General features: G+C 44.7%; 28 protein-coding genes, 3 long non-coding RNA genes, 6 other non-coding genes and 3 pseudogenes across 51 annotated transcripts; 22 read left to right on the forward strand and 18 right to left on the reverse strand.

Moving 5' to 3' along the window:
- Positions 1–5,098: 5,098 nt before the first annotated feature.
- LOC100829358 (BEL1-like homeodomain protein 7) lies at positions 5,099–11,283 on the forward strand. Its single transcript, XM_003561294.4, has 6 exons — positions 5,099–5,362; positions 6,413–6,519; positions 7,122–8,068; positions 9,416–9,792; positions 9,876–9,936; positions 10,363–11,283. The coding sequence occupies exons 3-6, from the start codon at positions 7,223–7,225 to the stop codon at positions 10,984–10,986; spliced, it is 1,908 nt and encodes a 635-aa protein (XP_003561342.1). The 5' UTR covers positions 5,099–5,362; positions 6,413–6,519; positions 7,122–7,222; the 3' UTR covers positions 10,987–11,283.
- A 4,782-nt stretch (positions 11,284–16,065) lies between these two features.
- Positions 16,066–18,985, forward strand: LOC100829646 (BEL1-like homeodomain protein 11). Of its 3 annotated transcripts, none has more exons than XM_024456848.1 (5): positions 16,066–16,574; positions 16,691–17,207; positions 17,339–17,739; positions 18,399–18,459; positions 18,557–18,985. In XM_024456848.1, exons 2-5 carry the CDS (start codon positions 16,728–16,730, stop codon positions 18,671–18,673), a joined length of 1,059 nt encoding a protein of 352 aa, XP_024312616.1. In that variant the 5' UTR covers positions 16,066–16,574; positions 16,691–16,727; the 3' UTR covers positions 18,674–18,985. The 3 variants fall into 3 exon arrangements, with proteins under 3 accessions (XP_024312616.1, XP_024312617.1, XP_003559582.1); XM_024456849.1 differs by having other exon boundaries at positions 16,066–16,507; positions 16,695–17,207; XM_003559534.4 differs by having other exon boundaries at positions 16,067–16,507.
- A 234-nt stretch (positions 18,986–19,219) lies between these two features.
- Positions 19,220–27,179, reverse strand: LOC100829956 (tankyrase-1). The gene is made up of 14 exons (XM_024457241.1): positions 27,058–27,179; positions 26,836–26,937; positions 26,580–26,639; positions 24,945–25,109; positions 23,977–24,108; positions 22,457–22,596; positions 22,252–22,362; positions 21,991–22,116; positions 21,584–21,736; positions 20,739–20,837; positions 20,561–20,662; positions 20,235–20,405; positions 20,062–20,141; positions 19,220–19,525 (listed from the first exon to the last, which is right to left on the reverse strand). The coding sequence occupies exons 1-14, from the start codon at positions 27,095–27,097 to the stop codon at positions 19,462–19,464; spliced, it is 1,545 nt and encodes a 514-aa protein (XP_024313009.1). The 5' UTR covers positions 27,098–27,179; the 3' UTR covers positions 19,220–19,461.
- A 2,129-nt stretch (positions 27,180–29,308) lies between these two features.
- LOC100830258 (tankyrase-1) lies at positions 29,309–35,497 on the reverse strand. Its single transcript, XM_003559536.4, has 13 exons — positions 35,305–35,497; positions 35,108–35,176; positions 34,303–34,470; positions 33,386–33,517; positions 32,515–32,654; positions 32,291–32,407; positions 32,030–32,155; positions 31,621–31,773; positions 30,879–30,947; positions 30,696–30,791; positions 30,381–30,551; positions 30,211–30,290; positions 29,309–29,650 (listed from the first exon to the last, which is right to left on the reverse strand). The coding sequence occupies exons 1-13, from the start codon at positions 35,429–35,431 to the stop codon at positions 29,590–29,592; spliced, it is 1,509 nt and encodes a 502-aa protein (XP_003559584.2). The 5' UTR covers positions 35,432–35,497; the 3' UTR covers positions 29,309–29,589.
- Positions 35,498–38,229: 2,732 nt separating this feature from the next.
- Positions 38,230–45,232, reverse strand: LOC100830565 (annotated as a pseudogene).
- Positions 45,233–50,686: 5,454 nt separating this feature from the next.
- Positions 50,687–58,087, reverse strand: LOC100843013 (phosphomethylpyrimidine synthase, chloroplastic). Of its 3 annotated transcripts, none has more exons than XR_730672.3 (7): positions 57,930–58,087; positions 57,212–57,516; positions 56,975–57,102; positions 55,089–55,915; positions 53,251–53,926; positions 52,249–52,339; positions 50,687–52,062 (listed from the first exon to the last, which is right to left on the reverse strand). XR_730672.3 is itself a non-coding variant. In XM_003561262.4 (6 exons), the coding sequence occupies exons 2-5, from the start codon at positions 57,511–57,513 to the stop codon at positions 53,252–53,254; spliced, it is 1,932 nt and encodes a 643-aa protein (XP_003561310.1). In that variant the 5' UTR covers positions 57,514–57,516; positions 57,930–58,087; the 3' UTR covers positions 52,123–52,339; position 53,251. The 3 variants fall into 3 exon arrangements, 1 of the variants encoding a protein (XP_003561310.1); XR_730667.3 differs by having other exon boundaries at positions 50,687–52,090; XM_003561262.4 differs by lacking the exon at positions 50,687–52,062 and having other exon boundaries at positions 52,123–52,339.
- Positions 58,088–59,963: 1,876 nt separating this feature from the next.
- On the reverse strand, positions 59,964–61,270 carry LOC100844228 (probable galacturonosyltransferase-like 1). Its single transcript, XM_003561264.4, has one exon. It carries the CDS (start codon positions 61,238–61,240, stop codon positions 60,167–60,169), a length of 1,074 nt encoding a protein of 357 aa, XP_003561312.1. The 5' UTR covers positions 61,241–61,270; the 3' UTR covers positions 59,964–60,166.
- Positions 61,271–66,902: 5,632 nt separating this feature from the next.
- On the reverse strand, positions 66,903–69,185 carry LOC100830874 (E3 ubiquitin-protein ligase RNF185). 2 transcript variants are annotated; one of them, XM_014896771.2, is made up of 2 exons: positions 68,592–69,185; positions 66,903–67,968 (listed from the first exon to the last, which is right to left on the reverse strand). In XM_014896771.2, exon 2 carries the CDS (start codon positions 67,940–67,942, stop codon positions 67,250–67,252), a length of 693 nt encoding a protein of 230 aa, XP_014752257.1. In that variant the 5' UTR covers positions 67,943–67,968; positions 68,592–69,185; the 3' UTR covers positions 66,903–67,249. The 2 variants fall into 2 exon arrangements, with proteins under 2 accessions (XP_014752257.1, XP_010231607.1); XM_010233305.3 differs by having other exon boundaries at positions 68,962–69,184.
- Positions 69,186–71,537: 2,352 nt separating this feature from the next.
- LOC100844639 lies at positions 71,538–72,275 on the forward strand. Its single transcript, XM_003561323.3, has one exon. The coding sequence runs from the start codon at positions 71,646–71,648 to the stop codon at positions 72,033–72,035; it is 390 nt and encodes a 129-aa protein (XP_003561371.1). The 5' UTR covers positions 71,538–71,645; the 3' UTR covers positions 72,036–72,275.
- A 1,658-nt stretch (positions 72,276–73,933) lies between these two features.
- LOC100839473 (glycine-rich cell wall structural protein 2) lies at positions 73,934–74,981 on the reverse strand. Its single transcript, XM_003561316.4, has one exon. It carries the CDS (start codon positions 74,818–74,820, stop codon positions 74,326–74,328), a length of 495 nt encoding a protein of 164 aa, XP_003561364.2. The 5' UTR covers positions 74,821–74,981; the 3' UTR covers positions 73,934–74,325.
- A 1,080-nt stretch (positions 74,982–76,061) lies between these two features.
- On the reverse strand, positions 76,062–80,330 carry LOC100831181 (thymocyte nuclear protein 1). Of its 2 annotated transcripts, XM_024457242.1 has the most exons (4): positions 80,138–80,330; positions 79,572–79,689; positions 76,445–77,786; positions 76,062–76,340 (listed from the first exon to the last, which is right to left on the reverse strand). In XM_024457242.1, exon 3 carries the CDS (start codon positions 77,084–77,086, stop codon positions 76,454–76,456), a length of 633 nt encoding a protein of 210 aa, XP_024313010.1. In that variant the 5' UTR covers positions 77,087–77,786; positions 79,572–79,689; positions 80,138–80,330; the 3' UTR covers positions 76,062–76,340; positions 76,445–76,453. The 2 variants fall into 2 exon arrangements, with proteins under 2 accessions (XP_024313010.1, XP_003559586.2); XM_003559538.4 differs by lacking the exon at positions 79,572–79,689 and having other exon boundaries at positions 80,138–80,292.
- Positions 80,331–85,597: 5,267 nt separating this feature from the next.
- LOC104582728 lies at positions 85,598–86,389 on the forward strand. Its single transcript, XM_010233326.3, has one exon. The coding sequence runs from the start codon at positions 85,783–85,785 to the stop codon at positions 86,185–86,187; it is 405 nt and encodes a 134-aa protein (XP_010231628.1). The 5' UTR covers positions 85,598–85,782; the 3' UTR covers positions 86,188–86,389.
- Positions 86,390–94,435: 8,046 nt separating this feature from the next.
- LOC100831782 (bZIP transcription factor 2) lies at positions 94,436–95,391 on the forward strand. Its single transcript, XM_003559540.4, has one exon. The coding sequence runs from the start codon at positions 94,501–94,503 to the stop codon at positions 95,005–95,007; it is 507 nt and encodes a 168-aa protein (XP_003559588.1). The 5' UTR covers positions 94,436–94,500; the 3' UTR covers positions 95,008–95,391.
- A 4,869-nt stretch (positions 95,392–100,260) lies between these two features.
- On the forward strand, positions 100,261–101,992 carry LOC100832084. Its single transcript, XM_003559541.4, has 2 exons — positions 100,261–101,224; positions 101,364–101,992. The coding sequence occupies exons 1-2, from the start codon at positions 100,708–100,710 to the stop codon at positions 101,768–101,770; spliced, it is 924 nt and encodes a 307-aa protein (XP_003559589.1). The 5' UTR covers positions 100,261–100,707; the 3' UTR covers positions 101,771–101,992.
- A 5,534-nt stretch (positions 101,993–107,526) lies between these two features.
- On the reverse strand, positions 107,527–108,591 carry LOC100832701. The gene has a single exon (XM_003559543.4). The coding sequence runs from the start codon at positions 108,260–108,262 to the stop codon at positions 107,765–107,767; it is 498 nt and encodes a 165-aa protein (XP_003559591.1). The 5' UTR covers positions 108,263–108,591; the 3' UTR covers positions 107,527–107,764.
- A 5,145-nt stretch (positions 108,592–113,736) lies between these two features.
- On the forward strand, positions 113,737–117,556 carry LOC104582733. Its single transcript, XR_002961693.1, has 3 exons — positions 113,737–115,202; positions 115,300–117,147; positions 117,260–117,556. It is a non-coding gene; the product is annotated as an uncharacterized LOC104582733 (long non-coding RNA).
- LOC112270313 lies at positions 114,365–114,454 on the forward strand. Its single transcript, XR_002962706.1, has one exon. It is a non-coding gene; the product is annotated as a small nucleolar RNA snoR126 (small nucleolar RNA).
- Positions 114,814–114,903, forward strand: LOC112270314. The gene has a single exon (XR_002962707.1). It is a non-coding gene; the product is annotated as a small nucleolar RNA snoR126 (small nucleolar RNA).
- On the forward strand, positions 114,970–115,065 carry LOC112270310. Its single transcript, XR_002962704.1, has one exon. It is a non-coding gene; the product is annotated as a small nucleolar RNA snoR126 (small nucleolar RNA).
- Positions 115,368–115,463, forward strand: LOC112270312. Its single transcript, XR_002962705.1, has one exon. It is a non-coding gene; the product is annotated as a small nucleolar RNA snoR126 (small nucleolar RNA).
- LOC100838550 (growth-regulating factor 9) lies at positions 116,716–119,680 on the reverse strand. Of its 2 annotated transcripts, XM_003561314.4 has the most exons (4): positions 119,181–119,680; positions 118,584–118,772; positions 117,776–118,091; positions 116,716–117,485 (listed from the first exon to the last, which is right to left on the reverse strand). In XM_003561314.4, the coding sequence occupies exons 1-4, from the start codon at positions 119,374–119,376 to the stop codon at positions 116,933–116,935; spliced, it is 1,254 nt and encodes a 417-aa protein (XP_003561362.1). In that variant the 5' UTR covers positions 119,377–119,680; the 3' UTR covers positions 116,716–116,932. The 2 variants fall into 2 exon arrangements, with proteins under 2 accessions (XP_003561362.1, XP_014753079.1); XM_014897593.2 differs by lacking the exon at positions 118,584–118,772.
- A 5,768-nt stretch (positions 119,681–125,448) lies between these two features.
- On the reverse strand, positions 125,449–131,369 carry LOC100833345 (DUF21 domain-containing protein At2g14520). Its single transcript, XM_003561236.4, has 11 exons — positions 130,957–131,369; positions 129,828–129,904; positions 129,663–129,746; positions 129,478–129,591; positions 129,299–129,385; positions 128,149–128,288; positions 127,902–127,989; positions 126,951–127,024; positions 126,230–126,363; positions 125,879–126,120; positions 125,449–125,744 (listed from the first exon to the last, which is right to left on the reverse strand). The coding sequence occupies exons 1-11, from the start codon at positions 131,132–131,134 to the stop codon at positions 125,697–125,699; spliced, it is 1,266 nt and encodes a 421-aa protein (XP_003561284.1). The 5' UTR covers positions 131,135–131,369; the 3' UTR covers positions 125,449–125,696.
- Positions 131,370–139,786: 8,417 nt separating this feature from the next.
- LOC100822705 (CSC1-like protein RXW8) lies at positions 139,787–149,791 on the forward strand. Of its 4 annotated transcripts, none has more exons than XM_024457225.1 (12): positions 139,787–140,068; positions 140,164–140,244; positions 143,341–143,636; positions 144,364–144,510; positions 144,716–144,779; positions 144,880–145,089; positions 146,731–146,922; positions 147,013–147,311; positions 147,590–147,866; positions 148,015–148,290; positions 148,808–148,948; positions 149,166–149,791. In XM_024457225.1, exons 3-12 carry the CDS (start codon positions 143,356–143,358, stop codon positions 149,472–149,474), a joined length of 2,196 nt encoding a protein of 731 aa, XP_024312993.1. In that variant the 5' UTR covers positions 139,787–140,068; positions 140,164–140,244; positions 143,341–143,355; the 3' UTR covers positions 149,475–149,791. The 4 variants fall into 4 exon arrangements, with proteins under 4 accessions (XP_024312993.1, XP_003561326.1, XP_010231660.1 ...); XM_003561278.4 differs by having other exon boundaries at positions 148,901–148,948; XM_003561277.4 differs by having other exon boundaries at positions 139,788–140,068; positions 148,715–148,948.
- Positions 149,792–158,203: 8,412 nt separating this feature from the next.
- On the forward strand, positions 158,204–160,266 carry LOC100833323 (homeobox protein knotted-1-like 4). Its single transcript, XM_014900327.2, has 5 exons — positions 158,204–158,516; positions 158,594–158,707; positions 158,797–158,908; positions 159,401–159,636; positions 159,702–160,266. The coding sequence occupies exons 1-5, from the start codon at positions 158,433–158,435 to the stop codon at positions 159,912–159,914; spliced, it is 759 nt and encodes a 252-aa protein (XP_014755813.1). The 5' UTR covers positions 158,204–158,432; the 3' UTR covers positions 159,915–160,266.
- Positions 160,267–167,261: 6,995 nt separating this feature from the next.
- On the forward strand, positions 167,262–173,987 carry LOC100833629 (homeobox protein knotted-1-like 4). 2 transcript variants are annotated; one of them, XM_024456110.1, is made up of 5 exons: positions 167,262–167,627; positions 167,810–167,923; positions 168,125–168,233; positions 172,985–173,247; positions 173,389–173,987. In XM_024456110.1, the coding sequence occupies exons 1-5, from the start codon at positions 167,406–167,408 to the stop codon at positions 173,617–173,619; spliced, it is 939 nt and encodes a 312-aa protein (XP_024311878.1). In that variant the 5' UTR covers positions 167,262–167,405; the 3' UTR covers positions 173,620–173,987. The 2 variants fall into 2 exon arrangements, with proteins under 2 accessions (XP_024311878.1, XP_003559594.1); XM_003559546.4 differs by having other exon boundaries at positions 167,267–167,627; positions 168,122–168,233.
- A 1,186-nt stretch (positions 173,988–175,173) lies between these two features.
- Positions 175,174–177,429, forward strand: LOC106865394 (annotated as a pseudogene).
- A 2,506-nt stretch (positions 177,430–179,935) lies between these two features.
- Positions 179,936–180,080, forward strand: MIR7725B (microRNA MIR7725b). The gene has a single exon (NR_127009.1). It is a non-coding gene; the product is annotated as a microRNA MIR7725b (primary transcript).
- An 11,541-nt stretch (positions 180,081–191,621) lies between these two features.
- LOC100831608 lies at positions 191,622–194,823 on the reverse strand. Its single transcript, XM_003561351.4, has 3 exons — positions 194,353–194,823; positions 194,086–194,263; positions 191,622–193,583 (listed from the first exon to the last, which is right to left on the reverse strand). The coding sequence occupies exons 1-3, from the start codon at positions 194,730–194,732 to the stop codon at positions 191,880–191,882; spliced, it is 2,262 nt and encodes a 753-aa protein (XP_003561399.1). The 5' UTR covers positions 194,733–194,823; the 3' UTR covers positions 191,622–191,879.
- Positions 194,824–197,616: 2,793 nt separating this feature from the next.
- Positions 197,617–200,336, reverse strand: LOC104582740. Its single transcript, XR_002961985.1, has 2 exons — positions 198,435–200,336; positions 197,617–197,951 (listed from the first exon to the last, which is right to left on the reverse strand). It is a non-coding gene; the product is annotated as an uncharacterized LOC104582740 (long non-coding RNA).
- Positions 200,337–200,954: 618 nt separating this feature from the next.
- LOC100832519 (EPIDERMAL PATTERNING FACTOR-like protein 2) lies at positions 200,955–201,836 on the forward strand. 2 transcript variants are annotated; one of them, XM_010233370.2, is made up of 2 exons: positions 200,955–201,186; positions 201,284–201,836. In XM_010233370.2, exons 1-2 carry the CDS (start codon positions 201,085–201,087, stop codon positions 201,584–201,586), a joined length of 405 nt encoding a protein of 134 aa, XP_010231672.1. In that variant the 5' UTR covers positions 200,955–201,084; the 3' UTR covers positions 201,587–201,836. The 2 variants fall into 2 exon arrangements, with proteins under 2 accessions (XP_010231672.1, XP_014752064.1); XM_014896578.2 differs by having other exon boundaries at positions 200,955–201,174.
- A 5,105-nt stretch (positions 201,837–206,941) lies between these two features.
- On the forward strand, positions 206,942–208,624 carry LOC100834852 (bisdemethoxycurcumin synthase). Its single transcript, XM_014902931.2, has 2 exons — positions 206,942–207,260; positions 207,407–208,624. Exons 1-2 carry the CDS (start codon positions 207,065–207,067, stop codon positions 208,414–208,416), a joined length of 1,206 nt encoding a protein of 401 aa, XP_014758417.1. The 5' UTR covers positions 206,942–207,064; the 3' UTR covers positions 208,417–208,624.
- A 6,504-nt stretch (positions 208,625–215,128) lies between these two features.
- LOC100835292 lies at positions 215,129–218,227 on the forward strand. 2 transcript variants are annotated; one of them, XM_014902892.2, is made up of 4 exons: positions 215,129–215,446; positions 215,546–217,485; positions 217,567–217,716; positions 217,802–218,227. In XM_014902892.2, exons 1-4 carry the CDS (start codon positions 215,365–215,367, stop codon positions 217,877–217,879), a joined length of 2,250 nt encoding a protein of 749 aa, XP_014758378.1. In that variant the 5' UTR covers positions 215,129–215,364; the 3' UTR covers positions 217,880–218,227. The 2 variants fall into 2 exon arrangements, with proteins under 2 accessions (XP_014758378.1, XP_003561410.2); XM_003561362.4 differs by having other exon boundaries at positions 215,131–215,446; positions 215,546–217,716.
- Positions 218,228–219,698: 1,471 nt separating this feature from the next.
- LOC100835159 lies at positions 219,699–221,401 on the forward strand (annotated as a pseudogene).
- Positions 221,402–221,516: 115 nt separating this feature from the next.
- Positions 221,517–226,079, forward strand: LOC100835468 (pyruvate kinase isozyme A, chloroplastic). The gene is made up of 7 exons (XM_010233382.3): positions 221,517–222,038; positions 223,531–223,618; positions 223,712–223,902; positions 224,163–224,281; positions 224,891–225,134; positions 225,245–225,479; positions 225,560–226,079. Exons 1-7 carry the CDS (start codon positions 221,628–221,630, stop codon positions 225,892–225,894), a joined length of 1,623 nt encoding a protein of 540 aa, XP_010231684.1. The 5' UTR covers positions 221,517–221,627; the 3' UTR covers positions 225,895–226,079.
- Positions 226,080–226,847: 768 nt separating this feature from the next.
- Positions 226,848–226,921, forward strand: TRNAT-AGU. The gene has a single exon. It is a non-coding gene; the product is annotated as a tRNA-Thr (tRNA).
- A 2,025-nt stretch (positions 226,922–228,946) lies between these two features.
- LOC100835778 (transcription factor bHLH25) lies at positions 228,947–230,958 on the reverse strand. Its single transcript, XM_010231211.3, has 3 exons — positions 230,236–230,958; positions 229,771–230,127; positions 228,947–229,360 (listed from the first exon to the last, which is right to left on the reverse strand). The coding sequence occupies exons 1-3, from the start codon at positions 230,668–230,670 to the stop codon at positions 229,268–229,270; spliced, it is 885 nt and encodes a 294-aa protein (XP_010229513.2). The 5' UTR covers positions 230,671–230,958; the 3' UTR covers positions 228,947–229,267.
- Positions 230,959–247,586: 16,628 nt separating this feature from the next.
- LOC100836083 (transcription factor bHLH18) lies at positions 247,587–251,721 on the reverse strand. Its single transcript, XM_003559553.3, has 4 exons — positions 251,519–251,721; positions 250,760–251,397; positions 250,229–250,609; positions 247,587–248,054 (listed from the first exon to the last, which is right to left on the reverse strand). Exons 2-4 carry the CDS (start codon positions 251,381–251,383, stop codon positions 247,947–247,949), a joined length of 1,113 nt encoding a protein of 370 aa, XP_003559601.1. The 5' UTR covers positions 251,384–251,397; positions 251,519–251,721; the 3' UTR covers positions 247,587–247,946.
- Positions 251,722–262,496: 10,775 nt separating this feature from the next.
- Positions 262,497–266,786, reverse strand: LOC112269769. Of its 2 annotated transcripts, XR_002961744.1 has the most exons (3): positions 266,503–266,786; positions 264,800–265,000; positions 262,497–262,590 (listed from the first exon to the last, which is right to left on the reverse strand). It is a non-coding gene; the product is annotated as an uncharacterized LOC112269769 (long non-coding RNA). The 2 variants fall into 2 exon arrangements; XR_002961743.1 differs by lacking the exon at positions 262,497–262,590 and having other exon boundaries at positions 264,639–265,000.
- Positions 266,787–268,160: 1,374 nt separating this feature from the next.
- LOC100836393 (transcription factor bHLH19) lies at positions 268,161–273,065 on the reverse strand. Its single transcript, XM_003559554.4, has 4 exons — positions 272,914–273,065; positions 272,267–272,798; positions 271,773–272,144; positions 268,161–268,982 (listed from the first exon to the last, which is right to left on the reverse strand). Exons 2-4 carry the CDS (start codon positions 272,795–272,797, stop codon positions 268,908–268,910), a joined length of 978 nt encoding a protein of 325 aa, XP_003559602.2. The 5' UTR covers position 272,798; positions 272,914–273,065; the 3' UTR covers positions 268,161–268,907.
- Positions 273,066–275,444: 2,379 nt separating this feature from the next.
- LOC100842305 (glycine-rich RNA-binding protein blt801) lies at positions 275,445–276,541 on the reverse strand. The gene is made up of 2 exons (XM_003561375.4): positions 276,332–276,541; positions 275,445–276,041 (listed from the first exon to the last, which is right to left on the reverse strand). Exons 1-2 carry the CDS (start codon positions 276,437–276,439, stop codon positions 275,664–275,666), a joined length of 486 nt encoding a protein of 161 aa, XP_003561423.1. The 5' UTR covers positions 276,440–276,541; the 3' UTR covers positions 275,445–275,663.
- Between the last annotated feature and the right edge of the window lie 2,356 nt (positions 276,542–278,897).

Here is a 278,897-nt window from a genome sequence, read left to right on the forward strand (position 1 = left end):
AATATTAGGCTAGATTCAAAAAGGCATAGAAAGCAAGCTGCTTCAATGACGTTGTGGTTGATCCACAGGCGTCACAGTTACACGAAGAAGGAGCCGAAGGATATCATTTTCTTGAAAGATCCGTGTGTAGATTATTCAGAGACATGGAACAGACTCCGTGTGCTCGTGCACGGTGCACCGACCGGCGACTTCTCACTCTAGCTGCGGATACATATAGGATTCGTTACACTTACATATGTGGTGGCGGGAGCGGAGAGGACTCATTTCCCCCCTTTCTTCCTCTAAGCCTCGTCCCCCGCTGCTACAGCTCCGAGTCCATCGATCTGCCGCCACCTCTCCCCTTCGTCTCCGCCGGCCTCGCCGTCTGGAGAGGGAGGGGAGGGGAAGGAAGGCCGGTCCTTCGTCTCCTCTTGTATATGTTTAGTGTTGCCTTAGAGGCGGTTCTCGGAGGATTTTCGTTGCCATTGGGGTGGCTCCGGCGACACCGCGGGTTAGTGATGTTGGCCATCGTTTTCTTCGTTGGTTTGCCTAACAAAGATAGCATCGGCCAGATCTCTTTCCCCGCATCCTCCTTTATCCTAAATAATCTCCACCTCCTCTCAGATCTGAATCGATTGGAGCAGGCTTTGCCTGGTGTTTCTCCACTCAGCTCTGGATCTGAGTTTCCCCTATCTAGCTTTTCCTTTTGGTTTGTGTTCAGTGTCCCTCAGCAACCGGTGAATCTCACCCCCAGATATTTGATCCGGTTTACTTTTCCAAGTGCTTCATATTCGTCTTCTTCTTGGTCTAGAGGAGCTTGTTTCTTTTCCGGTGATGTTTTACATGTCCTTATGCACTGGAAAAGAATTGGCTCTGGCAGCCATGACTGGCATATATCTCCTGCCTCCCCCTTCAACCTCCTTTTCGGAGGCCCGTTTGGCGGTTTCGGGGAGCAGAGATTTCGTGCTCTTTGTCATCGGCCGCCCTGGATCGGGATTTGGAGATCTCTGCCCATTCGAGGTGTGTTGGATATGGCTCGACGCCGAGAGGATCTACATAATCAGATGCGGTGTAGGCATTTTCATCCTCCTGGACATTTACTCCGTAGGACTCTTCTTTCTCCGCTGGAGAAGCTAATCTCCTGGCGTCTCCTTGCATTTGGCGGTGGTCCTTGCTGTGGCTCATCGGCGGCGAGAACAACTCTGGTCGGAGGAGAAAAAGCTGGGTTGACGCGTGGACGAAGGTCCCCTCCGTCGTGGCAGCTCGAGACTGTACTCATCACACGTGTTGTTTGCTTCATCTAGGAGCTATCCACGATGTATCTTGGAGGCTTGCTTGTAATTTTACTTTCTGCTTTGGCCTTGCACGTTTCTCGTGCTGTACTCTCCCGTGGAGTTACCACTCCACTGCTTTAATAATATATGTCAGGGACCTTTACAAAAAAAAACATAAGTGGTGGCATTGTCACTTTATTACTAGTTGGAGCACATCTGCACCTACGAAAGGAAGTGTACAAAAATACAGATTGTAACTGGTCAGTACACATATGGTTCTAACAAGAGAGATGGGAAAGTAGAGAAATGAGCTGGAATAGGATATTAAAAAAATCCACAATATATTATTTTGATTAAGAAGACATGCTGTAACATGTATTGCAAATATGATGAAAGATCGGATCATACGTGATATCCCCGTGTTTTCATTATTTTGGGATTTTTGTGAAGCAAAAAGACCCCTAAAAAACATGCGTGAGCATCAATGCAGTAACAAGTATTGCAAAGTTGATGAAAGATTTTATCGATCATGGTATCATATGTTTTCATTATTTTGGGATTTTTTGTGAATCAAAAAGACCTCCAACTATTTAGGCCCACTCCCTGTCTTAATGTTTGCACTGCAGACCGACTCACGCTAATCCAACTCCATTTATTCAGGCGCCCATAACCTGCTGCTACCGGCGAACGAGGCGAAGAGGTCCCCCTTGAAGCCCAGCGCTTTTGGTGCCAAAAAAGCCAACCATGCATGGACCACATGAACAAGCATGGAAATTTTGATCCACAAGTGTTATGGGTGCCAACGAAACATGCACAGGATTTAGATAGATCGTCACACTGGGAAGAAATACCCAACAAAGCATATAACATTTCTCTTCTCTAAAGGATGGAGAATCTGAGGCCCTTTCAGTGCATCAATGTGTTCCGATCCTTGCCGTTGCTATCATGTGATCGGGGCCGTTCGTCGTCCCAGCTCGCCTCTCTCTGCAGCGCCTCCCCTCGATCTCTTCGCAGCGCCGCGTCTCCCTCCACTCCTTCTCTCTGCAGCTCTCCTCATCTACACCCGCTCCTCGCCGGCGTTCCTCACCTCCACCAGCTCCTGCCGGGGCCTCCATCCTCCCTTGCTAGTTGTCTGCTCTTCTCGATCTGGTGCAGAGCCGCCCCCTCTTCTAGATCAGGTGCAGTGCCAGCCCACTCATCTCGATCCAGTGGTGGCAGCCGCTGCTTCGATCGACGGCCGTTTCTCTCAACTCGTTGGCTCCTGCTCCTTCCTCCCACTAACTCCGCGCCACGCCCTCTCCTTTCCATCTCCCCCTCACAGGACTAAACCTAAAGAGGAAGAGGGACGGTGGCTGGATGGGGAGAAAGAGCCGGCATCGTTCGTGCGATGGTGTATAGAGGAGGTGGAGGACGACGATGAGGCGAGAAGATGATCCGTGAGGAGACTATCAATGCCACCAGCCGCCCCCGCGAGATGTGCACCATGAATGTCTTCTGAAGCAAGCGGCCAGACCTTGACTTCGCAATCAACGACTTCGAGGGCGACGGGATTGACCCCAAGCTGCGCTCTTACTCCCTTCGAGCGTAACATCAAGGTATGCATGGGCGAGGCACCAATTTTTCCCTCCTTCTGCCTCTTGTTTTTTCTTGTTGTTGTTGGTGCGGTGTGATGTGCATTGGTTTGGATGAATTGTAAAACTAATGACTAATGAGGTTGACGTTTTAATTGAAGGAATTTCCTTAGAAAAGCAAGTTTTTACGGGTTCAATTGTCTAGTGATGGTTATAAAACTGAAATACTTGCGTTCTTGTTCAACGACATTGTAAAATCTCAAAATTGTGGGCCGAAAATCACAGGTTTGCTCTCAGATAGCATGAGACATGTGTTAATTATCACCAATGCTCTGCTATATTCAGAGCAATTTATGTATTGCTCATGTTTGTGTTCTGACTTCTGAGTAGTGTACTGCAGATGACCAGACATTAATTTTTCGTGTTTCTCATCTTTGGGATCTGAATTTACACATATGTGATTTCTAATTTCGGGGCTCATATTGTTTATGGATACTTGGGTTTTGAGTCCCAACCTGTTCTAGTTAATTTTTGCACAACGTTAATATATTAGTACTTTTGTGGTTTTCAATGCATTTTTCCTATTTGGTATCCAAGTCTGGTGTACCCAGTTGCCAAGATTACTCTAGGTTCGGGAGGAGAGTGGCAGCTGCGAGCAGTGGCGTGGCTGTGTGCAGGGGGGACGACGCGGTGTGCAGGGCGATAGAAGGGAGGAGGCCATCGGGATTTGTGGCTGCGGCAGATGGTTTGCCTTGCAGGAGTTGCGGCTTCAGTTGTTGGAGGCGACGGTTCTAGTGAGTGGGTGAGATCATCCCTTAGGTCCTGTTTGTTTGTCCTTCTGTTTCAGCTTTTGATGCTTCTAGCCCTAAAAAAAACACTTCCCCGTTTACACGTGAAGTTGAGAAGCACGTCCGGAGGTGTCAGCTTCACGTGCTTTTTAGAGGGCTAGAAGCACCCAAAGCTGAAATAGAAGCTCAAACAAGCAGTGCCTTTTTTAAAGGTCCAAACAAACAGTGCCTAAGAAGAGATGGTGCACTCGGGGGTGGGAGGGCAGGAGGCTCGGTCAAGGTTGGGCCAGGGGAGAGATGCCCTAGCGAAGGAGAGGGAGGAAAGATGGGCTCGCATTTCAGCCCAAGGCTAAACATAAAAAGAAAAGCTTTCTTTTTTGACAAATCAAATGGATTATAATATATATCATATCAACTCTTAAAATCCTGGAAAATTCAAATGTGCAAATTTGAATATTTAGAATCCAAATAAAATATAAACCAACCAAAAGAGCCAGTATAAATCAAATTTATATTCTAGTTGATGTTAATTCAATTTAAAGCCGCAGCTTATAGCAAATGTTGAATTAACGAAGCTTAATTCAACGAAAAATTTCGGTAGTCATTTGTAGGAAAAAGGTTTTGAAGAACTCCAAAAAATGGTCTGTTACATAAATGAGATGTGTTCATTCCGTGACATATCAACAAATCGATAGTTTGTCAATGATAAATAAGCAAAAAAAATTCAAAACTTTCTGGCCCAAGGAACTTGCCATTGAACCCACGGAACTAAAACCAGCACTTCCCATTGCCCAGAAACCATCTCACAGCAAAACCAGCTAAAAGCCCACTCTCTTTACATTAAGCCTGATGATTGTCCTCATCTTCTGCCGGATCAGCAGCCCTCGAATAGAATTTACTCTGGGTCCGTCGGTGCTTTGTATTTTCTACAATACATGAGTCAATATAGAACGCTCATTTTCCAATCTAACAGTCAACATATATAACTCTATTACTAATGCCATGGAGTACCGACCCTATTTCTGTGCATGTTTATTTCCTGCCAACAATAAACTTGACAAAGTAGGAGTACAATTTATATCGCACACATACATACTCCACAGTATCAAACAAACACACGTTTGATTTGAAAATAAAATAAATCGAGACGCGTTATCGTGAGACCAGAAGCAACTGGAAGCTGTGGTGGTGGACGCACGCACCGCCAAACCAAATGCCTCTCCAACAGCCGGATTAGGTTTAAACCCTCCAAACCCCCCAACCCCACCCAATAATCCACCCCCTAACAGCTAAACAGCACCAATAATAAAGACGAAGAAAAGAGTGAGGGAAAGAGAAATTTCTTTGCCCCCCCCCCCCCCCATTATTTTAGGTTATTTTATATTGGTTACAGTTGTTAGTGGTTGGTGGTGTTTGTTTTGTTTATTCATTATTTCGGATGGCAAAAGAAGGAAGAAGAAGCAAGACAATGAAAAAAAAAGCAACAAGAGGAGGGCGGCAGAGAGAGAGAGAGCGCTTCTCTCTCCTCCTTTTTGCGGTTTTGATATTGTAATCTTGGGATCTGTTTTTGTCCCCATGCTGGCAGAGAGGGATTGATTTTCTTCTTTTTCCTCCTTCCCTTCGCCTCTCGACCCCGTCTCCCCAGATCAGCAAGGAGCTTGCTTGGGTCTCGTGACAGCAATCCCTGCCTGCTCGGCTGCTCTCGCTTTGCACCCTCTGCTGCCTCCCATGAGGAGCACACCACCCTCAGGTCTCTCTCTCTCTCTCTCTCCCCCCTTCCGCCATATTCTAAACCCCCCTCTCTGCATCATTGGCCCCTGCTCAACAGAAATTCCTTGGTGCATATTCCCTGGCTGGGCATACGATTTTTAGTTGCTCCGGTTCTTGCTTCTTCTTTGCTTCGGAAAATTGTGTTGCCTGATCTCAGTGGGTGCAACCAATCCTTTTGTTTTTCCGCGGTGCTGTTATGAGCTCTCAATGATTGGTTGGTCTCTTCGAGTCCTTTTGGTTTTTGAGGGCGGCGATAGATGATAGGGCTGGCTGGTTTCTCTGAATTCTGAGTTTTTTCTGTGTCTCCGGCTGGGCTCGACTTGGGGGGGGGGGGGGGGGGGGGGTCTGGAGATTGCGAGCCCTGTCTGGAGATTTTAGTGGAGTCTTAGTTGGCTTTCTGGAGGAACTGAAGGTATTGGGGTTTTGGGCAGCTTAATCGATGGTCTTTTTTTACCTCCCCACTTCAAGTTCTTGGTTTTGTTGGTGCTGGGGATTGAAGAAGCTGTCCGTTCTTCACCTCTTGCCTCTGAATTCGTGGTTGTCCTCTTGAATTCTGGGTTTCCTGGTGGTCTTGGGAGCTGAATTTTCATTTGGTATCGGTGGGCTGTGAGTTTCTAGTTGCTCCCCCAACTACCAGTAGAGACTTATGGGCGCAATGATAGAACCGAGCTTGATTATGGTGGAATCCTTTTTGATTTTGTTGCCCATTCTTGAATTATTTCTTTCCTTGGGTGCCTGCATTAAATCCATCTTCTTGAAAACCCTGTTGTTGGTGGTTCTTGTTTGGATTGCTATCTTTAAATTTTTATGCAATGGAAATTCTTGGCTCTTCTCGCCAGAATTTAGTTATCCTATTGTGTGTGACAACTGACGACAAGGTTTCGCCTTGGAGATTTCTCCTGGTTTCACTCCCACCTCTTTCATATCATTAAAAATTACTTTAAATTTGAGCTGCAAACAAGGAGGAAAGTAATTTCTATATAGGTGCTCTCTCAATAGTAATCTCATGCCATTTCATTTCTTCTTTCAGATTGATTCCCAAGCAGTACTCCTTCATATCTTCTGGGCTGTTCCTGGGCTGGTGAAGGAGCGCTGAGTGGTGTGCACGCCTCCTCGGCCGTCCATCTGTTGAACCAGGTATCACCGAAATATAATTGTATTTAAGTACAGACCAATTCATTTTTCAAGAATAGAAAGCATTCGTGCTCTTGCAATTATGCGGTGTAGAATGGATTATCTGGTTTGGCTCCTTTGAATGGCGAAACAGAAGGAATTTGCAACCGCATTCTCATCATCTTGGTAAGGAAGGGGCAAAAAGCCAAGAACTTAGCTGAGCTCATAGATGAAGGACCACCTGTACCTTTAGCCTGCAAACAAGCATCTTGCCTTGTCATTTTGTATTGTCCTTTTTCTTGAGCATAATGTCTGTTTCTTCTCTACAAATGTTAAAAACGAAAGAACAAAATGTGGTAACCTTACGCGAGGTGGTAACTGGCTAACTGCTGCCAAAAAAATTAGGATCTGAAGTTCTGGGCTTTAATCACTCGTGATGGCCATTGTGGTTATCTTGTGTCCTTCAGAAGAAAACAGAAACAGTTTTTTTTGCGTTGGTTGCAATGTTGTTAGTTTGTTCCACTCTTACTGTTTTAGGGAAGAAATTATTCCTTGTTCGGTTAATCTTTTTTTTGCGGATAATATTTTGCTTAAGTGTTATCTTCAACTTCTGTTTCCCCTTGCAGGAAGGTCAATCAAAATTTGATTCGGGAACTTTGCAGTTGCTTCTACATAGATATCCATGCCTTTGCAGTAATCTTGACAAGTGTGCAGTCATAACTGTGAAATGTCCAATTATTACTCGAGCCCGGGCAATGAAAGAGACTCACAAACCATGTACTCGCCTGACTCGGGCAGTGCATCATATCCTGTGTCCTCAGCAGCCCTAGGGAACTTGATTTATTCAAACAATGCATCTTCTGGACCATATACAGAATTCAATGGCATTATCCAGTCTCATCAGAATTTCATGGAGCTGTCTGGCCATCCTTCAGAAATCTCACACCATTCATCGTCAACGGAACCTAACATGGTCACTTCACTTACGGATCAACACTCCTTTGGTCCTGCCAAAGATATGAGAAATGAAATGTTAACACATTTCATGGATGGCGCACACAGCACTGGTGGTGATCTCCTCCACAATGATACCCACAACGGTGCGCAGCTCGAGTTTGGCCTGTTGAACAGCCACAATTCGACAAGTGTTCCATCAGCACCAGGCCAAGGATTGTCTCTGGGCCTCCACACCCATATCCTGGCACCTTCATACCCATACTGGTCCATGAAGCCAGACTTAATGGCAGCACAGTCTTACCAGGGTGATCACAACATTACGAAGGATATGCAGTCAGAGGCCTCACGGGCAATCAGGAACTCAAAATATTTGAAGGCAGCACAAGAATTGCTCGATGAAATCGTCAGTGTTTGGAAGATTATAAAGCAGAATGCACAGAAAGACCAGGTTGAAACAGGAAAAGTGGATGGCAAAGAGGCTCATGGGGTGTCAAAAAGCGAGGGATTATCTTCCAACCCACAGGAGACAACTGCCAATGCGGCAGCTGAGATCTCTGCAGCTGAGAAACAAGAGCTCCAGAATAAGATGGCGAAACTTTTGGCGATGTTGGATGAGGTGTGTAAGTCTACTGCCACGTAATTTACTGTTGAAACCAAACTGAAGTACCATGACAACCATCATCTTTTGCTTGACTAAATGATATACGTATAATGCGCATGAATATCCATAGTTCCATAGACTTGTGACTGACAAAAATAAACTTAATTTTAGATACTCTAACCAAAAGTTCCATAGACCTGATCATGTGGTAATTGCAACAAAGAGTTCCTTTTCTTCTCGAGAAAAAGCAGCTCAGAGTTTCCTAAATCTCTGAAGTCAACCGCATGTCCTGTTGTTTTCTTAGAAAAAGTAGTGGTTGGAATTGGAATACCGACCCAATCAGGAGGCATGGCCTTAATATTGACTAGACTAAAATAGATGGATCATGATCCAGAGTTTGTTCAGAATGGTTTGGTTTCTAACAAGAATTCAGATGTGGGCTCCGTAAAAAAGTTAGGAGAGATGGGTCAAAGGTTTCTGGTGGTCCAGGCTTAAGAAATCTTAGCTGCTTATGTACCAACATTTTCATGGCTTAAGCTTGTGGAAGTTTTAAGTTTTAACTCAAGCCCCTCCAAACAAGAGCTAAGCATATTTTAGAGTACGACTGCTGTGTATCTAATTGCAGTGCTGATCAATAGATCACCAACAAGTTTGCAAGTCATGCTTACTATTAAAATGCCAAGTGACTGCAAGAGCTTAAAAGGTTCCCCCTCAACAAAACAAACTGGTCTTAACACAGGCTCAATGATGCAAACCTCGATCCACAACTGGTTAAGTACTGTGTTGAAGATAGCCAGAAGGTGTGGCTGTGAGGAATTAGAATATTAGTTAGACATAGACTAGATGACAGAATATTTCAGAGATAATAGATTGGTTCTCTTTTACTTCCCTCAAACGTGATACAAACTCCTCATATATTTAGACATAGACTAGATGACAGAATATTTCAGAGATAACAGAATATTTCAAACGTGATACAAACAGAATACATGGCATCCTCGTATATTGGACTGTTAGGTCCTTGACCTTTTCTATTAAAATACAAACTCCTAACGAACAGACTCTTCTAATCCTAAACTTTGTAATGCAATGCTATTTCTGAAAAGACTCTCTTCCCTTTCATTTGCTTGCTGATGCGTATCCTTCCGCAACATGTGACCTCCTGCTGCTACAATACGGCCATGGCATTGCCCTTCTTGCCATCCGCAACTGAACTGCCACTGCCTTGATGCAACGTACTAACATCCACATCACTCAACAGGAGGAATAGGGTTTACTGGCAAGCTAAAGAGCTAACAGTATTCAGTGTCTAGTGCAGCTTATCCTCAATAAGCTATCTGACATCAAGCTGTTATTTTTCAGGTGGACCGAAAGTACAAGCATTATTATCATCAAATGCAAATTGTAGTCTCATCTTTCGATATGGTTGCTGGATCTGGAGCTGCCAAACCTTATACTGCAGTTGCCCTTCAGACGATTTCACGACATTTCCGATGCCTGAAGGATGCTATCAGTGACCAGGTCAATGTTATCCGAAAGAAACTTGGCGAGGAGGAGAATTCATCCGGCAGAGAGGGCAAATTAACTCGCCTCCGTTACATTGATCAGCAGTTAAGGCAACAGCGAGCTTTTCAACAGTATGGTATGTTACAGCAAAATGCTTGGAGGCCACAGAGGGGGCTTCCTGAAAACTCAGTATCAATTCTCCGTGCTTGGCTATTTGAACACTTCCTTGACCCGTAAGTTACTTATTACTTAGTATGTATTTACCTCCACTTGCCCCTTTTTGCTTTATTTCTCATTACATAGTTAATTTTTTCAGGTATCCGAAAGATTCCGAAAAGCTAATGCTAGCGAGGCAAACTGGTTTAACAAGAAGTCAGGTATTCTGTTATGCTACCAAGCTATCTGTTACATTTATCACAATTATTTTTTCACTAATCATTGACATTATTGTGAGTACTAAAATCAACATGTGTGTGTTGGGGTGACTAATGTATGTTGGTGTATCCAAGTGGTATAAACTAACAATCATGCTGCAGGGTTACTGCTCATAACAGGCCATCCACATGTATGTCCATGGTTTGCAGATAGGCCATCTTAAATTTGTATCCTGCTCCATCAATGAATAGCTTGTAAATTGAACCTGCATCATGCTATTCTGGGATAAAAGACACAAAAACCATATAGGGTGTTTGGCTTTGAATGTGCACAAAATGATTTCTGAAGGCTACCTGTCTCGCTGTAGAACTTAATAAATCAAATCAGTTTGCTGAACTTCAACTTATCTATATTCTTCCTTGTCCTAGATTTCGAACTGGTTCATAAATGCTCGTGTCCGCCTCTGGAAACCGATGATCGAAGACATGTATAAAGAAGAGACAGGGGATGCAGAGCTTGACTCAAACTCCTCTTCTGAGAATGTACCGAGAAGTAAGGACAAAGTGGCATCTTCTGAGGAAATGCAAGATCTGAAATGCTCTATGCTGGCTGAATCTAAAGGCAACTTTGGGATGGTGGATCTAACTGGAGCACCGACCAGCTTCCACAATGAGGTGAACTCTGATGACGGCTTCATGAACCTATTGTTGAAGGACCAAAGACCTGGCGAGACGGATGCCAGTCTCCTCCATGATGCCATTGCTCATCACTCCGATGAGAGCGCGCGGTTCATGGCCTACCATTTGGCAGAGCTTGGGGGAAACGGAAACAGCAATGTGTCGTTGACGCTGGGCCTACAGCATACCGAGAACAGTCTTTCAGCCCCAAACACTCACCAGCCAGGTTATGTTGCCGTCAGGGAAGAGGACATCTACAACACCACAGCTCCTCCAGGTGTTGCCACTGCCTCTACAGACTATGAATCGACGAACCAAATGGATCAACGCCAACGGTTCAAACAGTCGCCTCTACTGCATGATTTTGTGGCCTAGATGCTCATTGACAAAGATTGGATGATAATCATTTGTAATCTATTGTGCCAGAATAACATGCCTAAAAATCATTGAAATTGTAGCACTAGTTGCAGTTGGTACAGAAGAGAGGGTATAGCATGAAGTGTATTATGTATTATAAAATTTAGGTTGGTGGAGTAAATAATCTTGTAGAGATGAACGGAAATGCCATTATACATGTGAAATATTATGATTGAAGAACCATCCTGTAAACAAAAAGACCTGTAATGGATACTTATGGTCCAGTTATATATTGTGCAGCCGGTTTAACCAAAACAGAAAGGAGGGAAAATGTGAATGTATTTCAGGAAAATTTCCATTTAAAAAAAAAGTTTGCTACAGGTTTTATGTTACTGGAGTAGAATACCAGATGTCGTTGACATATTGCTGTCCTGTCTAGCCGTGGAAACGGCTTTACAGGCCACTGGTCATTTTCATTGCAATTTGACCTGGTAGCCTGGTAGGCCGTGTCGGTGCGGTGGCATGCCGCTCGGGGACCGGGTATTTGTATTTGTACGAGTAAATGCGCTCTGCTGCCAGATGGGCCAGAGAACAATAGTACAGTACAAGTATTTTAGGCGCAGTTTGTTTTCTAATGTCCTGGTTGTTGAAAAGTTTTCATATCCATGCGCACAAAAAACTGTCATGCCATGTTGAATTCTATAGAAATTCAGAACACAAGAATATACAATAGAGTTATTTGATCACACTATATAAAAATACATGAACTTACAGGAAGAATTATGCGCTAGCCATAGTTGTCCTAAAAAAAGAAGAAACGTTCCATTAGGTTGGACCTCATGAAAATTATCCTTTCAAACTGTACGCGAAATTGTTCATAGGAAAAATTTCTTAGGAGTACGATCTTCAAGGATCTCTTTTATTCTCAGGATTTCTAAAGCACATAATTAAGAAAAACAACACAAGGTTATAGCGACTCATGTACTCCTGAAAAACTACATGAATTATCATCAAAGAGTGTCTGACACATCACAGGAAAAAAAAGGAATTCAAGCAAGAGGTTTGAGTGGATGAAATGTTTCCCCCAAAATAGACTGCAAAGGAATCCATAGAAAAATTTGCTAATGATTCTATTCATGTGAATAAAACAACTGACAAAGGATAGTTTCATAAGGAGTCAAATCCGACAAAAATCATAGGATCTCCTTTGAATCAAAGGAGCCCTAAATTTCCTATGATTTTTTTTGAATCAACAAGGCCCTATATGTCAAGTAAGTAAGAGTTGGACCCTCCGAAATCAAACAAGAGTTTAAATTGGAGTGTAATCCTTGCAATGTTCACCTCACATTCTCTCTTAGCGTATCATGTGTTCACTCCGCTGAAAATACATGCGTTGAACTCCTTAGTTAGTTGACCAGGTTTTATCCCCAAGTACATGGATGTATGACAGCAACCCCCGAACTACATGGTGAATTTAATTTTCAAACCTTGAACTCCAATATCGGTTACAGGAGACACAAGTCAACACCCGATACCTTTTTATTGACGTTACGCACTCATTCCCACGTGGACAACATGCTCAACACAAGACAATTTTTTGGGTAAATAAAAAAGGTAATAGAAAAGGCTGGAAAATAAATAAATTGAACCATACAAATATTTTGGACACATCGACAAATGCGAAACTTATACGGATTATCACGAACATAAGTCGATCAGGAATTTTTCTAAAATCAATCAGGAAAAAACCCAGAAATATTATTAAAGCATGTTGTTTGGAGTACGTCATGGTTCTAAGGATACAAAAATAATAATAAGACGATTGGTTATTTTTCAACATATTAAAATGGGAATAAATAAATTACAAAATAAAAATAACTACAAAAAACAAGTTAAAAATTGAAAGAGAATGATATAGGTCAAATGTCTAGATATCTAGCTAGTGATTTCATATAGTCTTGCACTAGATTTGTTTCAAAGGAATCATAGATTAACATGGTGAGCAAAATATCCAATTTCTTAAAAGTGACCCAATTCTCCACCCTTTTGTTTTCCAGATTATTTTTATTTGTTACTCTCTGTTTTTAGTATTTTCTCTTATTTTATTTTATTTCAAAAAATTGTCACCAAATTCTTTAGATTTCACATTTTTCCTAACTTATATGTTTTCTTTTTTATTATTACTCCTTCCGATCCATAATAAGGGTCGGAGCTTTAGTACAAAGTTGTACTAATTTTGTACTCCTAAAGTTTTTCTATGTGGACAATATGTCAGCAAAATAGATGCCATTTAGTCAAAGCCACCCTATTTGAGTAGAGGGGTTAAAGTGAACACTTAGAGAAGTGAGTGAGGGGTATATGTGCAATTATCTATTTCTAATATAATTTTCTGATGTAGGTATGGTTAAGTTATATGAAAACTCCTCCTAAAGTTTTGTGTTTTTATAGTTAAATTCTCAGTTAACTCCAAGAAAAGGCATAACTAGTCCTAATTCAAAGTACGATTATCTTCTGCTGGACCTAGTCACCGTTCTTGGAATTAACTGAAAATTTAACTATAAAAAGACAGATGCATGAAACAAGGTTGTGCCAGCATCATAAAATTCAGTTGAGTGCTTATGCTAGCACTGTTTTATGAACAACTAATTTAAGTTTACTATTCAAATTAAAGCTAATTGTTGCTCTCTCCTTTTCAGCTTATTAGGCATATCTAAAAAATCTCAAACTTTAGTTTGCAAGCCTATTTGTCTAATTACAACTAGGCTATTTACTACTCCCTCCGATCCATAAAAAATATCACCCATTTTTTACTAAATTACTACAAATTTTGGTACTAAATGAACGACATTTTTATGAATATGAGGAAATATGTAACTTTGGTTCCCAATAAAAAACCAACTAATACATGAAGGAGATCGGTGTGCATGCATGCTTCATTATTACCTAGTCTAGCACCTACAAGAAACTCCTTAGTTATTAGTGGAGTATGAGTTAGGACTTGAGCCAATGAGCCTTAGGGCATCTTCAACAACAAAGCTGTTACTAATTTCTATTTTACGGTTTCTCTCTTTTCTTTCTTTTTTTTATTCACTTCTCTTTCCTAATGGACCCACACGTCATCCTCCTTTTGTTCTTGGTTTCCGCGTAGATGCTGTTACTTCTGCAAGTAACAAGTACTATTCTTTTTTACCTATCTTTACGCCACATAGGACTAGTACATGCTTATGCTTAGTATCAACCATTAAAGATGTCCTTATAATCTAGAGAGGGAGTATTAAACTTTTCTAGTGTGGTTCGTATGTCTATGGGCTATGGCTCAGATGATGGCTTCTAGCCTAGGTTCTGCTCGACGTAAATATGAGTTTGCCATGAAATCGGCTTACCTTTAGTGATGATTTTTCTAGTCAGCCCTAAAGCACATAACCAACTGTCCATTGGATCAATGAATTGTGTTTTGTACTGTTTAGTTTGAGGCTCAATGAATTGTGGTTTAACTGCTCTGTTTGCGAAGAATAATGGTGGAGTACACCATGTTTTGATATGTCCTTTCAATTAACTCTTGCTCTTCTCTGTTAGTGTCCATATAAAGGCTGAAATATGTAGCACCCGACCTGTCTGCGCATAGGCACAACTGCAGAAATACAATACACATGCCCTTGTCCAATGGTTAAATTCACATTTGTTTATTTGATTTTTGATGGAGAGGCTAGCTGCCCACAAGGCACTACAATCCAAAGAGTGGTCAGTGTTTATGTGTACCAGAACAAATCTAATAAATGTTCGCAGTAGATTCATTGCAGACAATTGCATTTGCAATATCTACGTTGAGAAATGTGTTAGACCCAAGTTAACTACTCCGTGAGAATAATGTGTGTAAGCTTTTTTAAAATAAACTATTTTCTTTTTCTATATCTATAAGAGGGTCTCCAATTACATATCCATGTAAAAAGATCAAAATGAAAACCGATCACATTTGGAAGATGTGCATGACTATTGTATTGTGACTTCTGTCCTTTTCATGTTGAATTTCCTTGTTCATATCTTCATAAACATGAGCCAATTTGGGCATTAAAATTTACATAGCCGTACCTAAATATTTTCCCTCTCCCTATATCCACAGTTTGTTAGATTGTGCAGATGGTTTTCACCGAGTCGAACTCAATTTGGCTTTCCACATGATTATTTAACCAAGATATACAGTTGAATCAATACTGTATACTGTAGTGGCATCATGTGTATATATGCAACACAATGGAAGGTGATCAAAGGCGTGCATTGATTGGTCAAATGCGGTCAGTTCACAGCCCAGTTTGAACGCCACTGTAGGGATCGCCTGAACCCAAAAAAGGCACCTCTGCCCCAAGAAAACACAAACAGCAGCACCACACTACCCCTAGCTTAGGATCAGTCCAATCAATCACTTGGACTACTCCCCAATGACATTGACACCTCCCAAAACTGTATTTTGACCTTCTCCTTTTCTCTCCTCCCACACAGACTAGCTCGCTCTCTCTCTCTCGAATCTCTTGAAAGCTTTCTCTCTCTCTCTCTGGAATCTCTTGAAGCTTTTTCCCCCTCTCTCTGAAATCTTATTGAAAGCTCCTCTCTCACTCTGAATTGAGGACTTGTTGATGTTTGATGTAGCTACCATTTATGTGCATCACACACTTGTCAGGTTGGTCACCTTTATCATGCCATGCATGCATGATGCCGAAGCACAGAGGTGCATGAGGCAAGATCAATTGCTACTCTGCTTTGCTTGGTTCCACATCATCCATCCCATGGACAACTCTCCAAGCATGCATCAACAACAGAGGTTGCAGTTGCAGGCACCCAGATAAAGTTGCTGGTCTTTCCATAGATTAGGACAGCTACACAAAGCAGCACAGCACACTGCTCCCTTTTTTTTCTTTCTCTCTTTCTTTCTTGATATTCTACACACACCACCACCTCTACCCAGGCCAGGTCCCCTACTAGCATGTGTATGCGTGTATGCCTTTGCAGCCGGCCAGCACAGAGAGAGCTAGTAGCCAGTAGTTGCACTCCCCAAGAAAGGCTGGCCGGCCGGCCGGGCTAGCTACCCAGCAGAAGCAGCAGAAGCATGAGAGCATGGAGCTGTAGAGTAGATAGGGAGGGAGATGGGGAGACATGAGGACATGTACAGGACCAAAAGAGAGCTGAAGTTGCAGAGTTTGAATTAAGCTCCTTCCTTTGGTTGGTGTTGTTTGAATGCAAACACATGTGTGTAGTCCAACCTCCTCTATACAGTGGAGTACAGACTTTACAGTACATGCCCAATAGGAGTATTTCTTACTTGTGTACATGTATGGACTATTACTAGTGGAGTACTAGTACTATAAATATATCTTCAGCTGTCAAGACCCTTGCACTTGCAATAGTGGAGTACTGGTATAGAATCAATGTGCATAAGGATTAAAGGATAGATAGACATTGGTTTGGCTTGGCTACCTCTGCTCTACTACCAGTGCTACCACTACCATCACTCACCAGAAAAGAAGGAAGCACAAGCAGCCACAAGGTAGGAGCATGATAAAAAAATTTGGTTACCTAGCTGTGTTCATCTCTTGGCCGGTTTGCATAATAATGTCAGTGTAATAAGTACTGTTTTCATCACGCAACTCATCTTGCGTTGTTATTCTCTGTTTGCTTTCTGCTTCTGGTTGCCGAAATACCTGCACTGAAACTGAAAAATTGTTTCCAGACAGGACACCCGCATCCCCAACTGAATAATCGCTGACATGGTGGCCGCGCACCTCCAAGGAAGCAGCGGCTCGCCGAAGCAGCAAGCTCCTGCCGCCGCCGACAGCGCCAACGGCACGCTGCCCCTCCAGTATCCCCAGGAGCAGCGCGCCGGCCCCTGTTGCCACGCGCCGGGCCACCGCGGGGAGAAGGACGCCGCCGCCGTTGGCCCGCTGGCGCTGACGCTCGGCGGCGCCTCGGCCGCAACGGACGTCGAAGCCGCCTGCCGGTGCTGCCGCGCGCGCGCCGTCGACGCGCCGGCGCCGGAGATGGTGGTGGTACCTTCGGCGGTGCGGGGATCCCGGTATCTGGTCCCGGCCCAGGAGCTGCTGCGCGACGCGGTGTCCATGGCCGGGGCGAGCGCCGGAGGAGGAGGAGACAGCGACGCCGACGAAGACGACGAGGCGGCTGATGAGACGCGTGTGCAGGGGGCAGCGAAGGACGGCCTGCAAGCCAAGCTCCTCGGCCTTCTCAGCGAGGTTCGTTTCGGCCTTCGGCGTAGCGTAAAATTAGGCATTCGTTAGCTAGCTAATCTGTTGATTTCTGTTCCTCCCCAAATCCAAATGAATTAGTAAATCAAATCCATGGCGTTTGTTCTGTTCGTTTGCAGCTGGAGAGCCGGGAGGACCAATACTTCGAGGAGCTGGGCCGCGTGGCGTTGTCGTTCGAGCCGGCGCTGGGGCCGGCGGCGACGGCGGGGTACACCTCGCTCATGTCGCGGGCCATGTCGCGCCACTTCGGCAACCTGCGGCGCGCCATACTCCGCAAGCTCAGGCTCCTCCACGCAGCGGCCGCCGCGAGAAGGCCGCCGCGGGTGGACGACGGCGGGGATGGTGGTGGGGAGAGCGAGGAGGAGGAGGTCACGGAAGAGATGGTGAAGAGGCTGGTCCGGCGGAAGAAGCAGGCGGCGGCGGCAAGGGCGGCGGAGCAGGTGTGCAAGCCGATGAGGGGCCTGCCGGAGGACTCGGTGGCAGTGCTCCGGGCATGGCTCTTCGACCATTTCCTCGATCCGTAAGTCCTCTCTCTCTGTATCATAACAATGCTCTGCAATCGAGAAATTACTACTCCAAAATTGCTTTCTCACACGTGCACACTGGACACGGTCACGGTCTCCAGTTGAAAACCATGACCCTACATTTTCACACGAATGAATAATGATCAATTGCAAAATCACCATATTATACAAACCAAAAATCATGAAAATGTCATGATATTTTCATGATTTGCAAAAGTTTCACTGACATATCAAATCAACATCTATTTATCTTTTTTTTTAAATGGAAGCTTGTATTGATCCAATACATATCCTCACCCACATTTCATATCCAAATCAATGTATAACCTACAAACCAATAATTGCAATAGTGTTTCGCCAGAGATGTAAACCTTCTATTACTGCTTTCTTTGCGAGGACGATGTCTGCAATTTAAGTTTGCCAGGTGACTAAGATTTAAAAAAAATTCTAGATAACTGACGATCAGTGCAATTTTGGCTGTACATAATACTCGTTATCGCATAATGTAATTTCAATGGGGGATTTTCCACTGTTGCCCATCAAAGAGGCAAAACCCAACTATGCACATATGCTTCTTTTTTTTATTTTCTATACGGGGGAACATATGCTGCTTTTGTACTTACCACCTCCACTCTGCTGTTGCACCGGGAAGCAGGTACCCCAGCGACAACGAGAAGCTCAGGCTGGCCGTTAGCACGGGCTTAAGCAGAGGCCAGGTGAGTATCTATTGGATAGTAGTCTCAATGGCGTTGCTCCTGTATGCATAAGCAAAACTTCTTACTTACGAGTTGTGATGGACCCGTATATATGCAGATATCCAACTGGTTCATCAACGCGCGGGTGCGGCTGTGGAAGCCCATGATCGAGGAGATGTACAACGACGAGTTCTCCGAGGATTCCGTCTCCATGGACGACGCCTCCTCCTCTTAGTGCATCTCAAATTCTCGACGACCTAAGACCGGTTATCGTGTGAAATTCCCCTGTGTGTTACAAACCGGACCTAGTTTTCGTTCCATGCAATTTTGGTCTACGCTTACATGGAACTGTTATCACCTTTTGTCAGAGCTTGAGTGAGGTAGTATTAGTTAGTACCACTACGGAGCGGAACCAGCCATTATTGATGAATCCTTTTAATTCCCCCCTGAAGGTTCTGCAACATATGTGGTTGGTTGTCGAACTGTTTGTATTTTCGATGGAAGAGGATGGAAGAGCAGCTTTCTAGGTGCTGGTAATTGGGTCAAATGCGATGGAAAACATGAAAGCAATGCGAGTCTGCTATTTCCTCCGTCCATGATATAAAACGTCCACGCATTTCGAGGTTCAACTTTGACCATCAATTAAACTAACAAAATGTGAATTATGTGTTATAAAAATTATACCGCTAGATTCATGTAAAGAAGTTTCCGATGATATAATTTTTATAATACATAATTCATATTTTGTTGGTCTAATTGGTGGTCAAAACAAAATCTTGCAATTTATGCGTGCCTTGTATTATGGAACGGAGGAAGTACGACACATAATGGGTTGGTATGAATACAAATTGATGTGAGGGCCAAGTTCTTGATCCCCAGACAAGTGGACTAGATATCGAGTAACGTGGCGTTAATAGACATTTCCGCAAGAGACCACCACTTCATCACATGTCAACAGGCAGACAAATACATAACGAGAACCTGGAAAGGAACAACAAAACCCAGCAGGAACTCGCCAGAGCTCTAATTAGATGAGTTGACACATTGTACAGCCGAATGATCTTTCTTCATTGCCTCAACTGCCTCCCTGAAAATGTCAAACTTAAACAGTTTAGAAGACTCAAAGCTGGGGCTCAAGGTAATATGCGGCTGCCGTGTTTAATTTGTCTCAAAGCTTTCTACTCACTCCATCTTATATTAAGTGACTCAAATTTGACCAAATATGAATGTATCTACATCCAAAAAGCGTGTAAATACATGTAATATTACGTCCTTAATATGGGACGGAGGGAGTATTTGTTTTTACGACCAAGCATTTGTGCACAAAAATAATGTAACGAAATATACACCATACAAATACTTAACAAGCGTACAAGCAACAGTATCAGAACAGATGCTTCACTTGATAATATGCATAATAACATAATGACAAAGTGACAGTTGGAGTCACAACCATTTCTATGTAAGAAAATCATTAGAAGACATGTTCAAGAAAAGAAATGCATTCGCCGTCAGGGCCTCCCATACAGTTCCTCACAAAAAAAAAGGAACAACAAAATGCTTAAGGGCCTCCCCTACAGTTTCTCTTTACGAAGGAAAGAAGACAATGGATAGAAAGAATACCAAAATGCTTCATGTATATCCACATTTGCAGGATCCAGTTTCCCTCCGGCCACGAATGCATCGCATGCTTCTTTGTACTCCTATTTGCAGAATGAAAACAAGAAGCAGATTATCTCAATAGAGGGGTGACGTGTAAAACAGCAAAAGACCAGCAAAATGAAATATCATCTCACCTTGAGCAACATGAAGGCAGCTCCTTTTCGATAGTAACCTTTTGGCCAATTAGGCCGCAGCCTTATGCAAGCATTAGCATCAAGCAAAGCATCATGTGCTTCACCACTCTTTAGATGGCAAAGGCTCCTATTTGAATACATTGCTGCATCTTCAGGATCCAGTTTGATAGCCTGCATCATCAAACCAAATCATAAGAAGCACAACCCATGATCCCAGAATAAAGTAGACAATCATAAATTATTCATTTCCGCCCAGTAGTTAATCATATACCACAAATATGAAACTAGCAGATCGCTCCATTAGTAAAATGTCAACAACGTACAACCTTGCTATAGATTCTTGATGCACCAGCATAGTCCTGCTGCTTGACTGCTTTTGCACCGAGTAATTTCAGCTCAGCCTTCTTATCTGTAGCACATCCGTCGTCCTAAACCATTAAAAAAATGTATTAGCAGTATGCATCTGATCTAGCTTTCAAATAGGGGAAATGCGCAAAGATGTACCTTGGCACAGAACTTCAGTGCACTAGAGTTATGTTTCTTGGTTGCTTCTTCTGCATTTAATTTCAGCTGGACCTTGCTATCCTTATCACTTTGATTACCCTGAATCATGATAATTAAGCAGGCCATGACACTTATACGGCAATGTATGTAAAGTTAACAAATATGAAGAAGCTTAAGTTTAACAACTTTAAAAACTCAAACTATCCAAATCTAATCACTTTCTTCAGAGCATCAACCACTTTAACTCATAGGCATGGTTAGTTATAAACAATTGGAACGCGCTGAATGAGCCATTGAGGTACTTTCCACAGTTTTGGCCAAAAATTGCAATGATAACACTAAATCGGTAACGAACAATGAGTGAAAATGTGCAGCAAAACTTACTTGACAGGCTTGCAGTGAGTTAATACCACGACGTTATCTACAATTCTACATGAAACAACCTATTTATGTGCTAGTTTCGTGCGAGCAGTAACTACAAATCTGTTTCAATTTCTGAATTGGGTTCTCATTGAGTATTGTTGGGCTGTGTGTGGCTCGATGCTTTAATCTTACAGGTCTGGGTCGCCACACTCAAGTTGGATATTTTGGCTGACAGGATCCTTGCTTAGAATCTTTGCCAAAAAAATAGGATAGCCGTGTCCAAGTAATGATAGTTCTATATTTATATTTCTACAAATTTGTTATTTAGCTGCTAGGCAGATTTAATGAAAACGAACATGGTCAGGAGTCAAGACTAAAGAAGATAAACGACAAACGTCTTACTTCACCCTTAAACTCTGGAACAAGAAAAGGTCCTACAAATTGGAATGTCAAAATAACTGAGCTTAAAATTTAGTTTGTACCGTTTTCTTTGAATGCCTTGATTTTGCATGGGCAATAATTCCTTCAACGCTCCAGTTTGACACAGATCCAACGGGTGAAGTGAAAGGATGCAGAATCTCCACAAGCTTCCTTTTCCCAGAGTTTGCAGCGATTTCTATTGGTGTCATACACCCCTGTTATGTAAAAAAACAAAAGAAGGATATTTATGAGCAAGATCCTAATATTGTGTCAATAGAAGACATGGTCCATCCAATTAGCATGTTAGAACTAACAAAGGGATGCACTAAAGCAATAATAATCAAGATACAGCATTGCCTTGTGTTCCAAGAGTTGGCAACACAGTATCATCACCATAAGTTTCAGTTTAGATTAACAAGGAGAAATACAATCAACTAACAGCAGCAATTAGCAAGAGTTGGGAACTTACATGATTGCTAGGAATATTGGCATCTGCACCGACCTCCAACAGGTACTTTACACATTCAGATAAGTCTTTGTTAGTTGCTATCACCAATGGAGTCTCAGGATTTGCACTATTGAAATCAGCACCAGCCTGTGGATACAAGTCATATCTATAATAAATGTATTTACAGAATAACAGTTCGCATAAAATACAGGAATCCAGTAAAAAAATCCGCACTGTTTCCTGCACCACTTCAGAAAGAAAAAAGTGAATTGGCTGCCAGACCTTGACAAGGAGCTTCATGCACTTTAAAGCAGTAAGCTCACTAATTTTTCCAGAAGCAACACAAAGAACTGCAGCCATGGGTGTACCTAAATCTGCCGAGACCCTGTTTGGCTACAAGTTTTTAGGGAAAGAGGTCATTTGACACAAAGTAAAATAATTCAACATATAATTAGTGATGCACAAAAACAATTAAATTACTTATTACATCTGCATTGTGCTGCAACAAAATCTGCATGATGCCAGACTTCCCGTACGAGGCAGCAACATGTAGTGGTGTCCCTTCACAAGATAATACATCAACACTAGCTCCTTTAGATAGCAACAGTCGCACTAGTCGGTCCTTCCCTACAAAAAACATAAATGTATGCAGTGGCATTAAAGATAATATTTGTTTTAGACATTCTTATTTTAGGAAGCATCAACACCAAATAGATCAGTACTATATCATTCAAGTGATGTGTGTTCAGTTCAAGACACACGGCATACCCCAATGAACATGACAGCCTTAAGTACAAACAGGCAAATACACAATTGAATTTGACGTCATACCAGAGAGTACAAAGAACCAAAGAGGTGGGGAAAATTAAATCAATGAGGAAAGCTATACATGTGTTAGGTATGATTTAGTACTATCACTCTTTAAGTACAAACAGGTCACTATGCAGTCTATAAGCAAAAATGGGGATGGTCATTAGTAACCATCAGTATCGGCGATACGGATCCTAGTATCATGCGAAATTACGATTCTACCAGACATAGGCTATTCTTACCATAGGATGAATCGTATCTTGTAGTATCATTGTGGGATCGCAATACGTATCATGTTATCACTTGAATCAGGATACAGATAAGGATCCCACCCGAGGTGCAAAACATCTAGAACCAAGATTCGCTAAATTACACTTAAAGGACAGGCTGCTCCTAGTGCCGCACGGAAGGATATAAATAAGTAACAGACTCTGTCCGTGGCCGATGTGGTACTATACTACTATTGAAAGCTTAAATGGGATCCAGGGGCTGTTTGGTTGGAGTCCTGGAGAACATGACGAAAATTGTTGCCTGGTCAGGCGAGTTAGCGGCGATCGAACCAGGCATGCTCAGGCCACCGATTTTGCTGGCCTGACTCAGACGCATGCTGCCTGGATGGATGCGAACCAAACATCTTGCCGTCACATGTCCGGCTGACATCAGGCCAGGCTAGAAACACGTCAGGTCACGATCCAAACAAGTCCTCAAAGCCCAATTAGTTCCTGTCCGCACTAAAGCTCACAGTGCATGTATGATCTGAGTGGAAAGCCCAAGGACCACATTAGCTAGTTAAGCACATTTCAATTACATCTTCTACAAAAATAAAGTGAAACATGTTATCCTAAACAAAGCTTAGAACTTATCCTAAAGTATATATGTGCATTGATTTGATAATTACTTTTAAGTGTGTCAGAAATTAATTGATGGCAGTAGTAAATTACTTTATTTGTCTGTGTAATTAGGTTGGATACTCCATTTTAGGTATTTCTTATAATATGCAAAATAATTATACTGGAAAAATAAGAATCTCATATTATCGTGATACTATAATTTCATTATATGATACGATACTACTTGCAAAAAAATGATACTACCTAAGATCCCAATACTGAGAGCGTTGACTAAAACTAGCAACTCTCTTTTATGCAGCAACAGACTAGTACATATCGAAAATGTTAATAGGTGCAGAAAGGGAACCTTCTTTTGTAGCATAATGCAGAGGAGTAAAGCCTTTGTTGTCTTGCTTATCGGGGTCAGCACCTTTATCAAGCAAATACTTTGCAGCAATTGTTTTACCATGCGACACCGCAGAAGCCAAAGGTGTCATGCCTGCCAAGTGTTACAAAGTAATTAATCAAATCATACACGGACATGTTACCAGACTATCACAGCATAATGTGAGGCATAAAAGTTCTACAACACATCATAGTAGATCAGACCACAATTACAACCTCAACATATGAAAAGCCACACATGATGACATGAACACAAATATTGATATCTCAAAGGGGGCCTTGTCCGTCAGATGGACCGTGTACAAAAAAACGCATATCGGATGCAATGCTAGAAGCAAAAATCACTTTTCAGATGTACATGGAGAATAAGAGGTACCAGTCAGAAGCAAGAATTCATTTACATGGGATTCTTATAATTAGGTAGGATACCTCATAGTCACATCCTGTAAAGAAATACAGAAAAAAAATCGAAATAATAAAATGCATTTAGCTTTGGAAACTGGAAAGTGACCTGGGAAAATCCGTGCACAAAAGAACTTATGCATAGACTTATTTAAGGCTCAAAACCACATTACATCAGGGTAATAAAACAGTGTAAAAAGGAGGCAACAAAGGGAGAAATTGTTAAATAAGCACAAGAGAATGGAGAAATTGTATGCATACAACAAGCAATGAGCCCACATTGACAGTATGTGTATCCATTTATAATGGTAGCATGCCAACACTACACAATAGCAGACCATACGGTACAAGAAACAAGAGCATCCAGTTGTGTAAGTCCAAGGGAAAAGATACCATGGAATGCTGACAATTCAAACCCAATTAAGATTTACTTCAGGTATACCAGCTAACGTTATGTTACCAACAAAAAACGAACTCATGGAAAAATTAAAGCATTTAATCTAGCAAAAGTACACTCTACACACATACCAGAATCATTATTAGCTTCAGCATTGATGTCAAACCCAACCTGCTCCACCAAGTATTTGCAAGTCACCATTTTCCCCGTGCTTGCTACCTCATGCAGTGGCCCAGAGTCCTCCATCGACGCACTGGGGTCTCCATCCATGCCATCCAATATCATGGGTGGAGCCACTGTAGGACACCCATTATTTTGGCAAGAATTCAGCGATTAACTATGTATAATATACATACATACAAAAAAACTGACAACACACTGGGGCTATACAGCACGTCAACAAGGCAGAGCCCATGTCCAATACCACAACCAGCGGTGAGAAGCAGACTTGGGCGATTGGGTAGGAAAAATCAGGAATGCAGCAGACGATGGTAATTTACTTGGATGCCTCACTGACAACTTCTATATTCTCCATTATTCAACACGTTGCTAATTTTGTGCTATTAGTATTGGATAGCAGGGATAAAGACACAATAATGAACTGAACTGAATCACGTGTACTCACTTCTAGAAATCCCCATTTTCCCTACCATTTAAATCTTTCGCTTGTAATGTAATTGCAATCCTAAGGAACGAAAAGATACCTTGGGTGAGATTGTAAAACTCAGGGGAAAGGAAAACATTGCCAACTGCTCATTTACAGTCGTAGGAAAAGCTGTCAGGTAGAGCAATAGCATATTTCAAATCACTGCCATGGTGGCACCTTCCCCTAGACGAAACCCGTAGGTAAATAAACATTTCACGTTTGCCTCTTATTGTTTTGGACTGCCCACCGAGATTTCCATTTTTGGCTCCACTATTTTGAACTTATTACTTTTCAGCCATGTGCCATCATTAAAAAAATTCTACTGCCTCAGGACTTCTACGGTTACCCCAAATATTGTCGACTACGGATAATCATAGTGTTGTAGTTCTGTTCAGTATTTAGAATTACCGTGGTATGCTTTCTATAGCATCAACTTGTGAAATGTCACTTGCTATCCATTGGATCTTATTTTTTTTGGTTGAAATTGTTATTTTTAGGTCTGTACACCCCTTATCTGAATCCTAGGCTCCTAGCTCCAGCAATATTAACTAACCCCTCAAAGCTCAGTTTCCAAAAAGCCTCACTAAGGCACAAACTTATTAAAAGTCTAATTCATATGTTCACAATGCATGAAACGATATCAAAGCTTCTTGGGGAAAATTGATACATTCCCAAATCACGAAACAGTACTGCCGATTGACTCCAGAATGGAAGGCATGTACTGAAGTATGAGCACATAAGATGGGCAGTGTCAAGAAGCTGTCCTGAGCCTACAGAAATATTTACTGCTATAAAGACCTCAATTGGTGGCACTAGTCCATCACCTTCAAACCAATTGAGACAATAGGGGGTATGAATTATTTCATCCGAGATCACAATAAATTATATACAAGTCTGTAGCAAACACATGAGTATTGTGCTAGTTATTGTATAAGTCACGACTAGGAACCAATAAGAAACAACTCCTATTCCACCTAGTATTACTAGATTCAACAAATAAATACATGGAGACTCCCAAACATGCTAGCTCCTCGGGCAAAGACACGCAACATGAGACCAAACCAAAAAAAAGCAGATTGGAAACACCGAAACATACAAGTTAAAATTATCTAGTACTCACTAATTTTGGATTGTTGGAGCACCACGCCCGGGAGTAGAAAAAACACTCTCCTAATTTTGTCTGGGAGAAGGCAAAAAAACCTCACATGCATATAATTCCCACAAGACCAAAACCCACATGTTAATAATAAAGGCCGCGCCGCACAAAGCACCGAGGCCAAAACCCTAACAAAACCCAGATCGCTTGCAAGAAAAAAGAAAAAGTATAAAGACAAATTCGGCAGGAGAAACGGATACGAGAAGCGGGGGATTCTCACTGCAGACGAGGCTGGGGTCGACGCCCGACGATGCAATATGGTGATTCATTGTCTCCACGCTCGACGCCAGAAAGCTATTAAGCCCTTCCCTCTGCTTAGAAGCTGGATGCACAACAAGGACAACAGTACCACCACTGGCCATTAGAAACGTCGACTCGAACGGATCGAGAAGCAGAACCCCCCAAAAAAATCAGGATCGGAGCTAGTGGTATCCGCACGTACTCATCTGGCCCATCCTGTTCTGGGAGGCGAAGTAGGTCATGCCCGAAAAGATGCTCTCGCTGCTTCCCTGCTCGGACCCGCCCGGAGGCCCCCGTCCGCCGCCTCCGCCTCCGCCTCCAACGCCGCCGCGGCCTCGACCTCCACCGCAGCCGCCGCGCCTCCCACCCGCCATGTACACACCACCCTAGAAGCAGTGAGAGCCTGAGAGGATGAATTGGTTCGGTTTGGGTCGTAGGGCGGGGGTTTTGGTTTTTGGTTTGAGGCGGCGGATGCTTCCCGGGGAAGCCAAGTAGCCAACCTGCTTTCCGGTGACACTGGCTCGTGGTGCCGTCGGGCCGCGAGCCCACGACTTGCCGCTGATATTGGGCCAGGGCTCCTCGTGTATCTTACAAAGGTTTTTCTACTGGATTCAAATGGGTCTTGCTACAGTAATGAAACGAAAACAATGACATTGGTTCACGTAGAGATTTAGCTTACGCTAAAAAAAAGCGTAGAGATTTAGGAGTAGCATTGACTTCAATAAAACTCATACGCTGACTATGAGTAGAATTACTTTTGATATTTTATTTCATAATCTATTCAAAATCATCTATCTATGATGTTGATGGACATCATGACTTCATATTTTTACGGATCACTTAATTCAAAAATATCGATGATACACCCCGCTTAGATGTCTTCTAGAAAAGAAAACTAAATTCAGAAATATACATGAAGATTCGCCATGGGATCCCAATTCTAAATGCCAATGCAAAACGTAACACGTATCATGTAAAGCTTAATAAGTCTTTATACGGTCTAAAAGGAAGAATGTGGTACAACCGACTAAGTGAGTTCCTTACAAAAGGTATATTGTAGCAATGATGAGCGCCCATGCGCGTTCATTAAGAGATCCAAACGAATTATTTATGTATATGTTAATGATCTAAACATCATAGGCAACAAAGAAGATATTGAAAAAGCATGTAGTCATCTAAAAACAAAATTTGAGATGAAGGATTTGGATAAAACCTGTTTTTTCTTAGGTTTACAACTTGAGCATCTTGCTTCGGAAATATTGGTTCGCCAAGTTACATATATCTAGAAAATTTTCTTCAAAAACATATATCTAGAAAATCTTGGAGAAGGTTAGCATGAAAAATCATATTCATCTCAAAACGCATATTGTGTTTCGATCTCTAGGCGTACAGAAAGATCCATTCAAACCAAGAGTAGGTGGACAAATAGTCAAGCAGAAACATAAGTGATCAACTTGGCTGGGCCTATTTACCAATTCGTAGTATATTAATGCTACATACTAAACACCGAGAAGAACCCTAACTGTCAGAGAAAAGCCACTGCTCCAATCTTCATCGGTTTCTCTCACATCCAACAACCTATTAAACGCAGGAGGTGGGTTGAAGCATGGATCAACGTTTGTCCTATTGCTTTTCTAGTACCTTCAATGTAAGGCTTTGTGTGTTCTTGGTGGCGGCATGCTAACAGTGGAGGTGGCGATGCACAGACTAAAGATTTCCTGACTCCATCCTCGTTTTGGTGTGATTATCATGGTCTTCTCCATAGAATTTGTGCATTCCATAGTTCGTAATTTCATGATTTTGATCATTTTCGTCGCCGTTTCGGACGTGATTCAACCGTTTGACAACCTGTCTTGCGAGGGGCATGCCCTCGGCCACATTTCGTTCAATGATGTTAATCTCTCAACCGTTATGGACTGCCCACAGAGCTACGTAAAACCTACAAGGCTAGTTTAGCTCATACAAATTTGGTCATTTACGATTTCGTCATTAGAGATTAAGAAAAATATCAAGTTGTGAATGACATAACTAAAAAAGTTAGCTTCAAAGGTTTTGTGTAACTTTCAATCAGTGTTCGCCCCGCTACTCATTCCCCCTTGGGGAGTTGGGGGTGGTCCGTACGCCAATGCCACTAAAACCTATAGGCCCTCACTTGCACATCTATAGGTGATTGATTAAGACAATTTTGACCAACAGTTACTTTGTTAGTAGAAAATTTACGTGACATTTGCATTACGTTCGTATTTAACATTAGCTATGCACACAACTTTATATCACTGAACAATATTTTCAGAGTAACAGTCTGTCAAAACTTTGTTTTACCGTATTACTCCTAAAGACATTTTTTAGTTAGGCTGAACCTTTGTTTACCGAATTTTTCTTAACGGGCGAACTGCTGCTGGGGAAAGGGCAGCCGGCAATGGGAAGCTTCAGAATGTACACTTCAGGCATCATACCATCCAACAAAACCAGCTAACGACCGATTTGAAGATAGCTAACAAACAAAAACCATGAACAAGCTAAAGATTCAAGTAGCTAACTTGTACCCAATCATGGTAGACAAAGCACATAAATATTCAGAAACACAAACATTAATTAAAGCGCCAGCACAAGAAGCGATGTAGCGTAACACTCGGGCGTTTCAAATGAGCCACTACTTCATCAGTCGTCGACAAGCAGACGCATACGGTAAGGCCGCAAGGCACAACTGAACGCAAAGGAACTCGAGCACGCTCTAATCAGATGAGTCGTCACTTTGTTCATCACAATGTTCCTTCATTGCCTCAACTGCGTCCCTGAAAATGTTAAATGTTGCTGTTAACAAGCATCCAAGGTGGGACTCAAGATAACATGTGGATGCCATGTTCAATCTGTTTCAAAGTTTCTGAACAAGCAACAAGATAACATGTGGAGGCCACAACATAATTTTGCAACGATATAACATACAGCGTACAAGCAATAGAATTCACATAAAAAACATGCTTCACTTGATTGATTGTGAGCAGCATAATAACTCCCTCCGTTTGGGTTTACAAGTCCCACACGGAATTTTATGTCAAACCTTGAGAAAAAAATTACATTGGTAATATGAGATTATTGCGGCGCAAAAGATATATTGTTGAATTCATATTGAAAAACTCTTTCTAATGTATAACTTTTATATACATATAGTAAATATAATTTGAATAATTGTTGGTCAAAGTGTGGCACAAACTTCAATAGGAGCCTTGTATACCCAAATGAAGGGAGTAGCATAATGACAATGGTCCGTCACAAGTCATACCAGTTCTACATAAGCTATCCTTAGAAGATAAGGTATGTTCAAGAAAAGAAGGGCAATGGATGGAAAGAATACCAAAATGCTTCATGCATCTCCACACTTGCAGGATCCAGTTTCACTCCAGCCATGAATGCATCACATGCTTCTTTGTACTCCTACTTGCAGAATAAAAAGATGATGCAGATGAATACATAGGGGTGACGTGTAAAACAGCAAAGAATAACAAATTATATTTTTTATCTGACCTTGAGCACCATGAAGGCAGCTCCTTTCCGGTAGTAACCTTTTGGCCAATCAGGCCGCAGCCTTATGCAAGCATTAGCATCAAGTAGAGCAGCATGTGCTTCACCACTCTTTAGAAGGCAGAGGCTCCTATTTGAATACAGCGCTGCATCAGCAGGATCCACTTTGATGGCCTGCATCAAACCAAATCACAAGCACAATCTATGATCCCAGAATCAAATAGACAATCGTTACATCCATTCCAAGTAGTTGATGTACTAGAAATACGGAACTAACAGAGCGCTCTGGTAGGAAGATATGATGGCGCAACAATATACCTCATTGTAGAACTTCGATGCACCAGCATAGTCCTTTCCCTCTACTGCTTTTGCGCCAAGTAATTTCAGCTCAGCCTTCTTATCCTTATCACCTCCCTTGTCATATATCATTAAGAGAACTTACATATTATGAGTATGCATCCAACGTAACTTCCAGTAAGGTTGAGATGTGCGATTATATACCTTGGAAGAGGATTTTGATGGACCAGTGTCCAGTTTCTTGGTTGCTTTTTCTTTATCACTTTGCTTATCCTGAACCATAATGATTAAGTAGGCCACAAGTCACGAGGCATACAAAATATGTAAGGTTTAACAGATATGGAGACGCTTAATTTAACAACAAAACACAAACTAGCAACATTTGAGCACTCCTGAGAACAACAATTTTAACACTTCAACTCCACGGGCATGTTTAGTTACAAACAATTGGAATGCGCTTATTACAGTTCTTCCATCTCCAAGCCAGCCACCAGTGTTAGTAAAATTTTGGAATAGAAAAAATCTCAAAACTGGTCGGAATGGTGACTGAATATCACGATGTCATCTGCATGGAAAAACCTTTTTTGTTCTCCAGTTTTCCTGCAGGCAGCTATGAGAATCCTGTTTCAACGGTCATATTGGGTTCCCTATTGTGCTTGGGTTTCTCTCTAATGTTTGTTCATGACTTACTGGCTTTGTTTACCACATTGCATCCTTGCAGGAACTAGGCAAACCATGTCTGAGTGAATGGTATTTCTACCCATCTATTTCTACATATTTATTGAATGATATTTCTACCCATCTATTTCTATTTCTACATATTTATTATTTAGTCACCAGGCAGTTTTAGTGAAAACTATGGTCAATACTAGAGCAAACAGATTACACGCATAGGTCTCACAAATTAAAACATCGAAATAACTAAGCTGAAGAGTTTGGTTTGTACCTTGTTCTTTGGATTACTTGATTTTGCATGGACCATGATTCCTTCAACACTCCAGTTTGATACCGATTGAATTGGTGAAGTGAAAGGAAATAGAATCTCAACAAGCTTTCTTCTTCCAGAGTCTGCAGCGATTTCTATTGGCGTCATACCACCCTGTTATGTAAGAAAAGAACAAGAGGATGATATTAATGGAGCATCATCACAATATGTGTTAACAGAATACATAGGATATATCCAGCTAGCATGTTAAAAACAACAGGATACACTAAAGCAAATAATCAAGATATATCATTCCCTCGTGCTTCAGGAGTTGGCAAAACAACACCACCACCAGCGGTTTCAGTATAAGAACTGACATGGAAAATACCAATCAAGTTACAACAGCAACTAGCAAGAGTCAAGAACATACATGATTCATTGGAATGTTGGCATCTGCACCGACCTCCAAGAGGTACTCAACACATTCAGTTAGGTTTCTGCTGGTTGCAATCACCAGTGGAGTATCAGGATTTCGACAGTTCAAATCAGCACCACCCTGTGTACACAAGCAATTTAATCAAATTGAATCCGTGTATATTTACAATCCACATAAAATACAGAAATCCAGTAAAATCAGCATTGGATTTTATGCAGCAGTAACAACACAAGAAATGTGATTTGGCTACCAGACCTTGACAAGGAGCTTCAAGCACTTTAAAGCAACAGATTCACTCATTTGTCCAGGAGTAAAAGCAACACAAAGAACTACAGCCATTGGTGTACCCAAATCTGCCGAGACCCTGTTTGGCTACAAGTTTTTAGAGAAAGAGGTCATTTGACATGTAAAAGCAATTAACTCTACAGATACATGGTCTCAACTGCAAAGAGGAATAAAAAAAAACAATTACTTCTTACATCTGCATTGTGCTGCAACAAAATCTCCATGATGCCACACTTCCCATACGAAGCAGCAATATGTAGTGGTGTCCCTTCACAAGAGGAGACATCAACACTAGCGCCTTTAGATAGCAACAGCCGTACAAGTCCATCCTTTCCTAGAAAAAGAAGTATGGAGTGGCATTAACAAGAATATTTTGTTTGGTAGGTGACAAAATCTATTCAGAGGAAAGTTAAAAACTTCCAATCCTAGCAAATACATATCAAATAAACTTACCAGATAAAAAGTGGAACCGCTAAATCACTTAAACAGATTTTATGGAACACCCCCTCATGATTAGAGGACTAGGTTTTTATTTCATGAAATGTGTTTAAGTGATTAGAGGTGCCACCTTTCATCTGATCCATATCCATTTATTTAAGATATAGCGGTTAGGATTGAAAGTTTTCTAAGTTTTCATTGAATAGAGTTTTTCACCTGATACATTCTTATTTAGGAAGAAAAATCCAAAACTATATCATAGACCAGGACTACAGAATTCAAGTGGCGTGTGTTGTGTTCATGAACACACATACCCCAATGCACAAGACTACAAACAGAAAAATAAAAAATGAATTCAATGTCATATTGGAGAGCACGGAGAGCCAAATAGGCAGGAAAACTGAATCCATAAGGAATGTTACACACGTGGAAGGTAAATAGGTAATGCTTCAGGTAAATATGTCATCTAAATTCTAAACATAAAATGGGGGTCCGAGGGTGGTCATAATAACCAGACCGGCAGGACTTCAACATACAAAAATGAGCAATACTTGAAAACTTAATTTTAAGCAGCAACAAATTACTAGTAGTAAATATGCAGAACGTAAATAGGTGCACAAAGAGTACCTTCTTTTGTCCCATAGTGCAGAGGAGTAAAGCCTTTGTTGTCTTGCTTATCAAGATCAGCACCTCTGTCAAGCAAATACCTCACAGCTATTGCTTTACCATGCAGCACCGCACAAGCCAAAGGTGTCATGCCTACCAAGCGTTACAAACAAGCAATTTGATCAGATCATGATCAATGTCTGGCCAAATTATCACAGCATAATGCGAGGCATTGAACTTCCGCATGTGCATCATAGCCAAAGCCAAAGTATGACAACAAAATTTTCAGTAATTTACAAGAAATGCATATCAGGTGCAATACTAGGAGCAAAATCCACTTGCAGGTAATGGATACGACCCTGTTATTAACAACAAAAGGGATCATTCAGAAATCATGAGCATATGAAGCATCCAGTTACAACGGATTCTTAAAATCAGATTTGAAAGGTCATGGTCACATTAAGTACAGGAGGAAACAAAAATATTAAGATGCATTTAGCAGTACAGAAGGTCATGGTCACATTATGTGGAAATGCATGCACAATAGGACCTATACATGGACTTCTTTACAGTCCAAAACCACATGTGGAAATGCATGTCTAATCATAGTGTGAAAAAGAGGCAATAAAGGGAGAAATTGTGCAATAAAAAAATATACACAATGGAGAAAAGGATGCATACAACAAGTAATTGTGCATGCAGACAGTTTAGCATGCCAACACTGCACAATAGCAAACATAGACTATGGACTATACGACTATACGGTACAAGAGTACAACAAACGAAACCATATCGTACGTATTGGAAATCTAAGGTCAGAGATTAGTATGGTGTGCTGACAATTCAGAACCCCAATTAAAGATTTACATAGGATTACCAGCCAAAAATAAAGTTAATGAGAACAATGAAGCATTTAATCTAGAACAGCACACACATACCTGAATCATCTTTAGCATCCGCATTTATGTCAAACCCAAGCTGCTCTACCAAGTACTTGCACGTTTCCATTCTCCCTGTGCTGACTGCCTCATGCAGTGGCCCAAAGTCCTCCATCTCCAGAGAGCCAGTAGAATCACTCTCATTCCTTTCCATGTCCTCCACCATCCCTTCAAACCCCAAATTTCCAAAATACGTCAGTAAGGTACAAACTTGTAAAAGAGTCCAACTCATATTTTTATAATTCCTATAACGATTTAACGAATCATGTGTGAAACAATATTAAAGCACTCAGGAAATGGGAAATATGGCACCTTTCAACCTTGCCAAACCAGAAAATAGCATTATAACATTCCCGGATAAAAAAACAATGATCCGAACGAGCAATAATCAAGAAGGTTTTCCTCGAAAAATAATAATCAAGAAGGTGCATACAGAAATTACAGTATAAACAAGAACAAAAAAAAGGCTTCTGTTCCGAGTTCTGACCAGCATAACTAGATTCACCAAATAAAATCACGGGCATTTCGAGCAGAGACATGACACAACCCCACATAAACAAAACCGATAAAGCCAGGAACAAGCAAACCTAGTAACTATCATTATCTCTTCACTAATTTTCTGCAGGAGAAAGAAGAAACCGCATCCACGCGTTACAGTGACCACGAAGATAAAGTTAATACAGTGAGCGCGCGCCGAAAAAAATCCCTAACAGGGGGGCAAAACCCTAGTAAAACATTAAACCCTGTTTAAAAAAAAGCAAGGCCATTTCGGGAGGGGGCGGAAAGGAGAGTGGGGGATTCTCACTCATCGCGTGGTCGCGGTCGACGTCCGATGACGCGATCACGCGCTTCATCGCTTCCGCATGCCCGGAACCTGCACCGCAGCAAGGAAGACAGCAGTGCCACAGCCATTAGACCTCGACTAGCTAGGCCGGACCGGATGGAAGGGCAAAACCCAAGAGCAGAAGGGGAAAGGGAACGGATCGGGGCTCCGCAACGTACTCAGGCCGCACATCCCGAGCTGGGCTGCCATGAGACCCACGCTCGCCGCGATGTCTGCGCTGCTTCCCGGCGAGGGCCCGCTCCCACGCCCCCGTCGGCCGCCGCCGCGCCGCCTTCCCCTCGCCATGTAGAACACCCTAGAAACGAGGCGATGGGTGGGTTTGGTTGTGAGTTGTGACTGGGGTGAGTTTGATTTTGGAGAGAGGCCGATGCTTCCGGCTGAATCCTGGCAGCCTGCTTTATGGAATGGGAGGGAGCGGGAAAGTGGGAGAGGAATAGACACAGAAGCGCGGGGTGTAGCGGATCGGCCGAAACGTGTCGAAGCGGACGGACGAGATCGAGCGGGGAGCAGTTGGGAAGGCGTATCGGCTACGCGGCACCGGGGCCGTACCACAAATGCTGGCTCCTGCATTGGAAGCCTGCCGCGGTTTGAAACGAAAAATTATACCGGTCAGTAGCACTCATGATTTGATTTGAGTTTTGACCGGAGAGCAATTCGAACGTAAATTCTGACTCGGATGATATTTAGCTCAGAGAAAAGTATATTCTTCGTTTCTCAACTTGTCGAACAGTACGTAAATGGTTTTCTCAACTCTTTTTCTTATACTTTTAATTCCGCATTTGTTGAAACCGGACAATGGTTCCTTCCCCCATTTGAAGTGGTATTATTGTTGATATGTCATGGTTTTGGCCTCAAAATACTAGATTGTTTTTTTTTCTTTTGACGCAAACAAGTTGACTTGAGGGATTGAACGAAAAGTGATGCTAATTTGATAGGGTAACATGACAATTCTTGGGCTAAAATCATGATAAGATGCCACTAAACCGCTTTGGATGGGATGAGGGACCATTCGTGTCCGGATAAAAAGTATATGAAAAAATATGAGAAAATTTGCGTACTTTTCGACAAGTTGAGGGACGGAAGATGTACTCTTCTCTAAATTCAATGCTAGCCAATCACAAGGCCATCTTCAATGTTTAGACCCTGAAGCAAGCGCTTAAAAAAAGACCTAGTTTTTTTACGAAACAGCCGCAACGAACTATTTATTGCCAATAGAGAGTCGAGTGAATCGACCCAAAGAGTACACATGAAACACGGAAAAACAAGGTACAACTAGAGAAGGGAGGGGAGGAAGGGGGAAAATAAAAGTCTAGGGTACATCATCCGACCCAGAAACTAGCTCCCCAAGCCCAGCCCCGGCGAGGCGCCACGCCGCCGCTTCATCCTTGATAATGCACATGACAGAATCCGGTTGCAGCAGTTTGAAAGAGCTAGCCTGCTCAAGAAGGTTTTAAGGGAGAGCAAAGGTATCACACTTGCCTACAAACCTCGCTTCTTTCTCTTCGTCGCACCATGCTCCTCCTCCCTCCTTAGTGAGGCACTCCTCCTGGCAACGTAAAGCCAGGACGTGCCTCTCTAAACTTGAAGGCTCACTACTCATCAGGTGCCAAGTGGCTACCTTACTTTTTCATTCACTTTCCCCGATTATCACGTGATTAGATTGTCACCATCTAGCCCCTTGGCGATGGCAACTCCTATGTTCATGTTGTAAGATTAGGTTTCTAAAATCAATAATGCAAACTCCAATCATCTTAATGTGGCATCAAGCGATACAAACACAAAAATTCAACCCTTGACCTCTACGCATGAAGGTATATACATCTCATCAAGGTAGTAGAACAAATAAAAAATCGCATGGTAATCTACCAAGAGAAGAGAAGCAACTCTACGCCTCATGTGTATCCTGACCACGCGCTCGAGCCGAAGACACACACCTCTTGGCCAAATTACCGTCCCCATTCATTAAAAGCGTAGACCATGTACAAACCAGACAGAAGACAGATTGCACGCTTGATCGCCTTAAGTTTCAAAAAAATGATGTTGCCGTGTAGCATGCAGTAGCTCCACGGCGATGCCGTAGGCCACCGTGCCACGTAGGACAGGAAATTGGCGTCCTGGTTTTCTTCTTCATCAGGTTCTTCTCGAGTTTCCTCTGGAACAAGAGCGGAACATGTCAGACGCCGTGTGGGCATGGATGGATGTCGTCACGTCCGCCAGCATTATGGCCAGGCACCGCCCGGCCCCGAGCGTTGACGAGGACACAAGGTTAGTAACCAGGTGATTTCCCGCGCGTTGCCACGGAAAATTTTGTTTGCACATCTAAACATGATTTTAGGGACAAATGATGATAATATGATCGAATACAAAAGAAATATGAATAATATATGACCAAATGACTTCATCATCCAAACAAAATAGCAACAATTTTGATGTACATGAACATTAACAACTTTGACAAAAACTTGGATATTCACAGTTCTTAGAAAGAACTACATACATACATACATACATGAAAATATGAATACTTTGTGAAATATTTACATACAACATGAAGGTGAAAAGTCTTAGGAGATAAAAGGTTGAATTGTAAGAGCCACCAAAATAAATTGCTTATGGACTACATTACATGACGTGAATGATGTGTACAATTAGCATGTGGAGCTTGCAAACAAAATGCATTTTAGTGAGGAACTTTATATATATTATATTTCGCAAAATATTTACATACAACGTTAAGTTAAGGTAAAAAAAATCTTAACAGATAAAAGGTTGAGTTGTAGGGCCGTCAAAATGAATTACTTGTGGCCTATAACACATGATGTGAATGGTGATATTAACAATTAAATGCATTTTTGTGGAGATCAACTTTATAAATATTATAGATTGGAAATAAAGCAATTAATTGTTCGTCTGAAATCTCTCTACCAAACTAACAAGAGCATGTTCGGTAACTAGTTAAGAGTACTGCCATTCATTGCTCATCTATTCGGGATCCGCATTCATTGCTTGTCTAATCGGGACCAAATCCATGTATGCATCAAATCTCGAATCGAAAGCCGCGTAAAGCCCAGACGTGGAGAAAGGAATGCTCGTATGAAAATTAGCAGACCAGTGAAGGTATCGATACCCCATTTTTCTTAGATGAACGTATCCATACCGCATTCAAGAGCACATACATGCATAGGACTCTTGCGGTAAATCGAGCCTTGCTCCACACCAGTACTACAGTACAATACTGCATATCGAGACCAAAAGGAAAGCATTCTTTGGAGTAACATGCAAACCATTATTACAAGTACTTGCGTGCTGCGTTTTCCAGATATATAGTACAACAGAAAGGGAATTCTACTGGAACCGTGTGCAGTCACGGCCACCCCGAGCACTAATCAAGTTCGTAGAGACTTGGTTCAGACTGTTCCTTCCTCATCGCCTCAACTGCAGCCCTGAAAGTGTTAGCGAAATGAATTCAGAATGGTGGTTCCAGATAACCATTGAAAGGTTCACATAAAAAAAAACATTGACACCATGCAATCGCTAAGGTCCATCAAACATGGTCCATAATATCATTAATGTTAAAGGTATTGAGAAATTGTGCTAAAAAGGAAATGTTATCCGATGTTACCGATACGCTTCCTCCATCTCCTTATTTCCTGGTTTCAGTTTCAAGCCAGCCAAGAATGCTTCAGATGCCTCTTTGTACTCCTAAGAACAAAAGCATAAAGCAGAGATTATCTACGAGGTGATGAATAAAGGAATCAGCAGGAGACTAGTAAATTGTACTACTCCCTCCGACCCATATTACTTGTCTCAAATTTGCCCAATTATGGATGTATCTATGTTTAAAAAGCGTCTAGACACATGTAATATTTCGACAAGTAATATGGGTCCGAGGGAGTAGCAAGTTTTCATTTTACCAGGAGCGACATGAGGGCAGCTCCTTTCCGGTAGTAACAACCTTTATTCCACCCAGGCAACAGACTTATGCAGGCATTGGCATCAAGCAAAGCATTATGTTCTTCATCACTCTTTAGATGGCAAAGGCTCCTATTTGAATATAGCACTGCGTCGGCAGGATCCAGCTCAATTGCCTGCATCAAGCCAAACATAAGGACTAAGCACATATTCCAGAATCAAACTAGAATTATTCTGCTTCAAAGGCGTGATACGCTTTAGCTATTTTCTACGATTCCTACCCATAGCTCTAAATTTAAGTTCTTGTGGTTCACCACTACCTACACCATATTCTATTAGATTCCAAATTATGCTCGCAATTTCATCGGAGTTGGGATGTCATTGTTAGTGACTTCATGTCTACCAAGCAGGTGCACCTGAATGTATACACCCTTTATAAATTAATTATTGTATGGTGTGTTCAAAACATATGAGTACACTGATGTTTGATGTACACTTTAAGTGAAGCTAAACTAGCCTGTGACTGAATGCCAAGGTTAAAATGCTAAGCGTAGAAAGTTCATAGCTGAAACCCATCAGAATATCAGACACCAAACAGCCCTGTGAACAAGTTAAAACATTGACGTAAAGTTTTTAAGAAATAATCATGTAAATATTTAGGAAAAGATACAAATCAACAAGAACTTTGTGCATTCGCAGGCGTATCAGCTCCAATTTGCAAAAGGCATTCTAAACCATAAGCAATACTGCAAAGATTCTTAGAAGTGGAAAAAGCAGCAGCCCTTAGAACATGTACATAGGCAGCATGTTAAGTGTTCTATTCTAGCTAATGTTGAGTACTTGGTGAAATAGCTATATGGAGATAACAGTGCTTTGTAACAGCTTTTAAGTAGCAATGGTATCGAAAATGATTGCACAACAACATATACCTCAGTATAGAATTTTTATGCAGTAGCATAGTCCTTTCTCTCAACTGCTTTTGCACCACTTGATTTCAGCCGGGCCTTTCTGTCCTTGTCAGTTGTATTGTCCTAGATCATTAAATGAAATTAAATAAAAAAATACAGATGCTGGCAAGTTTATCCAACAAGTGCGAACGAGAACAGCAACAATGTTAGAACATCAAGTATCAAGGTTAAGGAACTCACATCATTAACTGGACCATTGGCCTTTGTGCAAACTTCCAGCAAGTACTCAGCACATTTAGTTAAGCCTCTGCTAGTTGCTATCACCAATGGAGTCTCAGGAATTGTACAATTGACATCAGCACCAGCCTGAGGATCAACAAATATACAATGAACGTGAACTGGGTACCAAATGTGTTTTCACGTAAGATTTCCTCCAGCAATGAAAATACAAAAGAATGCGAACTGGATACCAGACCTTGACAAGAAGTTTCATGCACTTTAAGCAAGTGGGTTCATCCATTCTTTCAGAAGTGGCATAAAGAGTTGTAGTCAGGGGTGTACCAAACTTCCATGATACCTTATTTGGCTGCAATTTGGTTTTTGAAAAATGTCTTTCCAGTTCCCATGTAAAAGAAACAGAATTCAAGAGATACAAATAAATACATCCAAGGAGCTAGATAAGTTCGTAAGTGCACGTGCCACTATAAATTTGTCAGATGGAAATATATCTCCAGTGTGAATTCCTGTGCCTAAACAATTCACCCATAAGATTTCAAAATTGGCTTTACTGGCACAATGACTAAAAGGAAAATGCAATGTTCTATGGTACCATCATATGCTAGTTGGCTACCAGAGCATATAAGGCAATATATGCTGCCTTAACAATCCACCAGCCATGATTTTGAGCAAGTATCAGATAGAAGAAACACAAGAGATGAATAATAAAACAACCATACTGACGGAGTCTCTCCTACAGTTTTCGGTCAAAAAAATAATAAAACAACCATGAACAGAGAATAGTCGAAGCAGCGAACATATGTAGAAAACATAACTATAGTAAAATGAAAGCATGTACAAAGGACATTGAACCCTGTTTGGTATGCTTTGGCCATAAACCATTAGCTTATGACCAATGCGGTTCGGGCATAAATGCAGAACTAAAAACCCAGTGTGTATCAAAAAGAAGTTTGTTCCTCTCCCCAAGGATCTCTAAGAAAATCAGCTCATGAAATTATTGTTTCTGAGCCATCCCAAATTGGAACTTTGCTATTGCCAAAAGAAAAGGAGTAAGCTCAAGTAAAAGAACATCAATTTACAAATTACATCTGCATGGTGCTCCAACAAAATCTTCATAACACTGAACTTCCCATGAGCCGCAGCAACAACTAGAGGTGTCCCTTCCGGAGACGACACATCAACGTCAGCTCCATTCGATAGCAACAGTCTTGTTATAGCATCATATCCTAGAAAGAAAGAAAGAAAGAAAGAAAGAAAGAAAATAACATAAAACCATAAAACTCAAATATGAATGTGAAAGAACCTCCCTCCCTCTCGCTATCTCTCTTCATGGATCATGTGCATGCCGTTCATCGTGAGTGCTAAGCGAAACCATTAAAGGCACACGTCCACCAGTGCAAATGACATGCTTTACGTAGAAGAAGGCAGCAATGCAGTTTTGAATCTATCTGTCCTGTTAGGACACAAACAGGTCGACAAAAAGTTTTGGCTCTGAAGAGTTTATTTTGGCATATCATAAAAGTTGTATAGCATAGCACACACTTATGTACTATCACTCTCCCAATTCATGTGAGGTTCTGAGCTGGCATCGCAATCATAGACACAAAGTAGGGATGGTCATCCTCATAACCAGATTGGACAGCATTTCAATAGGTAAAAATAGAATATAAGACGCCAACTGTGGTTTTATACAGCAGAAGTCAGTAATCATTTAGCATGAGAGTAGAAATACAGAAAGGTGCAAAAATGGAACCTGCCGCTGCTGCCTCATGCAGAGGTGCCAAGCCTTTAGAGTCTTTATTATTAGGATCAGCACCTTTATCAAGAAAATACTTTGCAGTAACCACTTTACCCTCCATCGCCGCACAATACAAAGGTGTCACGCCTGCCAAAAGCGTTACAATCAAGCATTTTAGTTAAGCGTTGACACCCCGAGAGATTGTGAAAACTAAGGGTGGGACATCAACATAAGAAGGTGGAAGTGGAGTTGTCTGTATAGCAAAGGAAGAAGAGGAACTGTGTGTGTTCCAGGATTTCCCCCAAATTAGGACATGGTATCATCACGTATAAACAAGGCACTGAAATTAATACTCTTAACACAAACTATCATTCACACACATACCAGCTATCTGCTTACTGTTAAGAAGCAAATTTCATCACTAGCATTGCTTGCATCATGCCATAGGAACACACAGGAAAACATGTAAGAAAATGGATGTAAAGAGTTTCATAAACTGACATGAGAAAATGTATGAAACAGAAGGGTCTATGAACGGACATAACTTTCCAACCAACATAACATTGTATAAGGTAAATAAGTGTAAATTGAAAAGAGTAAAATTCTAAAAATAAGAACAAAAACAACGGAATCAATGGTGCTTACAACAAGAGATACGGAGTAATATTTAAGTATTACTCGGTGTATCACCATGCTACAGGTTTCTTTCTGTCTATTACCACTAACAACTCGTCATTGTCACGTGTTTATTGATGTCTCTGTTTATTTTCAACAGGACATGTAATCTGTCGTGGAACATTAATTTTATTGTATAGCAAATGGGCAGAACCCCTACCGTTCCTCCTAAAGAAAATGTGCCACATCATGGATGACTAGTAACTGTAGTAATTTTGAATTGATGAGATTGGTTGTAATTAAATGAGTGTTTCTACAATTGATTGAAAACTTTCCATTAGTTACGACATGTAAAACTAATGGATTGATTTCTTAATCGGAAAAGAAACTAATGGATTGATTTGTAATTAATTAGCTTTCCATAATTAATGGGTCGGTAGCATTGATGGATGGTGGGTGATTAAAACATGTTGGACAACATACATTATTGAAGCAATGTGGACGTTGGATTTAGCCAGTTGGATGGCTGAAATCTTTCAGATCCGCCATCAGTCGTGCTTTTAGTACATTAGTTGTATACATAGATACAGATATAGATAGATGGATAAGAGTCAGATTTATAGTAAAGGGCCCCATCAGTGTTGGCATGCTAATTTGGTATTTTTCAGCAATAAGTTTAGAACATATCCACACTCCATAAACAATGAAATCATAAAGTACAAGAAAACAGAAGGTCTAGTTTGGAAAGAAAAAAAAAGGCAAGGCCTATCAAATAAATTATGGATAATTGACAAAGCTGTTGCATCCTACGAGCCAAAACTAGTCAAAAACATGAAAGCATTTAATTTATCACTTGGAAATCACGTACCAGAGTCATGATTATCAGCATCAGAATCAACATGAAATCCAAGTTGCTCCACCAAATACTTGCACATCTCCACATTACCCGAGCTTGCTGCTGAATGCAATGGCCCAGAGCCCCCCATCCTCACAGAGGCAAGTGACTCTCTATCATCCTCATCCATGTTGTCTACCACGACTTGAATACCCAATTTCAAAAGAACCACCGTAAGGCACAAACTTCATATATTCCAATTTCTACCAAAATTCACGGCATAATAATAGAAAAAAAATCCTCAAGACATGGAGGGTAATCGGTACCTTCCAATGCACATAATACAACTTTACCAAGAATAACCGACTCCAAAAGAATCAAATAATTTAAAGCAAACAGATCATCACAAAGTGGCATTTAAAAGTGAAAAGAAAGCCCAAGAGGTTTGCTGGTACACCCCCTTATAACAATGAGCGGTGGAGATTAAACCTTAATCCTTTATTAATAAAGTGTAATTTAGTCTTTTTGACTGGGAGGAAATATTCAGCATAATTAAGTCTGATAATTGGCATTATATACTTTTTAGACTCGAGAAATCGGACTCTGATAATTGGCTAATTGATTGCCAATATTGATTAATCAATTACGGCTACAGCTTCCGGTAAATCATCCAGCCCTAACTGGTACCAGTCTTTGGCTTCACTAGAAATCAAAGAGCAAACTATGTGCCATGCACACTATTATAGATGGGATGCGGTCAAATTTTCACAACAGAAAAGGCAATGGCTTGATATATTAGATTACACTAGACCGACATTAAACCAAGGAGAAACAAAATTTTCAGATCAGCATAACATAAATCAATTCAATTATTGCAGTTGACAAGAAAGATCAAGCAACAGCTGCACGTCAAAAGTTTCTGCTGTCCTGGATCAGCAAGCAGCGCACCGCCAAGAGAAACTGTTAGGTTTAGTTCCATGATGGTCTCGCATGGCCCTTGGTAGGCCCGCTGTTAAGTTATCCATTCTAAACCTTTTTTGAGAGCTATCCATTTTAAACCTGTTTACTACTACTGCGAGTACTCCATTAGTCAAGGAGTAAAAGTACATAATTACACCTCTCACCAAATTGCTTTAAGATCCGTAACTATTTTTAAGAAGGGGATGTGCGGTGTACCGAAACAAAGCTGAAAACCCACATGCGAATTTCTTCGAGCGGAACGGGCACACGAGCGCACACTCCAAAGCCCCAAACGAGCGTGCGCGCGCAAAGCCTAAGAAACCCCCCGGCTAAAACCCTAGTACTACCCCATGCGTGTTCTAACAATGCTATTACAGGGAGCACTTTACCGTACCCTTGAGGCGGTCGATGTCGCCATCCTCACAGGCCAAGAGGAACTGCATCTGCGGCGACCAGCCGCCGGTACCTAGAGGACGCACGACACAGGCCGCGATTAGAGACCTCGATCGACGCTCGTAGAGCAAAAACTCGCCCAAAATGGCGGAGCAAACGTGTTTGCGCACGTACCCATGTCGGTAATCTGAATACCATGGCGTGCGGCGGCTTCCCTCACGGTCTCCGCGACTCGCTGGATATCGTCCGTGCTCACCGTCCCGCGTCCCCTTCTACCTCCACCTCCCGCTCCGCCACCTCCGCCGCGGTTACGCCTCCCCCTCGCCATAGAAAACTCGAGAGCACTCTAGAAGCAGATGGATGGTCTGGGCCTCTGGGGTTGGGGGCGATTGCTTCTAGGGAAAGGAAGTGCAAACGCCAAGCGGGGAGTTGATTTGATGGCGGTGCAGAGAGAGAGAGAGAGAGAGAGGGCGGAAGGGGCGCGGCGCGTGCTTTCACGGGAAAAATGGCTATGCGTATGTGCAGGCTGTAGCAGAGAATTGGGCCACGCGTGATGGACGGGTGGGATGTAAACGCGCCGGGCGGGTCGATATTGGCCATGCAACATCGGTGTCGTCGTGCCAGGACCATGGTCAAGGCTCGATCAAGGAGAATCCGGGAGGTGCGTCGGTTCGGGGTATGTTTTCCTGCTCCCTCCTGTCAGTAAAAAATATCCTCCGCTTACAAAATTTGTATGGGTAAAAAATGCGTGACATTTTTAATGGGTTGGAGGAAGTAATTGTTTCCGTTGAAGCGTAAGGAATAATTGACAAGATATCACTATGCAAAACCAAAGTTTCAAAATACCACTGAAATAACCATCCATTTCAAAATATCAGTGGTTATTCGAGTGGTATTTTGAAACCTTTGGTTTTGCATAGTACTCACTCCGTTTCATAATTCTTGTCTCAAATTTGTCCAAAAATGAATGTATCTATTCCTAAAAAGTGTCTAGATACATATAAGATTTCGACAAGAATTATGGAACGGAAGGAATATTACATAACTTTTCGTAGGATAAAAAATGTCAAATTTGAGACCCCACTGACGCAATAAATTGAAGCTCTTCACGTGAGACATGTGAGAGTCACACGTGAGGAGAATCGTTGAAGTATAAGTTGGTTGCTTTCCTCAATTAGCTTGAACTTTTTGGTGAATTGGTTCGGTGCGTAAAACTCTTCACTTTTGTTCCAATTTATGACGCACTTTTCCAAATTTTAGAAATTTCATATTACATGATTTGTGTGTTATGTATTAATCCCTTTATCTCTATTTTAACATCAATTTTTATATGTGTTGAACCATTTTGTTGTCTCCGTGCTAGTGTTTTGATTTGGTATTAGCATTTTGAGTTCGCATTAGTGTTTTTTCAACATTAACTTGATATTTATTCTTTCTCTTTCCAATATGTCTTAGCTATAAGACCGCTCTTAATACATCGTCTCTTAGGTGTTGTCCTTTAGTTTATAATAAATGTTAAGAGACCATCTCTATAATGAAACAGATATTTAGTAGCTTTGTGAGAGAAGATTAATGACTTTGTATTGATTTACGTGAAGAGACGGTTTCTAGCATAAGGGCAGCAAAGTGTCTAAGATAGCATGCTAAGAGACCCCCACTGGGAGAGGCCTAAGGGCATCTCCAACGGGCCCTGCAAGCCGGTACTAAAGCCTGACATCTAAACACTAAGATGACGTGGACAGTCAATTAAGGAGAGAAACAGAGAAACCGTATATGAGGGGAAAAACGGGCACTTCACCAATACCAAGACAAAGTATCTATTGAGTTTGTTGTTGGAACTGTATTGTTACGAAGAAAGGCATATCAGCGGGGCCCACCATAGTTATTGATCAATCTGCACCCAACATTTTACTTGCATGTATTGGCTACTGACATCTTGGTAACAAATCATAATGTCGATTGTTGGAAAAGTTGTTACTATCCCTGCTGTTTTATACCTTTTATCCTCATTGTACCTGACTATTGAAGTTCCCTCAGGACACTCCCAATGCTCCACCATGTACCGTATCTTAAGCATGTCATGTAGGCAAAAAGCTGATGTGACACCCTATTTAATGAAGAACGAGAAGGCTATGATATCTTAATTTAGAAACAAACAACTCTTAGCGCTAAACCAAGGAAATTCATAATTTCTCTCATAAAAGCATAATAATTGAGAGCTCGTTTAGATACTCCATCTGTTTCTTCAATTAGGACGTATTTTGTTTCCTTTGACCGAGCGTTTAATCCATTAATATAATTTTGCGGAAAAAAATTATATCATTGCATTCGTATTCAAAAGTACTTGTTTATGGTTATGATTTGTATTGTAAAATTCATACCATTGCATTCGTATTCAAAAGTACTCACTCCGTTCCATAATTCTTGTCGAATTATTACATGTATCTAGACGCTTTTTAGGAATAGATACGTCCATTTTTGAGCAAATTTGAGACAAGAATTATGAAACGGAGGGAGTACTGATATTTGCAAAAAATAAAAATATATCATTGCATTTGTATTCAAAAGTACTACTTATTTTTGCGAAGAAATCATCAGAAGTCAAACACCATTTATTATTGTATTGCAGTTTTTAGTAACTCTACAATTTTTTATTTATTTTCGAATCGAGCCTTCCCATTTTCCATTTAAAAAAAAGGAAACAACAATGTCTCTTGCAGCAAGAAGCAGAAATGACAACAAGAAAAACGGATTCGAACACCAGCAGTAAACGCATAGTGCCACAACCGCTCGGCTGTAGCACTATGGGGCAAAAACCTGCTGCCACCATTAATAAGTTCTACGCAATGAAAAGCAAAAAGCCAAGCATCTAGGTTCACAGCCAAAATTCTTTATTACAGGCCCACACGAGGGGCCGGAATTCCAACATACACTTCATCTCACTAGATTATGCTGGCGCGATGAGTTTCTATGAAATGACGCAGAAAACATAATTGATGAGTAGATAAATAACTGTGCTGGAGAAAGGAGCAAAATTATGTTTATCTAGTCATTTTCATCAAGTACTAGAAAAATCATGTTTTAACAGAGGCCAAAGTTCCATCTCATCTCATTAATTAGAAGTTTGATGTCTGATTAGTTAGCAAAAATTGACAAAAACCATTACAACATTCTTATGGGCCAACATGGGACATGATAGCTCCCGGTGGTTCCATGGAACATGACAGCTCCTAGGGCCGCCAAGAAGATACCAATGATATCATTTCTCGAGCCGGCGACTTCAGACGGTTGCATGAAGCCTGCATCAACTTATGTCAATCAGTTGACTAACATGTCAATGACAATATAATTTCAATTAACAAGCTTCGTAGACGAAAGAAGGAAGCCTCTTTGAGATTGCCCCGCACGGACACCACCTCGTGTAACAAGTACCAAGTAGGCGTAGAATTCTCAACGAAAGAGTTTTAAGGCGGCAACCGGGTTAATTTGACACATGCAACTGTAATTCTTGAATATTCATAAAATGCACTGTATTCTCGTCCTTTGAAAATGCCATTGCATTGGCATCTTTTGAACCATTAACAACAATGACAACTTTTAGAAGAATTTGTAGTGGCATTTTTTGAAAGATAAGATTGCAGTGACATTTTTCGAATATGCGGTAATAGGATGGCATATATCAAATTAATCTAAAAAATACAAAAAAAGTTTGGACCGGACTATATGGAGCACATGTGGCCGGGCTAATTAGTATGCAGCGTTTAGTTATATCTCCTTGCTTTTCAATCTCAAAATCATGTATCTCTCAAACGGTCCATCCGGACGATCCGGTTTTACCTTTAGGTCAATCGTCGTGAGAACCACAAAACTAGATTCCATGTTGCTATGTTCTGGTGACTTTTTTTTTCCATCAGGACTTAGCATGTTATGATCATTGTTTACCCAGATATGACCATGTGGTTACCATGTTAAATATCACCTGGTTTTTCTTTAGGGAAAGGACATCATGGCTAGCTTTATTAAGGATTAAACAAGAGTCACATCATCAATGAGTAAAGGTAAAACAAAATTAGGAGGACCATCCAACCAAACACTCGGTGGATAGACCCTACCGACTCTAGCTAGCTCATGAGCGACTCTATTAGCTTCTCTAGGACAATGCTCTTTGCCAAACCCCTTCAAGGTCTCCAAACAATCGATATAAATTGCCGATGCCGCCGACGTGGGCCAATTGCCGCTTGTCATTTCTTGAACCACTTCACTGCAATCCAAATTTATAAGCAAGTTCGAGAAGCCTAAGCTTTGCGCGAACAGGATACGACGCTGCAAGGCCAAAGCTTCAGCCATGGTAGGATCATATACCACCGAAATCACGCTGTTTGTAGCACCCACGAACGCACCATTAGCATCTTGAATAACAGCCCATGTCGATCCCTCTTCCAGGTCCTCAAGATAAGAAGCATCAATATCACCTGGTTAACAGGTTATAGTCCCGAGCTATAACTTGCGTTGTTAAATCGAGCTTGCAGCTTTTGCTATCTGTAAAATGGTTGAAGTTAGGATTGAGCCCGGGGGCGGCCTCAGTTTACCCTTGTTTTCTTTTTTTTAGGCTAACTTCCTTGGGGAGTAGTCTTTCTTTCCTTTCTTTTACCTTTCAAGAAATAGTTTGTATGAACTTACTGCTCCGTTTCTGCTTTAAAATGGAGTGTGGCCGCAAGTTTTGCGAGCGGGTTAAAAAAAAACAGGTTATAGTCACTTGATTTTCGGTAATATCATTTGGTTATCAGTTTGCTAAACGTCAACGTGCATCTGTAAATACTTGGATCATTATACTTGTATAATTTAATAATATCTCTTACTTGTTGAAACACTGCAAACTATATTGAAAGAGTCAATAATGTTGCTCGAAAAAAAAAGGGTCAATAATGTGTATCCAATTCCATATACAGGCTATATTGATCGGTACTACTCCACTATAAAACAGCAAGATTCTAACAGCACCATTGAATCAGATAAACCGTATCATGGTTTGGCATCAAAGTTTGACGACTCAGAGGCGTATGACTCCACCCACTTGCTCATATTCACACACACACACACACACGTCAGGTACGTTGAGTAGAAATTTAGTTAGATTTATGAACTGTCCTGTTTTGTCAGTTGTAGCTTGTGGTAGGAGAGACTCTTTTTAGGTATTCGTATGTAGTGGTGTCCTCATTTGATTATGTTTTTTCCATGACCCCAAATGAGCAATTGGGGAAGATTTAGCCTGATCAGAGTTTCACGCAATTCAGCCTCTCTTTGTCTTGATGCCTGCTGCTGTGTTACACATTGACCCGCTCGTTTCGAAAGAGTCTGATCCCATTTCCACACATATTAGAGCATCTCTAGCAGATCCCTAAAAATATTCCCGACTCATAAACAATGAGTTTTGTGCGAAAAATGCTTCAAACAGACCCCCTTAAACAGTCCATCCTGCAAAAAAATTTAATGGTATATCTAGAGCTCTCGCAACCGTTTAAGGATCCAACTCATCTCCTCACCTACACCACATGTCCACCAATGTCCGCCAACCCTGAATCCGGTCAAATCTGCCTGACCCCGTGCAATTACCATAAAACAATACTAGTTTATGGGATCTGTTCCTTCTAACACAAACCGTAAAACGATTTTTAGGTATACCTTATATGATTTTACAATTTTTCTATATGACCCCCTTCTTTTTAGCTTCAGCTTCTCCAGAAGTTAGTTACAGTTGAATTTCTCGGAGAAGCTGTTGCCACAAGAACCCCGAGAAACTGCCTTGTCCCCTTCTTTTCGGCTTCCAGATTCACAACTTATTGTCAGATTTGGGTAGGAAAAATCCTATAATGCCCATAGACTTCAGTTGTTTCATGTTTAATTGTAATATTTCACCACAACAATAGTAAGAATTTTGACCATTTTACTACAACAATAATAGAATTTCAAACATGGTAATGAAGTGCTGCATTTTAGCAAGAGTACATCAGTTCTACATACACAATGCATACACACATGCACATGAAATTACCAGAAACTTTCATATTCCATAAACACAAGGGATCACTCTACCAGTTACAAATCATCAGCATAGTATCAAGTACGACAAGCATAGCTACTCTCAAGTTTGGTCCTGCAACCTCTTTTCCAATTCAAAACAGCAAAAAGGACAGAGACCGTACCAAATTTTCTAAGAACAAAATTGTAAAAAACAAACTCATGGAACACCATAGCATTACAGCCGAATTTGGGGAGGAGACTTGTGGTCATAAACCAGGCAGGTCTAGCAGTCCAGAACTAACAAAATGCTGCCGAGTTTTACAATTTACATGGACAGCTATGCATCAATGCATGCATGAATGACTAACTTGCAACCATTCATGGGGAAAATTTTATAGTGTATTGGACATTCGATGCACTTGCCACAGAGGGACGGAGGCAGGATTTGCTTATAAGGGGGCCAAAAATTGAATATTGACGATTGAAGGGGGCAATTAAACATAGATCTTAATATTTTTACAATTGTTACACTCAAATACCGGTAAATTTCCACTTGCAGCATAATTGCCCCCCCCCCCCCCTAAATCCGTCCCTATATGCCACATTTGATAATTCCAGTGCGAAGAATCACAAAGAGCTATGGTATTGAGTATTATACTCCCTCCGATCCATAATAAGTGTCTTGGATTTAATACAACTTTGCACTAAATCCCAGACACTTATCATGGATCGGAGGGAGTAGTTGATTAGTCAGTCCCACAAAATCAATGCTTAATAGACAGATTTTGTCATGATCAGGTCAATTGGTCAAATGGAATTTGTAGTGCTTTTGTTCTCAATTGACAAGTGCACCTAAAATTTCCAACCTTAGTGTTGATTACGTTGGTCTGTACTTCTAATATCAATATATGTAGATAGATAGGTGTAGAAGAAGATTATATAGGACAAGGTGAATGTTTTGCAAGATATCATGGGCATACTCAAGTTTGACTAAATTGACCAGAGGTATGATTAAACTTGATACATACCATGATGAAGCTATACCTGTATAAATTCTCTCAACTTGGGGAAATGCCAGTGTGAAAGCTGGTCACCTCAGGGGTAAGAAACGTGCATATCCAGTTGACGAGCACCACAATCAGGAAACTTTGGTTCCTCAGTTTCCAAAAGGTTGAGAGGATTGAGTGTGTCCTGGGAAACATGAAAATAGAATTGCACACTCCCTTCGCAGGCATTATCCTGTGCAGGTTCAAAGGGACTTTCTCAGCCCATATCACAACAATCCAGGCCTAGGAGCCTTCAGATTGTTGAGAATACAGGCACCCCTGGTGCATCTTTCATCACTAACAATCCCACATGATAGGAAAGGGAAATATAACAAACTGAGCACAATATAGAGTTTTCTTTTATTACAATCCATGATGACATTCAAAAATAAGAAGCTAAGCAACACCAGCTTTATTAAGGCATATATCCTGCTTACCACCTCCTAACAAAGGATGGTAGAAGTGCTGCTGACAAACGGCCTATCCGTCAAATCTGCATCACGTGTAGCAGATGCCTGTTGAGGAGATCTGCACGAAGTTTCTATTTATGAATTCTGAGAAAATATTACATTGATACACAATCTTACGTGTTCACAATGGTAAAGAATACAAGTCTATGACACTAATCACTAATGGTTTGTTAATTGCACTTAATTACAAGTGAAAGATGATCCCAAAAGAAAGGGAAAACAATGTCACTTATTACTTCAATAGAATTACAATAAGATGTCAAAGTGTTCTGCCATATAGTTGGTTCCAGATTAATGAATAGATCATTCAACCACATAAATCATGCTGCTAAAGTTTCCTTCTTTAGAACCACTCCAACACATTGTTTTTTAATTCGACACTGGCATTTTGAAAGATAGGTAAAAGCTTGCTCATACTGGAGAAGTTTGACATGTCGTGCAAGGAAATCGATGCCTGTTTTGTGACACTGAAATGAAGAACTACAAGCAAGAAGATCATGCAATGTAATTATGATTTGTTCAAGTTCATGAGGTCAGAAAGGGGATGTCCATGGTTAAGAAATTCATCCGAGGAAAAAACATATGTGGCTCAAAATTTAATCGTGTGCTTAATATCGTGAATTATTTGAGATTTAACAGGACTTGCAGCATGGTTAAAAGAAAGACTCAAGAGCCAAGAGTGTCTGTTAAGTATCTATTCGTATCTATTCACTCTGATAATTAGTAAACAGACAAACATGCTACATACGGACAATCTTGACAACGCTGCTGTAAGACAGTGCAAACATATTGGTAACTTATCTATGTGAAACTGATCGAAAAGTCAAAATAGGGCACTAGAGTCAGTTTAATTCTAGATATCTACTTTTTTTTCACGCCTTTTGAACAAGCCTGTATCTTCAAAAAGAGAAAAAGTTTCACGTGTGATCTCTTGTAAGGCAATCATTACATGATACACAAGAAACTGACCTTATTTTGTAGCTACATAGCTTTCTGGAACATAGATTTCCCCTCCAGCTTCACCATGTTGTTCACCACTAATTGTTTTCCTTGCAGCCAAAAATTCAGCACTCATGTCACTCATTCCTTGTCTCACAGCTTCCTCCACTGTCCCGTAACCATGTTCATCAGCATACTTCCTAATATCTTCTGTGATTTTCATCGAACAGAACTTGGGACCACACATTGAACAGAAATGTGCTACTTTGGCGCCATCAGACGGTAATGTTTCATCATGGAAAGACATAGCAGTTACTGGATCAAGCGATAAAGCAAATTGGTCCAACCATCTAAACTCAAACCTCGCCTTGCTTAGTGCATCATCCCATGCTTGTGCATAAGGATGACGCTTTGCCAAGTCAGCAGCATGAGCAGCTATTTTGTAGGATATCACACCTGTCTTAACATCATCACGATTAGGCAACCCAAGGTGCTCCTTTGGTGTTACATAACAAAGAAGTGCAGTTCCAAGAGCCCCAATATTGGCAGCGCCAATGGCTGAGGTGATGTGATCATAACCAGGTGCGATATCAGTTGTCAATGGACCCAATGTATAAAAAGGTGCTTCATTGCACCACTCCAGCTGTTTCTCCATGTTCTCAGGAATTTTATGCATCGGAATATGCCCTGGACCTTCATTCATCACCTAGAAGTTGAGAATTATCGGAAAGAAACTCCCAAGTTTCAGTTTTTGAATTGCATAGCAGACAAATAATTTATCATTCAGAACATAATACAATTACAAGTTTCAACTCTTGAGCCACTAGGGCTTATAAAATGATTCATCATTTAGACAAATTCACAAATAATGGGTTTGAAATACCATATCTTTAACATTTCCTCGCATGTCGTTTATTCTAGATAAGCTTATTCATTCAGGTAAGCCACATCGCAGTCAAAATGAATATGGACTGTTACAAAACAAGCGAGTCATCATTCATGCTTGCAGAAATGATTAGATGTTAAAGAGCTAATGTATGTCCTATTAAAACTGGTGTCCTTTACATTTAGTCGTTTAAAATACAATCTGCCGATCTGGTAATCATATTCAACTGAAGCGCAAAAGAAAACCTTGTTTCTACTAGTTATCAGTTATTTGGAATGTTCACTTTTAATCTTATGTTAAACCAAGCTAAACGTTTTGAATGGGTAACATAGTTAAAAATCTTGTCAGTAAAATTTACAACAGATGTTAATAGCATAATAGAATTTTAGAACACCCTGTTATTGATTTATTGGAAAGGGAAGAGTAAAATGCAATGGAAGTCCTAATATTATTTCTGGGATGTCAAGTAAGTCCTAATAGTATTAAAAAAAATGCATATTCCGTGTCACCACAAGGCCTACTCAGACCAAATTAGAGTTTACTTGCCGGTGTCCCGGGTTGACCATAGCCACATAGACTAAGGACCTACATAAGCTAACTAAAAGGCAGAGAAATTTATCAGCAGCAAACAGGCGAGCACTAGGCTCGATGACCTGTAGTGGACCCTCGGCCTTTTAGTTAGGCCTACATGGACCATCAGCCTACCTAGGTAGCAGCGGCCAACCCATCAGAGGGCAATTCAGAGCTGATTTGGCTCAGATAGAACCTGTGGTAACTCATTTATATACTTTTAGGTCCCAAATAAGCATTTTCATACTATTCTATTAGGACAAATGCACCCTTGGTATCCTATTAGAACTTCCATTGCATGCATTTATTCGAAAAGAAATAACACAAAGCTACTAAGGTATGTATTAGAATATTTTGATATTGTAAAAAATAGAATAACTCTGTATGCTGAACTTTACACATAGTATCTCACCTGCACATCTTTCTCCCATGCTCGGCGTGTTAGTTCCCCTTGAGTCAGCAGTTCTGCAAACTGAGCACTATCATTTGCATCATAAATAGAACCAGGCCTCAAACCATCGCCAATTGATAATGCTACATCATACTGATTGCATATGTCAAGAATGTCATCCCAATGCTCATAAGCAAAGTTCTCCTTGTGGTAGGTTAAGCACCATTTTGCATGGATAGATCCACCACGTGAAACTATGCCAGTCATTCTCTTTGCTGTAAGAGGGATATAACGAAGCAACACACCAGCATGGATGGTGAAATAATCAACACCTTGCTCAGCTTGTTCAATTAAAGTGTCTCTAAAGACTTCCCAGCTCAGATCTTCAGCAATACCATTAACTTTCTCAAGTGCTTGGTAAATAGGAACAGTTCCAATAGGAACTGAAGAATTACGAATAATCCATTCCCGGGTCTCATGTATATGGCGCCCTGTTGAAAGGTCCATGACAGTATCTGCTCCCCACATTGTGGCCCACTGGAGCTTGTGGACTTCCTCCTCAATGGAGCTCACAACAGCTGAGTTTCCAATGTTTGCATTTACCTTTACAAGGAAATTTCTTCCAACAATCATGGGCTCCAATTCCAGGTGCCTCTTGTTGGAAGGAATAATGGCCCGTCCACGGGCAACCTCTGACCGGACAAATTCAGGAGTGAGATTCTCACGTTTGGCACAGTACACCATCTCCTCTGTTATTATTCCCTGCTTAGCATAGTACATTTGCGTGTATCGAGGACTAGCTAATTTCTCCCTCCGGTCAATCCACTCTTTTCTTATCTTTGGGAGTCCTGTAAAAGAAGTTAAATGCATGGTTAAAACAAACAATCTTAGATGTCTTGAATTGCATGTTTGGGACAACAAAAACAGTTCATTTATTTCAGATGGACAGTATTTCTGTCCTAGTGATATCTAACTTTTTGGGGGATCTTATATACCAAATTTTCCCAGGATACTTAATCATCTTACAGTCCTTTTTTTTTTCTTCCAGGATACTTTAAAAGAGAAAGATAGGAGGAACCATTTATTTTTCTGAAGGAGAGTGGGAGAACCCAAGACCTCGACAACCACAACCCTGCGCTCGACCAACATTCCTGTCTTTTTAATTAGGTAAATCTTTACTACTACGGATGTTGGATTTCGAAGTTCATTCATCCCTCCACCTCTCAACAAAATATCTAACAAAAAAGTTGACGACAAAAGGAAAAGCCGTAGCCTGACGATGATGACTCAATGTGCTAACGAGGGTTATATTAACTTTTATCCTTAAAAAAGAACGGGGATTCAGCTAGTTAGTCTTAAGAATGGAACAGTATGAAATACAATAACTAAGAAAACTTCGCATCTTAGGAATGGAACAGTATGAAATAAGATAACTAAGTAACCACGGGTAAATATCTAAAGGGAGTGTGCACTAATTGTGTCTTGCATGTGTTTGTACTGGACCTCTCTAGGCCTGTAAATACTCTTCCACCTTTTCAATACAAGGAGACCAATGCTTTTCCGTTTTCTCAAGAAAATATCTAAAGGGATATCAGAAATATGACCATGAAAAGGAACAAGCCTATTTTGCCCCCTCGACTCTTTTTCAAGTTCGATATCAACCCTCAACTCCAAAATCAAGCATTGCATACCATCCGACTGTTGAAACCTACTATTTGACTATAAATGAACTTATTTACATACATAAAAGGAAGAATATCAGAACAATTCCAGCAAGGAAAAGTTAGCACAAAAGCATAGCTAAATGAGAATGAGAATATAAGCAGATGTAGGTGTTATGACTTCTGAGTAAAAGCAGTCTAGATGCTAGGCAAAGTATGGCAAAAGAGATAAGGCCAGTGAGTTACCAAGACTTGGACTTATGTTTTGTGGACCACTGGTGTCATATGTATCAAAATGCTCATTGTCTCCAGTCAAATGGACTCTCCGGAATGGAACCTTGAGGACATGACCTGATTCCTCATGAACAATTTCACTGCAGAGTGTAACCACAGTAAAAAAAGAGAGCTGTAATATACATCAGAACATAGGAATGATGGCACTTCAAGTACAGTTGCTAGGTGAAACGAAAACCAGAGGCATGCCTGCATTCTTTGGTGCTCCGAGGAAAGCATTCTTCAAATGATGGGAGTGGCAGGAATTCTGGAGCAGTAGGATCAACTGTTTGTTTCTTTTGCCTGGGTTTTGCTGGCTCTTGTATTGACTGATCAGCCAGTGAAACTGCCTTAGGCCTTGAAGAATTGAAGCCAGCATTCCTGTCCTGCACATCTTGAGGACGTGAAATACCACCAAAACAAGGCAAAAGTGCAGTTTTGGGGAACTTCATAGTGCTGCAGCTATTATTCATAGCCATGGTTGACGAGAATGAGGGTTGCAGCGCGGCCATTTCCTGTTCAAGGTACAGATTAGTGACTGCAAACCTCATGTTGTTATAGACTGAATCATGCAAAAAAATATTATAACTGGAAATGCCGAAAAGTACAGTGTATCTCCATGCAAATCTTTTGTTTTTTTGCATAATATCTCCATGCAAACTAAGATGAAAGCTCTAGGTTGGCGTACAATTATGAACAGCGGTACAAGATGACGACCAAATGTTAATAGAGCTGCCAATTCCAGATACGCAGTTTCATACCGGCTCACAATCTCATACAGTAGCACAATTGCAACTACAACCGAGCAAACACCGGAAGTCTGAAACCAATTCCAACGAATTCCGATCTAAAACAAACATGAGGCCTAAACCCTAGAGCAAGCACGATCAGCTACCAGAAGCTCGATCTGGGGACGGAGGGCTCTCACCTGAGGAGAAACGGCGGCTCCTGCGAGAGGTGGGAAGGCGAAGGCGTTGTCGGGAATGGCAGTGCACACCTGAGGAAGGAGCGAGCGAGAGAGAGATTTTTATAGAGGGGGGTTAGCGATCGCCGCGAGGCAGGCGCGGAGCGAAGAGTGGAGAGGATAGAGCACGGGTGGCCACACCTCGCCGCAGCGGAGAAGAAACGACAGCCGAATGGGGGTGGCCAAATAATGCGAAAGCGACGGCGACGGCGACGGCCCGACGGCCACCGCGCGGCACCGGAGCGAGATATTTCTGTCCGCGAGATATTCTCTCGTTCAAGTGTCAAGAAGTAAATCACACACACGTCCACCTCTGAAGAAAAGGTGATCACTCACAATTACAATGGCTCTAGCAGACAAGTGGAGGAGAGTTTACCTTCTTTTGTTTTTTGAGCGAATAGGAGAGTTTAGCGGATCACCGTGTGCTCGGATAACGGCGTGTTTTTTTTTTTGAGAGGAGGATAACGGCGTGTTAAGCGGCGGCGGCGGCGGCATTGTCGCGAGAGACGACTAGGGCCTCTTTGGGCTGGTGAGGTAAATCGGCCGGTAGAGTTTCCAGGTTTGGGCCAAATAGGCCCGTAGGATGGGCTGGTGGTTCTGTCGATTTCGTGGGCTTTGGCTGCCCGACAGGCATTTCCGCCGAGCTATTTGTCCTGCACCTTCTCAAAAAAAAGCTATTTGTCCTGAATTCTTTTTGCCAAAAAGACGCTATCTGTCCTAAAATTCTAAAATAGAAGAAGCTATTTGTCCTTAAAAAAATGTTAACCTAAAGAAACTTAAAACTTTATGATATCTTAGAAGGAAGATGGGTTCAGTATTTGCCAACGTAGTGCCCCGATCTGCATTTAGAAGTACTTTTCTTCTGGAATACTTATTTTTAGAAGTTTTGAAAATGCTTGCGAAGAAAAAATACGCAGCACTTCATAATCAAGTGTAGGTCATGCTATTATGAAGTAGAATCGTGTCGGAGTATTCCTCCGTTCCGCTGATTTAATGCAAATTTGCACTAAAATAGTGACAAGTATTTAGGAAGAGAGTACAAACACAATGCAAGACAAATTTGATTATCTTTTTTCCTTGGGGACACATATCACAGATGGTCATATCAAAATCACCTATTGCCTGATTAGACGCACGTCACGCACCCATATTGTCCAACCCGGCCCCGATCGGCGATCATCTGCCCACCGACACGGTCAAACGGGGCACATGGAAAGTACGGAGTACTACTTGAAGGTTGCCGTCGGAGCATGTGGACCAATACCGAATTTCAAAAGACGAAATAGCAGTGCATCCCGCTATTACATCAAGGTCGCAAGAGGTCCCACTGCACCCTAGTCCAGTCTAGCAAAAGGAAAATATGAGGCATAATTCGCGAGTGGAGGTGACACTGCAATTGGGAAAAAGAGCAAAAGAGAATGAGAAAAAAGAAGTCTACTGGCTACCAAAAGTGCAGGCCGAACGGCCGTATGCACCCGCTACGCGCGACATGGCCCGGTCGTCGTAGGATTTTTACCAACATTGCACTATTTACGCGTAGCGATCCGGTGGGTGGACAAGTTGCAATACAGTATCCGGATCAGCTTCCGCTACTTTTCTTTTTGGGCGCCGTTTTCAGCTAGCTCAAAGTCATTTACTCCTACATTAAAATATAACCAAAAATTGATAGACAAGACGCGCTAAAAAATTAACTAAAGCGAAGCTAAAAAACATTATGTACACTTGCATTGAGTTATGCTAGTGATTTTTTCGGCTAATAGATCTAGCTTTAAGATGCGCGTGTCTGATCCTTGTCACAGTACAACTGTCGAGGAACTCTGCGTGTATAACAGAGAGTAAAGGATTCATTTTTATCCATCGTAGAAAACATTATGTGCACTTGCATTAGCTTGTGGGTTATGCTTATGCCAGTGTTCATTCTATTGTTATTAGATTAGCTTGGATCTGAGATGTGCTCTTCTCATTTTGGTCACAGTAGGGAGTACAAAACTGTTCGAGTGCTTGAGAAAGTAGCTAATCCATTTCTATTGTTCGTCTAACAAACACAGAATTATGTACACTTGGCATACATTCTAGCGTGTCAAAATGATGATGACAACATCAACAAAAGAACGAACCCATCCCCTAGACCTCTCCTATATTTTTTTGGAAGCAGACCTCTCCTAATTAAACCGACCTAAAAACGTGGAGCGCGATCTGGATCACAAGCTCTCGATCCCGGCGTCCGGCCGGAGCAGGTCGTACTTGGCCCAGACGGCGTCGAGCGGGCACGGCCTGCCCGCGTCGAGCCGGTCCCACGGCTTACCCTTCCCGCTCCAATGCAGCAAGCTCACCGGCCCTGCGTGCAGCCCGCGGCAGAGGCCCCGGTAGTTGTCCCCGCCGAGGCCGTGCTGGTTCCACCGGTGGTCCACGGCCGCGATCCGGCCCGCGAACACCAGCAGGAACGGCGGCAGCGAGCCGAGCTCGTAGATCCGCACCACCCGCCTCTGCAGCTCCATCCACGCCTCGATCTGCGCCGTGTACCCGGCGCGCCGCCACCGGGGGAGGTCGAGCACCATGACGCCCGTGTTGAAGTAGCACGCGCGGCGCCCGCGCCCGCGGAACGTGGACGACAGCGAAGGGCTCGCCCAGAACCCCGGCGTGAAGTAGGCGGTGAAGTTGGCCCCGCAGTACTCGGGTGCTGCGACCGCTGCGTCCGCGTGGAGAGGGGTGGCCGCGAGGGACGCGATGTCGTCGGTGAGGATGACGTCCGAGTCGAGGTACACGACGCGGCGGACGCAGTGGGGGAGGGTTGAGGCGAGGTAGGAGCGCGCGTAGTTCAGGGGCCGGTCGAGCGCGCCACGGACGGAGGCGGAGATGAGCCCCGCCACGCGGGATTCGTCGACGAACGGGTACACCCGGAACGCCAGCGACGGGAACGAGCCCCGGACGGCGCCCGCGAGCTCGGCCGGGGGCGTTGATCCAGACGAGGAGGAGGCGAGGAAGTGGAAGTAGACGGACTCCGGGCAGGAGGCGTGGCGCAGGACGGAGAGCACGGCGGCCATGGTGCCGCGCAGGTAGGACGCGTCCAGCGTCATCGCCACGTGCACCGCCGCGTCGGGCGAGCACGCCGCGTCCGCGCCAGAGGACGCTAGCAGCGGAGGGCACCGTGCCGCGGGCGAGTTGGTGAAGTGCGGCGCCTCGCGGAACTTGGGCACGGTCGTCTTGGCCGCGGCCGCGACGGCGCCGGCGGCGCAGAGGAGGAGAGCGAGGAGGAGGATGGGGGCACGCGACATGTCTTTTAGCTTGGTTTAGAAAGTGTTTTTGTGCGGCTGCGTTTGTGTGCGGTGCGAGCGCGCTCGTGTTTATATACGGGCGCATGCTGCGTGCGGGGCAGGGGACGACGAGGTGTCAAATTTGGGTCAAAGGCTTGGGAGGGTTAGGACTAATGAAAGCGTGTTTGAATGTGGAGCCTGCGAGCAACTCAGTAAAGATGACGAGGTAAAAATAATATAAACAGAGTAAAAATGTCGGTCAAATACATAAACGTGATTTCAGGACACTCCTCTGACCTTGCCCTGGTGGCTACGTAGAGAAGCAAACTCATCCACCTGTCTGTGTTTGAGACTTTGAGTCTATGTTCTACTTTAACTCCCAGACCAACATATATATATTCCCTCCGTCAAGTGACTCAAAATTGTCTAAATATGAATGTATCTATACCTCTAAAACGTCTAGATACATGTAATAGAAAATCACTTAATATATACTTTCTGATCCTAAATTCTAGATTCAAATTTGCTCAAATATGAATGTATCTATTCTTAAACCGTTTAGACACATGTAATATTTTGACAACAATTTAGGATCGGAGTGAGTAGGACGGAGGGAGTACAAGACTATTTGACGGCAACTGAACTTCTAGGATATTAGTATAATCTGATATACACTGATATTTTCGACAGAAAAAGTATAAGCTGATGCGATTTCCCGTAACAAGTTACTCTTTCGTCCCATATTAAGTGACTCAAATTTTCTTAAATATGGATGCATCTATGTCTAAATGGCATTTAGATACATGTAATAGAAAGTCACTTAATATGGGACGGAGCGAGTATTGCTTAGCACATTGGCGCTCGGATATTCAATTGCTTCACACAAACCTTGGTAAATAGAGCAGCACGCTGCACAACCGAATTCTTGTTTTGTTTCTACTCCCCTTTTCTCAAATTTGACCTGAATGTATCTATTCATAAAATGTGTTTAGATACGTGTAATATTTCGACAAAAATTATGAAATGGAAGTAGCAGCATTTTTTTTCTTGAATGGTCCTAACCAAAACTTTGAACTAACTGGCTTGTTGGACTAGTGTAGCTACATTACCAGTTTACCACGGATTTTGCATTTGCTCCCTCAACATTGATCATCGTGTACGACAAGATCGATGGGCACAAGGGACTGGCAGCGTTGAAATGATTCTATTTTGTTTTGTCGGTGAGGGCTGTGCAGGAGAACTAGTGCCAGCAAGGTAGCTGTAGCCATCTGTCGACCTGGTCTGTGGCTGTGGACGTGGTAGCATGCTGCAGACAGCGCGAATCTGTCGACGCGAGTCGTTTCTGGGGTGCGTGGTGTGTACCCGAGACGCGCTGTGTAGGGATCTGCTATTCTGCTTAAAGAAAATAGGAATGTGACGAGCAGCGATCTCAAAAATTAGCATTGGACTATGCATGCGGCGTTATCATCACTGCCAATGCGGCGCGGCAGTCGAAGTTTATACCAACTGTCGGCGTGCACGATTTCACTATTTCAGCGTCGTCGCCCTCGTAGAAGAACTCGTACCGTGGAGTACCTGTGCTACTACGCATTCTGGTTTTCGTATCAGTTATTTAATACCAGGACAAGTTTTTTAAAATATCCGTATATTTGAACTCATAAAGCCTAGCCAATTAAACCGGAACGAGGGAGTACTGTCGATCCAGGTTTACAAGGGTTCTTAGGCCGTCAACTTATATTGCATTATATTGCATAAAAAGTATATCGCTAGATTCGTCATCTAGTGAATTTTTTAATGATCTATTTTGTTGGTCATATAACTTTTTTTTTGAGAGGTCATATAACTTATATCTCGTTAGTTAAATTGATGAGTTATGAACAAACGTAGCCTTATAAACCTAGACGGAGTGAGTAATAGTGTTTGGGATCGTAGATTGTTTCAAAGGAACTTCACAGGCTAAAGAAATTCCTGATTATGTGAGCTTCTTCCTTTTGCAGGAATCTTTACCCATTCTGAGGAGGTTTCCAAAAATAGAACGTTGTGGCCGTGGGGTCGATGCATTCAAACTTCTTCCCACCATTACTTCAGTGTGCTTGTGTTGTCAAAAAATGATTTCATCGTGTCTGGTTGCCTCCTGCGCCGATAGACGTTGCAGGTTGCATTTCGTCTCCGCAATCACCGCAACATGTATATGGTACTATATTATCGTGAACGATGTAAGTTTATTTATACCAATCAACAAAGTTGTCGTGATGCGAACTGTAGCTCATGTGGTTCAAGCTCTATACTTGACGTGGGTGCTCGGCTGCTCACGTTTCCTGAATTTATTTCATAATTTAACCGGCATTGTTTTTTCCGTGGGAGTGATGTACCCGCCGACTACGAAGTGTCTGTGATGACTTCGTCAATTCCAAAATCCTGCCGGCTGGTGGTTGTTTCATCAAAAAAAAAAAAGATCCTGCCGGCTCAATCTCACAGAGGTACTCATAGGTGTATGATTTGCGTGCGTTCATAAGAAGGAGCGTGCGTGCGTATTTGTGAGTATTTGCGCTTGTACTACGAGGCTACAACGGTCCTATATACGCATACATTGATACTTTGACGATATCTCTTGATACATGTCTAACAGAGGCAACAAGTCCAAGGTGACTTTGAGGCTGAACATAGTGGGGAGTAACTGTAGTAACATGCATATGTTACTAGTCTAAGCTACTACCTGCATAGAGGTAGTAACTTATGTGTGGTGTCATGCATTGTATTCTTAATTATTTTGTAAAGTCATCTTGTCTTAATTTGTGTGATGTTATGATAACATATCTAATTACCACCTCACTTTTTTTTTCATTTATTGTCATGCCATGTCACCAAAATGTCTAGTTGGCATCTATGTTACCCAAGTTACTTGCACTATGACTAGCCTAACGAGCAGGTCAGACAGGTAAACCGGCCGTCAACTTTTAGGCCACTGTTAGGCATGTACAGCTGATGTTCTTCTTGGTCCATTCAACACCTTTTCTCTCCTTTACCTTTTTGAGTCCATATCTAGGGGGGTGTTTGGATTGCGTCCTGAGCGTGGTAGCCTGGCCTGAGGGGCAGCCGGACGTGCGCACGCGCTTGTTTGCTTGGTGTCCGCCCAGGCAGCAGCTGCCTGAGTCAGACCTCCTAAATTGCTGTCCTGAGTTCATCCTCACTATCTGCCTGACCAGGCAACTGTTTTTATCAGGCATTTTGTTCAAAACTCCAACCAAACATGCCCTAGATCCATACAAACAGTTTGCCTACAAGCAATGTCCCTTCGGAAGCAGTGGAACATTGGTTGGTACAAAAGCACGGACAAAATAGTGCGTCAAATTTTGGAGGCCGGGCCCCGTCGATCGCGCAGAGTCATTAATTTTAGGTGGGCTGTGGCCTGTGGATCACTTTGGCCTAGACCGAGGCACTCATGCAGCAAACCGTCAAACTGCAGTGTTTCTGTCCGATTTTGTACGTTGTCAACAAACCATGGTTCTTCTGTTCTTTCATGTCAACAAAGCCGATGATATTTTGGTTCATCAACCATCACCGTGATACCCGTTAGATATTTTGAGGTTTTGCCGTAGTGTATGACCATGACCCTTCCGGACAGGCCGCGATCGGACCAGCTAAATTAGTTGCACATGCATCGATCAAGCATCAGCACACAGGTAACTAGTACCTACTAGAGTCAGTAGCTAGCGCGCTAGTCTGATCTACGAAGTATTGTCGAGCTATAGGCAGGCGGAGACGGTGGCCATTCCACTGATCATTTGCTTGCCCAACCAACCCACCACTTCCTGACTCGATAAACAGCCGCACCTGTCCCGTACAGTGCCGCCGTGCCGGCAACTTGCATCGCCGTGAAGCTTCCTCGCGCCGCGCACAAAGATGCTAACCCCGTCCCCGCGCAAAAAAAAAAAATGCTAACTCCGTCGACGCCCCTCTTTGTTTCCGTACGTGTCTTCTTCTTCCGTGTGCCAACAACCACGGAGAGCTTTTCGATGAGATAATTCTGATTCAGCTAAGCTTATGCATGGGTGACCCACCGTACAATTAACTCTGGGCCAAGACATGAATGGGTGGTGTCAAAATTAGAAGCAAAACTTCCGAAGATCCATAGATCGTACGCGGAAAAGTTCAGACAAAACTCCACAGCATGTTTCCGTCAAAAATTCGGCACCATGTGGTGCATAGAAGAGCAGGTGACGTACCAATTCTCTTTATTTTTCCTTGTTTAATTGACAATAATAAACGATCAAGGATTTTTTTTTCTTCTGACTAGCACTGTACTCGTGCCTCTTTACGGCTAGCTAAAATGTAGTAGTCCCTCCGGCTGGAATTACTTGTCGAAATATTACATGTATCTACACGTTTTTTAAACATAGATACATTCATATTTGAGCAAATTTGATACAAGTAATATGGGTCGGAGGGAGTAGTATCATGTTTAAAAAAAATATTGTGCTATTGATTATCGATTATCTTAGATCATGAAGCTAGTATTTATTTCTGTCTTAATAATTTGTGCTGAAATCAACAAGCGGCGAGAGAAAAAAAATGTTGTCCAAAGATGACGGATGTCATCTATTGAGTCTTTCATACGTGTATTATGATACCAATATGTTAAGTTTCTTTTTTCAGAAAATGAACCAATACATTAAGTAGTGAAGTATGCAGGAATTTTGCAAGTTTTGAGGTACGTAACAATACAAATATGGGTGTGACTATTTCTCAGCTGCCTGATTTTTAAGCAAAGAGTTTTAAATTAAGTTGATGAATCAGATCCGTTGGATTAATATCTGTGGGTCATCCCGCTATCTCCCCTCACACATGCTATTGTTGGAACTAAGATCCAACGGTCGACCACATCGGCTGATCTGTAACGAAAAATTAGTCAACTTCTCAATCACAAAACTGTACAAATGTTTCAGAAATTTCGTTTTACACGACCCGGAACATTGGGAATCAAGCAGCATGTGCCTCGGGACGGGTCAGCCTTGCTTTGCTTTCTCGGTTCAGTTCATCGGCAAAGGTTGGCAGTTGGCACAGATGGCTAATCCTTTCGTGCTGGTGACTCAGCAGAGCAGAAATAGCTTGACCCGGCCAGAGTTGCATGTTTCGTTGCACATTGGAGAGATCCCGGATTCGGTATTCCCGTTTGTGTCCGCTGATGCTCTTTTGGAAGTCTAAAACGGCATGGGTGCCGTCATACGGTCGTTGTAAATATAATTCAAGCAAGTCGTTTTGAAATAGCCAACAAAGTTGAAATAGGCAATCAACCAAAGTCTACATTTCTTACTGAGAAACGGTAGACAGAAAAACTGGAAGAGATAGTGTAGGTGGTCCATCCACCCATGGAGAACTTGGCGTATGCTGATGCTGGTCCGGTTACGCTTGAGGAAAGAAACGGCGGAATTTTCAACGGAAAGGCGAACTTCAAACGTGTGACCTTATCACCGACGAATTCCTCTCCTGGTGTTTGGCGATCTAAAATTCTCCCAAGGTCTGACGTAGAGTTTGTAAATATGTGACCTTGTATTTTATATTTATTTCCTCTCCTTATGAACTAAAGGAGCACTGCTGCCTCCCGTCAGAAAAGAACTGGGCATGCGGCCCAGCATTCAGAAAAACTGTGGTTTGCAAGTATCCAAGCAGAAGATTCCTATGCTGAAACTTAAAATTGTCTTCCCATTTCCTTTTCAAACTTGTAGGCCACAGGATGACAGGATACAGGTAAATACACAAGGAGATGACCTCCAAATAATTGTATATCACAGTAATTGTACATCGCATTCTTCAAACACGCGAGAACTACAAAAGTTATGCCAGGTTTATCCTAATAGCACATAAATGCTGTATGTAGAGCCTTATCTAGATCTAAATACAGATACTTAACAAACATCTCATACGAACATTCAACTATGTCACATTTGGCCCAAAGATAAGCCACGGCACCAAGAAGATAATCTGACAGCTCTTACCAAACACCATCATGAAGTGAAGCTACCCACAACTTTAAAATGCAAGGAGACTTGCAATCACAAGAACTCCAACCATGAGGAGTAGGGCCTTTAGGTAGACGTCTGCTTGCTGCTGTTGTCCAAGCGGACCTTGGCGGGGGACGCCATGGGCATGCCCCATATGCCCACCATGGAATCCATGTCCATGGCCATACCCATAGTGAAAACCAGCAGGCTGGGCATAAGCAGTTGGATCGGCAAATCCATGCATTTGGAAGTTAAGCATAGGGAACAGGCCCCCAAATGCAGCCGAAAACGCATAGTTGCCCCACCGTGCATTTGCCAACGGGACTCCCGTGCCCATGCCCATGAACCATTGGTTTGCATGCGCATTCATAAAATTGTTGTTAGGATCAGCCTGTTGAGCTGTTGCAGGCCTCTGGCCAGCTGGGCGGTGAGGAATGTCAGCTCCAGGCGTGTTCTTTGACCTTGGGTCAACACGGTCCTTGCCACGGCCATAAAGGGGAACAAGCTTGTCTTCTTCAACAATGGCCTTGCACACGGGGCACTCTGGTGTGTGCGCATGCATGTGCAGCCACCTGTAGAGGCAAGGCCAACAGAACAGGTGACCACATAGAGTTACTATTGGCTCTTGTGGCAACTCAAAGCAGATATTGCACTCGAAGCTCCCCCCAGCTGCGTCACCACCGCTGCCAACGCTCGTCGATTCCCCAACATTGGCAGACATCTTGCAGTTCTTCGAGGCGAAACAAGCTGCAATTTCCAATGATACAACAATCACCAACACTGCTAGAAGTAGCTATGAAAAGAAGATAATGTACTGTATAACACTAAGATATTTCAAACAAGCAGAAAGAGTTGATTAACACAACAGACAAACACCTATTTTTTCCGGTCTCAATAGTCAGTACTATGAAACCTGCCAAAATCAGAAGGGTATAGTTTTAGGTGAATGTGGAAATCCCACCAATTAGAATGAGAAAATTAATCTAACAAGACATTTGGTATTGCTGTGGATTTTCGTAACCTGTTTGCTCACCTGCTTTTGACTATTGTCTGGTTAACAATTTTTTCCCTGTTTTTGTTTATTTTTCTATAGTGATAACAAATTCCTCAGCAACCACAAAACTGAGAAAGATTCCCAAATGTTATGTCCGTAAACAAACGCTTCCAACAGATTCATCATCCATCGGGAGCAAATCCCTCCCCCGTTCCTCTAACTCCGATGGCTCTGAAATCCTCATCCGACGATGTGCCAACCACCACTACCACGGAACGTTGTCTCCACCACCACGGACACCCGTTCCTAGCCACCGCACCGTGAGGGACCGAGACTAAACGACGAGAAGAGAGGAAGGACGAGAGAGGGGCCGCACCTGCTGGTCCCGCCACTCGCACCGCCACGACTCCTTCGGATCTGAGGGCCCGGACGTACCGCCGCACCTGTGGCCTCAGGCGGGGGTGGTCGGAGGCTGCAGTCGATGTTATTGGGGGACGCTAGGGAGGCGAGCGGGCAGGGAGGTCGGGCGGACAGGTAGGGAAATCGGCGGGGGGTGAACGCTGAATCGGGGAGGGAGCCGAGCGGACCGGGGTCGCGGAGCTTCCAGAAAATTCCGGGAGGCAGAAAAATCGGGAAGAAGGGGGGGGGGGGGGGGGGGGGGGGGGAAGGGGAATCGGCCGCCCCACAAAACAACTAGGGCCTAAATCACGACAGAATTGAACGCGGAATCAAGCAAGCACCATTACCTGCGAGCAGCGAGCCGAGGTGGATCCGCGAGCGCAGAGTATGAAGAGGGGGGAGGACCGGAGGAATTCGATCCGACAGCAAAACCACGACGATGGCCTGGATGGAACCCGCCCGTATAAAAATTGGGGAGGGCGCGCGACACGCTTCGAAGATTCCAGAATCTGGACGCCTTCACGGCGGTTTGTGCTGCTGAATTCTCGGTGAGACCCCGCGAAAGGGTACCGAAACTTCTGCTAAGGAACAAAGGACAAAGTGGCTCCAGATTTTAACGTCAAACACGTCCCCGTCCTTCAATAGGTAAAAGTTAACAATCCCATTTCGAAATAGGTAAAAGTTAATAAACCGGAAAATTGTCTACCCAACTTATAGTAAGTCATATACTCATACGTGTTATTATCCTAAAATTGTCGACGTTGTTAGTAGTTAGCCGATTTGAAATTTGTAGTGTTGCTAGCTTTTTCTAATCGGACGCCATTTGTTTTTGGTTCGTTCGAATTTTTTTCCGGCAATCTCAAAGTCTGGCTGGGGTGTTGTGTCGTGATGTGTCTTTTTGTTCAGTTTTCGGCCTTTCGTCAGTGGGTTTCTAGGCCTAACTGTGTGGGCTTTGGCCCGTTTGCTTGGCCCGCCATGGGCGCCCAACTTCTTGGTCCTTGTCCCATATCTGCCATGGTAGTCTCCATTCTCATTTTGCCCACTGAACCACTCCCACGTCCTCTCTCTCTAATAAAAAGCCACTCCCATGTCCTTTCCCCTCAAAAAAAAAAGGGGGCGGGGGGCTGGGGCTGGGGCGCACAGTTGGTTCAAGATGGCGATGGTGGAGCTGCTCCTCACCAGGCTCAGCTCTTTGCGCTTCTATCCTGGCGGATGATTTCATGAATTCAGCAAAGGCATGGAGTCGGACCTAGGGTTTCGACCATCCATAGCCTTGTTCCAACCTCGCCGCTTCCGTCTCCGACCACCACGGAACCAAAACCCCACATGTGTTAGAATCTGGCAACAGTGTGCGTGTTTGCGAGCGTCCGTGTTTCCTAAAAAAAAATCCCACTGGTTTGTTTGTTCTTGGATTTGGGCATGTCGTTTTATAGTTGGATTATTTTTTAAGGTTTTCACAAATATAAAAGATTTGATCTTGTTTGTTTTTCCTGACACAAGCTATAGAAAACGATTACTTTAATCACCGGACCTATATAATGGATCTCCTAGAGATGTTGTTATAAACGCAGCATGGAAGAGCTTTGATATTGTCTGTGCCATCAGAACAATTCCTGAGACAAACGAACTAGGTGGTTTCCATAATCCAGGATCCACCGTAGGGGTTGATGTCGTCAAAACCCGAGAGGTAATTATTCCCATTACCTGCTACAGTATGTATCTCATATTGTTGTCATGTCCCATCAGGAAAACCAAAGGAATAAACGAGAAGAAGATTGATAACCCAGAATAGAGCTATTGGTCCTAGGGCGTGGTAGCGCCATTCGCTAAACCGACGAATCGATCTCATGGAGGAGCTCTCTCGTGCCCTAGCCGCCGGAGACAGGAACCGCCGAAGCGTCGATTCTCCCTCGTCTTCGACCGCTGATTAGGCATCGGGCGACGAGGGGAACCATAGATCAATGTCTGACGATAGTTTGCGTACCTTCTTTATAAGTTTTTGTGTCCTAGCGACGACGTCCTGGTGATGGAGGCGGCAGCGTATGGAATAATGGTCTCCCGGCTTCATCCTCGTCTCATGGTGTAGTCAACACGATCTACTCCATGAAACTAGTGGATCTCGCGGTTTGTATTTTCGTTATTTTAGTCTTCTTCTTCGTCGGTTCAGTGGCGAATCTGCGTTTCGACAACCTGACTTGAAAATGATGTGTCCCTAACCAAATTGCGTTGAACGATCATAAGTTTTCATCGGTTGCGGTGAGCGACTCGATTCATGCGGCTATTCAAAACCTACAAGATTAGTCCATCTTGTACAGGTCTGGTCTTCTGCAGTTTCATCACTAGAGACATGGAGAGATTTCAAGATAAGGACGACAGATTTAGAACTTTTTACTTCGAAGAATCTGGATGTAACTTATAGTTTCTTAGGGATCTTTGTTATGGATTTTTATTTCAGTTTTCTCGATACTTTGTACTCTGTTTATTGGATCAAAGGCAGATATTTTTTTTTTAAAAGGACTATTGGTCCTGTACGAGTACGAGCCAGAGAGAAATTCAACAACTTATAAAAGGACTGGAAGCAGTTAAAAAAGGACTGCAAGAGAAAGGAAAATAAATGCCAAAGCGCGTCGCCGAGCTCCACCTCACTGACCCATGGGGCAGGGCAAAGGGCACGCGTGAGACGAGGGGGGCGTACGTGTCGGGCTTGGCCCGGTTCGGCACGCACGGCAGGCACGACCGGCCTGTTCGCTTCCACCACCCATTGACCGCCCTTTTTTTTCCACGTGTTCCAAGCGATTCGTTCCATGCACTGCACCCGCCCCAACATCCATCCAAAGCCGCCAAGTCCCCGTCGGCGTCAACTCTGACCACAACATACCGCACGCGCGGACCCGCCCCAAACCCCTATACATACGCACCGTGCTGCTCCGTGTCTCGTTGCCTCTACACAGCAGCAGCAGCTAGCGCCGGTCCATCGCGATCTCTCACCAACAAACAACTACTAGAAGGAAGGAGCTCTTGGTTACTCAAGATGGAGCACGGCGAGAGGAGGAACGGCGCCCACGAGGCGGCGCTGAGGGCGGTGCAGAGGGCGCCCGCCAAGCCGTGGCGCGGTGCCACGGGCGCCGGCAGCTTGCCGCCGGCGCCGCCCAAGGTGTACCGGGTGGAGCCCAGGGGCTTCCGGGAGCTCGTGCAGAGGCTCACCGGCTCTGGCACGGCGCCGTCGATGCCGGCGCAGCAGGCCATGCACGTGCCGCCGCCGGCTCAAGGTGCTGCGGCAGCTCACGGCGGGCGCATGGAGGCTGCCGCAGCCGCGCCGGAGCAGTTTGACTACAACTCGTGGTTCTACACGCCGCTGCTCAGCCCCGCGTCCATGGCCATGCCGCCCGGCACGCACGGCCACCACGGTGCTTTGCTGTAGGACTCCCTCCTGATCGAGAAGATTCGTTGTCGCGAATTGAATTTCGAACTACAAATGTTTTTTTTTCTTCAAAGGCTCAAGTTATAATTAGTCTGTAGTTGCCGTGAATAAATGAAATAGTTTGCGATGGAGAAAACAAGAAATTAACTTGACAGACAGATTCTCTGTTTCTTCGTACCCAATGATGGCACTATGCCAGCTCAAAAAAAAAATGATGGCAGTATGCTTTGCTTTGCTTTTTGCAAGCTTGTGATTATTCCCTGAGGTTCCGATCATCATTAGCTAGATAACACAGACTAATTGAGCCTCGCAGATGCAAAAATTAGTTATACTAGATGGCCTCGATTTGGCGTGTGAGAATTGTGCCCAAAAGTGACGATGGTTGGCGGCTCCAACTTTCTCGTTTATTCTTATTTGCTGATTTAATTAGCACTTTTCTTTGTTTAGTAGTCCTTCCGTTTCATAATTTCAAATTTGCTAAAAAAATGGATGTATCTATTTCTAAAAAATGTTTAGATAAATGTAATATTTCGACAAGAATTATGCGAAGGAGGGAGTACGTCAGATATGACTTTATCTTCCGCTCTCCAAATCTGCAGCTGCTTGGGCTCATCTTCCCGTGTGACCAAACTCAAAATTGACAACGCAGTTTGAATCAGCTATTGTTCTGAGACGATGACTTTATTTTTTTTCTTTTGTTTCTGAATCTACGTATTGTATTTAGGTTTGAAATTTTACAACATACTAGAGACAGGCATGAATGTTGTATCAATTTGGTGGATTTTATTCAGAATTTTAGAGAAGTTAAGAATACTAAGAGACCACTTACATTCTGTGGGCTGTGCATCTTAGATGTGGCACTGACAATTTCCATCTCATATTGGTAAAATAAAAATAAAAATATAATCACCACTTAAAAAATTATTTGAAAATTATATTTTCAGATTTTGTCTCTTATAGTCCATTTATTTACATTTTATATTACATAAAAATAATTATCAAAACATATATTTGGAGAGGCATTTGTTGAAAATTGCATCTTCAAAGACACCGCATAACAAGAAGCCGGTGATGAAGCGACACACTTGTCATATATCGTGAAACACGTCCTCAGTGTGAAACCTTTTGTCTTTCGTGTAGCTTCTTGAGATAGCTTTGGAGATCGACCGCCTCCTGGGCAAATGAGCAGACGCTCGTGGCCTCCTGCCACCCTTGCCTTCAATCCCATTCTCAAAGTGGTGGACGCCCTTTGGGGATGGCACGACACGGTAGGAATCTGATGGTTTCGTAGCCTAGGTGAATAGGACATTTGGGCCGGGGTAATGCAATGTTTTTCGTCGTCGACGGTCATGGCCAAGTCCTTATTGTTCCTAGGGTTTGGTCACATTGGTGGTCCGGGAGTTTTCTCTTGTATAGAATCTTGTTTTCATTAATTAACGAGCAAAACTCGTGAAGCTCGGCGTGTGCGCACAACATTCTTGTTAAATGTGTTGGCTTGAAACTCCTACTTTCGGGTGATAAACCCATGCCCGCATTTTATCGTTTGGATCCGGCAATATTGTTGTACAATAGAGAATCTCTTTTTAAAGTTGTTTCAAAGTACACTAAGATTTACTAGATGACTTGTTGCAATTTACAGATAAGCCTCGGGACATTTTTCGTCATTTTATTTATGAGTTTCTCTGGTGCCATATCGACACCGGAGATGGAAGGAGTATGGCACGAGCGGAAGACTGGTCGATTTTATAATATCTCGGTTTATCGCTGGATAGCCAGGATAGGCAGTTTTAGTTCAAATATGTTTCGCCTTTTCTTCCAAACGATCGCTAGTTAAAAACATTGTTCAAAACTGGTGATCGGTAAAGAAGCAAAGCGCCCCCGAAACGGGGAAGACGAAATGAAGCAGAATGCTGCTCCAGCTTGAGGCCTGAGCAAGCTCCTTCGAACATACCATACACCCAAAGTTCATATGTCTCTCTTTGTTGGGTTCATAGTTTTCGTACAGATCGATTCACACACACACACACACACACACATACACACACACACACACACAAGTACACAACAAGACCACAGTATTGCCAGCTAACTTAAAACTTAACAGTAGAAGCAATAACGCACTCTGCAACAGCTAATCAACTTCCGGGAAAGATACATGTTAATTCTTAAACCACCGTATAATCTTACTATCTGGAGTAGCTCCCATCCCCTGCATATACTCCGGCGCGCGCGTACTCACCCTCACTCACCGCCGGCCCGATCAAACTCGATATGTTTGATCGATCAGCACTCAACAGTAGGCAATGCACTTGGTCTTGCAGTCGACGGTGCACCCGCCTCCGCCTCCGCCGCCGCCGTACCCCTTGCCGGAGCCGCTGTAGGAAGCGAAGCACTTCTTGGGGCACGTCACCTTCTTCTTGTAGCAGGGCCCCTTCTCCGAGCACACCACCGTGGGGTTCGCCACGCCGCCGCGCGAGTACCTTCCTGCGGGGCCGCCGTAGCCCCCGCCCCACCCGCCCCCTATCCCGGGCACGTTGAACCCGTCGCCGCCCATCCCGGGGATGCTGCCGAAGCCCGGGATTGTAGGGATGCCAACGCCGCCGCTTCCACCGCCGGAGCCGGAGCCGGGCTTGGTGGCCGGTGGGGCGTATGGCTTGGGCTTCTTGCCGGCTGGGGTGGCGGTCTTGAGCTGCGTGGCGACGTCGCGCGCGGCTAGGACGGTGGTGGACGCGAGGCCGAGCAGGAGGAGGAAGGCCGCGACGCGGCGGGTGCCGGCCATGGCCATGTTTCTGGGTTGGCGTTTGCTTTGATGTGGCGTGGTGGTGGTATGGTACCATGTGGGCTAGCTTCTCAGGTCGGTATTAATAAGTAGGGGGGGATGATCGGGACTGTGCGGGCCGGAGGAATGGATTGGGTCCGTCAGTTCATTGAAGGAGCGGCGGCCGTGAGAGAGATGATCAGATGAGAGGGGAAGAGGGAGGTTGGGACACTCACAGCACCAACAGTGGTATAGAAGCAAGTGTACACAGTAGTGCAGGTTCAGCGGAGGTGGAGAGTTATGATCGCCACCACGTACGCAGTACGCTGCCTGCCGGGTGCACGCTGTTTCGCCGCGGTTCTGTTTTTCGTTTGACAACATTCGTCGTTAACATCGCAAGCAGTAAACAATTGATCGTAGTTGAGCGATAATACGGAGTAGTACTTCTTTTTCTTTCGAGATGGATGGGTAATTGGGCATACATAGTTGCATACCCTTGGCAACACCTGTTCAGGCCTTCAGGGACGCAGAAAACCCCTCCTTGGCATGTGCACATTTATGTCCCTCGCAGGCTCGCGACCTTCGCATCCATCGCCTTCTTGTCCATCGCAGACACGGCCCAGTTCGCACGCAGCACCGCCTCTCGTGTTTGTGCCACTACCAATGTTCTTCCGAAAGAGAAAAAACGGAGCGTGCAAAGTCGCCGACAGGGAACATGGGAGGAATTGAAGGGCGGAACAGACGACGGCCGGTTCAGAGCGCCGCGCCTGCACGCGGTGCTGGCACGGCCTGCGTGGTCGATCTCGCGATCTCGGCACAGGCTTTCGGCCTTTCAGGTCTTGGCTACATTTATTAGGCTTTCTGGATCTGGATAGATGGACGGGTGATTCAGTACTGATGAGTCTGTCTAGGTTGGCCAACAGATTTTAATGTTCAAGCAAAATCCGAATATCGTAGTACTATTGCCTTAAGCTTTGGAACAATGGATGGATGACATTCAATCGTTGCACAAAAAGCTTAAAAATCCACCGTCGTCCGCCGGGCTCCCAGCTGCCCCTGAACCCAGCGCCAGCGAATATTTTTTCGTCACATGCCCCCGTCCCAAAATAAATGACGTGGATCTGTATAAGAATCTATGAAATTACACGCCGTACTGTTGTTTCTGCTCCGCCACATCTGACATATATCAGTGACATATATGTGTTTCTAAATGTTTACCCCCCGTTCAAAATTCACTGGACATCATACTACAGAGAGGCAAGTAGATCGACTAGGATTGCAAACTTGCAACTCGCATAAGACACAAGCTAAGTAGATTAAACAGCCACACAGAACAGCATGTACGAGTGCTTGATTGATCTCAAAACAACTGTTCTCGCGACACCGAACACCGAACTTACATAACTAGTGGCTGCACTATTAATCAGGCTGCGGTGCAGAGATGCCAAACAGGCAGGCATCAAACAGGATGAACAAAATAGCTCCGATATGCTCCTCGAAGTACCAGCTCTTAAAGGTTTAAAACCTAGCACAAAATGCCATCTTACCTGCATCCAGAACAATTATAAAGATAAGCAAACAATTCTAAGTATGCAAGTGCACAATGAAGGCTCGATTGCATCGCGAATAGCACTAGTAGTAGTTCCTTAACCTGGTAGCATCAATCCTCTTCTTCCTCCTCCCCGTCCTGCACAAATCCCCCTCCCATCTCACAAATCCAATCCCAGACCTTCTCCGGCACGGGCATCACCGAAAGCCGCGCCTGCCGGAGCAGCGCGAAGTCCTTCATCCCCTCCACCTCTCCCGCCGCCTTCTTGACCTCCCCGAGCGCCACCGGCTTCTGGAACTCCCCGACGGCCCGCACGTCCACGGCGCCGCCAGCCGCCGCCTCCCCTTCCTCGCCCTCGTACCACTCCCTGGCGACCTCCACGACGCCCACGACGCGGCGGGAGGCGGCGCCGGCGCCCGAGTGGTAGAAGAGGCAGCGGTCGCCGCGGCGCATGGCACGGAGGTTGTTCATCGCCTGGCGGTTGCGGACGCCGTCCCACGGCGCGACGCCGCCGGGGGCGCCGGCCTGGTCGGACCACGACCACTCCCCCGGCTCCGTCTTCAGCAGCCAGTACTTGCTGGCGGCGGCGGCGGCGGCGGCGGGGGTGGGGGCAGCTTTCTTCTTCGGCATCGTGTGAGGGTTCAGGGCTGCGGCGGCGATCGCCGGAGGAGACACGGTTCTGGTTTTGGCGGCAAAGTGGGCGCTGGGGCTTGTGAATGCGCGGGGGATTCCTAATCCTACCATGGTGATGGACTGATGGTCTACCGTATCCCTGTTCTGAATTCTGAAAGCAAAATGGAACAGGCTGGGCCGTGACAGGCCGTTAACCCCCAAATGGAACAGGCTGGTCGCGAGTCACGACAGGGCACGTTGGCTGTTTTCGCTCTACCCAAAAACACAACAGAACACATCGATCTAAAAAAAATCTGGGTTTCAATCAACCAGATAAGACTGAATTTAAATACTCCCTCCGATTCTAAATTGTTTCGAAATATTACATGTTTCTAGATGTTTTTTATGAATAGATACATCCATATTTGAACAAATTTGAGTCAAGAATTTAGAATCAGAGTACATAAAAGGACTCGTAATTCATTATGTGTATGGTAGAACAAATGATACCTTCCAGCACAAACGCTAATGGAGCTAGCGAACAATGTATCAGAGTAACCAATGTTAAAAAAGCTTGGGGCTATCAGACTAACCGCGCAACCAAGTACATTTCAATATTTCACATCATTGTGTTAGTTTCAGAATTCTGTGTCTGCGACTGAAAGAGCACTTTTGGCCTTGAATTGGTAAAAGAAAAATAAATAAATGAAGATGTCTTTGTTAAGTCGACCCAGTTTGGCCTTCTTTTGCTGCCTGATCCTGCTGCTGCTTCTCTGCCCAGTACTTCTGAAGCGGTGGCCCAAATATAACATTCCCAGATATCACTCCAACCCTGTGTATGAAGATCAATTTAGAAGCATGTATGCGACAATAATGAATGAACAGCACACCAGGAAACAGCACTTGCACTGACCAATAACAATTCAATAGCTGTAAGAGAATAGCCACAAGAACATACAGGCCATAATGAGAACATAACAGCATCTGGCCAGATCAAGGATGTAAGATGCAGCCACTAGATCATGTAACCACTAGCAACTTTTCTTTCACAATTCACAAGCAGTTTTTATCACATGTATCCACATCAGTCAAAAGATGGATTTCACTATCAAAATAGCCATTGGACAAAGCAACCGTACAATGATGCACAGCTTGATTGTAAAGGAAAGGTATTCTGTAGTTCACAATCTTAGAACCAACTTTAGATTATTATTTTTTATTCAACAACCATGAAATAATTCATCTATCTCAAAGCTTCATAGCTCAGTTTTAGAGCAAAATTTGTATTTCAATGAAAAACCAAATAAACATATTTATCCACTCCAACAGTAGTCTAGCACTACTATCTTTTTATTGTATTTTGGCTTCAGAAGCCTGGTGACATTTGGCAAGCTGTTATCATCTTACCAAATAAGCACAATCTTGGGTTACAACTTGGAATCAAATTGCTGAATATCCTGAACGCTAGTGAGTATTTGCAGCCTTCAGAAATTTGTTGGGACCGATGCCTCGCCGGTCGTAATTGTGGTAAACATGGGGTTTTCAGCCAGTAATTCTGGCAACCAGATGCTGTAGTGGCAGCCATGTCACATGATTAGGAGAAGGGGGAGAGGATATAGGAGGAGGATAGGGACTTTAGAGCACTTCATTTGTTTCTTATCAATGCAAATCTATAAACAGAGGTAGCATAACAAACCAAATCACATCTTTAATTGGGATCTAACAAACCAAATTATCTCTCTTGTCAGCTTAAGGTCCAAACAAAAAGATAAGAAACTTCCTAACTTAAACATATCATAGGAGATATCCAGTCGCACAGGCAGGAGCTAGGGACCCTGTGCAACGGTGCTGACTGCTGGGTCTCTTAGGCCGTGTGGTGCCTATAGGCGATTCCACAAAACAGCTAGCTTCCAGTAAGAGATGATTACTGATGCCGGTACAAGGAGAAGTCCTATTTCAGGACAGAATTCTTAACCGGAGAATAGAAATGTCTATGGTTTGTTTCTTATCACCAGAGTAGACTGGGTACCTGGGTCTGATACTTTTGTACTAAAAAGGGGGAACCACCATTATTCAAGCCCCAGTTCTCAACTACAGTTCAGTGGTTACTTGTAAAATACTACTCCCTCCGATCCATAAAAAGTGTCGCCCATTCTGTACTAAGTTAGTACAGATTTTGCACTAAGTGAGTGACACTTTTTATCAATCAGAGGGAGTAGCAGCCAAATTTCGAGAAAACACTGATTTTGTTGTGATGATTTATCACTGCAACAGAGGCAGCATAACAATCATATCTTAGTAAATGTAACAAACCAGATCACATCTTTAATTGGCATGTAACAAACCAAATTATCTCTCTTATTGGCTTAAGGTCCAAAGTAAAAGATAAGAAACTTCCTTACTTAACGATACCATAGAGACCTACGATTATTCGGTTGCACGGGCTGGAGCTACCGCCCTGTGCAACAGCACCAAATGCTGGGTCTCTTAGGCCATGTGGTGCCTGTACAGGATTCCCCACACAAGAGCAAAGCTTCCAGTAAGAGATGCTTACTGATGCTGTTACTAAGGAAAGTCCTATTTCAGGTCAAAATTCTTAATCGGAGAATAGGAATACCTATGATTTGTTTCTGCAGATGTGCATCCCCAGACTAGACTGGGTCTGATACTTTTCTAGTAACACCATTATTCAAGCCCCGGTTCTCAACTACAGATTTTGTTGTGATGATTTATCCCTGCAACAAAGAGTTCGAGGATCAAGCTTCCCAATGGCGATTCGATCTTGCAACCCTGCCCCTTCCGTTCTATATTAATTGACACGGATTTAGTACAAGTAACGGAGGGAGTATTACTCCTGTGCAGATTTGTAGTTTCTCAGACCCATCTAATACATGCAAGAAACCTATACGCACAACCATGTATGCCTATTACCGTTCTCATGCTATACGCACAAACTGCAAAACCTGCGCAGGAATCAAGTTTGTTACTCTCCAGAGGAGCAAGATTGTGGTCCAGCGCAGAGAGCAATTCACTTAATTAGGGCTCCAAGAACCGAAAGCGCAGAATACAGAGGAAGCACTCAAGAACGCATCTAGTTAGAATAAGGCTGCTGAGATACAGCGACGCCAAAACAGATCTACGACATGTTCCGGACAGAAACAAGAGGGGATTGATCAGACTCACACGACGGCGCCAGCCACGAGCGGGAAGGAGAGCCGCATCCTGATCCCCTCTTCTCTGCTCCAGTTTCTTTCCCCTTTGCTGTCTTCTCGATCTGTTCCTTTTTTCCTTTTTCTTTTTTTATTAAAGCTATCTGTTCCTTTTTTTCTTTGCTCGGCAGAAGAAGACTCAATTGGGGCCACCTTCAGACAGAATCAACATACGGAACGGTCACAAATTATCGTAGGATAAAAACAAAAGAAAATGTGTTATTATATGATTTACTAATAGGCGGTAATAAACGTGCACTTCAAAACATGAAGTTCATATCTTTTGTCTAGAAAAGAACTAGGAGATCCATCTAGATGACACATTCATGACGGTTATTTCTATATTTCACTGATAGCATCCGTTGTTTTCAACGTATGTTTTCATCTCATACAGAAAAAAGATAAATGCAGTGATAAAGCTGTGACTCAACACGGCCGTCAGCATCGTATTCCATCCCACATTTTGTTTGGAAACAACATAGAGGAAATTTTTCATTACCCGCAAGTGGGATTTGGGTCAAATAATTTTTTTGACGCAAATGCAATCTCGTAGGAACCAAAGCATGACCGAACGCTGCGGTTTTTTACTGTTGCCTGTTTGCAATTGTTGGGAGCCGGTGAAGCCGTGAACAACAGAACCAGGAGAAACAGGAATGGATTACGGGTCTATTTGGTTGCTACTCTGATACATGCGCCTGAGAAAAACTCGTGCAGAATAGCCTGAGAACTTTGCAATTTTTGCCTGACTAGGCAAATTTGAGAATATGTTGTTTGGTTGGCGCCTGTGTTTGAAAGTCTTAATTAGGATTAAAAGTCTACATGTTGGCTTTTATACAACTCTTCTTTCTCTGTTCCTCTCCTTTTCTCTCTCCTCTGAATCTCTCTCCGTGAAACCGTGATTCTTCAAATTCTAGTATCACGAGGCCGATTCCTCAAGGAACAAAAACTCCAGAGATTGATCTTTTCAATTCCACATAACGGAAAGAGAAAAGGACGACCTGTATGCGCAAGAATATAAGAGATCGATCCATTTTTTGTACTGAACTACAAGAAAAACGAAAGAAAGAGATCTTGCCGCTAGCAAACCTTCTCCTCGCGATGAACTTTAGGAGTTCGGCAAACGACTGGTCCCATCCTCAAGCATGAGCCTCCACGGTGCGTGCCTGAGCCAGGCCTCCAAAATCGGAGGGCTGAGTCCGGCTAATTACTGGGTGCATATACTCAGGCCAGGCTAGAGGACATGGGACTCAGGATGGCAACCAAACAACACGCAGGCTAGTTTCAGGCTTCTGTCCGGCCAGGCAAATTGTTCTCGGGGTAGCAACCAAACTCTACATCCGACGACGGTAAAGATACTCCAAATAAAAGATCGATCGAACGGTCCCATGGTCGTGGCCATTTCTCCAATCACGCGCTCAGGCGGTCAGGCCTCAGACAGAGTCATCTCGTATCGCAAACCCTATCGCCCAAATCTACTCCGGTCTCCAGAGTCTGAACCCGATTTGAGACACCCCCCAACCGCCTGACCCCAACCCCAAGTCCCCAAATCTCTCCTCCATGGAGACGACCGAAACACTGCGTCGCCGCCGCCAGCAGCGGCCATGACTGCATCAGCGCGCTGCCCGACGACCTTCTTATCCACATCCTTCTGAAGCTCCGCAACGTCGCCGTTGCCGCTCGGACCAGCGTCCTCTCCAGCCGCTGGCGCCGCTCTGGGTCCTCCTCCCGGAGCTCCACTTTTCCGGTGAGACCAAACCACAAAGCATACGCTGCGCTCTCGCCGCCCATGAAGCGCCAGCCCTCCACCGCCTCATCGTCATCGTCGTGAACGCCTCAACGGACTCCGTGGCGTCCTGGCTCCCCGTCGCCGCGCGCCGTCTCTCCGGCGATCTAAGATTCGTCAACATTGCATCGGGGCGGAATGATGCGACCACGAGGAACGAGGCTGGCCCATTTGACCTGCCGTGCTTTGAGAGCGCCAGCTCAATCAAGCTTGACCTGGGCCTAGGGTGGCTTGGCCTCGCCTTGCCACCTTCTGGTGTATTTTCCTGCCTCACCAATCTCTACCTGCGTCACGTACAGCTATATGGTCCGTGCAGGCTCGGTGATGTTGTCTCGTCGCCGCGTTGCCCAGTCTTGCGTAGACTCGCCGTGCGCGATGCCTGGGGTCTGGGCAACTTGACCATCCACTCCAAGTCAGTCCTGCAAATGGAGCTAAATAGTCTGTATGACTTGCAGCAGCTAACTGTCGTGGCACCGGCACTCCAAGAATTAACTGTGAGCTCCTGCTTTGATAATGTGTGTAGATCAAGTCAGCCAGTTGTGAATATCTCAGCGCCCCAGTTGGTCATGCTCAGGTGGAGTGATGCTTTCAATCCAAGCTCTGTTGAGCTTGGCAATGTGGCACATCTTGAAAGTCTGGACACCAGTTATTTTCTTGTATATGGACCTGATGAAGTTGCAAGCAATGCCAGTTGCCTAATGATGTTGTCACAGTTCAAGGCCATTCATCATCTAAACCTTAACCTGGCCTATATGCCGGTGAGTTCTTTCTCTTATGCTGGTGTGAGTTATGGCTATCGTTGTAACACACGAGCAAGTCAATTGATACCAAGGGAAACATGTAATTCTCAGGTGTTTTATACATTTATTTGCTCAAACCCCTGAAGCATCAAGCAAAGCTATGCTGAGCCTGAGCGTCCCTGATCTTCATTCTTTTCAAGTATCTTGATATCCTCTTAGATTGTATTTCTTTTTTCTGCCTTTAGGTCATTAGTGTTAAAGATACACACTATTGGATCTTCATTCTTTCCAAGTATCTTGATATCATCTTAGATTGCATTGCTTTCTTCTGCCCTTGGGTAGTTTTCACTAAAGATACATATTGTTGGACTAGTATATTCAAGGACACATGAACCCTTTCAGCTGGTATGTGCTATTCTTTTCTGTGACTTCCTGCAGACCTATGGGACATAGATAACTGACATTACTTGATGGAAAACATGACATGGCTGACTGTATTACATATAATAATCCTTTTTTGTGATTTCCTATGAACCTACAGGACATATTCAGTAACGATAGGTACTTGATAGAAGACATGACAAGACTCCCTGGCGTTACATTCTTGTCCCTGCTCATGATGGCGAACGGACATTCCTTTGGAGCCACCTTATTCCATGTCCTCAGGATGTGCACTGGTGTAAGGAAGCTGGCGCTGGAATACTTGGAGGTAAAGCTCTCTTTAATATTTTTATGTAACACCCTTTGGTTTTTGTGATGCGTTATCTAATTAGTATTTCTTGGCACACCTAGGCTTGATTGCTGGTTGCCCCACTAAAGTTGAAAATATATGTACTACTTCCTACTGAACAACACTTTTCTCCTCAAGTTTGACAACATGACATTTGAATCGTTGTTAATATAGGTTTCATTTTTAGAAGATGTCAGTCTGTTAGAATATATGGCATTTATAGCATAGCAGGCTCAATGTTGATAGCAATGTTCGAGTTTAAGATCTATTCAGCATCCTGAATTTGTATAACTTATATAATAATGTTTGTTGTACCACTTTCTCTTTGCATAGAACATATGTTCTCCAATAGGCTGAGTTCAAAGTAATTTCCTGACGTTCTTCTGTAAATTTGTTGATGCATGTCCTCTACTATTCAGGCAATTTGGTAAGTTAATGTTTCCTCTCCTTTTATGTCATCAAGCCATTTCAGCCGCAAACAGTATGCCCATCAGGTTGCATTTGTGAGCAGCTACCAAATTGGAAAACAGAGGAACTTGTGCTGGGTGGCCTCCAAGAAGTAGAAATCGTGGAACTGACAGGAACTGAACATGAAGCTGCATTTGTGCAACAGTTATTCAGGTGGGCAACAGTGGTAAAGAAGATGACAGTATCTTTCCGAGAAGGTTTTGTATGTTCCTGAAGACTAAGGTCTTTTAGCAAGCTCCAAGTGTGCAAGATCATTAACGCTGGCATGGCACGCGGAAGAGTAGTGACAAGTCCATATACAGAGTAATTTGGTATAATTAGCAGTTATCAGTGTGTGGTGTGCGTCTAGCAGTTATCAGTGTGTGGTGTGGATGCTAATTAACATGCCGAGGAATTTGTTGCCTACCCTGAATCCCTGATTTCTAAGATGCTGTGAGCATCTGTGTTAGACCCGGTTCAGCTGCGGCGCGGTAATTTTATTTCTGCTATGAAATGCTAAACTTCTGGTGGCGAAAGACTAATAAAACTCATTAACAGCGTAATGCTCAAAACCCGGCTAGCCAGTGGACGGCCCTGTGCTCGTCTTTCCAACGTTACAAAATGAAATCACAAACTTCTCCTTGCAAAAACCGTTTAGCCCACTAGCAAAAGTGCATAAACCCACGCCATGATGGGAAGCTAGCAGCACCTTTTCTTTTGGACACCATCATGTGCATTGCCGGTCCAGCCATAATTCACGTCCGTGACATTATTTATGTGTAGTACCTAATAATGTGACCTCGTGCAACTCCTACAACGAAAAAAGAGACAGCAAAGAAACTAATTGCCGCTTTGCAATCTTACATGCGCAAACTTTTTATAGTGGCCACCTAATTCAATGCCGGCCCTTTGGCTACCTATCAAATCTATGGAAAATTTGGAAAGCTAAGATATGCAGTACAGTAGTTTACTTCAAATGGCCCAGCATATGCACTGGTTCGTGCGCGGACAAGCTCTCCACAGAATTACGATCTTTACCACTCAGAGATAATTAAAGGATTAACTTAAGTACTCCGTAGTTAAATAAGCTGTGAAACAATGTCAGATAATCGCGGTGCAATCAAACATCAGTATACCACCTCTTCTCGAAAAGAATACAACTTGCCGATTCTTGTGAAGTTAGCAAAGTCTTATTGTGAATTTGTGATTTCAACTTACATGTAGCCTTCTGGAGCAAGATTTCTCAGTTCCATATATCGTCCGCTTTCAAAGTCTCTTAAGGCTCAGGTCATGTTGCTTATGAAATGTTCCGAATTACTTGTGCTCGGTCTTCAATTCCCTGCCTACCAACAAATTATCTATATTGGAGAATATTGTCGTATTGCACGTATGAGTTATAGTCGAACTTACTGTATACTGTATAGTGGTTAGGTTAGGGGGATGTTTCAATCGAGCAGGTGTAGCCTAAACTCCTTCAAAATAAAGGGATGTACCGCTATGTCACCTAGACAGTAGTCTCAATATATTAGAGAAAAGTGTCCTTAGTTCTATGTCAGAGATGTACATAGCGACAATGGCGAACCTCCGAACAAATATCGTGCCATGTTTGGTGTTTCTGTGTGTCCTCGGATCGGTGGAGCGAGATGCAGTACAACAATTGCTGTATGATAGTCATGTGTACAGCTCTTAAACAAAGTTTATCAAGGGCAGAACAGAAATAAAAACAGTGGAGAGTGCGTAGCTAGCTTTAAGCCTTCCTTTATAACCATTGGCGCCAATTAAGAAGCTTCGTGCGGCGCCGCTCCCATCTCTCCCGCTTTTAAACAACACACCCAAACCCCAAAGGTGTGGTAGCAAAAAAGAGTGGCCTTAATTCGTTTCTCCTTCTTCCCCTTCACTTCATGACATCCATCTGATTGATGGCAACCCTCACGTCGAGCGCCGCTACCTCGTCCCCGCGGCCGTCGTCCGCCCCCTTCTGCGGCGGCCGTTCCGGCTCCGGTTGGCCGCGCACGCAACGCCGCCCATCCTCGTCATCGTCGTCCGGCCAGGGCGGCGGCTGCGGGCGGCCGCTGGACCGCGTGGCCGGGTGGGTCGGCGGAGGCATCGCGGCGGCGTTCTTCGCTTCCCTGGAGCGGTGCTCCTGCGTGAACGTCCGCACGGACGACGACCTCGACGACGAGCAGAGGGACTCCGTGGCGCCGCTGATGTTGGATGACGGCAACGGCGACCCTGTGGGTAGGAGGGGGAGGGGAGGGAGCAGGAGAGGCGACAAGGACAGGAGGAGTGGTGGTGCTGGTTGCTATGGTGATTTCAATGTGTGATCGAACGATCGATCGATCGTAGTAATATTTTCTAGCTCAACCTTTGTTCAAGTCCTTGATGTTACTTTCGAAAAAAAGTTCTTGATGTTACTTCCATCTATAGTTTTGACCATATGAGCTCCTATTAAGTTCAGTTAATGGTGTACGAATGTTTAATTGCATCAACAATCTTACAAGTTTAGTGGCTGTGAATTGAACTCCTTATTTGCGTGTCGGCCAGCTAAATTGATGTTAGTACTGGTACTTCTATAATTACGTGCTAACGTTCTACTGCCAAAAAAGAAGATGATTTAGCTAGGAGTACTCAGACTTCCTGTTTCATACCCTGTTGTTTTACTATGTCAATTTATCCCTTCCATTTTTGTCGGAAATGTACGTACTCATTCCTGAGTGGCTAAGTTTTAGTTAGAAATTTGGAACGGGCATCTCTCAATTCTCCGACAGATCGTTGCGGATAGTACACTGCCGCGCACTGACGCTTTACAATAAATTAGTGATAGTGCTCTAATTTTTTTTCCATACACAAAAGCCAACGTTGATATTACTCATTCTTTCTCAAGATATAAGGTGTACACCCTCTTTTCCAAACTCAAAATGGTACTAATGTCTTTTTTTCACTTCCTCCACCACGTCTCTAATTTCCTCCAACCCACTGCGCTTAAGTACCAGGCTGCATCACACACATCTCCACGCTCCAGCTGTCAATAATCATATCCATTCAAAGTTTCAAACAGTAATATTTTCACATGTTATCCACCATGTCCATTCAAACGTCCTATCCATTTCTCATCCGTTTGACCAAAAAGAGGAACCCCGCTCATCCAAATCCAAGTTAGGCGAATCGCTCGAAGGTTTTTTGTGCTACTTACTAGAATCTGTCTGCGGCAAGTATACTTTGGACTACATGGGCATGTGAACATTTGTTATGTTATCACTGGATAGTGGAACTTGGTCATATGATCGTACGGAAAAAATTGTACCTTTTTGTCCTTTTTGCAATGCTCTACTTGTACTCAAAACGAATGTTTTCTGCCGTGATATCTAAACAAAACGATACATATGACGAGCAACGGTGATAGAAATTTATACTGCAATGTTCAAACAAAGTGCTCCATGTAGATGAATTGTTATTGTTATGCACGACGGTTTGATAGGCAAGATGATCATGATCTAACTGGGGCACGTTTAGGGCACCATGGAGGCCCTGTGAGGCCCCTTCCTAAATTTCTGAAATCCAGTGAAATTTTAGTGAAAACAAAATAAACAATAATAAAACTTGAAATTTTCATTCCAGTTTCACTCATATTTCACGACTGAAATAAAACATTGATAAATAAAAATCCTAGTGTCACCTGAACGAAACATAAGTAAAACTTAATTTTTGTTCCGATTTCACTTCACTACTTCAGGGAAGGGACTGCCATTTTTTTCTGGGTCTAGAGACACAATGTGGTGAATGTCCGCCCGATGTGATAAATTGGTGTGGACTGACGCATCTACGAGCACGGCGCACAGTGCCCGCTTTTAGAGTAAGCGCTGTCACGCTGCCACTACTGCTTACATTAAGTAAATAGCTAGTGGCCTTTATTGTTTTTCAGATGCAGAACCAGTCATTCGTCAACTCTTATTTATGCATCTTCGTAAACAAAGCCCACCTGCAGTCATGCAGTTGTTTTGCTGTGTCTTTAACTACTCCTATTTTGAATCATTCGGCACCGTGCGGGCGATGGCCGATTGGCAGCAAGTGCAACTTGCTTTTCAGCAAAGCTAAAAAAATTACACCACTGAAATGGTATAATGTTGTATCATGTATGTACCCAGGAGTTTGCAACAATGTTTTACTTTGTTATAGACAGCTTTTGTTAGCACGTTATTGATTCTTTTTACGAAATGTAGGCATGTAGCACGTTATAGATTTTTTTTATAGGGAATGATATACGGATCGGATCAGTACGATGAATGAATCGGAATCTGATGCGAAAATTGGTCCTTGGACTGCCGAAACAAGTGTCTCCTTACGAGCATGGTGCCCAGCCCACTACGGCCTTATTCAGCTGACCTCCCGAAACGGGGGAGCAAACGAAGGGGAAAAGGCCTATGGGCCATCCGTACAAATATCCAAATTGAAGTCCAGCGTTCTTGCTTTGCGTGTTTTTGGTTTTCGCTAAATATATTTTGTTTTTACCTTCTTTTTCATCCATAAGAGGCATTTTTTTAGAAAAGATACGTATCTATTATAAATGTTCATCATAAGTATAAAACGTCTCAAATAAAATAAAAATAATGTCGAGGTGCCTGATACTGAGCAGCAACGGCTATGGTACATGTGAAAATGATATGCATTATTCGTGTCATTTTTAATTATTAATTATCTTTTTTATCATATTGAGTTGAGTTTTGAAAAAAATAGTAACCTGAGTTCGTAATCATTTGTTTGCTCTACCAAAACTACTACTTCCTCCGATCTATAAAACGTGTCGTCCACTTAGTACAAAATTTATACTAATTTATCACAAAATGGATGACACTTTTTATGCATCAGAGGGAGTACCTAAGTTGCTAGTGAATCACAGTAACTGAGACTTATTCTATGCGGTAGATAAATTTGTCGTGATCTTTTATTATAACTGGTTTGATATATATATATATGTATTGGCGTAATTTTTATTTGGCAAAAAATGTAAAATATGGAAACACAAGCATCTAAACAACTCATACAATAATATTTTTAATTCCTTCCCAATGCACATACATTTAGCTAGTATTTACCATAATTGTACGAGTGTCCAAGTAATCTATAAATTCACATTTGCAGGTATGTTTATGTTAACGGGAAAAATAACCCCCAAAAAAAGAGCAAACATATTAGCAGACAAAGGGGCAAAGGAGAATCTAAAGCGGCCCAAAGTGTCCAAAAACTGTGCTCCTCAATCGGACACCTGTTCCAATCTAGTGCAACCCCCATGTCTCGCAGACGGGACCAAAAACAGCTCACATGCTGCCCTGAAAAGCTCTCTCGCTCGACTAGAACAATCTTATTTCGAAAGTACGAACACAAAGCTTTATCCTCAAAATCTTGATGCACCCCATGTGTTTGGCTACATTCCGCGCACCTTTTGCCCCTAAAACTATGTAAAGCCATGGAGCTATGTAGCATACCCATCAATCCATCGTGCATACAGATGCATGCAAGGCGAAACTAACAAACTCTACATAGACAAAGTATTTTATGTAGACTTGGAGTGATGCCGTGCCATCTGTCCTCTGCAAGCTTGGCAAGTACTTCTATCTGTGACTTGGGGGAGACTTAGGGTGTCCATTACTGACGCATCTCCCTTTTCTAGGACTAGCATTTTATTTTTTTATTTTGCAGCGAGCTAGCACTAGCACTAGAGGCTTTTCAAAGAAACAACGCAAATGCCTTGCGTACGACATATCGCGTACGATATGCGTACGACCAGACTCACAAGTTACTGCATGGTGATGTTCCCACTGACTGACAGCAGGTTGATCAGAGTCTAATCGTATCAAAATGTTGTACAAATTTAATCGTACGTATAGCATGGCTGAAGAAACAAAGAGAGAGAAGAGATGCATCACTCACCAACCTAGCGACACTCGTCGCAAAATTTCGAAAACATGGACGACATTTGAAAATGAATGGTGCATGCACCTGATCTTCATCTTTTGGTGCCTGATCTCTCTTGCCACCCACTAAGTTGCGAGGAATGGGCGTGCACAGAGGCGTAGCATGCTTTATCCAAAAGGAGCGAGTGCATGAGCTTTAGCGAGACTGAGACAAGAGATACTTGTTACAGTTGCCTCAAGATTGAAAAACTTGTGGATGGCATTGATACCAGCCAGTACAAGTTCTGTTTTCTTCTTTTCTTTTCCCCGGTTCTCCGTAAATGATTGGTGACACTGCGGTGGTGACTAGCCAGCAACCGAATTGCCTACGTACATCAGGTGTTATTATCGGTTTTTCATGTGGCTGTGAGACAGCCGAGAGTGTGAGGGGTCATGCAAGCATCAAGCATGCTGTCAGACGGACAGTGGTGCGCCATATCCTTCGATTCATAGGATGTTTATTAATTTGTTTGTACCAAGAGCCTTCTTTTTTATTCAAAGGATTCTTATAGGGATTTTGAAGGATTGGAATCCTTAGATATTTATTTTTTTATGAGTTATTTGATTTGCAGGATCAAATGATAACGATTTTTTCTAAAGATTCTTTTGCAATATTTCATAGTAAATGTTTCATCCACTTAAACGTCTTGTTAAGAATCATCTGTTTTCCTGGTGTTCAGTTAAACCACAATCTTGTAGAATTGAGTGGACATGGCATTGTAATCACGTGTCTTTATATTTTAATGTCTTTTTAGAGTGAAATGTTTTACCTTTTGTTTGGCAATTTATGACATTGTTTACCCCATCTTAAAATCGTTGCCACATTTTACCCTATATTTGTACATACGCGACAAGTTGTATCCCATTTAACCAATCAGTCCGATTCTGACATGTCGGCCTCAGTGTTCAAAGCGACGTGGCAAATCACCCTATTCTCCCTACGAGGAAACTAAAAAATGCCGGCCACACACATCTAGCTCTCAAGCCGTTCTCCTCTCGAGAACTTTACCATGACTGCATCGGAGGCTTCACTACTGCGCACGGTCAAATATATAGCATGACACAGCTGAACCGACTAGCAACCTACGAGAAAGTGACAGATGATGGGCTCTTGTCATCTTCCTCCTTGTGCTATCGTAAAGGAACAGTAGGTGAGGGAGAAAATGGATCGGATCTAGAAAAGGGAAGAGAGAAAATGGTTTGCAAAATACACATCCAACTTAGCCTTGCCACGTCACTCCGAACAGTGAGCTCAACACGTCTGAATCAGGCGAACTGATTATAAGGTAAAACCTTAAATCTGTCACATATGTGCAAATAGAGGCTAAAATATAGCATAGATTCTAAAATGGAGCAAACACTGTTACAAATTGCTAAACATGAGGTAAAAAGTGAAATTCACTTATTCTTCTTCTTTTAATACTGATCAAAATGACCCTGAAAGTATCAACTATTGCTACAAATTACTCTCTCCATTTCAAAACACAACTCGTATAAAGTTGTGCACTTGGACCAATGCAGTTCTCGTTTCTAGTGCATGATAACTCATATTGAATTAATAGTAAACGGATATGAGTAGTTATTGGCCAGACGCAGGTACCAAGAAAAAAACGAGATGTGTTGTGAAACAAATGAGAAAAATCTATACGAGTTGTGTTTTGGAACGGAGTGAGTACCTATTATCCATGGACGAAAACACAATAAATTATGTTCCGTGATTGGCAACATGCATGTTCCGTGCGTTCACTCGTTGTCGGCCGTCCGGCGTCCGAGCGATCCCAAACCCCCAATCCAAACCGAGTTCCGTTCCACGGCCGGGCCCTTGTCGCAGCTCCCTAGCTTTCCCGTCGGCAGCAGCACAGCGTTCTCGCGCGGCCCTACGTACGCGGCGCCGACTACCCATCAAATCTCGACCCTTTTGTCGCGGCGGGGCTCCCTGCTGGATCAGCTCCCTCCGGGCGCCCCCGCCGCTTCAATCCGCCGACTACCGCGCACTGCACCGTGTACTTACGTGTCGTCCCAGGGCCTACGGGAGGGAACGCGCGCAGGATCGGACGCCGCCGCCGCAAAAATCGGTCGGTCGGCTAGAGTCGTCGGACGCACTTCGCGACAAAAACTAAGAAGGTGAGACGAGCAGTTACACTTACCCCCGAGACCCAACCCAGCTGAAAATGGCGCCTTCAGTTCAGCACCTGGGCCAGATGTTTGCAGGAAATCTTCTATTCTCAGATCCAAGGGATCTGTAAACACCGATTTCCACTTTCTTGACAGTTTCAGAACGAGTAGTCACGGACCTGTCTAATAGATATCCAAGGAACACCGGTAAACAAAATGCCATTTCTAGTTTTCCACAAGGAAGAGGAGTTCAACTTCAAAGCATTGTTTTATGGGAGAACCAGTACTATCTAGCAACAGATTCATACAGTATTGGCAAGATTAACAGATCTATTAATGCCTTACAGCCAAACAAATACTCTTTTAACTAGATATGGTCGGGCCAATTCTGCTTTTAACATATGGATCGAAATCATTAAAGACATGCCAATGATATCGCTCTCGATCTTCGTGACAAAGCTCCGACTCTTTGCGGCGGGGGTCATATTCCATCAAAATCACGGAGAAACTTCAGCGATATGGTTCCAGTGCCATCTATCTTCTTCAGTGATTTGAGCTTGTCGACAGCTGCAGCATCGTGGGTTTTACGAGCTGAGCTGCCGAGATAGCAATTAAAGCATAGCTAGCCATCGATCCTCTTTAATTAACTTTAACCCAAGATCCATCTATTCCGTTTACTGGTCATAAATATCAGTTTTTAAGCGTTGGCCTTTCACCTGAATCCGTTCTTCACGCTGCTGAGAATGCACTTTCACCATAGAGGTTTGGCGGAAGATCTGCTCCTACAATGGACACCACCATCAATCTGACCTGGTGCTTGGTGGGGGCGGCTCCCTGTGCGTAGGAGGTCCAGCGGGATCCTCGTACAGGCCATCTGATCCAAAATGAGATTTTGCAGTGGAAGTAGGTTTTTGACCGGGTGGCCGTTCCCCCGTAAATACTAGTACATTGTTCATGCGTTGCCACGGACTTTTAAACATAAACATCCTACACTAACAAAGAGATCATGAAAACTACTTACTACTCCAGCTAATTAGCAGAGAAGAGAAACAGTACCGATCCGAAGGCTTGTGGGGGCCACCGAAGGCGCGGGGAGGCAGTGCAGCAGCAGATTTGGCGACACGCGTGCGGATTTGAGGTCGGGCTCAGCACCTCGCACGCGCGTCAAGGAGGGACGAAACGATATTTTCTTTTGGACTCATGGTTCGGTCGGCTGAACAGACCAGTCCCCCAATTGGGCTGCGCCCAGGCCGAAGCCCAAATCGCGCGACAGACGACGACCGACGAAGGAAACACTATTCCCTTTATTATTAGGTGTCGATTTGTAAATTTGGCCCTTCCATACTCTTCTACAGTACCCTAGAATTAATTTGGTCCGTCTATTTTTAGATCTAAGGGCTCAGATTCTTTTATACTTTCTGATACCCCCCCCCCCCCCCCCCCAAAAATCCCGGAACACACACCTAAGTACCTCACGCCCTTCCTCTACCCTGTTCGCAGGAGGTTACGCCGCCGGCGGAGGCCACCTCCCGCTGCGCCGACGTCACAACGCTACACGGCTGGGTGGAGGACGGCTGCGACGCACTGGGGGGCGAGGACGGCGAGGGCAGAATTGGCGGCGTGGGCTGGGTGGATTGCGGTTGTTGCACGCTGGAGGAACGTGAGGCTCTCCGCGCTGGCACCGTCGCCCTCGTCCAGCGGGCTGCGGGCACAAGGGTCTGTGATGGTCGCGATGGCGGCAGTGCCGTTGGAAGAGCAGCGGCGGCGCAGGCTGCGAGGATAGGCACGGGCTGGTAAGGCGGCAGCGCTCCCGGCGAGGATGGCGGCGGACTAGAACCAGGACTACAAGAGAGGGGTTCGAACAATTTTTAAATTATTTTTAAAAAAATGTAAAAAGACAAAAATGCCCATTTCTAATACTCCGTTTAGTCTTGCTGGAGTAGCAGGCACGGGAGAATTCGCCTTCTACAGTTGGCAGAATGCCTGCCCCTTCCTCAGAAAGATTGACTTTAACTAAAGTTCCCTTGTAGCTTGGTCATAGATATCAACTGTTTTAGACAATTAAACGTACCAATCTAGCTTAGCCTTATAGATTTCAACTTTGCGCGATGTGGCAATAGTTTAAGAAACTAACAGGCATCTCAGAATTTTAATTGACCTTATCCTCACATATCTAATGTAACTAGAGTACTGAAGTACTGCTGTATAAATTATACCTGTATTAAAGTAATTCAAGAGCTAGATTCGCCTCGCAAAAAGAGAAGCAAAAGATTGTCCTCATACTTTTCCAAATACGATTTATATTTATAAACTTGCATTGGACGGTTTGTACCATCTGCCTGCCCATTCTTGGGTTTTCTTAAAAATTAAAATATGCAAGAATAAAAGGCATCCAGGTCACTAATCACTACAAAACGGACCCACGAATGATTCAAAAATTCCAAAATGACCCCGCCTAATCCTTCTATAAATACCCCGGCTCTTCATTTCTCCCCTCCCTTTTCCCCGTTCTCCTTCCTACCTTGCTCTTAATCACAAGCTCGCAATCACTCCATTATAATCCTTCCCGTCATGACGACGTCCCAGGGATCCAATGCGTTCCAATCATTCGCGCCGCAGAGCAACAACGGGTTCGGAACGAACGCCGAGCTAACAGCGCACCCGCTTCTTCCCATCGAAGACCCCGCGTGCGCAGCGGCCTCGGCGGCCATCGGCGGCGTCCCAGACCACGAGGCCTCGGATGGCGTCTTCAACAAGGAGCGGAGGCTGAAGCGCAAGATCTCGAACCGCGAGTCGGCGCGGCGTTCCCGGGCGCGGAAGCAGCGGCACCTCGACGACCTCCGCGCCCTGGCCGCGCGCCTGCGGCACGGCAACCGCGAGCTCTCGGCGCGCGCGCGCGCCGCGCGGGGCCGCGTCGCGCTCGTCCGGCTCGCCAACGCCGAGCTCCGCGCCGAGGCCGACGCCCTGGGCCGACGCCTCGAGGCCGCGGCACGCCAGGCTCTCGCGCTCGGGCAGCTCTACGCCGCCGCCCACGGCCACGGGGCGTTCGAGCAGACCATGGCTTCGCTGATGGTGTGAGGCGGGCGCGCTTCCTTTACGTGCGTGGCGTTCTCCGGCCGGTGGACGTATATATATGTACTTCTCTGATTGGCCCAACGTAACGTGCGGTGAAGACTCTGAAGATAAAAGGCATGCGTTGTGTGGGTGTAGGTGTGGGAGCTTCGGTCCTGAAGTTAACCTGCAGGTAATGGGCCGGGTTTAGACATAGTCGTGTGGGTACCAATCATCGATTTGAAAGAATGGGAAAGAATTACAGGATTCATTTGCGACGCAAGTACGTACGACGCGCGCACAAAAAGAAAGAACTATATTTGGGAAGTCACCAAACCAAAATCTAAACCATGTAGTATGATGTATCCAAATATGAGTTATTCCCCCCACCCCCCTGTTTTCTTTTGCGAATTCTTCGTTGTGCGTGTGTGATTCCATGATCGTGTACCGTATTCTGAGTTTCCGACATGATCCCAATAGCCAAGTCAGGTCGATCCATGTCCTCAATTCCTCATGAGACGCGCTGTGCAGTGTGCAGTGCAGACTGATGAAATCACGGTGACATATAGATCTTGCCATCTTGACCGTCGTTGCGGTAATAATGTAACCTGTGCGCATGAGTGCTAGCATTGCGAGTGATCCATCGACAATTCGATCTGGGCGATGATTGGTCGTGTACATTCGACGTACGTCCTTGTTTAGAGTACTAGTAGTAGTACTAGTGCTGATCAAAGCGTGGGGGCAGAACAGATGCGTTCCTTTCCAGGTTAATCCACCAGCGTCCGAATTAAAAGCTGTCTGCTTTGGGCGTTAATATCGTTTTCGGGCGGGATTAGGTTTGTATTCTGCGGGTGGGCGGTCACGCTCGCCTTGTGGAAAGCAGCAGATGTGCGCCCTTGCGTCTTCAGGTCGTGGTTTACATTCGGTAACCATCCTTCTCAGATGATCTAAGTATGTCCCCTAAGTATGCTCTTGCGGTCGTAACTTAATCTCGGTCTTAAGAGTTTTTTAAGGGGCGATGTTTGGATGTTCTGGTCTGGCTGTCGTTTTAATTTTATTTTTTTTATTAGAGGAGCTGTCGTTTTAACTGGCGGGCATGGCTTCCGTAAGAAAAAACTGGCGGGCATGGCCCGCTTACATTTGTCTGTGTGATTGGGCCAACTGACGAGCTCTGTTTTTTTTTTTTTTTTGAGACGACGAGCTCTGTTTATACCCCGGGCTCTCTAGTCGGGCGCTCCGTATGCCAAGCCCATGTAGGATCAATTCAAAAACAAAAATAAATAAATGTAGGATGAATTCTTCTTCCTTTTTCTGCTCAATAGTGGTACAGTACAACTTCTGATGAACACCTGCAATCCTGCAATAAATAAGCCTTTTGCATCATCGATCACCAACAACGCTTTGTCCGAAAAATCAAAGTTTCTCTCCTTTTGGTGCATATACTGTGGTTGCCTTGACACCACTCCACGCTGCAGTGCCCTCGTGTGCCAACGCGGCAGTGGCCGTGGCAGGGGGCAAAAGGAAGCTCTCTGCTGCCTGTTGCGCAGGCAGACAATCACAAGCTGGTGTGCAAAGCAAGCAAACATGGTCTGATCTCTTGGTTTCAGTGCAGGCATGTGTACGGGCAGGTGCTTGTACAAACAGATGTGGGGAGAGGGAAAGAAGCAGTGTGTTTGGTTTGAGCCCACAAATGTCATGTCAAAAATTTGGTTGAGGTTTTGCTTGTCCATGAGTTGGCCAACATTGTGAACTAGAGTTGATAATGGAGTGTATAGCTTGTCAAATAGTTGGCTTTCATCCAAACAAGAACCAAAATTTGGTCAATGATCAAAACAGACCCGTAATAAAGACTAGTAGTAACCTCGTAGGTACCCCGGCCGCGGCCACGCACCGCTTCCGTTGTTGGAATTTTGGGTTAAGCCCAAGGGCCAATCTGAAATTAATTCCTGAAAAATCTCAAAAGCCGATTCATGGAGTGGGATGAGAAAGTGGGAATAGTCCCACCTTCCTAGTTTAGGGGGAGTTGGACCAATATATAAGGTATGTTGGTTCTCATCTCTTGAGCAAGTGAGCAAGGGAAATCCCCATGCGCGCTCCTCCTCCTCCTCCGCTCGCCTCGTCACGACGCAACGCGACGCGCGCGCAGCTTTTCGTGGATCGATTTCGAGTTTGAGCCGGGTCGGGGCGGGGTCATGCTTATCTTTTTCATAGTCGGAATCCGTTGCGGACGCGTAACAAATCCCGATAATTGCGGAGTCGGTTTTGGTTTCCCAAACCGAACCGAAGTCCGCATGCGTGCCTATATAATAAGACGACCGCGGCCTCCGGACGTACCACGTTACAACCCTAGCCGTCACGCCCCCGATCCAATCTCGCTGTTCGCCGCCAACTACTACTCCATCCCGTCGACTGCGTGCACAGATCGCCGGGAGAGCAGGCCTCCGAAACCCCGACCTTTGAGATCCTGCCCGGGAGACGGTCGATAAGGTTTTTGGGGAGCGTTCGCACGCGACTGCTCGCTTCTTCACATCCCTGTTTCGTCGGCATCTTCATCACCGATGCCCGACGACCTCAGAGATCTCGTGGCTCAGGCTGCCGCTCTAACTCAACAGCAGCAGGCTGCCCAACTCCAAGCCCAGGCAACTGCTTCTGCACAGGCGCAAGCGCAGGCGCTAGTCACTGCCCAGGAGGTAGTCAAGGCTGCTGCTGCTGCCGGCGTGAACATCGACGCCACCGGACTCGTCACCGACCTCAACAAACAAACACAAGAAAAGAGTACAACACCGTACGTAATCTGCTCTTTTTTGTTGATTTTGATTAGTAGTTTTATTATTCATATCGTGAAATTAGATGAGTTTTATTTCTGTACGTTGCTATTTAATTTGTCTAGTTTGCATGATATAATATGCTACATGTTTTACACATTATTTTTTAAATTAAATATTCATAAAAATTACCTAATTATTCAACCTTTGTCAACCGTCAGATCACCGCCCCAAAAGAAGACGCGCCTTTCCATTCCGCTCTTGCACTCCCACAGTAGGCTTCGAGCTGAGATGCTCTATGGGAGTCGTTCCAGCCATACAAAAATGAGTTCTATTGTCAACAATACCATATCTGTAGTAGTAGTAGCAGCAGCAAACTGTCGAGATGTTCTACAGTCTAGGCCTCTCGGCGCTACGCAGCTATTTTGCCTGCTGTTTCAAGTCTGGGAACTGTTCACAAGGTAGCTAAACCAAAGGGCTTTTTTTAGGCGGGGAAAGTTCTCAGATTGATGCATGAAATTGTGGTTTCTCGTTCACATCCCTAGCTACAAGTCCTCTGCTACGTACACCTACGCCGGAGCGCTAATGAGCAATTAATGCTAGTCAGCGCTTGACGACCGCTGGCAACTGCACAACAATCATCTGTTCAAACATACCTTTTCAAAAAAAATCACATAAATGGAATGTCAGCCGGTCACTGTTGAAATGTTGCAGGTTTTATACGAAAAATTCACACACATCCCAACTGATGCAAACAGCAGCCACTCATGTGTCCGACCCCGTTCGTTGAGCTGTGTGTCCATGACTCCTTGGAACTTTCAGCTGCCTACTGGCAATAAATTTGCAGCAACAGAAAGGGGCCCCTAGCCCCCCCCAATGGGGGGGGGACTCTGAAACACTGATGGAGGCTGGGCACGACTCACAGGCTTCATGGCCATGGCCGCGCTCTACTCCTACCGCAAAAGTTTACAATAAGAGATAGGGCAGCAGTGCCAGTACCATAATTTGCAAGCTGATGGAGGAACCATGGAGCCCCTGTCCTGTGCTAGCAGTAGGTCGTGAAAAGGGTAGTGGGACGGAGCAGTAGCCCCGGCGCTGTCTCTCTGGAGTGCAGCACTGATGAGAGATTTGGGGGCCTCCACATGTACTCATTGGGCTGTGAACTAAGTCATAAACCAGAATGTAAGCAGAGTAAAGGAATGAGAAAGTGATTCGGACACCAATGAACTTTTTAAGGCACGTTTAGAAAGCAGTACTACTCCTATGAAGGTTAGGTTAAGCTTGATGCAAAGCAAGGTCTCGTTAGGACAGAGACTTTAAGGTCAAACATGTGTCAGCGGTAAATGGCCCCTCTAGGCTCTATCTAGTGTTTATGGAGGAGTACCACCGGCTTCCTACTGACTGATTGGTGGGACTCGCCACCGATTAATTGGAAAGGCTGGGCGAAAGAGCAAGCTAGTGCACGCTCTGTATTAGGTTTGAATCTCTCGGGAACCATCACGCAAAACTCGCAGAGATGCATGCACGCCTGTACTGCCTGCAATCCCAACCTCAGAGTGTGTTTGTGTTTCCTGGACTCTTATAGGTGCCATTTTCCGAGATTTGCTCTGAACCCTTCCGCAGGATATTCAGGCGCCATCCAATCCAACAAAAGTTGACGTATTTCAGTGAGGACGTGATGGCTTTCTATCGGGTGCCAGTGATGCAACTGCGAGACTAGTTTGAAGTTGCACCGGTCTCTCGCTACGTCCTATGTGTATACGTATAAAAGTTTCCCATAGATTTTTTTTGTGAATTCTCCCGATTCATGTGTTCATTCACCATTTTCATTTTCATTGTGAACCGAGTTTAACTTAGGTGGTCTGTTTTCTTGTCGAACGCACACCCAAAATTATTTCAGAATTTAACCGGCGCTATTCTTTCAGTGACAGATGACGTGTCCGTCAACAGCAAGACGCATGCGGTGATTTCGTCAATCTTTCAAGATCTGTCAGCCCAGTTTTTCGGAGGTGTCCATAGGGCTGAGTATTGTCAGCGTCTGCGTTTGTACCGTGTTTTTCAAGATTTTTCATTGCATTCTTTATTATGCAACATACTATCAGGTAGAAAAAAATGGAACACTAACGGAGCAATGGTAAGTCTCGACACAAGGGCGTTTATAATCGAGGGATTTTTGTAGAAATTGATTTGTTTCTTCAAAATTCCAGTGATAGTCATACGAATTAAAGAAAAATGTCAGACCTACTGGAGATGCTCTAGTTCCATCAACATCGTCGATCGCTGCAAGAAAATCTTGTAAAAATCAAGATGATGATGTCATAGCAACATTGTGATTCTACATTTGTCTTATCTCTGTATTTTTGGATCCCCGTGGTAACATATTTTGACTGTAGAAAAAAAAAATGGTACATGCTCATTTCCACTCCTGCGAGGCCGCGCGACACGTCAGATCAATCCTCTCTTCTCCGGCTCCTCTTGTACCCGCGCTGCCTCGGACCGCCGCGCATGACCACACGCGCACAGAGAGACACTCCCCCTCCCTTTCCACTACCCAACAACCGTTCCCGGGGACCCCCGAGCGAGCAGGCCAGGCAGAGCAGACGCACTGCACAACACAGAGCAGACACCTCCTTCTCCATCCCCAGGATATGAGAATACTATGATATGATGATCGACCCCTTCTTCCACCTCCACTCCAACTTGGCTTCACTTCACACGCGTGCGTACAAAGGGAAGGGAACCCCGCACCACCGCACTGCTTTCCGCGCGCACTAATACTCTCCCCTCCCACCCGTAATTACCGCCGCCGCTTCAACGGACGACGACGGGGCCGTCTTCTCCTTGCAATGAGGGCACACCGGGGGTGCCGGATGCCTTGCATTTCTTCTTAATCGAGACACGCTTTGTTTGTGTGTGTTTGACTTTGTGTGCGCCAAGAAGAGGCCGGAGCTAGCCGGCAGCAATGGCCGCCGGGAGGAGGCTCTCGGAGCTGCTCCAGGAGCAGCAGGAGCCGTTCCTCGTCGAGGCCGCCAAGAAGACCAGAAGGCTGCGGCGCGGCCGTCTAGGAGGAGCTTGCTGCCCCGTGGCCGCGTGCCGCCGGCTGCTCAGGCTCTGCAACCACGGGTTCAAGAAGAGGAGGGGCGCCAGTGCCACGGCCGCCGCCAGCAGCAGCGGCATTGGTGGCGGCGGCCTGAGGTCCGCGCTGAGCAAGGTGCTGTGCAGCAAGGCCATGAGAAGGGTGCTGCGTTGGGAGAATCTTGGCGGCGGCGGCGGCGGCGCCGACCGGGGCGAGTTCCGCCGGCTGCGGCGGTCCGCCGGCGACAGCGGCGAATGCGATGTCCGCGCCATGGAATTCGACACGAGATGGAAGGCGGCGGACATGGAGGAGATGGATGTGGACTCGTCGCGGCAGCTCAGCCCGGTCTCCGTCCTCGACCTGGAGCTGCACTCCGACGACGACTCTCCGGCGCATTCCCGCTGTAAGCAGCCCTCTCCACTGATCACGCGATTGACTTGGCCTCATCTACATTCTACAGTCTACTGAAAATCCAACCCAGCATGCTAACATCTCAGATTGATTTTCTCTTCTTTTTTCTGTCGGTCCTGTTCTTGTTGCAGGGGAGGACGAGAAGCCATCGACCTCCGGGAGCTCGCCTCCATCGGAAGATCGTCTCCAGGACCCTACCTCGCCATGCTTCGCCTACGACGTCCACGACAAGGCTCGCGCAATGGAGACAGAGGAAGAAGAAGACGATGAGGAGACGGTCAGAAACAACGGCCGCAGCAAGCGTATCGAAGAGCAGATCTCGTCGTGGGAGAGGATCGCGGGGGACATCTCCAGGATCCCCAGCATGGTGGAGTCGGACCTGTCGCAGTACATGCAGCAATGGAGGGAGCTCAGGCCTGAGGTCAGGGAGATCGGCGCCAGGATAGAGACCCTCATCTTCGAGGAGATCGGGAGGGAGACCGTCTGTGACATGCTTGCCTCACACTGTACATTGGCACCAGCATCTCGTTGTCATTGACCAGAGAGAGAGAGGGGGAGAGAGAACAGAGAGAGGTTGTAGTGGGGTGGTTAAAAAAAAATATTACTAGAGGGTTTGTGTAATTTGAGGCTTGATGTGGAAATGATTATTTCCCCAACTCCAAAGTCTTGGTCTGTTCTGCTGTGCGTCGGGTTCCATGTTGTTTATTCTGCAAAGTGACGATACAGTGGATGGCAAAGGACAGGTTCTGTTCTTCGTAAACTCTCCAGCCAAGGACAGAAAACCTGGCCTAACAACTAAAATCAATGTGTAGACTTGTACTGGAATACGAGTAGGAGTAGTACTATTTATGAAGAACACTTTCCCTGAACTTCCAAGGTGTTTTAGTTGGAGCATGACCGGAGGGGGAGACTTTAATTGTGCATTGCTCCCATTCTAAATTCGCAGCAGACAAGGGCATCATCAGTGGACAAATATGTGGCATGAAAGTCAGAAGATCAAAGATGCATGGCCAAATAAAGAAAAGGGCGTCATTGTTTCTCTCAGGGATTTAATTCGTCTCCATCTCGCAGAAAAATAATAATTAACAACACCGCATTTGGAGTCTGAACATCGCATCGACGAGTGGGGTGGGCTTCCAAATGGGGGAGAAAAGCAAAGCAAGCAAAAAAGGACAAGGCATCGTGGTAAAAGCAAACCCTTGTCATGTGCTTGCATCTTCGTTTCGTTGCTAGCTAGTACCACTACCAGACCAGTTGATCTTTAATTAGTGGGTCAAAGAGGTAGCCCATGGCTGGCATTGGCAGTACCTCAGGCCTGAGCAGTACCTTCTTTGAACCGCCCCATGCTATGCAGTAATAGTAGATTAATTAATTCCTAGATTAAGGAGACTAGTAGTACTAGCAGCAGTACTAACCACTGAAAATTGAGCAGATAGTGAAATGATTCTACTCGGAGAAAAATAATACAGACCAAGCTTGTCATGTCTCCCGGGAATTAGTCAAGGAAATGCTCCACGAAATGTGGACTTGTGCAGCTGTGTTCATATGCATCACACGAAGGCAGGGAAAAAAAATATTTTGCAGCATATTGAATTTCGTTAGTGCTTCTTGTAGGTACGATTGTTACGACTGGGTTGCCGATCTGGTTCTGGTTCGTGGAGACGGGAGCTGAAAAAGGATAGGCAGGTTAGGATCTTGTTTCCAAGTTCAGGACTATGATATCGCGTCGGTTAGTAGTTCTGCGGTACTCCTTGTCCCATCTTCTTCTTTCTTTCCATTCGTTTAGGTGTTTAGGCACTTGTAGTTTTTTTTTAGAGATGTAAACGATAACATGTTAACGTCCTGTTTTTAGGCCGCTAAGGATTTAGGGTGCGTTGGTTTGCGAAAGCCCAAGTTTACCCTATTAAATTTTTTGGCTTGCTAGAAAACCGGTCATTGTTTTGGTTGCCCGTGAGTTGGCCAATTTTAACCAAAATATAGAATTAGAGTTGTTTAAAGAGCATTGGTGTGACAAATAATTGGAAACGATCCAAACAAAGTTCAAATTTTAGTCAATGACCAAATAAATTGGTTTCATACATCTTGGCATCAATCCAAACATACCTTACTAGTTTAAAATGTTTGCTAAAAACTGACCAGAAATCTAGAGATATGCGGGATCCGCTTGCATCCCTAGTTTTCTAGAAGTTAGAACAGGTTGATGTTAGTCATGTGTGTCCACTTTTGCTGCGGCAATAGTTTCTTAGTCCATCTCTAGCGCCGGTATAGCACAAACCATATGTGTTGTTCTTGTCGCGAAACAGCTGTGGCTCGGCTCAACCTCCATTGACGTTCTTGGATGGACGGTCGGAAGACGACGACGACGACGACGACAGGGCCCCCTACCTTTCAGCAGTTCGGCTTGCAAGCCATTGCCCATTTCATGGGTTTATTCCCTCGATGATTTAATGGAGATCACCTAATTCAATGGGATGGGGACCTCTTCCTGTAGAATTAGTGGAACATCCTCCAATCCAAGTCCAAGTTCGCTAGTCGAAGGCCGGACTCCGGTCGGTAGCGAAAAAGGTTTTAAATTGCGCAAAACCCGGTGGTGATAAAGAGGGCATGCGTCTGCATCTTCTTGTGAACTTTGGAGCGTCGCCTCCAAGGGTTTGGTTGTAAAAAAAATACTTCTAAGGTCTATATTGTAACAATGGATTGTACTATCATTTTGGGGGGGGGGGGGGGGGGGCGCCTTTTGGCCCTACTCTGATATACTATCAGTATGAAGCAGGACTCTTTAGAAAAAAGGAAAGTACAGTGAGAAACTGAAATTTACAACAAGCATTACAGAAAGTACATATCTTTTGCAAACCTAATGTATAAGCCGATAACCTTGTCCTATTTTGACGAGGAGGAGGCCGCCGGAGTACCCTTTGCGATGGATCATCGCATATCAAACGGCAGTTAGAAGGGGACAAAAGCCATTCATTGTCATTTCGCCATCAACGTGCACATGCGGTGGGCGCATGGGCCGGCCGGCATTGGTTCGATCACCGCGGGAAGACGGCTACTGAATATTTAATAGCGTGATCATCCTCGTTAATTTTGTCTCCTCTCTTGGACCACCGTGAACATGCATGCGCTCTGAGAAATGCCAGTTAAGTAATTTAGCTGTACATGCATATGGTCCGATTACTAGCAGTAAGTAACTGGCTAGGAGAAGCAGATAATAACACTACTAGATCAAGAACAAAAACGCGCGCAGGAGTTCAGTAGTCACCGAATCTGTACGTACGCGCCCTGTTTTGGTTGCAGTCTAGCACGATAAATAGTTGATGTACTGATAATTCACAGTGCTGCACAGCAGCGACCGCCATGGGGAACTAATGAATCGAGTTTAGTGAGCACGGGAGCGGGTTGTAATGTAAGGCGCGCTTGCTCGCACGTACCGTCGACCAAAGGACACGCGAAATTCATCGCTGTCGTCCGTACTAGCTGGGCCTGACGAAGCAGCAGTTGCTAGCTTTTCGGGGTCGACGGCCATCCATGGCCCTGGTGGCCTGATCCCATGAGAGATCGAGCAGGGACGAACGGAACAGCAGGTGATCGAGCAAGGAGGGAGGGTCACGCCGTCACGGTCCAGGGCATGCACACCAGCGTCACGCCATGTGCGCCATTAATGGCCCGGCGGTGATGGCAGCTGGTTGGTTGCACGGTTTGCACAACACATCTGATGCACTAGTACGTGTGATACCGATGAACCACCCGACCCAACCCAACCCCCTGTACGTGAGGTGCGCCACCAACGTACCGCATTTCGTCCACGGCCGGCCTGGGTACGGTCGTATATAATCAGAGATGGAATGGTACAATCGATCGGGCAAGAGACTATTCTAGCTCTGACCATCGATCATTAAGAAGATCCGTGGAGTACTTACACGAAGGTCCCCAGAAAAAGAAAAGCAAAAAAGCAAATTCTGGATGCATCATTTCGTTTATGCAGACGAAATACTACATGCATATGTCTCGAAACTTGCAACTCGGATGGCATGCATGATGCATGCCTGCCAAGGATGACTGATCAGGTTGTATGCATGTATGGTGCAACAGCGTCATGTGCTCCAACAGTTGCCACTTGCAACAGCCGTTACCGGGCTTAATTGGGCATGCAGATCGCGCTCGATTAATTGTATTGGTGCCGCCACTGTCCACGTCTGACATCCATCTCTACATGTACGTGTACCGAAAGCGAGGCTGCGAGCGTGTTAGATGGTTAACTGGCGGTTCTACTTCTATCTCCAGCTTATCAGGGAATCAGGGATCAGTGCAGTAAAACATGCGACATGTCAACTGACACAAGTGATAATTTCGTTGGTCGTGAGGCTATGTGGCTCCGATCCGGTCTTTGGCAACAGGTCTTCTCAACAGTTACAGGCTTTGGCTTACAGCCCTTCAGAAAAAACAGCAGTGACAGGCGCTAGGCAGACGTTGTGCATGCAGGGACCCGTATTGTGGTTTACGACGGCGATTCTGTAGTCTGTGCATGTCTTTACATGCAGTAACGCTAAGCTAGCGCCACTGTGGTGATGCATGGAGCCGGAAGAAGAAACTGTTGATGATGCGGCCCCTGATTCCGCCTTGATGAATTCAATTCTGCCATGCAAAAAAAGATTGTACCGCAAGGCGGTCCTTCCAAAACGTCCGTACAAATTATACTTGCCCGCATATACATAGGACTGCTCTTTCAATTGTTTGTCTTTTTTGTAAGTCTGTTTAAGTGCTCATTATCGAAATCGCATCCAAAATTAGAACCATACATACATGGCAATCTGCGGCGAGATTTTGAACGACGTCGCCATCTGATACAAAACAAACACACGCACAGCTGCGCTGCACCTGCACGCGGATGCAAAAGGCAGAGTCCTTCCAAACCTCCTCCGGTGGAAGTGGAACAGCCGGCCGGCCAGTTTGTTTGCTCTATGAGCCTGGGCCTTGGATGCTCTTTTCCATAGCATGCAACCCGGCGGCCCCTGCTTTGTCCTCTCCCTTCTACACGTGCAGACACGAGAGCGACAAAACACCCGAGCCGTCTGCGCTATAAACAAAGCAAACTGTGGTTTAGATGTTCAGTTAATGCCCTCGTAGCTACTACTACGTGCTGCAACTGCTCGTGCATGCATCATGCATAATGGTTTTATGTATCTGATACGGGAGTGCCAGACCACCGCATTGTGAGGGTGTCTTATGTTTATTTTGCCCCTTTCTCCTCGTCGCCACATGGGTAGTAGATCGATCCTATCTTTTCTTTATTTATCTCATATGTATATTCACTCCCAATGCCTTAAAGAATGAAAATGGATGTTCGTGGGCTGCAACTTATTATTGTTAATCTGTACGTCATTTTGTCTGTACCAACTTTCCTTGACGGAAGTTCAATAGAAACATCCTGTCTCTAGGTTTTGTTGTATGCGAAAGCGAAAAAATATATTTCCGGTCAGTGCTTGAAACAGACAATAGAAGCCTAGAGCTCACTACATGTCCATGTGGAACAAACTAAAACCCAAAACATAAAAATACAATTCGCAGTCAACGAATAGAAATCGAAATGTCAATGGTGAAAGGGCTGAGATTTGTGAAAACTCCAGGCAGTTTAGCAAACAACCCTTTTTAGCGCCTTTGACCGTAACGTAGTGTTCTGGCCTGTTGGCTGTTGGACTGTGGTTGTCAGTGGGCTAGCCCATCTCCTTCGCATAATATAACGGAGCGGTAAGTGGGCTGTAATACAGCCTAGATTCATTTGTCTGAACTTGTCTGCCAGAACCAATGGCTCATCCCAGTAGTATCCTACGAAGCTAGTATATTCTGCTCCCTCCATCTCATATTAAACGATTTTCTATTACATGTATCTAGACGTTTTTTAGCATGGATACATCCATATTTGGAGAAAATTGAGTCACTTAATATGAGACGGAGGGAGTAAAAAAAAGACGAGGCAGATTCACACTTCTTGCAGGCAGCAGTGGCTGTCAGAAATGTGAACGGGTTACGGAGTTACAAATTGATTAGATTCGGACATATATACGCAGACTGGCAATCCTTTACTGATGCAACCAAATTCCGCTGTAATGGAACAAAACCTAGGCTCGCTGCATATCAAATCGTTGCATAGAACTGATGAAGAAAGAAAGAAAACAGAAAGAGAAGCTACTGTGCACAGGAGTGTGGAGGTTTGGTAAGTGGTAACACCTTCCTATCGATCTTTGACTTCCGCATCTAATATTAAACGAAATTCAGTTTCGGATAAAGATAATATTTGAACCAAAAGCCTCGAGTTTAAGGATTCGACTGACGCCACTTGAAATCAAACTGCGCAGCTTACTTTACATCCACGATTAAATCCAATTAAGTGAGCAACGAGTATCAATCACTATGTTCCTTTTTCATTCCGACCGTGGAACTCTGATACGTCCGGTGCTTCTCACCCACAAACGAACACGAATATACGATCTGTAGCATACAGCACTAAGCACTGTACTAGAGAACATCAACACTAGTCTGTACTCCGTATAATCTGACGATCATCCACTTCCGGGATTGCCCCCAGCCTGACCACGCTCTCCTCCGCGACCCCACAAGAGCTCTTGCAAGAGAGTCCAAGGCCGAGGCCAAGCCCAAGCCTGAGCCTAAGCCCGGCCCATCCAAGCAACTTCTGGGCCTCCAGCTGCCCCCTCCCGGCCTTCCTGCCGCTCGCGGTGCAGGCGATGTAGGCCGCGAGAAACGGGTCCTCCTCCGGCCGCACGGCCCGTCTGCTGGGCCTGCTCCTGGCCTGCGGCGACGCGGGCCCTCCAGGCGGCGGCGGCACGCGCAGCCGGTGCGGCACGTGCGCCTCTGCCTTCTTCGTTCGGCTGGAAGCCGGTGTCCTTCCGCCGACGGAGGGTTTCTTCTCTGCTTCGACGACCGGGCTCTGCAGCTTGGACACCCCCGGCTCGTGCTCCCACGCGAAGGCCACCGTCCTGCACGCCGTCACAGCTACAGCTCCGGGCTCCATGCCTGCAACCCTTCTCCAGCCACAGAGCGAATCACGCTTAGCTCAGCTCAACTCTCTCTTGTCTTCTGTAATAAAAGCTTAACTCCGGAGAAAGGAAGAAGACTGGAGAGGAGGCCGTAGTGGTGTGTGGTGCCGTGTGTGCATGCGAAGCGCATGCCCACGATCGGGAGGCGAGAGAGAGAGAAGAGTTTGGTTCTTGGTTTGGTGGTATGCGGGGCTACATGGGCCGGCAAGACACGGGACGGGGTTCCTTGAGCCTTTTATATAGCGCGCGCCACGGCGGCCGCGGCAGGTTAGTTCGGCAGGGCCGGTAATTTGATCCGCCGATGTGACCGGCGGCCGGCGTTCGGTTGGTGCACAATGTCTAATTGCCCGGCGCGTCCTTATCCCCGTCAGTTTCGCCTTTGTTTCGACAATGGGGGATATGATAACAGGAAGCTCGAACAGAACAACGCAACATGTGCCCAGACAGCGGCTAACCGTGTACCAGCAATACGGTTGCAGCTAAGTGTCAGCGCAGATTTTTGTTGTCTGGCGCGGATCGTTATCTTCGTCTGGTGTGCGTTTATCTGAACTTGATCTAGCCGGCTGGCCTAGCAGTGGCTGTACTACTAACTGCAGCAGTCAACACAGCAGGCAGATCGGATCAGATCTCGTCGTGGTTTGCGTGACAATGCTACCGATCGATTAAACATGTCATGACCTTGACGCTAGGTTACAGCGCAGGAGTCAAAACGCAGGGCGTGACTTCCGTGCGTGCGTGTAGAATATTTCGGGAGCTGAGAGCGGAGACGTACAGAGTATTCCGTATTGTATTATGAAGAGTTCGAGATGTCACAGGCCGACCTTCGAAAGCGCCATCAATGCCAATTTACAGTTGCGATTTGGGTGCATGCGACCGGGAACTCTTCAGAATCCTGTCCAGCTTTGGACGGAGGGAAGAGCGAAATGCCAATTTTGCTGGACTTTTTGTATTGGATTTTAATAATGTGGTTCTGTTTCAGTAAACATTTTGCTTTTGTCTTTTCGGAAGTCTCGGCTGCAGGTGCTCTGCACAATTAGGTTTAGCTGACAGTGACAAGTTGTAGTACTAGTCCATTTGGTCTGTGGCCTTCCCGGCACTTATTATGGATCATTCCTTCAGTCCAATATATGTTCACCTCTGACGTTGGCTCTTCAGTATTTCAAGAAAGTAGTACTGGTATAATCAAGTACTCTGATTGGTTTATCAAGGGAAAAATAAAGTACAGTACCGGTATAATCAAGTAATCTGATTGGTTTATCTGTGCTAAATCCACCGACAGTTATTATGGATCGGAGAGAGGGAAACAGTCTTGGTCCTACATGTCCTTCGGTCTGGTTAGAAGCAAGACAAATTATCAACACAATGAACCCGCATGGATGTGTTTGCCCTCCACATGACAGACGGTATGATATGCTCCCAGAAGTCTTTAACCCAAGATGCAACACACATGTAACATGTTGGACCAACCGATAGCTAAGTCAATCACTCAATCGCTTGCGGCTGCTGACAATCTCTTAAGAACCAACCAAAATGCCCTCTCAAATTCTCTTCTCTTACGTATACGAGGAAGCTTGCTTTGGGTGTTTTATGTATACATTTAGTTGTCTTCTATTGTACCACCTTTTAGCATAGCCATCAAATCTATTATATACGCTAAAAACACAATGAGGGATGCCTAAATGATCTATTGCCCCACCATTCTATAACAATTAAGGACGAGACTACGCAGTGGCGTGTCCCACCTAAGGCTAGCTAGCGGCGGTTGCGGTACGGCCTCCCGAACGCCTCGTACGTGTTAGCAATCTGCCGCGCGAAGGCCGCGTAGCCGTTGGCCTGACCACCCGCGCCAGCTCTTGCTCCAGTCACGGCCCAAAGGCCCCAGGAATCAACCGGCTAGACACAACGCAACTAGCTAGCTACTCCGTCGTTTGTTCAAATTCTGCAAATGCACTGCCCGGACAGGTTTTCGTTGCTTCAGTCTTTGCATGTCCTACGTTTTTTTTATGCTTTTGGTGGCGGTGTTGTACTTGTGTCATCCTTCGATGAAAATGAGCTTACAGTGATTAGTTCTTCTGTTTTGTCGTGATTGGTCCTCAAAGGTAACAACGGATAATTAGTCTTGTCCCATGAACCTCAATTTCTTCACTGGCCTGAGAAGTTCTGTCAGACATGACAACTGACGTTACGGAGAAGTACTGACAAATGCACTAGATCAAATAATCTTGTCCCTATGAGCAAAACATGGCATTGGAGTAATAATAAACAATATGGCAACTAGGATCAAATAATTTGGTCGGTAGAGACAAAAAATATGGCAATTGCGTGCTGGTAAACAACATAGCAACTACGGTTAAATAACCTGGTCGCTAGGGGCAAACAACATGTCAATTAGGGTCAAATAACCTGGTCGTTAAGGCAAAAAAACATGGCAATTGAACGTTGTTAAGCAACATGGCAACTAGGATCAAATAACCTGGTCGCTAGGAACAAACAACATGGCATTTGAAAGGTGGTAAACAACATGACAATTAGGATCAAATAATCTGGTCGCTAGGGACAAAAAACATGACAATTGTGTCGTGGTAAACAACATAGCAACTAGAATCAAATAACCTTGTCACTAGGGACAAAATAACATGGCAATTGAACGGTGGTAAACAACATGGCAACTAGGTCCAAATAATCTTGTTGCTAGAGAAAAAAAACATTGCAACTGTGTGGTGGTAAACAACATGATAACTAGGATCAAATAATCTGATCACTGGGGGAAAAAACATGGCAATTTAGTGGTGATAAACGACATGGCAACTAGGATCAAATAATCTAATCGCTATGGACAAAAAACATGGCAATTGTGTTGTGCTAAACAACATGGCAACCGGGATCAAATAACCTGGTCGCTATGGACAAAAAACATGGCGATTGAACGGTGGTAAATAACATGGCAGTTATCATCAAATAATCTGGTCGCTAGGGGAAAAAATATGGCAATTGAGCGGTGGTAAACAACATGACAAATAGGATCAAATAATCTGATCGCTAGGGACAAAAAACATGGCAATTGAGCGGCCCTAAACAATTTGGCAATTATGATCAAATAACGTGGTCGATGGGGGCAAAAATTTACGGCATTGCTTCTATATGTAACTTTCGAAGACAACTATTTAGAAATAAAACACATTCCACGGATGAAGCAAAATCACAGTGAAGTGTATGGATCGTCAGTACAAAACAAAATCATCTTTCCAACTCCATTTGTTCCTACAGTCATGACAGTCGTGGCCTTTTGACACGATGGTAAACCGATCAAGCAAATTACGGCCTCACAAAATTCATACAACAAACAAAGTTGTATGCATGTACAATAATCTGAAGATGGCATAAACCAACGGTGGTACATGCAAGCTCATTTGGGTGAGACAAAACGTCGAACACCCTGCGTGTACAACGAGCTAGTTTTTAGATGAGCTTTTCACGGTTGATACACAATCAATGTCTCCATGTGGACAGCTCTGCAGAGAGATGCTTTGCAAATCTCCTACGCGTCATCATCACATAATGTCGACTCGCTCCTCGATCTCCTCCGATTCACACGCTCCCACGCAAGAGCCTAGCAGCACTAGCTAACTCAACCTCATCCATGGCACCATGGATGCAAAAAGAAGGGAAGGAAATAGAAGAAAAGGAGTTCAAAACACCTGCACCTCGGCTACGATGCCCTGCCGCCGAAGCGCCCACCCCCTGCTCGGGATTTGGGGGCAGCGTCTACTCGGCCGCTGTGGTCGCCACCCTGCTTCGACGATGCTCTGCCGCCATGGCCGCGCCCTTCTTCACCACCCGATCCGCCGACCCGCACGCACGCTGCTCCCCCGCCCGTGGCCTCCCTGCTCGCCACTGCCCCCTGCTCAGGATTATGCCACTGCGCCCTATTCCAATCGTGTGGAGAACCAAGGAGCGCTCGCTACCGGGAGAAGGGGATCGAGAGAAGAGATCCAGGAAGAAATGTGATCGGACGGACCAACGGGCGCCGTATGATAAGACCAAGTGGGGCACGTGCCCCACTTAGAATCTCCGAACAATCAATTAGTTCGACAGAAGAATTGATTGACCAACTGGCTCACGTTTTGATTCTTAGTTGCTAAATGCGATTGAAAGTCACGTATAAATAAAACGTTGCCTCATGTTTTTAAGTAAAAAACCATAACTTTTCTCTTTGCACCGACTACTTTTTTTTAAATAATATAGCAACACACAATTATGCGAGCCAAATAAATAAAGACATGGACAGGATGAGAAATAGTTAGCGATAATTTTAAATAAATAAATAAATAAATAATAAATTTGGCTCATGGAGGAGGCTATCATGAGCCAAGTGATGCTGCGCCATTTGGGCTTCAATAATCTATCTTTAAAATCCTTGTATGCTTCTTTAAGCAGTGGACTGGAATTGGACCCTGAACCACAAACATCCCTAGCTAGCGCGGGCCTAGCCCGTGAATAAAAATATGTAAGATGTTTCCGTGCAATTGTGACGGACACCCATGCTAGTGATTAGAACAGTAAGACACATTTTTATTGGTACGACCATTTTTATACGTGAATGACGTTAACCACTATTGTCCGAAAAATCCATTGATTACATACAATTAGTCATACTTCGAGTTCCTACCGAAGTGAACAACAAATACATGGATTTGAAACACACTGACATACAATGATACAAAGAACTCTTGGACACTTAAGTGCCTGCAAACCAAATTATGTTCCTTCACTAGGAACACAATGCTCAGGCAAACCATTTTTTTCCTGAAGGTAAGATTATACGCACGAGAAAATTTATTTTGAAAAGTTTGTATCTCCAATCCATATGTCTTCCTAGATATCAGGTTCTCTTCCCATTACCCACTATCGTACTACTAAAACAGGGACATGCTACTTTCTGTGTTAAATCTATAAACGCCTCATTTGTAAAATTTGATCTTTCCTTCCAAGTTTAGTTCGTACCGAGAACTGAAACATATATCCTGAGTGACACAAATACAAATTATTTCCCGAAAACAGACCCCTCGATGGAATGCATAATGTTTATCAAGTTTTACTCAAATAGTTCCTTTTGTTGAAATATGCAGAATGTTCTGCTATTTCTATCAGTGTAGTGTAGAGTGCCATGCACCCGATTGCTCACTCTCCTCCGTGAATTTAACTGATTCAATACAATCTCTGAAATGACAAATACAATTCTAAAACATTTTAAAACCGACAACGTTTTGGTAGAATAGTACTACTCGGTTTTAACTTGTTCAGGTGATAGCAAAATCTAGCACTTCAATTTAAGCGGACGTCCATGACATTAGAAACGAGAAATAAGACAGTAATACAGGAAGCTCTTGGGCTCATTGGGCCGAATCTCATTAACACGAGCCCAAACGGCAACACAGGAGGAAGCGCACCAGGTTAGTAGGGTTCCCCTGTGATAGAGACCTGCAGATGCAGCTGCTAACTCAATCGAGCAGGAACCCTAGATCTAACAGATCTCATGCTTGATTCGACCACAAGATACTCTTCGGCCCGACCCTGCAATTTTGCCTTATCCCGAGCAAATTGTCTCTAATTTCTTTTCCCCAGTTACATACGCACCCAACACGATGGCAGACCGAGCCGACGAATTTCTTGCGCTGTTCGACAACTATCCACACGGCGCTTTCATTTTCTCTATGTTCTTCGTATATCTTGATAATTTCGCGGGAGTTTAGTCATTTCGACGAGCTGCTGCTCCAGATTCGATGGCCATACCTTTCTTTTTCCAGTTACTCCCGTATAAGCTGTGGCTCTAATAGCCATAGCCCCAAAAACATTTTTGTGCTTGTCACGCACCCTTGCGCATCGATAAGTTAATTGCTCTTGCGTTTTGCTCTCTTTTCTAATCTCAGTATTAACTTGGGTTCGCTAGTTGCTTCTACGATTGCGTATAGCCCTGCCCATACGATTGTTCTTCATTTGAAGGATTGCTTCCTTGATACCTCCTTTTCAAGGGATATTCTAGTATTTTTATTTTCCTAGCATCTCTGCATTTTGCGTGGCTGTGATGACAACAAAATCACTTATTCATACCTTAATTTCAATTAAGGACAGAAACTGATGACTTTATTTGTGCGTGTCTGAGCCGACGCACTTGTTTGCGTATGCGGTTGCTTAAGTTTGGTTTCTAACTTTCTCTTACTCTATTATGTTGATTTTTGTCTCTTCTTCTTTTGAGGCAGAGGATATCTGTTGGGATTTATTGAAAATCTCCAACGATTGTTCACGGGAGTTCAACAAATCTGAAAAGCCATTGCATCTTCATTCGATGGCTACTTCTTCAGTTACTCCCATATTGATGCAAGGCAAAGATAGCCCTTCTTCCACGGAAATAGTTGGGCTTTGGGTTAGGCCTGCCTTCGACATCTACAAATTTGCTCCTTTTGTGCTCCTTTTGTGCTCCTAGTGTGTTAACTAGGTTTTGTTTTCAGCATCTTCAGTTTATGTGTGATTGTGATGACAAAAACTTTGTTTCCCGATGCTGACACGTGATTCATTCAAGGACACAATTTTGATGAGAATTACATGCCTGAGACAATGCAGCCTACTCTTTCTGTGCTTATTTGTGCTAAATGTCTTTTTGTGTGCTTGTAGTGTTCTTGCCTGGCTGTGATGACAAAATAACTTCCATTTCTCGGTGCTGATACTTGATCTACTCAAGGACCCAAAATTTGATGAGCTTTGTGCGTGTCTGAGCCGATGCACCTTATTCTCTAGTGCTCTTTCGTGGCAAGTTTTGTGCTATTTGAGTTTTCTTGGTTTTACTATGGTTTTTATTCCTGGACAGCAGAGGATCTTGCAGCTAGATTTTTTGGAGGAGCTTGCAAACTAGATTAGGTGATTTTGTGGATTAGATCACTTGCCATATTCTCATTGCAGTTTCATCATGGTTGATATCATATATAATTGCTGTTTTGGATGATGTTCTTTTCAGGAACATGCTTCATGATGGGGAACTGTTAAAATACAATAAGGGCCTCTTTGATTTGTAGTGTTCTTGCCTGGCTGTGATGACAAAATAACTTCCGTTTCTCGGTGCTGATACTTGATCTACTCAAGGACCCAAAATTTGATGAGCTTTGTGCGTGTCTGAGCCGATGCACCTTATTCTCTTGTGCTCTTTTGTGGCAAGTTTTGTGCTATTTTAGTTTTTTGTTTTACTCAGGTTTTTGTTCCTGGACAGCGGAGCATCTTGCAAGCTTTTTTTTGGAGGAGCTTCTAAACTAGATTTGGTGATTTTATGAATCCGATCAGTTGCCATATCCTCATTGTAGTTTCATTGTGGTTGAGATCATAAGTGCTGTTCTGAATGATGTTCTTTTCAGGAACATGCTTCATAACAGGAAACTGTTAAAATACAATAAGGGCCTCTTTGATTTGTAGGAAGAGTAGAGGAGAAATGTAGGAATAGAAAATTTTCCTTTGGTGACCCTATTTATCCATTTGATTCAAAAGAATGAAGGAAGAAAAACCGTAGGATTTTTACAATCCACTTGGACCGCATTTTCGTATTCCCTTGCATGAAAAACAAGATCAGTATTTTGTGATGTAATAACATCAGAACTTTATTTTGCATGTGGTTTGACTTAATTTGACCGTGTTTATTAAGTTGCCTGTGTTTTTCCTGTTCTTATGAATCAAATGACCAGATTACAAAATTCCCGTGTTTTTCAATCCTCTGTCTTGCACATGCATTCCTATCCTATTACTATGTTTTTCATTCATGCGTTTTAGGATCCTGTGAATCAAAGAGACCCTAACAGTATAATAAATAGGCACTCACATATCCATCGCATATAACATCTGCCTGTGTAGGTAGTTAGCTACCGTCCTTTGTCCGCCTGGTGTCCTATTCATAAGTATCTCTTCTAAAATATGAAATTTAATGATCATAACAATGCCAGAGACGTATCCCTTTTTTTGTAAAAGTTGTACTGAACATATTACATTTAGAATCCTGGATATGATAGAAGTTTTCAGAAGTTGTCTGTATGGTTGTGCTAAACAGTTGTGGGTTATGAAACTTGTCATTCACGTTAGTCGGACCAACTGTAATTAACATATCATGCTGAGAATCCTGGATATATGATGGAAGTTCTCACAAATTGACCGTAGCGTACAATCGTGCTAAACAGTTATGGGTTGTGAAACATTTGCATTAGTGGGTTCGTCCAACTCATAGTAAGCTGTTTGTAGGTCAAATATTCAAATCACTTTAAATGCTTTTCAGTACTATTTGGATTGATCTTCTACTTGTTCTATTGCCTGGGCATCAGTTTTTTTTTTAAATTTGGTATATGCAGGACTGAATCCTTATAATTCACCTGTTAAAGATGTAGCTAACAAGATCTAATACAAGGCAAGCTACAAGTTTTTAGGATACAGCCAAGTTCGTAAAAACTGAAAGTTCAACTAGCTGGAGATTACAAAACAGAATACTGAAAATAGAAAGGAGAGAAAAACAAGCATAGCTGGGGTACACATCTAAACTACTTCATCCTGCTTGTATCACCATTGTTCCGTTGCATGGTGAGTTTTGCTATGTTAGCTCCCTGTTTACTGTGAATTCATAATTCATGGTCGTCGAGATTCAATAACCAACCATATGATCTTGATTCACACTTATTGGTCAATTCCTCGGTATTCTTGGAATTTGTTAGGATCTCCCCTAGAGGTCCACCTTGAGGCATCTCCCAAGAGCTTGAGATGCAATCCTCCTGGACTCGTGTCATGTCAGATGTAAGGCGGCTGTTGCCTGAACCTTCTGGACATGAATAGAAAGGTGATGTAACTGGTACATGATTAGAAGCTTTGTTTTTATGAGACTCAATCTTGTCATTCTTGTGCAAGCTAAAATTCTGAAGAACTGATTGAAGGCATTCCCGATCATGCAGCTGTGTGCAAGAAATGTCCTTACTGCTCTGCTGGTTGCTTCGCTCCCAAGGCTTCAATACTGTATTTGAGGAGATCGATTCACTGTCTACTGTAGGACTGAACTTACCTTGTTTATTCTGTTGCTTCAGTTGAGATAGTAGGGACAATGTGTGATTTGTAGAATTTAGCGGTGGGACAGTACTGCCTTCTTCAGGTTTGTTTGCTCGTGCTTTGCTCACCATTGTCCTGCAATAAGTAAACTTATTAAATAAGAATTATGATTGCTTTCTACTAAAATATCAATGATCGTTCTTGTTTGTTTGTGACCCTAACCATATGGCATTTACTTCAGTAATATAGCAGCAATATTGTTTTTTTCATTTCAACTAGATCTTTTCTTCATACACATACAAAGTATTGTCCCATTACTATGTGATGCAAAAGTAACAGAAAGGTATCGTGTGGTTCAATCCATAGCTGTGAAATAGTTCTGCTTCATATAAAAAGATTAAACAAGTTTCAGTGTGTATATTAACCTGCTTAAACTATCTGTCCAATAACTGTCACTTCCTGGCTTCAGCTCATTACTAGCTTTTGCTTTCTTCGAGTTACCCTGTGAGACAGGGCTTGATAATGAGCCAGCAGTTGTCTCTTTCGCAGTCTTTCTAGTTTGGTTTTCCACAGGCTTTCTTGAACGATGGCGGTTTCTATTGATGTGCCGCTCACAATACTTGTGCTCAGCCATTGCCTCCTTTGAACACCGCCATTTCTTGCCATCTGTTCGACGGCATCTTCCAGGTTCCGGGTCGGAATCTGTATTTGTGAATCCTTGATAGACAGGCCTCCAAGCCACTGCATTATTGAGAAGTAGGTTATTTCTGTTGCATTCATATCCTACAGTAGATGGTATTATGATTGTGCTTGATGCATATGTAGTAAATCTAAAAAGATGAGAACAGATATACAGCACTTTATGTTATATTTACCAAATATTCTGATTTGCAAATTTAATTTGTGGATGTGTAAAAATAATATGTGCAACTTCATTGACATGGCTTATATGCAGCACTTAATGATATTTTTACTGTTAAGTATTTTCTATCTACAAATGTTAGTCCAGATATATGTAAAAATGAAGTAGGTTTCATTGACAAGTAGACTTCGAGGACATGCAAATGGAACTTTTGATTGGTGGTTTCAGATTGTATAGAGGCTTGTCCTTTCTCACATTCCCAATCGAAACAGATGCTTCTGTGCACCTACAGTTAATATATGTAAAACCTGCTTGCTTTTGTAAATGCGAGTTAAGTAAAAGCATATTATATCTTTTGTTTCAGTGCTTACTTTTATTGGATGATGATATGAAGCTTTTGCTGATGGAGATGAGCAAGCTGGAAGGTATAGGGGCCTTTGCATTGAGATATTTGTATATGAGAGCCTGGTGCTCCAGTTCCATCCACTGTGAGGGAGTGAAAGGCATCTTGGTTCTAGATAACAAGAACCTCTGTTCATTTGGCCTTCCAAAACCCATACCTAATAAAGCAATATAACTGTTCAGTATATGAGGAAATGCTCAACCTTATCTTGAATATTCATGCATAGTTATTTATTTCTTACTGCTATTAGGGGAACCGAGTCAAGACAAAAGTGTAAAGTAAAATAAAAAAGCATTTTAATGTTACAGCCTTGGTTGAGGAGGGGGACCCAGAGGATGGGTATAGCTGTGCAAATCCCCATGACTAGTTATAGCATTCATGAGTGCTCATCGAGATCAACTTTTGACTTTTTCCTTTTATTTTGAAGATAGGAACAGTCGAACAAAGAACACTATTTCTATGATGACTTGTAGAACAGATCGAAGAACCTCCAGTACATCGTCCATTCTTCTACTATATCACAGATGCAAAATACAAAATGGGAGCGGCATGAAGAAATCCGAACCTGATGGCTGCGTGTGAGCAGCCTTGGAGAACCTGAGCATCTTCTGTTCGTCAAGGAAGGGGGAAGGGTACGAGGCAGCAGCCTGGGTGAAGTTGGATCTCTTCATGAGGCTGTTATCACTCTCCTTGGGGGCCGGCACCGTGAAGCCCAGCACTTGCCCAAGCTCCATGGCAGCGGTAGGAAGCTCAGGAAGCATTGGGGGAGAATGTGAGGGGAGAGGAGGGATTGGTGAGCATTGCTGGAGTGTGTGGTTGAAGAAGGGGGGAGAGAAGAAGGCGGGTTTGCTTTCTGGGAGGCAGGGAGTGCGGCTCTTTGGGAGACTAGGGGTGGCCCTTAAATAGTAAGAGTCTGTCTTTTCATTCTTTAGCTTTTGTTTTCCCTCTTTATTGCTGTTTTTGAGTGAGAGAGCTCGATGCTTTTGTGACCACCCAGCGCTCGTAATGACTTGTTCGTACACAATCTCCTATCCTAACACTACACTCTGGGTCCTGGTAGATATTGCTATCCAGTTGAATGACCCCACGGGCGCACGGCTCTCTAGCCTCCTATAGGATTTGGAAATGTTTACAACGATGGTACTTGTCTCGACCTTAAATGAGTTTTTGAAAAGCTCGTTGTACTACGACCACCCACAACGCCTAGCCTTTTTTTTTCCTTGGAAAATTAACTGGAGCAATGACTTGGGGGACTAGTATAGCTAATCCATAACTACGTGGTGGTACACTCGCAATGAATCTCTTTTGTAAGCACCTTCATTAGTAGTAGCACTAGTACCCCTTTGTATCCTTGCAAGTGAATGTCTTCCCCCGGACAGACTCCAGCGCTCCACACCGTATCGTCTGGTCGCTTGCCGCCTCCTCTCTCTTCCTGATCGCTCCCTTGGAAATGAAATCGACCTGCTAGTCATTTCATTTCCCTAGGCACATCGTTCCATTAATCCAAAAATTTTCTCAAGCGAGCAACAGAACACGCCTTGCTGAACTCCAGGTAGGTAACCCTGCTGGTAAACCTCAGGTATTGCGAGGAAAGGAAAGGAAGAAAGCAGAGCGAGACCGATACGCGTACGTATGCACGCAAAGTAGGGCGCTTTGGGCAGCGTGGCGTGGCCGGCAGAGGCAGAGGAGGCAGGACAGGAGGAGGAGGCCCCCCGTCCCGTCGCGCGCTGGCTGGCTGACGCTGCGCGGTCACGAGGTTGAGGTGACGCTTTTCAAGGCCCCGCCTTCATTCATTCATTGCGCCTCCCGCTCGCGCCGTCCTCCAGAATCCAGATCGAGTTACTATCATCCCCCGCCGCTCGACCGGCCGTCTCCCCCGTGGGCAGCACGCGACGGCGTACGCCGCACAACCCCGGACGAATCCCCGCCCGGTCCGTATATGTTCGTGAATCACAAACACACTGCAGCAGCCAGGAGCTCATGCCCCTCGCGCGTCTTGGTGCAGTCGTGCCGCTGGCCGCGCTCTATTGTCGTGTACGCCTTCAAGGATCACACGCGTATATACATTGATGCGAATGCGTGCGTACGTACGTACGCATGCATGCATGTGTCTCTTCCTGGCGAGCATCATGTGAGTTCAAGTGCTTCGGGTCCCGCCGGGTGCCTGGCTCGGGTCTCTTTCAATCTTTTCATGTAATATCGTAACCCCACCAAAGTAGTAGAGCAGTAACCGGCTCATCGCTTCCGGATTTATGGAACACTTGGGATCGATGTGACCATTATGGTATCCTGCCTGCAAGCGACCTCGCTCCTTCGTCATCAGCAAACAAGCAAGTTGGGACTTGGGAGAGAGTGGTTTGGTTTGATTTGCCAGGCCCACATGCAAGCGCGAGCCTACTAGTATCCAGCAACTCACGAGCCGACCAGCGGTATGTAAAAAGGACAGCGAGGAAACGGATTTACTAGCCTAGCCAGGACAGGATGGGTGTTTGCTACATGAAAATAATCTTTGCTTTTGGTGGCAAGCTAGCCAACAACTGCCCGTAAAAGCTTGCTCCTGGCGGCGAGCCAAAATGGCCAGCTTTCGGCGGCAAGCGATCGATTGTGCTGAAATAAAACGTAACCGCAGCTAAACGTGGTGCCTTTTTGAGCTAGAGAAAATAGAACCAAACAAGTTAGCATTGCTCGTGTTAGCTATGCCCGTACGAGCTAACCTAGCTTAGCCTAGCTAGGAGGACAGCTGAGGATCCAAACAGACCCTAAACATCCGTCCACGGAAACAATTTCCAGTCAGTAAAGAAAACACATGTTGGTTTGTTATCAAACCCACGTGTCACTTATCTCTCACTGAGTCACTGATCCCTTTTTTTTTCCACAGTTTTCATTCTCATTCGCCCTTCGTTTGTCCTCAATAGATGGATCCCCCCGTTGCATTTGTCAATCTAGCTTGATCCTTAGGCTATGCATCTTCACTAATTTATGTGTTAGTTTGTGGGTTAAAATGTCTATATTTACCAAACAATGATTTACTTATATCAATATATTTGAGTACATTTCAGAAAAGCACGCTTTTTGTGGATACATTTTTAGAACCATGATTCTTCGAGCGGATGTTTTCATAGAACCCATATCCACTAGACTAAGTCATTTGACACCGTTTCTGAAAGCTGAGGGCCCGCATGTCATAGGGCCCCATCAATTTTTACATCAGTTCTACTTCACCACTTATCAAAAGGATCAAAATTCATTAATTTTCAAAGGTATTTTTTACTTTGGCGGTCCATGTTGGCATAGGTATTCATTTTGGTGCTCCAACTCGCAAAACTCGAACCGCGGTCAATAAACTTGGCTTTCCAAGGTCCAAATGTGGTTTTGGGTAGTTAACCCTTGGATAAGTCCCCACGTGTACAAGGGGAAACACACCCTAGGGCCCGAGGTATAGCTTGTTTCGTCATCTCGCAGCCACTACATCATCAAGGCGTCACCCTTTGCTCAGATGGGACACCTTAGTGTGGGCGGGGGAACGAACAAAAGAGAAGGGAAAAGAGGAGCGAAAGAGGACGTGTGGAGGGTGAAATATGATCAATTGCTAATGCGCAACATCTCCGGCAATGGTGGAATGGTCGTAGGCAAGGATGGTTTGCTTGCCGTCAAGTTGTAGGGTTGGGGATTCAAAGAGAAAAGAGGACGAAATGGGGATTTAGCACGGAGTCTTGCGACAGCGGGGGAACCTGCTGGTTTGATAAAAATAATTGAAGGGAGATTTCTATGATTTGGGGGGGTTTTGGAACCACGAATGAACTAACGAAAACCACATTTGAACCTCAACTGATTCGAGAAGGCCAAGTTTAATGATCGCGGTTGGCGATTTGTGAGTTAAAAGACTAAAGTGAACGCCTCGACTTTTTTTCTCGTTTTTACTGAAACTTCAAAGGGAGTGGCTGGAGCTCAGTCGACTGAGATTCAATCTTTCTCGGTCGACGGGAGCCATCGTAGGTACTTTTTTCTTCTATTTTTTGGTTGGGCTTTTTCGTAAAGATGGGCCTGTCAAGTTATCATGCCGGTAGTAACTAATCTGGATTTCGGAAACAACACTGAGACCCCATATATGTTGCACCTGTAATGTTTCCCTTTGATTGAGATTGCAATTGTATTTTTTTTAGGTGCAGCCTTAATTTTCTCCATTGCAGGCTTGCGACTGCCATTTTTTTAATTGCGCCCTTAATTTAATTATTTTCCGTTGCACCCGTAATTTTTCCCGAGGCATGAGATTGCAACTGCAATTTTTAAGTTGCACCCGTAATTTTAATTCTTTTTAGCTGCACCCGTAATTTTTCCCGTTGCATGAGATTGCGACTGCAATATTTTTAGTTGCACCCGTAATATTTCTGGTTACATGAGATTGCGACTGCAATTTTTTTAGTTGCACCCATAATTTTCCTCATTGCATGAGATTGTCACCGTAATTTTTCTAGCGGCATCCATAATTTTCCTCGGTGCATGGCGTGCATAATCGACCGAGAGCATTAGTAAAACCGTTAAAAAATCGCATCAACTAGCATGAACAAACCGCGACAATTTCTTTAAAACGGGACAAGAAAAAAGTAGTCAACACAATGAATAATGATCAAACAAAAAAAATTGCAAATGAATTTTTTTATGCAATTTTCGGTGTCTGGATGTGCAATAACCTAATTGGACATTTCTAGACCCCAAATCGCGCACAAGTTAATCCGCGTGCTAATCGGCCAATTGAGAAATAAAAATTTCTTAGTGCAGATAAATAGCCTAGAAATTTTAAAATGAGAAAAAGAATAAATGCACAGACATGTCACATGTCCAAGAACAAAAGAAAACACTAGCAAATCCACGTGAAAGAAAAAGAAAAAAAAGGTTCAAGTAAATACAACGGGAGAACAAATAAAAGCTAGACAAATCAGGGAAACAAAAGTTAGGCCAGGACAGAGCGATCGCTTCCCTGGCATATCGATCGACTGTAGCTTAGTACTAGTCCTGTGCTTGAGTAGATTGGCACGTGAATAGAGCATCGAGCTATTCGAGCGCGCGGTGTGCAGAACTACCACCGGATGCAAGTGGACGAGCGACCCTGGACTGGAAAAATCTGCCACACCCTCGCGCTTTGCAACGAATGTCTTCTTTTTTTCCTCCCATCTCCATTTTTGCGATAGAGAGGACGAATGTTTTTCTTGTAGATACAGAAACGCTGCCTGGGGATCCTACCCATATTGCCCATCGGCCATCGCGCTCATTTGCCACACTGGCACTCGATACTCATAGATTCATGGTGCCATGGGTCACCCTCACTCGATATGTACGCACGCTAGCAAGTAGCAACAAGCCGGTTGTGTGCACTGTGAAATACAGTGGCTTCGCCTGGCTGGCTCCCTACTACGGATGGAGCGCATTTAGGGAGCGGTACGTACTGATACGTGGGACCTGAGTGTTATATGTGGCTTTGGCCTTTAGCCCTTTCCGCGCCCCGTCTCAATCTCGTGTGTTTGTGCCGTGTTGGGACATGGGGAGATTCGATGGGAGTACGTCTTTGCACGGCCCCCTTTTAGATACGCCACGGCCCCTTTTCCTATTGGTTTCTCATTATTATTTCGCCAAGGGCCGGGCCGGGCCGGCCGGCTGGCTGGGCAGTACGTACCGGGACCGGCGCCGGGCAGGCGGGCGCCGGCGGTACGTACGTGACGTGAGGTGAGGACTACGTACAAGGGCGTGCATGCTTGTATTACATTGCGTATAGTACTCCAGTGCGTACAGCTCCATCAATGCAATTAGATTTCTCATGTGTGCGAGCCAACACTAAATTGCTGCTAGCCCTCTCTGTCTCTGGCTTTCTCGATCTTCATTCTCCCCACTAGATTGATGCATGGTAACAAGAGGAGAGCAGTAAATACACGGAGCTAGCGCGCGTAAATATATGCAACTGTAGCGTACTCCCCTTGGGTGTCAATTTTCACAGGACCGTAAGTCCGTAGCTGCGTCCATATCTTAGACAACCAAAGCTTAGCTAAGCTAGTCATGCATGCACACAGCAGCTGATCTATGGCTGGCGGGTTCCTGTTTCGTTTGAATGCCTCGACGTAGTACAAGCCTTTTCTTTCGAAAAACGGTTAGACAGCTCGGGCACGCACGCCCGGCCGAGTACGTGGTTGGGGCTTAAATGGGCAGTAATTTGAAACCGGGTTACACAATGTCAAGGGTGTACTAAGTTTATTTTAAATATTTGTGTCATAGATACTCTGACACTGACAGGCCCGGAGGAACAGTGTCGACCGGCCGGCCACAGCCCGTTGTAAATGCCCGCCACGTTTCCCTGCTCCCTCCGACGGGGTCGTGATGGGACTGTGTCTGCGCGCGTGAGTACGTACCGCGTATGATACGGACAGATGGGAAAAACGGGGCACTCGTTAATTTGCGGTTTGCCGGCCCAACGGCGTCGCGTTTGACGGGCTCCCCGGCCGCCTCCGTCCACCGGGAGTGAAGCGGACGGACGTCGCAGGGTCGCACCGCGCTGTGGCAGTCGGCGCAGTAACCTACGGGGTACGGGCTGCGGCGGATTTGATAAATTCTACGTGACGGCTCTATGATCTGCCGCGGCTCGATTAATTCTAGTACGTGACGCCGCGATGACTAGACGCCTGCACGCCGATTCTTTAATCCCCACTGCGTAACTCCATGTTCGATCCACGAGGCGCGGACGTGGCAGTGATGTGAGGCATCGTAGTAAACCAGTGTCAGCATGTGCGCACACCAACATCTCAGGATGTGCGGGACGGTTTCCAGGAGACTTGCAATCCTGCAGCTTCAAGGCCGATCGACCGATCATAATCCAACACTCTCTTATCAATTTTACTGAACATTCGTATCAGCAGTTCAAAGGAGCCCCTAATTAGAATGCACCAATTTTCAGTATGTTGTCTATCCGCACGGAGTACAACATTATGCTGTTACATATACTGCACTTCTCTCTCCTCGGCACAAAACTGGGCATGACACGCAACTTTTCCGGTCAAAATGGGAAGTGGCGTAAACTGTAGGCTGTAGCTATGTGTTATTGTTCTTCCTCGACGTGAACATCTGTCTCGTCGTATATCTCCTCCTGTGGGGACACAAGCATTAGAAAACAGTGAATATATATTTACAAATATTTCATGAACTTGCAATGGACACAAATGAAGCTAGCAAGTGTACGAAGTTACAGATGACAACAATGAAATGTTTGCAAACACTAACCTGTAGCAGCTCCTCAATGACATCCTCCATTGTTATGATACCGACAGCTTCTTCATCGTCATTCAGTGTGGGTAATGGCTCTTCATGTACTTGAAGAACATCTGATTGATCTTTGGACCATTTTCTACTCCTGCTACCTGTATTAGAGTTCTGGGTGTTGGGGTAGCTTTTCCATCTACGCAGTGGAGTAACATTCTTCACACTTTTTTCACTAGGCTTATCATCAATAGCAACCGAGACCTCTGTTTTCGATGCCAAAAGAAAGCAAAACAGTGAAAAACTGAGAGAACAAAGCAGATCACATATGCATCATACAAGTTAGGAAGGAGGAATAACTGTCTTGGAGCTCACCGAGAGTTCCACCATTATTGTTGAGTTGTTTAGCCGAGTAATTTGGAATGGTTTGCCTGATGACAACTGCCATGTGGCTGTGGCCCTTCTGGAATTCATTTAGGATGTCATACAGGGGCATGTCTTCTGAAACACTGACATTTAGCAAGTAGCAAATGTGTAAGCTGAACATCTAAATACTTGTCATGCAACTTCTGAATTTCTAACTAAAAACAAATCACATCCTTATGTTAAATGTATTCCACTTCAAGCGTTTATCTCAATTTTTGTAATGGCTACTTATATTGTCCCTACATGTTAAGAGATACAATTCATGCCTGTAAAATGACAAGGGCAGAACAAAACTAGCCTGCAGCTCCAGTATATAACACATTCATGTAAGTGTTGCCTAAGAGAAGGGGAAAACAAGTTTACTCCTATAGATATATATGAACTAGGTATGACAGTACTACCTTTGTATTTTGTACTCCCTCCAATCCATAATAAGTGTCTCAGATCTAGTACAACTTTGTACTAAGTTACAAAATCTGAGACACTCTTTATGGATCGGAGGGAGTATGTGCAGATGTTTGAACCAAGTGTGGCATTTATTCCTCTGTATTTTCAGTTACAAACTGGTGATTAACAGTTCATATAAAGGGAGTTACTCAGTTATATTGAAGAACAGGTTTATCTGCTAAAATGTTGAACAGAAATAACAACTTATACTTTGATTTCGTACCGAGGAATTTTGCGGATAGTTACGCTCTTTATAGGAATTTCATCATCAGGGTTGATAGATAATAAATTCTTCACCTGAAAATTTACAGCAAAATTTAGATGGCTACAGTATAACTGCACTCCTGAAAGATCACCGAAGTTAAAGAAATAAAATAACCACCAAAATTTATATCCACATCACAACTTTGTCTAGTGAATGCATGCTTTACAAAGCATGTTGAATTGTTGATCAGATAGACAAGATAATGAAGAAAAGAAAACTGCAGCTTTTCTTGTAAAAGAAGAGCAGCAAATACAAGTGCAGGTTGCGCTGTCCACTTTAAATTACAAATTACATGCCCATATCTTATATACCTAAAAATTTTTTGGACGATTTCCTAGAGTAGCAGGTCAATGCAGCTTCGTTACATGATGGCCAGGATAGAATGCAAAGTTTAATGCGTTGTTCCTTTCTAAATTGTGCTCACTTATGCACCTAATGCACAATGACCTAATTATGCATGGAATATGTTACTCTAGTTTAAATTACAAGTAAACTGCAAATAATCCATTCCATCTGAGTCTGCACTTCAATAATAGTATAATACTTCCTCCGATCCATAAAAAGTGTCGCCCACTTAGTACAAAATTTGTACTAACTTAGTACAAAATGGGCGACACTTTTTATGGATCGGAGGGAGTACTACTCTTACCGAGGTTGAAACACTAGTGGCGACTAGTTTCCTTCTTTTTACTTATAAAATCACTCATGGATTTCTACTTGGTCAGAAAATAATGGTCTTGGCCAATTTTGTGAATCCCATTCTGCTGAAATTATCGTTCTCTAACAAGGTAACAAGGCAGAAAAAATAAAGGTGTGGATTTCGAGGAAACAGAAAATACTAAAAACTTGCAGCCAGACAAAAACTTGGTACCAAGTTTGTATCATTCTTTTCAAAAGCAGAAGATTTACCAATATCAATCCAATAATGTTTGTGTCCTTATCATAATAAACTGGCACCCTGCTATGACCTTTCTCAAGGACCTCTTGCATTAGTTTCCTGTACAAAGAACACAAATGATTGCACTACACACTTAACAGGATTTCATGCATCTGTTTAACAAAAAACCATGCATAACAATAGGCAATGTCGTTAAATTAAAACAAATAGGCCATGTTTAGTGAAAATCTTTTTATAGACTTTAACACAACCCAATACCTGTCAAGCTTTGCATTTATATCAATCGCAAATGTTTGATCAAGTGGTGTCATTGCATCTTTAGCTTTCTTTTCACTGAGTTCAAGAGCTCCAGCTATTATAGTAGTTTCATCGTGGGTTAACTCTCCACCTTTGCCAGCCTGTTCAAATTATAAGTGAAGTGACATGGTTTACAAAACTAGCAATGCAGGCGAAAGAGGATGAAGTTGGTATGCCAAGTGAACAAAAATACAAAATACATGGTAAAATGGATTATTTAGGGGGTGCTCCATGGCAAAAGACTGTGCTTGGAGAAGTAATAAGCAAAAAGGTAAGTACTACCTCCTTTCCGATATACAAGGCACATCTTCAAAATCTTGAAATCTCAACATTCAAGGTCATTCTCTCCTCCCACCAACTCTCATCTTAAAGCACCAAATGCATGTTCTGCTATGTTTTTGACTAGCCAATGCGTGAAGAAAAATATAAAATAGGTATAATTACAAGGGATTTAATGCTTGATCCAATACTTTTCTGGTCCTCCTAGGTTACGATGATTTTGGAGATCGGTCTTCTGTACCAAAAAGGAGGTAGTATTCTTTAGCCATATTCATCAGGGCAGACCCACGTTCACACTATGCTTCATCAATTGACCTTCCTCGGTTAATTGGTGATCAGATTGACGTGCATAAAATTCACATACCAGTTCTGGCAATAAATCCCAGACCCACGACCCTCAAAGTAAACATCTAGTTTGCTAGTGGATTCAACTAAGTTCTCTTTTATGTCTTCCTTGTATATTTTGCCTTTTTTTTCTTTATCAAATAGTGAATTCCACCATGATTTGTAGTCTCTGATTGGGATAATCCAACATATCCAATCATTGATCAGATGATGATATGCATAGGATTACTTAGAGGGAGGCATGCAAAGGTTTCAATACTGAAATTCTTACAAACTACCGCGACTTGACAGCACAGGAATGCAAACTTCAATCAAGATGATATGGAAAATCCTCACATAGAAGATTCTAAAATTCATTTACTAGGTAGACAGTATGCAATGTGCACGGGCCTATCTGTCATCTTTTCTAGAGGGCAGGTGTCTATGACTCATGTAGTCTCACATACGACAGAAAGGACATTGGCATTGTCTAATCAGTTATATTTACCTCATTTCCATGCAGTGTCACTAATGTTTTTAGCTCAGCTCTACGGAAAAGAGCAGCTTTGCCATGACCAAGCATATAATCCAGTAGCTGAAATATAAAGGGAAAAAAGTTCAATCCATGTACATTGATCAACTCGTCCTGTAATGATGATGCACCAAGTCTGGAAATTCACTTCGTACCTTACTTATCGGATATGCAACAGGAAAGCAAATCCAAACAAGCACGCGGACTAATGGAGCAACTGCAGCACCAATAGCCAGCCCATAACGTGAGCAGATGGATTGTGGTATGATCTGTTTATAACAAACTATTAGCATATGGTACCCTGAAACTGAGCATCACAAGTGATTTTTTTATAACTCACCTCACCAAATAGCAGAATCAATGTCACAGAGATCAAAACTGCACCCCAAGCTGTTACCAAGCTATCAAGAAATATGGGCAAAGCCTAACATGCACACAGAAAGCATGTCACCGACAACTTAATTTATAGCGTTATCTAAAAATAGCTTGGGATAAAGAACAGTACCTCCATGGCTGCAGCATTGCAGATCAGGAGAGTGCATAACAGAAGGTGCTGGTTTTTCACAACAGGCAATATCTTAGCTGCAAGAAGAGGCAAGACGTATTATTACTACTCCTCCAGTAGCTTGAGTGACATTCGAAATTAATATTTTTATGCTATCTCATAGAACAGGAGAGGGAGTGCCTTTTGCATGTCATTCAACTAAAGAAATAGCCTATAATTCATCTCCCCAATTATTTCAGTATTCAGTAATCGCATGGCATATAGACAATCAAGTTGGATGAGGACCAGAGTTTTTTTTTGTTTTTTTTTAAGAGGGAGTCCCTCTGGCGGTCTGGCCTCTGCATCGATGCACACACCCTTTATATTATTGAAGTCTCAAGCAGCGTGCAAATCTCAGAGATTACAATTCAAAATGATAACAAGCTGGAAAAGAACACAATCCTAGTCTATTACTGGCTCGCCACCCAAACCAGTTGGAAAATTCACGTGTGACCGTCTCCAATCGGTTGGAGAGTACAGTATTTTTCTAAATTGCACTACCAAACAACTGTGCCGCACAATTATTTCCTTGTACTATGCCTGCACCTGGACCTCTCACTTTCCGAGAGGACAAGCCTGTGCAGCATGTCACTATCTTCCTCCACAACTACCCAAACCAGTTCTAGGTGATCAAGCCCGATAACCCACTAGGCAAAGAGACCAGATTGCCAAGGCCTCCAGATGAATAGCATGAACTTATCGAAGAAAAAAACAAAACAGAAAATTGATCCATCCTCGTCATTAATCCCCTAGGCCCTAGTTCTGACAATCGTTTAGATAGTAAAAATGCGACAATTCACTAATTCCCCACTTAAACAACGCGCGTCTAACATTCACCATGTGACACCACAGTGGAACGAACGCCTACAAGTTGTTCGACGAAATGACAAGCCAATCCGGGTAACAGAGCAACAAAATCAGTGCAACCACCCATCCAGATCAGGCAGTACACGCGCCGACAGCCAACTGCCGCACGCGAACGAATGGGCTCAGTACGCAAGCAAAGCCCCGACGGTTGCCGGAGTCCGGCAGGAGAAAGCGGGAAGGCCAGACAAACGGAGCGCGTCGAATGACGGACGGAATGGCGCACCTGCGTGCTTGCGGTCCTGATCGGTGCCGGACTTGGCGAGGACCTCGAGGTCGACGAGGCTGAGGGACATGAGGCCGAGGGTGAGCCCGGACATGAGCCCCGCGAAGAGCACCAGCACGACGATGACGGCGATGTGCTCGAAGAACGGTGCCCCGCAGCAGCGGTACTCCACCGCCATGCCCACGGCCCCCGACGCTTTCCCTCCCTCCACACGCCACACGCCACACGCCTCTCTCTCTCCCTCCTCTTCTTCTCGCCTCCTCGATTTCAGTTTCGGGTAGTTCCGCCGTCTCGCTATTTGAGCAGCGTGTGAACTGTGAAGAGCCGAAGGGCAGTGACTAGCGAGAGGAGGTGGGGATGCGTGGGCGCGGAGGCGAAGCGACGGGTGGCCATGGCCGTGGAAGGTGGGGACGTTTACGCTAATGACATGTGGGCCAGGTGGGCGCTTGAATCTTCGTGCTGGTCCGTCTAGTGGGCCGATATGGTCGAGGTATGGTGGGGCTCAGGGGCTGTGCTTGCATGGGGCCAGGGCTCAGAGAGTGTTGAGTTCCGTTTTGGGGGGAAATTGTTGAAAGCGCCTGCGCTGCGTTGCGTGGACTATTTTATGGGCTATCTAAGCATGTGCCGGTGCTTCCGTAGAGCGGGTCCGTGGACCGCTGGCTCGCTGCCAACGCGCTCCTCCAACCTGATCTGACCGATATAAAGTATTCATGGTTACTAAATACTTGTGGTATTAGTGCAAGTTTGCACTAAAACAGGAAGAGAGTACTAAAGAATACTGTATTGTAACGGAACTAATAATGTGTGGCAAAATACGATTTTAGTGCGATGATAAATTTGATGCTTTTATTTTCTTTCCAAAACAAACTAATGTTTGGATCAGAGGTTTTTTTAAAGGAGTGAACATTCCATACGTCCGATCCGCACAGCGGCACGGTCATTAAATTATTAAAGTTTCAATAAACGTGCATCCCAAAACTTGCAACTTGGAATAAAAGACCAGGATAAATCAACCGTCTTTCGTTTAAGTTCGGTCGCACCTAAACCGGCGGAATAAATCATGTGCGACCGTCACCAATTGGTCGCACTCACTTCTATATATTGCTTGGCCATTCAATTCTGACAAACTTGTGACATTTTTTGTTGGACGGAGGGAGTAGTGTTTTTAGGGTAGTATCCACTTCAAATTGAAACACTGTAAAACCCAAATGAATGTTTGATAGGAAGGGTTTATAGTGGGATTATCTCTAGTTCTCCTTCACCAACCACATTATTTTTGTATCAATTGAAAACATATCGTATTAGTGTTTTGGAGTGAGGGTTTTTGAAAACACTAGTGTGACTAAAATATACACTAGTGACAAACAAGACATTAGGGCAACTCCAGCGGGACGACCCATTTCGGACACCTTTTTGGTCAGTTCGGATGATAATTGCTTCCGTGTACAGCCTCGGTCCGTTTGGGTGGCACCGCCCCAACGCTGCTCGACCTATTTTTTTTTGACCGGCAAAAGCACGACCCATATTTGCCTTCCGAATTCAAATGTCTCCCTTGTTTTTGGCCTCTCCCTTGTTTTTTTGACCGTCAGGCCACTGTAAGCAAGAATTGAGGCCACTAGATGGCCAAATTAGCATATCAATGTTTTAGACCTCACCGGCAGACAAAAGCATATTTCATTACACAAAAAAACAACCAAATTTGGACCAAATGAGGGCGACCAACATCATGGTGAGGCCGCATCTCGATCCTGCGGGGGCGTATCTCAATCTTGTATCATCTTCCACCCGGACTCGAACCAAGCTCGCGTCCCTGGGTCCAGGAGGCTCCAGTCGGCCGTCATGATCCGTATCTCCTCTACGAGTGGAGCAGTCTCGGCTTCCTTGGCTCTTGCCTTCGCATTGGCCTCCTCGATGGCGAGCTTCCTTTTTTAAAGCTCGAGGTAGCTATTAATTTCTCCTCCTTCTTTTGTTGGGCCTTCTCCCTTCCCGCCTCTTTCTCTGTCAAAATCTTCTTGAGAGTCTCTTTGAAGGCGAGGTTGGAGGCCTCACGGTTGGCATTGCCCTTGGAGTTGGTCCTTCCTCTTGGCCGGACAACACGGGATGTTGCCTCGGTGTGGCTGGAGGCCTCAAGGTCGATGGTGCTCGCGTCACGCTTCTTCCCATTGTGGGGGGTCTTTTTGAAGGACACATAGAGCTCTTGCCACTTCGGGGCCTTCTTGAGGATCCACCAACAATGAATCAGGCTAAATGGATTTTGATGCACCTCCTTGAAGTATTCCAAAGCTTGATACGTCTACCAACAATTGACATTCACATTCATGAGGACAACACACATGGATTCATGAGGACAATGGCAACAACAACACCTACCAAGTTTTGGACGCCGATGCCTCTCATCGGTCTGCCCCTCACATGATCGTGCGCACCCGCTAACTTGTTGCATTTTTGTTGGATCAACCCCACCTCTTTTGAAGGGACAATTCACCTAGGTCGCTAACGAATTCGTGAGGGGGGAAGCGTCATTACTCATGGAAGAAATCGTAGATCCGCTAGTAATAAGCTTGCCGTTTTTGCTCGGCGCCGCAAATTGGATCTTTGTCCAATTTCTAGCAGGCCTCGCATAGCAGCTTGTCCTCGCACTCGGCTTAGGCCGACCTCCTCTTGCTCTTCTCCTTCTTTTGTTGCCAGCCCGCATGCACACCGGCATCAGCGTACAACGGCTCGGACTTTATGTTGACGTCGTCTTGCGTCTCCTCGACCCAATGGTCAACGATCTCTTCCTCATAGGCTTGGCCATCTTGGCCTATGAGCTCCTCCATGAACTGCTCCAGCTCCGTGAAGTAATTCGGGTTGCTCCGGTCGTCCGTGGGCTGGGTGGGCATTCCTGGCGTTTCGCCGCGAACAGGATGCGGCCTTGCTGAAAAGAGGAGCCAGGGAAAGGATACGGCACCTTTGCCGGCAGAACGGGCGTCATTGCCGGAGAAGCGTTGAGGTCGATGTCATCACCTCTGGGCGCAGACGACGCCGATTATGCAGTGTCCGACCACTCCGACTGGCTCACTACGCTTGACTCTGTGCTCGCCGTCGTCGTTGGCCCGCCGGGTGCCAAACCGCCGAGGAGAAAGAGGGCTCACATCGCCTCCTTCCTTTCTTTCGCAACGGCGGCAGCTTCCAGGAGCTTCCGCTCAATGGCCTCCCGACATTTTTTTGGCGGCGACGGCCTCTACGTCACGCTCGACCTTCCGCACCCGCCGTTGCCCCCTCTTCTGGGACTCGATGGCCCTCGCCTCCGGGGTCAGCTCCTTCTTCGGCTTCTTGAGCGGCGCAGCGAGGGCGGGGTCGGGAGCTGGAGCTAGTGCGATAGCTGGGTCTGGAGCTGGTGCAACATCGACTGGGACGGGGGTTGGACCGCTAGTGTGTGGGAATATTATAGTGGCGGGAAAAATTTCGTTAGCCGTGGCGAGGGCAGTGGGGAAGAAGAGCGGGAAATTGACATGGGGTGGCGGTCGCAGACAGGAGGGCCAGGTGTATGTCCAGGGCGGATGAGCGGTGCTCCGTTTCTTGTCCGCACGCGACGCAAACCCGGCTTATATTTGGATTGGGAATGTGTCACGCCGGACTGAAATCCGAACGACCGTTGTTTGGTCCATTCGAACCGAAACGGACCGGTCCGGCCCAAATGATGGAGTTGCCCTTAGGGTTTAGTGAGAAGCCAAGGTTGTGCATGGTAAGTCTCATGCGAAACAAAATGGAGACTTGTTCACTTCTTTGACTACTTCTTGTTGACCTAAAACCACTCGGGTGAAATCTTGGCCTGACAAAAGCTTTTGTTGACTTGGCAAAATCAGAATAGTTGTATTCAACACTGTTTCTTTGGTTACCCTTTTTTTTTAACTTGTGTAGTCCGAGAAATAGGCGCATAACTTTTTATATGTACAATCTAAACATAATTTTACAAAAAAAATCTAAATATTTTTTAAGTCACCGTCGAGGTTTAGATTTTTTTTCAAGCACCGATAACAATTGTTTTTTCTTATATTGATAGGCAATGCAAGAAAATAAATACTTCCTCCGTCCCTATTAGGTGACTCGAGTTGTCCAAATATGAACGTATCTATGTCTAAAAAACGTCTAGATATATATAATAAAAAATCATTTAATATGAGACGGAGGGAGTATATTTTGCGGCACTCTGATCGATCGTTTTGCTGTCAGCAGCGATGAAGAATGTAGATGAAATGCTCCGTCACCTTTTCAAAGGTGCTTGGATGCCGACATTGCTGACAATAAATTAAATCATATGAACTGAGATGCATTCATAGTTTGCTACTGCTAAGCCTGCAATGGGCTTGAACTGAAAAGTTGTAGAACGAGTTGTGCTCATAACTTCATGATGTTTGGCTCGGACGGGCCGACGATACTGGTGCATTGCTTGCATGCTTGGCGCGTGTGCATGACTCGAAGCATGGATGCATGTTACGCCGTCGGTGACTGGTGAGATGAACAAATTCTGCCATATCCTTTTCTCTCTTTAATAAGCAAAGACTTTGCTGGATCTTCTGTGCTGGATCCGCCGTGGTGGTTCGGCATCAGATGCTACAGGCTATATGCCTATATCTACAAGTAGGGTGGCAGGTCTGCATGCTAGCCTAGTACGAAGAAGTAGGTCCTATATTATTTGCAAGTGGAAAAAAATATGCTTACGACCAATTTACAAAAGTTCCACCGGACAGATAGGTCAGGGGTCCGCAAGAGAGGAGACCACCACGGGTCTAAGGTTATGTTTGATTCTTGGCTAGCTGTGTATCGACGATTTTTGTCGACTATTAGCTGGCCAAAAATTGGTTAAGGATTTGTCAACTCATGGTTAGATAAAAATTTGACAAGATTCGGGAAGAAGGATGCGAAAAGTTGGTAACCAATATTTTGGTTACCAACTAAACAAACATCAAAATAACATTGATTGCTAATTTTTTTAGTAGGGCAAGTTTTGTCATGAACCAAACAACACCTAAGATGTACACCATATCGTAACCGGCTGAATCCATCCGACTCCTTGGTACCCCACATTATAAAAACTTTTGTATTCTGAATTCACGATAATATAAGCAAGGAAAAAGTAACACTATTACCCCTTACAGGGGCTAGAATCTGGAAAAATCGCGTTGTTCGTCTGACAGGCATCTTGAGGTTTTCCTCATACAACCAAATCACGTACGAGAACCGCACCGCATCGAGAGCAACTTTTCATCCCTCGGACAGTTACTTCCATTGAGATATTGCTGGAAATTATGATTTATGAGATAGTATTCGTAAACAAAACATCATAATTCAATTACTTCCAATAAGGACAACGATGCCAAATTTCTAGAGGATAACGACATGAATTATAACTGCTCATTGAGGATGATGTCAACATTATATAACGAAAACTACCTAGTATTGGTAATGAAAAGTGAAGAAACTAGATGATGCCCCGCTCGTTGTTCCGGAAATTCTTGTTAAGAATGGTGTTTTATGCTATTAGTTTTGTAAAGAAAATAGTAAATAGTAACAATATTTATAATCTGATTTAGAACTTTCATCGTTGATAGGAGAATTCAGTAGTGACATCGCATTGCATATTAGAATGCAAGTCCAATTTTCTACTATATATTGTATGATCTTGATCTGAAATCATGTAAAAGAACATTATGTTGCCATGATGTTCTAATGTGGGGCTTAAATTGCACATCTACCGATTGTATTTTCACTTTGCTAAGCCTACTGGTGAACTTCTGCTAAATTATATGTTGTGCTTTTATACACATTAGACTCTGGATGGAACAACATCTTTACTGAAGAAAAATATTATTTGTTTAATGCAATTGGAAAAATCTTCTATATCTAAGTAGGAGAAACCCACTACTTGATTTCTCTCAACATGCAAGCATGCCACATCATCATATCATTAATATGTTCACACCTATTTAGTGAGAAACTCATATTTGTTGCACATCCATGCATGATATTTTCTATCATGATATCCTCACTATGTGAAGAATTTATCACACAATTTTATTCTATGTTTTGAGTTTTGGACACTCTTTGGTTGTTGTACTCAATTTCACTCATGCATGTATATTAACTAAAAATTTCCGCAACAACGTGCGAGCCATCATCTAGTTATTAGAACATCGGGTACTTAAGTGACTGAATGAACAAGTACCTGATTTTTTGTTTTCATGGTTCCTACTCTGTAGCTTGAGTCACCAGAACACACAAATATAATAAACCCACACATTTATGAAAAACTCAAGATTGGAGAACCTGCAAGAAGGCTTATTAGACATGATTATATTTGCAAGTTTAGTATCACACACGCGCAGGCGCACACACATATAGAGAGAGATCTGGGGATAACTATTGTAAACTATTGTATTCTTACAAAGGAAACTATTGTATTCTTACAAAGGAACACCTTCTGTTCATCTCAATCAAGCACGCAAAACTGAAACTAATTGCTTCACACAAAGATACCAGGATCTATAGAAAGTTCATGCATACAAATTCTTTGGTCCTCCTGACATTGGAGTATGTAGTCTATCTGCATAATACATAGATTTTTTACATTGAGATTTGGTCAATAACTTGTTATCTGCTACAACTTTTCTCATCCATATATGGCCCTACCTGAATGTGAGTACTGAATATATAATGTCAACTTTAAGGTTCTCAGATTATCTGGTGTGTTGAACAAACTACCAAAGAGAATTCTAGGCTATTAAAACTTTACAGTTTTAGGTAACTAATGAAGAAATATACCTCACAATAACCCCATGAAAATTGACGTGATTCCATTATGAACCATCGATCCCACAATCTGCATGAGCATTCCAATAACTTGAGAGTGAAATTCCAATTACTTAAGAGAGGGAGAGAGTCCCAATTCTCAATCTGCATGAGAAATTTCAATTATAATAGAGGGAGAGATGGTCCCAATTCTCAATCTTCATGAGAAACTCCAAATACTTTTGTCTCAATTCCCAACCTCTCGAGCAAAATCCAGAACGCTGAAGTGGAATAGGAGTGGATGGATGATCGAGGGGCTCGGCCATGAGCGTGGAAGAGGAGAAGGGGCAAAGAGACTTCTGGGCAGGGAAGTGGATCGAACATAGTGGAATTAATTGAGGAGCAATAAGGAGAAAAACTGAATAAGCAACCAAGGAGGAAGCCAGTAGATCCAATTAAATTATACCTTTTCGGCTTCTCCCCTCCAAGGTGGACGGGCATGATCCCTGGCCTAACGCCCGCGCAAGGGTCGTGGCCTCCCGCCCCAAGAAACGGGCGTGCGCGTTCCCTTGGGAGGGCAGGTGGCACGAGACGGAGAGGTACATGGGAGAAGGTTGGGAGGGTAGGCGACGGGCATGGGAGCGGCGCATAGCGGCACTCGGTGATGGAGCTCGGGCGCAGGCCAAGCAGCGAGCGCAACGCACGGGCACTTTTTTCCCCTCCTGGCTCATGCAAAGGCCATAGCGTGGTTGTTTCTTCCCCTTCTGATGGTGGGCTGAGAAGGCCCTGTGGAAACCCAAACGACGGGCATTGCTGCGGGAACATGACTGAATGCTGGCGTCGCGTGAAGGAACGTGCTGCGTAGCAAAAGTGATGACGTGGCTGCAAGAGTGACAAAAAAATGGTGTAAGTCGAAATCCCTCTCTTACATATAGAGAAAATGCTGACGTGGATAGGCTGTATGCGCAGCTTGCTAAATTACTGCACTTGGTGTGCTTCAACTTTATAGAGTTTATAGATATGCACAATGTTTTCAAAAGATGGTACAAATAATATCCAGTCTTTGAGTGGAATGACTTTGTTACCTTCCATCAGGCAAGTTAGCTCCACTTTGACATTTTCTGAAGTGAGGTGGGCTCCCAAAATGATAAAATATATTATAAAATGCAACTGGAAGTGCCAATAATTCTGAAATCATTACACATTAAATATTCATGTCTTCTAGTACATGCTTATCATTCTCACTGGATCTTGTAAAATGCTCTAAAAACAAACTTTAACAGTTCAACTTATTATTTTTACATTGAGCCTAATACAAATATTTCAACAAAAATTTACGAGCATATGGAGGATTATTTGATGTTATTTTGTCACACATTCAAGTTATTAACTTGGCCTTTTTTGTCCTATGAAATAACGAAGTATCACTTCCGTGGAGCACTGTGCCACACAATCGAACGCACACGCGCTAGAGCGCTGCACGGTAGCTTGCGGCCTAGCCAAGCACAACCCGATCCTAACACAGTCCATCCCAGAAATTTGAAATTTTATGAAAATGTCCTTGAGACTTTGAAAGTAAAAATTGGAAGTTCCTCCAATTTTTTTGAAATTTTGTCAGCATTTGTTGAAAGCCCATCCACGATTTCAAAATTCACCCTCCTTGAAGGAAAATTAAAGTTCGTCCCAGATTAAAAAAAATCAGAAAACTTGACAACTCATCAATATCTTCTTTAGAAAACTGAAAGTTTATCTCTACTATTTTAAATTTAAGAATTGAGTAATATATTTACAAATTAGTTATAGACAAAAACTGAAAGCTAAAGCATTCAAAGCGGGTGAATGCTGTCCGAAACCGAACTGCACAAGAATTCCCACGGCCTAGCAAGTCCGGACTCGAAGTTGCAAATGCATTGGACCGTGCGGCCCTTTTTGTCACTGTGCGCCTTGTGCCTCCAGCGACGATGGAGAGGACCATTCATATATAGCCACGTGTCCACCGGCCACCTAGTGGGTCCATCTCGCCCCATTTTCTACTCCGTAAACTTTTTCTGGTGTCTTTGACTATGCTAGTCGTGCGCTCGTATCACTTTCCTTTTTCTGTATCCGCTCCGCCCCTTTCCTTGGCATCGAAACTTCCAATTCGGATTCCACCAAATCCTTTCCTTTCACGATCGCCAACAACTGCTGCTTGCTATACAACCATCGCTCTCTATTCCCCAACCCCCATCACCCAAATCTCCTGTCCCAAACCCACCTAATTTCTCCTGCTGTTCTGCAGGCTTGCAGCGCTGCTTGTTCATCGCCAGTTCCGCGGCACCATCGGGCAGGCTGCCTACTCGAGGTGATTGCCTCGGTTGCTTCGCACGGCAGATGGTTCCAGTCTCTCGCGCGCTGTTTGATTTTTCGATTTTTGTTTTCTGATGTTTGATGGCGCAGTGTTTGGAGGAATTCTTATCAAAAAGGGGTTTGGAGGAATCGAGCGGCATTGCTGGATTCCACTCTCGTCAAGTTGGGGAGGTGAGTCTATACTCTCTGGGTTGGGATTACTGACTAAATTTTCGAAGTTTCTGGCGCGGTCGAGAGAGTAGACGGATTGAGGGCCGTGTTTGTTTTGTTATCCGAGGTTTGCCAATCTTACTGATAGTGTGTGTCGCGTAGGCAATTAGAGAGAGACGGCGAGTCCAATTTTGGTCTTTGATTTTGATTCGATGCGTTTGGGGGAAGCCATTTCTTAATCTGGTGGATTAGGCGATTGGCTATTCTAATATTACCTTGCAACATTCCGGAACCTAGGCCGTATGTTGAGTGAAGTAGACGCCATGGACTCTCCCTGATGATAAACTGGTTATCTCTGTCAAAAGAAGAAGAAGAAGAGGAGGAGGATCTGGAGTTTAGTTCTATTATAATCTTAGCATGCCATATCGCAAGCTGATGCAGTGCCTAACCTATGTGTTAAATAAAGTAGATGCCATGGACTCTTCTGGACTGTTTATATTCCAGCCAAAAGGAGAATAAAACTGGCTTTCAAAGCTGAACAAATAGTATGATATCTGAAGTGCTTTAAACTTTTTATTGGTAGTTAATTGAAATTTCTTAACTCGTTGTGGCCCACTGAGAATGACCAGATCTGTTTTGTTTTTACCTTGAGATTCTTCATGTTTCCCATGGGATTTGTCAGATATTCCATTTTGTGCTTATTCTACACTGAAGTCAACCTCTTGTATATCTAATATTCGCATGCGTTATTTAATCAAGCACTCCATTTTCTGTGTTTGCCCCATGTTAGCGTTTTTTTGTTCAAAAAGGATCTCTGCCACATGAATTTTTAAGAGGTCAGATCTACATTATGCATGCTAGGAAAGAGGAAAGACGCCAACAAGAAAATGACAATGATAGTCTGCAGAGTGCAGAGTCACAATGCAGTAACACTGATACAACAAACCACAGCTTAGCGAAATGCACACACATACATAAACTTAAATACTAGCTTTAAGCCTTTAGACTGATAGATCTAGTCTGCTGTGCTATCTACACTCTTCCTTTTTCCAGGCCCTCCCTCATATTTGAGCCAAACGCTGGATTTTTTTTTTCCTTCAGTACTCCACCTTCCTTGATAGAAAAGATTGTACTGCAATCATATACGATGTAATAATTAGGGTTTATTTTATATCCACAATAGTTAATCAGATAATGACTTGACAAAATTTATAACCGTTTCAAATTTATATCCCACAGCTTTCAGGCTCATCTGAAACCTAAGTTTACCACTGAAATTATAACTCCTCATCAAGGATGATGTCTACCTGTGAGCCGCTTGCTCACACCTGATTATAGGCTGCTGCAGTCACGTTTGCACAATACACTCTTGTCTCATATTTGGATGTCTCCTGCTCTTCTCCATCCATGGCAGACTAATGTATTTCCGCTCACTACATATAAGTTGGAGGTGAAGTTACCTTACCACCTTGGAAGCTAAAATCATCATTTTCCACCGGTCCCTTACTGTAGAAAAGGCTTTTAAACTGCCCAGGTGGATGTCACCTGATTTTCAAAATGCATTTTTCACACTCCATCAAATTTGTGAAATATTTATGGACATACATCATGCTTAATATGTAAACTTGAAAATTTTGGTTAAAAAATATGACCATATTTGTCCTGTACAAAAATAACAAATTGGTGAAACTTGAAATAGTGAATATTGTATGATAAATTCAAATGTGTACCCAGGAGCACATGCTCTTGGGTCCAATTTTTCTATTGTAAAAATATTGCAATTTTTTAAACACGTGCTGTGCCCAAGTCTTATGAGGGCATGTACATTTTCATGGAAAAAATGTTTTGTGCCTTATGCAAAAAGACAAATTTAGTACTCCCTCCGTCCCATATTAAGTGACTCAAATTTGCCAAAAAATGGATGTATCTATATTCAAAAAGCGTCTAGATACATGTAATAGAAAGTCACTTAATATGGGACGGAGGGAGTACTAAATGTTTGCTGTTTTAAGCACTGAATTTCCTTTTACAAGAAACTTTTCTGGCATGTTAAAGGCTCAAATATGCATGTGCTTAGTTAATTATTCTCAGAATTTTTTGATATTTTTTTTTGTTAATTTTACTGTTCATCCTGGAGCCCAAATGCAATGCCTGTATTGTATAAGTTTTACGCTGCACTACTTTGTTACGTTTGTACCTCTTGCTGCCACTGTCGGGATAGATATGGTTGAAGAACTGTGCAGTGTTCTCCAATAATGAAACAAATTCGTCATCTGAATAATATCCGTTGACTCGTTGAGCTTTGTTTGAATTTTGATCTGAACTATATATTTTCTCTAGTACTCCCTCCGTCCAACAAAAGATGTCTTAAGTTTGTCAAAATTTGGATGTATCTAGACGTGATTTAATGTATAGATGCATTCAAATTTTGAGAAACTTGAGACATCCTTTGTTGGACGGAGGGAGTATATATCTTTCCAAATGAGGTATTTTGCTCTGAAATGTGTTACTTTTCCGTTTGGATATTTGCATTTCCTTAGCAATTTATTTTTCTATTCTTCGGTCAGCATCGTCTCAAGTTCTTCTATATAAAGCTGCTCATTTTTAAGTCAATCACTCGAGTTTGATTTCTCACTCCCTGTAAATTGATATGACAAGAAAGTATAACAGAATAAATAAAAAATTCAATAGTAATGATAGTATTCCTCTCAAGTTTTGAGAGGGTATCACGAATGCTATTTAGTTCGTACAATATCACTATCGCACTGTGGACTCTGGGTTACCTTCAACAAATGTTTTTGAATTGTCCAGCTTGTGACTGTTTTTACTTTTTAGGTGTGCAACTGTGCATACTCATTTTTAGTTTCATTGATGCACATGGAACTAATCAAGGTCTTGTTTGTAAAACTTCTGTATATGTATATAAAATTTCTGAAGCTCATTCTTTCCTGCAGAAACTAAGAGAGCTATTCCTCTGATCCTAAATTCTTGACTCAAATTTGCCCAAATATGGATGTATGATGTATCTATTTTTAAAAAGCGTCTAGATACATGTAATATTTCAACAACAATTTAGGATCGGAGGGAGTATAAAGTATTTTACTATTTTGTATTCAGGTGACATAAGGAGAGATGAAAGTTGGTGCTCTTCTGACTTCTGCTGGAATCAACATTGGGCTCTGTGTTCTTTTTCTGTCATTCTATTCCATCCTGAGGAAGCAGCCACAAAATGTGAAGGTCTATTTTGGTAGAAGGATTGCTGAGGAGCATAAACGGCTCCGAGGGGCTTTTATTTTGGAGAGATTTGTTCCGTCTCCTAGCTGGATCGTGAGAAGTCTGCAAATTACAGAGGAAGAGATGTTAGCTACTGCTGGGTTGGATGCTGTGGTTTTCAACAGAATTCTCGTATTTAGGTCCATACATCTTTACTTTTACTTTCTTTGCCTCTTCAATAGTTACTGTTCGATGCTTATGACTTATGAGAGATTATTTAAGTTGTGTTGCTTAGAAGGTTCACTTCTGAAAATGGCAACATGCTGATGTGACTTTTTAGGCCATGTTGATTTTCACTTCTAATTGTTGATTGGTATGTGACTATGGGAGTGACATGACTTCCCTCCTTCATACATAAAAGATTCTGAATTTTTTTAAACATGAAAGCACCAATAAGAAAGTTGAATTAATTTCATTAAATTGCACAACAACAGGAAATGTGCATGCGTGGTTGATATTATACATATATAATAAAAACATTTGACATCATGTCTGTTCTCACATGGTCTCCCTATGAGTTGCCTTATATCCTATTGTAGACATGATCACATGAATTACAACGACAAAATCAATAAATTTAAACATCTCCTAGATTAAAATTGTATCCTTAGACTTAACTAATCAAAAGAACAATCTGAGGGATGTCTTCTTCACTTTACTTTAATCTAATTACTTTATGACCACAAAGCACTATTTCTTCTGATAACTGAATTCGAAACATCTGTATGATATTCAGACTAAAAGGGAAAACACAGAATTTGTGACTGTGGTGTGACATGTAAAAATCTATTGATATCTCCTTGGTTTTTCATTTTTCTTCCAGTGTGGGAATTCAGGTAGCTGACTTATTTTCTTTTCTTTCAACAGCATACGCATATTCTCATTAGCTGCCATTCTTTGTATATTTGGAATTCTCCCATTGAATTATTTTGGACAAGATATGCATCACGTCCGGATTCCTTCAGCGTCATTGGAGACATTTACAATAGGAAATATGCAAGAGAAATCAAGATGGTGGGTAATTGAAGTTCTCTTATTTGGTTATGAGGAGGTTAACTTGATTTATTAAATCTTAAATATGCCATTTTGTATATTTCATCTTCTATTTTAGGTGCTTCTAGACTGTGCTCAGGCTTTACCTATCATCTAAGTTATTAGTTCTATCTTTGTCGTACAGTACAACTTTTGCATTTTGTTTACAAATTGATTATAACTGCAGGCTCTGGGTCCATTGTGTCGTGCTGTACATCATATCTTGTGTAGCTTGCTTTCTTCTATATTTGGTAAGATCAAGTTTGATCTTTCAAAGTTACTATAATGCTACATTACCTTATATTCAGGAACCTTCATTTGTATTTTTTTTCTTCTACACTGTTGTCTTAGGAGTACAAGCATATTGCTAGACTGAGGTTACTTCATCTTGTTCAAACAACGACGAATCCTAGCCATTTTACTGTCCTTGTTCGTGGGATACCAAAGTCAACACACGAATCATTCAGCACTGCTGTTGAGAATTTCTTTACAAAGTACCATGCACCAAGTTACCTATCTCATCAAGTTGTTTATAAAGTTGGGAAAGTTCAGAAGATAGTGGTAAGCAATATCTATAATTGTGTGCCATGTAGATTTTACCAAATTTCTATTCTTTTTTTGAGGAAATGTTTTCTGATTAAATATTGTTATTTATGAGCTCACTAGTCCCCAGAATTATTTATCTTTCACTGTATCGTATTAATGCAAAATTAGGATATGCTCATTTGGGTAGCTTATCAATCGTTCTGTGGCAACTGATCTATAAAAATAGATCGGCGGTAGAGCACAAGGTTGCAAACCTGCAATGGTTGTGCTTGTCAGTTTGAAGCATCATTCTCCTTTAAAGCAGAAACACGTCTCCACCTGCACATCCTCATATTTTATTTGCAAACATTTGCACAAAATAGCATCCAATACAAGATTGGCAGGTGGGGCCTGGGACCACTTGTCAGTGTGAGACCAGTGATGTTTTTCGACACACATCATCTTTGTAGTTTTTAGAGCAATGCGAAACGATTATATGTAACCACATAAAGCAGGACTACAATCACCACAAAGTATTGCCAACGAGACCATGAGAGTTCATTGTGCTGTTTGATCAGCACCATCTGTGCAGACTGCTATTGCCTTGTCTAGCACGTTTTTTTATGCTGCTCTATTATCACCTCCCTTGAGTCGTAACATGGAAAACAGTGGAACTCTAGAACTCATGATAAGCTCTTGCGTGTAATCTTTGTAGTGCTACTGCACAATATCATATACTCCCTCCGTCCCATATTAAGTGTCTCAAATTTGCCCAAATATGGATGTATCTATACCTAAAACGTGTCTAGATACATATAATATTTCGACAATTAATATGGGACGGATGGAGTACAAGCACTTAAGAACAAGACCACACTTGAAGTCTAGCTCTTTTGCATCTGAACATGTATTCTACTGAACTGTAATCCAGAATAGGGTTTTTCAAGTTTTTATTTTTCGAGACCATGTCAGAGAGCTGCATGTATATAATATACATATATTAGATAAAAGTATTACAAAGAGCTAGGCAGCAGGGGCATCTCCTAACTCCTAAGGACCCAGCCAGAATACAGAGAACTACCAAAACGACCAAGGGCTGGAGATGACAGATCCCCTTGGCCCCAGCCACTTTTCAAGATTTGATCTCTTCAATGACTAAACCGTAAATCCGATAAAGAGACGTGGAAGCATTGTTAAAAATTCTGTTGTTCCTTCGCTTCCATATGTGCCATACGGCCAGGATAATTAGGCTTTTAAGGCCTCTTCTCTTATCTCCTGAAGCTCTTGCTTTGATTCTAGCCACCATTCATACTACTGAGCACTGAGGGAAGGTTCAACCTACTTGATCTTGGCCCAACCCAGGATCATGCTCCACAAGATACTGGTGGTACCACAACCAAGCAACAGGTGGTCAATATCTTCATTGTTAGACTGAAAGAAGACACACATGTTGCTGGTGTGGAGTGTCGCTGCATTACTTATTGCTGGCTAATTCAAAATTATTACAGATGCAACATAAGCTTGTATGATGCAGGGTCATTCCTTTTCTCTGCCATACCTTTTCCGATATCTTCTGAGGGAACAATTTTCAGACTTTTTTAATTAGTACCCTCACTGCATGTTCATATGGTAGTGGTACTATCTGTTTGTAGTGGTAATGTTATCTTTACTTCTCAGATGGGTGCAAAGAAGGCTTATAGGAAGTTCAAGCTTTTTAAGGGTATCGCAGTCGATCAGACATGCAGATCCGTTACATATCGATGTTGTCTATGTGGAGTGTCATCAAATTCGTTCCAGCAGTTGTCCAGTGAAGAGCAAAAGAGGGAAAAACCTTTTGTGGATGATTCAAACTTGAATTTACATGATGAGGTAAACTAGCAGTCATTTGGTTCTGTTCTTACTATTATCCCCACTGAATTATTCTAATCTGTTAATTTAACTGTGGATAACTGAACACAGGAATGTGCTGCTGCCTTTGTATTTTTCAAAACTCGGTATGCAGCGCTAATTGTATCCGAAATTCTTCAGACATCCAATCCTATGAAATGGGTCACTAGTCTTGCCCCACAACGTGACGACATGTATTGGTCTAATCTTTGGTTACCCTACAAGCAGATCTGGATTCGCCATATAGCTACCCTTCTGGGTTCTATTGTTTTTATGTTCATTTTTCTTTTACCTGTGACATTTATTCAAGGTCTAACTCAGCTGGAACAGCTGCAGCAAAGGCTCCCTTTCCTGAAAGGGATATTGGAAGGGTAAGTGATGTTACTTAGAACTCACCTGTTGTTACCAAATACTTAGAATTTTCATACAGTGTGCATCACATTCAAAACAATTCAATTTGTTAGTTACTATGATTTAATCTAGAGTTGAGTACCCGAGAGACTGAGATAACACCTAATCATGAGATGGGGAAATTAAGCAGTGGTTCAAAAAGATGGGGAAATTCTGTAGTTACTACTGAAGTGTGGAGATATTGCAGACTTTTATTCGTCATTATAGCAAAATTTAATAATTATTAGTTCTTTTGCAGGAAATACATGACCCAGCTAGTAACTGGATACCTTCCCAGTGTCATCTTACAAATATTTTTATATACTGTCCCCCCAACCATGATGCTATTTTCGACATTAGAGGGGCCTATTTCTCACAGTGAAAGGAAGAAAAGTGCCTGTTGTAAAGTATTATACTTCACCATTTGGAATGTCTTCTTTGTAAATGTCCTATCAGGTTCTGTAATTAGCCAACTGAATGCCTTATCAAGCCCAAAGGACATTCCAATGCAGCTTGCTAGAGCAGTACCTTTACAGGTGAGTCACATTATTTTTCTTGTGGTTTTAAAGACTTAAAATCTAAAACATTTAACTAGGTGTATACAGTTTATCAATTTGTTTTTGGGTGAGTTTCTCCAGGCACTGGCTGCAGTTTTAAAATCACTTTGTTGTTACTTCATTTCAGGCTACCTTCTTTACCACCTATGTTCTGACTTCAGGATGGGCTAGTCTATCATCAGAAGTTATGCAACTCTTTGGTCTCATATGGAACTTCCTAAGGAAATATATTCTGAGAAGGAAAGAAGATAGCGATTACATTCCCTCGTTTCCATATCACACGGAACTACCAAAAGTTCTGTTGTTTGGACTGTTGGGCTTCACATGCTCTGTGCTAGCACCTCTAATATTGCCCTTTTTACTGCTTTACTTTTTTCTTGCCTACGTCGTGTACCGCAATCAGGTGAGACATTAGTTACAAACTTTCTATTTGAAGTTTCTTTGCAAAAGAAGTTCTGATTTGAAGTACATGTACATAATTCGGCCCATAGCTATGGATAAAATGAAAAAACATGTATTAACTTGTAGATGATAAGATGATCATTCTGTCTGTATTGTGTGTTCTTTTAGAATGATAAGAACTGAAATTTGATGATAGTAATGCATTACCTTGTTTTTACGTGAAAATGCAACCTTTGTGCCTTCTGTGGTCTGGTCTTGCATAAACTTCCTTTTAGCTAGACATCTCTTATTTATGTAATCTGATTTGTAAAATAGTTCAAACCGTTTTTCCTAGGTAGTGAATTTATGTTTGTACGAAACAAAACATTTTCTAGATGTCCTCTTTGCTCCTATAACCTGATGGGTTAGTAATTTACCATTTTCAGTTCATCAATGTTTATTGCACAAAATACGACACAGGTGGTCTATATTGGCCAATTGCATACAATACAACAATATTCTCTGTCGTCCTCACCCAGATCATCTGCCTTGGTGTCTTTGGCCTTAAAGAATCTCCAGTAGCTGCAGGCTTCACTGTACCTCTCATTATCCTCACTCTTTTATTCAACCAGTATTGCAGAAAGCGTCTTCTACCATTATTCAGGACTTTCCCTGCACAGGTTAGTATAATTCCTTGAACGGTTTTTAGAATTTAAACGATATTATTCACCTTGGTGCCTATTTACATTTTTATGCTCTGAGCTGAGAGTTCTTAACTTGCATTTTTAATTTTCTGAATACAGTAAAGAACTCTGAATAAGACATTTAATATTAAAATGGAATTTCTTATAAATACATTGTTATCGCTTCTCATAATTGGTTGCTGGACACACACAGGTTTTGATTGACATGGACAGAGATGATGAACAATCGGGCAGAATGGATGCCATTCACCAGCGTCTTCAGTCTGCTTACTGTCAATCACTTGACGCTGATGACATATCCTTGGAAGGAGTTGAAACCATCAGTACAGATGAAGATGGAAGTGGCAGCTCAGGCGAATCTAATTGCAAAGAAAGTGCCAATCAACCGGATAATGACTTGACTCACCCAACACTGCAAGGGCTCCCTGTTAATCAGCTACGGCGTGCAGTGAGATCACTGGGTTTCATGATCAGGTTACAGAAGAGAGGCTTATCAGCATAGCCCAGCCGCTCATCCACCGTGGCAAATTTACAAACTGCATAGAGAGATACATACAAATGGAGATAATACAGGCTGTTTAGTTGCAAGGGTAAAATTTTGTGTTTGATCAATGCCTGCGCAACTTTTCAGATCGTTTTGTTCATACAAAGAAGTTTTGATTCTTCAATTGCTTCCCGAGACTTGCTGCCTTGCATGCTCTGGCGATGCAGTTCTCCAGTTTTCGTGTAACCTCGGTTAAACCAGTTCTTGTTAAGGGAAGCGATCAATGTATATATCTGCCTTTGTTTTGTTCAATTGTGATGTGACTACTTTGGTAACCAGATGAGCGACCATATATCTGTCTTTCGCTACTGCAATTGGTATTTGCAACCTGATTTAAGAAGCGTCTACCGGGATTGTTTCGCCTGCGCTGGATCAGACGTGTTAGATTGCTACGGTTGTATTTGTATACTTGCTCTTGTTTGGCTGGTATACGCAGGCAGCCTGGGAATCGGTGAGCACAACGAGGCCGTTCAAGGACCGAATGCCTTGCTTCAGCAAAATCATATGCCAAACGAAAGACCAGAATTTCCATTTATTTCCAATCCAAAATTACTCAATACAAAAGATATATGGGGGCGCACACAGAGAGAATCTACTAGGCTACTAGCACCACAAGCAACTTGGAACGGAGAGGCAGGTAGAACTCAACGAACGGCCATGGTAGAAGCGGCGGCGCGCCCGCCCCCGACGTTATTTCTCTGACCATGACGAGGGAAGTCACAGGACGGCGCAGGTGGAGGAGGATGCCCCCGCCCCCTCCCCGGCCTTGTCTCCGTCGGCGGCGGCGCCGGAATCCCCGGCCTTGTCTCCGGCGGTGGCGTCGGACGAGACGCCCGGCCAGTCGCGGCAGCCGCAGTGCTGGCCCTCGGGGATCTGCCGGTGCACGGACGCCACGTGGCGGCCGCACCCCGCCCACGTGGACTTGCCGCACGTGCCGCACTTCACCTGGTAGCACATACTGGCGGGCAGCGCTAGCTCTTCTTCCTTTGCGAGGGTCGATTCTAAATCTTGAGTTTGCTTGATTGTTGGCTGTTGCGGTGACGAGGAAGAGGGCTGTCTGCGTCTTATTTATCGGCGCTCGACGGCTCGCTTTTGCTCGGTCTCGCTTCTCCGTTACTACTCCATCTTGTGAAACCTAGGCAGGACCCATTGGCTGGCCTATGCCATTATGCCAAGGTATTTGGACATGCATTGACAAATACGAAAAATGCATCTGTTTGCGAATTGCGACACAATTCGCATAGAAGAATCGCTGATGGAACTAAACAAACTATCGGGTGATGGTGAACCAGGAATACCAGAGTCGGACTTAAGTATATTAACCGAACTGTGTATGCTTGATGTAGAACTTGCTGTACGTTTGGGGAAATTGGATATGCACGGACAGCACAGTACGAGCGAAGCCATAGAGGATCCAGCCAAGCAACTCATGGCTCACGTCACGCCGGCAGTTGAGGGTTACCCTGAATTCTTGTGAGATCTCAATTCTTGTTCCGGATTCAACCCTGTGATCCAAGATCAACACGGCTGCGTACGTAGACCCGTTGACTTGCAAAAAGCCGCCCTAATTTGTCCCGTCAATTCAGCGGTCTTTCAAATCCATCGGAAATGGAAGGCCTTCGCACGCACGCACCCACGACGGCTGGGACTGTCAAAGCTTGTGTTCTGGCATTGTCATTTGGAACGCAGCTGTTGGAACGGACTCTAGGCGTAACACGAAACTTTTACTAAAGTGCACTGGTGAAAGTTAAAAAAAATCCTCCTACTAAAGTGCACTGATGAGTGATGAGAATGAGATCGGGAATTCTCGAGCACTTTTTGTCAATGCGACCAGACAAACACTAATTTCTACGAGAAACTTGTCAAACGTGTCGCAAACGTTGGGATGATAGCATGCTCCTTCTCTTGACCAAGCGGCAACTACCCGAATTGTGAACTATTGAGCCCGTCAGGTCTCACGGTTTCAGGCAGGGGGCAACGCAAAAATGATTTGAGTTAGAATCTTTACTTTCCTTCGTAGCTTACTCCGTACTCCGTATTAGCTTGGCAGCTCTGCTTGCATACTGTGACAGGACGTGAACTGAGCCGTCCCCTGTGGTTTTTCTGTTTTTGAAATTTGAACAGTCCTAGTCTCCACTCTCGAGTAGAACTATTGGTTAGGTACCCATTTTGAATCCTCAATCAGGACGTATGGACTACGTATACTTAGCTTACAACTATAACAGAAGGCCTTCCAAGTAAGGATATAAACGGCGCGGTAACCGGCGCCGGCAAGCCCGCTTAAGCATATTTCCCGCACAGTATTTCGTTTTAGCTTTTTCTCTTTTGCTGTCAAAGGACGCTGTGTGCAGGCCTGAAACGGGGTCAAACGGATACCCGTTTACATCGCCTACTTCCAAGGAAATAAAATGGAGTGCTCTCTTTATTAATATAGCGGACGTACAATTTCCAACTATACACACATGGATTGTTAAACTCGTATCCAAGGAATTTTCTATTGATATTAATTTTCTATGAGATAATCCACAATATACAAAGCTAAATCTTGGAAAATGTGCATGCTACCGTTTGAAACATATAGAAGTAACCTAGGGCATATTCAACGATGGTTACTACACGGATACCAAGGAATACTAGACCAATAAAAATAAGACCTTAATATAATAAAGAGGTAGTGTTTACTTGAAGAAGTAACCGCCTCTACACGGGTACCAAGACATGAAAGATGATGACATGTGGGTCCATCAAGAAAGAAAATAAAGTAAGAAAAGAACAAAACATATTAAAAAAGAGAGAGAAAAAAATTAGTAACGGCCACCATTGGAGATGCCCTTGTACAGCATGGTGTCTTAATTTGACTCTGAACTCTGGACCAAGAGTTAGCACTAGATGCGACGACATACAAAGGAAATAAGGTTCACTTTATTAAGAGTTTGTTCTATTGTCTTAATCTGACCCGGGACCAAGAGTTAGCACTAAATACGATGATATATAAAGGGAATAAGGTTCACTTTAGCTAAGATGTACTATGTTCTATTGTCTCAATGTGACTTTGGACCAATACTTAGCACTAAGCGTGATGATATACAAAGGGAATATATTAACTTTTAGCTAAGAGTTGTGTTCTATCGTGTCTCGTACTCGACATCAGCAATTATCCTACATGACAAGATTAGGAGTCAACTGGTTAACACCTATGTACCTGAAAACTATTCGGTATCTTAATTCAGGGATATATGGTACAAATTTTCCATCTCGATTCACAAATATCCTTACGATCTAAGAAGATATGTATAGACGAAAAAGTCAATACCATGATTTAGAAGATTCTCAGTCAACACTGATAGCCGTACGATCAAGATCCTCACGTCTCTTTTGAAGTTGCATAGATCTCATGTTTAGATCGGAAAACCTTAAAAAGAACTTGTTAATTATGTCATGCTAGATTAAATTTTGTTTCATAATGTTTGTAACCTTGTACTCATCAAGCTTGACTCATCTTAATGCAATGACACCTCGTGTTGGCATGCAAGGGAGTACTAATTTACTCACAACAAACAAATCCCGTGCGTGGATTTAACGAGACAGCAGTCCATTCTGTTAGGGCACCTATTTGAGTAGGAATATCAGTTTGCGATTGTTAAACTATTATGCATATGCTGAACTGCTCAACCTAGTAGAGAAATCTTGACCAAATTCACAAGATTCGTGGTTAACACCTATGTTTTGAACTAACTGTTACGCCTTTAGATGAACAGAAACAAAGTTTTTTTTTTAGAAACTAACAGAAACAAAGATATGATTAGCGTGCAGAGACCGTGCGCTAAATCGTTTTGTCCGAAATCATATGCGGCCTACAGCCCCGCAGGCCGCAGCTGGCCACCACCGCGAATTCTGAAAAAGGCTACAGACACCAAACCGGCGGGCCCGGCCCAGCCTCAACGGTACCCAAGAAGCCCACGCCGCCGCCATATGTGCCCTCGCTTAAAACACAAGTTATTTCCTCTAAAAAAAACACAAGTTATTTTGTATTTCGAAAGAGAATAGGTAGGCTTATAAATAAAACAGAAGTTATGAGACACGATACAAACTGCGGTCGCGGCAGGCAGCCCCACTGTGGTCGTCCGTGTTGGGCTTGTGCTTCGTGCTGCACATACATCAGAATCAGAAGATGCTTGTACTGTACTGCATGCCGATGCCTTAGCTTCAAGCCGTACCGAAGAGTCCACGTGAGGGATAGCCACAGCTAGCCTATTTAACACAGCGACCCGACAGCGAACAGCTAAAACGGACAGATTACTATTTGTTTTTTGCTAAAAAGAACCTTAAAAAGGGACATTTTGTTTTCCACTGTACGTTTCTGTTTCTGGGAGGAAGCTACGCATTCACCGCACTGTCAGATATGAAGTAAATTTCACGGAACCACACTTTTTGTAGCAATGGTTTCACAAAATCACAGTTGCTGTTAATAGTCTCACAAAACCATAACTTTTGGGGTAAGGAGACTCAAAAAATCCTAATCTCAATGATTAGGCGGTTTGATGGTGTTTCTGACGACCTCGGCTCACAACGTGGCATTGGAGACAGGTCAGGAAGCTGACGTGACAACTGACTTGTGGGCCGTGGCACTGGAGACTAGTCGGGGAGGCTGACGTGGCAACTGACTTGTGGGCCGGGTGGCATTGGAGACGGGTCGGAGAGGCTACGTGGCAACTGACTTGTGGGCTCCGGTCATCACAAACACCATCAACCCGCCTAATCATCGAGATTAGGGTTTTTGAGACTCCCCCAAAAATTATGATATCTATGAGATTGTTAGCAACAACTGTGATTTTGCACGACCACTGTCACAAAATCGTGATCGCGCGAAATTAACTCTCAAATATGAGTGACCCAGTCGGCAGGTCGGGGTCAGCGGTAGGAAAGGACCACACACTGCCCGCTTATTTGGCAGCGGCGACACGAGCTCATGCCGCGCAGGACGTCCTGTCACGTCCTCATCCCTCCATCGCCATCTCGAGTCCGGCCTCGATCGAAGTGGAGTACGTACGGACATGGATGATTAGTGTCGGTGACATATTTTGGTAGCCAGACCGCAAGTGTCGTTCGATACTTCGCATACACATATATATATTTCGAGGGTCAATTTGTTGCACAATGAAATTAACCATGCATAACCGCACATGTCTATTGGCATATATATTTCTTCTGGAAACACTCATTCACTCCAGGGGTGCAAAGATTTAACTAAATTTCTGAAACATCGGTACAGTATTCTCTCCTATTCATAATAAGTATCTTGGGTTTAAGCACAAAGTTAGTACAACTATGTACTAAAACTAAGACACTTATTATGGATCAAAACAAGAGTAGTTTGATGGATACTAGACTCAAACTAAATTCAAATATTGTCAAATCTGCGTCTAAATTCAATAAGTATGTTTAAGACATTTTGAAATAAACTTTAAAAATTTATTGAGATTCGAAATATTTTTTTTACCGAGACTTTAAGCCCTGCTATAGAATAATTTTCCACACCTAAGCATGAATGCATACAAGACGCTACACTTACAAAGCTTAAAAATTAAACAAAGTCAGCTAGGATGCGCACGAGCGATAGAACCATACCTACAACCGAAAGAAGATTTTGCCTTCGTGTGACAAACATAGCGTCCAAAATGGGGTTAATTTCATTTTTTTTAAATGGATACATATACAGGTTAACGTGTGGACGTTTATCAGGTGGTATCTATATTGGTTTATTAAGAAGCTCATTTTTATGTTCTACAAGAGGAGAAAAAAATCTACACTTGTGACACATATTTTTAAAATAAGAATATCCACAAATTTGGGAGATGCGGGATTGGGACAATGCCACCGTCCTGCAAACCTGGCCACCTTAAAGGATAGAGAACCGACACTGTTATGGGAGGAGCGGGATTGGGCCCCTGATTCCGGCAACGACGAAAACGTAGCCCACCCGTCCAAAGACCACCATAATTCGGGGCTGCCACTCTAGCACCCAAATCCCTACTACGCCCTTCAGACGACCTTCACCCCCTTCTGAAACGGCCTCTTCAACTTCCAATCCAATCGTCGCTTGCCCAAGCAAGATCTGCATTGAAGCCGCCAAATATGTTGTCCTGACAACCACGACCGCATCTGGGGCCGCCATGCAACCTAGGAGCATGCACGTCGAAGCCTCCCATGCATGAGGGTAGGGAAGCACACCGTCCGCACCTAATCAGCCACTAAGAAGAGCACTCTGAATCTTGCCATCCGCCACCAAGGTTGGCCAAGCAGGTCGTTGAGACACACAACTAGCTGAAACTGGGGACGGAAAGAACATCCCTACCCAGACGCACTTGCTAATATCCCATGCAACTGAGCCCTAGACACTGTCGAAGCCACACACCACCAACCCAAAGCCTCACACTAGAAGCCCGACCACCTTTCACGGCAACTGTAGGCACCGCTCCTCCGTGACTCTACCGATTAGAAACTGTGTATATGAAGATCGCCACCGCCAACACACATTCAGGATCACCACCACCGTATTCTAGCTCGTCTGCGTAGGAGGTAGCCGAAGGATCTCCACACCCTCCTTCCGGGATCGGGCCCGCCACCATCGTGGCAAGGGACATATGCGGCAACAGTGAAATAGAGAGGGCACATGGACGTTATCCAATTCACGTTAACCAAAATTTTGGCTGGCCAACTTTTTAGTAAGGCAAATCTTTGTTAAAACCAAAGACACCAGTTACCGGGTTCTCTCGGACCTGTCATGTTTGTTTGTTTTTAAGGGAAAGCCATCATGGCAAGCTTTATTATGAACTAAACCAGCATAACATCATCAATAAGAGATTGAATAAGAAAACTAGGAGGGTTGTCCAATGATAAGCATCATATTTGCACTGTTTTCTGGACATATTTCTATTTGAAATCTTGTGTTTTGAACTTTGAATTATTCTAAAATGCCAAGAATTTATACAAATACTTGTAATATGTGGCAAAAATTACATTGTCGCTTCTCTTTTGCAGTTAAGTGGGAAAAGGCACATACTCTTCTCATTATGGACGAGCTGCTGATGCACCTATACACCGAAGGACCTGAGCATAAGGAAAGAAGAAAGAAAGGGCTGAAGTGAAGGAAAAAAAGACCAATTTGCGGAAGAAGAAGAGAAAAGAAGGGCCTGGATGCAAAAACGATCCCCTTTGTGCTTGGCACTTCTCCTTCCCCTGACCTCCTTCTCCACCACCGGCCGCCGCCGCGGCCAGGCCAGCGTGGGGGCGCACCTCCGACGAAGTAGCTGCTGCCCCTTCCCGATCCACTACTACTGCTCCTCCTCGTCTCCAAGCTGCTGCTCCTCCTCGTCCCCTCAAGCTGCTGCAGTAAGTGAAGAACAAGCGCCTCTGGCAAGCACGAGCGCCACTGGAACCCTCTTCCCTTCCTCCACTCCTTGCTGCCCCATCTCCTGAGTTAATCCCCATCTAAATCTCTCTCCCTTTTCCCCCTGTTGCTTGCTGTTTGTGTGAACTGAATTGAGAGAACTTGTGCTGATTTTGAGCACCTGCAACTTGTTTGCTTAAATGTCAGTGTGAGATCTTGTTAACTATTGAGTCTTTTCTCCTGAGAATTGTGTGTAATATGTACTAGTGATTGTGCTTTAAATTTCTGTGATAGTATACTTGTCTGTGCCCTGTTGTACTCTTTCCCATACCTAAACAATTTGCTTCTATCCTTGTCTTATTTGTTAGCTCGTGAGATTACTTGTTGTCCCTGTTATTTGTCAATGTAGATCTGCCCTGTCTTTGATGTCTGCTTGTGAAGTAAAACAAAAATACTAAAAATATTGCACTATTTGTTACAAATTCCAGAATCAAATCTTGTGATCTAGCTTTAACCGAGCATTGTTGTCGCTGCCTAGTTCCTGTGGAGAACCTCGACAAAAACTACTATATTTGCATTGATCATCCAACCAAATATCGGGTGGATCAACTCTTGCTACTCTAGCTAGCTCATGAGCAACCATATTGGCTTCTGGAGGACAATGCTCAATGATAACATTACCTAGATCTTTGAGGGCTTCAATACAGTCGATGTAGACAGCCGCCGCTGAAGATGCGGGCCATTGTGCACTCGTCATCTCCTGCACCACGTCGCTGCAGTCTGATTTAATCGAGATTCAAACAATCCAGACTTTGAGCGAACTGAATTCCTCTACGGAGCGCCAACGCTTCAGCCATAGTCGCATCATACACCACTGGCAAGTAACTATTAGTCACGCCAATTAACCCTCTAGAAGCATCACGAATCACCGCTCCCGTGGCTCCATCCTTGAGGTCCGCATCAAAAGATGCATCAATATTAATTATCTGCATACCTTGAGGAGGCCGCTGCCATCCATATTTGTAATTAGCAGTACGGACATAGCACTATTTATCTTTGATCTTGCAATGTACAATCATTTCTTAATTTGTAAAGTTTTTTGCCTAAAGTTCCGAGAAAAGAACATCACACTTATAGTTAACAACGACCATGTCGTCGTTGTTACCTTCTATTATTGCACCCTTTTCCCGATCCCACCATATGACTATTCAGCTAGATGTCGATCTCTTCTGGATGGTAACTGCAAACCACACACCACACAGATCGTCCTGAATTGCCATCAAATATAAGCACAAACCGAGTCGATCACCGACCTGATCATAACAGCACGCGCACGCATGGATCAGCTCCCTCTTCTTGCCAACGGCTCCAAGACCCCTACCACTACACCCTTCTTCCTCACCTAAGATCACACTGCCTCTACGACGTCAATTACTAATCAGCCACCGGACCACCGCAGTCAACGGAGCCGGCGCGTGCTACCGTCGTTCCCCGCCCCCGAACATTTCAGCGAGTCTAGCTACCACATGGGAACAGATGCTATGAAAGCCAAGATCATGTCGCACCCTCTCTACCCGGCTCTCCTCAGAGCCTTCATTGACTGCCAGAAAGTACGTATGCACTTTGATATGTACCAAATGCATTCACAGCTTGTATATTGCCGCGTCAAATGCTGGTTCTTATTAAGGTCGGAGCACCACCGGAAGTTGTTGGTCGGCTCTCCTCACTCGCCGACGATCTTAAGTCGAATTCGGATGACGTGCTGGAACAGCCAGCCGACCCAGAGCTCGACCAGTTCATGGTAGCAAGTTATGTGTATATGTATCTAGCTATATGCCTGCCTGCGCATGTATGACTCTGCATATATATCTTCTTTGTGTGCATGTGCAGGAGACCTATTGCGTTATGTTGGTGAGGTACAGTCAAGAGCTTACGAGACAGATTCAAGAAGCCGATCATTTCTTCAGGAACATGGAGGCACATATCAGCACGTCTGCACTAGGTGCGCATGCTTGATTGCACTAAGTTTCTCATTGTATTTTTTTTCGATGCGCTAAGTTACACTTAGGAGATCTCTACACTTAGCTATTCTTCAGTTGGGCAGTAGTCAAAAAGAATTCCTCGACAATGAGTCAATGAAGCCAACATGCAATATTTTGTTGATAAATAGCTAAACACATGAACATCCCTATTCTGTTCATGACATACTTTTCTCGAGCACCATTTCCCATGATTGTGACAAAGATTATTTTTGATAGGGTGTGGCTATATTTGAGGCATCTATTTTTAAAATCAAAACACTTAAATCTCAATTGACGCATTATAGCCGTTAGATTAATATCTAAGTTACCAGTTTCCCACTCTTCCCTCTCTCATATGCTAACTAAAGGACACGTGACTTTTCCATAGCAAAACAGATATGCGTGGTTGCTTGTTATTAAATGTGCACTGGATTTGCTGACCACCTCTGGTAATCAATTTGCTGGATCGGCAGGCGATAACTGCGAAGGCGAGGCTTCCACCGAAGACGAACAAGAGATCGGCGACGTTGGTGGCCTGCCGGTGCAGGCGGCGGAGCTCAAGGACCAGTTCCTGAACAAGCACAACGGCTACCTGAGCAGCCTATGGAGAAAGCTCTCCAAGAAGAAGACGAAAGGGAAGCTGCCCAGTGGTGCGCGGCAGAAGCTCCAGCAGTGGTGGCGGCTAAACTGGAGATCGCCATACCCATCGGTACGCGCGGCTCGGATATGATTGAGAGAGCTTTAGCAACATTAACAACATATGGCGATCCCCAGCAGGAACTGGAGAAGGCGGCGTTGGCAGAGTCGACGGGACTGGACAGGAAGCAGATCAACAACTGGTTCATCAACCAGCGGAAGCGGCACTGGAAGCCGACGCCACCGGCCGTGGAGTACAGGTCGCAGCAGCAGACCCTCTACGGCGCTTCGAGCAGCTCGTCTGCTGCCTTTCTGACGGAAGGGCATTACTTCACCAGAGGAAGCGCATAACCCCCTTGTGGCTCTTGAACACTGGAAACTGAACCGCATTTTCCGGCATGGTATATGCTAATATGCATGCCAGTCAGTACAAATTGATCCATGGAGTCGGCATGGTGTGCCTGTATATAGCAAGCGATTTGATCTCCTTGCTCGCTCATAGATGTGTAATCTCGCCTAAATGTAATCTTATCTCAATAATTAATAACGAGCCAATTATGGACCATTGGCCCAGCATGCTGTGGAAGTGATCGAGTATGCTACCATCTTAGTGAATAATGGTAGATCATGTCCATATCATAGCTTTGGCTCCTTCTCCTTGTAATACATATCGCCTGGTAATCTTGAGCTCCCATTCATTATATATCATTTGCTTACACCAAATCTTGTTCATGCTGAAATCTATGCTGCCCTAGCCGTACTACCAGTTCGCGTCATCAAGTGGTGTAGTACTAATAATTTGTCGTAAGATTCTTGACTAAAACTTTTTTTTCAGAAGAATTTGGAGAAAAAGTACTTGGCAGCCTTTGAGAAGGCTTGAATTCCGGAATTATTAAGCATCCATAAAGGGACTTGAATTGCACATAATTATGAAAATATGGGAGGATGAAAAACATTGTACCAAAAGGAATTTTCAAGAGTTCCCATGAAAAAAAAAAGGTTTCAGGGCTCTTCCGGACTTCCGGTGTCAGTAACATCAGAAAATGATGCAATCATGCAAACAACCATGATGATTCGACGACACATGGTCTCAGGGCTTCGGGTGTCGGACACACTGTATCCTCGACAGATCGGGTTTGTAATTCCATTTAGAGAGAAGGGGACCAAAGGAGTCAATCGGAATCGGCAGCGTGCGACGCACTCGATCGGGGCTCGAGAAGGCGAAATCGGTTCTCGGCGAGATCAGATCCAAGCGAGATTTTTTTTTTTAAGGGGAAGTATCCCGGTCGATCGATCGGGGGTAGGTCGATCGATAGGTCGTGGCATCGGGAAGACAACGCTCGGTCGGCCGTGCAGAGGCCCAAGCGTGGGAACAGCAGGCTTGTAGGCCTGGTTAAGGACGTTACGGTCCCAAGGCCCAAGGCGCGGGCAGAGGCCAAGTTTGCGCACGGGAAAGGCGAGCATGGCCCAGGTGAGGCTGGCGGCGGGCCCTGACGGGCTGGTGGGCGGTGGCTGGCCTAGGTAAGCCATTGGCCAGCCCAGGCGCGTGGAGAAAGCCGTGTACCCGGCCCACGAAGGCAATGGCGGGGTGCTAGCGTAGGCGGCAGCTTTGGCGCAGATTTGTTCGAGGAGAAAAATAGGCGCAGCGATGAGATGTGCAGGTACACAGAAGCTGATGTTTCGATCAATATTGGTGTTTTATATATGCACGGGATTTCAGCAAGAATGTACGTACGCAGAGAGTCATAGACGGAAAATAAATCGGGAGTTCTCGGAAAGAGGCAAAGAGCCTTTGGGAGTTGTCGAGTTCGCCGGATCTTGTTAACGACTTTTGGTGTCGTTGATGTCGTCATCGTGTCGTCATTACTCGGTTCTCAATAGATCCATCGTGTGTCCAGCTCTATGCTACAGTACGTCGCTGTAAATCTGGCGTTCCTGAATTAAGTAACGCGGGAATTTAAAGCTGTCCTGTGATCAAGGATAGGTAATGCTTCTTAAATTTCTTATTGTTATTTTCATTCAAGTTCATTCTATGGTCTGGTTTTTCTCTTTTGCGTGCATAAACGCTGGCCATGCGTTTATTACTCAGTAATTGGAGAAAAAAAAAGTAAGTCGCGGAAGTTCCTGGTTCCTGTGTTTCGAAGGAATCAAGGCCGGGCCGGGCCTGGCCGGAGAGAAGGCTGCAGCGGCCCCAGCACGTCCGCAGGGTGGCTGGCCGCAACTCTTTGCGGTAAGGTGGCGCAACGGCAACACGAACTCTTGTTCCCGAGCGCGCGCTGGCCACCACGGGCTGGCGTGGCGCGTCATCATCCATCGCCTAGCACAACCAGTTGGATTAATTAGATTGATTAGCCATTGCTTTTGCTGTTGCCAGGCAGGGATATATGGCTCTTCACCCATCCATCCTCCCGGTGATTGATTGACGTCAACAAATTAAGCAACCGTCCTAGGGATACATTTCTTGCTTCCTAGGAATCATCGATTGGCCAAGGAAAGATTACGATGTCGCACGTACAATCTGACCCTCCTTTAATTTCTTTTCTTGGGAGCGACGTTTGATTTGTTAGGATCGAACTCATACACTACATTTTCTCTTTTTGAGAAAAGACACCCAAAGGACATGCATCTCATATCTTATGTTGGCATCCTCTGGCTAGCTAGCAAGGTACCTAATTTGGAATTAAAGGTTATCTTTAAGCAGAAGGCCCTTTACTTCAAGATGTCAATGGGGCCTCGAAACCCGAAAACCCGCGGGGTTTTACCCCATTAGGGGACGGGTTTGGGTCAAATTCAATCCCTGCAGGTTTGCTTATGGGTCAAAAGTGAAACCCAGCGGGTTTCATGGGTTCGAACCCGATACACGGGAAACCCACGAAAACTCAATATGACCTATAAAAATGGCCTGGTACAGTTCATATTTCTATCCCAAATGGTGTTGTTATATGTGTGAAATGGTTTTGTTATATGTGAGAACTATATGATGTTGTTATATGTGTGAAATGATGCCTAAATTATAATGTTTTGTCTTATCTTGGAGCTGAAACGAGTTGTTTTTCATTCATGTTGCTACTGCAACTTTGGCTTGGTGCTGAAATGTTGGCGGGTTCGGGTTCCCCGACGGGGACGAAAAACCCGATGGGGACGGGGCTGGGAGAAAACTGAAACCCGCAGCCGGTGACGGGGACGGGGACGGGTCTGAGATGAAGGTCGCGGGGACGGGTTTGGGCAGCCACTACCCGACGGGTTTCGTCCCCGTTGCCATCCGGACCTTTACTATTCTACAATTTCGTCGGCGAATGGTTGGGACACATGGTGCCTTTTTTTTATTGTCTTTTCATTTTTAAAACTGGGTCATATCAAGCCTCTTCGTGATGCACCGTACGTCGATGAAAGACGACGGGCCGAGCTACATGTACATTTTGATAGATGACGACGAGAACTCTCCGGGTCGAGATTTATGGTTAAGTTTTGGTTAACACATTTCCTCTAGAATTAAATGTTGAGAACCTCCTCGAAAAAAAATGCGGAGAAAGAATTATTTACACTACTATGATACACGACTGTACTGCTGCATACACCAGCGTCACGTAGGCTTTGAGCAATTAACACGAGAGAATATCCTGTGCCCCCACCCTAGGTGCACCCCTAAGAACTTTAAAAATAAATAGATAAGTGAGTTCACTACGAACGTCTCGGAATCCCACAAAATTTCAAATGCAAATTCATTGTACACAAAGAAGAAGAGACAAATCCAACATTAATAATATCTGAAATTTTGTCTTTTTGACACTTTACAACGTATACCTAATGAACTCACTCAATTGTTTTTAAGAAAATTGAAATCTTTTTAGAGGTAACACAAGCTAGAAACGGAGAAAAAACGAAATCCAAATATGCCTAGGAAGGAAGACATGGTATATATGGCTCATGTGCTCATGAGTCATGTCTGCTACCAACGGCGCGCCGGAAATGGTAAAATCCAAAAAACTCCCCGCGAATCGCGCGCTCGTCTCCATGCATATCGTCCCTTAATTCCCCTCCTCGATCGATTGATCTGCTTGCGCTGGACCAGCTGCGTGATTGCTAACCCCCGCGTCCATTCAATTCCATCCTTCACACATGCACAATGACAATACATCAGTGACCTTAATTATCAAAGGGTACTACACTTTTAAATTGCCATGCATATGGTCCTAGCACACCCCATCCATGATGACGCATTCGTTCAGATGTTGCTGATGAACAATTGGGCTGCTAGATGATAACTGAGAGTAGCTAGCTACAAAGCCTAGAGGTTTATGCATTTTTCCTCTCTTTTTTGTGGGCAGGTATATAATCTTGTTCCAAAATGTAGAGCGTGTAAATTTTGCTGATAGTCAAACTTTCTAAATTTTAACCAAGTTAATCCAAGAAATCTTGCACTTGGCGCCTTCTGATCCAGGGGATCAAATTCCAGTTCACTAATCGCCTTAATAATGGCGTGGCGCATGATTTAGCAAAGTTCAGTAATGCTAGCCAGAGTGGTGTTTCGTTTGATGGTGTGCCGCCCTGCGCGGCGAGAAGTTTGACTTGTGATTTTTACAACTCTTTAAGTAATTAATCTATTTCTACTTTTCAAAAAAATAAAAAAATTGACCAAGCTTACAGTAAAAATATACGAACATATTCAGTGTCAAACCAATATACTTTGAAAATATGTATCACATCGTATCTAAAGAAACTAATTTCGCACCACAGATGATGATATTTTTTGTTATATGGTTGGTCAAAGTTTAAATTTTTTGACAATCAACAAAAGTTATACGTCCTACATTTTTGAACTGGATAAATAAATGTATCAGTTTAAGATTTATCTCATGTTGTATTTATTTTGTGACGAGAGTGTAAAAGTTATCTTGATCGATCTGATCAGGCAATCAACGTACATATGCATGGACGCATGTTTTCTTTGACCTGTAGCTAGCTAGCTCCATTAATTTTTTACATCTGCGGCTCTGCTCCAATCCAGCAGATCAAGTGTGCAAGACGCGCGTACGTAGCAGTGGAAATAAAAGAAGGAGCGGTGCTCCTCCAGCATGTCGCCAGATCTAACGAATTAACCGACCAGATCTAGCGAATTAACGAGGGGCCGGCCCGTCGTTGGAGTACAAAGCTGTTTTCATTAGGACGCAGAGAACGTTAAGCATTGAATCATCTTGTCTTCAAACGTAAATGAAAACGCAGGCAGGCGAGCTGCAGGGCCTCTGCCCCCTGCACAACTTCACCAGCGTTGCTGTACAATAATGTACGAACGCAGACGATTTGATCCGGATGTTACTTAGAACTAGCAGTCCCATTTCAGCAAAGCCCAGACGCTATACAGTTTTGGTAATCGAAAAATGAGCCCAGAAGTTTTGCCACAATTTTCGCTAACCTGCCGTGAGTAGAGATTCTTCATTAAGCGTCTGCAGATCTGGACCATTTTGCCGCTACGCTGCACTACTCGTGATGCGGTTGTTGCTATGCCATCAGCAGTGGACTAGTGGAGTACTACTAACGGCAGTGAACTGTGCTCTTTATTAGTTCTCTCGTAGGGACAAGCAGGGAAGAAAAAAATTAATTAACTGACCAAACATTTCAGTTCTGTCCTAAACCTTAATGGAGTAACCCCAAGGTTCTGCATGCGAGATCCGTTGGCCCTCTGTTTGTGCCGCCGTACGAGACATGATGGCCCAACTATTTGGAGCGTGTAAATGCGGGAGCACGGTAGCTGTCTCGGCACTGCACCGCTGCAGCGACGGCCGGGCCTTCCGGAGAGAGATAAACCAAAGGAAAAGGCGAACGAAAACATATGAAACCATTTGTTGTTGATTCTTTTTGGATTGGTACGACGATATCGGAACGAACGAACGGCTTTCATGTCTTTGCAACAGCAGCGGTCTCGATCGTGTGCAGCTAGCCCGGCCTGGCGTTCGTTTTCTTGACGTGATGTGCATGAACTTTCAGCTGAGACGTGCTCTCTGAACTGCTGTGGCAGTATTTATTACTACTCCAGTATTGCTACAGTGCTGGCCTTTTCTGAAGGCGGAAAGCAAGGAAAGAAAGTGAAAGAAAGGCACAGGGGAATCGTCGTAAGAAAAACCTTAGAGTAATTCGCGAGGGATCCTTCTTCTATAATTCAAACAGGACACCACCAAGGGGTACGTACGTGAAAGACGACTCTTCTCCAGTGGAATGCCTTCGCGATCGAGTCCCTCGGGTTTTGTTTTCTTATGGCCCGATTCTATAGGATCGAGGTTGAAGTGAGTGGCCGTGATGTTAGATTAGGACGCCTAACTCATGTTTGTACACTAAGTCATCAGTTTACTTCGACGTGTTATTAGATTATGACACCATGGGGAGGTTAAAGAAACTAAAAGACCCAGTGGGGAAAATGATTAAGAGAAAAAACGTACCGCGCAACTGTTCATCCGGATTTAATTTGGAGCGGCCCAAAGCTATATATCATCTCTATGCGTGCATGTACAAAAGAGCGACAATGTGCCAGTTGATTGAGTCTCTTTATATCTGCGATATAGAAAAATTATTCGTATGAAGGACACAGAGGAGGGAGGAGGAGAATGCTAATAATTAAAAGGTAAAATTGACTTCTTGAATAGGCTATAAGAAAAAGAAAAACTCTAGAGTTCACCTCAGCGCTTTTGCATGTCATGGTACGGAATCACAACTTTTTTTTTGGAAAAGAAGGACGACACAGCTCTTCTTGTAAAGCTAAAAGGCAATAGTGGTCTTTTTTTTTAAGCAGTAGTGGTGTCATGACTCTAGTCGTGTGATGTCAAATATATACTCCTCCTATCCTAAATTCTTGACTCAAATTTGTCCAAATATGAATGTATCTATTTTTTAAAAACGTCTAGATACATGTAATATTTCGATAACAATTTAGGATCCGAGGGAGTAGTTACGTAATTTTTTTACTAGTTTTTCTTTTTTTCATAACTTGTATTTAATGATTTTTTTAAAGTAATGTGGTCAAGAGTGAGCTCGTGGCTCAAACGTGGTTTAGTCACTCTAAGGTTGTTGCTCATATGATTTAACACGACATGAAAGATTTGAGAAGTACCCGCTCTACTATTCAAAGTTATCCTAAAATCGTAAGACCATGTCAAACACTATCATTTTGACATGTGGCTGTGTGCATCATATGATGTGTGTCATCCTTTTCAAAAATAAATAAGTCATGACATGGCCAAATTGCCCACACAGCACTAGCTAGCTCGATCACACTGGGATTTGGGCACACAAAACCCACTTAATATGACTTTGAGATCCAAATATTGAGCGATCAGACTGCATGCTGTACCTTGGCATCATATCAAACGGTATACAAAGAAGTACTTGATCTCTCAAAATCTTGTTTAACTCCTGGAAAAAACGTCTTATTTCTATGTTTTTTAAACCGACTATGTTTATAAAATGATTAACTTGCACTTTAACTATATGTCACACACTCTTGAACTTTTGTTAGCTTATACCGGCTATAGGTTAATCAATTATGATCATAATTAAGTAGTACTAGACTGTTCATGACACGGTACACAGACGTTTTTGTTTCTTCAAGAATAGTGCACTTAACAACAACTATTGTTCCCTTCCATTATTAGCCTCCCTTTCTCATCTGCATTACCGGCCAACTCAAGTGTGTGGATTCTAAGTGCAAGCCTCTCTCTCTCTCTCTCTCTCTCTCTCTCTCTCTCTCTGACTGCAAGCTTTCCCTTGACCTAGGCCCCGTCCTGCCCTTTCTGCCACAATTAACCCCCTCACTAGATAATTAGGATCAACTAGAAGATAAGTATAGCACTCATGGATCAGCTTCCTCTTCCTTCTGGTGGCTCCAAGGCCTCCACGCCCTTCCACCTTACCTTAGACAACACAACGACATCAACCTCACCGCCGGCGCCGGCGCCCGGCTCGGAACCTTCTACCCGGTCCAACCATGAGAGGAGCACAGATACGATCAAGGCAAAGATCATGTCTCACCCTCTCTACCCGGCTCTCCTCAGATCCTTCATAGAGTGCCAGAAGGTACGTTCCCGGCCGGCAAACACATGTAATTTTTTTCCCGAGAACATCAAACGCATGTATGTAATATAAAAGATTGCATAGCCATCACCATTAATTTGTTCGTAATTGTCTCTTTTCTATTGAAATTTTCCATGGTTTACTGTGTATATCAAATTAGTGCTCCATATTTTGATTTATCTCAGGTGGGAGCCCCGCAGGAGGTTGTCGGCCGGCTATGCGCCCTCGCCGGCGAGCTAGAGTCAGATTGTGGCGACCAGCGGCAAGATTCGTTGGACGCAGAACTTGACGAGTTTATGGTAATAAACGAAATTTATTGAATTATAAATTGCCCCAATAGGCAATAGATTAAGTATCTTAAGATCTGCGATGGTGACTTCTCAAGGATCTCTGTAGAAGTAACATGTTTAGCAACTTTAGCTACAGATTATGCTGCATACATGTCTGCACATAGCATATAGAGATGTGGGGTTTTATGAATCTGTTTTGATGCACAGGAGACCTACTGTCATGTGCTGGTGAGGTACAAGCAGGAGCTCACAAGACCAATACAAGAAGCCGACCAGTTCTTCAGGGACATCGAGGCGCAGATGGACTCGTTTACACTAGGTAAACATACACCCATATGTTTATTCTTCTTTTCAGATTCATATATTGGAAACAGAGCTGACTGTTAAGCAGCAGGGACCCCGGTACACGCTTATTTATCTCTATAGAAAACGTTGCAAATTGTCATGTGGCCGTCAGTTGTCCCTGTGCGCACATGATTTTATCATATCAAGCGAATCATATCAAGCGGGTGTCTATAGATCATTCCATATATAACATACACCGAAAAAGTGCACATCTTATTTCAAGCTTTGTAGCACAAATTTTACGTGACTGAGTTTTCTACTAATTTAGTACAGTTAAGAATTAGGAAAAGCAATTTGGCAATTTGCAGTCAAGTGAGGGAAGAATCCAACTCAAAGCTACCACCCGTCGAATCTCCAAGGAATGCACATTCCAGGCAAATGTTGGTGCCTCATCTACAACTATGATTGGTGCTAGTTTATGGCTGGCCGGTATATATTGCACCGTATGTAGAGGATGAAAAGCAGCGCTGCTGCCTTTTCGTCAATAAATAAATAAATATATATTGCACCCTATGTAGAGGATGGCTGAGGAGGAGGCAGTTGCTGCCAGTTAAGAAGGATAACATGTGTGCAGTTTAACATCGAATGGGGATATAATGCTGACTTATCATGGTTTTCAAGGCAACATGTTGCACTTATCAGACCAATGGAGAAGAGAGAAATTTAAGAGGGAAGAGTCGCTGACTAGCTAGGGTGTAGAGATATGATGGATAACGATCGTAGACAATCCCAAGAGGGTATACAGATGATTTGAGATCAAATAAAGTGATCGAGGCAACAATTGCGACATACTAGTTTTAACCGTTGCCCTAGCAAGTATGCAAATGCATCAATATAAAGATAAGTATGTATTTGGTCCTTTCTCACAAAGTACACGTTCGATCGCTCATCTTATTTCATACACCTTTGTTCTCTTATCTTCCTAAATCACATGGAATTTGGTGCCTCACCAGTGGGCCTCTATGTGTGTCACGCAGAGAGAGATCGATAGAGATAGAGAGAGAGAGAGAGCGACCGAGCAGGAGCGTGTTGTCACATAGCTGGCGATGGCAAGTCTAACAAGTTAGGCCTCATCGCCCTCATTGTGAGGGTCACTAGGATGGGCGCCACGAACACGAGAGTGCATACCAAGTTGTCCTAGTGTGCCACCAATACAGCGCCAGGTGACGAAGGGGTGACTTCGACAAATGCCCATATCGGAGGGCTTGTATCTAGGAAAGCTAACGTGTGCGTTGGCGAACCCGTCGGTTGACAAACAAGAGGATGCAAGGATTTACCTAGGTTTGGGGCCCTCGATGAGATAATACCGCTACGTCCTGCTTTTTGAAGATTGTATTGATGGGATTACAGAGGTTACCATCGAGGCTAGAGTGCTCAGATTGGATCTGGCGAGTGCGTCTAGGGCGTCTTGTCCTTCTTGGTTCCCCCTCCTGGTCCTTTATATATGCAGGAGGCTAAGTCTCGGGTAGAATTCAAGTCGGTTACAACAGAGAGATAAACCCTATTTTAGTTACCTTATCTTGAGGCGCAAGATTAGGCATCTGGACTCCTGGTGTTGTAGTAGGCTTCTACATGGCCCCCCAGCTGGGCCATAGCGGGTGTCCCCAGGTTGAGGACTCGGTTAGTCATAACCACGTCACCAGGATGGTGATGATATTACCAGGCCAAGTGCTTCATGGAGGAGGGAATCGTCAAGCGACAGCTCTGGAGCATATCATAAAGGACACCGCGGTCAGTGGGTGTGCGAACATGCTGTTGGAGACGTAGATGATGCTTGCAGATGCGTTTTGCAGGTTCATCGAGAGATGCATGGGACACGCACAAGAAGCCTGTTGTACCCCTGCATGAATCAAGCGTTGGGACAACAAGAAATTGCCTACTGTCTCTTACACATTGACCCACTAGTTAAGCGTAAAAAACCATGCCACATCAACGACGATACCATTTCGAATCGGGTAAGGTTTTTCCCGTTCAGGAAGGTGGAGACCAGAGGCATACAAGAAATACAAGGGACCAAGAATGTAATTTGCGACAACAAGGAACAACATATTATCTCTAGACAAAAACGTAACATGTTAGCAGTTTTACACAAACTGGCTAAACTAGATAATGGAGTAGGGCTTTAAAGTGTTAAGATAGACGAAACAATTAATTAAAGATTACTTTGATGTATGCCACTGCAGATCATCTAAAAAATAGCCACTACAACTTATAAATTAGGGAGTGAGACTAGCTCACTTAGTTGGGGGAGTGGATGTACAATCTCAACACCTGAGTTCAAGTCCTCACGGATGCGAATTTATGTTCCTATTTATACTGTAGGGATCTTCCTTACAGTTTTCCTTCAAAAAAAATTATAAATCCAAAAAATGCCACTACAATTCTGATATTTTCAAAAGTGCCGCTGCAGTGGCATCTTTGAACCATTAATTATAGTGATATTTTTCGAAGAATCTATGATTTGCATTTGTATTTTTCTAAAGATGAGAATTGCAGTGGCATTTCTTAAACACACAAAAATTACAGTTGCATGCATATATCAAAGTAATCCATTAATTAATGGGCTATTCTTCAGCTGCACTGTTTTGATCAGGCTTTCCCGTGTGAAATGCTCATACGGAATACTACAAAACACTAGCTAGTACTCGTAGTTAATTTGGCATGTGTAGGAGGTACTAACTAAGTTCGGTACTATGCCTGGACAATACAAAAATGAGAGGTCCGGGTGAATAATAAACCAAGTGTGCGCATTGCTTAGCCCTTATGGATGGACCGTCCTGATCCACTATTTCTACAGTAGCACACCATGACAAAAATTTCGCATGCAGATCTCTCGGCCAAAAACACTCAAAGCTTTGCGTACGTTAAAGGATAATTAATTAATAAAGCAAGGTGCTAAATTTAGTTGAAGCGATTACGAGAGTGAATTTAAAGGGCTGCTGGCTGGTAGCTATAGCTGCAGGGTGCAGCACTGTAGCAATTGTACGCTAACTGGCGCAGCTCGATCCAGCTAATTTCTATCTGAAGAATCGTACGCCGGGAGCCCCGAGGAACGTGCAGCCGCATGCAGGAAAAAAAGCCGAGGGCACAGTGTACATCGATCGATCGTGCACCACGAGTTCACTAGGCCTTGTCTCCCGGTCGTCACCTGGCACGCTCTCATCAGAGGGGGCCGGGAGTGGACTCGAGTTTATCTAGTACAGGTACTAGGTGGCTACACGGTTAATTAGAGTTCGGTTAGCAGCATGCACTGTGCGTGCCTCTGCGTGCGTCGTACGCATGCAACGTAAGGTTAATTGCCAGCCCAATCGCGGTGGCGGCTTCTGCATGGGCATGTGGACGTCTGATCAGATGTTTTTATCTGTTGTCACTCATGCACGCGTCTGGCCTGGCCGGATTGATGCTGGGAGAGGTATGAAACTATGAATGATCAATGATGTGGGTTTGTTATGCATTGACGGTCAGCAGGTGGCCGGCCGGCGGGGCCGTGAGTGCATTGCATGCATGCAGAGCGGGGCCCGAGTCCATCTGGCCACGTCAGAGCTGCATGCATGCATGTGTAGCATCTCTCGCTCTGGCTTTCACTTTTGCTGTCGAACATGAGGGCTTGGCCAGTTTGAGTCATGCGTGAAAATCTTTGTAACCTCAAATTGTTGTTTTGAGAAACAAGCCAAAAAATTGCTGCAATAAGGTTCCCTTGATCCATCCACCGATACCAATTCATTCTTACCCGCAAAAAAAAAAAAGATACCAATTCATTCTTGCCACTAGCTACTAAACCCTTGGAACTTGAATTTCCTGGATGAAGTATGTTTTTTATTTTATTTTATTTGGGGAAGTAACAAAAATATGACTTGTGTTTCACTAGTCCTTTTGGACTTTTTCCCCCCTTCAAAATCCTGACACATCCATAAACATAATTTTATTGAAATATACTGTTTGGACAATGGACATACTATGAGAAGCATAAGCTAGACTTCCTAGGGTCTGGGTGTTATGCCCCGTCCCGGGCTGAGGCATGGAGGTCGAATCCATGAGTACCTCGTCACGATCGTGTCAAAGAGAGGCATGGACGAGAGGTGAGAGAGCGAGGGAGGGAGGGATTGTGCTGCCAGCCTGCCATGGTTGAGGAATAGAAGGTCAGCGGAGTGCGGAAGGAGAAGAGCAAGGAAGAAGAAGTGGGCATTTTGGTCTGAAATTTTAAACAATGGCATATAGGGAGGGAGTACTGCAAAGTTACAATGGCATTTTTTTTTCTGAAGAGTAAAATCGTACTGGCATTTTTCTAAACCACCAAAATTGTATATGTTTCATGTGAGGATTGTATTCCAGAATCTTTCGTGTACTTTTTAGAATTGATCAGGAAATTAGATTAGATTTGGAGCTAGCCCTCGTACGTTTTTGGAACATGTGGGGGATGGCATACCATCATCGCAAGCTGTACATTAAGAAAGAGTAGAGAAAAGATAAAGACAATGTCGATATCATGTGTGCGTGCACTCTTCCATACCATCTTCCAAAGAATTAATTAGTTTTATATGTAATGGTGCAAAATGAACGCATAAATGAATTACAGTTGTTGTACTAGATTAAACAAAATTAAGTTATGGTACATTATATTCTTGTCCGGTCTGATCACGTCCTAGCCTATACATATTGATACGAGATTCATTATACCCCCCCTAAAATAATAGAGCTTCATGGTTGATCACAATTCACAAGCAGATGACAACAGCGGCGGAGGTGATGACGGTTCCTCGGAAGATGATGAGCAAGAAGCAGGCCACGCGGACGGCTTGCCGGAGATCACGAGTCAATGCGCGGAGGACAATGAGCTGAAGAGCCACCTCCTGAGCAAGTACAGCGGCTACCTGACTAGCCTCTGGAGGGATCTCTCCAAGAAGAAGAAGAAGGGCAAGCTGCCCAGGGACGCTCGCCAGAAGCTCCTGCACTGGTGGCAGCTGCACTACAGATGGCCCTATCCATCGGTAAATACTGTACCTACCTACTACGTGCGTCGATCTGCACCGTTCGTCGTGCATATGCGCACGCATCTCGTATGGATCGGTTTGTGCAAATGTACGTGAGAGCATAATTTGCAATAAAACGTAATGGCGTTGGATCCCCAGGAACTGGAGAAGGCGGCGTTGGCGGAGTCGACGGGGCTGGACGGGAAGCAGATCAACAACTGGTTCATCAACCAGCGGAAGCGGCACTGGAAGCCGACGCCGCCGGCCGTGGAATACAGGTCGCAGCAGCAGCAGCCCCATTACGGCGCTTCGAGCAGCTCTTCTGCTGCCTTTCTGACGGAAGGGCATTACTTCACCGGAGGAAGCGCATATCCCCCTCGTGGCCCGTGATGCAACTGGCCGCGGCCGGCCATACGTACTTACGTGCACGTATACGTATACGTACATGATACATATACACAAATGGTGTGGGTGTGTGGATGTGGTGTCATTAACTGGGGCTATATAATGTGTGCTTATATAGCTAAGGATTTGATCTGGCTAATGACATGGACATAAGGTGTGTAACCTCTGTTGATTCTTTCGCACCTGATCTGTATGCGCGATTAATTAATTTGCCCCAAATGCATGCACCTGCGTGGGTGAAATGATGCATGTATGGGGTTACATATATAGAAATTTGTAACAGATCACCATTATTGGTTTTGGTCTTGTGATCCATTGCCGTCTTATGTTAGAGCAGTTCCCTGCTTGTGACAGTTTTATGTGTTTTTATGTGTGCTTGTATGTTGATATAAGTTGCACAGGAAAAAAACCATCTGGTGTGATCTCTTTTAAAGTTGATCTTGTAGTACCTCGTTAGACTGGAAGTTCCAATAGGTACCAAGTTGTGACTTATGATGAAAAAAAATATTTTCTGCCAAATGGGTGGATTGGATTAGGACAATCGTTTATCCAAGTGAGTACAGTACATATTTGGTTGTAATCTATGCCTAATAATAAAAGCAGGAAGGTTTCCTTCGTCGTCGTCCGCCGTGCATCAATTTCCGTGCATGTTCTGATTTTCCGTGTCTCCTTACACTCCATCGAACCTTCCTTTTCCTATTCCCACAGCGCTGCCTTCCCGGGCCGCCGCCGCCGACTCAACTGCCTGCGCAGCACCTCCCTGCAGTGACCGCTCTCGATACGCGTCGGCGCCGGATTAGATTATCGTGCAAGAGACGAGCAAAGGGGTCCAGGGCTGATCGTCGCTATCCACCATTTCTCATGCACTGCACCACCGCTTGCTCTGACGCCAGCCACGGCCGGCGGGCAGTGTGGACTGGGTGCCATGTCCGTGGCCGCGGCTGCTAGCATCGGCCCCGAGATCATTTTGATTGAATGTCCAATTATATTGTTATGTTTTGTATAAACATGAATTTTCGTGTGCACATGTTTAAGCGGCCGTGGCAACAAACGGGCATTGCACTAGTGTAACTAAATAAACATTTGGTCATAAAGCTGTGGAAACATCTAAAACTGAACCCTCATCGTTCGAAACTATTCACTTTTGGATCCCTTTGTTGGTTTCAAAGCCGTTTATTCTTTTCTGGCGTGGCATCCACATGAAGTCGGTTTTAGTGATAAGTTTGCGAACACGGACATGCATGAGGTGCACCTTTGGCGATGACGGAACAGGCCGCAAAAAGTTTTAGGCCCTCAAAGGAAAAAAAGGCAGCCACCAGCCTGCAGCTTTTACTTGGGCCTTAGTATTTGAGATTTGGACCTTAATTATTTGGTATCTAGGCCTTAATACAGGCCCAATGGGCTCGGTTAGGCCCACATAAGTTACAAAGCCCAACGGCCGAAGTAACTGAAGCTTATCCATTTCGTCCTTCTCTGAGAAACACTCGTTCAATTCCTCTGCAAAAAAAAGAAGAAAATAAATGTCCCGATCAAAACAGGAAAGAAAAGAAATGCTTCAAGCTGTAGATTAGCTAGCTTTGCGCCTTTGCATTGGGAGTGGATCTGGGCAAAGAGACCAATGGCCGCTATGCAAACCAAGCTCCTCCCGGCGTCCGCAAGCCACGGACGGCCGCGACGCCGCGTCGAGCCGCCGGAGGTCGTCCACGACTGCAAGCGGCTGGACAGGCTCATGAAGTCCGGCAGGCTGGGCGACGCGCTGGACCTGTTCGACCGAATGCCCCGCAAGAACGTCGTCGCCTGGACCTCGGCCGTGTCCGGCCTCACGCGCAACTGGCGCCCCGAGGCGGCGATGGCGGCGTTCGCGGACATGGTGGCGTCCGGCGTCGCGCCGAACGACTTCGCCTGCAACGCGGCGCTGGCGGCGTGCGCGGACGCCAGCGCGCTGCGGGCCGGCGAGCAGGTGCACTCGCTCGCCGTGCGTGCCGGGTTCGCTGGCGACTCGTGGGTCGGGAGCTCCCTGGTCGAGCTCTACTCGCGCTGCGGCGATCTGGGTGCGGCTAAGGGCGTGTTCGACCGGATGGAGTCGCCGGACGTCGTGGGGTACACCTCCCTCGTCTCGGCGTTCTGCCGGAGCGGCGAGTTCGAGCTGGCAGTCGACACGCTCCATCAAATGCTGAGGCAGGGGGTGGAGCCGAACGAGCACACCATGGCGAGCATCCTGGGGTCATGTTGCCCATTGGTTCTTGGTGAGCAGGTACATGCCTACATGATCAAGGCCATGGGTTTGCAGTCGCAGAGCATGTACGTATCGAGTGCATTGATCGATTTCTACTCAAGAAACAGTGAGTTTGACATGGCAAAGGCGGTGTTCAACAATCTCAACTGCAAGAACGTGGTAACCTGGTCCTCCATGATGCAGCTGCACATCAGAGATGGAAGGCCAGAAGACGCATTGCAAGTGTTCGACGATATGATCTCGGAGGGCGTCGTCGAGCCTACCGAGTTCGCATTCTCAATTGCTCTTGGCGCCTGTGGATCCATTGCTCTGGGGCGTCAGCTTCACTTCTCGGCCATCAAGCGTGACCTAACTAGTGATCTCCGGGTGTCAAATGCTCTGCTCTCCATGTATGGCAGGATCTGTCATGTCCAAGAACTCGAGGCTGTGCTCAAGGATATCGAAAATCCTGACATTGTGAGTTGGACAACCGCAATCTCGGCAAACTTCCAAAATGGTTTCAGTGAGAAGGCCATAGCATTGCTCTCCATGCTGCACTCGCGAGGTCTCATGCCAAATGACTACGCCTTCTCCAGCGCGCTGATCTCCTGTGCTGATCTGGCATTGCTGGACCAAGGGAGGCAATTCCATTGCCTGGCTCTGAAGCTAGGGTGCGACATGAAGATCTGCACCGGGAACGCGTTGATCAACTTGTACTCCCAGTGCGGCCAGATTGCCCCTGCGAAGTTTGCGTTCGATGTCATGGATCACCGCGATGTGACATCCTGGAAATCGCTGATCCATGGGTATGTGCAGCACGGGGACGCGAGCATGGCGCTGCAGGTGTTCGGTGAGATGCGCTCCATCAAGGGCACCGAGCCGGACGAGTCAACTTTCCTGGGAGTCCTGGCAGCATGCAACCATGCTGGGCTGGTGAACGAAGGGGTGGCTCTCTTCAGAGCGATCGCCAGCCACAGCCAGCACGGCGCCACACCCTCACACTACGCCTGCGTGGTCGACATGATGGGACGGAGCGGCAAGTTCTACGACGCACTTCGCCTGGTCGAGGAGATGCCTTTCAGGCCAGGTGCCCTGATATGGAAAATGCTGCTGGCGTCATGCAGACTGCATGGCAACCTGGAGACAGGTGAACTGGCCGCAGAGAGGCTCATGGAGCTCTCTGAGGGGGGAGAAAACCGGGATTCAGCGAGCTATGTGCTGATGTCGGGCATCCACGCGATGCGCGGGGAGTGGCGTGATGCCGACAGGGTGCGGCGGAGGATGGACGAGGCTGGCATGAGGAAGGAGGCCGGGTGCAGCTGGGTGGAGGTGCACAACGAGGTGCACACGTTCGTCGCGAGGGACAAGTCTCATCCAGACTCAGCCTCCATCTACCAGATCCTCTGGAATTGTTGGATGCCATGCAAGATACAGCCTGTGACGCAGAAGATGCTGAATTGTTCGATCTGCATATGCAGATTTAGATGTTCAAAGAGAGACACATTCTTTTGTTGTATTAACAATTTTGCACCTAAAGATTCAATCCAGCAACTCAGATACAAATTACAGTACGAATGGAATCCTACGATGGTTATCACGGGTCTCAACTAAACTGATAGTTTCCTCGGTAACACAGAAAGGTTAGACTCCCAACTGATAAGCTTGCATTTAGAATTGGAGAAAAGTACATTTCCATGGTTCATCTTTCGGCTGAACTAAATTTGGCCCGTCTACTTGGACCAGACTTCTTTCTACCAGTCAAGTCTCCAGGTCTTCTTTGACTTCCAGGTACTGCTTCTTTTACTTAATGAGTTTTTCTATCGTACTCGGCAGGTACCTTCTAGCGTAAAAGAGTACCTCCTCACATGAGACGACAACCTCATCGCTTGGCATGCAGAATTACAGATGGACTGACGAGTACGGTACTTCCTCCTTTCCATCTTACAGAGTATATGGTTTTTGTTCTAGTAAACAAAATTAAGATTGACCAAGTTTATATATTAAAAAAATGAAATCTACAGTATCAAACTAATACCAATAGATCAACCATGATTTTTTTTTGTATTTATAGCTATTGGTAGTTGACTAAAAATTTGATAAAAATCTAATTATTTTTTACTTAGGAGAAAAAACATATGCCTTATGATATGAAAAGCAGGGAGTACATTGCACGTGCACCGAGCTGAAGGACCTTCATAGTCTATTCTTCTTCTCAATATATGGAGTATCTCTTTTAAGCAGGTGAACTTCAGAGTCAAGCTTGTCCTTGAGTTGCTTCGCCACATACCACTTGGTGCTACCAAGCTCACCCTGCCAGGCAAGTGCACGAGCTTGGACCTATAGACATTGTTGCCAGATCTGCCCCGGCAGTAGGTGTAGCTGTTGACTTTGTTGACCTTAACCTCAACACCGTAAAGAAAGTTGTTGTAGAGTGTGAGGTTGCCACGGTCAACCATCTGGTCTTGGTGGTGCTCGACATAGTTGCGATGGTTGCCATCAGTACCAGTGTATAAAAGGACATCGTCATTGTCCTCATATCGAGGTATGTGCCGGAGGAGACGACTCAAGTGGCGATGGATCTTCCCGTTGTTACGATGTAGTCTATGCCTGGCTACAAGGTGTGGTGGAGCCCGACAACATAAAGCTCGACACAGTAGCAAAAGGCATTGCCAACGAGGACGCCGTGGATGGCGCCGACGATGCACACATTACAGTAGAGCAAGAGGCCCTTTTCACACATCATGGCAGATGACCACTTAACAATGTTGTCACGGCTGCCTGCCCTTGGGAAGGATCATGGATGAGGCGTTGGCAGAGAGCCTTGAAGGTGAGGCGCATCTTTCATATGAGGGTGCGGAAGTTGAGGCGTGTTGCTTGTAACACGCACCATGTTCATTTTCGTGGTGGTGGTGGTGGTGGAGGAAGAGGCAAGGGCGGAGGCGTTCACGTTCCATCTTATTACCCATGATAAGTTGGACTCGTGTGGGGGGTAGGAGTTGCGGAGATGGCTTCAAGATTCGCGAAATCAGTGTGATCGTCATGGGAGGGCTTGTGCTCCCCATGGATGAGATCGCAGAGCTTAGGGATGGGTGCTTCAAGGGTGAGAGCGACGTGGGAGGTGGTAGTGTTGGGCATGGGAGCGGCGTTGAGGTCAAGCTTGAGGGTGAGGTGGATTTGCGGCGGTACGGCCCTTGCATGCTCGTGCTCCCCATGGATGAGATCGCAGATCTCTGGAGTGGGCGCTTCGGTGGTGGGAGCGGCGTGGGTGGTGACAGTGTGGGGCATGGGAAGGGCGTTGGGGTCAAGGTTGAGGGTGGGGTGGATCTGCGGCGGTACGGCCATTGCACGCTCGTGCTCCCCATGGATGAGATCGCAGATCTCGGGGGTGGGCGCTTCGGTGGTGAGAGCGACATGGGTGGTGGCAGTGTCGGGCATGGGAAGGGCGTTGAGGTCAAGGTTGAGGGTGAGGTGGATCTGCGGTGGAGCGGCCATTGCACGCTCGTGCTCCCCATGGATAAGATCACAGAGCTCGAGGGTGGGCTTCAGTGGTGAAAGCGACGTGGGTGGTGGGAGCGTCGGGCATGTGAGGGGCGTTGTGGTCAAGCTTGAGGGTGAGGTGGATCTGTGGAGGCTTCGCCATTGCAAGCACTCCCTCGAGACACAACCACACCCTAGGATGACAGGAGTAGCGAAGACCATCATTTTTTCTTGAGATTTCATTACCATTTATGTTCGGAGGGTGGATTTTTTTCTACTCACGATGATTTCCCAAGCCGTTGAATTCTGCTACGCAGCGGACCAGATCCTCCGGTTCTCCCGATGTGTGCAAAACCCTAGCTTCACAATGGCTTCTTTTAGAATGGTTGTTCATGGCCCAATTGGGCCAACGTCGCCATAGTCTGCTTCTTTCTTGAATGGGCTCCCACTCATTAAGTTGCTTCTAAATCTGCTGTTCCTTGGTCGAGAACTAATATTCTTTCCCCATTCATTGTTTGTGTTGATGATACAATAGGAAGCAGGTTCCAGCACTTTTTGAAGCAAATAGTTGAAATGAATTTTGACGAGATCACATCGTTTGCACACAAAATCTTGGCGAACTAGGGAGATGGTTTTCGCTATGCTCCACCTCATATTTGACTGAAATAGAATTTTGTTCTTCCATGATGTAATTTAGTCAAATAAGAGGAGACGAGACATAGTGAAAACCATATTCCTAGCTCGCCATGGCAGGGCATCAGGACAACATTTTGTGTGCAAACAATGTGATTTCATCAAGATTCATTTCATCTATGTGCTTCAAAAAGTGTCGGCACCTGCTTCCTATACTAACATCAGCACACACAATGAATGGAGAAAGAACATCATTATTGACCAAAGAGGCAGGTTTATAAGTAATTCAATGAACATTGGGCCATGAACACCCATGCTGAGAAGCCGTTGTGAAGCTAGGGTTTTACGCATCGGGAGAGAGGAGGATTTGGTGCGTTGAGTATTGGACGGCTTGGGGATCGTTGTGAGAAGAAAAAAAATTCACCCCTCGAACAGAGAAATGGTAATGAAATCACTGGAAAAATGATTTGACTTCCCTTCTCCCATCGTCCTATTGTGTGGCCGAGTCTCGAGGGAGCGCGTGCAATGGAGACACCGTCATAGGTCCACCTCAGCCTCAAGCTTGACCTCAATGCCCTTCCCATGCCTGACACACCCACCAACAACGTCGCTCAAACCAATGAAGCACCCACACCGAGTTCCGCGATCTCATCCATGGGGAGCACGAGCGTGCAATGGCCATGCCGATGCAGATCTTCCTCAACCTTGACCTCAACACCCCTCCCATGATCGACACTCCCACCGACCACGTCGCTCTCACCACCAAAGCTCCCATCCCCGAGATTTGCGATCTCATACATGCAGAGCACGCAATGGCCATGCTGCCGCAGATCCACCTCGCCCTCCAGTTTGACCAGAACACCCCTCCCATGCCCGACACTACGACCACCCAAGTCGCTCTCACCACCGAAACGCTCACGCCGGAGCTTTGCTATCTCATCCATGGGGAGCATGCAATGGTCGCGCCGCCACTCATACACCTCAACCCCAAGCTTGAACTCAACGCTCCTACCATTCTCGATACTCCCACCACACACGTCTCTCCCAACACTGAAAGCGTCCATCCTCGAGCTTTGCAGTCTCATCCATGGGGAGAATGCGCCCTCCCTTGAGGATCACACTGATTTGTCGATCTTGAAGCCAACTCCTACCCTCCACCTGAGTCTAACTCTTCATGGGGAATGAGATGGAACGTCAACGCCTCTGCCGTCGTCTATTCCTCCTCCACCATGAAGATGAAAATGGTAGGTGTTACAAGCAGCACGTCTGAAGACTGCCAGTCTCTACTTCCGCACCCCTCCACGGGCATGGTAGTCATGACAACATGGTCAAGTGCTCCTCTGCCATGATGCGCGACAAGGGCCTCTCGCTCTATTGAAATGTGTGCATCCTCGTTGGCGACGCCTTTTGCTTACGCGTCGATCTTTGCGTAGTCGGCCTCCACCGCACATTGCAACCATGCATAGACTACATCATCACAGCAGGATGATCCATCGTCACCTGTGTCGTCTCCACCGGCATATACCTCAATGGTGAGGACAACAGCGATGTCCTCTTATACACTGGTCACGGTGGCAACTGTGTCGGGAACCATACATGGGCACATGGCTAGCCCTTGCCGCAAGGTGTCTATAATGGCATCTGCAAGGTCAACAGCTACACCTACAGCCTGGCCAAGTCGACAACAATGTCTATAGGTTCAAGCTTGTGCGCTTGTCTGGCCAGGGCGAGCTCGATAGCAACAACTGGTACTTGGCGAAGCAACTCAAGGTCAAAGGAAAGCTCGAAAATTCGCCTGCATGGCTGCATATCGTTGGACCTATCAAAAGACAAGGAGGTGTTCCGTGTCCCTGTACACAACAAAGTGGACCAAGAGAGGTCTCTCCTTGAGTTTGAATACATTGCTCACCCAGAATTTTCGCTAATGTCCCCTTATATTGCTCGGCCACTTGTACTTGGGCTGCCATTGTGGGTGTGGCACATTTGGGTCCAGTTGTGGTTGTCTTAAGGAAGAACGGTGGATACCTGGTGTACAATGAGCATGTCACTCTTGTCAGGGGAAGGCCAATAGTGTATGAGTGCGGTGAGTCTTGTGATCAGAGGCGGAGCCAGGCCCCAGGCAACTAGGGCCATGGCCTGGGGCTTGGATTTTTTTCTGCCTTATGTTTTAGTATAAACAGTTGCTTTGGCCTGGGGTTTAGACTAATCACAACGTATAATACAATGTTGGCCTGGTGTTTGGTTGAATCCTGGTTCTGCCGCTGCTTGTGATTGCACCATGAGCTGCTTTAATCGGGTGACCCAGCGAGGAATGAAGCACCGGCTAGAGGTGTACAGATTTAGTGTGGTGGAGTGGGTGTCGGGACACTGGACTTCATTCAACCAGATGCTTTTGTATGCAAGTTTAGTGGACAAGGAACTTAGCCTGCTACATTAGCATTGCACCGACTATGGCATTGGTCAACAAATAAGTAGATATTTAGAGAATTTGTTCTTGGCATGAGTAGTGGAAATATCTGAAGCCTTCTTTCATGCATTACCTCTCTAACTTGGATGCTCCTACTCGATGGTCGATGCAGACGAGTGATGTCTACAGCTTTGGCATGGTTCTTCTGGAGCTTCTGACTAGAAGGAAACCGGTAGATCACAAAATGGGGGACAACAAAGTTTAGTTATTCTGCTAGCATGCTCTTTCCATAGTTGCTTATTTGTCTGTCATTAGTGATCTTTCCCATGTTTACTGTAAAATTTAGAAAGAAAATAGTGGGAAGAAAAAGACTCGGGTTTAAGGAATTTGAATGAAATGGATTTGGTCAAGAGCAGTACATTGAAATGTAGGAACGAGCATCTAGCTGAAGCGAGCGCCATGTCAGGTTCAGCATTCAAAATCCTGACAGTAACTGGCTGACTGGATACCCGTATGCAGACTGACACTGTTTCTACAAGTTAGGTTAGTTTGACGTTGAATTGCTGAAAATCATGAGAGTTGCTGGCTGGCCAGACACCCGTATGCAGACTGATACCATTTCTAAAAAGTTAGGTTATTTTGGGTCTGAATTTACCCCCATTTAACTCACCAATGTACTTGAACATCAACTAATTAGTCCAGCTTCCAGTACTTCAACCAGTTAGTATCTGAACTCCAAACCTGACTGGAAACTGGATGATAACCAACCACACACATCTTCTATTAAGAAAATTTCTCTGATGGCTCAAATTTTTCGATGGTTCCAACTGGTAATTGATGAGGAATTGGTACTGATCCATTGCCAGAATTTCTCTGGTAGCAAGATCAGAACCAACATAAAATTTCTGTAGCTAACCTGGTCGTGTGAATTCAGGCTACTCCAAGATTGAGCGAAGACCAGGTCAAACAATGCACAGATCCTAGCCTAAGGGAGAATATCTGCCAAAGGGCGTTGCTAAGGTATCCCCTTCTCTATTCCGCGTGTCTGCTGAGTTATTACCTTGATCAACAACGGCGTTACTGATGTCACTCTTTGCATTCTCATCTGCAGCTTGCTACGGTGGCAGCTCTATGCGTGCAGTATGAAGCTGAGTTCAGGCCCAACATGAGCATCGTTGTCAAGGCGCTCTCTCCTCTGCTACAACAAAGACCAGTGGCGTCAGCCGCCTCAGAGCCGGTCCCGGCAACCGAGACTTAAGGTGTTTGATCATGGACCTCCCAGCGCATACCAGCTCGCAATCAGTGCAACCTGTGTGATTGAGAGTTCATGCATTCTGTGTCCAATTGAGAATTCTACTAGATAAACATCTGGACCGCTCTCAGTTGAGAAGCTCGTGGACCTCTCTGACTGCTCGTTCGGTTGCGACGATACTGGTGGGGATTGGCAGGGATTGTTGGGATTTTAGTTCAAATCCCTGCCAATCCCCCCAGGGATGGGTGGAACCAAACGAGGCCTGAAGGGGGAGAAGACCGGGACTCGGAGAGCTACAAAAAAAATTCTGACGAAACCATCTACAAAAAAATACTTCAAAAGTGCAAGAAACGCTAAAATAAACTACTAGGAAACATTTCTAGCTCAGACTTCTCTCTACCAGACAGTCTCCTGGTCTTCTTCAACTTCCAGGTACTTCTTTTACACGACTTCCAGGTACCACTATTTTTTCTTAATGAGTTTTTCTATCGTACTCAGCAGGTACCAAGGGTTACAGGTACTTCCTAGCGGAAAAGAGTACCTCCTCAGTCCACAACCGCATCACTTAGCATGCAGAATTACAGATGGACTGACTAGTATGATACTTCCTCTTTTTCATATTACAAGGCATATGGTTTCTAATTTTTTAGATAATAAGCTTGACCAAGTTTGTAAAAAATTAGCGTCCACAATATCAAACTAATACCAATAAATCAATTATGAAACATATTGTTTGGTATTGTAGATGTCGATATTTTAAAAGCTTTGAGCTTAGGACAAAAAACATATACATTAAATATGAGGAGGGAGGAGTGAGTATGCACTCAGATGGAGGATCTTCTCAGCATCTGGAGCATCTCTTTCAAGCTCCTTACCAGCACATCAAACTCAGTGGTCATGCTTAAGATATCTTTTGCGCAGTGTAAAAAAGGTCACAGGCAAGGCGAAAGAGTCAGACACTTAGCTAAGATAAATTAAATCTTAAATTTAAAACTGTTTGTGATTGTGCCAACCGTTAAAGCTCTAGGATACTTTCTACAAGTAAGCCCTAGCTACAATCACAGCAGCTACCACTAATAAAAATATGACATAGTAGAAACAGCAAGGGGCGGCTCCCATTTGTTTCGCAATCCAGGGATACAATCTTTAGCAAGATGAAAAACAGTACAAATAATAATAAGTAAAGCAGTATACTTGCTCACCAACGCTACCAAGAAAAAGTCCAGTAATCTGTGATAACCACCACCAGCTTCACAATGCAGTTTCAGGGCATCCAGCCAAACTCACTGAACTCTCTCCACATCAACTTATTTGTTGATCATTGCGAAAGTTGTTGCTACCAAGCTCACCCTGGCCAGGCAAGCGCTCGAGCTTGAACTTAAAGACATTGCTGCCAGATTTGCCTGGGCCATAGGTGTAGCTGTTGACCTTGTAGATGCCATCGTAAACATATACCTTGCGGCTAGGGCTAGCCTTGTAGGGATGGCAACGAATCACTCGCACCTCAACACCATAACGGCAGTTGTTGTGGAGTGCGCGGTTGCCACGGTCGAATGTCTGGTCTTGGTTCTGCCCGACGCGGTTGCGATGGTTGCCGCCGCTACCAGTGTAAATGAGGACATCACCGTTGTCCTCATCATCGAGGTATGTGCCGGAGGAGACAATACTAGTAGCGATGGGTTCCCGTTCCTTTGTGATGATGTAGTCAATGCTTGACTGCAAGGGGCGGTGGAGGCCGACAACACGGAGCTCGGCACGGTAGCAAAAGGCGTCGCCAACGAGGACGTCGGGTATGGTGCCGACGATGCACACATTCCGGTACAGCGAGAGGCCCTTGTCACGCATCATGGCGGAGGACCACTTGACGATGATGTCACGTTTGACGGGCCCATGGGGGGAGGGGGGGTCATGGGTGCGGTGCTGGCAGAGCGCCTCGAAGGTGAGGCGCGTGTTGCAAACAAGGGCGCGAAAGTAGAGGCGGTCTTCAGGTGTGCTGCTTGTAATGCATACCATCTTTATCTTCCTGGTAGTGGTGGAGGAGGAAGAGATGATGTCAGAGGCGTTTATGTTCCATTCCATTCCCCATGAACAGTCGGACTCCATTGGGGAGTAGGAGCATGCGGAGATGGCTCCAAGTGGGGGGAAATCGGTGAGGTCATCAAGGGAGGGCTCGTGCTCCCCATGAATGATATTGCAGAGCTTGGTGATGGGCTCTTCGGTGGTGAGAGAGGCATGGCTGGTGGGAGTGTCGGGTATGGGAGAGGCGTTGAGGTCAAACATGACGGCGAGGTAGATCTGGGATGGTGTGACCATAGCATGCTCATGCTCTTGATGGATGAGATTGTTGATCTCAGGGATGGGCGCTTCGGTGGTCAGAGTATCGGGGGTGGGAGGGGCGTTGAGGTCGAGGGTGGGGTGGATCTACAACGGCGTGGCCATTGTACGCTTGTGCCCTTCATGGATGAGATCACAGATCTCGAGGGTGGGCGCTTCAGAGGCGAGAGCGGCATGGGTGGTTGGAGTGTCGGGCATGGTGGGAGTGTCTGGCTTGGGAGGGAAATTGAGGTCAAGGTTGAGGGTTGGGAAGATCCGCGGCGGCGCGGCCATTGCACCCTCGTGCTGCCTATGGATGAATCGGAGATCTCGGGGGTGGGAGCTTCAGCGATGAGAGTCACGTGGGTTGTGGGAGGGTCGGGCATGAGAGTTGCGTTGAGGAGGTCAACTTAAGGGTTTGTTGGATCTGCGGCGGCGCAACTGTTGTACCCGCTTTCTGTAGACTCATTCACACACTAGGATGGGGGCTGGGAAGTCTAACATTTTTTCTTGGTATTTCATCACCATTTTCTTTCCATTTCTGTCTGGTGGCTGGATTTTTTTTTCCTACTCACAACGACTCCCGTTCAAACCAAATCCTCCGGTTCTTGCGATGTGTATAACACCCTTCTTTTCTCGACATCGGCTTGAGATGATGATGTGCGACAATTTCCCATGACCGGACAAAGTTGCTGATTTAACTCAACCACATTTGGTCGAATGACAAATGACACCAACGGTAGCTTTATTAAAACCCAAAATATTTTAGGGAAAATTGGGATAAATCTATGATAGGCTCGAGGAAATTCCCGTGATAAGCTTTGTGCCGGTGTGTGTTATTCTGCATCTCTCTTTATGGTCTTCCTGCCTCGTAAGCACACATACAATGTACAGTATGTTTTAGAACGTGTCAAAAAAAAATACAGTATGTTTGAGAAAAGTTAAACTCTGGTGGTTGCTCTTCTATTGCAGTCAGTCTCCTCCCAAGTTAGTACAGTCGTGTGCGTTTTCCCTTCCTTTCTCTTTCTGGGTTAATTGGTGTGACAGAAGACGAAGGTGATACACGAATACATGACTAGTCGACTACACGAGGAACAAGTATGGTGTCAAGGACCCGAAATCTAACAGAGTGGCCGTGAGGAATAACATAGCGAAATGACCCAATCGATTGATAGGTGGAGAACGATAGACATTTTCTAGTGAGTGAGGACATAATCTTGCGGTGGATAGACTCGAAGACGAAGGGGGTGAACGAGGAGGTGGGGAATTTTCTCCAACTTTCGGTGACAATTTTGAAATTCTTATGTTTATAGTGAACCCGGGAGAACATGTAGTGCTTATTTTCTACTCCGAGTTTGCAACTTCAGGCAGTTGGATCTTTCGGCGCGACTCCGCCCACCCCAGGAACAGAGGTTCGGAGCGGAGAGCTCCCAAAGAAGTTCATAGCCTGCCCCATCTGTAGGCTTGGTTTTGACCAAATTTCAGGCTGCATGGTGTCGAATTTGTTTCCTCCTTAATCCCGGAATCATTCCTGTAAGCATGATTCCGGAATCGTTTAACCGTAACCAGATACGCAGAAGGAAATATGGCATTGAGTTCTACCCTGCCCTGAAATTAAGTACATGGCGAGAGCAATGGGCTCAACATGTTCAGGTTTTAGATAGCCCAGTGCCGATAACAACACCAGGACATTCTTAAGATCTTGGAGACACCACGAGTAACCTCGTCGAGCACCAGATGTTAGTTCAGAGCATGTTGCATCTAATTCCAAACGATGTCAGAGTTTCCGACACCTCTGATGGGCAGTTTGTAAAAAGAAGGGAACAAAGAATCCTGAACCTACAATAGACCGATGTAAAGCATAGATCTCAAGCAGCAAAAATCTAGGGTGGTACCAGGGTTGGCAGAGGGGAGTTCATGCATTCTGTATCCGATTGAGAATCCCACTAGATAAACATCTGGACCGCTCTCAATCACACAGGTTGAGCTGATTGCGAGCTGGTATGTGCTGGGAGGTCCCATGACCAAACATCTCAAGTCTCGGTTGCCGGGACCGGCTCTGAGGCAGCTGGCACTACTGGTCTTTGTTGTAGCAGAGGAGAGAGTGCCTTGACAACGATGCTCATGTTGGGCCTGAACCCTGCTTCATACTGCACGCATAGAGCTGCCACCACAGCAAGCTGCAGATGAGAGTGCAAAGAATAATGTCAGTAACGCCACAGTTGATGAAGGTAATAACTCTGAACCAATGTTAAATAGCACGCCCGCAGAATGGATGAGAAGGGGATACCTTAGCAACACCCTTCGGAGGATATTCTCCCTTCAGCCTAGGATCTATGCACTGATTGACCTTGTCTTCACACAATCTTGGAGTAGCCTGAATTCACACAACAAAGATTAGCTATGGAAATGTTATGTTGGTTCTGATCTTGCTACCAGAGAGATTCTTGCAATGGATCAGTACCAATTCCTCATCAATTAGCAGCTGGAACCAGCAAAAAGTTGAGCCATCAGAGAACATGCAAATATTTTTGACCGCCCATATAGTGTTGGTACTTGAATTTAATATATCAGTACAGACATTAAACTGGGAACAGAAGTAGTTCATATGTACCACTAATCCCTGAAATCCGATTGTGTAATAACAATTTTCCTGTACCTGTGATGCAGCAATCCACTGAATCATGCTCTTAATTTCAGGGTTTCCACCAAAAGCCTCACAGCCCCAGTTTCCAGTTGGAACTCCTATACATCCATCAGAGCTGACACTTGGACAGTTATCCTTGGTATTAGAATCCTGAACCACATGTTAAAAGTTTAAACATGATCATCAGAGCACTAAGACACCATACTTCTAATACCATGCATGTATTATAATTTATAAGTTACTGGTTATCATCGAAGGCCTTATTTGAAATACAGGCAGAAGAGCCGACCTACACTTAATTTCTATACTGGTTGGCGAGCACAGTTTTTTTTTATGACAAACATTCTAGGAAGTCGATCAAGGAGGGAGTAAAATGTTAACTAATATACTGTTTTCTTGTCAGTGTTTGAAATTTTGTCAGTGTTTGAAATCAGGTAATTCATAAAAGGATTTAATTAATAGCCGTTATGGAGTGCAATCTAGCCATCCACATCATTATGGTGATCAGCTACATCCTGGCAACACCTTGCAGGTTTTTCTTTTCAGCGACATGACTGTATTCCCACTTTCTTGAATATTATATGTGTAATAGACGAAAATAATTTACTGGTTTCTTCATATTGGACAGTTTGGCCAACACACACCATCAGCAGAGCAATCTAGGGGAGTCCAGTGGGTGTATCCGAATATATTTCAGGTGAATGGGTACTTTGCATCTGTCTAGTATTTTAGAGCGTTTGTGTGAGTCAAGCTGTGTCATGAATTGTGCTGATGCATCATAATAAATGTAGGATGATCAAGCACCTTATGGGAGGCGGACATCTTGAATTCTGGAACAAGAGGTTACGATTGCAGGTTTCTTTCTCATTACATTTTTTTCGATTTGTGTTACTGAGCTCTAACTCAGAAATAATCCATCATTGCGATGCAATACTCTAAATTTCAGTGAGCAAAACAGGACACATTTATACTTTCTGATTGTGACCTTCTGTACTGTTAAATTCAGGATCAACCTTGATATACCCAAACTGAATATATTAATACACACACTTATCACAGTAAAATTATCATCCAAATTCGTTGTTCTGTAAAGATGAGACACATATTTGAGGGGTCAGGAGCATTATTTCTGTTGTAGTATGTAGATGCAATTCATGGTTTATGCAAATTTGTTGAGTTGTTTCTGTTGAAGATATATTCCTCGTCTTAAGCATGGGCACTTCTCTACCCTATTAGCCTTTAATAATATGAGTGTCGTAATGCTTAATCATAGTAGACTTGCAAAAAGTTGTAGAATATATCGTTGAGTATGAACAGACCTGGATGTTCATGGAGTTATTTGTTGAACTTTCTTAATTGTGTATAGCCTGTCTTTTTTGTAGCGACCAGTAACAGATTACTTATGAACTGTACTCAAATTGGCACTTGGTACATGCTGTATGTTGAATGATGGTAATACGTTTTGCAAGTTAGTATGTTAGCCGTTGCCCTTTCAGAGACGAAGGATGTCTTGCAACTTCTGAGTATTTTGCAAAGCGTTTAGCATTTCACCTGTCAAACCTGTTGGACAATCTGGATCAGCTTGTCCGTTTGATTGAGCATTATTAGAAGCGAACTCTGTCAATTTGAACCAAAAATGTTGTCCTTTTCGCACATGTAAACAATATTCTTTTCAGCCTGTTTCCAGATGGTTGTCGATTCCATTTTGTAATGGTTCTGTCTCATGCTGCTGCAGGTTGTAGATCAGATGTACAGAAGAGTCTGGCTCCAGGTCCAGGGTGTATTAGCTTCATCTATCTGAGTATCTGACATCAGAGGCGGCCTGAGAATGCATGCAGGAACTAACAGGAATGTTGTCACGACATTGATGTCTGATCCTTGACGAGAACTCGATAGCTTTCTTGAACTTTGAATCTGCTAACCCAGTTTTGTTTCCCAGTCGTGACTTGGACACTCAACAGCTTTCCTGAAGATGCCAAACTATGTGAATATGTCGTTTGACATCTCTTTTTCTTAATCTTTTTTTTTTGCCACGTTGTATCCATGTGATAGAGCAATGCAGTAGATGACTATTCTGTACATCAGGTCGGCACGTCGTCTCATTTTGTGGTAAGAGGGCAATCGAATGGCCTCATTAACACAGTTTACTTGCATAAAATCCTTTCTGGATCGTTAATCATGTAAACACCGGTCATAACAAAATGCAAGGATCATTACGAAACTATTATGTGTTGGTCTCACGCATTGCTGGCCAGTTTGTGGCCAGGAAAAGAAAAATCAACCAATTAATGTTTTTACAAAGTTGTTCACACAAGTATAGTGCACACCTGCCCATTACATGTAGATGCTAACCTCACAGCATCGGGCTACTCAGACATGTAATCCACATCGCTATTAGCACCGTTCTTTGGAAGTAACCAAGTCAAAAAGCCCTCGTGTGCCACGCCGTGCCCTTGTTGGGCCGTACAAGACCCTCGGCAAGAAGCCGATCGGCCCAATGATCGGTATGAGACCTGGAAGCCACCGTCCAACCCGTAGGAGTAGTTTCCAGGGTCGATCAATGTTCTTGTTCGTCTCCTCAGGCAGTCATTGATCATCGATTTTGTAATTCATAGTCACGTCGTTACGGAAGTCGGCAGTTCAGAAGATAACTACTCTCTCTGATTCTAAATTGTTGTCAAAATATTACATGTATCTAGACGTTTTTTAAGAATAGATACATTCATATTTGAACAAATTTGAGACAAGAATTTAGGATCGGAGATTTTCATATTAAGTGACTCCAAATATGAATGTATTTGCCTAAAAAAATATAGATACATGTAACAGAAAGTCACTTAATATGGGACGGAGAATGTGGTCGGTTGATCAATTCACCATCGCGGCATCGATCATATTTTTTTTTTGCGCGGCATTGATCATCGATTTTACAAAACTGTTGGTTGTTTTAAGATTCAGGAGAACAGTTACGGCACTGGGTTTTTCGAAGAGTCTATGTGCTAAGCTGATGTGATACATCTCTCCAAGAGCCCGACAATCAGGATCAAATTGTGAAACATATGAATTTGATTTGCCCATTGTTTCTTACAAATACATCATAGAATTGCAGTACCAAATCGCATGTTGCGTGCATATCATACGAATTACCAAGCCAATAAACATATGAATTTGGTTCGCCCCTTATTTCTTAGACATCGATACGGGGCTTAGGTTGGCATAAAGCAATGCATCATGTAAGCATATGTAGGACGTCACGTACGTAATTTCCCCACCATATATCGATATTCGATCGCGCACCGGTTCACACGTTAATGTTGAGCACCATGGGCGAGTCGTCCTTGTCGACGGTGAACTCCTGCGAGACCTTGCCCGCGGGCGTGACGACCTCGACGCGGTACGAGCCGTGGTGTCCCCTGAACTTGAACTCCCCGTTCTCGTCGGCGCGGCCGTGCGCGTGCGTGAGCCACTCCTTCTTGAGCTGCAGCAGCCGGCGTCCGGCCTCGTTGACGTCCCCCTCTGCGTTGACGAGGTGCGAGCAGTCGCGGCTCATGAAGAGCTCCCAGAAGCCCCACAGCATGACGCCCTCCACGGCCGGGTGCGCGTACGCCTCCCGCAGCATCACCTCCAGGTCGTCGGCGCGCACGTGCTCGTTGGCCGCCGACACGTCCAGCTCCGTGAACCAGAGCGGCAGGCCGAGCACGGCGAGCCGGTCCAGCACGGACCGGATCACGGGGCCCACCGGGTTGCTGACGTGGCCCTGCAGCCCGACCCCACCCACGGGCGCTCCTTGCTCCTGCAGGCCGATGATCTGCTCGATGTACGCCTCGGGCGTGGCCCGGATGTCGCACATGGCTTCCACGTTGTAGTCGTTGACAAAGAGCAGCGCGTCCGGGTCCAGCTCGCCGGCGGACTTGAACATGGCTGCGCGGATGTCCTTGCCCAGCTTGTCCTGGTAGAAGGAGCCGTGCAGCATCTCGTTGTTGACGTCGTAGTGCCGGAACTTGCCCTTGTACCGGGTGAGCAGGCCCTCGATCCGGCTCTTGACGGCGGCGGAGAGTTCGTCCGTGGAGAGCGTCTTCACCCACTGCTGCACCATGTTGTCCACCTCCCAGAAGATGCAGTGGCCGCGCACGCACATGCCGTTGTCGGCGCAGAGCTTGAGCAGGTCGTCGGCGTCGGCGTAGCTCACCTGCCCGCGCTGCGGCTCCGTCCAGTACCACTTGAGCTCGTTCCCGAACACGGCCCAGTTGAAGTTCTTGGTGAAGAAGTCCACGAAGTCCTCGTTGTCCATGTTGGTCCGCATGATGCACGCGCCCAAAGGGAAGCTGTTGGACACCTGCCGCACACGCACCTCCACGCCGTCCCCGGCGGTGGCATAATTCACGGGCGCCCCGTCGGCGCCGGACACAGTGAGCTTCACCACCACGTCACGCTTGCGCACCTTGTCGGTGAGCTTCCTGAGGTGCTTGACCCGGGCCTTGCGGTCGACGGGGAACACCTGGAAGCCTGAGACCATGAGGTCCAGCCCGGGGTCGGGGCCCTGGACGTACACCATGACGCGCGACGCCGGCTTGGACTCGACGCGGAACGAGCCCCCGATCTCGTACCAGCGCTCGTCGCGCGCCAGGACCTGCCCGCCGTTGAGCCACTGGCTGTCGACGGCCACGGCGATGTTGACGTTCTGCGGGGAAGTAGTGCTCATCGTCTGCTTGCCGCTGCCCGCGACGACGCGGACCCACGCAGAGACCTGGTACGTGGCGTGGAGGGTCAGCTTGTCGGTGATGATCTGGGCCGGGCCCATCCACGTCTGCGTGCGGTTGGTGACGTGGATGTGCTTCCCGTTGAGCGGCTCGTCGTCGAGGGCGAGGGACTCCTGCGCCATGGGAGGGAGCACGCGCGGCGACCCGTCGCCCACGGCCAGCGCGCACGGGCCCAGCGGGAACCAGCCGTTGAGCCCGTCGTCCAGGTTGCTGTTCTGGATGATGTTGGCACCGTACTCAAGGTTCTGCACAAATTAAGAAGCAGCAGAATCACTTTTGTGCACCACTCACGACTCTTTGAGATCTGCAGCTTCTCTTGACCAGTTGACCCTTGTTTACTTTTTGCCAATGATCCGGTCAACATTCCCGCCAACATGTTTCCTGGTCGCTATTGCTTTAAGCTGCGTGCTCACTTGAAGAAGCGGTACACTGTTCTTATTTTTGTGTGGACAAACATAATGTACGTAGCACTATTCAATTATGCATATATAGCATGCTTAGACGCCTGGTATTAAAACGGTACGATTCAGGTAGCAAAGCATACCTAGAAGTGGCCGGATCGAGTACTAAAATCTATTTTTAACCTGAACGTGAAAGTCGGTACGATAATTTGAATGTGTTGTTTTTATCGAACTTTATGAGTAGTATGTCATCTTCACAAATCCATGAAGAGATCGAACGACGTCCCGTAGCCCATGTTGCCACATAGTACGACCGGAACTTCCGTACAGGTAATAGAAGAATCACCTCGAAGTCGGGCTCCGGGGACGGCGGGGCTTTCTGCGCGTGCTTCACCACCAAGCAGTTGAGAAGCAGGTCGACGCCGGCCTGCGGCCCTTCGATGTATATGGTGGCCTTGGCCACGGTGCTATTCAGCAGGAACTTCCCCTGCACCTGCACCCAGTCCTTGTCTGAAGCTTGCAACCTGCAAATCCCTCCGTCAGAAACCAAGAAAATCAAAGGTACTGCTGCAAAATCAAATGTATCCGGCACGAATTATATCAGCAATCTCACTTTCCGACGCCGATGTACTGCTGCCTGCCCTCGGCCGTCTGCACGGCGAGCGTGGCGCGGACCTCGCACGGCGACACGGCGGCGCCGCTGCCGGCGCCGGCCGAGAGCCGCACGGTGGCCGTGGCCTCGTACGCCGTCTTGCGCTGCAGCCGGGACGTGACGTCCTGCATGACGCCGTTCCACGTGTCGGTCCTCCCCGTGGCCGCCACGAAGTACTTGCCGCTCGCCGGGAGCACCTTGCCGCCGTCCAGCGAGTCGTGCAGCTCGATCTTGCACCCGCTCCCGGACCAGTTGTCCAGCCCGGACTCGAACTCCGGGTTCAGGATGATGTTGCTGTCGTCCGCCCCGGCGCCGTCGCTCACGTTGCCATAGATCGCCATTGATCGATGTGCGAGCACGGATCAATATAAGTGCACGTGAGTTCCGGTGTGATCACTCAGTCTGGCTGGTTAATTAATCTGAGGCTAATGCCAAGGAACCGGTGACCTATATATACGGATCGCAAGTTGGAAGTTGCAAGCCAGACAGAGAGAGGCCAACGAACCATCGCAAACAAGTAATCTGCCTGGGATTGCAAGCTACGTACACAAGTTTTTTTTCCCTTGTTTTTCGTATTGTGAACTTGCCATACGGTGTTTATCAACTCAAAATAAAACAAAGAGAAATGAATGAAACGTCGCGAAAGAAGCTGGATTCTCTGGGATAGAACGGCCTCGGTCGGTTTCGCCGTAACGATCACTTGATCTCCCGCGCTCGGCTCGATCTTTGGGTTAATCCACATTCCACACATGAGGATATGCCTTGGGATGGATGGTTGCTTCAGCTTAGGGGTTGAATTACCAGACACTAGCTACGTCGTAATGTGTGTTTTATCTGCATGATCGCAACCAATTCTTGCACCTCAATGTAAGGCTCGATTCCTCCATCCTAGGAGATGGAGGGGGTGCGAGGAGTGTGGAGGAGCATGGAAGGAAGGAGGCGTTGGAGTGAAGGAGAGGACGACGACCTAAACGCCGACGCTAGCTAGCAAGTGGCCGGTGCGCGGTTTTGTGTAAACACGAGAGGAGATTGTGTCTCGGCGAATTGGGATCAGCAGCGGGCGGGTTACGGCAAGGCAGGGGAGGGGAGGGTGCTTTGCATGCGCGGGGATCCAGTTGTACATGCACGATAATAACTGGATCTTGCAGTTGGTTTGTCAGTGCCGATCAAAAGAAAATATATGGCCGGACTAACGTTAGCTCGCTGAAGCAGGTAGTGTACAAGATAAGTGGACAATGTGCCGAAACAGTTTCTCAACAGTATTGTAACATACATGTAACTTACAGGAGGAATTACATTGAGGTATTTCTTTGAAGAAATTGAATTTGCTATATTGAGGGACAAATTTAGGCCTTCTTTTGTGCAGCCGAGGAGGGGCAGCAGAAATGGTGCCCACGTCAGCGCAGTGTCGAGCAAAATTACTAAAGTGAAGCCTCTGCATTCAGAAATTTCAGTTTCTTGATGGCCCTATTCTCACTTATAGGGACCAGATCCAAAAATACGTCTTCACCGGTCCCCATTGCCGGGTCCCAAGGAGCCCTTAAATAGGTAAGTCCCTAAAACATCCTTCAAGTACCCTCCTGTGAGTGAGCCCGTGGCTCGCTTCTTGGCGCGCCCCGGCTGGATACCATTGTGGCCCTCCTCCTCCGGCCACTCCACCTCGCCTCCCCTCGTCGGCGGCTAGTCCCGTCGCCACCACCCCGCTGCTCCCCTCACTAGCACCCCTGCCACCGCACCTCCTGGCCTTTGCACCCCAGCTCTACCCCATCTGCGCTCTGCACCGGGCCATCCACCCTCGTTGTCCTGCACATCGCTGCTCCGGCCAACTTGGCCGCGAGCTCTGCCGCCCTGCCTTGCCATGCCGGCCTCGCCTCCGAGCTCCGGAGGTGCTTCCTGCAGCTTCTGGGGGGAAGCACCCAAGCGTGCTTCTCAGCTTCATGTGTAAACTGGATCTTGCAGTTGGTTTGTCAATGCCGATGAAAAGGAAATGGCCAGACTACCGTTAGCTTGCTGAAGCAGGTAGTGTACAAGATAAGTGGACAATATGTCGAAACAGTTTCTGAACAGTATTGTAACATGCTTGTAACTTACAGGATGAATTACATTGAGATATTCCTTTGAAGAAATTGAATTTGCTATATTGAGGGACAAATTTAGGCCTTCTTTTTGGCAACCGGGGAGAAATTCAGCTAAGGGCAGGAGAAATGGTGCCCATGTCAGCTCAGTGTCGAGGAAACTTACTAAAGTGAAGCCTCTGCATTCAGCCGTCAACGAAATTTCAGTTTCTTGATTTTTTGTAGAGGAGATTCAGTTTCTAAACAAGGCCCTATTCTCACTTATGGGGACCAGATCCAAAAATACGTCTTCACCGATACCAAGGAAGCCCTTAAAACACCCTCCAAGTACCCATTCCTAGGGGTCCCCAAGGGAGCCCCTTTCCATGCCTTGTCACTGCCCCCCCCCCCCCCCCCCCCGAGTGAGGTCGTGACTCGCTTCTTGGCGCGCATCGGCCCTCCTCCTCCGGCCGCTCCACCTCGCCAATCCCGTCACCACCACCCCGCTGCTCCCCTCACTTGCGCCCCTGCCACCGCACCTCCTGGCTTTTGCACCCCGGCTCTGCCCCACCTGCGCTCTGCACCGGCCACCTACCCGTGTTGTCCTACACATCGTTGCTCTGGCCGGCCTGGCCACGAGCTCCGCTGCCCTGCCTTGCCACGCCGGTCTCGCCTCTGAGCTCCGACCCATGCACGCCGCTATAATGGGGAATTTTGGGAAAAAGGAAGAAGAAAAAAAAAGAACAGGGAAAAAAGAAAAGTGCAAGCCACTAACAAACAGGACCTGCATGTCATAGAAAAAAAATGTGAAATATGGTCCATTGCTGAATACGATTGTATTTTTTAGTGTCCGAAAATTTGAGGAGTGCCTAAATCTTGTTAATCTGGAGGCACTTTTTTAGGGAGTTAGGGACCACCGCTGAAAATGCTCTTACTAATCGAACATTACAATCTGTCATCGGTTTTACCTTTGGACGTGTCTAGGGAGTGCGCGCGCACTCCTAGTCTCATCCGGTGCTCACTTTCTGACAGTCCATTACAGTCCAATATAGAAAAACTGTGTATTCCTAAAAGCGTTCTTATGCATCCACGTGAGGCCGCAGCTCGCTCGTTTGTGCGATCCGTCCGTGTGAGCTGTTGCAGCTGTGTACTGCCACAATACATGTTGTAATAAAAAGTGAAAAACAACTGGAGTGACATGTACAGTGTGCATCAGAATTATATATGAGAAAAAAAGTACAATATACGTGTCAGAAATTTCCTGCTGGCTTCAAAATAATTCTATAGATCTAAGAAAGTAATGAGAACAAAATTACATCTACTGGTCTATATAGACAAAGAAAATTCTTGCACTTCAGGCAGAAAGAAGATTGTTCTGCCAGACTGTCCAATGACGAAAGCATTCCAGTAACCCAAGAAGAGCAGAAATTTGTTCTGTTCGTTGCAGTTAATGCCTTGTATGTGCGGAAGTAACCTTGATGGATGCAAATCCCATTCCCATCCACCCTGTAAACAAAATAAGAACAATAGAAAATTAGAGCAACAACTAGCAGATGTAGAGCTTATCCAAAAAAATCGCAACCATTAGAAAACAACACAAACAGGGAAGAAACTTGGAGTCTAACTTCAAGATAGATACGCACTCCCTGGCGGCTAGCGTCACATGGTGCATACCTCTAAAGACCTCGCACAGATAGGATTTCTCATATTCCCAGCTTGAATTTAGCAATATACTAGCTAGCAGGAGACATCGCATGAACATTGGGATGATCCAGACTCCCAGTAGACATTGTAAAAGCGGTAACGAAAAATCATCAAGCTGATGTGATATTTAGGGCATGCACCAGAATTACATCCGAGAAAAGATTGTTACATCCAAGAAAAGATTGGATATATAGTTATCGGCTTGAGAAGAATTCTATAATCCAGCAAAGTAATGAGAATAAAAGTAAATCTATTAGTCTATATAGACAAAGACAAATCTTACACCTTGACTAATGAAGAAAACATTCCATTAACCCAAAAACAATAGAAACTTCTTCTAGTAGCTGCAGTAACTGTCGTGTCTGGAAGTAATCTCAACGGATGCAGACGTCTTCCCATCCACCCCGCAAACAGCAAATGAATGACGGCAGCACAAAATAATACTCCCTCCGTCCCTAAATTTGAACTAAAACGACGACAAGAAACGGAGGTAGTAGAAAATAAAACAGTAGCAATAGAATAAGCCGAAGGTTATGAAGTGAAAATTACTAATTAGTGTGCTAAAAATGTAACAAAGCACCGGGGCAGCAAAACTGCATGCTACTACCAGCATAAGTACAGAAATAATGAGATCAGAAATCACAAAGCTGAAGCCTAGAGAAATTTGATAGATTAGACAATCAAATCACGTCTCACTAATCAACTTGAAATCAAAAGTAACTACAGTTATGTTAGATGTATTTACATAATAAAAAATTACATCCATATCTCTAATAATATAGGATCCACAATACACCAACAAAACGCTAATGTAACTCATAGTAACATCTAACGTTACGTCGAATTTATACCAAATAGTGATCAGACAATCATATCACCACCTAATTAATTAAGTTGGTATCAAAAGTACCTACATATCTGTCAGATGTAATTACGTAATCTAAAGTTACGACCATATCTCTTGTAATATAGGATCCACTACACACCATCAAAATACAAATAATAGTTACATCTAACGTAATTCAAATTCACATCCAATAGTGATGGGTGAACCATCTACTAAACCTAATTGCTTGGCAAAATAACTTCTGATCTTGATCCAATCGAAAGTAGCAGTTCACATCCCCATGAAACTTTGTCCAAGCTACAAGTAGATGTAACTTTTAACATCACAACTCTACCTAAAAAAATCAGAAAGTAACTTCTAACATTAAAACTACATCTACTGAACTCATGAAAGTAGCTGGCATGTTGAAATTACATTCAACAAAATCGTAAAGTAACTCTTAACCTGAAAATTACATCTAACTCTCTCAGATGTAATATTTAAAAATGAAATTACATCCAACAAGAAATGGGATCCAATTCTTTTGCAAGAGCCTGCTGGAAACGGATGCATATAGGTGCTACTGCCGGTGTTCAGCGTAGAAGTGCCAGGTGAAGCAGGTGGAAAGGTCATACCAGACGCCACCGTGGTGATCAACACGTACCAGGGCAAGCACAACCAAGCCATCCTGACCACCTCCACGGCAACCAGCACCAACTGCACGTCTGCATCTCCACCTCCTTGCCGCACATCAACCCCCGCTTGAACAACAACCCTAGGTTGTTCCGGATGCCAGCGCCGCCCGTCGCCTTCCTGCCATCGCCGCCGACACAGCAGCACTCGGCCACCTTGCAGGCGATGAAGAAGCTCGCTGCCGCTGCATCAGGGACGATGACAACGGGGGATGGTGGTCGCCGGCCATCTCTCGTGCCCTTCCGGCGCCGGTAGCGGCAGATCGGAGGGCGCGCCGACTACTAGATCATCATCGGCGGCGCTCGAGATGCGTCTCGGCGGCTGGGGGGTGGGGGGGGGGGGGGGGGAGAGAGGAGGAAGGAGGACGCACCTATCCACAGCCGCGCCGACGAGCGGGCGGCTGCATCCTGCATCTCGGCGAGGGGAGAGGAGGAAGGAGGGGCTTGGGGGAGGGGAGGAGGAAGAAGGGGGTCGAGGGAGGGGGAGGAGAGATGACGAAGGAGGGAGGGAGGTCGCGCCGACGAGCCAGCGGACGAGCCGGTGGCTTCATCTCGGGGGAGGAGAAGTGGAAGGCTGGGCTCGGGGGAGGAGACGCAAGGAGCAGAGAGAGACTGAGAGAGTGAGGGGGATGAGAGGATAAGGTTCAGGTCGATTTCAGAGGGGAGTCGGGACCGATGTGAGCGCTTTTCCGAGACGAAACGGTGCGCGCTCACCAAATAGATTAGACGTTTACCTTTTACCTAAAAGTGAACCAAACGAACGGAGATAGACTATGAGGCAAAGGCCCAGAACCGGCCCGTGTAATCCCGTTGTCTATTCGTCCCGCACGGCTGCACCAGTCATGGATCATCCAAGCCCATGACCAACCATCATCATGTTCGGTTCGTAAGCTTTCCACCAGTCACCAGAGAGTATCAGGCTTCGCTAAAAAAGAAAAGAAGACCAGAGGCCATCAGGCGTATTTGTTGCGCGCGCGACGTAGAGCAAGTCGGCCACATCGGAAACGTTTTAGCTAGCAAAGCTGCTAAACCCGCAGCTTAATGACAATCTCCTGTGAGCATGCAGCACAAGTAACTAACCTTCAGCTAGCGAAGCTGCTTAAGCCGTACCTGCATACTGCATTGAGCAAACTCGCACGTATACACGGCAGTACACCGGAAAAGCCAGCAAACTGCCAAAGTAGCAAGCAGGGAGCTACAGCCACAGGCCCCGGCTGTTCTCTATCACTTGTCCTCTTGCGCCGAGAATCTCCACGCGCTCGCGCGCGCGGATAAAACGCCCGCACGCGCATCGCTACTCCCCTCAGCTCTCCTCTGAGCCGGTCGCCAAGCTTTGCCTTTCCTTGCCCCCGTCATCATCGCCCCCTCTTCCCCCTCCATCGCTAGCCTTTTCGCTTCCAAAGCTTCCATCATCGAAATGGACCATCTTTTCCTGCTCCTGCTACTGGCTCTCCTCCTCGCTTCCGCTCACGCCGCCTTCCATGCCGACGCCGCCGCCTTCACTGAGGTCAGTGTGGAGGTAACCGCGCCAGTCGCACATGCATCTTTAATGATTTGCTGCACTATGTTTTCTTGCGAAAGCTATTTCTGATCTTGTGCCCCCTTAATCTTTGCAGGAAAGGAGCATTGCAGGGATCAGAGGCATGATAGGGTCGAGGCCGCCGAGCTGCGCGGGGAGGTGCAGGTCGTGTGGGCACTGCGAGGCGGTGCAGGTGCCCATATCCCCTGAGGAGCTGCGCAAGAAGAAGGGCCAAGGAGGCGACCGGAAGAGGAAGGAGCAGGAGGAGCTTGGGCGCCATGGCAGCCAAGCAGCTGTTGTAGGTGCAGGAAGAACAATGCCTTCGTCCTACGACGACCACTCCAACTACAAGCCACTGAGCTGGAGATGCAAGTGTGGGCGCTTGATATTGAGCCCATGAAAATGCGCCCGTTCAAATGACGGGCTTGTAGATATAATACTAGCTACTATTAAGTCCTATAGGGATGTTTTAGGGGCTTCTCGGTGAATTATTCCTTAACTCTTATATATGACGAGTGATCGGTACGATCCTTTTGTTTGGATGATATCTGGCGATGAAAGCTTCACGAACTTGCCTTCTTTGTTGTAACGACTGCACATTTTCCCCGTGTCTTGTTCTTGATATATGTATTCAAGATTTGGAGGGCTAATCGACCTGTTATTTGTATTACAATTAGTAAGTTGTGTTGCACTGCCTATCTTCTTTCTACTCCAGAAAGTAATCTCTTTGGTTCTAGAAAGAACATTATGCAGGGCCCTTAGATAAAAAAGAGAGAACATTATGGAGTAGCTCTATAAGGAAAATCTGGTACGAACCTGCACGGTACCCTCCCATTACTGCTGGTGTTAGCTATAGGATTTAACTATACTAATTTACTCCCATCTTTGACTAGACTCTGCCACAACCGGACAAAACATAGGTGTAGCAAAGTACTGATGACAATGTACTTGTTTTTGAAGAAAAAAATAGTAAGACATGGCTTGCTGCTACGACACGAAAGATTCCTTCTCAGAGTATTTTGCTCTAGATTCTACAATCTTAGCTATGCTGCTTTAGAAACGGCCCAAAGGAGGGAGGCACTTAACAGCTGTTCCTTGGAAATGTCAATGGCACGAAAGGGTGCTCAACGGTGCAAGACGGTGCTATTGTAGGGAGACAAGGTTAGGTCGCTAGGCTTTGTTCTTTCCCTTGTCATGCATGTTTTGTTTACACGGACACGCCACAGCGGCACTGACCGGCCCTTATGAATCGTCCCGTCAAATTGAAGGCACTTTCCAGCTGCAGCCTTCAATCCTTCATGCTCCAACACGCAGCCAAAAATGTGTAAACTGCTGCTCCTATCGCACACAACTACTAACATTGCAAGCAAATGATAGCCCCATAGCGGCGCAGCATTGCAGACAGAGTGCTGCAGAGAGGGAACGCTGCAGCGGCTGGGCTAGCCGCCGATCGAAATGAAAGCTGTGATTCCTTTCTTGCAAGGGCAGCATACGAGTGGCAGGTGGAAGAAGTAGGGGTTTTGCTCCAAGAGGAAAAAGGAAAAGCCTTTTGGCTCACACTGTGCATGGCCTTGTTCACCCAACGTCTGCCGAGCGGTGCGCACTGAGATGTGGCCTATGGGGTATGCGCCTTAAAGTAAGAGAAGCGCGCTGCCCTGCGTCGATGGGATCTTCCCAATGTCCATGGTTGTCATGGAAAACTTAATTTTCGATATGTTTCGAGTTGACTTGTCATATGAGTGTCTGGCTAGCTGGAGTACTCCTAGTTGGGTATAACGTATTGTTTTTTACATGTAATCATAGGAGGGGCTTGTTGGGGGTACATGCATTTAGAAAAGTTCAATAGAAGATAAAATTGGAATACAATGACTATCGAGAATATAGAAGAACAAAAAAAATTGGGTGAAAAGATAGGTCAAAAGATTAACTATTCTGAAACCTGGAGAGAGAGAGAGAGAGAGTAATTATGGCAATATTTATTCCTAAGTTGACCAATTTTATATATTAAACCGTGCATCATTCTGAATGACAATTTATTTTTGTGCAAAAAAAATTGATGAGAATTTCTTTTACGACTTAGATCTAACCCAAGAGTATTCAAAGTTGCATCCTAAAACATGTGCTCCTAGGTGAAAGGAAAGCAGTTTTTTGCATTAATTTTCTCGATTAAAGAATAAGTTTGAGAAATTTGTTAAAACAAATTAATTTTGGTGTTAGCACTTTTTTACCATGTTATTTTTCCAACGGGCAAAACCATTTAATTTAAAGCCAAAAAATAATTTCAAAACTCGTAACATTGTTAATGTATTTTGTGCACACACAAAGGCGGAAGTCTTGTATCAAGATCACTAGAACTATCATGAAATATATCTTCATAGTGTACTCATTTGAAATAGTAGACGTTAATATTTTTGAAGATAAGTTTCGTCAAAGTTTACAAAATTTGGCCGCCAACAAAAAATTACGCCTTATACTTTGGATTTGGAACGGAGGAACTACACGTGTGAAAAATTAATTTCAAAAATTGTGACATTGTTAATGTATTTTGGTATAGCTATATTTACAGGCTAGGGATTACTTGATTGAGTAGCAAATTTCGAGGCTTCCTGCCATTGAAATGTCACACCACCTTGGGCATATGCGGCGAGAGAGATGAAGCAGATTGCAGGTGGGGACGTCGTAGCTTTGGACCAATCGAATCGGTGTCCGGTGGATCGATCAATATTGGACTACTGCTACTTCTGCATCTGATCGATCTTACTTATTAGCCTTGGGGTCGTCTCTGTTCAGTCCCGTCGGTCTCGGTCCGTTCCCATCCGGTCCGGTCACGTCGGCCCCCTGGCTCTGGCTGCATGCCCGGCCCTCTCCGGTCAGCTATCAGAGAAGGCCTTTTGGACTGGCCTGGCATGCAGGTCTGGTCTGGTCACTGTGCTACGCTCTGTAGTCTATACTGCTGCCAGGAGTGCCAGCTGCATGGTTTCTTGACGTGCGTTGATCGGTCCGCGTACAGCTGCTGCGCGCTTCTTTACCCTGGCATCCTGGCCTCTGGGGACTGGCGAGAAGTGTTGACGGGGAAACGTGCTGGCTGTAGGTATGCTTTGCGGTGAGGATCGGTTTGGTCTCGTTTTGCCCTCCGCGAGAAACAGGGGAGTGTGTGCATGTGATCCGTCAGGGTTGCCCGCCGCAGCGCAGTGCCGTGGGGGCCGTCGTGGCATCGATCTAGCAAAAGATCAGACCCCGGTGAACAGGCTGCATGCTGAGTCGTCTTCTCTTGGGCTGGATGATGATCGGTCACGTACTCACGTTGTCGAGATCTATATCCAGGGAAGCCTGGGTGATGTTCGAGGACGCTGCCCTTCTGTTTCTGACTACAACTTTGAAGGAAAAGACTTGTAAAACTCTGAAGTAAAAGCAGAGGCACCGGCGTACGCAGCGGCGAGTAAAGGAAGTTTTTTTACGGCAACAAAGACACTGGTTTACTGGTCCCAGTGTATTTCAATCCTAAATTATTGTCAAAATATTTCATTATCTAGACAACTTTTAATAGTAGATACATTCACATTTGGATAAATTTGAGACAAAAATTTAGAATCGTAGGGAGTAATATATGCATAGACTCTTTTCCAAATTAGTACTCCCTCTGATCCTAAATTCTTGATTCAAATTTGCCCGAATATAGATGTGTCTGTTTTTAAAAGTGTCTAGATACATGTAATATTTCGACAACAATTTAAGATCGGAGGAAGTAGTACTCAGGTAACTGAAACGATTGGAGTTTATTTAAGCTTGCTTATATTTAAAAGAAAAAATTAAGCTTGCTTTGATGGTCCCTTCTTCCTCCCTCTCCTGAGACGGCCGCGGCTAGCCCGGCTCGGCACGGTGCAGGCCCGCCAGGTACTGCATAAGACGAATCCTGGCCAAGGCACGGCACACGAGCCGGGCCAAGCCAGCCCTGGCACGGTTATATGGTGTGTTTGGTTTATGTCAATTCTTGTCCTATCAATTTTTGTCAACATTTGGTTAGGGAAAAAATTGTCGAAGGTTTTGGTGGACCATGAGTTGGCCAAAAAGCAAAAAATTAACTCGAGTTAGCAAAAAGTCATTGTCTTGCCAAATTATTGGCTACAATCATGACAAAATTTTTGGCAAGATGGGTTTTGGATAGAATCGAGATACACCCATAGCGTCCTACCCATTGTCGAAACCATCTTTCTGTTGCCGCGAACTGCTGACCCCGTCGCTCTGACCTTTGCCTCCCGCATTTCTTCTCAAGATTCTTTTTTTTTGTGACAATAAGCCAATGGAAGGGATAGAAAAGAAATTGACCTTAGCTTGGCGGATGATGTGGCGAATCCCAATTCAAATACTTCCTCCGATCCTAAATTGTTGTCGAAATATTACATGTATCTATACGTTTTTTTTGAATAGATACATCCATATATGGACAAATTTGAGTCAAGAATTTAGTATCAGAGGGAGTACTTTTGATAGTTAAATGACGAAAAATGTATTCTAGAGGACTAAGAACCAATGTTATCCAGTTTTGATAGTTGGGGAACGAAAAATTAGAAAATAAAATAAAAATTCTCTTCAATTAACCGGTCGTCACTCTCCAGATAAACCAGATAAATCAAGTACCAATTAATAAATCACATCTTCAATTTCTGCACGTACGTGCCCAACTTCCAACTAAGAAGGGACATGGTCCAATGAAATTCACGTGACGGGCTCATCCGAAATGCATGCTCGCTCATCAGGAAATTGAATGTAAAAAAAGTGTCAGAAAATATTTTTTGTTTTGAAGAATATAAGCAATTCATATTCTATATCACTCCAAAACGTGATTTGGGTATCGCTGTCAATTCATTTTCTGTTGTCGGTTTACGAAACAACAGTAGTAAATAGTAGTACGATTTATATATGGTTGGATTAATTATAGGATTACTATGTGTTTTTATTTTGGAGTCGAGTTTCATGAAATACTTCTTCCGTTCCATAATTTTTGTCGGAGTCTTACATGAACCTAGACACTTTTTAGTAATAGATATATCATTTTTTGACAAATTTGAGATAAGAATTATGAAACGGAGGAAGTGACATTTATTTCTAAGTTTGAACGTGAAATAAATCGTATGTACGTGTGTCGCACATAGGGTGCAATTTCTGTTTTCGTCGTCCTATGTGTAATCGTGGTTTATATATCTCTAGTGAAGTTCACTCCTCACACCCCACCTCTCCCGTTCGATAAGAATTTAGGAAGAGAGAAGTAGTATTATGCTTCTTCATGTCAACAAATGATGTTTCGAATATTTTGACTAAATTTAAATATATTTATATATTAATCATGTTTAGATACATCCAAATTTTAACAAATTTCATACATCTTTTGTTGGACGAAGAGAGTATAAGTTTAAGTTGGAAAAGAAATAACAATTTCCAGACACTGGCATCTAGTTCCTCGCGTTGTGTACGTGTTTCCACGCTGAATGACTAGCACGTGCACACGACTACACAAGCTCTCAGATTTAACGTGCAATTTGAACCTTCGTACTTCCTCCATCCAACAAAATACGTCTCAAGTTTGTTAAAATTTGGATGTATCTAGACATGACATAGTGACAAAAATTTGAATGTATCTAGACATGACATGGTGTATTTTTTTTAGACATGACATAATGTATAGATGCATTCCAAATTTAGTTAAAGGCGAGACGTTGTTGGACGGAGTGAGTATAAAGTTTGCCTTTGATGCAATGGTACAGCTCCAACTATATTTTTGATCTGGCTGCACGCACACACATATGCTGCAACATAAGTACAGGTGATCTTACTTTTGCCAACTCCGGTGACACTCCAAGACGTCCACTCGCAGTCCAAGATGACGGCAAGCTGCGTTGCTAGCGCGACCCAGCAGATCCGGGAGGCGCAGCGCGCGGACGGACCGGCCTCCGTGCTTGCCATCGGCACGGCGAACCCAGCCATCTGCGTGCGGCAGGACGAGTACGCCGACTACTACTTCCGCCTCGCCAACGCAGAGCACCTCACCAAGCTCAAATCCAAGCTCAACAGAATCTGTACGTAATTATGCCTAGCTAGCTCCAGTGTTAATTCCATCTACCCGCTCTGTACTTACGGATGCGGCTTGCCTCTTCCCCTCTGTTACTCCGAGTCTCCGACGGGCAAGCCGCGTCCTGTACTTACGTTACGTGTATTGGATCAGGTCAAAGCTCGGGCATCGAGAAGCGCTACTTCCACCACACGGAGGAGATGCTGGGAGGCCACCCCGAGCTCACGGACCGGAAGCTGCCATCCCTGGACACCCGGATGCGCATTCTTGCCACCGCCGTCCCCGAGCTCGCGGCGGCCGCCGCGGGCAAGGCGATCGCCGAGTGGGGCCGCCCGGCAACGGACATCACCCACCTCGTCGTCAGCACGTCCTCCGGCGCGCACGTGCCGGGCGCCGACCTCCGCGTCGCGTCCCTCCTGGGCCTGGCCCCCACCGTCCGCCGCGCCATGCTCTACCTCAGCGCTTGCAACGGCGGCTCCACCGCGCTCCGCCTCGCCAAGGACATGGCCGAGAACAACCGCGGCGCGCGCGTCCTCGTCGCCTGCGCTGAGCTCACCCTCGTCTGGCTCCGCGCGCCCGACGGCGATGCCGATAGCGACACGATTATCATGCAAGCCCTGTTCGGCGACGGCGCTGGGGCCGTGATCGTCGGCGCCGACCCCGAACTCGTCCAAGGCGTCGAGCGCCCGATTTTCGAGATGCTGGGCGCGTGGGAGACAGTGATTCCGGAGTCCGAGCACGTCGCGACGGGACGGCTCGGCGAGGACGGGGTCGTCTTCCGCCCTTCCGTGGAGCTGCCGTCGCTGGTCCGAGCGAACATCGAGCGGTGCGTGGCTGACGCGCTGGCGCCGCTCGGCTTGAGCGGCGGTGACTGGAAGGACCTTTTCTGGGCGGTGCATCCAGGCGGGCGGGCGATCTTGGACGGCGTCGAGGCGGAGCTCCGGTTGGGGCCCGAGAAGCTGGCGGCGAGCCGCCACGTGCTGACCGAGTACGGGAACATGTCCGGACCGACCGTGGTATTCGTGCTGGACGAGATACGGCGACGCCATGACGAACACGCGGAGGGACGCCACGGTCTGGGTGTGATGCTGGGGATCGGACCGGGGATTACGGTTGAGACGATGGTGCTGCGCGCCACCGGTGGCAAATTCACCACCAAATAAATGCAGTGTGTTCTTGGGAACTAAAAATAAATGTTAATCGTACATTTAATATTTCGACAACAATTTAGAATCGGAGGGAGTAATCAACTTCTAAACAATGTTTATGTATTTCAAACAAATGTTTAGGACTTCCAAAACAAATGTTCATGTATGTATCTTTACACTTCTATAAACGAGTTGAGTTGGTGGTCGTCGTTCACCCTACAAAGATTTCTACTTAGCTCCTTAGTCGATCACTTGACTTCCGCCCATTCAGGGCCTGTTCGGTTAGGTCGGGTTCGAGCGGGATTGACCGGGAATCAAGGGAAACTTGCCTATAATTCCGTTATACCCTGTTGATCCCCGTCGGGGTAGGATGAAACGAACGGGGCCTCAATATGGTGTATACATGTATTGTGTTATTTTGTTTATGGTTGATTGGTTTACATATACTTTTGTGATATTTGTTTTCTGAAATAACTTTTTCATATTTTTACCATAAAACTAGAAAATATAAACACATAAATATTAAAATCTCACCCATGTAATATATACTATCTTTTTTTAATTATGTAGCAATGGACGTGCATTTAGCTAGTTATAAGCAAAATGACAGGTACCGAGGGGAAACATGATGCCGATCCACATCATCTAAATTAGTTAGGCTGTTAGATCTTATATTTGTTTGTTACCATTTAATGAGGGAAATTTATCTGAGGGCAATTGTAACCAAAGATAATCTATGCCAAGGGAACTGATGATTTTGCAGGAAATATTGTTTTTGAGTACGGATGAGATGATCTATTGTCATAGCGTCAAAGCTTTTGCTAAATTTGGCCGATGGAAAAGGAGGTATTGACTTACTATGTTCAGATTTGGAAATTTTGGCCACAAAATTCTCAAAGTACCAGAATTTTAACGGTACAGTAAGGACAACAAAATATAAGGACAAAATAATCGGAAAAGTAAAAAATTGTCCATGTGTTTGAAAGAAATGTGTAAATGTTTTTAATGTAGTGTTTGTTTGTTTGGTAATAAATGTTAATGAATTTCAAAACAAAAAGTTCCGCGTTTGAAATAATATTCATGTGTCTAATTCGAAGAAGTTTATGAATCTCTTAAAAAGTTTCACGAGTATTGAAGTAAAGCTTTTTTACTAATATAATGATCCTATCTAATGGCGGTGGTTTGTCCACCATTTTTCCTATCTTTACATGTAGCACTTCCATTTTTTTGACAAACCATGTGTTTCTGTGCAGAGACTCCAACAAATGATTTCTTCATCGACTTTAGTTAGATCATGTCGTTCCCTCAAAAACCAAAAAAAAGGGCTGGAATAACGCGCGAACGTGCTCGTGTTAAGTCATCCGCTCGTATGCACCATGCATGCAAGCCGCTAGAAGCAGAGGCAAGCATGCCAGCGGCAGTAGAAGCCCATGCGCAAATGCATGCATGCCGCTCGCAGCAATAGCTCAGCTGCCTGTGCGTGTTCCTATTTTGTCAAATACAACTTTAAAATGTTATATCTCTCAAACCGAACATTACATTTAAGATCTGTCGACTTCGTGGTTAATTTTGTTCCGATGAAATCTTCGAAACAAGATCTCATATTGAATGTGCATGTTGCCCCATGTGTGGTTTTGGTAATTAATGACAATCCCTATGGACTAATGTTTGAGTTGAGATGTATTTGAAGGAATGTTACATAGGCAATGCATGAAGACCACTTGGTTAATTCAATGATAAATGTCATGAAGATAAAGGTATACATTGAGTTGTTGACAATTGGATGTGTGGTGTTGGTAACCGATGACAATCCATATGGATAAGGGTTTGCATTGATCTTTATACGAAGGAATGCTAGTAAGCAAAGTATATTGAATTGAATTCATGAAGTTATTGGATTCCAATGAGTGGATCAAATATTGTCAAGAAGAAGAAAGTGAAGTTCCCATTAAGGATTAATATCTTGAGAGAATGATTACAAGATAAGAAGTGGCGGAGGCGGGAAAAACTTTTAGGGAGGGCCAGAATAGAAGAGATTATTTATTGGGGGGGGGGGCAAAACATAAAAATATGAAGCTCATATGGTGAAATCGCAAAGTTATGCAGGAACTCAAATAGAAATTCAAAATCTTAGGGGGGGCCAGGGCCAGGGCTGGCCTGGTCCCTGCCTCTGCCCCTGAAGATAAGGATTCAACATATGGTTTCATGATAATGCTATGTTGAGCTCATGAGTTGAGTCATGGTTAACCAAGTCATGGAGCAAGTAATCGAGTGAAGAATCCATTTGGTGTCTCAAGATTTTGTGTTAGAAGATGAAGAGGACTAAAGTGATATTCATGATATCATAAAGATAGTGATAAGGAAATATAAAGGTTGACCAAGAAGAAGTGCAAATATTGGATTCAAGTTGGTCAACTCACAAGCGTAATTATGTACCACATGAGATCTAGTGGTATGGTAAACATTTGTCAATTGCGTTTTGTGAACTAACCCATAAACTATGTATTTGGTATATCTATATGTGGGTTAGGTGCAACTCCGGGGTTTGGATCAAAAAGGAAGATTTCATATAGCCCATGAGAGATGACATCAAGTGGTGATGATTCATCAAGGTTGGAAGAGCAAGTTCAAGAAAAATACCTCGAGGATTATATGCATGAAACATATGGTAAGCAATTGTATATTGAACGGGTGGACTAACCCATACTATGTAAATGTTACTTGGTTGAGAGTTAGGTGATACATATGGGAGAGCTTTGCAGGAACAAACTTTTATAGCCCATATGGAGACGGTCGTCAAGGTTGAAGTGTACAAGTTCAAGATGAGCATACAAAGAGAGTAAATGATTGAAGCTTGCCATCAATTTGTTTGTAATGTACATGTGAAGATGTGATCAAAGTGAAGGTCTCCCACATTGGAGTATGGGGGAGAAAATTGAGTATCTTCACAAAGTGACCGTGATGAAGTGGAGGATTCCAACGTGAGACAAGCATGAACGCCTACATCAACATAAAGTGGACTCTCAAGGCAATGGTATATCTTAGCTAGGTTTCCTGGTTTTGCCGGTCTCAAGGAGTTTGGTGGGAGACTGGTTTATAGGTTCAATAGCCATTCTATCAAAAGGGGCTTTCGGGCGGTAGCTTTGTACTCATCGTGCGTAGAGTGCTCAAACCTTTGCATAGTTTGCATCATCTCTTTTGGTTGATCTTTGCTGGTTTTCTATGCTAAATTGTAGATCTTGTTGTCTTCTTCGAAACAAGTCCAAGTTCATCGAAATCGGAATTCGTATGCAAAAGTTATTACCATTTTCGTGTGAGTGTTTCTGCAGTCTTTTGTAGGCCGGAACTTCCAGGCTAATTCCTGGCTGGTCCGGATTACGGGCTGACTCCGGGATAACCTCCGGGTGAGTCCAGTAGCGTTTTTCCCTGCTCGAGTTTTTGCTCTGGATTTCGTCCGGAACCTCCGAGTGCCCTTCGGGCTGTGGAATCTGGCCTCAACGTGCAGATTCGGGGGAACCCCCTATATAAGGGGCTTCTTCCCCAACAGGCAGGTAAGCTCCTAGATCCGATTTTCCACCATTCTCTTGAGCTTTTTCCACCTCTCCCAAGCCCCAATCTTCCATCTATTTGAAGGGATTTTGTGGATCTAGTTGGGGGAATCATTTGTTGACTTCCTCCCTTGTTCTTCCTCTCTAATTTCTCTAAGACATTTGTTGATTTGGGTGAGATTTGAGAGAGAGGGATTTGAGCATTTCTTGTGTTCTTGCCTTGCATTTGGTGCATTGATTTGAGCTCTCCACCTTGATTAGTTCGAGTGAGAGTCCGTGAGCTTGTTACTCTTGGAGGTTTTCCTCCTAGACGGCTTAGTGATTGTTGCCCCGGTGACCTCTTCGTGGAGGTTGTGAAGAGGCTCGAGGTTCCCCTTTGTGGGCTTTGTGAAGTGGTTGTGGGTCTTGCCATCTCCGGAGTGGAGGAAGAAGCTAACCATCTTAGTGATTGAGCTCCTACTTTGGTGTGGGAGGCTCAAAGAGTTGGGTGTGCCCTTTCTTTGTGGTGCATGCACCTCTCCAACGGTGATTAACTTCCGAGGAAGTGAACATCGGGATAAATCATCGTCTCCACTTGCCTTGGGTATTCCTAAGCCGAGTTCATTCACTTGAGCTTTAATTTGTGATTGCCATCACGCTTGAAGTCATATATTATTTTATATATCTTGTGCTAGCTTGTTGTTTAATATAAGTGATCATCGTGTTATAGCTTAATTAGTTGGTGCACTATAGTTGAGCCTAGCATATTAATGATTTGTGCTTGAAAATATCCGACTAGTTTAATTCCGCATTTAGGATATATAGAGCCAATTCTGTAAAAGTTTTTAAACGCCTATTCACCCCCCTCTAGGCGACATCGAGGTCTTTTCACATATTGATATGTTTCGGCCAAAAAAGTATCATATTAAAAGTTGCCAACCTACGGTATATGAAGTTGCCACGATGTAATATGTAAAGTTGCCACTCTCCAACATATAAAGTTGCAATATCACGCGACGGCTGCGCTATAGGCACAATACGTGACGGTGCCGGTCAATCCGCGTCAGCTCAGCCTATCTCACACAAACCCTATCTCCCTTGCCGCCCCTGATACACACAAATCATCATCCCTAATGAATATAATTTGCATTCTCAAATGAACACGATAACAATGCACATATATTTCGGTAAAAAATCGTCCACGCCACCACCGCATCCCGCGTGTCCTCAACTCCAAATTAAGATACCATCTCCATTTAAAATGATCTCACTTAAACCTTATCTACATGTCTCTTTTATTGCATGCAAATTGGCACCCCTAATGCACACAAATTGTCACCCTCTAATGAAGAAAAATTGCCACCCTAATGAACAAAAATAACCACCCCTCATGCACATAAATTGTCATCATCTAATGAACACAAATTGCCATCCTTAATGCACACAAATTGACATCTTAATGCACAGAAATTGTCACCCCTAGTGAACACAAATTGTCACCTTAATACACATAATTTGTCACCTTCTAATGAACGCAATTGCCACCCATAGTACACACAAATTGTCACACCCTAATGAACACAGATTGCCACCCTCTAATGAACACACATAACCATGTACGTCCATCCATTTCGGTTAAACCCTAGCACCCACCATTGTATCCCACATTTCCTTCACTCCAAATTAAACTACCACATTCATTTGAAACGACACACACAAATCTATATCTTTGTTTTCTCCAATGCATATAATTAGCACGCCTAATGCACACAAATTGCCAGCCTCAGATGTACATAAATTGCCACCCAAACGCACACTCATTGCCATCCTTAATGCACACTCATTGGCACCTCCGGTGAACACAAATTGCCACCTCTATTGCAGACAAAATGCCACCTTTGATGAACATGATTTGCCATGCATAATACAGATAAATTGCCATCTCTACTGAACACAAACTGCCACACCCTAATGGACACATTTAACCATTATATGTATGTCTGTTTCAATCAAAATATAGCACCCACCGCTCGATTCCGTCGTCGTAACACTGAATCTTGCCGGGGCTCCTCTCTCATGCAAGCCTTGTGGCAGAGACATCACTGCGGAATCCACCTCTCGATTACGATTGGCGGACAAGCAGCCTGATTCGTCCCGGAACAAAAATAAAACAGCTAGCTACGACGCCGACAAATCGATTATGTCCTTGTGGGCGAGGAGCGTTCTTTCGCCCCCCACTACCGGCGGGCAGAATGAGCAAGCAGCCAAGGCGCGACATCTACCGCGCGCGAAGGCGACAGGTACGGCTCGTGGAGGCGATGGGAGAGGCGTGCAGAGAAGAATGCGGCGCTGGCCGGCGCCGGCTGGGGCGGCACGTGGTGGCGGGGATGGCGCACGGGGGCGACTGGGCCACACGAGGCGGCGGGCACGGCTCAGGGCGGGGGCACGAGGAAGCGGGCATAGTGGACGGCGGTGAGGGCACCATGGACGGACGCGACAGCAACGGGGAACAAGACCACGAGAGCGCAAACATGTTTGTCGTTACAATTTCTGTAGAAAAAGAAAGAAAAAAGAATGTCGTTACAATTTTGTAGAAAAAGAAAGAAAAAAAATAGAATGTATGCACCTAGCCACCTAGCTAAGCATCAGCACTTAGCGCTAGCACACACCATTCCCGTAGATGCAGCAGGAGCTAGTGTGGGCAGTAGAAAAAATGCATGCATGCATGCACCTAGTCACCCAGCTCAACCGCAGCACCTAGCGCCAGCTCGAGCGCATCTACTGCTGCGCTCAAGAGCGTCGCGCGGAGAAGCCAGCGCGAGAACGTGCGTGCGTCATAATTTTCTAAAAAAAAACGAACAGTAAAAGAAAAACTGTATCATGCCGCATCATGTAAAGCGCGAGTTCGCTTCAAAATGCCGCATCGGTCCAAATCGGTATTATTCGTGCAACAAAATTTCTAAACAGTTATTGTATAACCGGAAAGCTAGTCTTTTGTACGGCAAAGTTAGTTAATCCATAGTGTGGGTACCAATTTGCGAGGGTGGCAACGGTCGACTGAGACGAACGCAACGGTCAGAATCCACGGATTCAATCTCACTTCCAGGTAGGGCGAGGTGCCGAGGTGAGGTCCCCTCCATTTTGGAGTACGGAGTACTCCGTACTTCTTATCGTCGGCCCAACGGTCACTCCTCCCCTGCCTCTTTCAATAAAGACCTTGGCAAAGGACTCTCGATTCTTCTCCCCCAAATCTGACCGTTACAGACAAAATCAAACAAAATCCCCTCCTCCTCCGGTCCTCCCGAAGATCGCACCTCTTCAACTCATCAATCCCCCGCTGCTCCGCATACTCCAAGGACAAAACACCGGAGAGATTTCAGGAAGAGAAATAAGGAGAAGAGTTAGATTGCCTGGTCTGCGATTTCTCTCCGGCGAGATGGCAACCGCAGCTCCGGGACCGGCGAGCTCGTGCTGCGCCATGCGAAGGAGCGCTGGCTCCAGTCCTTTCAAGCCCGCCGGTAATGTTCCTCCTCTACCTCCCTCCCTATTCGTTTCTTCTCTGGACGGTCCGGTTAGTATCCAATCCAAGCTCTTAATTAGTCCATCCTCATCTGCAGATTGTCCGCACAGAAGCTCGTCCGTGTCCAAGAGCGGCGGCGTCTGCGGGTGCCTCGCGTCGCCGCGGAGGTCCTTCGGCGAGAAGGAGAACGAGCAGCAGGAAAAGGGGGCTAGGACACCCAAGGCACGAGCCAGCGGCGTGAAGAACTTCATGGCGCCAACCATTTCCGCCACATCCAAAGCCGTCGCGGCCTCCGCCTCGCCGAGGAAGAAGGTGCTCGGGGAGCGCAACGAGCAGACGCACCTCCTCGCCCCCTCGTCCCCTCGCGACCTCGCGCACAAGCCCAAGGGACCGCCCGATGCGGGTCCCGCACGCCGTCTGCGTCTCTCCTTCGACGGGGCGGCTCCCGCCCCTCTCGCCACCGCGTCCGAGGCCTCGTACGGTGGGGAGGACACGAGGATGGAGAATCCTGCGTGCGGGAATCACCACCACGTGGCCGCTGATTTGGTGGATGCAGAGCCATCTCAGGCGGCTGTGTACGACCCCAAGACGAACTACACATCGCCAAGGCCTCGGTTCCTGCACTACAAGCCCAACCCTCGCATTGAGATGTATCGGCACGGTGGCAGTGGCGTTAGGCGGCTCGAGGAGGGCTTCTCCTCCGAGAGCAGCGAGGAAACCGACACCACTACCACGGAGGAGGATGAGCTAGCGGAGGAGGAACAAAAGCAAGTGCAGCAGCCAAAACACTTGCTGGAGGAGCCATCTCCTTTGGCATCTCCATCTGCGGTCGGAGATGCAGCGGCTGTTCACTCTCCGGAGGAGCCTGCACCGGGTTCACCGATGACTCCTGTACCAATATCGGAGCCCACGCCGACTTCCCCGCGTGCTCGCGCCTTAGCGCGGGAGCCTAGGGCGATTTCTCCGCAAGCTCGTGCACTTACTCCGGAGCTGGAGCTTGGATTGAGCTCCGGGCAAGCTCCAGCCAAGAGGTCTCTGCCGAGATTCCTGCTAGCTGCTGGTTTGATTCTATTCATGGCTGCTGCTTTTGTGTCTGTGCCGCTGCCGCCAGACTCTCCGGTCATGTCAAACGCCGCCTTGTCCAAGGTGACAAACTTTCTTTCAGTTCAAGAATTGCACCCTGTGGAGTTGGCTGCTTGGTTGAAACAATGGTCAAGCAGTTCGTTGGATTCGATCACATCCTACTGGGAGGCTCTTGCTTTTAGGCAAGAACAAGAGTTTTTTGGTCCTCACTTTGCAGCGAATTTGAGTGCCGCATCATCTGCGGATACGGACCATGGTCCTGATTTCTACTACAATTTTGCTGAAACAATATCAATGCCAAGTGAAGAACCTTTTGGTAACAAGGAATTGAAGATCCAGGATTTTGTTTCAGCAAGCAATACAGTCTTAACTGCAGAGGCAGAAGGTGATGTTGTAGTGGAAGAAGAATCAAATGATGATGATGCAGTGGAAGAAGAAGCAATCGATGATGATGCATCATACAACTACAATGTAGCAAAGGAGCTTGATGTTGAAGTAATATCAGAAGAGGCTCCAGGTAGCTATGGTGAGGTAGAGGAACTTGATGAGGAGATAGCAGAAGAAGCTCAAGCTAGCTATGGTGAAGAGATGGCATCTTTCAGTCAGAATTTGAATATCCCCTCTCAGTCCACTAGAGAGCCTGAGCAAATTGAGAATCTGGAAGAGCAAGATGTTGAAACTGATGAGTCTGAGGAAGATCATGCTAATGTCAAGGAAGAGCAGGAGGCATATCGTGCTTCAGAGTCGGATTCGAGTATATGGTCAGGCTATTTGGACAAAATATCAAAGCCTGCTGCAGTAGGTGTTGCTCTTGCTGCTGTTATTGTTCTGTCAACTGGTGTGGCCGCCCTTTACATGAGGAAGAAGCAAGTTCAGGTTCCCACAAATGCCAATACACCACCATCTGAGAATCTGGAACAGACCGCGGCTCAATCTGGTTCAGGGAGCAGTGAGGTTCATCTTAACAAGTCTTCACAATTTCAGAGTTCTAAGATGGAAGAACCTGAAAGATTTGGTAACTCTGGTTTTTCTCAGTATAGCAGCAGCTTATCATCTGGCCATGGCAAGAGGAGGAAGGCGAAAGAGGAAGAGAGCCTCAGTCTCGAGCCGATGTCAAAGAGGGAGTCATATTCCACATCATCCTATGGTAGTTTCACCACCTACGAGAAGATCTCTGCCAAGAAAGTAAGCTGCAATTGTCTTATCTTTTCACCCTAGTTCACTCATAATATAATTTCAATCTTTAACTTGTTGTGGACTTATTTTGCAGAGGAATAAGGAGGATGAGGCGATGACCCCAGTCCGCCGTTCCAGCAGGTTGCGGAATGTTAAAGCACCAGAGGCCTAGGCTCGTGCTCTAACTACTTTGTAGGGGACCTTACTCTTAGAGGCACTTCAGCTGCCGCTCAATTTCATGCACCTTGGTATTGGAAAGATGTATGATAACAGCATTCTGCTGTTATTTTCTACAAAATTGATTAGGATTAAATGTCTCTAGTTTATGATTGCTTAAAATTGCATAAGTGATCCTGGACAATTGGGCCCATCTTATTGAGACGAATCTTTTGATTTTTTTTGTTATTGTGTTTCTTACTTGAAAGTTGATCCAGATATCTACATTGCATTTCCTTTGTAATGCACACTTGTTGTGACATTGAACTGGTTCTTGAATGTTTATTACAGCTTGCTGTCAAAAGTTTTTCTTGCATTTTGTCTGGTGCTTGTATGTCATGTTGTCTGTGCATGACTTCCGTATTTAGAATTGTACTTCATCTGTTGCAAGCAGTGCAGATATATCTCTATGAAGGGTGCAGTCTAGAAGAATGGAAAGATCACTTTCATGGAAAACATGGACGGATCACTTTATGTTACAGGAATATATATTTGCTCAATAAATTTCCTGAAAATGGCCTGGACCTTTAATAAATTTGAGTTCATTTCTTCCATTTGTCTTGTTGTTCAGCTTTCATGTACTCAACTTTTATGGTGCTGGGTGGCACCATTGAGCCTGGATCTTGAGATGCTCATGCAGAGGCTTGCTACCTGGAAACTGCATATTCCTTGTCCTTTTGGTCAGCTTTTATTTACTCAGTTTTTATGGTGATGCATTGCACCATTGAGGCTGGATCTTGATATGCTCTATGCAGAGGCATTCTGCCTGTCCATAGCTTCCTGGAAACTGCATATTTCTCCCAAGGTATATTTCCTTGCCTTTTGGTGAACAATAGACATCTAACCAGAGATAATCTAGCAGAAACACAAGAAGTGTCTGATAACAAGTCTCTTTCGTAGTCGCACCTGTTGTATTAGCTCAATGGTGGCCGTGTAAGAAAACAAACAGCTCAAAAAAAATATTGCTCTCAGTATGCTAACTTCGGGCTGCTTTGTGGGGGCAATATGAAATTAAGAAATGCTCACTATTTCCAGAATGATAATTGGATCGGGATACTAGGTCCGGCATGCCATTGCTCTTATCATGATACCATTTATATATGTTTTAAAGTGCAAAATTTGAGCTCTAGGGGCAAATTTAACTTCCAGATCTTAATATATGCGGTAAGTCATACTTCATATGATTTAAGCATCTCTAAGTACATATCTATTGTCCGTGCTATATTTCCAGCTGGAGTTTAAGACAAGCAAATACTTACCTAACAAAAAAGCTTGTTACAGACTGGTCTGTGTATTGCTGAACCGATGAACAACTCTGCTTACATGGAAAATGTACACCATGATGACACTCTTGCAGCCATGGGATTTAGGAAAAATGCAAGCACTTGTTCTTGTTTATGCAGGCATGGGTTGGGTGCAGAAGTCATTTGATGTAGCACTGGTGTGGGTGGAATGGAAAATCTCTGCCCAGAAAATCAAGTGCAGTGTTTTCTGGCTTTGTTTCCAAAAATATGCGTGCACTTCCATGTTCTGGTTTTCGAGTACGTTAGAATGTTATGACCGTAACCATGCTGACTTTCTTATATAAATTTGACATTCATATTCCCAACATACAATCATGTCATTTTGGAGAGTTTGGTCTGTTTGGAATTGCAAGATGACATTCAATATGATCTGGTGCACGGGTTTATAATTGTAACAGTATACCAAATTAACCCCTGAAGAAGCTGTATTATTATTTTTGGTTTCAGCCTTTCAGGACTGGTTGAACTCTGTTTACTACTGGAATAGTTTTCCTAAGTCCTTTATCTCCCGACTATTTATGCTTGATGGCCCTTAGATTTCTCGTTTGCGTGGGTGGCAGGCATGTGTTTTCATCTTGGTTTTAGGAGTTTTTTCCTGCACAAAATGGTGGCACTTGGATGATTTTTTGTTTAACCATTGGCAGTGCTGGAGGCTTCACTTGCATGGGTATCAGACTGATACATTTGCAATTTTCTACTTCTGAATTTTATTTAATGTTTGTACCGTTGTACGTAATAATGAAGTATTTCCTATTGCAGGTTGTCATATCTGCACCAAGTTTGAGGTGGTTGCTAGCATTGACCGCCCTTCCATGCTTCCTCTTCCTTCCATTTTTTGGAAATACTCCCGAGTCGCCAGAATGTTTGATAGGCTTGGACTGGAGAGAATTGCTAAGGCAAACCAAGCAGCTCTTCCTCCTGGAATTCTCACATACCAGCGAGAACCCAAAGTTGATCATCCTCTTCCAGTGAGAGAGGAGTATATACAGATGATGATACCATGAGCTCCAAATCTGGTAGTGTTGCTGCATTACACAATCCATTGTCACGAAAATTGCGCAGATCAACTCTTCTTCTTTGGTTTGTTTGTACATAAATTCCTTTGCTTATCGCTAGTCTTGCTGAGCTCACAACTCGGTGATGCAAATAGAAGCTGTGCATTTGGGCTGAGATATGTGAAGATTGAGAAAGATGACAATATTTGCAAAGATACATTTATTACTAGTTCCGCAGGTAGTATACAATTGTCCGTTTATTTACCCAGTGTGTGTGACTTGCTACGGAATTTGTCCTAACTCGTTTCTCTAATGCTCTCAGAGATTCCTGGTCTAACTGTGTCTGCTGTTCTTGTTGATTGGCTTGCTGTTCATCTGCTGCTGTTTCCTTGGACCACTTGTGCTTCATCAGAATGAACTACTGACAGCTGTCTTTTTATTCAGTGCCCGCGCTTGTGCTATGGGAGCTTTCACAGTTGTATATGCTTATATGGCCCAGAGGTTTGTATCAACTTTTTGTGCCACACTGTAAAAGTGTTTTTAGTGTCTTGTTTGTCATCATATACTGAATTTAATATGTTTGAAAATACCATGTGGTAGGCCTATGAGTTGCAATCCGAATTATATCCATCCATGTAGCCAGTTTATTCTAATACTTCCTCCGTCCGGAATTACTCGCGGCAGATTTAGAGGTCTGCATTATAGTTCAGAATGGTGATAGGTGTAATCTGTTTTCAAAGAACCTAATAGTAATACAAATAAAGCATACTACCGTAACCCAGTTCATAATACAGTGCGATGTGCTGTTCTTACACTGTCGTACTATGATCAATTGGGACTCTCTTTGTATTAAGTTACATCACAGAAGACTCCTAGACAGACCTATGGAAGCACGAGCACACAAATATCATCCACTTCTCAGTTTCATTAATTTGTTTGTAAAAACAATTTTGAGTTCATTATTTGGTTTACAAGGTGTTCACCTCAGAACTTTGACCGAAATTTGAGAACACTAGCATCAGATAGGTTAAGAACAGAAATAAAAGATCTTAACAGTATAGCCATAGAGTAGTAGTGATTCCGAAGAAAGGATATTTTCTTTGAAAGCAAAAAAAGATAATGAGGAAAATGGGGATTCCAGGCTGCCAGCCAGAGGCGGGAAAGCAATTGAAAAAAAAGTCAAAACAGCAGTTAGGCCCACTATTCCCCACATGTCAGTGCCAGACTCGCTTAATCAGGCAAATCCCTGCCAGATGGGACTCACTTGTCATTGTGCATTACCACCACCACCCTGCAGAGATACAAACAACTGCTGCAGTCTCCTCTGATCCTCTCTCCCTCGCATCGTCCGCCCGCCACCATCACAACGTCCTCCGCCGCCGCCAGCCAGCAAACCCTAGACCTAATGGCCACCTCCGCCGCCACTAGCTCCTTCCCTTCCTACCTGATCCCGGCCTCCGCCTCCCGCCGCCAAGGGTCTCATCGAATCCGGGCGTCCTCGTCGGTGGAGGGGGTGATGGACGTGGTATCGGAGGCGGAGCTGAGGGAGAAGGGGTTCATGGGGATGCGGAAGACGAAGCTGATTTGCACGGTGGGACCCGCGTGCCTGGATGCGCTGCCGGCGCTGGCACGCGGCGGGATGGGCGTGGCGCGGGTCAACCTCTGCCACGGCGGCCGCGAATGGCACCGCGCCGCAATGCGCGAGGTGCGGAGGCTCAACGAGGAGGAGGGTTTCTGCGTCTCCCTCATGGTCGACACAGAGGGCTCTCAGCTTCTCGTCGCTGACCACGGTGGCAGTGCCTCCGTCAAAGCCGAGGTATGTTGGCAAGTTGACTTTTTGTTCCCTGCATTAGCGTCGATTAGATTTGGTGCTACACCTAGGAGCGATCTCATATTGGAAGAATAGTATCAATAACTTTGTTAATATGTATGCTACGTATCTCATTTGGGAGCAATCTGATCGTGCAGTGGCCGGATGTAGTTGTATTGTCCCGTGTGGAGTTCAGAAGCATCGATCTTCATTTTACTAACATGAAACCATGTGTTGCTGTGCCCTTCAATGTTGAAAAGAATTGTAGCAACAGCTGCCAAGTTCTGATGGTAGTAAGAAAAACTAAGTGTTTGAAAATAGAGTGTCTCTCAATATAAGTGGCAAGGTACAGGTTTGAAAAGCTTTGGGTATAGGATAGCAAATATCGACACGCTAAGTCATAATTGGGCATAGCATTGCACAAAAAATATTAGCAATGTTGTTTTTGTTTAAGATAGTAGACAGACAGATTTGTAATGTGCTACCAGCTTAAAACACTGATTTTATTAATGATAACATCAGTATTTTTTCCTAGTAGGTAGGAATAGCATCAGTTTAGAACTTGAGATAAAGACACAGACTGGTAAACAAATGGTTACAGTGAAAAATACAAACTACCATATGCTGAGAGCAATTCACGGAACTAATATATTTCGAATGCTGAAAAACAATCAAATGTGGTGTCGGATACAGATAATTGTAAAATTGCAAAAATGTAACATAAGAACGATCCTGTTTGTTCCTCAAAATATAGTTCGCAGTAGGTTTGAATGTGAGAGGGGCGAGGCGGGAGAGGACAGGGAGGGGTCTTGCAAGGGTGCCGCTGCACCCGAGAGTGGGAGAGGCCCGCTTAAAAGCGCCCAGCTCGTGTTGCGGTGCAGTTGGCCCGGCCAGTTTGCGCTGACTCACGTGGCAAAGGAGGTCCAATTCGACACCACAGGACGACCCAGAGACCTGATCCGTTCATGAGCAGGATTGGCTGATGGCTTCAAATCGCTCTAAACGGGCGTAGCTCGCTCCATTTTACTGTCTTTTAATTTTGGCGGAGGAAGTTGTCCTTTAGGATGGATTGTATCGGCCTGGTGGAATCCCGTGCCTGTCACTTTTTGAGAGTAGATTATGTGATAACATTTGGATACAGTCCATGACCCCTTTGTCACATTGGGTGTTTACCTTTCAGAAACATTAGTTTAGTGTCAAAATGATATCTTTGTGGTTGGTTTGCCACACCTCTTTTCATGATAAAGAAAAGTAGTCTTGTTTCAGTGCCTGCATAATATGGAGACTGGAGAATCACCTAATGGTGCTAGTGTTACACTGAACAAGACACCGTGTTCATGCTAATTTAGATTCACAAGAAGAATACTTAGTATTTGAGTGATGATTTTTATTTGTTAACATTCTGCTTCGTTACCATATATCTTGGTCCTCTATGCCCTTTTTTTCAGGAAAGATGGAAATCATGATATATTTTCTTCTTTTTCATGGTATATTGCAGGATCGGTCTGAATGGTTATTTACAAGTAAAAAAACTGAGAAAGCTCGTCCATCTACAATGCATGTGAACTTTGATAAGTTTTCTGAAGGTCTGATGATGAATGCAAGTTCTTTGTTGTTGTGCATGATATGCCTTCCAGACATTTGCTAATTAACAAATTACTTACTGCCCACAATTACAGGCATTTTAGTTGGTGATGAGCTTGTCATAGACGGTGGAATGGCAACATTTGTAGTTACAGAGAAGATCAGGAATGATCTGCACTGTAAGTGCACAGACCCAGGTTTGCTTCTTCCTCGAGCCAAGTTGTCATTCTGGAGGGACAGAAAATTAGTTGAAAGGAACTTTGGGCTTCCTACATTGTCGGCAAAGGTTGACTTAGAATGCAGTACTTGTTATTCTTCAAGCCCACGTATTTTTGTATACATATTTTAACTTTTTCTATGATTAGGAATGAAGCATTTTTTTTGCTCATTGAACCATTAGTTTGATAGTGCTTCGTCATGCAAAAAATTCTAGGATGATACATTTTGTGGCTGCTTTTGTTTAATCATTAACTATCTAAATTTATTTCTTATGTGTTTACTGGAAACTAGTATTCTTGCTTGCTAACTGGTTATATTATATTGTAGGATTGGGCTGACATAGAATTTGGGATAACTGAAGGAGTCGATTGCATTGCTCTTTCATTTGTAAAAGATGCTAATGACATCAAGCACCTTAAGACTTACCTGTCCAGAAGATCATTAGAGTGAGCAGATAACGAACATAGTCATTTATTGGTTTCGTAAACATAAGTTTCTCTGCGGTGCTGTTAGTTAAACTATGATACACTTATTTGATGCGCATCATTTGTAACTGTAGTACAATAAATTGTTTAGAATGTATAGGGTTGTCCATGTTGACTCCTATAAATTACCAGCAGCAGGGCTCTGAGCCTCTGACTGCTCCTGTACACTTCCAGACTTTCAGCAAGTGCTTAGAGAGCGTGCTATTTGCTACTCCCTCCGTCCCATAATTCTTGTCGCTGTTTTAATACAAATTTGAACTAAAACAACGACAAGAATTATGGAACGGAGGGAGTATATCTAACCTAGAAAAAAAAGTGAAGCTGATGAAGCAATAGGAATTGATGCTTTTGTTTGACAAAAGAGCATATCAAGACAATCATTTGAAAATATAAATCTCCATTTGTGACTTCACCCTCTGTGATACTAACTAAGCTATGCCAAACTTAGTAATTGAAGCCATCCTATTCATTAAAAGACAGGTATATATATACATTTTTAGGACTTACAGTTGCATGGCCGTTAATCTTTTTGCGTAACTGCTAACATAATATAATCTACCTGTATAACAGACACATCAAAATATTTGCAAAGATTGAGAGTCTTGAATCTCTCAAGAACCTGAAAGACATCATAGAGGCATCGGATGGAGTTATGGTTGCACGTGGTGATCTTGGAGTTCAGATTCCTCTAGAACAAATCCCAGCCATCCAAGAGGTGATTGTTGAACTATGTAGAAACCTGAACAAGCCTGTGATAGTTGCTTCTCAGCTTCTCGAATCAATGGTTGAATACCCAACACCAACACGTGCAGAGGTAACCTGAACTATTTTATAAGAACTTCACCTCTCCAGATCTAATCATGTTTCATCTACTTTAGCATTTTTCCTGCTTGGACTTAACGAATTGTCATTACCCGTATAAAGGTGGCAGATGTTTCTGAAGCAGTGCGGCAATACGCTGATGCTATAATGCTATCAGCAGAGTCAGCTATCGGTGCATATCCTGAGAAAGCTCTCTCTGTTCTTCGCGCCGCTAGTGAGAGGATGGAGTCATGGAGCCGTGAGGAAAACATGCAAAGACTTCTTCCACAATATCAGCTTGCCATAGCTCTGCCTGACCGGATTTCGGAGCAAATTTGCACTAGTGCTGTGGAAATGGGTAACTTTTTTTCTTCTGTGAACTCCAAATCCAATATGTATTGTGCCATGGAAGTTCACCCGCTGTTACCCTCTCCGCAGCAAACAACCTTGCCGTAGATGCCATCTTTGTTTACACAAAGCATGGCCACATGGCGTCACTCCTATCGCGGAACCGGCCCAACCCTCCCATCTTTGCGTTCACTGATGATGCCAATTCGAGAAAGAGCATGAACCTTTACTGGGGAGTAATTCCACTTCAGTTACCGCTATCAAAGAGCATGGATGATAACTTCAAGCAAACCATCAAACTACTGAAGTCCAAGGGTTCAGTGAAACCTGGAGATTCTGTCTTGGTTGTCGCTGACTCAGATCTAAACCAACCTCGTGCTGCTTCATCAGTGTTCCAATCCATTCAGGTTCGGTTAGTGGACTAGGTTAGGCATGATTGAAATGATCACTGCTCGAAAACACGGATGTCTGTTTACTACACGAAAGGTTACTCCAAATGTGTTAACAGTGAATGATTTGTGGGTTTGTTCATGGATTACTTGTTTTCACTGCCCAATAAGGTGCTATTTGATCATTTTGATATTGACGAACACTGTTGCTGCTGTACACTTATGTTTTTGGACATTGTTGACCCTCATCGTGGATGAAATTTTTTAGAAGGTAAAACTTCTGTCGGATACGTGTACCGTTTCAGACAGCCCCATTCATTCAACAAGATCAATATTTAACGGGAAATTTTAAAACATGGGTGCTACCATTTTTTAGATCTACTTCAGTACAAGACACACTTGATTTCCCAAAAAAAGTACTCCGTACCAGACACATGAGCTAAACAATATAAGCCTAACTTTAGATTTTCGAAAAACCTTTCGGCGTACATCGTATCAGTTTATCACGAACTTCAGAGTTGGCAAAGGATTGTACCCCTTTCTTAAGTTTCTTGTTACTCAACACTAGTGTTTATATGAGTCACCTAGGATGCATTTGGTTGCGCTTTGGAACTGTGCGGGGCGACCCGGCTGATTCGGTGGAGTCTAGGGAACCAGAATCGGTAGGCTCTGCCCATGCTGGCTTACGAGTCAAACGCTTGCTCGGGCCGAGCCGTCCCTTGCTAATTCTAAACCAAACACATCCCTAATGTGTGCTCCGAATGCAAGAAGTAAGCTTCCAGCCAAACTTCTCTATCTTTAGGCGCAATCTGACTACCAATGTTCAAGCTCTTAACGTATTTTTCTGTACAATAGAAAGATAAAATCACAACTACAAAAAGTGCGTTTGAGTACTACGGCAGTGCCTATGATAACTGTCGTCGTTTTTGTTCTCGGATGGACCTGGTGTTTATCAACAAATATTTTTAAAATATATGAATTAACAAGCAGCTTTCATAGCTCAGTTGGTTAGAGCACCCGTTTAGTAAGCGGGAGGTCTTGAGTTCAACTCTCAATGAAAGCACCAGAGAGCCTTTTTGGTCTTGTCGATTATTTTTGGCTATGGTGGGTAGATAGATGTTGCTCGTTGCCTACCGAATCGAACGACTGCTGACCGCTCTCGCCGCGCGGTGGTAGATAGATGTTTCTGATAGCATAACCGTTTTGTGCCAACTTACTGGCGTTGCCTCAAGTACCAGTGTACCACTGTACGAGTAACAAATCCTGGCCTCCCGCAGTCCCGCTGCATTCTGCTCGATGCATGTCACCCGGACGATTTCTCTTGCAAGATCACCTGCGGACCAATTACCCGAAGCCCTGAACCAATTGCCGCCCAAGGCAAAGTGTAATCGCGCGACCAATTGCTGTTTACTTACCTCCTAAAGCTGCTAGCAGGTGGACGAAGCTCTGTAATACTCCGTAGCAGCAATACACGCTTACAGAAGAAATATCTTTGTCCTGTATCCGGCCAGATACTCCAGCACCACTAGTAGCTATAGCCTATAGGATACGTGGCAGCATTGTCTGGCCCTAGCTGCTGAGGTGCAGCCTAGCCGCGTGCTTGCATGGCCCAGAACCAGAAATCAGTGGCTTTGTCTGCTGCAGCGATCGCACGTGTTTCTGTTGGGAAGGAAGGCTACCGATCGATCTTGAAAGATCTCTTCGTACAAGGTAACAGGAGAGTAGATGACACTTCACGTGTATGACTGCAGATTTATAAATTTAATCATGCTAACTGCAGCCTGTACTACTAGTCTACTACATGGAGGAGGAGGAAGAGGGCAGGAGGCACATCTGTGTGTGAAATTGTATTTGGAATCATGCATCGATTGCGCACCTCTCGATCAGCACCTCTCGGGGTGGGTGTAATAATCTGCGGTAGTACGTACGTACCCTGACTAAGCAAGTAATGCTCCCTGATTTCACTGCTTGCTTAGTTGTGTCCGCGTGTGAGCGTGTGTCGTTTCAGAACAACACGGTGTTTGCCCCACGATCCTTGGAAATCCCGGCGAGCCCCCTGCTACGTTTGATGCTGCATCTGTTGTTAGTTGCAAGAGATTTTAGCTTTATTCTAAGTTAAATTTGCTAAAATTTGGTCAAGTTTATGAAAAATATACTGACATCTAAAATACCAAATTTGAGTCACTTAATATGGGACGGAGAGAGTATGCGCTAAAGTGCAATATACTCCGTATGTTCATATTTTTTTTTTCTGACAGGGACATACATTGACATGTCTGTGTATCCTACCAAGTCGGATGCGTGCAGCCTTGTGTGCAGACAACAAATCAACAAATAATATACTCCGTGGGATGCATATCAATCCCAACAGCTCTTTGTACGTACGTGTATATATGCAGCACCAATATATATCCTCTCTATGTCTCTAAATAACAAGATCAATATATCAAGATCGATCTGGCTATATATTGCATCATTATCAAACCAATAACCGATCATATCATGTATAGATATGTGCATTTCATAAATAATGTATTCCTTCCGTCCGCAAATAAGTGACTAGTAGTCTTCATCTACTTGATGAGCACACATAATACCCGCACATAACATTTCTTTAGGAAAGTTGACATATTGAAATAGAACTGTACGTCCTTGCTATAAATAGATCATCAACTTGCACGAAACTGGCAACTTGGAGAGGCTTGTTTGTCATGTATTTTCCATATTAAGTGACTTTCTATTTCATGTATCTAGACGTCTCGTTACCTATTTCATGTATCTAGACGTCTCGTTACCTATTTCATGTATCTAGACGTCTTTTAGGTAAAGATACATCCATTTTTAAACGAATTTAAGTCACTTAATATGAATACACTGCATATGATCGTTGACTGACCGGTCGGTCATTTTCATTCGACCATTGAGTTAACTAGTGTAATTAATAGTTTAATACTCCTTTCATCATGTATTAAGTGACTTTCCATTACATATATCTAGATGCTTTTTAATCATAGATATAATCATATGAGGACAAATTTGAATCACTTGGTATGAGACGGAGGGACGGAGGGAGTAACGAGACAGAAAATACGTAGGCCACAGTACTATATATGCGTGTTTCTGTTCCGACCAAACAAAACTTGGAGTACAATTCAAGATGTGGCGCCGAGATTCTCGCCGGCCGGGCGCCGCTACCACTCGATCGCAAGCTTGCTTGCGTTGTATCGACAGGATGTGATGCGCGAATCAGGACATGCAATGCATGCATGTTTTTGGCTCAGTCACATGCGGCTCGCGCTGCACGAGGCTTTATTATTGACATAGCCAGAAGCAACAGTTTTTCTCCTTTGCCGCCACAAGACTGACACAAACACAAACACAAACACGAACGCATGATGCCTTTTTACTATTAAGTCTTTGCGGCTTCAAGATTCTTCAGGCGCAACGCAGACTGGAGCTTCCCAGCAATGTCCTCCGTTGTGATCTTGAAGCCCTCGTCCACCTGAAAAGACAACGATATCAATGGACACGTCAAACTTGGCACTTGAGTATGACACATGCATTTGATTAACATTTAACAGCAAGTAGCTAGTGGAGTAGTATATGTTTGCTGTGAAGGAATAATACACCCTGCTTCCTCTGCATCCTTGTTTTTGAAGTTACCGTGATATAATGTGTGTAATTAATTAATTTGCGAGAACTTGTCAAACACATATTAAAAGTCAAATATCTACTAGTAATTAAGATGATATATACTCCATCCGTTACATAATTCTTTTCTCAAATTTGTCCAAAAATATATGTATCTATTTATAAAAAACGTATAGATACGTGTAATATTTCGACAAAAATTATGAAACGGAGGAAGTACGGGGTACTTTACAATGGCAGATGGTAAATTAACGAACTTGCCTTTGCCACGATGGTTATGATCACAGTACAAGCCGGGAACGGGATGACATTGGTGTGCGTGATGCTAAGGTGGAGCCCCTCGACCTGGGCGAGTAACCTGACAAGCACCCCCTTCGCGTCCTCGCAGTGGATCCTCACCATCACGTTGCTCTCCGAGATCGCCACCTCGATCTCCGGCAGCGCGCTCCTGGTCGTCGTCGGAGTTGGAGCTGCAGCAAACGGCGACTCGATGCACGGCTTCTTGACGAGCACTAGTACGGACCGGGTCGTGGCGGTGCTGTCTTCGAGTGCCCTGAGCTTTTCCTGCTGCTCCTTGATGTATCTGACGGCGTCCGAAAGAATCGTCGCCTTGTCCATCTGAGCAAATATTCATTACTTAATTTAGTTGAAAAGATGAGCTGAATTCTCGAATAATAGTCCAAAATGTGTGGGAGAGATGCGGATAAGTTCAGGGAACCTTCTTACCTTTTTGAGGCCGGGGATGACGGTGGAGAGCTCGATGAAGCGCCGGTTGATCTTCTCCCGGCGCTTCCGCTCCGCCATGATGTGGTCACGCGCGGCCGGCGACGTGTGCCCCGTGCTGGCGGCGGCGGCGGAGGCTCTCCTCGACGCCGCCGGGTCCGCGGCCGGCACGTCGCGCGCTCTCGAGGAGGGAACCGTGGTGGCTTCGTTGCCCGGCTGCCGTGAAAAGGCCGAGGCGAAGTTCCAGCTCACGCTGCTGCTGCCGACGCTGTCGTTCTCCGTGGCCACGGGCACGGCAGACGTGTTTCCGGAGCTGGCCATGCCGCCGTTCTTTAACGCCGCAGAGCCGCCGAGCTGTTGGAGCGACGGGTGCTGCAGCTGGTGCTCGTGCTGCAGCGTGTCCATTGCCCACTGCATGAACAGGCTCGACTCGTCCATGCTTCCAGTCCAGCACGCAGGCAGGTGTTTCTACCTGATCATATCACGATTCAGAAGACGAAAAGATCGATCAGTGTATTAATATCGCTGAAGACAAGACATCGGGATATCTTAAGCTGGCCTAATCCAAAGATCCGCCTCAACCATTGTGGATTTAATTAACTCTAGACATAAACTTGAAATGTGAACAGTTTGTAATATAATAGGCAGCAAGAACGATGCGATCCGGCGGCTGGCCTTGCGAACGATTCTCGCTGACGTCGTGGGTGCCTGTATTGGGATATGGGATATGGGCATCTATTCTTAAAAAGCGTCTGGATACATGTAATATTTCGACAACAATTTAGAATCGGAGGAAGTATGAGAAACAAGAAAGACATTTTGCGCTGCAGAAGGTGTGTCGGGGTTACCGAAAATCCTAGCCCATATAGTTTCTTTATTAAGAATCCAGTATGCGTGAATTTACTTAGCAATCCCAGCGCCAAATCAGCGAAACCAGTCCACCAAAGACGATTTCTAGAAACAAGGGTCCTAATTAAGCGGGATCAAAGGTTAGGGCTCGAAATCCAGGAATTAGAAGATTATGATCTGATTCAGATCGACTTTGACCACGAGATAGGGGTTTAAAATGGCTTTTCTCTACATATATGTATCTGGGGCATGAGGGGCAGATCATACACAAGGTAGGTTCAAACATTATGGGCTTGTTGCTTTGAGCCCCAGCCCATCATGCCAAATCGATGGCTCGCCAAATCCTGGGCGAACAAATTCGCCGCCAAGTTCTCGCCCACGCATGGGCGCAGAAATGAACTGACGCGGGCGAAATACTGCAAACCTCGTGTTGGCTCACCAAAATGCTGACGCTAAACCAAACGACAACCCATGGAACCGCGGACGCACCAAATATTGGCTCGGCTGCCATAGGCTCTAAACCAAACGGACCCTGTGACATCATAAAATCAAATTTTTGTAATTATATTGTCAAAAATGTTTACAGATTTTTCCATCATTGCCTGTCTATAGTGTACGTCTCGAAGAGGATGCGCATTCCTCTAGATTGTTATCGTTGTTTTGTACTCCCTGTCAGAAGCAGCCAACTGCGTCAACATCGTGCCTTGTCTCCTTCACAGTCATTATCCTGTGCGATATCTGGATTGTAATTACTAGGAGACTATCGTGCTTTTTTCAACTTGTATTAATGACGGAGGACGACTGGAGGAGACACCGTACCTCTCCTCTGTTCACCGCCGGAGTTGCCCCAAGGCCGAAGCAAGCCGGAGTTTCTGGTTCGCTAGCTAGAGAGGATTTGCCCCAAGCAATACTAAAGGATTTTGTTTGTCCTAAAGTTTGTTTGATTGCATCAAAGGAATTTTACCAAGAGATTGAAGTGGATGGAAAATTTCCTATGAAATTTAGTACAAATGAATCCTTTGGAAATTTAGTACTTTAGGAGATGGCACAACTAATATCAAAATCAACATAACTGAAGTTTTTAGGGAGATCCGGAAGAAATTGTTAATAATAGAGAAGTAGGGTAGGGTGTGATTAGTTTCAGACTATAGTACGTACGTGGATTTGTTTGGGATATCATAAAATGTGTCAAAGATAGTCATGTGCACCCGTACTCGAGCAACCTACCACCGTACGTTTAGCCTGCTTAGGCCAGAGTACACATTACTAATTTTAGGCATCGGAATCTTTCTTGATAAACACAAGACAAGATGTTTGTACAACAATCGATCTTCCCAGCAGTCCAATACTCCAATCTTGGTTTCAGGTTGTCGGCCTGATTCTGTTTTCTTCCTATCGGTTTTAACTTTTAGGAACACTCTTAGGATCCATCCTTCTAATGTAGATATTGTTAATGAAATCGAGAGCACTACATCTGAAAAAAATCGACATGCATGTGACAACACAGTGCCGAGGCCAATATTGTTTTTTCTGCGTGATGGCCTGATCCCTTTTGCAATCATATTGGTTAGCTAATACCTACTTCCTCCGTTTCTAAGTGCAAGACGTTCTAGTTTTGTCTTAAGTCAAACATCTTAAAGTTTGGTCAAATTTATTAAAAATTATCAAATCTACATCTTTAAATTGTTTATTAAATCCGTCATGATATACATTTTTTTTACAATATGCATATTTGATATTATAGATCAATATCAGTATATATATTTTTCTATAAATCTGCTCAAACTTGAAGAAGTCTGACTTAGGACAAAGCTAAAACATCTTACATTTTGGAACAGTGGTAGTGCTATTAATGACAGAAATTCACGTGTGCATGCAGAGCAAGGAAACAAACCAATTTTCTAGTCAATTTTTCCAAACAAATCAGACACAGAAATGTCCACGTCTTACAAGTCTTGAAAACTTTTAGATAAAAAGGATTAGTTTTGCATCTACGTAGACAAGACAAATTTAGGTATCACAATTTTGTTCTTTATTGAGGGCACAAAATGCTTTGTTTGGTTGACTCGGTCCGAATGTTAGTATGCTACGGGCGCCACAGCTAATTAAGTACGTAGTATGTAGTGGTATTTTGTCTTTTATAAGAGTAGAAATTTCCGGATCCTTAGTTGTGTCAAGGGCCAAAATATTGATCTTAGGCCTCCTTTGATTCAAAGGATTTTCATAAGAATTTTGTAGGGTTGAAATTCTTAGGAATTTTTCTTATATTGGTCGTTTGATTCGTACGATTGAATTCTATAGGAATTTTTCCAAAGGATTCATTTGTACTAAATTTCATAGGAAATTTTCCATCCACTTCAATCTCTTGGTAAAATTCCTTTGGTGTAATCAAACAAACTTTGGGGCAAACAAAATCTATAGTATTCAAGTGGACATGACATAGCAATCCTTCATTTTTCCTTTCCAATATTTTTCCAATCCTACGAATCAAAAGAGGAGCAATTCTTCATTTTTCCTATTCCAATATTTTTCCAATCGTACGAATCAAAAGAGGTCCTTAGTTCCCTTTTTGTTTGTTTCCAGATTCTGTAGGAGTACTGATCAGTACCCACTTTACACACTTTTTTCAAATATATTTGGTGCTGATCATATTTGAATTTGGCAGATTTGAATTTGAATTCAAATTATTTAAACCAAAAAAAACTTAAACTCTGCATGCTACAACACTTTTACATTTATATGTAGGTTTGGTGCGAAAAGGCACCTTTTCTCTACATCATGCTGCATCAGGGACGAAAAGAGAAGAAGAAGAAGAAAAGAGAACAAAACGTAACTAAGCAAAAAGTAGAGAAGAACACTTTAGAAGCTGTACTTAGATGCAAAAGGATGCAAAAAGAAGAGGATCTGCTTATGTGTCAAGAAGAATTAGGAAGGGGTAAAGTGCATAAGCTAAAGTTGATGTTAATTGTTCATGTATCCATTAGAGAGGGCCAAGGAAAAAGGCATTAAGGAAAGGCAGCCCCTCTCTCTCGAGGCATCCACAGCCAGCACTCACTTTCTCTCCAAGCCAGCCCAGGGATGGGTTGGTGAGATCTGAAGCTCGAAGACACCTTTTCATGGCTTCCTCTCTTCTTCTCTTCCTCGGTTCATAGTGTTCTAAGCCACAGGTCTTTCCCATATTCCATTCCTTTGCTGAATTTGCTGCTATATCCCTCTGTAACAGAATCTCTGCCCTGTCTTTAGTCTGAACCTTGCTAATTCTTGCTGTTCTTGGCTGTAAACTCTTGATCCTGCGTGTAAAACTCTTGTTCCTGTTTAGTAATCTGTTCTAGTGTTTATTTGTGACGTGCTTGCTGTGTTAGATCATTTTTCCCTGTCTTTAAAATTCAGGCCTGTTGCAGTTCAGTGTTGTTTTTCTTGTTCATGTCATGTTTTGCTGTAATTTGTTCATGAATTGTGCCCGTGCTCGTTGTTGTGTTAGATCCATGTTACTATGATGTTAGTAGATGCTTATGTGTTGTTTTTACTCAATAGAACATCCCACTGAACTTGCTATTCTCAATTTCTTGCTCAAATCTGTTCCTGTCTTTAATTCTGCACCTCCTAACCCTGAATTCCTGCTGTTCTAAACCTTGATATACTATGATCTAATCCCTGTCTAAAAACTTGCTTCTAAACCTTGCCTAAATCTAATTCTTGTTGTTCTTCACTGTCTAAACCCCTAAATCTTGCTTAAACTTGCTGTCTAAATCTTTGAACCTTATCCACTTCTGATTCTGAACTTCTTGCACCTTTAACTTTCTACCTGTCTTGATCTTTATCTATCTCCTGCTCTAAATCATTTCCTTGTCTATTGCTTGCTGAATCTTCTTCCCTGAACCTTAATCTTGCTATTCTTCCTTGTCTTAATCTCTGCATCTTCCTAGATTCTTCCCTGTCTTAATTTCTTTAGTGTTAAGTTTTATCTGTCAGTGTTAAAATTCAGTTTCGTCAGTGTTGTTTCTCGACAACAATTAGAGTAAGGGGTGCCAAAGCTCGATGGCACAAGTGCGAGTATAAAAGTAGGGCGTGTACGCCGGCCTTATAGCGAAGGTCGCCGTACACTTGGACAAGTTGACACGTCGATATTTTTTGAACAGGTTCGGTCGACCCTGCGGGTGCGACCTAGTCCTATGTTAGGAGAGGCTTGGAGGGGATCGTTAGCCAAAGCGTTTTGGGTCGATCGAGGCTCCCCGAATCACTTAGCGAGAGGTCGAAAAGGGCCGCCTCATACTTGGGCCGAACGAGGCTTCCCAAGTAGCGAGGTCGAGACACCCTTAGGACTCTAACCCGATTCTCTCTCCTTCGGGCTCGGGCCGAACGAGGATTCCCGAAACCCAAAACTAGAGCTCCTCTCAAAGAGACTCTCTAGCCCTCTCCCCTTGAGTTTATTCAAGTGAGAGTGAATGGTACACGCCCCCATGGGGGGTATTTATAGCCTAAGGGTACATGACAAAAGACCATGACTACCCTTGGGGGAGAGAGAAAAGTGGGGGCAAAATGGTAAAACTAGCTTCTTGGTTCATAACTTTTGTGTGCACCAAGTGGGAGAAGTGGGGCTTGGTTCATGGTCCACCATGGACGAAGAGCCCTCTCCTTGCACCTTTCTTGCCCCCTACTCAAGCTCAATTTTCCCTTTGACCATGGCATGGGAGGCTTGACTTGTTGATTTGTCTTCCCTTGCGACGTAGGATTGACCACGCCACGTTGGCGTCTTGACTTGTGCTGAAAAAATTGACCTAGTCGTCGCCACGTAGATTTACGGTCCGGCCCAAATAAGGGTTTTATTTTACTACAACAGTCAGAAAGTCTGTTTTCAGGTTGTGAACAGTAAACAGAAAACAACCAAAAACATAGTTCTTAGCCTGTTTTAAATTGTTTGTTTTGGTTCTCAAACACCCCATTTGGTTGTTTAGCTAAAGATTGAGGATTAGAAACTATTGCACATTAATCCCTGTGGAGAATCTCATTTTTATTAATGCTATTCGCTACAAGTGTTGATCAAGTACTATGTACGGTAGAATTTGCTGGTTGACATGATGGGTTGCTACGTGGTAGTGCGCATACCTTCACTTGTTTTGACGTGGCTATTGCTAACAGTGTATCGACATATTCACGTGGGTACTGGGAATGCAAGCTCCGGCCCTATTGATCAATCGTGTCAAGAGTAAATGCTCTTGTGTGTCTGGCGTATTTGCGCGGCCTGGCCATGACAATGGAACGGTGTTCTTCCCTTGACAAAAGCACAGCGCCAACCGAGCGTGGCCCTGACCTCGCCATAAACCTCCTACGCCAGCCAAAAATGATAAATAATGCTAAAGAAAGAGCCATGCCCATAACACATTTAGTTGCAAAACAGAAAGGGACAAAAATTATCAAAAATAAGTTACAATGGCACAGGTTCTCGCATCTTTCCCTCCCAACACGTCCTTGAGGCGAAGCCTTGTAGACCAAAATCGATGGTCTGGACCGAGCTTTTTACTCGATTGACTAACGTGAACCTAGTCTTAGGGCGAGACGAGTTTCTTTGGAATCTTTCTATCCTGGTGGATTATTTTTGGTCAATTCAATGTACCAGACGTTGGTACATTTTGAAAATTGTGGAGACTAAAGATTCCTCTAAAGGTTAAAAGTGTTTTTTGGTTCCTGCGGCAGCGGGTCACATTAACTAAACACAACTTGTTAAAACAGAATTGGAATGGAAGCTCAAAGTGTTGTTTCTGTCATGAAGATGAGGCTATAACACACCTTCTTTTTTCCGGTATCGCGTCTCTCGTTCTGTATGGTTGATAGTCCAAATAGCTTCTAATTTTTTTTTCCTGGACATGTTCCTCAGATGTTTGGGTCATGGCTACGTGGGGTTAAATGGTGAATAAAAGGTTAGGAGCGCTTCTTATGATTGGAGCGGCTGCTTTATGTTGGGCAATTTGGCTATGCAGATATTGTTTTTAATAGAAAAAACTTAACTTCTCCACTGAAGATCTTGTATTCTTGCACTCATTGGCTCTGTACTTGGTCTATCTTTGTCAAGCAGGTGGATCGTCAGTTGACTTTGAGGGAGTGCACCAAGTTGGAACAAGTGGTCAGGGATTTTTTTTTTACCCACAATGAGTGGCGGTCTAATCTGCGGATTGAGTCTACTTAGAGTTATTTTTTTCTATCTATGTAATAATTTTTTTTCTTGTACTTTTTTGGTTGTGTGCATGTTCGGAGCAGAGGCCGGGGGTGTGATACTCTTTGTGTATCGATTGATATGCCATTGAGATCAATAAAACTTCCATTATCGAAAAAAACTACAATGGTGCAAATCTCCTTGTAAAAAAAAGAAAAAAAAAGAGAAGGCACCATACAGAGAAGCCCTACCATCGTATATATTTTTGCGAAGAACCATCCGCAGCTACAGAATCCGTTACTCTTGGAAACTCCACACTGATGCAAAACTAAAAAGCGTCAGCGCAGATATTTGTCTCAGACGCTCCTTAAAAGAAGTGTCACAGGTAGCATCCAGAGGCCGCGGCAACCAGATATTTCCTTGTGCCGTGACGACACAAGGAAGCGTCAGAGAACTTCTACAGTTCTGACGCTTCCCTGCTTCGTAAGTGTCAGAGGGGATCTACTCTAGCTGTTGTAACTCTCTCCTTTGTGGGAGCATTAACTTTGTTCACGAAGAATTCTCTGACTCGTCCTTGTGTCGTCACGGCAGTATACTTTTGACGGTCACTGACCTCTTGTCCTAGCACACGTCAGAGATTTGTTGTAACTTGCTTTTTTTTTACATGCACAACGTAGTTGCTAATTAATTCAAATTAAAGCAACGCTACAGGCAAGAAAAAACAAAAATCAAAACAGCAGCTAATACCGCTGCAATGCTAACACAAGCCACACAAAAGCCGGTCTGGTCTTGTAGCTAAACTTTAAGATTTTCGGTCAGTTTCTTCGCTTCTTGTATCTCTGTTTTGAGATCTTCTATCACCCCATCCTAGGTAGCAAGATCGGACTCTAGTTTGAGCTTCTCAACGGACAATCTGTTCTTCACCTTTTTTTTCTTCCTCTATCATGGCTTGCAGCTTCGACACCTGAGTTACCTCCACCATCCTACCTTCCTCCATGCACATGAGGTACTCACGGAGGAGGTGCAGGAAACAGAGTCCCTAAGCCACGACATCATTGATTCCGCACCATTGTTGGTGTATCCACTACAACCCATGAAGGAAGTATTCAAGGAAGAGATTTCACGAGAGTTTTTTTTCCTTTTCAGTCGCTCTGGCAATTTTATTTCCATAAGTAGAGGACTGGGGATATATATAGGTTGGTAGACCGCTGACGCACTTTCATCCGACAAGAGTCAGCGGTGTAAGCTTTTGATGCTCAATAACCTTCTGACGCTTGTAGTAGCAATAAATGTCAAAGAACTACTCGAAGGATAAGATTCACGGGTTTACGGCATCTAACGCTTAGCACAGAACAAGCGTCAGAAATATATGTGGTCACAGGAGGTCTGTGAGACGTCCTAGATCCGCAGCGTTAGAGATCAGTTAGGAATCTATATAAGTTCACGGGCGCAGGTAAAAAAGGTAGCGTATGTGTTCATGCTTCAGAGCGAGCTCAGTATAGATGCATGCATAATCATGGTGATGCATCAGGAAGACGCAGGTGCTCCTCTTTATCCGGTCCGTCACCTCCCCTTTCGGTCCATGGACCACCTCACCTCGGCTATAGAAGCAGCCGAATGCAGTGCAAGTCGGCCTTCGCAAGATAATAGCTGCGTACTGTCGTCTCAATGGGTGGGAGATCCTGGAGCGACCTCGTTCGTCCACTCCGCCGGCGTTGGCTGAGCCAGCGCTTCCGAGGGGTCTTCATGCAAGCTCACCGCCTCCGCCTCAGCCTCAGCCTCAGCTGCCTGCACCTTAGCTGCCTCAGGCGCCCCAGCCTCAACCTCAGCCGAGGCTTCCGCTGTTCACCGTCGACGAGTCTCCAGCGGTGAAACGGCGTCGAGAGATGTCCACGAGGTACCCCGGTGATCGTGGTTATCTTCCTCAAATCCCCTCCTTGTTCTTCTTCATTGCCGCAACTACCTCCACCGCCATAAGCACCTTCCTCTTTCCTCCTCCCCAAAACATCGGCTGCTCTTGTTGTCCCTGGCCGCGCACCTCGCCTTCTTGGGCATGGCGCTGCGCTGCTCATGGATGATGTTGCCGACATATCAAGGCGGTGTTTAATCTTGTCGACAACGCTCTGGTGTGTGTATCTTGTTTGAAATGTAGCAGATCTTGTACGCAATGCAATGTAATGTGGTCGATCTTATATGAAATGCAACAGATCTTGTCTGCAATGCAATGTAATGTGGTCGATCATGTATGAAATGTAGCAGATCTTGTATGAAATGTAGCAAAATTTGCATGCAATGAACGAAATTCAGATTGGCTCAATGTTTCCCTGCAATTAAAATTAGAATTATAATGTATGACGCTGACGTTGACAGAAAAACACGTCAGTAGTAACTTTTTTTTCTTTGGTAAGAACCATCACGGACGCTTCTTGTTCAACGAGGCGTCAAAGATGATCAGCTCTGACGCTTCTTACGGGCCAAAAAGAGTCAGCAAAAATACCCCGATATGACTCAGGATCGGAAAAGACTAATCCTGACACGTGTCCCGGAATATGCGTCAAAATGCTTTTCCATCTGCGACGCTTTTCGACGCGTCAGAAGTTTCTGAGTCATCTCTAACACTTGATTAATGACGCGTTCAATTTGTGTCAGCATAGAGGGTTTTCGGAGCGTCAGAAATAAGTGATTCTTAGTAGTGATCGTATACGCCCTCAAATCTATAACCTGGAGTGAATAAAGTACCCACTGCTCAGTGAAGAGGAATTTGTTGAGGTTCTTTTTGTTTACCAAGCTAGGGTGGCAATTAACAAGTAGCTATGCTTGAATAAACTGGAATATCTTCAGATCGTGGTGAGCTATCGTACTGATCTAAAAAAGGAGTATAGTACACAAATTGCATTAGTATATGCATGGCACTATAAAATGGGATCCAGCAGCTGGTGCAACGCCAAATCAATAAAGATGGTGTCAAGTCAAGTCGCCTATTAGAGTAATCCATCCAACATCAACTCCTTTCTTAAATTTGTTTTACCAGATTGATTGGTTAGAATTAAATTGGACTGGCGTACAAATATGACGTCCAATATCGTGATGATCGACTCTTCATGGATGTTACCCCCTTCATTCCTTTTTATAAAATGCCTTAGTTTTTGTCTTCTTCCTTTTTCAAAAAAGGGTAACTCTCGTTCTCTGCGTTGATGCACATAACGAAAAATTACTAAAATCCAAGCAACGCCAGGTATTGAAGCCGAACAAGTCGGAAAAAAAAAACCCGAGGCCGTATGCCTCGGACTAATTAACCGTATGGTAAAATCCTGAAACAAATGAAGAGTACACCACTCATAAGTAAAGCATTCAAGAAGGCTCATCACGCGTGCTCCGATGATGATGAGTCCAACGAAGTGTTCCGATGATGATGAGTCCAACGAAAGGTCAATCTCAGAATTTTAATCCCCGAATTCGAGCTTCGAACCACCACCTTCATCAAGTGCACGATGCATATGGCGTCGACATTGCTGATCAGATCGATCATATGTTTTCACCAGAGTGCACATACCCATCATGAAGTCACCTCTACCACCAACACTTGACCAGTTAACGACACCTCACTAGCCGGATACCACTCGAGAGATACTAGAAGCCGGGACGCCCCATACCGCCTCACTTTTAGCCATTGTCGCACCACCTTCGTCTAGCAGCAAAAGACATGACTTGACGCCTCCTAGGAGACACTATGCATAGCACCTGCTGGCAACATGCATAACTTGGCGCCTCTGCATTAGACGCTATGTGTAGAACCCGTTGGAGATAGGCATGATTTGACTCCTTCGCAAGAAACGCCGTGCGTAACACTTGATGAGCCGGCTCGAACCCAATCTGGAGGTGGACGGCATGATCGACGAGGTGGAGCCAGATTCGACTAACAAGGACGCGGAGAAAGGCCTTGCTGTCGCCCTTCCTCGGAGGTCACACAGCTTCCCTGCTGCCTCCTCAGGCGGCAGCAAGGGTGGGAGCAGAGGAGGGTTTGGACAGGTGAGGTAGTCGGGGTCAGAGCAAAGTTTGAAGGTTGCGATTTTGATCCAGAGGGAGAAGATACAGCCCACCTAGATTTTCCTACAAATTTGGTCAAAATTATATACTATATGCATACGGTCCACACATGGACGGTTTAATAAGTGGTGTGTGATTGGCATTATCACAACCTTTTACACATGTACATACGAGTTTTCCGAAGCCTAGATCTGATAAGTTGTTTATTACATAAGGTTTTAATGTAATAATCTTGTAATCAAATCAATTGGTGCACCTAACCAATTGACCCCAAAGTTCTAATTGTTTAGGAAGAGTATATTTAAACATTTGAGATGTCTAATATTACAATATATTGTGAAGAACAAAATGTCATCTCTATAAAATTATTAATTAGCACCCGATATAACTTTAAGTTCAGTGAAACCCTACATGCAAATCATGGAGAGAGATAATAGATATGCATGAGAATAAAAGAGATTTTTTTAGGGAGAACAAAAGAGTTTGTATGTAACGGAGACAAAACGTAAATTAAATATAACTAATTAAGCAAACCTACACAGGTTCAATAGAACTACAAGTTTAAGCATGCTAGGCAAAGACTTATAATTTAATTATGTGTCTGCATATTTAGGCGAGTACGTGTAGAACTACGGATTTTTTAGAGAGAAAAACAGTAGATCAGTTATTCTACTGTAAATTTTATTGCAAAAATATGAACATCAATATATTACAAGGCTTATCTAAAGGTTTTAACACTACTACAAAAAGACTCATTAGTGACGGTCGAAAAAGTGTATCAGTAACGGGCGGACCGCCCGTCACTAACTTCCTGTCACTGGTGTGCTTAACATCAGTAACGGCCGGTCCACACGTTACTGATGAGGTCCCTCATCAGTAACGGTCAAGCTACACGCCCGACACTGATATGGATTAGAAGGAAAAAAACCGAGACCGCCCCGAATCCACACAGTAGCCCGTTGAATGTTAACAAATCAAAAAAATAATATCACCGGCTTCTCAAGGACACGGTGCTGCCGCCCGCCGCCGCCGGTGCTCTAGGCCCCACGTGCTAATGCTCCTCCGCATGCCGGTGGAAGAGGGTCACCGGATCTGGTGCCGACGGGGAGAGAGCGAGCCGCTACGAGAGATCGAGAGAGTGAGAAATAAGAGGAATAGAGAACTGAGAGTGTCGCACCGGTGGCACCCGGGGTACCACCGCTGCATGACGCGTGGGCCGCCTCGCTTGCTTCCCCGGAGGACCGCACCCCAGGCAGCACAGCACAAGCTGCCCGGCAAGTCGCCAACCCCGAAGGACTAGCGGGGCTGCAGGGATTGCCCTGGAGGGTAGCAAGGGAATTCCCGCCTGGGCGCTTCCCGGGAGGCTCCTTGCCGAGAAGGGGGTTCCTGGGCGCAGGCGCCCGTTACAGGAGCGGGACCGAGCGGGCAAGACAGCGGCGCCACGTGACTGCTCGACGGGCGCCCTGTGCGCGGGGTTCGTCAGGATGAAGAGTGAAGCACACGCGAGCATTGAATGCACCGACAGAAAGGGCATTCCCCGTCCAGTTAGCCTATAGTGACTGGCCGAGTGTAATTTTTAGGCACCTAGGCCCCTAGTTGCAGGGCTACTCTTTGTGCATGTGAGCCAGCACACCGAGGGGGAGCTGCACTAGCTCCTTGCTCGCCATTTGTCATCCATGCATCGTGGCACCTGTGGTATCCCCTTCGGTATAAAAGGAGGACCCCCGCCAACGGTCAAAGGGTTCGGACCCATACTAGCTCTAGCCGAGAATAGCAAGTAGCAATTAGCTAAAAAAGAGAGAGCACCCGGGGACTCCTCCCGGCAACTTGTAAACCCTTGTTCGCTGGTTAATAACAAACTCAAAAGCAGGACGTAGGGTTTTACACCTCAGGGTGGCCCGAACCTGGGTAAAAAGTGCTCTTGTGTTCATTGCGCCTCTACGCTTTGCATTGGCCTCGCCGGCGATCGCCGGAGCGATCCCCGTCGCCCACTGCCGAACCAAAAAGGGGGTGCCTGCGCATCCCTAGTGTCTGAGCCCCGTGCGATGACATCTAGCGCGCCAGGTAGGGGGCGCGTGAGGAGAGATCGCCGGTGATCACCGGCGCCGTCGTCTACAGCTGCATCGGCTCCCTCTTCCCAGACAGCCGAACCAGCCATCATGCCCCCAAGTGGGCTGGTGACTCGAGGATCAACCCGCGTGGCACCCCGTCGGCGCACACGCGGTCGCACGACGTGCAGCGCACGTTGCAGGAGGGCGATCCTGAGCCTACCCGGGTGCAGCAGCCGCAGTCGCAGCTGCCACCACCGCCACCCCCTCGGCCGTCGACGGATAACCGGTTGAGGGGGCTTGCGGCTCCCAGTGCCGGAGCCAGTCGCATGAGCGGCCACAATGCCGCACGCGTCGGTCAACGAGCACTCTCGTGGGCCGACGACCCGCAGCCACAGCTGCGCCAGGAACACGGCGCGTCGCGGGCGACGCCGACCGATTCACGCCCTGCTCACCCGAGGGCGCCGGGGGACAGGGCGGAGGGCAGCCGCTCTGAGAACCGGCAGCCTCCCGCTCAGACCCCGGCGGAGGCTATCATCGCCGCACGTGTCATGGTGCGCTACGAGCCGCCGCAGGGCACGCCGGCGCACGAGGCATGGAGTGCGGAGCTGGAGGCACTCCTTGCGCTCGCCGCCCAGCTGGTTAATAACAAACTCAGAAGCAGGACGTAGGTTTTTACCCCTCAGGGTGGGCCGAACCTGGGTAAAAAGCGCTCTTGTGTTCATTGCGCCTCTACGCTTCGCATTGGCCTCGCCGGCGATTGCCGGAGCGATCCCCGTCGCCCACTGCCGAACCAAAAAGGGGGTGCCAGCGCATCCCTGGTGTCTGAGCCCCGTGCGACGACGGAGAGAGAGAGGGGGCGTACCTGCAAGAGCCATGGCCGAGAACTGAGAGAGAGGGTCACTGGATCCACCAGTGTGGAGGCCGTGGCGGCCGAATCCCGGCCCGCGGCCGCCGGATCCACCCGCATGGAGGCCGGGGTGGCCGGATCCCGGCCCGCGGCGACCGAATCCGCCGGCGTGGGAGCCCTGGCTGTGAGGGAGTGAGCGAGTCAGAGAGAGATTAAGCGACGGAGAGATAGAGAGAGGGCGAGAGGCGGCGACGGGCTCGGGGGCGGTGGTGGCGGAGCTCCACGGCGGCGGTGGAGAAGACAAGGGCGCTCGGGGAGAGAAGAGGGGAGGCGTCCATGGCGGCCGCCGTTAGTCACCGCAGGCGCGGGCGGTGCCGGTGTGGGTGTGCCCGTCTTGTGTGCGCTCGGGGAGAGAAATCGGGGAGGAAGAGGAGATCGAGCAGGGGGACTGGTGGGGCGCGCGAGGAGACAGAGGGAGATTGGAGAGATAGAGGGAGGGGAGGGAGGCTGGCAGCGCGGAGGATTGGAGGAGGGAGTTCGGGTTAGTTGTCCCTTTATATAGGAAGAAGTGGGTCGGGCCTAAAATGGTTTCGCCCAGTAGTATCAGTGGCGGGTCTAACTTTAAAACCCGTTAGTGATGAGTCCAGGAACTTTTTTTTGTATTTTTCATACTTATTGTAATATGAAGTATTTCATATAATTAAATTGGCCTATAAATTTTCAGTATGGTTTAATTTTTGTGAAAAATGGATAGGTTTCATTTTGAACAATATTAATTGTAGTTGCTTCACCAAAATATCTCATTTTTTGCATTTGGAAATTGGAAAATCACTTTTTATAACCAAAACATGGTAAACCTCTTTGGAAATATTGTTTTTTATCACAAGATTCACCTTTGTGCAAAAATGGATACATTATCATGAAATGTGGCATAGAAATTGACAAAACTTTTGCCATTTGGGTTAAAATCTAAAGTTCAACTATGAGAAATAACAAGATTGTACTACACATGTCATTTTTTCAAATGTTACCATATGATATTATTATTCCACTATGTTAAGCAAGAAAAAATAAGACTTTAGCAAAAAGAATCACATTTTTCTGATTTTTTATGAATTAGTTATGATTTTTCCAATCTCCCAAGGTCTCCGGGGGTCATCAGTGGCGTGCCTAGATGTAAAGCAGGCCACTGATGTGTGATTTCCTGAATTTTGTTATTTTTTGCATTGAACCATTAGTGACGGGCCTTTCGGGCCCGTGACTGATGATTGGTCATCAGTGACGGGCGTACAGCGCCCGTGACGGGCTTACCGCGCCCGTCACTGATGAGGTCATTAGTGACGGGCGTGGATGCGACCGTCACTGATGTTGGTCATCAGTCTCGTCACATATGCACCGTTTTGTAGTAGTAAGCCAATCTCCCATGTGGGCATGTTGCTTTATTTTGGCTCGATCTCTTCGATGATGGCTGAGCATTGTTAAAGATGAAATCGTTGCGAGTCTTTCGGATGCTCCAACAGACCAGGGTGGCAATTTTCATGAAGAAATGCACGTCAAGCTGCTTCCTATATATATAATCTCAACCATATTCTGATGAAACAGTGGAAAAAGAGAAGATCGCTAATCTCCGTGAGGTTTCGTTGGCACTTGGCAGAAAACACATGAGTGGGATGGCAGGTGGAATTTTTTCCTGAAGAGCATTTCTCTAGTGTTAAATCTATCAATGAGAAACAGCCAGCAGAAAATCTTGTGTGCGGACAGCAAAAACTATGGATAAGAAATTCGCGTGTCACTTAAAATCAGCAAAATCAGAGGAGCTGCGTCCGGAGAGGAAGAGAACAAGCTGCATGCGGCCACTCGTTGTACTGCTACTCCAGAACACTGACGAATCCATATATGTAGAGAGAAAATACAAGGTACTCTCGGGTGTAGTTACTCCTGACTTTTAACGGGTTGCAGGCGCAGTAAAATCAATTAATTAATTGCAAATTATTGCCCGATTCCTTGCCTGGTTTGTTCCGATTTTTTTGGGCCTGCTAACGTCATATATCGATCCAAACAGTATTTTCTCCTCCCATCTATCTGTCGCCCGTACGGCCGCACGTAGATTTGAAGCAACCAGGCCGATGAGAGAATTGGTTTTGGAGCTAGCCTCCCTCGATTCTGCCATCCCGTTTCCTGGCCGCTGGCCATATGAAGGGAGATCCATGCATGGAGGTACTTGTGTGTTATTGATCCATCTATTTATTTTGAACGTGCATCAATCAATCTGTAATCTAGCTAGTTTGTTTATTCAAACCTTTGCCAGGCGAAACCATACTACTCCGGCCGCTGCCGACCGTCATACGCCCGGTTTCTGATTTATCGATTCTTCATTGATGCTAGATTGTGCTGCGGCCGCTGCCGACATCAACGGCGCTCTCCGGCGTGCCGCGTGTGTCGTCTGCCACTGGTAACTCGAGAGGCCTGAAATTATTCTACGGCAGCGCGTCCGTGGGAAGATCATATCTAGCCAGCCATCTCGTGTACATGGCCACGTAGAAGCAACTAATATTCTTCTTGGTTGTGATGCATACGTCGCACACATGATTAATTTTGAATGTAGTACTACATATTTTCTTCTTGAATCAATATACATACTGCCTTCTAATATTCTACCTTATGTTATACAACATACTACCTTCTAATATACTACGTGCTCTTATACTACATACTACCTTCTATTATACAACATACTACCTTCTAATATACTACCTTCTGTTATACTAACTTCTAATATACTATCTTCTGTTATACAACATACTACCTTCTAATATACTACCTTCTACCTTCTGTTATACAACATACTACCTTCTAATATACTACCTTCTCTTAAACATACTACTAGATCACGGCCCACCATGCATACTACTTCTCTTAAACATACTACTAGATCACTGCCATTCTCTTCCTGATAATCCCCGCTGTACATGCATGCGTGTGGCCGGCCGGAGATGTACATGCATGCGTAGAATATACTTCCATCGTTGGTGTGATGTACATGCATTCACAACAGAATGTTCTGCCAAGCCACCCATCCGCCCACCCTTCTCAGCTGGTCTGGTATATATAAGCAAAATCAATAGCATCCTAATCCATCCGGCTAGAAAGAAGGAGGTTGTTGTACTAGTACATAATTATCTAGACTATTTAATTACAAAATCAATTAGTTACTGCGTGTTGGATTCTACCGCAACCCACTAACCCGGTAGATGCTTAGGGGGTAATTACTCCCGGTTGTACAAAAAGGCGTCTATACACACACTCCAGGACAATATACTCCATGTGTCCCAAATTAAGTGACATGGATTTGTATACTTATACAAATCGAGGTGGTGCAGACTTTATAATTGTTGGGGCGGAGGAAGTATTAAAAAAAAATACTCCTAGTATATATTATTGTTTTATACACCTACAAATCGAGGTGGTGCAGACTTTACGACTGGCGCGGGCAGTCGTTTTCGTTTGGGACAGTCGGCTCGATTCTCGACTACCTCGTGAACAGCGATCGAGCACATTTTGGCGTCGATCGACGGTGATGATGTTCTCGCGAAAGCTTGCCAATCTGTGGTTCAGACATTGTCGTCAACACGCACGCACGCACTCCGTCTCACCACTATATAATTACACAGAGCTACGTGCAGCTAGTTGATGCATCACACCGAAATCCGAGCATAGATTTTTCGATTAATTATTGCAAAACGAGGTACTCGGTCGTGATCATATGTCCTTAGTAGTTCCCTGTTTCTTCAGTAGAAGTGCTGGTGCTATGCTGCTGCAATGCAGAGTTCAGCCTTCCTACGACCTCCTCCGCTGTGACCTTGGAGCCTTCCTCCACCTGAAGAGAACAATCAAGTTAATTGATATGTTTCTATATACTTCCTCCGTCGCACTTAAGGGACGTGGATTTGTATAGTACAAATTCAAGTAAAGTTATTTCGGAACGGATGGAGTAGCAAATATGATCGAATGCAATGATTAGCTTGATAAAAATGCATGTTCCTGTTGTTTCATCAACGATGTTCATCAGATATATATGGAGACTTCACAATAAATGAGATCAAATCGAGTGAGTTTTAATATATATGTTGAAATACTTCACATACATAAGCCGCCGCGCTACTCTAATCTCATCTCCTTCCCCCCTTGTCGCCGCATGAGATGACAGCCAGGCGAGCTCCCGTGGTCGTCAGTGACGATGGCGGCGACAAACAAGGCTACCTCTAATATATATAGGTGGTTCTCATGGTGGCCGGTGTGGATTACGAGCGGTGCTCCAGACCCGGGAGACAACATGGCCACGTGCTCGTGGCATCGTAACGTTGCCAAGAAGCGACTGCCTGGCTTCGTTAAGGTCCAGATCACAGATGTCCCTCCTCGGTGGTGTAGCACGCGGCGGCGGGGCCAGCAGTGGGCTAGATCAGGCAAAGTGGCTGCGGAAGCGACCGGTTGATCTCCTGGGTGTTGCGCGGATCTGACGTAGCTCCCTATTGAGGCATACATGATCTTCTGTCTGCGTGCCGTTCTCTTCTTGTGGCGGGAACCAATCACTGTTGTTGCGGCAACAACTAATTTGTTGTGCGGACACCGGCGTTCTAAAACTGCTTCCAACATTTCATCACATGGTGCGAGTGGATTGGGGCCTTCTTGGTGTGAGATGGCCAACACGAGTGTGTAGCCACGGTCCAGTAGAGAGGATTGAAGGCATGGCATCGGCATATACAACAAGTTTTGCAATTTCTCCGGGTGAAAACTCATGGTCTTCCGCCTCTCTGGCTAGATCAGGCAGCGTGTACAAATGTGTGTTGTACCTTGGTAGCCTTGGGTTTTTATCTCTTTTTGTAAGCCGATAATTTGTGCAATCTTGATGCATGTTTTTTCCTTTTTTTAATAAAATCATGGTTCTGTGCAATCCGGGCACGAAGAGGCCAAAAAAAACATAACTAGGACATAATACTGGCCAGCCGACAAGGGAGGCGATATTACCAGGTAATTACTATGCAGTTATCAATATACTTTAGATGGAGTAATTAATTGTAATTAACCACGGAGGAGGCTGAGAATGAGACAAATCTTATTCCTAGGTTAATGAGAGATAAGAGCCTTGAATATTGATCTTCTGTTTGCACATCATTAGAGATATTGTGTGCTTAGGCATTATTTGCACATCATCGATAGACAATTGCCATTAGCACACTTGTACATCTAAAGTTTGCATCGGCATTATGATGTGTATCTTGGTCGGCTTACTAACGGCAGTTTCTGAGATGACAGACCCGATTATGAAATCAAGAAAAATGTCACAAAGTAAACAGAGGTACTCCTAACTCTTTTTACCTATTCCCTCCGATTCATATTAATTGCCTCAAATTTGCCCAAATATAGATGTATTTATGCCTAAAAAATGTCTAGATATATATGTAATATTTTGACAATTAATATGGATCGGAGGGATTACTTATCTATGCCTCAAAAAAAAAATCTCTTTGTTACCACAAGCCATGTATGTACACTATTTCCCTTCCAGCTTGTTTAGAAACTTGTCGGACAAACTATAACTACATGTAGTGAGTTTTACTATCCAGCATTATGCGTTTTGTGTCTGGACTCTGGCTAGCTAGCTAGTGCTGTACAAGAACCAGGATAAAATAAAACGTGCAGAAATGGTTGGGATTACAATATGCATGCTAAATGATAGTACTGGCCGGCCTTTTGTATATATGTTGCCATGTGTGACAAATTATTGGTCTCCTGATAGTGCATGATAGCTTTACACATCTCGTACAAATTAGATTAAGCCCATTATAGTACAACTATGGGTATGGTTCAATATTTTGTGGTTGATTGGTAGTACTGTATGATCCAAGTCCGGCACACAAAAATGCCAACCCATTCTTGCGTTCAAAAAAAAAAAAGCCAACCCATTCCCCTAATTTGGTTCCGATCGGTCCAACATATGTGTCGCTTATAAAAATCTCCAGAATTAATTAACAGCAGGAAGAAAGCACTTGCCTTGGCCGTGATGGTTATGATGAGAGTGCAGGCGGTGAAGGCCATGACATTGGCGTGGGTGACGCTGAGGCGAAGCCCGTCCTCCACCTCCGACAGCACCCTCACCACCACCCCCTTGGCGTCCTCGCACAGGATCCTCACCATCACGCCGTTCTCCGCGAACCGCGCCTCGATCTCCGGCAGCGGCTGCAGGCTCCTCCCCGGCGCCGGCGCCCCTGACGAGCCGTTGTCTTCTGATGCGCCGTAGCAGGGCTTCTTGACGAGCACCACGGTCTCGACGCTCCTGCTGTTGCTGCCGCTGGCCGCCTCCAGGGCCTTGATCTTCTCCTGCAGGTCCTTCACGTGCCGGGTCGCGTCCGACAGGATCGTCGCCTTGTCCATCTGCACCCAACAGTAGCAGACTAGCAGTGAGATTTACTATTTCCATGTGAGAGCTAGGTAGGTAGCAAGACACAAAGACGTGTAGTGCTGTACTTAGAAGAACAGGAAGCAGCCAGTGCAATTGATGATTCAGTTTGATGGGAGGATCACCTTCTTGAGGCCGGGGATGACGGTGGAGAGCTCGATGAAGCGCTGGTTGATCTTCTCCCGGCGCTTCCGCTCCGCGATGATATGGTCCTGCGCGTACGGCGCCGGAGTAGGCGTGTGCCCCGTGCTCGCGGTGCTGTTCGCCGAGGCTCTTCTCGATGTCTGTGACGACGCCAAGCCGGGCTCATAAAGTCTGGCCGCGGCCGCGTCCGGCGCGCCGGCATCGGCGGCCGGCTGCGCGGACGCGGCGCTGAAATTCCAGCTCATCACGGGCCCTGGCAGGCTAACGTTGGGGCCGCCGCCATTGCCGCTCGCGTTCGCGTTCGCGGGCGGCGAAGGCGGCAGCCAGACATCGTGCTGCTGATCCATGGCGCCCGGCGCCGTGGACGAGAAGTGGACGCCGCCTCCGCTGCCGCCGTCTGTGTCGCCAGAGCTCCCGCTGTTGGCGGCGTGGGCGTCCGTGAGCAGCTCTTCGAGGACGAGCGCTGCGTGCGAGACGTCGCGGAGCGCCTGGAGCGAGGGGAAGTTCGCCTCGTCGCCGCCGCCGCTGACGACGGCGGGCGGCAGCAGGTGCTCGTGCTCCAGCGTCTCCATGGCCCATTCCATGAACAGGGCTGACTCGTCCATGTCCTTGCCTCGACCTGCTCCATATGACCAGATCATTGGTTATTCCACAAGACCAGGACGAACCTGTTTCTTCTTTTATACAGGAGTTGTTTAGAACTTTAGATATTTGCAAGGGAATAAGAAAACTGAAGTTACCTCAAATCGCTCCCTTAGTAAGATTAGATAGTCTCCTGCAATTACTTTGTGACGAGAAGCACACCCAGAGAAGAGTACGTAGAGCAGAGTGCGCTTGCCTTTTATAGATAAAAAGCCAGCTGTACTACCAGTCACTGCAAATCTACAATGCGCGCTTGCTCACTTGAGGGCTTGAGGCCCTCCCTAATTTCGAATGACCATTGATGGGAGATTGGGTGTAAACAATAATTTCCTGCGATTCTGGTTATGTCGCTTGAATCAGATCAGGAAAATGATATTTTGCACCCCCGCCCCCCCCTCACAATATTAATATAGGTGATGTATACACTCCAGGCAAAGGTGAACTAGAATACAACAGCTGATGTCCACGGCCGATATATACGTCGATTTGACCCCATTCATCTCTGGAGCAATGTTTTCTTTTTTGGGTGGTATAATTCGTTCCTGATTGGCATCATATTAGTCTCGGGCCGGGCTCACATCTTTCACTTCAAAGTGACACTTGCAGCAAATCACTAGAATTAACAAAGAAAAAACATTCAACGCCTCAGGCCGCAGCCTGGACTGCCTGAGGCCTGTCTCCGCCTCTGACTTGCAGGAAAAAACGACCATGCTAGGGATCGTGTAAAGATCCGTACAGATTTGGATGTGCTAATTTAGTTGATTGCGGTGAAAACTAATTTTCTACTCAATGCTGATGTCTTTAGTTTCTGTGGCACGGAAGGGAAAAATTATAATATAATAATCTTCTTTAATTAGCTGCCCCACGATAAAATAGAAAAATTATTATCTGCCACCCGACCAACCAACCACAAAACTAAGTGCAATGTGTGGAGCCTGTGTAGTAATGTAGAGCTTCTACCATACGACTAAGAAAATCAGTCCCTGCAATAATTTTTAATTCTGAACGTAGGGTATACTATGTACTGTACATATGTTTCGCAATAATTGGGTGATCCAGCTAGATAAATGTTAACGGGGCAGCTAGATAATTCAGCAGGAATTGAGAGGACTGAAGAGAAGTACCAAAAGATTACAACTCCTTTTTCTTTTGACCTCACCAGAAAGTTACAGCTATTACTACAACAGAGAGTGTGCGCCATGTCGTTCGACGCACTGCCACCCTTGCTCTCCCGTGGTAAGCCCAATAAGGACGGTCCACCAATGTATGAAACAACATGAACAATATGGACGTAGAATGGTTAACCCTAACAATTGATTCTCAAAAAAGAAGGCAATCCTAACAATAGCCACGGGAAAACCCTAACCGTCATTTTTGCAGGAAGTTTCGATCTCCAGCGGTTTCGCTCATCACTGACGGCTAATCTGGCATTGAGAGGCAGGGGAATCACAGCTAATCTGGCATTGAGAGGCAGGGGAATCACAGATCAAGGCTGACATCTACTTTTCTATTTTTTTTGTAAGGTTTATGTATGGGTAAATTTCAGGGGAATCACAGTTCTTGAGGCAAGCTTTTCACAGAACCACATTTTTCGATAATTTTCTCGCAGAAGCACACTTTTTCGAACTAATCTTCTCAGTTTACCCGAAAACGATGTTTAAGCGCATTTGTCATTTTTCCTTATAGGTGGGGCCCACTATCAGGTCACAGCCCATTTATGTGGTAACCCCCCTGTTTCTTTCACACACTTTTCTCCCCCTTCTTCTTCCTCTTCTCTCCCTTCTCGATATCCTAACCGCTGGCCGGACCTCCCCGTCTCCTGCCGGCCTACGCCCCGACACTCCGCTGTCGCCCCTCATCCAGTTCGTTGTTGCACTGCGCGTGGAGTCCCGCCGGATGGACCGTATATAGCTGCTACTCTAGTTTTCTACCATCCCCTGTTCCAACTCCGACACAAACAAAGACCGGGATCAAATTTCCTTGAAAAGCAATCACCGCGGATGAGCCCATCCCAATCTTGGGCCGTCTCGACACCCGCATCGCGCTCGGCCCATCTCTCGCGCGAGCTCCCCGTCCTGGACGGGATGCCGCTGTCGATTCGATTTGGCCGGCACTACCATAGATTCGCGCTGCTGCCACGTCGAGGGGCTCCGCCACGACCTCCTAGGCAGCCCATCATACTTCCAGTGGCCCTCCCCGGTGCCTGGCGACCTCCGCACGGCCACCGTCGATGCCTCCGTTGTGCGGCCGCCGCCAGCTCTGCCAGAGCCACCGCCGCCCGCTCGTGCGGGCACTGCAGCAGGCGCGGAGGACGGCACGCTCGGGCGCAGGTCGGCTCGCGATGGCTAGAGCAGGGGAGTGCCGCGGGTCGGCGGGGGGAGGCGCACTGGAGGGGACGAAGGAGTTGAAGGGAACTCTGTGGGGAGAGAAAAGAGAGGATGAAGAAAGTTAAAAAGTGAAATTGAAAATATGCATGGGCTTAATGCAGAAATGGGCTGCGACCTGACAGTGGGCCCCACCTATAAGGAAAAGTGTCAAATGCGCTTAAACATTGGTTTTGGGTAAACTGAGAAGATTAGTCCGAAGAAGTGTGGTTCTGCGAGAAAATTATCGAAAAGTGTGGTTCTGTGAGAAACTTGCCTCAAGAACTGTGATTTCTTGAAATTTACTCTTTATGTATTCTTTGCGGTGACATCTTGGTGATGGAGAAAACATCGTCTAGAAGGTTGGTGTCTGGTTCCGTCCTCATCCTGGCATACGCTTTGCAGTTTAGTCCATGGAGTCAGTTGTTCTCATGTCATGTCCTTTTGTCTTTTTTCCTGTCGATTCATTAACGGAGAAACGACTTCATAGCTTTTCTTGTAAGGATTGTGTCCCCGGCATGGTGCGTTCAACGATACTTGGTTCCCACTGTCTGAGGTGGGCATCCCATGCGGCTTTTCAAAACCTATGATATTAGTCTAACTTGAAAAGGTATGGTGTTCTACAATTTCGTCACGATTATGTGGAAGAACGTCAAAATTAATGTGAAGGATGGATCAAGAGAAGTTTGTTTCCAAGGACCGTGATAAAACTATACATTCGAAACAAAGACGAAAATCGAGAACGAGAATATAGGCACTCTCGCTGTAGTTCCAATCGCGTCATGTCGACCAGGGCAAGCCACCCTCATTTTCCACATACTACTAGCACTACTACAAAAGCATTCATCAGTAACGGGCAAAAAACCACATCACTGGCGGGCAGACCACCCGTCACTACGTGGTTGCCAGTGATGTGGGTACCATCAGTAACGGGCGGCCTGCCCGTCCGTGATGGGTGCCTCATCACCGACGGTCACACACAACGACCGACACTGATATGGATTTGGAAAAATAAAAAAAAGGGCCAGCCCCTGGCCAGCCCCAAATCCACATAGCAGCCCGGCGTTGACCTCACCGCACCGCAGGCGGCGGCAGCTGGAGGAGATCGGCAGAACAACGGTGGCTCCATGGCACTCCACTTCAGAGTTTAGAGAAAGAGAGAGTGAGAGGGAAACCGGGGCTGCAGAAAGAGAGAAATGAGAGGGGTAAGAGACCGACCTGGAGATCTTCGACTCCATGATGGCGCCGTCAACTCCATGACCGTCGTGTCGACTCCTTGACCACGCCGTCGACTCGATGCCGGACTGCATTTGTGAGAGAGTGGGAGAGTGAGAGAGGAAGAGGGAGGAAAGAAAACCAAGACGGGAATGGGGACTTACCGGTGGCTGGGTGGCCGAGAAAGGCCAGATCCGGTGGGGCGAGGCCGGGGGCTGCCGGATCCGGCCCTGTCCGTCATCGGTGGCCGGCATGGGAAGCGGGGCCGGCGTCAGAGCGGTGGCGGCGCGAGCGGAGGAGGAGGGAGGGAGCTCGGGAGCCCGTGGATGGGGGAGATCGCCGCTCGGCTGGAAAAGAGGAGGGAGAGAGAAAAGAGATTGGGAGGGATGAGGATGGGGAAAGGAGAAAATATCGGGGAGGCAGGGAGAGATGTGGGCCTGTGGATCCGGTTCCTCTGTTGCTCAGCCAATAGGGTGACAGCAGACGAATCTGTGCTTCTTAGTACTCCTGAAAATCTAGAGAACATCAGTGGCGGGTGCAATTGTAAGGCCCGCCACTGATGTTTATTTTTGTGAATTTTGCAGATTTTTAAATTGGGCCATTACTAACGGGCGTCCCGTGCCCGTTACTGATGAAGTGTTATCAGTGACGGGCATACCACGCCCGTCACTGATGGGCGGGATGCCCGTTACTGATGAGGGTCATCAGTGACGGGCCTTTCCCGCACGTCACATGTGTTGTGTTTTGTAGTAGTGTGGCTATCTAGCTTACGGCGATATAATACTTCTAGGTTCTCAGTGGAGCAAAAATTAGTTAGTTGCCACTTTGGCCACTTCATCGTTGGTCCCGATGTCCTCTCAGCAGTGTTGCATGGGCGTCTGAATCCTATCGCCCGTCGCTGATGAGTAATCATCAGTGACGGGCGTGGTGTGCCCGTCACTGATAAGGGGTCATCAGTGACGGGCACGGGCACGCCCGTCACTGATGTTATGTTATCAGTGACGGGCATGGTATGCCCGTTACTGATGAGGGTCATCAGTGACGGACGGGAAAGACCCGTCACTGATGACCCATCACATATGTTGTGTTTTGTAGTAGTGTGGCTATCTAGCTTACGGCGATATAATACTTCCAGGTTCTCAATGGAGCAAAAATTAGTCAGTTGCCACTTTGGCCGCTTCATCGTTGTCCTGTCAGTAGTGTTGCATGGGCGTCTGAATTCTATCAATTTCTTCTCATGTGTTTAGCTTTCTCTAGTTCATGTATTCTTTCTACATAACTTAGTTTTCCATATTATCATTTTGGACTTATTACTAGTGATGTATTTTATTGAGCGACTTACCTACATGCACGGGAAATAAATAATAAGGAAATTTATGTTTGAAAATAAATCGTCCAAATTGAATTGCCATTTCATACGGTTTTATGGAGGGGGGGGGGGGGGGGGTTCTCTTTCGTTGTGGTCTCATTTTATTGTAAAAATAAGAATTACTTACTTCTGTTTACAATAGTGATATTTTTTATTATACCAAATTCCACTAATATTTGATAGGAGTAGCTCTATTTTATAGTGTAATTTATCTATAGCAAAAAATATAACTAATTTTATTTGTAGCAACCAGCAGATATTTACCTACTCCCTCCTACCGAAATTATTTGTCGAAATATTACATGTATGTAGATGTTTTTTAAACATAGATACATTCATATTTGGGTAAAATTGAGACAAGTAATATGGGTCGGAGGGAGCAGCATGTATGATTTCCAAATGGTTTAACACAGCAGTAGGAACGTGTTTCACAACGGGAAATTAAACTATGATAGGATTACCTGAACATATCAGTAACTCGATTATTGGATCGGGCGAGTGTAGGCGTCGAGTCGACCGTCAAATCCCTCGACTTTTTGCAGTAAAGCGACGTGCCGTTTTTGTTCGGACGTGCCAGCAAAAGTAAACGCATGATATTCTGCTGCATGCGTGCGTGGCTGCGTGCTTTGCTTATCTTTTACTGCTCTAAATTAACAAAATCATCGCGGCGATGAATCATTCTTGACAAATTTTAATCGAGCACCGGCGGCCGTCCGGTAAGAATCACGTGCACATGCGCTCTGTTTCTCTTGCTTTGCACGCAGTGCGCTGTGCAAATTGCGGCCATCCAGTAAGAATCTCTTGCCGGATTATTTAAGCGTTACGGCGTCCTCGTGACCGTATCCACGTACAGCGCGCACGCGAAAGGTTTGTTTGTCCAGAAAATATCATTGGATCGACGGCACCACAACTGTTAATTATATGTGGAGTATCTCATGTTCGCCGAGGAAATCAAGATATGTATGAGAACTCATTTGTGTGTACCGAGTGAGTTATTGACTCCACGATTACATGGCAATTTTTTTAAAAATAATATGATTTTTTTAATCATTTTTAAAAATAATACGCGTTTTTTAAAAATTTCAAAAATAATATGGGCTCGGCATCGCCCAGGCCGAATGGACCCAGTCGGCCTGGCCCAAGCCGATTAGGCTCAGTCGGCCTCGGCCAGGCCGACTGGAGGCAGGCTGCTCGGCGCGCGGGGCCCCACGAGGCGCTCGGTTTGGCTCAGACCGACTGAGCCCAGTCGGCCTAGCCTTGGCCGACAGGCCAGTCGGCCTAGCCATGGCCGAAAGGCACCTGGTGGGCCGGCGGAATCTTCCTTTTTCTTTTTTTCCCTTTCCCTTCCTCCCTTCCCATCCCGTGCGCGAGCCCACCCAGACGCCCCCGAGCCCCTTCTTCTTCCTGCTCGTGTTCTTCTCCGTTCTTCTCTGTTTTTCCTTTTCTCCTCAAATGCTCCCATTTTCTAGCCCAAATTAGTGCATCTTGATCCCATTTAACCCACAAAATCGCATCCCCTACCTAGTTGGCACCCAAAGACACCTCGATCTACTGTTTTCATAGGCCATGTAGAGCTAATTTTGTGGTGCAAAATTGGAGCAATGGTGGTGGTTTGGAAGAGTTTGGAGGTGGTGGTAGTGCTCATCCGGTGACTGTGAGACTGCTCGAGGTTGGGGTTCACACGTTTTAAGGGTAAGTCCTAATCTCTCACGTATTTATCCTATAAGTATATGTTTGTGAGGATACGTGTGTATGTATATATAAAATGTATGTTTTAGCGTTTGGTAGTGCTTATTATTTTGGGCAACGGTTAATGTCGTACTGCTTAGTATTTGATGCATCTAAATATTATGGCCGGTAGTAAAATGTTTTGATAGACTAGATTTTTTTTGATGCCGTACTGTTTAGTATTTGAAGCGTATTAATATTTTAAATCTGTCGTACTGCTTAGTATTTTACGCGTCTAAATAGTATGGCCGGTAGTAATATGTTTTGATGGGCTAGATTTTATTTATGCCGTACTGTTTAGTTTTTGACGCTAATATGCCGTATTGTTTAGCATTTGTCACGTATTAATATTTTTAATATGCCGTACTGCTTAGTATTTGACGGTCTTAATATTTTTTATATGCCGTACTGCTTAGTATTTGACGCGTCTAAACATTTTTTTAGGCATCAAAGATGTCCGGTGTAGTGAAGTTTGTTTTTTACTACTGTTCCGGTACTGTCTTAACAACAGAGCACGAAGCTGATCTGAGTCAGTTTAAGTATGTGGAGTTGAATCTAACGGCCCCTCAAACATGCACGTTTAGTCAGTTGCAGGAATGGTTGGTAGGATGTTTAGCACTCAATCCTAAAACATACACCGTCCGTGTGCAAGCATTGTGGACCAAGTCAAGTTTAAATATTTTTTGGGTTTTGAGGCCGATAGACTGGACATCAAAGTGGGTGCGCTAGTTAGAAAGTTGTGAGAAAAGGGAAACTACACCTGTCACCTTAATCCATGTTGTCGCTCATGAGACCAATCCAGCTGAAGGCGAGAGTGAATCAGGTTATGGCTTGTCCAATGCAAACTCTGTGTCGAATGCTGGAGGTGGTGGTTACGAATCAGGCCAGAACTCTGGGACAGTAGGAGAGGATGAGTACACTGGCGAGGCAGATGCGGACGAAAAAGATGGTCACTTGCAGAACCAGATGGAAGATGAAGATACAGATGGTCATAGTTCTTATGACAATGAGTCTCATGAGTCGGACGAAGAGGAGGTGCCGATTCCCGCATCATGGAATCAGGACTTCTCTTCAGCTATGACCGTGAACGATGGGCACGACTCTGCATGGCAATATCATTAGAACAACATTGCGAAGGGTGCTAGATTTCCTGACAAGAAACATCTGCAGGATGCAATAATTGCTTGGGCAATGTCCACGCAAAGGGTTTTCAAAACAACAGTCTCTTCACAAAAATATCTGACAATGGAGTGTGAACAAATAGATTGTCCCGGAAGGGTGTATGGCTATGTTCCTAAGTATGACACAGATTGGGTTGTGACTGACTTGGTGTTGCACACATGTGTCATTCCCAGTATCCTTCAAGACCATCGTAACCTCTCGTCGACGCTTCTTGCTCGGTTGCTTTACACGGAGATAGTGGAGAGCAAAGCAATGGAAGTGAAGGCCATCATGCGTAAGGTCAGGGTAAGGTTTAAGTACAACATTTTGTATGGCAAGGCTTGGAGGGCTAAGCAGAGGGCTCTTGAGGAAAGATTTGGTTCGTTTTATGACTCGTACGACTCGGTTGTCCGCCTCCTCCATACACTACAAGCCCGTAATCCAGGCATCTATGTCGACATCCAACACTTCGTGCACCCAGAGTATCCAACTGTAAGGGTGCTGCAACGACTGTTCTTCACTTTCGGTGTATGCGTCCAAGCTTTCCATCATTGTCGACCGGTGATATGCGTAGATGGCACTTTTCTCACTGCCAAATACAGGGGGCAGATCTTGACTGCCATTGGTCAAGACGGCAACAATCAAATCGTTCCGCTCGCATTTGCTTTCGTGGAGGGTGAGAACACTAAAAGTTGGTTATGGTTTTTCAGGCAGCTAAAGAGAGCAGTTGTGCATGATAAGCCGAATGTGTACATCCTTCATGACAGACATGCAGGCATACTCAGTGCGATAAGGACACTGACAAACCCTGGGCCTGATGAACAAACTCCATGGCAGGACATGCAGAGTCGTCGGTGCATGCGGCATTTGGGGGCCAACTTCTTCTCGTAGTTCAGGAACAAGTCTATGAATCTATTCAAGAAAGTCTGCAAACAGAACCAACAATGGAAGTATACTAGGATACATGATTATCTTTATGAGTTCACGAAGAAACATGTTAGGGAGAGGACAGCGGCACGAAACGCAGCGGTAGCAGCACATGTAGCAGCAGTGGCTGCACAGACAGTAGTTGGAACAGGACCATCTGAGGAAGAACCTGTTGGGCTTTGTGACTTGCCAAGGTTTGACCCACCCGGCACTAGGAGAACGGTTGGGAGGCAGATTAAAAACTTTCAGCAGAGGATAGAGCACGAGCCTCTGGAGCGGTGGTCTTTGCTGCACGACACACATGACGCTAGGTACGGCGTCATGACTACTAACCTGGCAGAAACATACAACTTTGTCCTAAGGGGAAATAGGGCTTTACCACTTAGAGACATCATCAAGGGTATTTTCCATGGCACGGTGAACTATTTCAGAGATAGACGCCAGAGAACTGAAATGCATATCATGAACAACCCAAATACACCATACTGTGAAAAGATTATGAAGTACATCGATGAGAAGATGGAAAAAGCTAGGTCTCATACTGTCGTCGCCATCGGTAATCAAGAACACAGGTTTGAGGTGCGCTTGCCAACTGACAAGTTCGGCGTTGGAAATGAATTGAGGACACAAGGTGAAGATTGGAAATGAAGCGTGGCCAACGTGTGAGTGCACCTGCAACAAACCAAAGTTGCTTCACCTTCCTTGCTCACATGTACTTGCTGCTTGCGGGGAGCTAGGGATGGACGCAATCTCATTTGTGTCTCCCTATTACCTGAAAGAGTCTGTGCTTAACACATGGACGAGTGAGATGCTAGGGTTTCGTGCAATGGGCAATTTCAACAAGGTAACCCTTGGTGAAAGGCGGTACATCCCTGACCCCGGGCTACTGCGGACAGGCACAGGCAGACGCCCGTCCAGGCGCATCCGAAATGATATGGATGAATCTGAAGCCGGAGGACCGTCACGACAATATTTTCTACGCAACCATTTTAGCCATAGGGACACTTATTGTCCAACTTTCGGTACTGACGGAGCTACTGCCCGTGAAAGAGGGAGACGTGGACGATGAGTGAGAGGAAGAAACTAGACTATGGCCTTAATATGTACTCTATGTGAAACTATGTGTTAATTTGTACTCTGTGTGGAACTATGCTATAATTTGTACTTTATGTGGAACTATGTTTTAATTTGTACTATATGTGAAACTATGTGTTAATTTGTACTCTATGTTTTAATTTGTACTCTATGTGGAACTAAGTTTTATTTTGTACTCTGTGAAACTAAGTTTTATTTTCTACTCTGTGAAACTATGTGTTAATTTGTGCCCTATGTTTTAATTTGTACTCTGTGTGGAACTATGTGTTAATTTGTAAGCTTTGTTCAACTATGTTTTAATATGTACTCTCGGTTTAACTATGCTTAACTTTGTATTGTATGTCTAACTATGTTTATAAATGTTGCAGGTACAAAATGGAAGAGTATCATTGCTATCTTCGGAGATTGAGAGTAAGCATCGGGCTGCTCGATTGGTGGCGCATCCTGGGAGTGTCGAGCCCCTTGTCACGCGCACTCCTAAGGAAAATTGGATAATACACCATGCCTGGATTCAGCGGTATTTATTCATTCATCCCTTGCATGTCCATTTTATTTATTCATCCCTTGCATGTTCATTTTATTTATGCAGTTTGAAGTGGGCTGGCCTTTTACCTTTCGCACGGCTTGTTGAGGCAACTCGTGTGGAAATGGTAAAGGGCGAGCGACGAGGCTTCAACTCTACACGGCTACAAATTGACCACTCGTTGTTGAGCTGCTTAGTGGACGATGATGTGCTCTTTCCCATCGACGGTGCAGTACTCTTTCCCTTAGACGATGAAGAACTCTTACCCGTTTTGCTTGGCACGAAGATATCTTCATCAGACGATGATGTACTTTTCCCCTTGGACGATGATGTGCTCTTTCGCTTCGACGGTGCAGTACTCTTCACCTTGGACGATGAAGAACTCTTACCCGTTTTGCTTGGCATGAAGATATCTTCATCGGATTCCTCCTCTTCAACCCATAACAATGGATGTTTTCTAGCCTATTGTAGGTATGACTCACTCTTACCTTCACTGTGCTTCTTCCATCTTTCGTGCAACCTTAGCAGTTCTTGCCATATCTCTGCAATGTTTAAAGGTCGACTCTTAGCTAACTCTTACTCGAATCTTTTCTTAAGAGTTTTTCTCCTTTTTTTTAGAAACACGGTGCAAATGCAGACGCTCACAACACGTGGGTACACTCACCCCTATGAACGCACACACGCACACCCTACCCCTATGAGCACCTCCGGAAGACTGGGCCAACAGGTCTTGAGAGTTTGACGAAGTCACCGCAGGCGCCTCCCTATTGACGGGTACGCCACCTACCACTGAAAGAATAGCGGCGGTTAAATCCTAGAATAATTTAGGGAAATGTGACACCCATGTCAAGTCTAGAACTTGAACCTCGGTGGGCTGTTTCCACCACAAGGAACCAGACCAACTGAGTTAGGCTCAATTCACTTCTCTCTCCTATTTTTATTTCCATACAGAAACAAATCTTCTATATCTAAGTAGGAAAAACCCAATATTTAATTTCTCTCAACATGCAAGCATGCCACATCATCACATCATTAATTTGTTCACACCTATTTAGTGAAAAACTCATATTTTTTGCACATGAATGCATGCTACTTTTTCATCAAGCTATTTCCACTAAGTGAAGAATGTATAATCTATCATGCAATTCCATTATACATTTTCACTTGATACTCTTTTGTTGCTACTCTGTACTCATGTATGTTTTCAACAACGTGGGCTCACGTATGTTAACTAAAAATTTCCGCAACGACGTGCGGGACATCATCTAGTTTATATAAGAGTCGGTCAGGAGTCCGCCACCGTGGATGCCTAATCATATGCGTGTCAAATCCCCGTGATTTGGAGCCGATCGATGCCACTCGTCCTGGTTAAGCTAGCTACGCGCTATGGATGATCTTGATTGGTTGCTGATAGAGTGGGCCTACAGGACTAGAGCAAGATCAGTAAATTAGACAGGAGCACAATATAGTAAGTGAGATTTCTTTTTGGAAGACAACGACACGTACTACGACAGCATTCGTATGGCCCTGGCATTTGAATACCATATAGAGCGTACGGACCATCAATATAAAACCAATGTTAGATTTTGAGAGGCTACACACACTTGGCAACAAACAAGGATTATCCTCTGATTTCTGGCGGAACAGATCAGCTAAAATAATCTGCGTGTGTAGCAGGTTAGCAGCTAGCAAAAACGAATCATCATAGAGAAGCTTCTGCACAAAGTGTTGACAAAGAAGAAAAAAAACAAATGCTGACTCGATCGGAACCGAATGGCATGTATATAGGTCACCCAAAAGATGTTTTATGGACGTTCTGAAAAAAAGATGTTTTAGGAATTGTTTCTACATAGCCATTTCCTAGAAAGAACTTAATGTGAATTTTTAGCAGATGGAGAGAGCATAAAGTTAGAAATACATAGGACGAAATATAGTGGGGATTTTGGGGGTATATTTACCACAGTCCACTTATATTTTCTGGTGCCTCACGGGAAAATGATGTGGTGCTCAATTCTTGTATACGCCAAACAGATTGGCCAACTAAAAGTTGTATTTCTTGCGATTTAAAAGGAAGGAATGGTGCAACCAGCTCACCCCGCTAAGTCTCCGATTTGACATGGATGCTCGCATTTTTCTGCATTTATTTCAAGACCTAACTGGCGTTGTGTTTTTAGTGGGAGTGACGTACCCGTCGACCACGAGATACCGGTGGAGATTCCATCAATCTCAAGATAATGTGCCGGACCAATCTCTCGGAAGTGCTCATAGGGGTAGGGTGTGCGTGCGTGTGTTCATAGGGACGAGTCTCTCGGAGGTGCTCATAGGGATAGCGTGTGCGTGCATGTGTTCATAGGAGTGTGTGCGTGCTTGTGAGCGTCTGCGTCTGTGCCGTGTTTCCTCACAAAAAAAAGGAAGGAATGAGGTGCACATGCGCGGACAATGCGAGCCTCGAAGCAATGTAGATCATTGCAATCGCTTATCCTTGTAAAGTCTTGTGTTGTTTGTTGATCTATTTGGAACTGCATAAATGATTTGGTATTCAGTAAGAAAAAACTACTTTTTTGCAGGTTGTTCTTCAGACTTCGCATTGGATCCATATTTGTTCCTACTTCTTCGGACTGAGGCCAAGGATTTTAAAGTTTGGCTGCACCTGTTTGGAGATGGTCGCAAGGGAGTTCTTCAACCAGTTTGGGTGACGCACGGCAATAGACTTGAAGCCAGTTGATGTGTTTTCGATTTTTTTATTTATGATGTAAACTTTGAAACTTTTGCGCAAAAGAAAGGTAACTTCAAACTTCTTTGTCGTGCTGACTTTAATAATATGACGGCTGTGCGCATCAGTTGACCAAGGAGTTTTACTTCTTAAAAAAAACACCAAACATGTGCCTGTTATTTTGCAGAATTTCTAACCTCATCGAGATTTCAGTTCCCATTCTATTTTCAAGAGAAAAATAAAAACTGAATTAGTTGTAACTGGCTTAGTTCTTCTAGTGCTCACCCTGATTTGAAACCAATGATTCCCCGGTGGGGGCTGCTAGGGAGTGCGCGCGCACTTTTTGGCGTAAAAAGTGTCCCCGACCAGATTCCTTGTCATGACTTGGTCCCCGCACAAGACAGTGACATTTCCTTCTCTTCCTACGTGGTCCTCCATCTCCCATGCTTTTTTCCTCCTCTACGCTGCCACACATTTCTCCATCAACTAAAAAAAAATACATATTAGATTCAACGCAAACAAAAAGTTACTCTCAAATCTCCTTCTTCTTCGGTACAATACCGATAGTTACTTCGTAAGGCTCAGATAGATGTAACTTTTAACATCACAATTACATCTAAAAAATCAAAAAAGTAACTTTTAACATCAAAACTACATCTATTTAACTCAAAAAAGTAACCGTCATACATAGAAATTACATCCAACAGAATAAGAAAGTAACTCTGATCTAGAATTTACATCAAGCAGAATCATAAAGTAACTCTTAACACAGAATTTACATCAAGCAACGGACACAGTTCGATTAAGGGAGTATGAACACGCACAGACACACCATTAAGCAGATAGAGTTGGGACACTGGACAATATAGGCGGGGTACCTATCCGCAGCCTCCCAACGAGCGGACCAGCGCTCCTCTCCACGGCCGCGGCGACGCTCGAGCTCTCAACAGGCGAGGGGTGAGGAGGATAGAGGAGGAAGGAGGGGGCACCAGCCTCTGCATCGCGACAACGAGTGCACCACCCGGCGGTGACAGAGGACGAAGGAGCAAAGACTGGAGGAGGGGTCAGGGTTGGGCCATGACGGCTTTGCTGCTGCGCGACCGCCGGCCACTCGTCGTGTCCAGCGAGGGGGACTGTCGGGCCGTGCTCGGCCGCAGCGGCGGGAAGGCGGAGCCGCTCCACCTCCTACCATGGAGCCTCGCGGCGGGACGAGAGGGAGAGGATCGAGGCACTCGGCGGCGGGCTGGGCGGCAGCGGATCGGGGGCCACCGCCACCTCCCACGGGCCAGGCCGGCGGCGGATCAAACCGCCACCACCTCTCACGGGCCTTATCAATCTCGATGGTGGCGGCGCGCGAGGCGGGGTTGGGGATGGGGGAGCTGGCGATGGAAGAGATGGTGGCACGCGGGCCGCGAGGGGGGAGGAAGGAGGCGTCCAGGGGTGGGGGCACGTCGGCGGGGTGGAAGGAGGCGTGCGAATCGGAGAAGACACGGGAGGGAGAGAGAGAAAGGGGTGAATGAGTGGCCGTGGACTGCCCGTGGTCTTTTGGATAAGGCTTAGAGGAGGGGGAAGTGAGCACCGGGTGCGAGTAAAAAGTGCGCACGCACGAAACAGATTAAGCGTTCCCCAATTCTCTATCTCATCTTGAATCCATGAAACTTCTGGAAATTTTCTAAATTCCTTCTCCTCTTCCCCAAATACAGAGAACCAACACCCCGTTCCTTATTTCCAAACCAGATTTTTCCTCCTCTCGGCCCGTCGCCGGCTCTCACCGCCTAGACCCCCGGTGCAATTCCTGGCAGCATTTGGGGCCGCCACCGTCGGAATCGAGGCTGTTGCCTCACCTGTGATCGTCGCCCCGCCGGACGCCATGGCCTAGTGCTGCCGGAGGAGGAAGGGAGCGGCTACGAACGAGCAACACCGGCAGTGGCTGGAAGAAAGAGGAGAGTGAGAAGGAAGAGGGGCAAAAAAAAATCTCTATCACTTACATGTGGGTCCCATATGGCAGTGTGATGTACCATGACTATATGCGCCTCTGGCTTCGTTCCTCCGCCGTTCTGTTTGCGTCTCGTACCATGACTATGCTCTGACTACCTAGGCGCTGTTGAGGAACTGAGAAAGATGTGGCCGGAGCAGCTGCGTACCTGCGTTTCTAGGCGAGGCAACGAGACGAGAGCAGTAGATCGACGCAAAGCAGTCAGTGGCCTTCCTTCAGAAGGAACAGAATGGTTAGTCGGGTTTGATCCCAGCCGCTTGATTAGCTTTAAAGCACGGAAGAACTCCTCTGAAATTCATTGATTCGCTCAGTATGATGTTATATATACTGTGGGTGTTGCAATGTGAAGAGTTAGCGTGGTCATTGACACTCAGTAAACCCTAGTAAATTGGCTCACTTAGTATGATGTAACGATGATATATGTAGATAGTGGTTAACCATTTGGATTTTGGAGTTAGCACACAACAACGTAGTGATCTTCCAAAAGAACAACAACAACGCAGTACTAGCTTTGAGCTGTTTCTGTCGGTATAAAAAGTCTGAAAAGGAGTTTGTCTGCTGTTACACCTGAATCGGTGAATCCACTGCAAGAAACACCTGGGTACATTATTCTATCAGAAGAGGACAATAAAAATGAAACTCTAAAGCAACTTTGGGGACGAGTCCCTGAAATCTTTAGCACTTAAATTACTTGACTATGCCAACGATCCTATGAATAATTGAGCGGCGCATGCATGTCAGCATGTGTTGCAAGCGTGCGTTGGCCAGCAAAAATAAAGAAATCTAGTCTACTCTAAAGTAACGAAAAGTTCTTCAGACCATCAGTGCTGCCAATGGCCAGCCAGGGTTCATTCTTTTAAGAAAAAGAATGCGAGATCCGGTTTTATTGCTTTAATTGGCCATCACCGGGATGTTGAGTATCCGAAAGGGGTATCGTGGTTTTGAAATTTTATTTTATCATTTTACCTATGAACACTCCACTATGTTCAATTTGTCAACAGTTAGATTTCTGTTTACAAATCTCTTTGTATTTTCTCTTCTTTTTTTCCCACCTACTATATCTAGCAGCCAATTTGTTTTTGAACCAGCCAACTGTCAGAATTTTCAAGATCGTTACACCTTCATCCAAGGCTTAGATTTCATTCTTATCCAACACAAATGCAAATAATCTTTTTAGCGAGAAGTCCACCCCAAATAATCGTTACTTCATTTCTCTCCCTTGCCTTCCCTTGTCGCTCTCCTCCTCGCTTTTCTGATTCGGTCGATTGACACGGTCGATATAGTCAGAAATCCCTAAAAATGCCTCCTATTGGCTCTGGTTAGCCCTCCTACCCTAACCCAGTAAATCATTTACCCTCCTATGAAACGCTTTCATCGTTCAGCCTCGTGATGCCACCTCTTTTTGGAGGCAAGCCTCATTGCCATCCTTCCGCGTATTGTCTAACGGCCACCATCGTCAAATCACGCAATATCGCTCAACCTGTCTATCCCCCCGGCCCCTAACCCTCCCGTGAGCCTCTGCGTCATTCAGTCTTGCCTTCGCCTGGTGGTTCCACCTTATTGTGTCGTTTTGATAAACAATTTGTTATTAATAAACCCCTGGTCTATATGCCAAGCAAACGCAAACAAACAAGAGTCACGAGATTTCAATGCAAAATATTGTTCGGCCTGTAAAGAAAGTTGTTAATTTTGGTAACATGCTTAGCACATCAGACCAAGTCATCTTAGTCTCGGTTGTCCCAATTATTCTCCTTCCAAAACAAGGGGGCGAGATGAGTCTTATTTTCACTCGAGCACAATGCAAGTAAGGCTGGTCATAATGGGAGTAGCATAGAGATGGTATCATATAATTCATAATACTATAAGCACGGTTTCATAGAGCCTTCATTTATTGTTTTACAAGACACATTGTGCTTTGAGAAAAGCTATGTTAGTGGTATCATGTTATGATATCACTACCATCTATTTAATTTAATGCTATGACACATCATCCCAATGCTTATGTGGCAATGCATGATACTAGTTATGTTACTCCCACTATGACCAGCCTAAGGTACACACAAATATATCCTAGGAATAGGATTGGTGTCTTGGTGAAGATCAAGCCAAGGCATGCAGCTCACTTGAAGACATATGCATGTGGTGAATATAAACTCTAATCTCACATGCATGACCACCAATCCACCATCCGGTCAGAACATCGTAGATATCTTCCATGCTGTACCGCATGATCTATATGTCCATCCATGCTGTACCGCAGCTCACTTGAAGACATATGCATGTGGTGAATATAAACTCTAATCTCACATGCATGACCACCAATCCACCATCCGCTCAGAACATCGTAGATATCTTCCATGCAATCGGCATCATGGCTGCTTGCTGCTGCTACAAACGCTAACTATGATTATGTAGTACGGAGTTGAGTCTTCCTACTATCTCCTCTGCATTGATGGTGAAGCCCTCGTCCAGCTGAATGTAAAAGTCAGACAATCGACACAAACAAATTAAAGCGTGTTAGTTTCGTTTCAATAGCCAATCCTAACGAACGTGTTCGGTTAACACTTGATCACTATAAGCATTTTTCTGAGTGGGGGGAAAGAAGAGATGATTTCAGTTACTCCTCTTTGTGTTGCAAAGCATTCGTCCTTAGATGCGCACGGACCAAACGAAGTGAAGACTAGTTATAAGAAAAGGTAAATGGGATATGAAATAATACAATTATTCAACTATTCACGAATCATCTTAATAGGGTATAGCAATAACGAAACTCTTTAATTGACAGATAATCTACTATCTCCGTTTAAAAATAGATGTTTTTAGAGCTTTTTTATTTATTTTTCTCAATGTACACATATCCTCATTGTATTCCTATTTGCCCTTTATCGATATATGCCACCAAGAAAAGAGCAGAAAACATTAATGGGTATCCAACTTCTAGCGCTTGCATGTGCTTTGGTTTGGGGGGAAAAGGTAACTTAATGTCTTGGCGAAGAAAAAGATATTGGTAATATGGACATTTCATTTACACACACTAAATTCTCTGCCAAACTCCCTAATGCCAAACAGGACTAAAGTACAGTGCTTAGAAGCTTATGCGATACGGGGAACAACCTAAATAAGAGCTGGAACTCAATATTTGTGACATTGAAAAAGATACAAGGTATTGATACAAGACACCGAAAATGGCACAAGAGCTGGAAATCAATACAAATAAAAACTGAATAAATTCACACATCTGTATTATGGGATGAATTAAGCGTGCAAATATTTCTTAAGAGCACGTTGTAAAAAGAAGAAGTGCGCTGCTCTTCAGAAGCTACTAGTGTCATTGATACCTGAGTTTCACGAGGGATTATAATATCAACTCTCTTATATTGATTATCAAAAATAAGATTGTTTTACTTGTACCAGACTGCGAAACACGGATACAGCTCTAATCCGGCGTATCCGTATCGGATACTGCATGGATACGGTGATACGCCCGGATACTCTTTGGTACGTATTTTGCTCGTATCGGATAATTTTTCGATTAAAAGAAAATAAATAATATCCGATATGCGAGGGATACCTCCCGATACTTGTGGGATACAGGAAACTAAACACCAAAAGAAGCCCATCGGCCATCGATCTATCCTATCCATCTCCCTTCTCTGTTCAGATGGAATGGCTGATTGATTTTTTGACTTCTCTTCTCTGATTCTTCCTTCTCTGTCCAGGTCAGCCATGGCAAGAAGAGTGCCAGCTTCAATACAATTTTTGGCTGCTTCTCATATAATTTTTTTTCACTTTTTGTATTTTTATATTTTTTTCACTGTATTTTTATTATTTCTCATATATATATATAAACGTATCGTCATATCTGCGTTTTAAAAAAATTGACGTATCACGCATCTGTGCTTCCTAGGTACCAGATTCTAATACGACAACCTACATTTTGACAGCATGACTGCATGGTTTCGATCATATGGAATTATGGATCTTGCTTCTGAGTACGTTGTAGAGAAGACCACTTCGGCACGTCCTTCTAGAGAACTAAGATTTATTTATTTTAACGATGATACTGTTAGTATGATTACTACGATACTTCTATGTAAATTCGCTTTTTGGTGTATATAGGCAACCTCTCGAAAGGAAAGATAAACTTATACAGTATAGTTAAACTTATACAGTCCGTGCACCTAAGATGATATTTATTGTAGCTAATCAGTACTAGCTTAATTTGTACACATGGTCCGTACATCTAAACAAACATCAGCTGGGTCATCTAATATCCTAACGAACAGGCCATCGCGATGATACCTGTATGCATGCATCATCCATGACTCTGTACATCTTCTCGATGATGACCATGTAGATGATCATTTATGAGACCTAATTAAAGTTTTAATTAGCGGGTTATAGCGTTGTTATATAGCGCCACTATAGCAGTTTGGGCGTAATCCCGCTACAGCTACTCCCTCTGACCCATATTACTTGTCTCAAATTTGCGCAAATTTGGATGTATTTATGTTTAAAAAGCGTCTAGATACATGTAATATTTCGACGAGTAATTCCGGCCGGAGGGAGTATAATTTTTTAGCGCTAAACGGGAAAAACTATAATAGCGTCTCTAAGCTGCATTTAGCGTTAACATTGGACCTGATTTAGCGCTAGATCTTTGTCGCCATCCCAAAATATTCAGCTCGGAAAATCGTTACGTTCCCTCAATCACCACAGGAGCTATGTCCTCCTTTTCCGTTCCCTTTCTCTCCTAAAAAGCAGTTGTTGCCAGCGTTTGATATATGATGCTGCCAGTTTAGGATTTTTTTACTTTTTCATGATTTTAGCAAAACTGCTAAACGGCTTAGCGCCACTATAGTCTATATATAGTTGTGCTGTAAGCTTTCTGAGAAGCCGCTGCTAAACGGCTCAGACCGTTATTTCAGTTTTGATGCGACCCAATCGGGTCATCAACAGACCTCGGACCGTGAATATATCAGCTTGTGTACGGTCTCTGGTGGTATAGCTAGATCGATGCTGATGAGACGTGCACCCATGGTTTCACCGATGAGGAACACACTCTGACACTCATAAGCTAGTATGTGTTTGTGGTATGTGGTGTGGACTGTGGAGGCGTATCTGTAATAATCTGTCGTTTTACATTGATCTTGTTTTTTTTGCATAGTTTTGTATCTCCTAAAATACTGTCTAGAACAGTAGAATGTCAATTTTGGGATATAGTTTTTGTGTAGTACGGAGTAGTACATCTGAGCGACTTGCCTTTGCCATGGCGGTTATGATCACGGTGGACGCCGAGAAGGGCGTGACATTACTGTTGACGATGCGGAGGTGCAGCTCCTCGACCTCGGCGAGCACCCTCACGGCCAGTCCCTTGCCATTTTCACAGTGAATCCTCACCACCACGTTGTTCTCCGAGATTGTCGCTTTGATCTCCGGCACTTGGTTGCTTGACGGAGTCCCAACCGCAGAGAACAACGGCCGCGGCCGAGAGCCTTGGTAGTCAGGCGCGATCAGCACCACGGACTCGATGCTCATCCTACGGTCGCTGCTGGACGCCTGCAGGGACTTGATCTTTTCTTCCAGCTCCTTGACGTATCTCGCTGCGTCGGTAAGGATCGTCCCCTTGTCCATCTGCTCGATCAAAGATTGACCAAAGAATTTAATTCCCCATGATGATGTGTTATCATGTTCTTCTCCATCGGGAGTAGGAGTAGATGAACAAGTGCAGAGGGGATTCTGATTTGTGAAGGGACCTTCTTGAGGCCGGGGATGACGGTGGAGAGCTCGATGAACCGCTGGTTCATCGTCTCCCGGCGCTTCCGCTCCGCCATGATGTGGCCCTGCGACGACGACGAGCGGGCGGCCCTCCTTGGCGCCATCTCCGGCACACCGCGCTCGCAAGCTGCGGCGGCGGCGTTGAAGCTCCAGCTCATGGCGGGCTGGTTGTTGGCAGGGCCGCCGCGGCCCATACTGATGCTTCTGGGCTCGGGCGGCCCGCCCGAGTTCGGGGACGTGGACCAGCCGCCTTGCTGATCCATGGCCGCGTCCAAGCCGGCCGCCCAGCTTTCAATTGCTTCCGTAGGTTCCTGGACCAAGGAGCCCGCGTGCGAAGCAGAGGCATCGCAGAGCCCAGGGAGAGAAGTGAAGGCGTTCTCGCTGCCGCCGTCATGGGCGACGGCTTCTGGGTCTTCCTGCTGCAGCGTGTTCACAGCCCACTGCATGAACAGGCTCGAGTCGTCCATGCCGTCCGTCCGTCTGGGCAATCTATGCTGCTGATATGACATCCTGCGATATATATCGAGACAGAAATGGCAAATTAAGCACGTCACAGCTCTGAAATTTTTTATCAGATGCATAATAGTATCACCTGAACCACAATTGCAGTATGTTAATCGTTTACCTCGCATAAATCCTTCTGCAGATGATATGGACAATCCATCCAACCCACTAGCCGGTATAAACTTATAGCGCAGTAGCAGGTATCCATCCCATCATTCCCCTCCAGCCTGCTAGTCTGATGTCGCTGTAATATTTGCTCACATTAGGCCTCTCACGGACCCCCTCTCTTCTGTAAAAGGGCCAATCATGGTCAATTAACAATGACTTGTTGGATGCCGGCAATCTAGCCTAATCAGCTGAAAGCGATTTCCTAGAACACATAAAGCTGCATGTGGGGCAGAAATACCAAAATTCAGGATGGTAGTGGCCTAGTGGGGGGAACTTTGTCCGTTGCCGGTTTCCAGGGATTGAGCTCTCCTACGGCAAATTGCCGTCCTAGCCACCAGCTCCACATTTTAGGTTTAGGCCAAGTTTAGTTTGGGGAAATCTTATAGTAGGAAAAGTGAAGGAAATAGTAAACCACAAAAGTGTGCTGTATATACGATTATAATTCAGGAATGCATCATGTGACGAGAGGAACGGAAATTCCAAGAAAGAATTATCATCCATTCTGGTCTCCTTTTTCTTTTTCCAATCACTGAAGACCGGGGCAGACGAAGCAACAAGAGCACTGACCGTTATGGTGAAGGAGTGGAGAAGAAGAAAAACAAGATGCAAAATCAAAATTACACAGAAATAAGCGTGCATGCAATCAACTTTGCGTATTCCTAAAGCAAATGAGATTACAAACTGAAAATGTTGTAAGTATGTGATTAATAAACCGAAAAGGAGGAAGTATTTTACTGCATCCCAAACAAGCTCTTGTGAGATTTTCATGTATTCTCTTGTAAGATTTTCGTGCACTTTCACATTTCTCTGTTTTGCAGCTTGATTCGTTCCATGTTCTTGTTCCTGTGTTATTCTCCAAGCATTTGTTCTGAATTCCTGTGTTAAGATCTCTAGCCGTAGATCGGTTGCTCCCGAGTTTCTTGGGCTGGTTTCGTTCCAATGAAACTGGGAAGTAATCACTGTTTAAAGAAAATGTACCCTAACAACCCACGATAAATAGCCGATATGTAATCATCAGATGGGAGACAATTTCACTCAGAAACAAAGAGGAACAGCAGTCAAGTTTTTCCCTTTCCTTTTTTTAGAGTTTATCAGGCCTTGTATAAATGGGAAAAGCCCCAATTCAAATGGGCCGTTTGAGCCCAGCAGATAAGCAATGATTACTGGACCTTTTTCGTTTTTTAGCTAGAATGATGTATCAAAGTCTTTTATTTCGTGTACTTTTCGTCACGAGAGCAGTAACTCCAATGTGGAAGCTCATAGTTTAGTTAGAAGCACCTCGTCGCTTGATGTGGGTCGCGGAGTGTGGTTTGGCCAGCCTCCCGGTGGTTTTTGTATACCTATTCAGGCTGTGGTCTATCCTAAAAAAAAAGCTAGAATGATACGTTCCGAACACTGCTCTCTGCTTCCGGCCTTGGATCGTTGCGGGTGCCTCCAAGATGGGCCTACTCAGCATCGTCCGAAAGATCAAGCGCAAGGAGAAAGAGATGCGCATTCTCATCATGGTGTAGGTTCCCTCCACTCTCCGCTCTCATTGGATTCCACCTGCGCCATTTGTCCCTATTCGTGTGTTTTTTTTTAGATTCTTGGTTCTGGATCTAATAGTATTTGTGCTGTTGGTTTCTTGATCCTTGGGCTGATTGCCATGTGATGAGGCTTGTGGGTTCATCACAGATTCAAAAGGGACTGGACAACTCGGACAAGACGACAATCGTGCTCAAGATCAATGGGGAGGGCAAGAGAGTTTTCTGATTTTGTCCTGAACTAAATCACTCGTAAATGGAAGGCGCACTGTGCCCCAGTGTGTATTTTCCAGTCTGTTAAACTGAAGCCATATACAACTAGCATCATCTCTTTGCCCACTCTATCCAAGAATTTCACCTTTTTCGACTGTATTCCTGTTAAATGATTTCTTAAATTTGATCAAACAGACTTGAGGGAACTTCATTGCTGTTATCTGCAAATAAGCGAAGATATTCAACGTTCCCTTAATCCTGCAGATATTTCTAAGGTTAGCAAATTTCAGTGATGTACAGTACAATCTACATGACAATCTCCTATGTGCTTTTATTTGACTTGGTTTACAAACATCAGGTGTACATAATTCAATCAGCTGTCTTCTGCCACGATAATTTAGCAATACCAGCTTCAAGCCAACCATGGCAATTTCAGAGTTAAGCTTCAAGCCTGGAGGCTTCGGAACTATAATTGGGTTCTGGTGATTCCTAAACATGGTATTTCTATTCGCAAAAAGAAATGGTATTTCCCAGATTGTAAAATAGTTGGGCCGTTGCAACAACGGCGCAGTGCCTTGTTGACAAGTTGGAACAAACTGCTATTTAACCAGATGGAGGAATCAACAACTTGCAAACAGATAAAAAAGCTAACCATGTTTGTTTCTAATCAAAAAGGTATTCTTGTGTCTCGAATCAAAATATTCGCTGAGTAACAAAGAGAACAGAGTTCACGAAAGACAAGAGGATATGCGAACAAAACTTTGCTCATTCTTTTTTCATTCATTCATAGGGATAGCGAACGGAACAGAACAGGAACACACGACAGGTAGCATCACGGACAAACACCTAATGGTAACCCTTAAACATCTCAAACCCTACGCGATGGAGCGAGATCTAGGATACTCGGGAGCGATAACATCACAGATAAAAGGTAACAAGGATAACTGGCCACGAGGGGCCCCACCATTCACTCCCTCCAGTTGCCGCCGCCGGAGCCTCCACGGCTGCCACCGTAGCCGCCGCCGCCACCACCGTAGCCGCCGCCGCCACCATAGCCGCCGCCACCTTGACGCTGGCCATAGCCGCCACCGCCGCCACCACCGTAGCCGCCGCCGCCGCCGCCGTAGCCGCCGCCGCCGCCCTCACGTCGCCCGCCGTAGCCGCCGCCGCCTCCTCCGCCACGACCGCCGCCGCCACCACGGGACTGCGCTTCGTTGACGGTGATGTTGCGGCCATCCAGGTCCTTGCCGTTCATGCCCTCGATGGCGTCGCGCATCGACTGCTCGCTGGCGAAGGTGACGAAGCCGAACCCGCGGGAACGGCCAGTCTCCCTGTCGTTGATGATCTGTGGACAGAAAAGAGCATGGTCAGATTTGTTTGCCAAGCCAATGGCAAAGCGAAAGACGTAGAACATCAGATCTAGAATTCAAAGACTTTGACCAAGTACGGAGTACAAACTAACAGATGATACGCAGATCTAAGTTAACACAACACGAGAAATAGGAAAACAACGACATCTGCATAACACGGCAGAGATCTACAACATATATAATCACCAGATCTGTACAAAGACGCGCAAAACCAAAAGAGGATGCAGCAAACGAGAAGGTAACAGAGGAAAGCTCCTAGACAAACCTTGGAGTCGATGATCTCGCCGAAGGAGGAGAAGGCATCCTGGAGACCACGGTCGTCGGTAGCCCAGGCGAGGCCGCCCACGAAGCAACGGTACTCAACTTCCGCCATTCCTCCCACTAAACCCTAACGAACCGGAACCGGAACCGAGGACTAGTGAGGGGGAGGAGAAGCCAACCCACCTCTATGAAAGCACGAGGAGTCAAGGTTGCCCTGCCCGTCAATTTATAGCGCGCGCGGCGCCACGGGGGCCGTCGTGATCGGATCTGACGGCGCACGGGCGAGCCGGAGGATAAGGATCTGGGAGGAGATATTTTCGGCCGCCTTGATGGGCTCGAGGAGTTTTCTAAGTTTCTGGGCCAGCCCACTATTGGCGGAGATCTGGACCTGACTCTGGAGAAGATATTTTTGGCCGGGGAGCATCTAGAGGCATCTCGGGGGGGTTTAGGGTTTCGCTCCATTACTCTTCCTCACGCCCGCCGCCACCCCACCTGCTGCCTTCCGTGACGCGCTGGCTTCTGTATTGGGATGGACGAGTGCATGAGCAAGTCAGAGATATTTTCAGATTTCTTCTCGTTTTTAGTAAACGAGTTCCCTAATCCTTTACATAGAGAAAAGTCTACCGTTCTTAAAAGCTAAAGAACAGACGCTCTTTGTACGTGACACCAGATCAAAATTTCCACCGCGTAGAAGTTTGTCCCGATCCTTCGTGGCGTGAGAAGAACAACATTTGTGTGCTAGCACGTTCATCAAGATGACTCTCTAACTACACCTGATTTGGCTCAATCTTTTAAAGCAATGAGAGAAATTGTGTTGTTTAATATTGGTCGAATTATCACCCGAGTGACGGCACAATTGATTAAAGATCTACGACTTAACAAAAACTCTACCTTGGAGTTGACAGATGATGGAAATCACAACGAGCCATGGAGAGACGGAACGGTGAGAACTCATGATAACATGTAGAATTTTTCCGTGCAATCGAAATCATCAATAAGATGCAAAATGAGTCAACACCATCTTTGAAGCAGATAACATTTTCCTTTCTACTCTCCCATGAAGTATTTTCGTCTCCCGTGAGGACATGACTATGGCCATGCTCTACATCTTTGTTTTTGTTTCTGAATACTTAGCCACCAAGACTTCTCATATTATTGGCAATTCCAATAAATCTGACAAGAACTTCCAAAATTCAAACATTCAACAAAATATATACTAGTGGTGAACTTCCAATGATATGTCGATGAACTACAACTTTGACCAAAAAATTCAAGTTTTCAACCAAGAAAACCCACCAACTTTCATAAAAATAAGTAGCCCTTTCAAATCCAATCAGAAAACACTTTCCTCCTTTCCAATTTACAAAGAAGTACTCCCTCCGTTCCTAAATACTTGTCGATGTTTTAGTACAAGTTTGCACTAAAACAGCGACAAGTATTTAGGAACGGAGGGAGTATGATTTTGCTGGACATGGGCTTCCAGCATTCAACCATTGAAGCCCAAGTATCAGTAATAAAAAGAGAATTTTCGATTGTAGCAAACAATCAAACATCGACTGTCCAGATTTAGAAACCGCACCTCAAACAATGGTCCACACAAGAACAAGGACGTATGACAATATTTGATGGTGCGAGAACGACAAAGGAAGGAAGGACGGCCTTCCCCATTGTGTCAACGATCGGTAAAATCATCGCTCTTACGGGCGTATGCGTGATCTTAGTGAGGGTACGTCATTGGCTTAGAAAACATATAATCATGTTTTAAGACACGGATGATGAGTTGAAGACACGGAGCTGATCATGGTCCATCGGATACCTAATATGATACATTTATTGAAAATGCACCACCCTATTAGTTTTTTTTTCTCTTTCAGCATGAGTATAACTTTAAATTTTTGTTTCCACAAGATAAAACCAAACAAACACCCAAACAGCATGCATTTTTTTTTGGTGTTCTGAAACAAAACACTTGCGAATAAATTGAAGGGCTGCATACAAACTCCAAAAAGGAGGTGGGAACATAATGACAACATATGATTGTTGTAAATAAAATTGGAAAAAAGATACTGCGCAATAATAGTTTATGGCGATAAGGTTTGAAAAAGGGAATATATTGACAAAATAACAAAGTAATTCCTGCTGATGGAGATATTTATTATTCTAGATAAAGTTGTTCTCATCATAAAGAATGGAACGACATTTTCTAGTACTCAGATTAATGTCATTTTAAGCTCAAAAAAAGATTAATGTCATTTTGCTACCATCAAGACGGGAACAACAATTTCCAGCCAAAAAAAGTGGAAAAAGAAAAAGGTACTCCCTCCGATCCTAAATTCTTGTCTCAAATTTGTCTAAATATGAACGTATCTACTCTTCAAAGGTGCCTAGATACATGTAATATTTCGACAACAATTTAGCATCGGAGGGAGTACCACCAAGACTTAAAACGTGGGTTACATGACTCATTCAGAGAACATTGTTCTAACAACTAGACCATGGGACCGCTCTAGCCCTTTGACAAAGGAGAGTTGGGGAACATTTTGTAAGCAAGGCAGCAAGACTTACGTTGC

The sequence above is a fragment of the Brachypodium distachyon genome, chromosome 1, assembly GCF_000005505.3.
Source record: "Brachypodium distachyon strain Bd21 chromosome 1, Brachypodium_distachyon_v3.0, whole genome shotgun sequence".
NCBI classification, from domain to species: domain Eukaryota; kingdom Viridiplantae; phylum Streptophyta; class Magnoliopsida; order Poales; family Poaceae; genus Brachypodium; species Brachypodium distachyon.

Coding starts and splice junctions, on each gene's coding strand:
- LOC100838550 (XM_003561314.4), bottom strand. CDS start 119,376: ATGCTTCCTGAGCTTCCTACCGCTGCCATGGAGCTTGGGCAAGTGCTG. Junction 118,773..119,180: donor TGCTCACACGCAGCCATCAG/GTTCGGATTTCT, acceptor TTGCTTTATTAG/GTATGGGTTTTGGAAGGCCA. Junction 118,092..118,583: donor CATATCATCATCCAATAAAA/GTAAGCACTGAA, acceptor TCAATAATGCAG/TGGCTTGGAGGCCTGTCTAT.
- LOC100833323 (XM_014900327.2), top strand. CDS start 158,433: ATGGGAACAGATGCTATGAAAGCCAAGATCATGTCGCACCCTCTCTAC. Junction 158,708..158,796: donor CAGAGCTCGACCAGTTCATG/GTAGCAAGTTAT, acceptor GTGCATGTGCAG/GAGACCTATTGCGTTATGTT. Junction 159,637..159,701: donor GGAGATCGCCATACCCATCG/GTACGCGCGGCT, acceptor GGCGATCCCCAG/CAGGAACTGGAGAAGGCGGC.
- LOC104582728 (XM_010233326.3), top strand. CDS start 85,783: ATGGCAACCCTCACGTCGAGCGCCGCTACCTCGTCCCCGCGGCCGTCG.
- LOC100834852 (XM_014902931.2), top strand. CDS start 207,065: ATGACGGCAAGCTGCGTTGCTAGCGCGACCCAGCAGATCCGGGAGGCG. Junction 207,261..207,406: donor ATCCAAGCTCAACAGAATCT/GTACGTAATTAT, acceptor GTATTGGATCAG/GTCAAAGCTCGGGCATCGAG.
- LOC100835778 (XM_010231211.3), bottom strand. CDS start 230,670: ATGGACGAGTCGAGCCTGTTCATGCAGTGGGCAATGGACACGCTGCAG. Junction 230,128..230,235: donor TCATCCCCGGCCTCAAAAAG/GTAAGAAGGTTC, acceptor ATATTTGCTCAG/ATGGACAAGGCGACGATTCT. Junction 229,361..229,770: donor TCATAACCATCGTGGCAAAG/GCAAGTTCGTTA, acceptor TTGTCTTTTCAG/GTGGACGAGGGCTTCAAGAT.
- LOC100832519 (XM_010233370.2), top strand. CDS start 201,085: ATGGACCATCTTTTCCTGCTCCTGCTACTGGCTCTCCTCCTCGCTTCC. Junction 201,187..201,283: donor TCACTGAGGTCAGTGTGGAG/GTAACCGCGCCA, acceptor TAATCTTTGCAG/GAAAGGAGCATTGCAGGGAT.
- LOC100836393 (XM_003559554.4), bottom strand. CDS start 272,797: ATGTCATATCAGCAGCATAGATTGCCCAGACGGACGGACGGCATGGAC. Junction 272,145..272,266: donor TCATCCCCGGCCTCAAGAAG/GTCCCTTCACAA, acceptor TTGATCGAGCAG/ATGGACAAGGGGACGATCCT. Junction 268,983..271,772: donor TCATAACCGCCATGGCAAAG/GCAAGTCGCTCA, acceptor TTTTACATTCAG/CTGGACGAGGGCTTCACCAT.
- LOC100829956 (XM_024457241.1), bottom strand. CDS start 27,097: ATGACCTACTTCGCCTCCCAGAACAGGATGGGCCAGATGA. Junction 22,597..23,976: donor GCATTATGCTACAAAAGAAG/GTTCCCTTTCTG, acceptor TGTTTTTTGTAG/GGAAGGACCGACTAGTGCGA. Junction 20,142..20,234: donor CTGCCTTCATGTTGCTCAAG/GTGAGATGATAT, acceptor TTCTGCAAATAG/GAGTACAAAGAAGCATGCGA.
- LOC100833629 (XM_003559546.4), top strand. CDS start 167,406: ATGGATCAGCTTCCTCTTCCTTCTGGTGGCTCCAAGGCCTCCACGCCC. Junction 167,628..167,809: donor CCTTCATAGAGTGCCAGAAG/GTACGTTCCCGG, acceptor GATTTATCTCAG/GTGGGAGCCCCGCAGGAGGT. Junction 173,248..173,388: donor ACAGATGGCCCTATCCATCG/GTAAATACTGTA, acceptor TTGGATCCCCAG/GAACTGGAGAAGGCGGCGTT.
- LOC100832084 (XM_003559541.4), top strand. CDS start 100,708: ATGGCCGCCGGGAGGAGGCTCTCGGAGCTGCTCCAGGAGCAGCAGGAG. Junction 101,225..101,363: donor CTCTCCGGCGCATTCCCGCT/GTAAGCAGCCCT, acceptor TTCTTGTTGCAG/GGGAGGACGAGAAGCCATCG.
- LOC100833345 (XM_003561236.4), bottom strand. CDS start 131,134: ATGGCGGTGGAGTACCGCTGCTGCGGGGCACCGTTCTTCGAGCACATC. Junction 129,386..129,477: donor TTGCATATCCGATAAGTAAG/GTACGAAGTGAA, acceptor TTTATATTTCAG/CTACTGGATTATATGCTTGG. Junction 128,289..129,298: donor TGACACTGCATGGAAATGAG/GTAAATATAACT, acceptor TAATTTGAACAG/GCTGGCAAAGGTGGAGAGTT.
- LOC100843013 (XM_003561262.4), bottom strand. CDS start 57,513: ATGGCCGCGCTGCAACCCTCATTCTCGTCAACCATGGCTATGAATAAT. Junction 57,103..57,211: donor CGGAGCACCAAAGAATGCAG/GCATGCCTCTGG, acceptor TACACTCTGCAG/TGAAATTGTTCATGAGGAAT. Junction 53,927..55,088: donor CATGGGAGAAAGATGTGCAG/GTGAGATACTAT, acceptor CTCAACTTCTAG/GTGATGAATGAAGGTCCAGG.
- LOC100839473 (XM_003561316.4), bottom strand. CDS start 74,820: ATGGCCATGGCCGGCACCCGCCGCGTCGCGGCCTTCCTCCTCCTGCTC.
- LOC100829358 (XM_003561294.4), top strand. CDS start 7,223: ATGTCCAATTATTACTCGAGCCCGGGCAATGAAAGAGACTCACAAACC. Junction 8,069..9,415: donor TTTTGGCGATGTTGGATGAG/GTGTGTAAGTCT, acceptor GTTATTTTTCAG/GTGGACCGAAAGTACAAGCA. Junction 9,937..10,362: donor CTGGTTTAACAAGAAGTCAG/GTATTCTGTTAT, acceptor TCCTTGTCCTAG/ATTTCGAACTGGTTCATAAA.
- LOC100830258 (XM_003559536.4), bottom strand. CDS start 35,431: ATGGCGAGGGGAAGGCGGCGCGGCGGCGGCCGACGGGGGCGTGGGAGC. Junction 32,156..32,290: donor GCTTGAAGCTCCTTGTCAAG/GTCTGGTAGCCA, acceptor TTGTGTACACAG/GGTGGTGCTGATTTGAACTG. Junction 30,552..30,695: donor CATCGAAGTTCTACAATGAG/GTATATTGTTGC, acceptor GGTTTGATGCAG/GCCATCAAAGTGGATCCTGC.
- LOC100822705 (XM_003561277.4), top strand. CDS start 143,356: ATGAAAGTTGGTGCTCTTCTGACTTCTGCTGGAATCAACATTGGGCTC. Junction 145,090..146,730: donor GGAAAGTTCAGAAGATAGTG/GTAAGCAATATC, acceptor TTTACTTCTCAG/ATGGGTGCAAAGAAGGCTTA. Junction 147,867..148,014: donor CTAGAGCAGTACCTTTACAG/GTGAGTCACATT, acceptor ACTTCATTTCAG/GCTACCTTCTTTACCACCTA.
- LOC100830874 (XM_014896771.2), bottom strand. CDS start 67,942: ATGTCTGCCAATGTTGGGGAATCGACGAGCGTTGGCAGCGGTGGTGAC.
- LOC100831181 (XM_024457242.1), bottom strand. CDS start 77,086: ATGGTAGGATTAGGAATCCCCCGCGCATTCACAAGCCCCAGCGCCCAC.
- LOC100836083 (XM_003559553.3), bottom strand. CDS start 251,383: ATGGACGAGTCAGCCCTGTTCATGGAATGGGCCATGGAGACGCTGGAG. Junction 250,610..250,759: donor TCATCCCCGGCCTCAAGAAG/GTGATCCTCCCA, acceptor TGTTGGGTGCAG/ATGGACAAGGCGACGATCCT. Junction 248,055..250,228: donor TCATAACCATCACGGCCAAG/GCAAGTGCTTTC, acceptor TGTTCTCTTCAG/GTGGAGGAAGGCTCCAAGGT.
- LOC100835468 (XM_010233382.3), top strand. CDS start 221,628: ATGGCCACCTCCGCCGCCACTAGCTCCTTCCCTTCCTACCTGATCCCG. Junction 222,039..223,530: donor GTGCCTCCGTCAAAGCCGAG/GTATGTTGGCAA, acceptor GGTATATTGCAG/GATCGGTCTGAATGGTTATT. Junction 225,135..225,244: donor CAACACCAACACGTGCAGAG/GTAACCTGAACT, acceptor ACCCGTATAAAG/GTGGCAGATGTTTCTGAAGC.
- LOC100831782 (XM_003559540.4), top strand. CDS start 94,501: ATGACGACGTCCCAGGGATCCAATGCGTTCCAATCATTCGCGCCGCAG.
- LOC100835292 (XM_003561362.4), top strand. CDS start 215,365: ATGGCAACCGCAGCTCCGGGACCGGCGAGCTCGTGCTGCGCCATGCGA. Junction 215,447..215,545: donor CAGTCCTTTCAAGCCCGCCG/GTAATGTTCCTC, acceptor CCTCATCTGCAG/ATTGTCCGCACAGAAGCTCG. Junction 217,717..217,801: donor AGAAGATCTCTGCCAAGAAA/GTAAGCTGCAAT, acceptor CTTATTTTGCAG/AGGAATAAGGAGGATGAGGC.
- LOC100832701 (XM_003559543.4), bottom strand. CDS start 108,262: ATGGAGCCCGGAGCTGTAGCTGTGACGGCGTGCAGGACGGTGGCCTTC.
- LOC100842305 (XM_003561375.4), bottom strand. CDS start 276,439: ATGGCGGAAGTTGAGTACCGTTGCTTCGTGGGCGGCCTCGCCTGGGCT. Junction 276,042..276,331: donor GCGAGATCATCGACTCCAAG/GTTTGTCTAGGA, acceptor TTCTGTCCACAG/ATCATCAACGACAGGGAGAC.
- LOC100844228 (XM_003561264.4), bottom strand. CDS start 61,240: ATGTCGCGTGCCCCCATCCTCCTCCTCGCTCTCCTCCTCTGCGCCGCC.
- LOC100831608 (XM_003561351.4), bottom strand. CDS start 194,732: ATGGCGATCTATGGCAACGTGAGCGACGGCGCCGGGGCGGACGACAGC. Junction 194,264..194,352: donor CAGTACATCGGCGTCGGAAA/GTGAGATTGCTG, acceptor AGGGATTTGCAG/GTTGCAAGCTTCAGACAAGG. Junction 193,584..194,085: donor CCCCGGAGCCCGACTTCGAG/GTGATTCTTCTA, acceptor TAATTTGTGCAG/AACCTTGAGTACGGTGCCAA.
- LOC100844639 (XM_003561323.3), top strand. CDS start 71,646: ATGGAGCACGGCGAGAGGAGGAACGGCGCCCACGAGGCGGCGCTGAGG.
- LOC100829646 (XM_024456848.1), top strand. CDS start 16,728: ATGGTGGCCGCGCACCTCCAAGGAAGCAGCGGCTCGCCGAAGCAGCAA. Junction 17,208..17,338: donor TCCTCGGCCTTCTCAGCGAG/GTTCGTTTCGGC, acceptor GTTCGTTTGCAG/CTGGAGAGCCGGGAGGACCA. Junction 18,460..18,556: donor CGGGCTTAAGCAGAGGCCAG/GTGAGTATCTAT, acceptor GTATATATGCAG/ATATCCAACTGGTTCATCAA.